This window comes from Mesoplodon densirostris, chromosome X (assembly GCF_025265405.1).
Source record: "Mesoplodon densirostris isolate mMesDen1 chromosome X, mMesDen1 primary haplotype, whole genome shotgun sequence".
Lineage (NCBI taxonomy): Eukaryota > Metazoa > Chordata > Mammalia > Artiodactyla > Ziphiidae > Mesoplodon > Mesoplodon densirostris.
In genome coordinates, this window is record NC_082681.1 from 121,889,912 (window position 1) to 122,141,438 (window position 251,527).

Sequence of the window (251,527 nt, forward strand, 5' to 3'; positions counted from 1 at the left end):
TAAGACTTCACCTTCAAATGCAGGGGGTGCAGTTTTGATCCCTGGTCGGGGAGCCAAGATCCCACATGCCTTGCGGCCAAAAAACCAAAACATAAAACAGAAGCAATGTTGTAACAAACTCAATAAAGACTTTAAAAATGGTCCACATCAAAAAAAAAAATCTTAAAAAAAAAAATAAGTAAAATTTAAAAAAATAAAAAAGGAGGACTAGGGCTTCCCAGGTGGCGCAGTGGTTGAGAGTCCGCCTGCCGATGCAGGGAACACGGGTTCGTGCCCTGGTCTGGGAGGATCCCACATGCCGCGGAGCGGCTGGGCCCGTGAGCCATGGCCGCTGGGCCTGCGCGTCCAGAGCCTGTGCTCCGCAATGGGAGAGGCCACAGCAGTGAGAGGCCCACGTACCGCAAAAAAAAAAAAAAAAAAAAAAAGGAGGACTTCCTTGGTGGCGCAGTGGTTAAGAATCTGCCTGCCAATGCAGGGGACACGGGTTCAATCCCTTGTCCATGAAGATCCCACATGCTGTGGAACAACTAAGCCTGTGTGCCACCACTACTGAGCCTTCTCTCTAGAGCCCGTGAGCCACAACTACTGAGCCCACGTGCTGCAACTGCTGAAGCCCATGCGCCTAGAGCCTGTACTCCACAACAAGAGAAGCCACCGCAATGAGAAGCCCACGCACAGCAAAGAAGAGTAGCCCCCAGCCCATAAATAAATAAATAAATAAAAATAATAAAAAATAAAAAAGGAGAAATCTCCATGGTAGGTACTGAATAAACGTTTGTTGAATGAATTAATGATTATAAATTCTTTTTAAATGATGGCAATAGTCATGTTTTTTCAATATTACCATATGTGAGTAGCTGATAATGCAGTTTAGTGCAACCTTTAAAACCATTGGCTCACATTTTTGTCCTACCTGTGAACTTCATTTATTTTTGCTATTCATCATTCTTAGCTAAAGCATAAATTCCATTTTTTTTTTTTTTTTTGCGGTACGCGGGCCTCTCACCGTTGTGGCCTCTCCCGTTGTGGAGCACAGGCTCCGAACACACAGGCCCAGTGGCCATGGCTCATGGGCCCAGCTGCTCCGCGGCATGTGGGATCTTCCCGGACCGGGGCATGAACCCGTGTCCCCTGTATCGGCAGGCGGACTCTCAACCACTGCGCCACCAGGGAAGCCCTAAATTCCATTTTTAAGATACTAAGTTTGAGATACCAGAAGTTACAAAGTCTGTGTTCCAATTCCAAAAGAATTGATACCAATCAGTTGTGTGGCCTTGAATAAAGTGTTCCACTTCTCTGCACTTTGGTTTCAGTTTTCCCATCTGTAAAAATGTAGACACTGGTGTGTGAACTCAGCCATTTGTTCAGTTATACCCAGGACCTAAACTAGGATCAGGCTAGTGAGCCACTCACCTTGGGAACAAAATTTAAGGGGTGTTGGGTGAGGACACAAAAAAACCTCAATTATCAAGAAAAGTAATATTTTAATGCAATATTTTAAAGAAATCAAAATTAATGCAAAAAACCTATTATGACCAAAACATCAGTATTTTAAAAATGGGAGGGACTTCCCTGGTGGCGCAGTGGTTAAGAATCTGCCTGCCAATGCAGGGGACATGGGTTCAAGCCCTGGTCTGGGAAGATCCCACATGCCGCGGAGCAACTAAGCCCCTGCGCCACAACTACTGAGCCCGCATGCCACAACTACTGAAGCCTGCGCGCCTAGAGCCCGTGCTCTGCAACAAGAGAAGCTACCGCAATGAGAAGCCCACGCACCGCAATGAAGAGTAGCCCCGGCTCTCTGTAACTAGAGAAAGCCCTGGGGCAGCAATGAAGACCCAAGTCAGCCTAAAATAAATAAATAAATTAATTAATTTTTTAAAAAAAGATGGGATCACTGTTGCTGATTTTTCCTTTGGCCTCAGGTTCTGTTATGGCTTAGCATGGCACTGTGACTGATCCTGATTTTGATTTTCCTTCCCCCCAACCTTTTTTTTTGGCCGAGCTGCGCGGCATGTGGGATCTTAGTTCCCCAACCAGGGATTGCACCCGTGCCCCCTGCAGTGGAAGTGCAGAGTCCTAACTACTGGACCGCCAGGGAAGTCCCTGATTTTTCAAAAAACATTTCATTAAACCGTTACTCGTGTTATTGCTGAGTTTTTTGGAGCTCTCTTAGATTTTGCACTGGGGGTGAGTCCTGGTCCTGTTACATACATTTGATGGATGCCTGCCATTTACTAAGGACATAGCAGCCCTTGCTTTCAAGGAGCTCACAACTTTATTGGGAAAAACAGGAGAGTAAGCAGAGATTACATAGGACAATGTGAGAAGTGTTGGGATGGAACTAAGCAATGATATCAGATGAGACCATGTGTACAAAAAAACACAGCTTTTCATCCCGAGGTGGTATATACGACATAGTGGTTATGAAAGCAGGCCAGAGATAGATGTCTCGTGTTCAAGGCCTACCTCTTCCAATTATAACTGGCTATGTAATCTTGTGCAGGTTATTCTTAACTTCTCTGCACTTCTGTTTTCTCATTTGTAAAAGTGAGAATAATAATTAGGTCTACTTCAGAGGGTTGTGAGGGTGACATGAGCTCATATAGTGAGTCCTGAGAATAGAGCCTGGGACTTAAGGAAAAATATTAAATGTTAGCTCTAACTAGAAAACACTCATGTCGAGCAAGGAGAAGTGCTATCAGATAAAATTAAAGCCATCTTGTTTCTAGGCAAGCTGGTAGGAGTTGTGGTGAGTTTTGTCTTTCCCTGACTTGTCACTCTCTGTCCCAAACCACTTTCCCTTAGTTCCAGTTGAGCAGGAAAAGCCGTTTCACCTTTGGCAGTTCTTCCAAATTCAGTAGACTATGACTGGATCATTTAGAAAGTTAATGGACAATTCCTGGCTAATGTACAAATGTACAAATCCTCATCATTTTTTCCCTGAGTCTTTGATATAAAGAACGACAAGTGGACACCATAATGTTCCCCCTTAGAATGTAAACGGAGTCTTTTATTCACATTGTTTTAGCGGGAGACTGATAGGGGCCCTTGGAGGTGGATAGAAGTAACCTCCCAGTACCTTACAAAATCCTGTGAATAGGAGCACAGGGCGAAAACTGGGAAGAGCACCTTTCCTTTTTTCTGGACTGAAGAAGTATAAGGAGAAAATTTGCCTTTTCAGCTTAACAAGACTCCACCACCTTAGTTTGGGTCAACTGGATGTTTGGAGAGGGTCTAACAGGGTACAATCTCTGCTCCCCTAATTTATTCCTATAACTCTATCTGCTCTGATGTTGTAAAAGAAAAAAAGTCCCACCATTTAAAAAGTACTCCTCTGGGGCTTCCCTGGTGGCACAGTGGTTGAGAGTCCGCCTGCCGATGCAGGGGACATGGGTTCGTGCCCCGGTCCGGGAAGATCCCACATGCCGCGGAGCGGCTGGGCCTGTGAGCCATGGCCACTGAGCCTGCGCGTCCGGAGCCTGTGCTCCGCAACGGGAGAGGCCACAACAGTGAGAGGCCCGCATACCGCAAAAAAAAAAAAAAGTACTCCTCTGTTTTCCCAATTGTCTCAAAATTTAAATATGGACTACGTGATAGCTGGTGTTTGTGAATCGTTAATAATTCTAACTGTGTTAACAGCGATGTGGTCATACAAGAGAAACCTTTTCCTTCCTTCCTTCATTTTGTCCTTCCTTTCTTTTGAGAAGCAAATTGAAGTGAAAAGGAAACTGGATGGATGGTGCTGCCATTTTTCTTTTTTTTTCTTTTTTTTTTTTTTTTTGCGGTATGCGGGCCTCTCACTGTTGTGGCCTCTCCCGTTGCGGAGCACAGGCTCCGGATGCGCAGGCCCAGCGGCCATGGCTCACGGGCCCAGCCGCTCCGCGGCATATGGGATCCTCCCAGACCGGGGCACGAACCCGTATCCCCTGCATCGGCAGGCGGACTCTCAACCACTGCGCCACCAGGGAGGCCCGGTGCTGCCATTTTGAGAGAGGGCACTCAGGAGAGAGAGATTTAGAGAGAAGGTAAGATTTGGAGAGGTATGTTTTGGACCTGTTGGGGTTAAGGTGCTCATGGGAGATCCAAGTGGAGATATTTTTAAGCTGTTGAGTGTGGACTCCACAAAAGAGAGGAGGGCTAGAAATATTTATCTGGATCAGTCAGTCTATAGGTGGGCTCCATGGCAAGGATATGTTGAGGTCGATGAGGAGATTGTATGAGATGAGAAGACAGCAGCTGGCTTATTACCAATATCTAAGTATAGGAAAAAAGACAAGGAGCCTTTGAAAAAGAATGGAAGGAAGTGGCAAGAGAAGAGGGCAGAAAACCAGTGGGGTAGTATGTTCCAGTATCCAAGGGAAGGAAGAATTTCAAGAAACCTCATGAGCAATGTGAAACAGCACACAGAAATGTATAATAAAGCAAATGCTGTTGGTGCCCAGCCCGTGTTTCCTCAGCTCTTACCAGTGTATGCAGCCAGATTTCCAACTGCCAAACCCTGCATCTCTTTGATTCTGGACTTTCTCTGGTTTCCAGAACCTGCTCTGTCCATGGATATGGGGGGCTGGAAATGCCAGGGAATTAAGGCATACCACTCCCCTTGAAACAGCCTTCAGCTGATGATTGACGGAAGCTGGTGTACAACTACTCCAGCTCCCTTGCCCCTTGAGTGATGTAACTCTGAGATGCATGTTCTATGCTGTTTCCCAGAGTTCCCTGGAACAGGATTAAGGTCTGGTCGCCCATAGCCGTAACTTGTTTGATAACACACACTGTGTTGACTTTCTTCCCTTTCCTTCCCATTTCTTCACTCCTTTACCTGCATTTCCGGGGATCCCCTCCCAAATAAAACACTTACACTGGAATTTTTGCCTCACGTTCTACGTTTGTTTGTTTTTTTTTTTTTTTTTTTTTTTTTTTTTTGCGGTACACGGGCCTCTCACTGCTGTGGCCTCTCCCGTTGCGGAGCACAGGCTCCGGACGCGCAGGCTCAGCAGCCATGGCACACAGGCTTAGCCGCTCCACAGCATGTGGGATCTTCCCAGACCGGGGCACGAACCCGTGTCCCCTGCATCGGCAGGCGGACTCTCAACCACTGCGCCACCAGGGAAGCCCCACGTTCTACTTTTAGGGGAACCCAAACTAAGATATCTAGAAAGATAAGGCCTGAGAAACATCCATTGGATCTAACAGTCAGTTCTATTGGTGACTTGAGTGAGAAAGTTGGGAATGGGGGGAGAGTGGCCTCATTTCAGGGAGATGAGAAATGAATAGGAGAGGAATGATGGAGAAGATACTTCAGAAGCAAAGTTATCAACAGGAGAGAGAGTGGTGATGTCACATTTCAGGTCAACAGGATTTAATCTCCCTTCCTAATAGCACCCTAACTAGTTTTGGGGGCTCACCTTTCTCCCGCTCTGTCCTGTCTTGGAGAGAGGTGATATGTGCCTCCTTCAGTGGAAGTTAATGGGCCAGCTCCCTCACCCTGATGCGGGCAGGTGAACTGGGCTAGACCATGGGATACCCTCTCCCATGTCTTTGAAGCCTGAGTGATATAAGAATATGAAGATTAGTTAAAGGTTATTTATCACATCACTCCAGTGCTAAACAGGCTTTTCCAAACCTTTTTGTCTCCTGAATCCTTGCAACAAATTAACTATTGCTCAAGCTGGCCAGCGGCAGTTTCTGTGCCAAGAATCCTGATTAATAAAACAGGGCTATAACTAAGGATTTCACAGAGTGGAATGATTTGTTCCTACTCAGAAGTTTTTCTTTTTTAAAAAAATTATTTTATAATCTAAAGCTTGTTTTATTGTACTTTTTGTGTTTTTCTCTTTTTTTCCCAGCTTTATTAAGCTATAACTGACATAGCATTGTATACATTTAAGGTGTACAACATGATGATTTGATAATGTAGATATTGTAAAATGAATACCATAATAAGGTTAGTTAACACATCTATCAACTCAGATAGTTACCTTTTGTGTGTGTGTGTGGTGAGAACATTTAAGATTTACTCTCTTAGTAACTTTCAAGTATATAATATAGTATTGTTAACTACAGTCATCATGCTGTACATTAGATGCCCAGAACTTATTCACCTTATAACTGGAAGTTTGTACCTTTTGACCAACATCTCCCTATTTCTCCTCCTGCCACCGCCTCCCCATCGACCCACAGACGCTCCTGGCAATCACCATTCTACTCTCTGTTTCTTTGGTTTCAGCATTTTTTAAAGATTCTACATGTAATATCATACAGTATTTGTCTTTATCTGACTTATTTCAGTTAGCATAATGCTCTCAAGGTGGTCACGAATGGCAGGATTTCCTTCTCTTTTATGGCTGAGTAGTATTCCATTGTATATACCACATCTTGTTTCTCCACTTATCTGTTGATGGATGCTTAGGGTGTTTCCATGTCTTGTTTGTTGTAAACAGTGCTGCAGTGAACATGGGGGTGCACATATCTCTTGTAGATAGTGATTCAGTTTCCTGTGGATGTATATACCCATAAGTGAGATTGCTGGATCATAGGGTAGTTCTATTTTTAATTTTTTTGAGGAACCTCCGTATTGTTTTCCACAGTGGCTTTACCAATTTACATCTCTACCAACAGTGCACAAAGGTTCCCTTTTCTCCATAGCCTTCCCACACTGTTTTCTCTTGTCTTTTTGATAATAAGCATCCTAACGGTATGAGATGATATCTCATTGCGGTTTTGATTTGCATTTCCAAGATGATTAGTGATGTTGAGCACTTTTCATGTACCTAACGGCCATTTGTATATCTTCTTTGGAAAAATGTCTATTCAGGACTTTTGCCCATTTTTAAATTGGATTATATGTGTTTTATGCTATTGAGTTGTATGACTTCCTTATATATTTTGGATAGTAACCCCTTATCAGATATATGGTTTGCAAATATTTTCTCTCTTCCATAGGTTGCCTTTTCATTTTGTTGATTGTTTTCTTTGCTGTAGAGAAGCTTTGTAGTTTGATGTATTCCCACTTGTTTATTTTCACTTTTGTTGCTTATGCTTTTAGTGTTATAACCAAAAAGTCATTGCCAAGACCCATCTCAAGGAGATTTTCCCCTGTTTTCTTCTAGGAGTTTTATGGTTTCAGGTCTTACATTTAAGTCTTTAATCCATTTCAAGTTAATTTTTGTAAGTGGTATAAGATGTGGGTACAATTTCATTCTTTGGCATGTGAATGACCAGTCTTCCCAGCACCATTTATTGAAGAAACTACTCAGATTTTTTCTGGTTATAAAAGTAACCTGTGCTCAATGTAGAAAGCTGAGAAAATACAGAAAAGTATTCTAAAGAAAAAAAACCCAGGGCTTCTCTGGTGGGAATTTATTTATTTGAGATGATACTATGTATGCAATTTAGTATACAGTTTATAGAATATGGCATACTTCTTTTTTAAAAAATTAACATTATACCATACATCATTTCTTTATTTCAATAACAACTTCTCAAATACAATTTTGATGAGTCAGAATATTTAGTCTTATGGATATACCATACTTTTCTAAAAATTTCCACCATCATTTAATATTCTGGCTCTCTCAGAATTCTCTCTATCATAAAAAATAGGGGCTTCCCTGGTGGCACAGTGGTTGAGAGTCTGCCTGCCGATGTAGGGGACGCGGGTTTGTGCCCCGGTCCGGGAAGATCCCACATGCCGCAAAGCAGCTGGGCCCATGAGCCATGGCCGCTGAGCCTGCGCATCCGGAACCTGTGCCCCGCAATGGGAGAGGCCACAACAGTGAGAGGCCTGCGTACCGCAAAAAAAAATAATAATTTCCTGAACATCTTCTTACATAAATCTTGGTCTGGCAGTTCTGATTCTGTCCACAGGCTTGATTCCCAGAAGGGGAGTTATTGTTTCAAAAGGAATGAACATTTTAATATATATATATATATATATATTTTAAATACATTTATTTATTTTTGGCTGCATCGGGTCTTCGTTGCTGCACGCAGGCTTTCTCTAGTTGTGGCTAGCAGGGGCTACTCTTCATTGTGGTGCGCGGGCTTCTCTTGTTGTGGAGCACGGGCTGTAGGTACGTGGGCTCAGCATCTGTGGCCCGCGGGGCTTTAGAGTGCTGGCTCAGCATGCTTCGCAACAAGAGAAGCAACCGCAATGAGAAGCCCGCGCCCCGCAAAGAAGAGTAGCCCCCACTGGCCGCAACTAGAGAAAGCCCGCACCCAGCAGCGAAGACCCAATGCAGCCAAAAATAAATAAATAAATTTATAGACTGCTGGCTCAGTAGTTGTGGCTCACGGGCCTAGTTATGTGGGATCCTCCCTGACCAGAGCTCGAACCCTTGTCCCCTGCATTGGCAGACAGACTCTTGACCACTGCGGCACCAGGGAAGCCCAGGAATGAACCTTTTAAAAGCTCCAGAGAGCTTGTGCCAGAATCATGTCCAGATAATTAGATACCAATTTATATTTCCACCAGTGCTCTTGCTGGGATTTTTTTTAATGGTTAATGTGAGAGAAGCCAGTTATTTCATTTCTAATTTCTTTGATTTAGATTGATTCAGTTTCCTTCTTTTTGAATTGTCTATCTTTGCATTAATATTTTTCTCAGGGATTCGCACGGACTCTTTATATAGTAAAGCTACATTACTAACCTTGTGTTTCATTTTTGAAAACATTTTTCTCTTTTACTGTTTACCTTTTCAGCCGATTATGTTGCTTTAGCTATTCAACCATTTACATTTTTATAAAGTTAAGTCCAGTAAACTTTTTCCATATGAAAAGATCTTTGAGGGCTTCCCTGGTGGCGCAGTGGTTGAGGGTCCACCTGCCGATGCAGGGGACACGGGTTCGTGCCCCGGTCCGGGAGGATCCCGCGTGCCGCGGAGCGGCTGGGCCCGTGAACCATGGCCACTGGGCCTGCGCGTCCGGAGCCTGTGCTCTGCAATGGGAGAGGCCACAACAGTGAGAGGCCCGCGTACCGCAAAATAAATAAATAAATAAATAAGATCTTTGAATTTTTCATTGTTTTACGCTTGTAAAGTCTACATTCATTTTGAATAGTGCTTTTGTCTTGAATCCTCTGTTTAGTAATATTTTCCATTGATGTTTTCTTTTTCCCACCTTTGATTGATATGTCTTTATTCATCCTTTTGTTTTTTTCTGGCCACGCCACAAGGCATACTTTCCCTGACCAGGGCTCAAACCCGCACCCCCTGCAGTGGAAGCGGAAACGCGGAATCTTTTTTTTTTTTTTTTGCGGTACGCGGGCCTCTCACTGTTGTGGCCTCTCCCCTTGTGGAGCACAGGCTCCGGACGCGCAGGCCCAGCGGCCATGGCTCACGGGACCAGCCGCTCCGCGGCGTGTGGAATCCTTCTGGACCGGGGCACGAACCCGTGTGCCCCGCATCGGCAGGCGGACTCTCAACCACTGCGCCACCAGGGAAGCCCGGAAACGCGGAATCTTAACCACTGGACTGCCAGGGCAGTCCCTAGTTGTAACCTTTTTTGTGTAATTATGTTTTAGGTTGTCTTTTTTTTTTTTTTTTTCGGTATGCGGGCCTCTCACTGTTGTGGCCTCTCCCGTTGCGGAGCACAGGCTCCGGACGCGCAGGCCCAGCGGCCATGGCTCACGGGCCCAGCCGCTCCGCGGCATATGGGATCCTCCCAGACCGGGGCACGAACCCGTATCCCCTGCATCGGCAGGCGGACTCTCAACCACTGCACCACCAGGGAAGCCCTGGAAGGTGGTTCTTAATTCTAGTAGTGATTGCCTCTAAGTTTATTAGATGTAGCCCTGAACCTATGCTTCTTTGGTTGTCTAAATGAAGGCAAAAAAGTAATTTTTTACATCATCCATTTAACAAGTAATTGGTTTTATTTTTGTTTGTTTTGTTTTCGCTTTTGCATCTCACCAATTCCTGTCAATGTAATCTGGGGTCATAAAACTCAATTATTATGCTATATTTATTATGTAAATGTTCTTTTTCAAGATTTGGCTTTGGATTTTTGCACTCAATTTAGTAACCATATTTACAACAATTATTTTCATCTAACTAAATATTTAATTGACTTTTAAGTTCCTGCCAATCTTTTTATGGTGTGGTACAATTTCCTCCACTACAGCACGCAAATGAGAATCACTGGAGAGATTTTTGGTAAATTCACATTCCCTGGCTCTACATCCCATGTAGGAATTCTAATTCTATGTGTCTAGGACAGCCTTTGCATGACTCCCCCTCTGGCTTCAGCCTTATTGTACCGAGAGAGTTGTAGCCGGAATGGCTGCAGGGGGAATTGTGGGAGAAAGGGTGAGGGAGGAGGGAAAGGGAGGGCTTTAGGAAAGGGCTTCCTGAGAATAAGAAGAGTTCCTGGTTTTCCAGTAGGTCCCGGTGATGCTGAAAGCTTCTCTAGACTGCTGCCCCTGCCACCCTTATCTCCAATCTCCAGTTGAGAACGGGATTAACAGAAGAATAAGGTTTGGAAACTGGTTTCAAATCCCTGTCCTGCCACTTTCTTGCTCTATTTTAGAACAAGTTACTTAATGCTTGACCCTCAATTTTCTCATCTGTAAAAATGGTTTATTCTTACTTTCCAGGATTGTAATCACAGATAATCTTATAGATTATTTTATAAGCTCTTAGCATGGTGCTTGACATCAGCAAGCTCTTAGTAAAAACTCTTACAATTGCTGTTTTGTATTAATATGTCTATTGTCGTAGGGCTCCATTTTTATGCAATTCCAACTTTTACTTCCTTCTCATGAAGTAAAGATACAACTATAATCCCTGTTGTGGAATGCAATTTTGTGTGTCTGACACACAGTGAGCCCAAACAAACTGAAGCATCGGAGTTTGGAGCAGAGGAAGGTTTATTGCAGGGCCAAGGAAGGGGAACAGATGGTTTGTGCTCAGAAAAACCCCAAACTCCCTAACGGTTTTCGGGGAGAAATTTTTACAGGCAAAATTTGGGGCGAGGGCTGCAGGGTTTATGACTTTCTTCTGATTGGTTGGTGGTGAGGTAACAGGGCGGTGCTCCAGGACTTGTGTGCTCAGCCTGGAGTTACCATCCTCCACCTGGGTGGGGTCCTTAGTTCCTGAAGAGGAACTCAAAGATGTATTGTTATGTATATTTCTTGAGGAGGAACTAGGATTCTGCTTTATCAGGTACTATTGTTTCTTGACTGCTCTTCTTTTGTTTCTGCATTCCCTCACTTCCCTGATTAGCAACTGTTTGAATCTGCCCTTTGGTACTCAGGGAAGGTCTCAGAGGCTGAAACCTTTTCCTGCAAATAAGAAAGGAAAACACTGAAAGGCTTTTGTACCCAGGAGGGCACTGCAGGTTCTTGCTCGGTTTCACCCTTACGCACCACTCGTTAAAATCCATTTCCTCCAAAGCAACTTGGTCTCCGGTGCTTTCACAAGCCACAGCTGCCCTCAAACCTTCTTCCTTCTCACCCCACATTCATCAAAACTCTATAGCAGTGCTGTCCAGTAGAACTTTGTGTGATGATGGAAATGTTCTATAATATAGAACGTGTAGCTAGCAAGCACTTGACATGTAGCTAGTGCGACTAAAGAACTGGATTTTTTAATTGTAATTAATTTAAATTTAAGTAGTAGCCACATATGGCTAGCGGCTACCGTATTTGACTCAACAGGGTTTTTTGCCTGAAAAGCCATTATTCATTTAATGGTCCATCTTACAATTAATGGCATTTTAGAAAAGAAGACATTCAGTGAAAAATTATGATTATGAAATTTGCACTTTAATTTTAGACATAATTTTCTACAATATATTTCCAGACTTTCATACACAGTTTTCAATTTTGTTCTTCAAAAATGAATACACAGTTCTATAGAAATCTGAAACCACACAACTTAGATTGGGACTCACACCCAACTGCACCTCAGGTGGGATTAGAACCCAGCTAAAACTCACACTGGGACTTGAACCCAGCCAAAACTCAGACTTGGACTTGAACCCATGGGCTGGGATTCAAACCCACTGTCTTTTATTTGAAATCACACACCTAGTCTCAAGATTTAATGAAGCTCAGCTTCTTTATGTCTCAGTGCAGAAGGAATTCAGCGAGAGGCAAAGTAAAAGGTAAAAAGTAGATTTATTGAGAGAGATACACACTCCATAGACAGAATGCAGTCCCTCTCAGAAGCCTAAAAGCCCTGGGAGATGCACGTTCCATAGACAGAATGCGGTGGCAGTCCATCTCAAAAGGCGATGGTGGCCCTGAAATACGGGGTGGTGAGTTTTTATGGGCTGGGTAGTTTCATAGGCTAACAAGTGGGAGGATTATTCCAACCATTTTCGGGAAGGGGCTGGGGGGCGGGTTCCAGGAATTGGGCCAATGCCTACTTTTTGGCCTTTAATGGTCAGCCTCAGAACTCTCATGGCGCCTGTGGTTGTGTCCTTTAGCATATGCTAATGCATTACCATGAGTGTCTTGATATAAAGAGGCTCAAGGTCTAGTGGAAGTCAAATCTTCCATCATCTTGGGCCTAATTGATTCTAACAAGTTTTTTTGTATCCTCAAGGGCTTAGTCATTCTTTTAAAGGTTGTGCCCTGCCCGCTTCCCTCCTGTCTCAAATCCACTGTGAGTCAAGAGTCAGGATGAAGTAGAAGGTTTCTTGCTCAGAGCACACCTAATAATATCTACCCTTGCCGTGGTTATATTTGTGAGACCTGTATTTTTTAGTTTTGGTTTGAGCAAGATGAACAAAACATTTGGTAGAGGTTAAGTGCATGGGGAATTTTGCTGATGATGGAGCATAATGAAAGTGCTTTGGGAGTTGAAGAAAGACAGAATGTGGGGTGAAATTAGGTCAGTTGCTCCGAAATTTATTTTTACCATGACCCACAGTATGAAATACGGTTTACAGCATGACCCAGTATACACACATAGACATATATAATGGAAATAAAGATTTCATATGAGCAATACTTAATCTTCACTACACGCATCACATTCTATTTCCTATTTTATTTTATCCTCTTCTGTGCTATTCTGTTGCATTTTATTCTCTTTTATTCTATTTAGTTTTCAATATGTTGGTCAAGATTCTCTAGATTGACTTCACAGCCCACTACTGGGTTCCAATATGTGGTTTGAAAACACTGGGTTAGGAGCCATGTGGGTTTGGGAATTGGAGGAAAGAGAGGTGACTTGGGGTTCTGGGCTTCAGACAACAGAGATGGAGGCTGTATTATTTTGCTAGGGTTGCCATAACAAGGTGCAGCAGAGTGGGTGGCTTTAACAACAGAAATTTCTTTTCTGACACTTCTGGAGTCTGGAAGTCCAAGATCAAGGTGCTGGCAGAGTTGGTTGCTCCTGAGCTTGTGGATAGCCACTCTCTTGCTGCCTCTTCACATGATTGCTCCTCTGTTGTCTCTTCCTCTTCTTTTTTTTTCCTTAGAATTTTATTTATTATTTTTAAATAAATTTATTTATTTATTTAATTTATTTTTGGCTGCGTTGATTCTTCGTTGCTGTGCACGGGCTTTCTCTAGTTGCAGCGAGCGGAGGCTACTCTTCGTTGCGGTGTGTGGGCTTCTCATTGCGGTGGCTTCTCTTGTTGCGGGGCACAGGCTCTAGGCTCACGGGCTTCAGTAGTTGTGGCACGTGGGCTCAGTAGTTGTGGCTCGCGGGCTCTAGAGTGCAGTCTCAGTAATTGTGGCGCATGGGCTTAGTTGCTCCGTGGCATGTGGGATCTTCCCTGACCAGGGCTCGAACCCGTGTCCCCTGCATTGGCAGGTGGATTCTTAACCACTGCGCCACCAGGGAAGTCCCTCAGGTAATTTCTTTCAGGAAGATTCCTAAAAGTGGAATCACACAGTCAAAAGGTATAAACATTTTAAAGCGTCTTGATATATAACGCAAATTCTTCTTCCCAAAGGTGGTTCCAACTTTCACTTTGAGCTGCCCTGTAGGAGAGTAGAAAGGGCACATTCCTGCGTTTCTAAGGGTAGGTGGCTGGTGGCTGCACTGACTGCTGGAGTTACAACCAGAAAGCCCTGGTTTAAACCCTGACTTGCCAACTATGTGACCATATGGGTCACTTACTTTTAGAAGACTTGGTTTCTTCAGTGTCTAATGGGACTAGTGACACCTTCCCAAAGAGCTATTGGAATGAATACCTGAGAAATTGCACATGTGAGGCTTACTTCACACCCCCTTTCAGTGCTGCTTGGAGACTAGTTAATCTTGGAAACGAATGAGAGTTTACAATTTTTTTTTTTTTTTGCGGTACGCGGGCCTCTCACTGTTGTGGCCTCTCCCGTTGCGGAGCACAGGCTCCGGACGCGCAGGCTCAGCGGCCATGGCTCACAGGCCCTGCGCTCCGCGGCATGTGGGATCTTCCCAGACCGGGGCACGAACCCGTGTCCCCTGCATCGGCAGGCGGACTCTCAACCACTGCGCAACCAGGGAAGCCCGAGAGTTTACATTTTAATGACCAATGATGGTCTAGTGGATAACCCTTCCCAACAATCTTCACCAGAGCAGACTACATGGGAACAATCTCTTCTCTTCCCTTCCCTTCTCTTCTTTGTGACTGGCCGAGCACAGAGGCTGGAGGTGGGGCTTCCCCAGAACCGGTAGACCACATCACACCAGTACTGCCTGCCCTGCCTCCTAGTGGAGGGCCCTTCCATCCCACTTTGGTAGAGTAATAAGCCACATGGTAGATGCAAAACTTTGGACTAACATTTCTGGTTTAGAAATGGTTTCACTGTTTTGAATTCGGCTGAATACCACACTTGCCAACAATAGCAAAGTAAGAATACAATTCAGCACCTCATTAATCCCAACATTATCACATGTGTGGTTTTCATTTCACATTTAATATTTATCTTTCTCAAGAGAAAGCCAGGACCAAGTTAGGCAGGTTATAGTCATCCAACCTGAAGGTCAGGAAGACACTGGTGGAGGGGGAGAGGCAAGGGTTTTGGGGGGAAGCAAAGACTATGGCTGACTTTAGTTCATGTCCTGATGGGTAGCACTCATGATTATTTTTATGGACTTCAACAGTGAAGTGGATTTTTGGACTGACTAAACTAAAATTATGGGAGGCATGAATAAATTTAGTCTCTGAGCCTTTGAATCTACCCACCTATTTATTCCCAGCAACCACAGCTTCAAATCACAGAACCTTGTTAGTAGCATGTTAGCTCTGAAATGGATCTGAGAGACAACCTTCTTGTTTTACATATGAGGAAACTGAAGTTCAGAGAAGTTATGTGACTTGTTCAATATCACGTGAGCTATTAAGGGCAGAGCCAGGCCATAGCTGAGGCCTCTTATGTTGCTTAGTTCCACATGGCACACCGTCTCCCTCCCTCTGTCTGCATTTGTGAAATGTTTATCATTACAGTACCTATTGTGGTTTCAACAAACTAGAAAGCAATTGGAAAATCAGTGGTTTAATTCTTCCAGAGAATTTAAGTTAAATTCCAGTATACGAAACTACAGGAAGACTTTCACCTGTGGAATTTGTTCCAGTTGGGCTGATGAGAGCCCTAGCTCTGGAATGAAAGAACTGGGGATGAAAAAGCTGTTTCTAATCTAGTCACAGGAAATTTGTTAAGTGCAAAAAAGTACTCTGAAATTCTCTTAAGTAGGATAAAGGTAGAAGTGTAATGCCCAGCTGACTTGCCACCCTCCTTTAAGTTTTTTGATTCTACAGATATTTAGCAACTGAGCAGGGCAGGTCAGCAGGAGCACTTGACACATTAAGGCCTTCAAGAACATTGTGGGTCAAATGCTGGAGAGGGTGTGAGCAGATCAAGATCCCACAAGCTGCGAGGCACGGCCCCCCCCAAAAAAGGGAGAGGGGTTTGGACTTTTGTTCCCACTTATAAGATGGGGTAATAGTTAAGGATTCAGAGCAGGGGGAACAACAGATCCAAGCAATGCTTTAGGAGGAGGGATGAGCTGGGAGCAATGGGTGGTAAGGAAAGACGAAAAAGAGATTGCAGGCCAGAGGCCAGGTGGGGAATGTATAAAATCATCAAGGAGAGAAGTGGGGAAGACCTGACTAGAGTTGCAGAACCAGGAATTATCTCAATTTGGGATCCTTCCAGAAGCAGACTCCAAGACAAGGATTCAATTGCAAATAGTTTCTTTGAGAGGTGATCCTAGGAAACCCTGGTTGGGGAGAGGGGGAGTGAGACAAGGAAGGAAAGGAAGACAGTGACAGCTCTGTTAGCAAGCCAGTTAGTGGAATGGGCAACTGAAGGTCAATCCCACTGGGGAGCTCTGGGATACAGAGGAGAGCATGCCTCGGGGTTGTCCCCACAAGGGACCAGGAAGGTGGAGGATTCATTCACCCATTCCCCATCCACCATTGGTTTCGAACTGCTTCCAGAAGCACTAACTCTCCAACACTCGGGCTTGCCCTGCTTATGGGCCGAATGTGCTCCAACAAAAAATGCTTTCAGGATCCAGGAGTGGAGAGGTGAAATGTCAAGGGAACACCAACAGTCTGCTATACAGACACCTGTTTCTCCTTGGAGATACTCAAGCAGTCCTGGATATTGTAGACAGGACTTAGCACTCTGTACATAGTTGGGTGGGAAGACCTCAAACTTGACCTTTTCTAAGTTCTGTGATTCCTTTGTCTTCAAAAACAGGCCACCCTGCCTATGAGCGCCCACTACATTCTTGCCTGTATCTAATCCCAGTTTTTAATCCATGCCCCTTTAAAAATTCTACTCCAGAATACAAATTTCCTTGAAGAACATGTGATTAGGGTTTTGTTGGGTTTTTTTGGTGGTACTGCAAAGCATGTGGGATCCTAGTTCTCTGACCAGGGATCGAACCCATGCCTTCTGCGTTGGAAGCACGTAGTCTTAACCACTGGACCACCAGGGAAGTCCTGTGACTAGTGTTTTCCATATCTTTTATGGAATTGTATTTTTAAAACACTTCTCTAATGAGATTACAAAAGACTGGAAATTATAGTAATGAAGGTATTAGTCAGGCACGTGATACCCAAGGTAGGAAAGAAGAACACATTAACTCAACCTGCCTTAACTTGCTTCAGTGAAGCTGGCAAGCTATCTGTCGCCATCATTTACCAGAATTAATTCAAAGTCTGGCTAGGGTTCAATCCCGAATAGAAATTGACCAGAACTTCAAATTGGAAACCATTCAACATTAAAGCCAGTATGACATATTTTATTTTTAGAACCACACAACTCAAAATTTAAGAAATTTGAGGAAATTTCTGGAAAATTCCACAGTAAGTCAATGACGTTTACTTCAAGAAGATGGAAGTGACTTTCTTAGGGAAACAAAAGTTGCTTGCATTTATGGACCTTAAAACTGACCTTTTTGTCTCCTCCTGTTAGTTTAGTAAGGGGGTAGGCAGTGGGAAAGTGTTAACAGCTCCCAGGATGGATTTTTGAGTGCTGAGGTCCACCCAGTGAACTCCGGAGCCAAGTAACCAACCCTTAAAAATACGTTTACATCATGAGTAGAAACGCCAAACACCAGATGGCCTTCATGAGAGGGAATAAATGTAAAGTCCAGGATGAAAAGAAAGCGCGGCGTCTCTGGGAGAGGCAGCTTTTCCTTCATCGTTATTTGCCCCTTTCCTTTGACCGCAGACCCATGCAGCCTCTCAGGGTTTGGTTTGGAAGATTGGAGGCGGCTTCTGTTACTTTTACACCCAGCTGGAGTGGCCTGGGTGCTGACCCAAAGCTGGATGAAGCCGTTTTCATGAAACTAGTAAATATTTATTGAGCACCTACTAAGTGCAAGGAACTAAGTCAAATGTTACATGGTTTATAAATGTCTGTCCTGGAGGACCTTAGACTTTGGAAGGGGAGATAAGGCTCACAGATAAAGAACTCTAAAAAGTCAAGAGGAATAAATGCTCCTCCTCTGTTCCAACTTCCCTTTGTATTGTAACCATTAAAGCAATCATAACAATATTAATAATAATAGGAACCCATTATAGGACACTTTCAGTAGTCTAGACCCTGTGAGGTAAGAGTTATTGCTGTCTTATTGTACAGATGTGGAAACTAAGGCACCTGCCTAAGTTCACACAGCCAGTTAGTGTTGGAAGTGAGATTCAAATCCAAGCAGTCTGGTTGCAGAGCCCACACTCTTAACAACTATACTTCCTACCACAATAATTTTTTTAATATTAAGTTGTTCGTGTACACAGCTGTTTCCCAGTTACTCTGGAAAGTTCTATGAGGTAGGAGACTTGTGTTTTCATTCTTGTGTTCGAGCACTTCCCACAGAACCTGGTCCCAGAAGCTTCTCAGTAAATACTGAACGAATGAATGGATGAACTTGAAGCATGGGTGAGGCTCTGTGGCTGTTCAGAGAAGGAAAAAATGACATTTATTCATAGGCATGAGGGAAGACTGCATGGAAGAAGTGGCCTTCCGTCTCTGCTGTGATGGGTGGATAGGATCCATGGAGGTGGAGGAACGTTTTTCAATTCTGTACTGCAGATGCAGACCTTTGGTCACTTGGGAGGTTGCTGGCTGGTTGGAGGACCTATAGCCTGTGATGTAGCAGGCCTGCTCCCCAGAAGGAATGGACATTCCACTGCCAAGTGCCTAGAGCCATGGGGCCATCTGCCTCCAGAGGCTGGGGGACTGTTGGAGACAGAGCAAGGGGACAGATACCCCACAAATGGAGGACTGAGCATGTGGGAGGCCAGGGATTGAGAGGCCGCACCACCTGGCTGTGCTGGGCTGGCTCCCACCCGGGAGCCCCAGGACTCTGGACAGAGGCATTTCTAGTTCATGGAATGTGTACACAGGGACTGCTGCTGCCGGGAAGGACCCATCAAAGTGAATCACGGGTGCAACGGGCCAGGGAGTGCCATGCTCAGTGGAGCCCACCTGGTGGTGCTGGTGGTGGGGTGCATAGCAGCCAAAAAGGATATTGGCAGATTGAGAAAAGCCCAGACAGAGTCCAGGCCTGAGCAGGAATCACTTGGCTCTGAGAGATGTCACATCTGTTGGGACTGGGTGAGCTCTTGAGCGACCTTACTTGGATTGGTAACTTTGGTAAATCAGACCTCAAGGGCGCTTAATATCTTTGTGATGAAGGGAACCATTCACAGGGGGCCTGTGGAGAATCCAGTCATGGTCCAAGGCTAACTCCAGGGGCTGATCCCTGGATTGTGTAAGCTGCATTGACAAAGAACCCAAACAGAATTGCTTAGGGACTCATAATGCTGTAAGGTTGATGGGAGACTCTTGGGGCTCCTCTTGGTTGTTTACCCTCCCAATCCCCAATTTGGATTATGTGAACTACTGTGGAGAGGTGACTCTCAGTGTTAAGTGGCTGGCTGTGTGTAGGAAGCAGCAGGGAATGGAATCGGACAATCCCAGGCACAAAATATAGGCTCTGTAGTTTTAACCTCCTGTTTAATGATATCTCAGCTTGGCAGTATCAGTAAAGCCTGGGGAGAGTGGTTAGAGAGAACTGGAGGTACTTACTCAGAACCTGAAATTCTTCACCCTCACTACTTACTCAGAACCTGAAATTCTTCACCCTCACTACTTACTCAGAACCTGAAATTCTTCACCCTCACTACTTACTCAGAACCTGAAATTCTTCACCCTCACGGTCCCACTCTCTGATGGCATCCTCCCTCTCCCAGCGTCCACAGCAACTGTTTCAAAGTTTCACAGCACACTTGAAGTCCTCTACTTTCAGCATGTGACATTCTCACACAACACAGAGAATATGGTCTCGTCTTGCAGCCACCTGGGCAAGGTCGCCCATTCCTTCCTACTTCTTTGGTTACTCGATTCTCCTGCATCTTCAACCCCCATATCTCCTCTGCCTTTTATTCATCTAGGATATAAACACTTTCAAATCAAACTCTCTCTTTACTTTCCCTCCCATCTCGCCACAGCCAATTTTTTTTCCTTCCTTTTCGATCCAGCTTCTTTATTATAATCTTCACTTCTTGCTCTCATTCATTATTCAAACCACTTCAATTTGTTTTCAGCCCGTAGCCAGTCCCAGCAACCACTCACACTAAGGCAGTTAAGGACCTCATTGCCAAATCCGGTTCACACCATGGTGCTGGCCATTGCCTCCTTTTCAGAACTCGCCTCCCTTGACTTACGTGATGCCATGTTCTCCTCCTGTCCCTCCTGACCTTTGACTGCTCTTCCTTCATCTTCTTCACGGGCTTCCCATAGTTGCCACCTCTCTCCTTAAATATTGCTGTTTTCCAAGCTCCTGTCCTCGGTCTTTGGGTCACCTCTCCTCCCCTCACTTCTCCTCCCTCTTCACACCTCTTCTTTCACTGCCTCACTTCTCATTCCCACTTTTCTCTTTTTATTCCTCTCTCCACCCAGTTCTTTCTCCATAGATAAGTCCATTCCCAAGATTTCAACTACACCCATGTGTAGATGGCCCTCGCCTCTGCCATTTATATTCTCCTACCTGGAATACTCTCCTGAACTCCAGACCCATGGGGTCAACCCATCTGGACAGTTCCACTTGGATACACCCACACTCAGCATGTCTGAAACTGAACTCACCTTCCACAAAATTCTCTCTCCTCCGTGATCTCCCATCTTGAGGAGCAGTGCTAGTGTCCAGCCTGTTACCCAAGTCAGAAAGCCCAGAAACCTGGCGGTCTTTCTTCACTACTTCCTCTGCTTTCCCCCTTCATACATGGAGCTGCCAGTATTTAGAGGGTCTTCCTGTCCCCTCTGTCATTTCAATCCCCCACTTTCCATAGCTCTTTTTTCTCACCTGGATCCCAGCACTGGTCCAACCCATCCTCTGTCAAGTACTGCTGACAAGCCTGCTGTCAAGTACACCTTTGGAAATGAACATCTGTTAGATCATTCCCCTGATTTCTATCCTTATGTGGTTCCAAATGATCCAGACCTTTGAGGGCTCTGGTCTCTGCCCAACCCAACGTGCCATACTTGCCTGGCTCCCTCCTCGCTCCCCTGCCATTGTTTCTACCCGAAACGCTCTCCTTCTTTTTCCTTACTTCCCCTTCTTTGAACTTGATCTCTTCTCCTCTGGAAAGTCTTCTCCAGCCTTTCTCTCCCTACCCATCTCCAGGCTGGACTAGCTGCCCCCTGTTCTGCCCACCGCCCCCTGCCCATTTCTAGTGTAATTCTCAGCACACTGCTGAGGTTCTTTGTCTTCCATTATTGGTCTATGTGTAACCTGACCTTGTTAACCTGTGTACTCTAGCATAGAGTACAATACTTAACACATACTCAGTAATGTTGTTAGATCCATGCAAGAAAAATCCTGGACACCATGCTTGAGAGGGCCACAGATATCACAAACACCCCCGCCCCCAGAAAAGAAGTATTGAATACTGGGGCACCTCTGTCATGAGGAATTCATTGCTCAGCCTGGCACAGCACAACCTGTAACTTAAAACATTTACTCTCGTGACTAACACTGTTCAGGCTCCAGGGAAATGCTTCTGCACATCTCTCGCCCTGTGGCCTTCGAACAAAAGGCAGCTGTGTCCAACTGCTGTAAGAGGTCATGGTTACACAGCAACTGGCCTAAAAAAACATCTATAGCTTTGGAGTACACGGAGGATTTCAGTTGTGGAAATGCCTAGATAAGACAAAACACAAGTTAATTAATTAACGTTCCTTGTCAAATATAATGGATGTAATGGATCCTTGCATAATGAAATATTGCTTCCAGCAGTCCCAGGCATCCAATTGTTTCCTTCCCTTCTTGTTTCAAAAATATTCGTGACTTAGCATGGTGTTCACTGTGGTTGCACACGGTGGCTGGCAAACAGTTCACAATATTGAACAATTCATTAGTCTTAATTTTGTGTTTGTGTGTATGCATAGATAGATGAAAAATGTGTGAAGCATGAATGACACTGATTTTATTTTGGTAAGACTGCACTAAACTTTCTTTTTTAAAATTTTTATTGAAATATAGTTTTACAAAGTTGTGTTAGTTTCAGGTGTACAGCAAAGTGATTCAGCTACATATATTCTTTTTAGAATATATATATTCGGGCCTCCCTGGTGGCGCAGTGGTTAAGAGTCCGCCTGCCGATGCAGGGGATACGGGTTCGTGCCCCGGTCTGGGAGGATCCCATATGCCGCGGAGCGGCTGGGCCCGTGAGCCATGGCCGCTGGGCCTGCGCGTCCGGAGCCTGTGCTCCGCAACGGGAGAGGCCACAACAGTGAGAGGCCCACATACCGCAAAAAGAAAAAAAAAAAAAAAGAATATATATATTCTTTCCCATTATAGGTTATTACAAGATATTGAGTATAGCTTCCTGTGCTATACAGTAGGTCCTTGTTTGTTACCTATTTTATATATAGTAGTGTGTATATTTTAATCCCAAACTCCTAATTTATCCCTCTCCCCCTTTCCCCTTTGGTAACCGTAAGTTTGTTTTCTATGTCTGTGAGTCTATTTCTGTTTTGTAAGTAGGTTCATTTGTATCATTTTTTCAGATTCCACATATAAGCAATATCACTTGATATTTGTCTTTCTCTGTCTGACTTACTTTACTTAGTATCATAATCTCTAGGTCCATCCATGTTGCTGCAAATGGCATTATTTCATTCTTTTTTATATGGCTGAGTAATATTCCATTGTGTATATGTACCACATCTTTATCCATTCATCTGTCGATGGACACTTAGGTTGCTTCCATGTCTCAGCTATTGTAAATAGTGCTGCAATGAACATTGGGGTGCATGCATCTTTTCAAATTATAGTTTTCTCCAGATATATGCCCAAGAGTGGGATAACTGGATCATATGGTAACTCCATTTTTAGTTTTTTAAGGAAGCATGAATGATACTGATTTTATTTTGGTAAGGCTACACTGCACTTTCTTTATGAAGCATTCTGTGCTTTAGGAAAACCATCATTTTATTATTAATCTCAAATCACTTAGTTGCAATGACTTTTAAATAATTCCATTCATGCAGTGGTTTGTTACTAGTTCATTGCAGTGTGCATGTGGTAAGTGCAGTATGTTGATATTCATAAATTCAAAGGTTTTAAGAGAATGGAGAGACAATAAAATTGAATAAGCTTCCTAACATTCCTTTAAAATATCTTCAACATGAATCTTTTGAATCTGAAGGAAAACAACAAAGAAATAATTTCAATAATGAACTGCAGCCTGTTACATGTTCTGGTAGTGGCAAAAATCACAAACAACTTGAAACATCCTTTGATTTCAGGTAAGAATCAGTTCAAAGTAAAATAATTTGTAATTCCACAATTAAAAACCGGTTGATTATTTCAACAAAAAATGCAAGTAGCTTATTATTCCTACTTACATAATGTTAGGGGCAAACGGACTCAAAAGTTGTATCACTAAAATATGAAAGTGCCAAACATGCATTTTTATCAAAACGACAATTATGTTCTGTTAAAACTCATGGTTCCAAAAAAAAAAATTCACAATCATGAATCACAAAAAATTTGAAATAACATCAAGAGTCAATTCCATAAAGCTTTTGAAATAGTAAAAACATTCCAAAAATATTTAATCAAAATGTCAAAAAAGCAAGTAAAAAACATTTAGAAAACAATCAGAATTTTAAACGTTGTCTACTGTGTAGTTAAAAATCAAGCTTCTTCAGAAAGGAAAATTTTATGAGAACTTCAAAGAAAGAATAATACTGATATAAGCATATAATGCAATCTAGACTTTAAGTCCTTCTTATTATAAAACTTATTTAGTAAAATGAGAAAATAATTTTCAGGAAAACATGAAACAAGAAGATACAAATTTTAATAATTATCCAAGGTGCTCCAGCTAGTCACATAAAAGAATTTTAATGACATACTTAAGTTATGAAATTCAAGACTAAGTATAGTTTAATGAGTTTTGTTGATATCCTAAAACCAAAAGGAGTAATATATTAAACTCTACTGTTGGTGCTTGGGAAAAAATATTTAAATGACAAATATTTACAGGAAAATCTTATTGCTTGATAAAAAGAATGGAACTTTGGTCAAAATTTTAGGAAACTTTCTGTATATTTTAGTTTGGCAATAAGCCACTGCATTCCATTATTTTGGATGATGCAATAAAAATGTAAATTAGATAGAATAAAGATTGTTTCCTGGGCCCATGTGCCAAATCTGGCCCGCTGCCTGATTTTGTATGGCCTGTGAACAAAAGAAGAAAAATATTTTGTGACATGTGAAAATTATATAAAATTCAAATCCCAGGGCCTTCCCTGGTGGTGCAGTGGTTAAGAATCCGCCGCCAATGCAGGGGACACGGGTTCGAGCCCTCTCCCGGGAAGATCCCACATGCCTCAGAGCAGCTAAGCCCGTGTGCCACAACTACTGAACCCACGTGCCACAACTACTGAAGCATGCGCACCTAGAGCTAGTGCTCCACAACAAGAGAAGCCACCTCAATGAGAAGCCCGTGCACCACAATGAAGAGTAGCCCCCGCTTGCCGCAACTAAAGAAAGCCCGGGTGCAGCAACAAATACCTAACTCAGCCAAAAATAAATAAATTAATTAATTTTTAAAAATTTCAAATCCCACTGTCCATAAGTACAGTTTAATTGGAACCCAGCCCCGCCCATTCATTTACAAATTTGTGACCGCTTTCATGATACAACAGCAGAGTTGAATAGTTACTACAGGCACCCTGTGTCCTGCAAAGCCTAAAATAGTGACAGAAAAAGTTCAACAACTGCCAAAGTAAAACACTGAAAATCCTTTCTCCATAAATTTTATAATATGCTGCCATACAAAAATAATAATTAGAAATAAATGTCTGAAAATCTGGAAATTGAAAGTAATGAAAATGAGAATATTTTGATCTCCTGGGGCAGTCTGTAGGGCTAGAAGCTGCAAAAGCAGTTTGGAGAGGATAGCTAGCCTTGTACCGTCATGTTAATTGAAATTATTAAATGGAATTAATTAAATATTCTGAGATGTCAATAACTTTCTTCAGCTCTCCAAGCAGGAAAAGTTTTGATATTAAAGCTGGCAGATTAGTTTGATGAAAGGGAAAAGTTATTGAGTATATAAAATAAAATAAATCAAAGTGTAAAGAGAGGTGGATGATATTATTAGAGAGAGAGAATTAGGACATCCCTTTGAAACTACGTAAATATCAATTCCAAGAAGAGGTACCATTCACTTGCCTTAAAAATTATTTTAAAATGGTTGTGTTGTTTAATGACAAATATGAGGGAAAACTTCATAATATTAAAACCTGAAATTTGACCAAATGATGTTTATGAATCTCTTTGAAGTAGAACAAAAAGTTTTTAAATGAAGACAACCAATTTTATATAAAATTCCAGTAAGTGATTTTCAGGACTTAGTCCTGAAATGTCATGAAAATAAAAAAGATGTTGAATCGGGCTTCCCTGGTGGCGCAGTGGTTGAGAGTCCGCCCGCCGATGCAGGGAACGTGGGTTCGTGCCCCGGTCCGGGAAGATCCCACGTGCCGCAGAGTGGCTGGGCCCGTGAGCCATGGCCGCTGAGCCTGCGCGTCCGGAGCCTGTGCTCCGCAACGGGAGAGGCCACAACAGTGAGAGGCCCGCATACCAAAAAAAAAAAAAAAAAAAATGTTGAATCAACACAGTTCTCAAACAGAAAGATAAGAGCCAGAAAGTCTTCAAATGTCAATGCTATAAGTTCAGCAGAAGCCGAAAGAGATGTCAGCACCATGAACAATATGATATTACGATGAATTATCTGTGAATTGAGACTATAGGCTACGGAATGACTATCAATGTAATGGTGTCATTGTTAGGAAAATTGATGTTGCTTCTGCTTCCAATCATTGCTCACTCAGAGGCCCTTAGCAGTAACAGCCCATGTCGAACAAAAGACCACACTAAGATTTTCTGAAAATCACCAAATAATTTAGAAATTAAATTTTTTGATGAATGATTTAATAAGCAGCTTTATACTATATAAACATACAGATTTTAGAGAATAAAAGGATTTGTAAGCATTTCATTCTTATTAATGTTATATACTATATATCAATACACCAAATAATGTCTTTACCTACACGTATTACATTTCATACTAGTTTTCTGTCCTGGCCTCACCTTTCGAATGGCACACGTGAAATTGACTTGCCAGCTCTGACCGTGGCTCCAGTCAAGAACTATTCTGGTTCTCCCCTGCAACTGGCTGCACAGCCTCTGACTGCCTTGAGTCACACCTGTTTTAATTCAGTGCCGGCCTCAGTCAGTCTCAACAGGGCCTGAGCAGTTGAAGGAAGCCCGCTTACTTCCTTTCTGCCTATATCAAAGCTTACTGTCTGGGAAGCGTCTGAACTCTTGGTCAAAATGCTCTTTCCCAGGGGCCATTTTTATTTCATATCTCGCAGAAGGAAAAACTATATTCCTCTCTAGAAGAATTTCAGGCATCAAAGGCAAGTGGGGAAGAATTTTGGGAGCTGAAGAATCTAGAATCCTAATGTTTTATGAGTCCACCTGTAAGTCAAACGAGAAACAACTTGGACTTTTAACATATTATTTTTCCAGAGAGGGAAAGAAGAAGCTCCTCCACATCCTCTGGTTTCTGCTTTATCATTTGGATGGATCTTGCGAGTGTACAGGCCTAAATGAGGTGAAGTTGCTGACTGATACATCACTTGTTATGTCATGGAGTATAAAGTCATGAGGTTTAATGGAAAATGACAGCTTGAAAAGACATCTGGGTAAGCCAGCTTTTAGAATCATGTTCAAGAGGTCTTAAATCTTGACATTGATTGATAAAGTGGCCATAACTTCAAACAAATAAGTATGTCTATATCTTCAATAGTCCATACAATAAAAATAATCGCTAGTGTTAACTGGATGCTCCTCTATGCCAGGTGTTGTGTTAAGAATTATATATGCAATCTCATTTAATCCTCAAAACAAATTTAGGAGATAGGTACTATTTTTATCCCCATTTACACATTTTACAGCATGCTGAGTATTCTCTGCTTGAATCCCTCTCCCTAATCCATTTTTGGCCTATCCGGGTCCTACTCTGTGCCCCAGGCCTCCCTTATCCTCTGGATTCTGTTTGGGTTCTGCCAATGGGAGTCACCACCGGAGATTGGAGGGTGGGAGCTGGAAACACCATTTTCTCCCTTTCTCCTTTCCAACCCAAGAGTAGTAAGCTTCCCGCTGTTGCTGGTCTCTGAGCACCCTGACATGTCTTGGTTCCCTTAGCCCTGCACACACTTCCAGAAATAGTCTCTTCACTAAATTGTCTTCATAGATCCCAGCTGAGTGTGCCTTCTATTTCCTGCTGGAACTCTGACAAGTTAATATTTGATCTCTGAACTCCCTGCCAAAGATCCTGTCCTCTTAACTTCTTCACTTACTGCCTTCTTCTAAATGCTATATTTTTGTTTGTTTGTTTGGAAATGTCTGTTTGGCTTTATTTGAAGGGAGCTGATCTTACCTGTAAAGTTACCCATTTTTCAGTTGGGCATCGATTATTTCGACCCTTCACTGTAGGAATCATCTTCTGTAGCTATATATACATATTCATGGGTATCAATCCTCTCCGTGGTATTACTACTTCTTATTCGCGAGTGTGTAGTTAGAAAGTCTCAAGGGCTGGCATTCAGCTTGACACAAGCACACATTTTAGTAACTGGCAAGCAGTTTTTATCCCTTTAAACCAAAATAAACATTTGAGGGCATTTCTGGAAAATGTGATTAGGCAAATTTCAGTAAGATGCTGTTCATGGCTTTAACCAGGTTGTGTGGAGAAGGATTTTCTTTATTGGCAGCTGAAGGGGTTCAGCAGCTCAACTGCACTCTTTGGAAAACTTGAATATTTACAACATAATTTTATAAATGGATAAATGTTCTTGTGTCTGGGCAAATTAATATGCTTTTAAAGTCAGAGCAGAGATTGGAAATAGAGGCTTGAGTTGCAGCTTCACACTGGCTCCCAATTTCTTAGCAGTGAAGTAAGAAAGTATATTTAAAAACTTGTCCTGGGATCTATATGCTTAGATGTAACTCAGTATTAAATAATGTGTAAGACAACCACACATATAATAGATTTTAAATAACACATAAATGTAATCCAATTTTCCTTTTCACAACCCTTATGATTCATATTTTCTTAGCCACTGGCATTCTTACATACAGTTTCCAAGTTGATAGGATTGACTTTTTTTTTTTTTTAACGGTGGTGTGACTAAGCAGGGATAGCTTCCTGTTCGAGCTACGGTGCTCCAGGCACCAGTTCACCACCTGGGTATGTTCTGCCATGGGCATGCATGTGCTAAGATAATTGTGACTTATCAAAGTCCGATTCTGGATTTTAATTTCCTCAGCAGAAGCCCAGGAAACAAACAAACAGAAAACACATGATAATAGTGCACAAGTCTGAATTCCAATTTTAGAAAAGAATGGGATTTTTATCCAAGCCAATCAAACTTGGTAATTAAACATTTATTTACCTATTATAAAGTGTTATTTTTTGCACTTAACCATTTAGATAAATTATTGCATAAGAAAATAACACTTTAAATGTTGCCTTATAGGTTGAATAACATTACAGAGTTGATAAGGTAGAAAATTATTACAAAACACAGCTCCTAATTTTATAGATAGTAAGGCTATGTTCCAAAAGAGATCTCAAAATCCCAAAGAAGATCTAAGACCTCAATATCCTATCTGCTGACTTCTGCCTGAAACTTTAGGGTAGAGTTTCATTCTTTTAGTTTAAATTCTTATTTATTTATTGATTGATTGATTGATTGCTGCGTTGGGTCTTCGTTGCTGTGCGCAGGCTTTCTCTACCTGCGGCGAGAGGGGGCCACTCTTCATTGCAGTGCACGGGCTTCTCATTGTGGTGGCTTCTCTTGTTGCAGAGCACAAGCTTCAGGCGCGAGGGCTTCAGCAGTTTTGGCTCGCGGGCTCTACAGCACAGGCTCAGTAGTTGTGGTGCACAGGCCCGGCCGCTCTGAGGCACGTGGGATCCTCCTGGACCAGGGCTCGAACCCATGTCCCCTGCATTGGCAGGTGGACTCCCAACCACTGCAACACCAGGGAAGCCCCTAGGTTAAATTCTTAATGCCTGTTAAAATGCAAATACCACCACTGGAAGGTAGGAGTTTGTATTAGATTTGGCTTCATGTAACCCAAAACCCCACATAGCAGTGGTTAAACACGTAGGAGTTTATTTTCCCCTCATGTATAGTAAATCCTAAAGTAGGCAGTCCAATGTTGGGAAGGAAGTTCCATGATCATCAAGAAACCAGCTCCTTTTGGTCTTTTACTTTATCATCCTAAGTGCATGCATTCCATCTCCAAATTCCACTCAGAGTCCAAGATGGTTGCTGAAGCCAAAACCATCATATATGTATTCCAGTCAGCAGGAAAAAAGAAAGAAAGGCAAAAGGCCCATTGGTGCCAGCTTCTATCCACTTCTAAAGAGGCTTCCTGAACATGCCATCCAACAACTTCTTTTTATATCGCATTGTTCAACCCTACCTGAAAGATAGGTTGGGTAATGTAGTCTTGTCACTTGTCTCATTAAGATCTAGTATAAAACTAAGATGCTGGGCTTCCCTGGTGGCGCAGTGGTTGAGAGTCCGCCTGCCGATGCAGGGGACATGGGTTCGTGCCCCCGTCCGGAAGATCCCACATGCCACGGAGCGGCTGGGCCCGTGAGCCATGGCCGCTGAGCCTGCGCGTCCGGAGCCTGTGTTCCACAACGGGAGAGGCCACAACAGTGAGAGGCCCGCGTACCGCAAAAAAACAAACAAACAAAAAAACTAAGATGCTCTGTACCTGAGGAAGAAAGATAATGAGTGGTCTTGACCACAGAAGGATAACGTTTTCAACCTTTTATCAGTCATTTAAGCATTAGTGGGGGGACTTCCTTGGTGGTCCAGTTGGTAAGACTCTGCACTCCCAATGCAGGGGGCCCGGGTTCGATCCCTGTTCGGACGACCAGATACTGCATACATGCCACAACTAAGAAATCAGCATGCCTCAACGAAGATCCCGTGTGCTGCAACTAAGACCCAGCACAGCCCAAATAAATAAATATTTATTTATTAAAAAATTAGTGGAGATAAGGGACCTGAATAAATTATTTAAAGAGAATATAGAAAAGCACTGAGATCTGAGATGAGAAGAAGGGAGGGAGCAAAACTGAATCAGGGAAGGAAAGCTTAAGAAAATATTCAGTGCTTGGCACTTAACTAGTTAATCACGAAGGATTTGTGGAAGGAAGGGGGAAGAAATGGAGGAAGGAGGGAGCAAAACTGAATCAGGGAAGGAAAGCTTAAGAAAATATTCAGTGCTTGGCACTTAACTAGTTAATCACGAAGGATTTGTGGAAGGAAGGGGGAAGAAATGGAGGAAGGAGGGAAAACAGAAGTAAGGAAGGAAGGAAGCAAGGGAGAAAAGATTGCTTTTTTGTAAATGCTTTGGAGATATAGACCTGTTTTGTTGATTTTTCTACCCCTAAAAGCCCCCAGCACAGTCTCTTGTCATTTAAGCAGTTTGGAGGTAAAGTCACTCCTTTCTTTAAGATGTGATATATTTTGTTCTCCCTTGAAAATCTCATATCATTTTGTCATCTCCTTGTATATCACTGTCTCCCACTAAACCATGCATTCTCAATGGGAGAAACATGGTCCCCAAGGGACCAAAAATCTTAGATATGACAATGATTTATGGCTCTTCAGAGGGCCACAAATACATAAAGAGATAAACAGTGTACCTGTGGATTTAAAATTTCATGAAGGACGGTCTCTTAGGGGGAAAAAGAGGCCTACAAAGGCTTTTTAAGTGGGGAGATAATGAAAAGAAGGTGGAGAAACACTGTGCTAAACTCTGAGTTCCTTGAGGTCGGAAAGAAATCTCATTTATTCTGTGTTCCCAGAACCTAGCATGGTACCTGGTACCAGAAGGTAAATGAACGTCTGTTGAATCAATAAATAAATGTCCAGAGGGACAGCTTGATAGAAGAGTCCAAAGATACAAATAAATATTTTATTAATATCACAGTTTGGGACCACCTCTGACCTCTGCCCTACCAACTATGCCAGACAGCAAATAAACTCTACCTGCCCACCCCAGAATGTATGAAACTCGATACAAAGGTCGATGCAAACATAGTTGATGAAAGAGAGAACAAAGATGAAGGCAGAATTTAAGCAGGAGAAAAAGAGTTAAAAAAAGAAAAAAAAATGTATTGTTTCTAAAAGTACCAGAAGAATAGCAAAGAAAAGGCCAGAGTGGGGAATGTGGACAATTTTCTGTTCCCGTCTATCCCTTCGTTTCTCTCTCCCTCCTATTTTAATATTTTCTCCTTTTACAGAAGTTTTTAAAAGTTAGTTCTGAGTAAACCAGCAGGAAGGCATTGAAACTTCAAAAATAATTCATCTTTTGGAACACTGGAGGAGATCTGAAAGTGTTTCTCACAATGAATACAATATTATTTAAAGCAATGGCTCCGAAGAATTTTGGAGTTTCGATGTGTAGTTGTTTGAACATATGGACTAAATGCAGATTGTATAAATGCCTGCACATGTGCACATGCACGCACACACAGACACACAGACACACACATACACGACACATGTTTTGTTATCCTATAGAAATAACCTAAAAGGAAACTCCTTGTGTGAGTCTTTACAACTTAGATCACCCTGAGGATCCCTGATTTATTCATTTTGGTAGATCAGTTCTAGATCATTCCAGCTGACAGGGACTTAACCACCAATGCCTTCTAAATTTTTTTTTTTAATAATAGTTTTATTCACATAACATAGAGCTCACCCATTTAAAGTGTACAATTCAATTTTTTTATATTTACAGTTGTGTAACCGTCACCACAATAAATTTTAGACCATTTCATCACCCTAAAAAGAAACCCCCATACTCATTAGCAATCACTTCCCATTTTCCCTCAAACCTCCCCCTTGCCCCGCTCCAGCCCTAGGCAACCACTAATGTACTTTCTGTTTCTATATATTTGCCTATCCTAGATATTTCCTATAAATGGAATTATGCAATATACAGTTTGTGGCCTTTTATGACTGACCTCTTTCACCTGGCATCATGTCTTCGATGGTCATCCATGTTGTAACATGTATCAGTACTTGTTTTGTTTGGCAGCAAATTATGCTTAGAGACTGAGATTGTCTTTGCCGATCATTTATTTAACACAAGTTCAGTGCAGGAATTATAATCATTTCACAAGCCAGTAGCATACAGGATAATGTCTCTTAATAAGCCAATAAAGAGATACACCAAACCAGTGAGAGATTAATCACACTACTATCCCAGACAAGGAGGAGATGAAAGGAAAGTCCAAATTTAGATGACGTGTACGACTTGGTTCTCAGGAGAGTCGGCTTCGCCAACCAAGCACTGACATCCAGCTGCGGGCCGCAAAAGTGCGAGTCCCTTATTTTTAGAGCATATTGCCAAGGAATACAAGCACTGGTGTTGGTGGGCAAGATGATCTCCTTCACGGGGAGCTTCACAGTTTTCACCACTGCCAGGAGAGAGTTGCTTTGCCTGGGCAGGAGCTAATGCCCCAAGGTCTTTGGAGAGCTCTTCAGATCAGCGGAGTAGACTCGTCCAGACTGGACACTCTCTAGTTGCCGGTCAAACCTCTTGGTATCTAAAGCTTAAATATCCCCCAGCCACAGTGGCTCTTCTACGTGTTCAGTAGCTCAGTAGCTGAGCTACTGAGGGCTTATAAACAACCACAGATGTTGATGACAACATCCTGACGTGGCCTCCTCCATGTAAACAACTTTACTCTTAGAACTAAACAACTTCATTCTTAGATCAAAACAAGTGGTTGTGAAATCATATCAAACTAATACACAAAAGTACCTCGTTCCTTTTCATGGCCAAGTAATATTTTATGGTATGGATATGCCATGTTTTGTTTATCCAGTTGATGGACATTTGGCTGTTTCTAATTTGGGGCCATTATGAATAATGCTGCTATGAACATTCATGTGCAAGTTTTTGTGTAGACATATGTTTTCATTTTTCTTGGGTATATACCAGAGTAGAATTGCTGGATCATATGGTAACTCTATGTGAAAGCTTTTGAGGAACTGTCAGACTGTTTTCCAAAACCACTGCACCATTTTATATTCCCACCAGTAGTGTATGAGGGTTCCCATTCTCCATATTCTTACCAATACTTGTTATTTTCTCTTCTTTTAATTATAGCCATCCTCATGGGTATGAAATTGTATCTCATTGGGGTTTTGACTTGTATTTCCTTGATGACTAATTATGACCAAATTTTCATGTGCTTATTGGCCATTTGTATATCTTCTTTAGAGAGATGTCTGTTCAGATCCTTTGCCTGTTTTTAAATTGGGTTGTCTTTTTATTATTGAGTTGTAAGAATTCTTTTTATTATTGAGTTGTAAGAATTCTTTATATTTTCTAGGAACAAGTCCCTTAGCAGTTATATGATTTGCAAATGAGAGGGAGCAGAATTTGCTCCCCCAGATATGCCTCTTTGGCATTTTATTTTGAGCTGATTCTTTTTGAGAGGCAGCAGACCCAGGAAAAGTCTCTGAAATCTGAGTGGAAGTTGCCCTTTTGTTAGAGAGATTTTACATTTATAAGGAAAATCTCCATTTGTAAGGGTGTCTCCATCTCTGTAACAGGAAGAGAAAAATGACTAAATCTTTAGAAACTCTTACCAGTGGAGAAGGCGTGAACTTATATCTGCATAACAACCTTACCCTTGTTTGTTGTTTCCTGGTAACCTCCTATTAACTGGCCTTCCCCACTTCTACCCCCAACATCTTCTTTTGTCTTTAGCTGGAGCTGGTACTGAAGGTGGTGGCTTGGGCCATTTCAGTGAGTTACTCAGTTCCCCTGGGTCTCTCCCATGTATACAGCAGGTGTGCATGTTCTTAAACTTCTATTTGTTTTTCTCCTGTTAATCTGTCTTTTTATTAGGGGCAGGGGTGTCAGCCAAGAACCTAGAAGGGTAGAAGGAAAATTATTTTTCCTCCCCTACACAAATATTTTCTTCCAATCTGTGAGTTTTCTTTTTATTTTCTTGATGCTGTTCTTTGAAGCACAACAGTTCTTAATTTTGATAAAGTACAATTTATTTTTTGTTGTTTGTGCTTTTGGTATCATTCTAAGAAATCATTGCTTAATCCAAGGCCAGGGTGATACAGGTCTATGTTTTTTTTCTAAGAGTCTTACAGTCTTTACTCTCATTTCGGTCTTTGATCCGTTGTTTGAGTTAACTTTTGTACATTGTGTAAAGTAGGTTTTTATGCTTTACACAATGTAGGTCTCCAACTTAATTCTTTTGCATGTGGGTATCCAGTTATCCCAGAACCATTTGTTGAAAAGACTGTTCTTGCCTTATTGAATTGTTTTGGCACTCTTGTTGAAAATCAATTGACTGTAAATGTGGAAGTTTATTTCTGGACTCTTAATTCTATTCCACTGATCTCTGTATATGTCTGTCCTTATGCCAGTACCACACTGTCTTAATTAATGTGGGTTTTTTTTTAATATATATTTGAATTTTTTATTATTTATTTATTTATTTGTTTCAGGCATTCTCAGGCTGGCTTTATCAAACATTTCTAAGCATTTAGTTCAAAATGTTTTTGCCCTTTTTGTTTTACTTTCTACAAAACTGCTATAAGATGCCAAAGATGAGCAGAAATTGAGAAAACTTTCTATCTCAAAAATAATGACAGAAGTTTAGAAACAAATGTTAAGAGAAAAACGGCTTGAGTGTTAAAACATAATTATCAACCCATATCCCTCTAATGTATGATAGTCCAAGATGTTGATCATGGAAGTAATTGAATAATTCAGTAACTCTTGTGTAGACCCTATTAACTTCTTTTTTTTTTTTTACCAAGGAGACGCAGACATACAATGCAAACTATAAATTGTTGCTGAAAGAAATTAAAGATCTAAATAAATAGAAAAACATCCATAATTAATGTGGTTTTGTATTAGGTTTTGAAATCAGTAAGGTTTTGTTTTTTTTTTTGCGGTACACCGGCCCCTCACTACTGTGGCCTCTCCCACTGGCGGAGCACAGGCTCCGGACGCGCAGGCTCAGCGGCCATGGCTCACGGGCCCAGCCGCTCTGCGGCATGTGGGATCTTCCCGGACCGGGGCACGAACCCATGTCCCCTGCATCGGCAGTTGGACTCTCAACCACTGTGCCACCAGGGAAGCCCGAAATCAGTAAGTTTAAGTCCAAATTTGTTATTCTTTTTAAAAATTGTTTTGGCTATTCTGGGTCTTTTCCACGTCCATACGAATTTTAGGAACAGCTTGTCAATTTCTGTAAAACACCCAGCCTTGATTTTGCATTTAATCTGTAGGCCAACTTGAAAACTACTGCTATCTTAACAATTTAATTCTCCTGATCCATGAACATGGATATCTGTCCATTTACTCAGGTCTTTAATTTCTTTTAACAATGTTTTATAGTTTTCAGAATATAGGTTTTGAATTTCTTTCTTTAATTTTATTCCTGAGTGTTTTATTCTTTTTGTTGCTACCGTAAATGAAATTTTTAAAAATTTCATTTTCTGATTGTTCATTGTAAGTATACAGAAATACAATTGATTTTTGTATATTGATTTTATATCCTGTAGCCTTTCTGAACTTGTTTATTAGTTCTAGTAGATTTTAGAGAATTATTTGGGATTTTCTACATATAAGGTCACGTTATCTGTGAAAGAAGATAGTTTTACTTCTTCCTTCCTGCTATGGCTGCCTTTTATTTCTTTTTCTTGCTTAATTTCCCTGGCTATAACCTGTAGTACAATGTTGAGTTAAAATATTGAGAGCAGACATCCTTCTCTTCTTCCTGATTTTAGGGAAAACCATTAAGTATGATGCTAGCTGTGGTTTTTGTTGTTGTTGTTGTTTGTTTGTTTTTTGGCAGATGCTCTTTATCAGGTTGAGAATATTCCCTTATATTTCTAGTTTGTTGAATGTTTTTATCATGAAGAGGTATTGAATATCTTCAAATGCTTTTTCTGCATCTATAGAGAGGATCATGTGGTTTTTTCCTTTATTTTATTAATATAGTGTATAACAGTAATTGATTTTTGCATGTTAAACCAACCTGCATTCCTGGAATAAATTACACTTGGTCACAGTGTATAATCCTTTTTATAAGATGCTGTGGATTTTTACATCTGTATTTATGACATATTGGTCTGTAGTTTTCTTTCCTTATGATGTCATGGTCTAGTTTTGTTATCAGGGTAATACTGGCCTCATAGAATGAGTTGGGAAGCATATCTTCCTCTTTCATTTTTTTTTTCTTTTTAAAATTTATTTATTTTATTTATTTATTTTTCGCTGTGTTGGGTCTTCCTTGCTGTGTGCGGGCTTTCTCTAGTTGCAGCAAGCGGGGGTTACTCTTCGTTGTGGTGCGCGGGCTTCTCATTGCGGTGGCTTCTCTTGTTGCAGAGCACAGGCTCTAGGCACGTGGGCTTCAGTAGTTGTGGCACATGGGCTCTAAAGCACAGGCTCAGTAGTTGTGGCACACAGGCTTAGTTGCTCCGCGGCATGTGGGATCTTCCTGGACCAGGGCTCGAACCCATGTCCCCTGCATTGGCAGGCGGATTCTTAACCACGGCGCCACCAGGGAAGCCCCCTCTTTCATTTTTTGCAACAGTTTGTGAAACCCAGTATTAGTTCTATAAATATTTGGTAGAATTCACCTGTGAAGCCATCTGGGCCAGGGCCTTTCTTTGTGGGTAGTTTGTATGGTTACTTATCCAGTCTCTTTACTTGTTACAGGTTTCTTCTTGAGTCAGTTTAAGTAGTTTGTGTCTTTCTAGACGTTTGTCATCCAGGGTATCTAATTTGTTGTCATACAGTTGTTGATAGTATTCCTTATAATCCTCTTTATTTCTTTAAGGTTGGTAGTAATGGCCCCTCTTTCATTTCTGATTTTAGTAATTTGAGTCTTCTCTCTTTTTTTCCTTGTCAGTGTAGCTAAAGATTTGTTAATTTTGTTGATCTTATCAAAGAACCAACTTTTGTTTCATTGATTCTATTGTTCTTTTATCTTATTAATTTATGCTCTAATCTTTATTATTTCAGTGTTTTCTTTTTTTAATATTTATTTTAATTTAATTTAATTTATCTTTATGGCTGCATTGGGTCTTAGCTGCGGCACGTGGGATCTTTTGTTATGGCCTGCGGGTTTTCTCTTCTCTAGTTGTGGCACATGGGCTCCAGAGCGCATGGGCTCTGTAGTTGCAGCACACAGGCTCTCTAGTTGTGGTGCGCAAGCTCAGTAGTTGTGGCACACAAGCTCAGCAATTGTGGTGCATGGGCTTAGTTGCCCCGCGGCACGTGGGATCTTAGTTCTCTGACCAGGGATCAAACCTGCGTCCCCTGCATAGGAAGGTGGCTTCTTTACCACTGGACCACCAGGGAAGTCCCAATGTTTTCTTTTATAAATGAAAAGAACTATGGCTTTAAGAGGCAGAGAGAGTTGCCTTAAGAAATTGACACACATACCTTTTATCCTTTCTTTTAAATGTAAGTCTTAGCTTTGGAAGTATAAAATGAATCAAGTATCAAGACTCAAGATGCACAGTACAGGGTTTTCATATAACCCTGTCCACCATAATTAATCAATCTTGAGTGAATGAATGTGTTAGAGAGTGGCTAGCTGATCACTAAAACTAGATCCTCTTCCTCCTGGGCACCTAGGTGAACCGCATTTCCCAGCCTCCCTGCAGTTAGGTATAGCCATATGGCTGAGCTCTAGCCTGACCAATAAAATGCAAGCAAAAGTGAAGTGCACCATCCAGACCTGGCTCATAACACTACCCATTCACAGTCCTCCCTCCCTTCCCCCCAACCTGCTGGCTGGATGTTGGCCCTCAGGGCAATCTTGAAAGCCATAGACTGCAGATGGTAGAGCCTCTCTTACTGGCTGTGTCTACCCTATTCATCCACACTCAAGAGTAGTGTAACCAAGTTCCATTGTGATTTTTGTTATAAAGAAGAAAGAATTGAAACTTTCCAGAATTCAACCCTGAGATGACTCTAAACCCTGTAGATACAAAGTTTTCCCACTTGAATCTGCTGTAGCCTCTGTGTGCCCGAATCTTTAGAATTTGCATGGTGATTTAGGAGGTATAAAGGGCTGTCATATATTATCTCATTTAATCCTAAATGAATGTAATGTCAATGAGAGTGGAGAATATGCATATCTTGGCCCCTTCCTCATTCCCAGCACCTCCCACAGTATCTGGCACATAATAGGTACTCAATAAATACTTGCTAAATGAACGGATAGGAAAGCTTGATTAGTTTGAGGGCATGGAGAGAGAGACTTACAAGAACCTAGAAGCAGTTTAAACTGTGGTTCTTATGTCTAGAGCAATATTAATGTACAGTATCAGTGCCTGGCACATAGTAGGCATGCAATAATATATATTATTTATATACTTATAATGTATATATAGTATATACATCATGTATTAGATATCATATATACTATTATTATATACTTTAATAAAGCATAATTTTACTAATTAATTTACTTAAATATATATAATTGGCATTAGAATGACTTGAGAACTTGACCATCTAGCCAGAGTAAACTTGATGAATAGGCAGAATCCAATAAGAGGCATTCAAGTATTTCAGCCCTCTGAGATAGGATAAAATTTCATAATAGAGTGAAGCCGTAGATAGATTAGGTAAATCCAATCAGACAGTGAAGCACTCTGGATTGAAGAGTTTTTTATTGACTCTTATCAGATGAAAAAGGGGAAAGAAGTTACAAAAGTAAATAAGCCTTGACTTGAACTTACTCCGGGGATTCTGAGAGCAAAACTGACCTCATTTATGGGATCTGAACTTGGAGTTTTCTGTTGGGATGGCCACTATGACAAAATGTTGGGGCGGAGGGTGGGACCATAAGGCCGTTTGGTTGTAAGAAAGATCACTATGAATGTCTGTAGTTCCAGATCGCACATTCTGACCAAATCTCAGCCAACTGAGAAGATAACCCCAAAATTCACATGGGGTGTGACCCCAAATTGCTTGCAATGACATCATTGTCTCCTTAAATGGCACCTTTAACCCAAGGTTTCTCCACCTTGGCACCATTCATATTTTGCACTGGATAACTCTCTGTTGTAGGGGACTGTCCTTTTGCATTGTACCATATGTAGCAGCATCCCTGATCTCTACCCGCTAGATGCCAGCAGAATTTCTCCCCCACTCAGATTGTGACAACAAAAATGTCTCTGGACATAGGCAAATATGCCCTGAGAGACAAAATCACCCTCTATTGAGAACCACTGCTTTAACCCTATGAAGATTTACAGTTCAGTGTAGAGCTAGATAAATAAATCAAACCCACAGTATTAATATTTTTGTCTTAGATGTGGAAATTCTCTGTGTATATCTATTTGCAGTGTTTAACATAATTTTGAGTATTTGACTGTCTAACAAATTGGCCTTATGTTTCTAATTTTAAATGTGTACATGACTAATTGATTTAGGCTTGTGACAACTAGTTTACCAAGTTTGTAAACAATATTAGAACATTTGAGAGAACTTATTTAAAAGTTTAATTTATTAAATATATTAGAGGGCTTCCCTGGTGGCGCAGTGGTTGAGAGTCCGCCTGCCGATGCAGGGGACGCGGGTTCGTGTCCCGGTCCGGGAGGATCCCACATGCCGCGGAGCGGCTGGGCCCGTGAGCCATGGCCGCTGAGCCTGCGCGTCCGGAGCCTGTGCTCCGCAAGGGGAGAGGCCACAACAGTGAGAGGCCCGCGTACCGCAAAAAAAAAAAAAAAAAAAAAAAATATATATATATATATATATATATATATATTAGAATCAGTGACATTCTTGAGGAAGTTCTTTGTTAGGAAACAACTGATATATTTAAACAGAAAATACAATATATTAAATGTATAAATTTGGCTTAAGGACTTCCCTGGTGGTGCGGTGGTTAAGAACCTGCCTGCCAATGCTGGGGACACAGGTTCGAGCCCTGGTCCGGGAAGATCCCACATGCTGCGGAGCAACTAAGCCGGTGTACCACAACTACTAAGCCTGTGCTCTAGAGCCCGTGAGCCACAACTACTGAAGCCTGCACGCCTAGAGCCCGTGCTCCGCAACAAGACAAGCTACCGCAGTGAGAAGCCTGTGCACCGCAACAAAGAGTAGCCCCTGCTCGCCACAGCTAGAGAAAGCCCGGGCGCAGCAACAAAGACCCAACACAGCCAAAAATAAATAAATTTATTTTTTTTTTAAATTGGCTTAAAATTATTTAAAAGAGCTTAATTGTCAAAGTCCCTGTAAAGTTATTGATAAAATGCAATTATGTTTATAAGGAAAACAACAGGATTTGTAAGTTGATCTTAAAAGCTTAAGAAAGATCTAGGTTTTTAAGTTTTAAAATTTGCTAATTTAATTTAAATCAAATATTATTTCCAAGAACCAAATTAATCTCTGAATAATATTTTCTGTGTGCAAAAGCCATCCTTGAGGACAAAAAAGAACTTCACGTTGACGATAAGAAGTTAGTTGCCTCATAAGGGGTGTGACCGATGGTTTTACACATAGTCCCTGGGGGGCTGTGAGGAACAGTCTTTCATCCTCTTATTTCACAGAATCACTTTCTGGAATGATGAATAAAATGTATGACTAAAAATGAGAAAATCGAGGGGATAATATGGAGGAAAGTATTCCCTCAAAATGAGGGAAAATGTTTTGAGGTATTTATTTATTTATTTATTTACACGACCATTTTATTTTATTTTATTTTTTAATTAATTAATTAATTTTAAAATTTTTGGCTGCATTGGGTCTTCGTTGCTGCATGCGGGCTTTCTCTAGTTGTGGAGAGTGGGGGCTGTTCTTCGTTGAGGTGTGCGGGCTTCTCATTGCAGTGGCTTCTCTTGTAGCGGAGCAGGGCTGTAGGTGTGTGGGCTTCAGTAGTTGTGGCATGCGGGCTCAGTAGTTGTATCTCGTGGGCTCTAGAGCGCAGGCTCAGTAGTTGTGGCGCACGGGCTTAGTTGTTCCGCGACATGTGGGATCTTCCCAGACCAGGGATTGAACCGGTGTCCCCTGCATTGGCAGGTGGATTCTTAAACACTGCACCACCAGGCAAGCTCCTTGGGGTTTTTAAAATTGAATTTGAGGGGAAAAATATTCAGGATAAGTTGTCAATACTCTCTTAAACCTGGAGTAAGAACCAGCGCATCTAACCTACAGGCCCCGATTTCCCAGCCCAGCTCCCGGGAAGAGCCTGGTTTTGGAAGGACAGGGGCGTAGAAGGTGGCCCTGGCCAGCTACACGCTCCACCTGACACACGCCTCAAGGACAGTTTGGGGGCTGGAAACACAGAGCAGGCAAACACGTGAGCTGAGAGCTGTCTGAATAAACTGGGCCCTGCACACGCTCTGCTGCTGATGGCTCTCGCCTCCAGTCTCTGGCCTGGAAGCAGCTGCTGGAAGGTGGGCCTCAGGGACACAGGTGCGCTGCTGGCTCTGGGGATGCTGCCATGTTGTAGCTCTCTCCCGCCAGGGGCCGCCGGTGCCGGGCTGCACACTCAACACTTTGCCTTTATTATCTGTGAGTCCCCCCAGAGCTGGCTGCTGTCTTTCCCCCAGTGACCGATGGAGAAATTGAGGCCCGGAGGGGTGGCCACTCAGCTAGGGAGGATAAGCTGTCAATCTTCTAGGCAAAAACCAGTGAGTAAAAATAAAGTGTCAGAAGAATCAGAAAATAATTTTATCATAAAATGAGACTGATTTGGTGAAGTCTCAGGTAGCAAATGCTATATTCAATGAGCTTGGGGCTTAGGGTTGTGTTGATTTCTGAATTTGTTTGGTAATATGGTGAACCGTACGTCCAGAAAACACTGAACCTTTTTTTAAAAATCACGATGTCAGTGGGTTCTTTGGTTGTCGAATTTCACCTGCATATAATTGCCTCAAAGTGTAGGTACAGCATTTGAAACAAAATGAAAAAAAAATTAAACTGATAATGATGTTCTTGCTCTCTGAATAAACTCTGTTTTTAAATAGAATATACCAAGCATGGTAGTTTTAAAGACCAATCCTAATTTTGTGAAATACATTTTTATTTTTCTAAACTGGAAAAGAACTGTATGTCTGTCAAGGGCACTGAAGACAGGCAATGGAGAAACAGGTTTGATTTAATTTACCAAAAAAAAAAAAAAAGAAAAAAATTCCAAACTTGGTTATGGGTTTTTTTCCCCTTATAATTAAAACATATGTGTATTTTACATCTTTAATAATGAATAACTTTGGGAATAAATGTTTATTTTAGTTGAAAACGGTACAAAGACTAAAATATTAATGAGGGGGTCTAGAAAAAATTTGAGAGGCAGGGATGGAAATAGAATGATTTATCTTGAGAATTATCAGTACAAATATTAGTAACCACTAACATTGATTGAACGTTTACTGTGCTGGATAGTCTACTAAATCCTCAACACCTGTCCTTCTCAAATTGTAACATGTATAAGAATCATTTGGGGGAATTCCCTGGTGGTCCAGTGATTAGGACTCAGTGCTTTCACTGCCAGGGGCCCAGGTTTAATCCTTGGTCAGAGAACTAAGGTCCGACAAGCTGGAGGCACAGCCAAAAAAAACCAATCCTTTGGGGATCTTTAAAATGCAGATTTGCAGATTCTGTTTTAGTAGGTCTGGGGAGAAACCTGAGATTTTGCATTTCTAAGAAGCACCCAAGTGATGCAGATACCACTGTCTGGGTTTGTGAACCAAACTTTGGATAGCAAAGTTTTAGTTGGATCATCTCATTGAATTCTCACAGTAACTCGATGTACTATTAATGTCTCCATTTTGCAAATAGAGAAACTGAGTCCTAGGGAGATTAAGTGATTTGCCCAAGTAGTGGGGCTGGCATTCTGACTCTAAATCTACATTTTAAAATTAGAATCATCTAGCCAGTGGTTCTCAATTCTGGCTGCACATTAGACCCACCTAAAGAGCTTTTAAAAATACTGATGGCTCCACCATTTAAATCAGGTTCTCTAAGGATGGGGCCTAAGCATCAGTATTTATTTCGAGCTCCCCTGGTGATTGTAATGGGCAGTCAAGTCTGAGTACCACTGGTCTGCGTCAACCCCATTCTTTTACAAATAAGGCAATTGAGGCCCCCACCACAAAGAGTCAGTGTTTGTGACCAGGAACCCAGGTCCCCTGATTTAGTCAGTATCTGAATAAGAAGCCACTGTCATACAGGCTGGGGTTGGAGAGGGGGAGATGTTTATCTCTGTTGAAAAAAACCCTTAATTTAAACCTTATTAAACTATCAGCTAAGAAAAGCCTACAGGGCACTTACCATAAGACACTAAAGGGACTTCCCTGGCGGTCCAGTGGTTAAGACTCTGTGCTCCCATTGCAGGGGACACAGGTTCAATCCGTGGTCAGGGAACTAGATCCCACATGCTGCAACTAAAGACCCACCACAGCCAAATAAATAAGTAAATAGTTTTTAATAAAAGACACTAAAGAGGATCTAAAGTAATTTACTTTATTTTGAGGAAAAAGGGTACTTGACTGTTAAAAAAGCAGGATCAGAATGAGCCTCAGAAACCCAAAAGAATGTAAGGGGTGGTGGATATGCTGGGTCTTAGAACAATTCTTTTTTTTTTTAAATTAATTTATTTTATTTTTTATTTTTGGCTGCGTTGGGTCTTTGTTGCTGCATGCAGGCCTTCTCTAGTAGCGGCGAGAAGGGGCTACTCTTCGTTGCGGTGCGTGGGCTTCTCATTGCAGTGGCTTCTCTTGCTGTGGAGCACGGGCTCTAGGCGCTCGGGCTTCAGTAGTTGTGGCTTGCGGGCTCTAGAGCACACGCTCAGTAGTTGTGGCGCACGGGCTTAGTTGCTCCTCGGCATGTGGGATCTTCCCGGACCAGGGCTCGAACCCGTGTCCCCTGCACTGGCAGGAGGATTCTTAACCACTGCGCCACCAGGGAAACCCACCACAATTCTTCTAGTCTATACTGGGAGAAAATTAAAAAAAAAAAAAAGAACAACGAACTTTGTTGTTGGGCACAGTACTTTGATTGGGCACAGTAAGATTGTGTGACTATCTCAAGAAATTTCACACCTATCCCCAGTGTGCATAAGATCACCGATTTTGAAGATTTCTAGATTCACTAAGAAAAGTTTACACTATTTATGAAATGATTCATCCACTTATTCAACAAATACTTGTGAAGCACCTGCTATGTGCTAGACACTAGATCCTGAACATACGGCAGTAGACAAGACAGATATAGAGGTTACAGTCTGAGAAGGATGCTGCCCGTCCTAATGCTCTTGCCCTTGACTTCAAGGGGAGGAGGCATGTGACTTAGGCTTAGCCAGTCATTATACTCCATCCTCCTCACCATGTGATGGTTAAAGCTGGGCCAGTGAGAGTGTGTCCCTGAGATTATTATATTCAATACACCGAACCAGGAAGCAGGAGTTCTGTTTCTTCTCTGGGATTGCTATCTGGGCTAATAGAAGCTAAGGGTGTCTACAGCCATGTCTCATGCAACTTAGCATGGAAGAAGCCCTGTGAGAAGGGAGGGGATTGGGACCAGCTGCTGAGAGAGAGAGAGACAGAAATCCGATGACATAATTTGAATTCCTGTATCCAGAATCTATTCCACCTCTGTCCTTCCCAGATATGTGAGCTGATAAATTCCCTTTCTTACTTAAGCTTGTTCGAGTCAAATTTCTGTCATTTGCACCCAAAAGAGCTCTGACTCAGACTTACAGATTCACTGAATGAACAAGCAACATGAACCTCTGAGTTTTTCTAATACAGTGGCTCTCAGACTGTGGCCTCTGAACCGGAACCTCGGCCTCAGCTGGGAACTTGGGAGATGCAAATCCTGGAATCGTATCCCAAACTTACTGAATCAGTAAGTGTGGAGGAAGGGCCCAGACATCATTTTTTTTTTTTTTTTTTGCGGTACACGGGCGTCTCACTGTTGTGGCCTCTCTCGTTGTGGAGCACAGGCTCCAGACGCGCAGGCTCAGCGGCCATGGCTCACAGGCCCAGCCGCTCCGCGGCATGTGGGATCTTCCCGGACCGGGGCACGAACCCGTGTCCCCTGCATCGGCAGGCGGACTCTCAACCACTGCGCCACCAGGGAAGCCCCCAGACATCATTTTTAACAAGCCCTCCAGATGATTTCAATCCACACTAAAGTTTGAGAAACTGTTCTAATACAGCCCTTTCCGTAGATGTGAAACTAGAAGCCCAGAAAAGGGAGGTAATTTGCTAAAGTTCACAAAACTAGTCAGAGGTTGCTTTAGACCCTCTTAGTAATCCAGGGGCTGTAGGGTTTAAGAAAGGAGGGCCACTTGGAGTTTTGAGGGAAGTAAACACATGGATTGGCAAAGAGAAGGGGGAAAAATATTTTGGGTCAAATAATACAGTACGGTTGGAAACACTTGCTGTGTGTTTCCACAGGAGTTTGGAGAATGTCTTACTCATCTCTTGGCTCCCCAGCTGAGCCAACAATGTGTTCAAGCTCCATGGCCAATGGCAGGAATCCAGGAGAGTCCTTTCTATGTGCCAGCAAAGAGGAATTTCTTAGAAAAGCTACAGAAGTTACGCTACTATCACATTTCACTTTGTGGAGTGAAAGAATAAAGACGATGAAACAAAAAGCAGGGAACTTCAGTTATTCCTAAGAGTCCCACCTCTCCAGCTAGGAGAAAGGGATTTTATTGTTGTTCTCACCAGGGCAGAAGTTCCCCGGAGGGAAACTGGGCACCTAACCGGGTGACTTGGAGAATAACTTGCTTTTTTGGAACTTTTTTTTGTCAGGTGGAGGGAGAGAGCAGCAGTATTCCAGAGTGTCCCTGGAAACTATTGAGTAGCCTGCTTTCCGAAGATTTGCCCAGTCTGCCCTGGGGACGTGGTCTATCCAGAGGCAAACCTAAGAAAAGAGGAGGCCTGGCGCCATATGTATGAAGCCTTCTTCTTCTGTCCTTCTCCTCCTCTTGAGTATACAGATAAGCATAGGAGGGAGAAGAGCAAAGGATCAAGGGAAGTTTCTGGCACTACCAGTTTCAGAGAGTACAAGCTTTTAATAGCCAATATACACTTTTGCTTTGGTATATCTACTCAGGCAAGGCCAATGCCCTCCAGGAAGTTACCCGATAGGAAAACGAAAGCATCACCTCCTCTCATTAAAAAATCCATGATTCACACATTCATTCATTCATCAATTACTTATTAAATATCAACTATGTGTCAGGCACAGGTCTAGGCACTAGGGAAACAGCAGCAACAAAAATAGTAAAAAACTACAACAACAAAAACAACCTTGCCCTTATGGAACGTATGGAACTTTCCATCTTTTTGGGGAGAAAGACAGTAAACAAAACAAGCAAGTAACATGAGTTGGCTGGCAGTTAGTGCTATGGAGAAAAAATAAAACAGGGAAAGAGTAGAGACAGAGCTGGGGGTGGTGAAGAAGGGAGTTTGAAAGAATAAATAAATAGGGCGACCAGGGAAGGCCTCACTGGGATTCAGTGTGGCCTTGGTCATAAACCCTCAAGAAAGATCTCTTGAAGCTGGAAAAGACCCTGAGAAAGAGACTCAAACAACAGATCAAGAAATAATTTGATCAGGTAACTACTGATATCTACTATGGTATAGATGAGTGCTCATCAAATATTCCATGTACTTTCCTACATTTCCCAGCCTTCCCTGCATTAGGTTGGAGCCATAGGACTAGTAGTGGCCAATCGTTTGTGAGCAGAAGTGATATGGGGCTTCCCTGGTGGCGCAGTGGTTAAGAATCTGCCTGCCAATGCAGGGGACATGGGTCTGAGCCCTGGCCCGAGAAGATCCCACATGCCGCGGAGAAACTAAGCCCGTGTGCCACAACTACTGAGCCTGCGCTCTAGAGCCCGCGAGCCACAACTACTGAAGCCCTCGCACCTGGAGCCCGTGCTCGGCAACAAGAGAAGCCACCGCAGTGAGAAGCCTGTGCACCACAACGAAGAGTAGCCCCCGCCCACCACAACTAGAGAAAGCCTGTGCGCAGCAACGAAGACTCAACGCAGCCAAAAATAAATAAAAATTAAAAAAAAATCCTGTTTAAAAAAAAAAGAAGCGATAGGTATCATTTCTGGGCTGAGGAATTTAAAAGCCCAAGTGCTTCCTTCCCCTTCTCTTGCCTACCTTGGCCATCTTGGAGGCACATGCTCCTGGCTGATTGTCTACCCTCAACCCATTCCTCTCGTCTCCTCATTTTGTTTTCAGGCATTCATCCTTCCCTCATGCAGCCCGTGTGACTCAAGCTACACTGATCCCATCCTTAGCTGCAAAGTCAGTCTGCTGGGTCTAACCCAGTGGTTCTCTTAAGTGTGGTTCTCAGGCTAACGACATCAGCATTATTTGGGATCTTGTTAGAAATGTACAATCGGAAAAGTAAATTCTCAGCCCCCAACCCCTCCAGACTACTGAATCAGAAACTCTGGGGCTGGGGCCCTGCAATTTGTTTTTTAATAAGCCCTCCTGCTGATTCTGATGCAGGCTTATATTTGAGAACCACTTGTCCTCACCAATTATGTTAATCACATTCCCCTTGATAGTGATTGCTTCCTGAATCCAGGTTTAAGCCAGTCAGTGTCTGGCATTCCCCTGGCAGCTGAACTGGTCCAAAGGGAGTCATGTGATTTAAGTTGGCCCAAGTCAGACTGAAGAGAAGGCTATTGAAGCTACAGTTGAAGGAAGGTTTTTTTCCTTTCCTAAACTTTCTAGGACCCTGCTCCTTCCTTTACCCCTTTTGATGGACACGAGTGAGGTTGCCTTCTTTGCCGACCATGAGGGAAACTAGGCTGCGGGCAGAGCTGAAAGGATCACAGTGAAAAGGAGCCAGAATGCTTGCACTGTGCCTGTGCCCTGAAATAACACATTTCCTTATGATTTAAGCCAGTTGGATTTGTGGTTTCTTGTACTTATAGCCAAAAATGTCATAACTACAAAGAAGTTATGAGACCAAGGAAGTATGGGGCCAATGGGCATACCAGAAATATTCTAGGATGATGAAGGACGTATTTAGTTAACAGGCATTTTTTTTTTCACCAAGTTCTCAAACACTAGACCCAGCTAGAATAACTGTTATAACTTGGGAAAAAGCAATTTAGGACAAATAAAATGGAGCATTACTTCATGCACTGGGTCCCCAGGTGGTGAATTGACTAAAAATACACAACTAATTTTTTTTAAAAAGGAGGGGGACTTAAGTAATCTTCTTAAGTGAAATGAAAAAAAAGGAGTAATACACAAGATGAGCCCAGAATGTATTGTAGTTCCAGAAAGTAAGAAAGTGCTCCAAAAAGAATGGAACGCAGGAACCAGCCTGAAAGAACTCCCAGTGACTGAAGCCAAGACAAGTTGACAACAAAATAAATAATGATAGCATTGGATAATAAACCAGACTAAAGTAATTACCCGTGAGTCCATAATGATATAAATAAATAATTGAATAAGTAAAGAAATGGGAGAGAAGATACAGCTCTTCCCTATAGAAGAGTTCCAATGAATTAATGTAGAAGGAATGAATGGAAGAAATGGAAAAGCACTGTTAGAACACCACAGTAATCATCGTTGCAAGTGTGATCCACTGATGGATGCTAAAATTAATGGAAGAAGGTTTGAAGAGAAACAGGATATTTGTATAGTCTCAAAGTATCTTCCTCAAGGGAGAAAATGAACATAGGAGACAAACTAGGGTGTCACAGGGCTGTGTATGTCCAGGGTTTTCCCCTGAAATATACCCTGTGGTTTCAAACACAGGTAAACTGAGAGATTTGGTTTAAAATTGCATGGCCAGGACTTCATGGGTTCCTCCAAGAAACAGGAAGGGGGTCAGAGACCTTCAGTTAGGACTGAGTTGGATGAGGCCTGGCCCAAAGTGTTGTCCCCTGTGTTCTACTGAAGAACCCAAGGGGTTCGTCTTCCTCACCGCCCCCCCATCTCTACCCCAATGCCAAGGCTGCTCTCTGCAGGCAGGGCGGTGGTGAGTCGCACAAGCTAATGCCAGTGTGCAGATCTACTGGGATGCATTTAGTTTCCTCTGGATTTTCTGGTTGGTTATTTGTGTTGGCAGGGGGCCACACTCAGTTCCTCCCAAACTGGAACACATTCTCTGGAAGGGCTGGTCCCACCATTCTCATCTTGGTTGAGGCCAAAGTCTGGTTTCATTGTTCATTAAACTTCCATTTGTAATTTTCATTGAACAGAATGACAATCTGTCCAACTGTCTTCATTCAGTATTTCAACAAGAGAGAGTCTTTTTGCCTCCCACGACAGTGTGTGATTTACTTATCTCTTCCATTGTGCAATAGGTTCACCACCATCACAACTAGCGCAATGTCCTGGAGAAAATTTTGTTGTATCACACGGTGACTTCACTCACATCGTCAGTGACTGGTTTCTCACCTAAATCCACCACAGCCGACACCACAGAGGATAAGATCACATCACCAGAGACTTCTCTGGTCTGAATGTGAGTGCCTGGAGGGCTGGGATCACCTCTTGTCCATCTTCATCCTGCCCAGAGTCTGGCACATAGTAGATGGGATGGTCATCAGTGCAGTTCATCAAGTATGATGAACTACCTCTCCACTTCCTAGGTCCTTGTAGGGCTGCATTTCTCGGCCCTCTGTGCCTGGGTGCAACTATGTGAACAGTTCCAGCTGACGAGTTGGGAGCAGAAGTGTTGCACATCACTTCTGGGCTGCAGCACTGAAATGCTTGTGGTCCAGAACTCTCTTTTCCTTCTAGCTCAGCAACCAGCCGTGTTTGAGAAGGTGGCTCCTCAGTCAGCCTGGATCCCTGAGTGACTGGAGGAAGTAGAGCTCTCCGTTCCAACCTATAATGACAACACAGTGTAAGACATAAACCTTTGTTGCATTAGCCATAGAGATTTTGAGAGTTGTTTGTTACTGCAGCATAACCTAGGATATCCTCACTGATACTGTAGGCATTAAAAACAAATGTTTGTTGAATGAATGAATGACTTAAACCAGAAAGGATTTCTGAGCAGTGGTAGCTCCAGAATTTCTATAAAAGGGAAATTCAAACTTGGTAAGCTGATTACAATTTTGTGGGAAGTGGGGGCCGTGTTGGCTAGGGGACTTTTCTTGTTTTGTGTATATAGTACACTGTTTTTGTTAGATGCCTTTTATTTGGGGTGTTGGAGTGTTGATGGAGATTATGGGGGCCCAAAAGACCCCATGCCAACTCTTGGCACTACCCCTGGAGTTTAGATTGACCTTGTTACCTGCTATGTATTTTTTTTTTTTTTTTGCGGTATGCAGGCCTCACTGTTGTGGCCTCTCCCGTTGTGGAGCACAGGCTCCGGATGCACAGGCTCAGCGGCCATGGCTCACGGGCCTAGCCACTCCGCGGCATGTGGGATCTTCCCGGACTGGGGCACGAACCCGTGTCCCCTGCATCAGCAGGCAGACTCTCAACCGCTGCGCCACCAGGGAAGCCCCCCCCTTTTTTAACATCTTTATTGGAGTATAATTGCTTTACAATGGTGTGTTAGTTTCTGCTGTATAACAAAGTGAGTCAGCTATACATATACATATATCCCCATATCTCCTCCCTTTTGCGTCTCCCTCCCACCCTCCCTATCCCACCCCTCTAGGTCAAGCAACTTTTAATATGAGCTCTACATATATTAACTTTTTATTGAAGTAAAACATACATAGAGAAAAGTACACATATCATAGGTGAGCAGCTCAATGAATTTTCACAAACTTAACAGATCCATGTAAGTAGCACCCAGATCAAGAAACATTACCTGTACCCCATAAATCCTTCTTATCATCCTTATAATGGTTGATGCTTCCAGTCATCAACTCCCCAATGACCACCATTCTGACTTCTAACTTCACAGATTGGTTTTGCCTGTTTTATACTTTGTATAAATGGAACCACATACTATGTATGCTTTTGTGCCTGACTTCCTTCACTCAATATTGCTTATGAAGTCCATCTACGCTCAGCGTGGCAGTGGCTTGTGCATTCACTGTCTGGTATTCCATTTTGAGACTATACCACTGCAATGTTTTCAATCCATTCTACTGCTGATGCACATTTGGGTAGCTTCCAATCTGGGGCTATTACAAATATATGGCTATGAACATTCTCGTTCCTTTCCTCTGGTAGACATAGGCACTCATTTCTGTTGAGTATATACGTAGGAGGGGAATTGGGACATCAGGTAGTTGTGTGCTCAGTTTTAATCGATTCTGCCAAATAGCAGTGTATGAGATTTCTGGTGGCTCTACACAATGTGAAGTCTTTTCTAACATATGCAAGTGTTAAGTGAATGCAAATGGAAACAATTTAACCCTTTGGAATAGCATTCAATCTATTAAAATATACTATTTTACTCTTCATCACAGTTCTGCCTCCAACTTGTTATGTAACCTGGGTGAGCTTCCTGCCGTCCACTCCCCCTTAACCCAACCCTTTCCATTCATTTATCTAGCTAGAATGTTGTGAGTGTTAATAAACTGGTGTTTGCAAAACAAAATCAACCCCCTCCTGCAGAGCGGAGTATATATCTCACGGGTGTTGTGTTTAATATGGCAGAGCCAGACAGGGGTGTGCTCTGCAAATCTGCACTTTATAAACATCCTCTCCAAAGCTCTGAATGCAATTCAGAATCTAGAATTTTGTTTTACTGGTAAAGAAAAATGGAATATTCTCCTGTAGATTTTAACGAAAGAAAGAGAATGGTGCTTTGAAAGTGATAAAGCATCTTGCAAATATTGGAGTTAGTTGACTACAAAGAGGAGGGCTGGAGAGGGTAGTGTGGGGATGGTGTAAAAGGGGCCAGAGAGGGAATTCAGAGCGCTTTCCCCCCTGGCCTCTACAACCAATTCTTATTGTAGAACCAAGCTACGTTCCCCTGGGCCTCGGTTTTCCCATCTGTAACACTGGGTACTTTTGACAAGCTGGTTAGGTGATCTGTAAATCTTATCCGGATCTAGTTTTTATTCTAGAATGTGCAGAGGAAGGAGATGCTGACAGAAAAGGTAGAGGGGACCAGGGACAACTCACTTCATATACTACCCCCCACCCCCCAGCAGTCAGAGCGCTGGGGATCCCAGTTTCTAGGTATCTGGTGTACCAGGTAACCATGGAACCGAATTCGTTCTCAGGACCCTTTCCTTTTACCGACCTCTCCAAATCCCCCTCCAAGCGGTCTGACCTCTGCATCGGGAATATTGTGGCAGAGGGGCGACCTCGGGGTTCCCACCCATCACAGTGCACGGTGCTCAAAGTGGTGGGACACGCATTTGGGTACCAGGGCGACCCCTAAAGGTGAGCGGCTGGGTGTGGAGACTGGAGGCCCCTAGGAGCACGCCGAACCGGACGCGGGGCAGCGGAGGTGCTCGCGGTCCAGGGAGTCCAGAAGCGCCACGCGGGCCTCCGCAGGGTGGGGTGGGCCGCTCGGCCCGCGGACCCTACTTCTCTCCCCGCCCCGCAGCCAGGAACTCCCCCCGGCTTCGGGCGGTCGAGCTACTCGCTCACACCCTCCCCCCTCCGCGCCCCGCCCGCTCCCCACCTCCGCGTCCAGCCTCGCAGCTGCCGAGCGCCGGACGCGCCGGACGCGCCACGCCGCGCTGGGCCGCTGAAGAGCAGGCCGGCAAGCCGTCCGGGAGCGGCGGGGGCGGTGCCCAGCCCGCGGGAGGGAGGAGTAGGGCCGCGGCCCGAGCGAAAGGGAAAAAGGAGGGCTGGAGGGCGCCAGCAGCCAGCCCGTCGGCGGGGACCGGCAGGTAAGCGCGCGGCGCCGGGATGGGTCTGTCTTCCTCGGGTTCCTGAGACCCGGCCGGGGAGCCGCGGAGCTGGCGACCAGCGCGGGCGGCTCGGGCGCAGCGCCTGGACCTGAAGTGCGACGGGACGGCGGGGCGAACGCTCCCTCCGCCCGACTGCGGCTCTGAGCCGGGGCCCTGGGCCGCCCTGAAAGGCGGAGGCTGAGGGCCGAGCTCCGGGAGCTGGCACACCGACCGTGGGAGAGTGCGCGCCGTGGGAAAGGGGGCTCTGGCGACGCGTTCTCCGAGGGAGAGGGGCGTGTGTATCCAAAAGCTTAGCACGGGCTCCAGCTCTCCCCACCCCTCCGCGAAAAAGAGCCACGAGCTTTATTCGCGCGGGCGGTCTAGACCCGCCTGGTGGGGACTCAGTTTGCCGCGCCGCGCAGTGGAGGCGGCGGAGCCTGCGGAGCGCGGACGCGACCCGGGCCCCAGACGGCTTGGCGCGGCAGCGTCTGTCTGGACGCAGAGCAGGTGGCTAAGGGCGCGGCGGGATGGAGCGGCAGCCAGGAGCCTGAGGATGGGACAGGAGACTGGAGGTCTCGGGTGAGCGCTTTTCGACAGGGACTTGCCATTTCAAGGCTCCGGATCTATATACGTTTCAGGTGAGGAGAGAGAGCGCTGACGGCCTCCTGAGAGCCAGATGAGGCAGGCAGCAGAGGTTTGTTCCGTGGCTGCTTCGACAGTGACACTTATTTGTATGTACCGTCCACATGAATTCCCTGGGGATCTTGTAAAACTACAGATTCTGATTCAGTAGGTCCGGCCGGGGTGGGGCCCGACAGTCTGCATTTCTGACAGGCTCTCAGACGCTGCTGCTGCTGCTTCATGGATCACACTTTACACGGCAGGCCCTGCAGAAATACTTTTTGTCCAACAGGCTGAAAACCTTAGGAAAACTGGGACATTGGGAGAGGAGGTCCTAAGACTTTACAATCCCACCTCCACCCCAAATACACACATTAAAACGATTGCTACTCATTTAGTAGCAAAATGCTTTACTCTTACTGGGTTACCAGCCAAATACATTATCTGATAGTAGAGCTGGCTTCATGGGCATGCAACCTGTATTTGGTTTAATATTCTGCTGTTGCCGTCGAAATTCTGAATAATTTCGCATTTTTATTTTGCACTAAGCCCCATAAATTATGTAGCTGATCCGTAGGCAGAAAAAGGACCCATTTCTTTGATCAGTGTTCGGAGCTGGTGGGTGATGGAGAGTGAAGGTTTGTTAAGCAAAGACTAGCTAGATGTTGCAGTTCCTTCCATCTTTCTCAACTTCTTTTCAGCTATCTTAAGAGATAAGCCTATGAGTATAATTTCAGTTCTACATGGTATGACAATATTTATTTTAAAAATAATATTAATAATTTAGTAAGAGCTTATTTATTTATTTATTTTATTAATTTTTTTTTGGCGGCACGCGGGCCTCTCACTGTTGTGGCCTCTCCCGTTGCGGAGCACAGGCCCCGGACGCGCAGGCTCAGCGGCCATGGCTCACGGGCCTAGCCGCTCCGCCGCATGTGGGATCTTCCCGGACCCGGGGCACGAACCCGTGTCCCCTGCATCGGCAGGCAGACTCTCAACCACTGCACCACCAGGGAAGCCCCAAGAGCTTAATTATTAATACAATTAAGTTCGATGTTGTAATAGTTTGTGAATTGAGTGGCAAAGGCGTGTGCTATTTTCAAATGATTTGGGGAGTTTTAGTGTCCCAAAGTTTTGCTTACTTAAGATCTAAAATGAGCTGGACATTGCTAAATTGGCTGCTTTTTTCAGCTCAAATGCAAAGCTGGAAAATAAAAAGTGGCCAAATTTTGAAGCTGTTCAGGGGTATTGCTTTACAGGGCCTCAGTGTGACGCCAGCCCCTATCGGATTCCCTCTGCTTTTATCATTCCCACATCCCTGCAAGGTGACTTTCATTAAAAGGGGGATAGAGCAGACTTTGCTATTGAAAAACACTAAAGAAATGCAGGGCCAGCATTAGTGTTTTTTGTGAGTAATTCTTGCCCCAAACCCACAGATTCCAGGTGTGTGTACTTTTCTAGAGAAAAAATAAAAAATGTTGGAGACACAGAAAAGAAAAAAAAAGGAACTTTAATTATGGGTATGATTTTGTTCAGCAGAGGGAGGAAAAAGCCTGGGAAATGGCATTTCATTGGCGGGTTTGGCAGGCAAAGGAGAGCTGCTGTGTTTCTGGTACCATGAGCAGCCTTCCAGAAATGGCAAAGTGAGTTTGCTCAGGTGTTAGGGAGAGCCAGTAAGGAAGCTGCACTTCCACGGCTAACGTGGTCATTCTGGGTGCTCCACTGTGGCTGTGGTGTGCCTGAGGCTGGTTGGGGACTCAGCGAGGGGGACATCACCGTGAGGTTCCTAGTGCTTTCACAGCGTACATGAAACTGACAAACACATTTTTCCATTTTGCTGCCTGAGAGTGCCAAGTCAGTTCAAATACACGCTACAAACTGGGAAGAGCACCATTACATTGAAAAAGAAAGAGAGAGCTGGGGGTGGGCGGGAGGGGAAGAATGCATTTCTGTGGTGGTAATAATTCTGAAGATAGAAAGGAGAGATTCTGCCTTTAGTAAAAACCTGGGAGCCGCCTTTTATGCCTCACTGAGAAAGGCCTTCGCTACCTCAAGATAGAGGAAAACAGTTTTTCTGCTAAAATGTTCATGGTGTTAAAAATACATGGGTCTTTAATCCCCATGGAAATTATCTGGGGGTTGTGGTGTGCGGTGGGAGATGTTGGACGTTAAGAAATGGGGTAAACATTTGGGAAAAACTGTCATAAAATAAATCCCCTCAATCAAAGTCTGTGAACAGTGTGTTCCATTTTATAAATCTGCTTAATTCTTGAGCCGATTCCATGTTTTAAAAATTGAAGTACAATTGTAAAGCAATTATACTCCATTAAAGATGTTAAAAAAAATTGAAGTACAGTTTATTTACAATAACATTCACCCTTTTTAGTGTACAGTTCTGTAAGCTTTGACAAATACATGTAGTCATGTAACCACCACCATGGTCAAGATATAGAAGAAGTCCATCACTCCAGAAAGTTCCTTATTGACGCTTTGTAGTCAACCCCTCCCGCCACTCTCAGCCCCTGGCAACCACTGATTTGTTTTCTGTCCCTATAAATTTGTCTTTTACAGAATGTCCTGTGAATGGATTCATACATGATGTAGCCTTGTGAGTCTGGCTTCTTAAACCTGGCATAATGCATTTGAGAGTCACCCGTGTTGTGTGAATCAGTAATTTGTTCCTTTTTATTGCTGAGTAATATTCCACAGTTTGTCCATTTACCAACTTTTGGTGATTATGAATAGGGCCAATGTAAACGTTCATACAGCTTTCTGTGTGAACATAAGTTTTCATTTCACTCCAGTAAATACCTAGAAGTAGGATTGCTGTATTGTGTGGTAAATTTAACTTGATAAGAAACTGCTGAACTTTTCCGAAGTGGCTACACCAGCGTGCACTCCCACCAGCGATGTATGAGGGGTCCTGTTGCTTGGCATCCTTGCCAGCCCTTGGTATTGTCAGCTTATTTTATTCCATCCATTCCAGTAGGTTTGTGGTGGCATCTCTGTCGTTTTAGTTTGCGCTTCCCTGATAACTAATGATGTTGAGCATCTTTTTGTATGCTTTTTGGTCATTTGTATATCTTCTATGAAATGTCTGTTTTTTTTTATTGTATTGTGTGTCATTATTGAATCGTAAAAGTTCTGCATACATCTGCACACAAGTTCTCTGTCAGATATATGTATTGCAAACATTTGCTTTTAGTCTGTGGCTTGCCTTTTCATTTTCTTTATTTTTAAAAAAAATTGTGCTAGGGAATACCTAACATGAGGTTTACCCTCTTAACAAATTTTGAAGTGTCCAATACAGTATTGTGAACTATAGGTATGGTGTAGTACAGTGGATAGCTAGAACTTTTTCATCTTGCGTGACTGAAACTTTGTACCCTTTGAACAGCAGTTCCCCATTTCCCCCTCCTTCCAGCCCCTGGCAACCACCATTCTACTCTCTGTTTCTGTGAGTTTGACTATTTTAGTTGACTCATATTTAGTTGACTCATATAAGTGGAATTAATGATTTTTTTTTTTTGAAGAGCACAAGTTTTAAATTTTGTTAAGGTCTAATTTATCAGGTTTTTTTCTTCTATGAATAGCACTTTTAGTAACCTGTCTGATAAATCTTTGTCTACCTCACATTTACCAAGATTTTCTCTTGTGCCACCATCTAGACATTTTATAGTTTTATCTTTTATATGTAGGTTTATGACTTCATTTTTTAAAATTAATTAATTTATTTTTGGCTGTGTTGGGTCTTCATTGCTGCACGCGGGCTTTCTCTAGTTGTGGCGAGCGGGGGCTACTCTTCATTGCGGTGGCCTCTCTTGTTGTGGAGCACAGGCTTCAGGTGCACGGGCTTCAGTAGTTGTGGCGTGTGGGCTCAGTAATTGTGTCTCATGGACTCTAGAGTGCAGACTCAGTAGTTGTGGCGCACGGGCTGAGTTGTTCTGTGGCATGTGGGATCTTCCTGGACCAGGGCTCGAACCTGTGTCCCCTGCATTGGCAGGCGGATTCTTAACCATTGCACCACCAGGGAAGTCCCACGACTTCATTTTGAGTTAATTTTTGTATGCGTCAAGGTTCACTCTTTTCCATATAGATAGTTGCCAATTGTTGCAACACTATTTGTTGAAAAGACTGTACTTTTCCCTCATTGTATCGCCTTGGCCCCTTTGTCAAAAATGAATTTACTGAGTATGTGTGGGTTTAATTTTGAACTCTCTTTTGTTCCATCGATCTGTACATCTGTCCTTATGCCTATACCACACTGTGTAGGTGTTACACATTCTTCTTTTTTTTAAATAAGAGGGTATTGTGTTGTTGTTTTTTTAAATTTTTTTTGTTTCTTTTTTTATTTTTTGGTCACAGTGCATGACATGTGGGATCTTAGTTCCCCAACCAGGGATGGATCCTGCACCCCTTGCATTGGAAGCTTGGAGTCTTAACCACTGGACTGTCAGGGAAGTCCCACACATTCTTGTTAGGTGAATTCCTAGACTGTTTTGTTTGTAATTTGTATTGCTTTTAGAAATTGTATCCTTTTTTGCCCATTTCATTTTATTTTATTTTATTTTATTTATTTATTTATTTATTTATTTATTTATGGGCTGCTTTGGGTCTTCCTTGCTGCGTGGGCTTTCTTTAGTTGCGGTGCGTGGGCTTCTCGTTGCCGTGCGGTGGCTTCTCTTATTGTGGAGCATGGGCTCTAGGTGCGCAGGCTTCAGTAGTTGTGGCTCACAGGCTCTAGAGCACAGGCTCAGTAGTTGTGGCGCACAGGCTTGGTTGCTCCGTGGCATGTGGAATCTTCCCGGCCCAGGACTCGAACCCGTGTCCCCTGCATTGGCAGGCGGATTCTTTTTTTTTTTTTTTTTTTTGCGGTACCGGGGCCTCTCACTGTTGTGGCCTCTCCCGTTGCGGAGCACAGGCTCCAGACGCGTAGGCTCAGCAGCCATGGCTCAGGGGCCCAGCCGCTCCGCGGCATGTGGGATCTTCCCAGACCAGGGCACGAACCCGCGTCCCCTGCATCGGCAGGCGGATTCTCAACCACTGCACCACCAGGGAAGGCAGGCGGATTCTTAACCACTGCGCCACCAGGGAAGCCGCCCCCCATTTTATTTTGTTGTGACTATACTATTGTATAGACAGGTTTTTAAATTTTTTTGTAGGTCTAGCATATTCAAGCCATGTTACTGAACTTTCATTAGTTCTCGTAGTTTTTCAGTCAATTTTCTTGAATTTTAAAGGTCGACAGTCAAACGGGCTGCAAATGGCAATGGTATAGGGGCCCCTCCCCGCCCCCAATATTTTTTCCTCTGTTTGTCTGGTCTCCTTAGTGGCTAGGCTGCCCTGTAGAGCAGTGTTGAGGAGTAGTATCTGACTCAGGTGGGAACGCTTCTCATAGCTTACCACTAGGTATTCTGCTTGCTGTGGAGTTCTGGCAGTTACCCTTATTAGTTCCTTCAGGAGATTTTCTTTCCATTTTTAGCTTTGAAATGTTCTAAAATTTAATTTTCAAATTTCTTGTTCTGCTTGGTCTTTATTTTTGTTTTCATTGAAAGCCTAACAGTTTAGAGGTGAGTCAGTCTTCCCAGCTTTGGGAGGTCATATTTTGATCTTCTTCCCTGGAGAAGAAGATAGTGTAGCAGAAGTCAATTCATTTTATTTAGACTAGGAAGAAACTACCTTTGGAGCTTTTTTTATAATGTTCTCATTTGGGGGGGGATGCCAGGTACAGCGAGGAAGGGAGAGAATAAAGGAACAGTTTATATATAAATAAATATCTTATGTATAAGTAAGATAAGGTAGCTTTTTGTAGTGTTTTTCAAACTTTCCTGCCCACCATTCACAGTGAAAAGTTTAGATCTCAACCCAGTATGAACATACCTGTATATAATTGAAACGGAATCTCACGAAGTATTATGCATTTTTCCTCTGTGCAGTGTATTCTGAAAATTTCAGTTCTCTTCCATCTGTTCTACTTCATTTAAAAATGATGATCATGACCCTCTGCATTGATTTGACACTCTTTCATATAACCCTGTTTTGTAAAACTGTTCATTTAGGTTCTAAGCCCCCAAACTGCTGAACTGTGTCCAGGACAGATTCATTTTATATCAGATCCTGTTATGATACAAAGTGAGTTCATTTTTAATACCCTGAGATAGTGGTAGCTACCCAGATTTTTCTCTTGAATTAGGATATAGCCTCTAACCCAGTCTCCCAGCACCCACTCTTGACCCCAGAGAATTGCCAGTAAAGGCAGTCTTGTAAATCCACTTGCTCAAAGCCTCTAACAGCCTCTGCCACATTTACACTAACCCCCCAGCTGCTCCCTGTAGCCTCTGAGGCCCTATATGACTTTTATCTCAATCTTCCCACACTTCTCCAGATACACCAGCCTTCTTGCTATTCATCACCCAAGCCAAGCATTTTCCTGCTTCCCAGCTTTAGTATTTGCGGTGCTACCTGCCTGGAGCACCATTTCACCAGATAATCACATAACTTGTCCCTCTGTTTCATTTGGGTCTTCTCTAACCCTCATTCTAAATCAGCATTCCTACCATTATAAATGTCCACCCCCTCATCCCACTTTTGTTTTCTTGTAACACTATTATCTGCAGTTATATTATTTAGTTATTCGTTCACTGATTCCATGTCCTTTTTTTCCCTGCTAGAATACAGGAGGGCAGGGACTTTGTGTATCTTGCTCACAGTTGTATTTTCAGGACCTAGAACAGTGGGACATAGTAGGTGCTCAATAAATATTTGTTGAATGGATGAATGAGTACACCTAGAATCTAGAAGAAAGCAGGCACTAATCCTAAGAGAAATTCAAATTCAGTTTTGGTGTGGAAATTTCTTTAGGTTAAGCATAGAGTATATTTTATTATTTTTTAAAATTTATTTATTTTTAGAGTATATTTTAATGTAAGTCATTAATCAACAGACATCTGGTATCCACTACATTTCTGACTCTGATAATAATAATGATAACTAACAGCTAATATTTATTGGGCAGGCAGTGCTCAATTTACATATATTAACTCATTTAACCCTCCCATCCTCTTGGGGCAGGTACTATTATTATCATTTTACAGAGGAGGAAACTGAAGCACGGAGAGGTTAAATACTTTGTCCAAGGTCATGCAAATGGTAGGCAGTAGATCCAGGGTTTGAACACAGACCATCTGATTTCAGAGCCTGTGTTTATTTATTTATTTATTTATTTATTTATTTATTTTTTGCGGTATGCGGGCCTCTCACTGTTGTGGCCTCTCCCGTTGCGGAGCACAGGCTCCGGACGCGCAGGCCCAGCGGCCATGGCTCACGGGCCCAGCCGCTCCATGGCATATGGGATCCTCCCAGACCGGGGCACGAACCCGCATCCCCTGCATCGGCAGGCGGACTCTCAACCACTGCGCCACCAGGGAGGCCCAGAGCCTGTGTTTATTTTTTATTGAAGTATAGCTGATTTACAATATCATATTAGTTTCAGGTATATAACATAGCGATTCAGTATTTTTACAGATTATGCTCCATTAAAAGTTATTACAAGGTAATGGCTATAATTCCCTGTGCTATACACTACATCCTTTTTGCTTATCTATTTTATATGTAGTAGTTTGTATCTTTTAATCCCATACCCCTAACTTGCCCCTCCCTCTTCCCTCTCCCCAGCTGTAACCACTAGTTTGTTTTCTATATCTGTGAGTCTTTTCTGTTTTGCTATATACATTCATTTGTATTATTTTTTAGATTCCACATATAAGTGATATCATACCGTATTTGTCTTTCTCTGTCTGATTTATTTCACTGACCATCAACAGATGAATAGATAAAGAAGTGGTGTGCGTATACATACACACACACGCGCGCACACACACACACACACACACACACACACACACACACAGAGGAATATTACTCAGCCATGAAAAAGAATAAAACTCTGCCATTTGCAGCAACGTGGATGGACCTAGAGCCTGTGTTCTCAACCACAGTGCTCGTAGGAGCAAGGAGCATACACAATTCCTGATCTTTATAAACATGTAATGTTATGGTTAGAAGTAAAACAATTACTTTCAATGTTGATAAGGAGACCAACATTTGGTAGACAGTTCAGTTGAATTAGTAGGATGGATCTTACAAGCCTGATTAGTAGGATGAATCTTAACAAGCCTGATCCAGATTCTTGGGTCATCTGCCTACCACTGCTGTTGTCTTCTTCTTGTCCTGATATGGGTATCATTTGGGGGTCAGCAGGTCTTTCTATATATCAGTCCAATGCAAAGGCCCTTCTTAAGTGGGAAATATGAATTCAAGAGTCAATTACCTTCAGTTTCTCTGCGTGCGAGCTAGTTAATAGTACCTGATAAGGGTCCTTTTATCTAGGTTGGAGACAGTCCTTTAAATGCTGCCTTTTCCGGTATGCATAATCTCCTGGTTGCAGGTCAGGGGGCATCTGATCTTCATCCAAAGATAGATTGCTGTGATAAGCTTCAGAAACAAACTTCGAGTGTTCTTTTAATAATTCAATTAAACTTTCCAATAATATAACGTAACAACAAGGAGCTATCTGGGAAGTGAGGCTTAAGCAGTAAATACAGACCTCAATTAACAAACCTAGAATTTAATACTCACTGAAACAATCTTTTTCTCTCTAAAATTATCCTAATTTCTACCAAATATAGCCAAATTAAGACATTTGTTTGCAGATTAAGTCTGGCTAATTGACCAAATAGGCTCTTTTAAATTGGCTCTGCTGGAACTTTTCATAAGGAATCTCGGGTCGAACTTTTAAAAGGCCTCTCCAGGCTGGGAAATCCATGGCAAGGTCTAGCCAGATTCCGGCTGTGATATGTATAGATTTGGGTGAATTCCTCTCTTCTTGAGGTCCACCAAACATCTTGAGATTCTTGTACATGTCAGGAGGTGACCTTCCTTATTCACCTGATAAGGCTTCTGGGAACGTAAGAGTTTCCATTTTCTGGAGGGATTTGGTAGAGAGAAAATATAAATGTTTCGATTCCGCTTACGAAGGTATAATTTACCAAGTTGCTGTAAGCCAAAATTACCCCGAGGGGAAAGGTTTCCTTATATCTGGAAAACACAGATTAAAAGCCAGTAGTAATATTTCAGACAAAAACCATGCAAATTATGATCATATTCACCAGTTCACTCAGTCCAATGTAACGAATCCTTTTTGTTAACAGTTTTATGAAGCCGTCAGGTTTTCTGTTAGGATTCTTTAAATTTCTTACCTTGTTCAGCAGTATGGTCTGAAAGTTATTAGAAACCTGTACTTGTCAGAAAGTCCTTTCTATGAATCTTGAAGATGAAACATTTTTGCAAAAGGATCAGAGTAAAACAATAACTGTCTATGAATGACAAAAAAACTTAAAAAGGCATGGTTAAACACATGATTACAATGCCATTGACAAAGAAACTTGATTACTGCTGTGACATACAACATTTTAAGATGATAACTAGAATTATGACTGATACCATTTTACTAGAATGTATTCAAATTTTAGGAATTCCATATAATTTCTAGTATATCTATATTAATAACATTTACCCATACAATATAACTTAAGGTTTATCCCTCATTTGACAATGCTTCCTATGTAATTTAACATACCAAGCAAGCCTAATTAGTTTAATATTTCTCTTTGATATGCCTTAGGGGCTCTTTGGAAAACTCAAAGTTAGCTAGAGGTCAACGGACTTTAATTAGAATTTGATCTTTGGGAAGTTTGTCAAAAATATTGAAAAGTTTCAAAACACTTGGTCAAACACATAGGTCACTGGGAAACAATACTTGTTCACTTAACCAAAGTGACAATAAAAGATTTCAAAAGCAAATACAGAATGTAACAACAAATTACTTAAAAGGTAAAGAAAATTTACACTCTGATATCAAAAGCAGCTCAATAGTCCAAAAAACTTTGTTTTCTTAACAGAGGGAAAACCAAACTCCAGTCTTGTACCAGCTTACTTTTTTTTGTGTGTGTGGTACGCGGGCCTCTCACTGTTGTGGCCTCTCCCGTTGTGGAGCACAGGCTCCGGATGCGCAGGCTCAGCGGCCATGGCTCACGGGCCCAGCCGCTCCACGGCATGTGGGATCTTCCTGGACCGGGGCACGAACCCATGTCCCCTGCATCGGCAGGCGGACTCTCAACCACTGCGCCACCAGGGAAGCCCCCAGCTTACTTTTAATAACAAAATCAAGTTACTTAATTAAATTCAATCTAATCTTATCCAACCCTGACCATACACAAAACACTTTTCTCAGGGTTCATTTTTTACAAACCTTCCACAACTTTTTGTATCCATATTAATTTATCCCTTATTTTCTTTCCCATCCAGAAGCAATCAGCTCTAGGACAAAATTACCACTTTTTTCCCTTAGCAAAATGTATTTCTATTCCTCATACCTTCTTTTACTGAAAACACACATCCTACTTTCCTTGCATACTGAAAAATTTCCCTTATTATTTCTAGTAGCTCTAATCACATATATATTAAAAATTTTTTTTAATTTTGGTTTTTATTCATTGTGAATATTTTTCCTTATAAATTTATTTATTTTATTTTTGGCTGCATTGGGTCTTCGTTGCTGCGCACGGGCTTTCTCTGGTTGCGGTGAGCGGGGGCTACTCTTTGTTGCGGTGCACGGGCTTCTCATTGCAGTGGCTTCTCTTGTTGCAGAGCATGCACTCTAGGCATGTGGGCTTCAGTAGTTGTGACACGCAGGCTCAGTAGTTGTGGCTTGTGGGCTCTAGAGCACAGGCTCAGTAGTTGTGGCGCACGGGCTTAATTGCTTTGCGGCATGTGGGATCTTCCTGGACCAGGGCTCGAACCTGTGTCCCCTGCATTGGCAGGTGGATTCTTAACCACTGTGCCACCAGGGAAGGCCTATCCTTTCTACTCTTGATGGGCCTTTGGTTTGTTTCTAGTTTTTGGCTTTTATGAATAGTGTTATGAGGATCACCCTTGTACATATCTTTTGATAAACACATGTGTGCATTACTACTCGGTAAATGCTGTATTCCCTCTACCCTTCTAGGTTCTTGGCTGAGACACTCCTGTAATAAAAAGACAGATTAACAGGAGAAAAACAAACAAGTTTAGTAACATATATACCTTCTGTATACATAGGAGAGACCCACGAAAACTGAGTAACTCCCCAAAATGGCCCAAGCCCCACCACCTTCAACACCATCTTCAGCTAAAGACAGAAGGAGATTTTGTGGAGCCGTGGTGGAGGAGGCCAGTTATAGGAATTATCAGGAAAAATACAGTAAACAAGGGTAAGGTTGTTATGCAGATTTAAGTCCATGCCTTCTCCATTGACAAGAGTTTCTAGAGCTTTAGAGTCACCCTTCTCTTCCTGGTACAGAAAGGGAGATAACTTTAAAGTGGAGATTTCCCTTATAAATGTAAATGTCTCTTACAAAAGGGTAACTTCTACTCGGTTTTCAGAGCTTCTCTTTTATGTGCTGTTTCTTAAAAATAATCAGCCTCAAGATAATTCTTATGCCAAAGAGACATTTTGGGGTGTCATATTGTGTTCCCCTTCAGTACCTAAAAGAATGCTTCAGATATATTTCTACTCATTTTCATGGTTGTCAGTTATTCTCTGAATGCAATTAGGATTAGTAACCACCTCTGCATCAATTTACATATCTGTATCCATATACAGTGTTGAGGCTTTTTATTCATAACTTGAATTGTTTTAGCATCAGTTGTTTTTCTACTTTAATTTTTCTCTAAGAGTGTTTCTGTGTTCATTTATTACTTTACCAGCTACCTATATCAAAATGTCATTTTTAAGTATCTCAAGAATTTTGACTTTTTTTTTTCCTGTGAGACACACACACACACACACACACACACACACACACACGTAATTATTTTGAAGTGAAAAACACTCCTGGAACTGTCAAATGTATTTTGCAGATATTGAGGCAAAGGTTTACCCACCTGAATAGTCTTGGAATGGTACAGGCTTATTAAGCACTGATTCCTAATTTTGCCAAGGGGGGAAAAAGGGGAGAGCAAAGTGAATGAAAGCGGTTTTGAAAAACTAAAATAAGCTTTATTTTGTTGTGATTACACGCAGGTCCGCAGGTTGACATTATTATCTCCCTTTGTCCCAGATTGCATTAACTTATTCCATTCAGCAAATCTGAAGTTAACTCGACAAACTGAATAGAGCAAATATAGCCTGAAATCGAGCAAATACCTTCCATTTGATTTTGGTAGGAGTCACAGCCGCTGAACTTACTCTTTATGTAGAGAACACTTAGCGAATCCTGTTATCTATGGCACTGCTTTTCAGATGTACACATCAATCAGCTGGGGATCTTGTTGAAATGCAGATGCGGATTCTGGGGTTCTGGGATGGGGCTGGAGATGCCTGCTTTTTGGGGGACCACACTTTGAATAGCAAGGCTTTAGAGCACAGCCGGGTTTACATGAGACCTTGGTCGGTTGCTCATTCAGGGGTGATAAACATCCCTGCCCCAGTGCCTCTCGGGTTGGCCTCCCAGTGCGGGCTGAAGAACCAGGTGTGTGCAGTCTCCGTTAGAGCCGCAAAAGCCCAGTGCTCTTTGGACGTTTCTTTAAATCTCAAGTGGCAACTCCTTTCAATCTCCCCTCACCTAGTCTCTCCTCAAACATTCCGAACACCTGAAGAAAAACGACTGTACTCCTCAAAAGCACGCCAAACCAACATACACACACCCCAACCCCCGCCCATACGCGCGCGCGCACACACTTAATCCCTCTTCTCTCCTGGCTTCAGTGCTTTGTACTTCCTCATTCATTCCACAGAGGGTGTCCGTTTCAACATCCCGGTGCCGAGCACTGCGGTACACACCAGCCCCCTTCCAGCCACTAGCTGTGCATTTCTCTGCCCGCCTGTGTGGCAGCCTGGAGTGTTGGGGAATTAACAATCCCCAGCCCACCCCGGAGCAGCCCTCAGCCAGCGGCTGATGAAAGCTGGTAGATAATGAGCCCAGCTCTTTGCCCATGAGCAGGACCACTGAGACGGATGGGCAGTCTGCATTGGCTCCCAGAGCTCCCCAGGACTGAGATTCAGCTGCCCCCAGTGGTAACTGGCTTGATGACGCACCTGTATTAGCTGCCTTCCTGCCTCCGTCTCACTTCCCCGTTCTCCTGTGTCCTGGGATCACATCCTAAATAAATTGCTTGCTCTCGAATCTTTGCCTCAGAGTTACCTTCTGGAGGAACCCAAACTATGGCAAGGCTCTTTGAGGCCAACAGTCAGGAAGTACTTTTGTTCGTTTTAATAAAACCCCATTACAAGAGAACGGGAGCCCCTTGGGTTTGTCCTAGGGGGGGTTTCACCACTGTCTAGTTATTTTGTTGGCATGACACCAACCATTCAGATGGCTGGAAATAAGCCCGATCATGGAGAGCGTGCTTCCGTGTTCCTGGACTGTCAACAGAGTTGATATCTGGGGTCCCTAGCAGAGCTGATTCTTGCCTTTCTGACTCCTGACCAGGGGCATGTATCTCTGAGTTCTGCCTCAGAGCCCTGAGCACATCCTGTGGCCTCTGCAACCCTCATCCTGGCTGCCTCCTACTTCCATTCTCCTTTCTGTAGGCCTCCTTCCCTCGGGTTCTCTGTTGTGAGTTCTTTGCCCAACCCTTTGGGACAAGGAGTCCTTTCTTGGACCTTCAGTTTACTGCATGGAGGCTCCTGACTTTAAGTTTCAGGGACGTACCACCCCTGTTCTCCAAGCTTTGCACCAATGATCAGTGCTTCTCATAGCCGTGTCTTTAGCTTGTCCCCCTCCTCCTGCCTTCTTCCCCAGACTGGAAATGGATCCAAACCTTGGCATAATTTAAACGTCTGAGTGCATTTTAGAACTGCCTGTACCCAAATGGGGGGTCTTAGCCCTTCTATGTGTTCAGAAGTGTGCCTTTCCCCCTCAAGACCTTGTATGCAGCACTCCCCTTTCTGTGGTTCCTTGTATGATGGGAACCCCCACCAGGCAGGGATATTTGGGAGGGTAGCCTGACTTGGCACTCCAGAATGGATTGCTCACAATCTTCCTGTACCCCTGCCAGGGTGCATTGCCCACCAGGCTGAACACCCATGTCTTTGTTTGGGCCTCTTGGGGTTCCTGATTAGAGACCCTTGTTCCTTTGGATTTGGTATTTTAAGAGTACACACTACATCAGTAGGACTGTCTTTAATGTAAACATCCATGAAAACATCAAGGATGGATGGCTAGGTGACTGCTTCCCTGTGACTTTGGGCTCTCTTCCTGCCTTGTAGACTGCCACCTTCTTGCTGTGTTCTCAAATGGTGGACAGAGGTGGGGGGAGAGGGAGGGAGGGAGGGAGGGAATCTTTCTCTTCTTATAAGGCCGTAGCCCTATTAGATTAGGGTCCCACCCTTATGACCTCATTTAACCTTAATTATCACCTAGAGACCCTGTCTCCAGATACAGTCATGCTGGAGGTTAAGGTTTCAACATATTAATTTGTGGGGGGAGGGACACAGTCCAGTCCATAGCAGTAACTGTGCCCAGCTTCCCCCCCAACCCCTCCATTCATCTAGCTGAATCCTGAAATTCCACAATTTGAGATTCATTTCTTTGGCTTAAAGAGTTGTTAAAATGTAAATGGGCACAGAATTTGGTTCATGTGTCTTGATATGAGGTCGGCTTCTGAGAGCAGGTAGGGTTCAAAAAGTAGACCACTGGGTACCTACAAGTTGGGAATGCGCCCCATCTAGAGGAGAGAAGGGTACTAAAAAGAAAGTCGGTTTTCTCCGAGCAGTGTCTTTTGTTAACTTTGCCAAGGCCTGTTCAAGTCCTCAGAATTATTTTATCAGTTCCTGCGAAATAACCCTTAAGATCAAAGAACTGAGTACTTAACATTGCTTTCTTGGATCTATGAACAATTTGAAAGACATTGCCTTTTATTTTCATTTATTTATTTATAAATTTATATTATTTATTTTCGGCTGCGTTGCGTCTTCATTGCTGCTCATGGGCTTCCTCTAGTTGCGGGGAGCCGGGGCTACTCTTCGTTGTGGTGCGCAGACTTCTCATTGCTGTGGCTTCTCTTGTTGCAGAGCACGGGCTCTAGGCATGTGGGCTTCAGTAGTGGTGGCACACGGGCTCAGTAGTTGTGGCTCGCGGGCTCTAGAGCACAGGCTCAGTAGTTGTGACGCATGGGCTTAGTTGCTCCGTGGCATGGCATGTGGGATCTTCCGGGACCAGGGCTCAAACCCATGTCCCCTGCATTGGCAGGCGGATTCTTAACCACTGCGCCACCAGGGAAGCCCCGATATTGATAAAGTCTTGGTTACTGCTTGTTACTGAATGGTAATCCTTTATCAACCAGGATATTTCCATTTTAGTACTTAATCCTTCTCCCACACTAACATCAAAATGGTACCTGAGGTAAAGTGAGCCCTTCTCGTGGCTTATTATTGCTGGGATCGGCTGCTTGTGGATAATTAGCTCAGCTAATCAGAACATTGTGTATGAGTCGGGCATATGGCTTTGACCCCATGTGGCCTTTGCTCCTAGGGGGACCCATAGAGGGTGGGTCAGTGCTGTTTCAGTTCTGCTAAGGAAAGTACTTGGAATTCCATCTCCTTTGGACCTGCTCCATCAATGGTGTCATCTAGAAGTCTTTAACCCTGGCCGTACATTAGCTTTAAAAAAGTGCACAGAGGTAAGCACTGTCCTGAAACTGGTGTTCATTTTCTCATATATTTCTTTATACTTATATATGAATATGTCCCTAAGCAAGAGAAAATGCTACTTGCATGCTTTTGAACGTTATATGATTGGTATCTTTTTTACCCTCATATTATTCTGCAACTTTAATTTTCAGTGTCTTTTTTTTGTGAGATGTGTCCTCGTTGCTACATGTAGCTCTAGCTCATTTCTTTTTCTTTGCTCTGTAGTAGTCCGTTGTGTAAATATATAATCTACTTGTACATTCTTCTATTGATGTTCATTTAAATTGCTTCAGATTTTGTTGTTAAAAATGAAGCTGCTATGAACAGCCTTGAACATGTTTCCTTGTGCTAATATATAAATATTTCTGTAGGAATTATATTCAGGAATGGAAGTACTGGGTGGCAGGGTATGTGCCTCTTCAACTGTACTAGTTGTTGCCAGATTACTTTCCTAAGCAACCGTGTAAGATACTTCCTGTTGCTCAGCATCCTTGCCAACACTTAGCATAGTCAGACTTTTGAATATTGCTAAGATGATAGGTATGATATTTATCTCTTTTTGTTTTTTTTTTTTTTTTTTTTTTTTTTTTTGCTGTACGCGGGCCTCTCACTGCTGTGGCCTCTCCCGTTGCGGAGCACAGGCTCCGGACACACAGGCCCCGCGGCCATGGCTCGCGGGCCCAGCCGCTCCGCGGCATGTGGGATCCTCCGGGATCGGGGCACGAACCCGTGTCCCCTGCATCGGCAGGCGGACTCCCAACCACTGCGCCACCAGGGAGGCCCTCTCTTTTTGTTTTGATTTGCATTTCTCTCAGTAGTAGTGTTCACTGACTAAGTTTCATCTTCGTGAAATTCTAGTTCAAGTTTCTTACCTATTTTTCTCTGTTAGTTTATCTGTATTTTTAAAAATGGATTTGTGGATGTTCTTTATATGTTCTGGATACTGATTTTTAGTGATACATGTTATAGATAATGTCTCCCAGTCTGTGGCTTATTTTTCACTGTTTATGGTGTTTTCTGATAAAGGTCTTTCAGTGTAGTCAAATTTCTTCTTTTTTTCTTTTATGGTTTGCACTTTTTTTTTTTTTTTTTTTTTTTTTTTGCGGTACGCGGGCCTCTCACTGTGTGGCCTCTCCCGTTGCGGAGCACAGGCTCCGGACGTGCAGGCTCAGCGGCCATGGCTCATGGGCCTAGCTACTCCGCGGCATGTGGGATCTTCCCAGACCGGGGCACAAACCCGTGTCCCCTGCATCGGCAGGTGGACTCTCAACCACTGCGCCACCAGGGAAGCCCTATGGTTTGCACTTTTTGTGTTCCTATCCCAAAGACATAAAGATATTCTTCTCTATTGTCTCCTAAAAGTTTTAAATGTTGGCTTTTGAAATAATTTTAGTCTAATTGGAATTGAGGGAGGAATCTGTGTGTGGATTGTTTGTCCATGTGGAAAACCAGTTGTCCCAGGATCATTTATTGAAGAGTTGATCATTGCCCTCCCTGAGCTGCATCTACCCTGGCACCTCCTTTGCTGTATCAAGTGCCCATATATGTGTGAACCTGCTTCCAGGCTCTCTCAAATTTGGTTTCCTGGTATATTTTTCAAACCCTGAGTGAATACTACACAGCCTTGATTGCTGTAACTTTCTCAAGAGTCTTGGTATCTGGTAAGTCAAGACCTCCTTTGTTATTCTTTGTCAAATTGTCTTGGCCACTTTGTTTTTTTTTTTTTTTTTTTTTTTTTTTTTTTTTTTTTTTTTTTGCGGTATGCGGGCCTCTCACTGTTGTGGCCTCCCCCGTTGCGGAGCACAGGCTCCGGACGCGCAAGCTCAGCGGCCATGGCTCACGGGCCCAGCCGCTCCGCGGCATATGGGATCCTCCCAGACCGGGGCACGAACCCGTATCCCCTGCATCGGCAGGCGGACTCTCAACCACTTGCGCCACCAGGGAGGCCCTGGCCACTTTGTTTTACATACACATTTAGCCCTCCGTATCCATTGGTTCCATATCCGAGGATTCAACCAACTGCAGATTGAAAATATTTGGAAAGAAAAATTCCAAAATGTTCCCAAAAGCAAAACTTGAATTTTCTGCAAGTCGGCAACTATTTACATAGCATTTACATTGTAATAGGTAGTATATGTAATCTAGAGATGATCTGAAGTATACATCCTTTGTAGGTTATAGGCAAATACTATGCCACTTTATATAAGGGAGTTGAGCATCCTTGGATTTTGGAACCTGCGGGGGTTCCTGGAACCAATCCCCCATGGATGCCAAGGGACGACTATACACCTTAGAGTTACCATCAAGTTCCATAAAGAACCTCGTTAAGATTTTGCGTGAAGTTACCTTGAATTTGTAGCATTATATATATTTTTCCAAATTACTTTGATATAGATTATCTCATTTGTGTCTTGCAACAACTTGAGAGGTAGGTTAATATTGCCCCCATTTCTCAGATGAGGAAACATATTAGAGAAATTAAATGCCTTGCCCACAGCTCACAAAGCTAGTCGATTGCGGAGCCTGGTCTTTTTTTTTTTTTTTTAATATCCCTCTCTTCTTTTTTTTGTTAAGAAATGATTCACATAGCATAAAATTCACCCTTTTAAAGTGTACAATTCAGTGGTTTTTAGTATATTCACAAAGTTGTGTAACCATCACCACCATCTAATTCCAGAACATTTTCATCACCTGAAAGAGAAGCCCTGCACTTATTAGCGGTCACTGCACGTTTTCCCCTCCTCCCCACAGACTCTGGCAGCCACCCATCTACTTTCTGTCTCTATGGATTTGCCTGTTGTGGAGATTTCATATAAATGGAATCATGCAGTATTTGGCCTTCTGTGTCTGGCTTCTTTCACTTAGCCTCATGTTTTCAAGAGTCTTCCATGTCATGAATCGGAACTTCATACCTTTTTCTTCCCTTTCTTCATTTTTTCTTGGGTTCATTTCCTTTCTTCATTTTCATGTTCTTTCCTTTTTCATTCTATTCCTTTTCCTTCATTTCTTCAGTCCTTTAGCCAAATCTTTTGACTCCAAATCCAGTGCTCTTTTTACAGTTACCATGTTAAATCAATCAGTAAGTGGACATTTATTTCTTTAAGAAGTTAAGGATGAAATGAAATGATTACGCCTGAGCCTAACAACGAAGTTCTTCAGCCTCACTCCTTGCTGGCATGCGTTGGGCACTCAAACATTGAGCTGACTGCAGCAGAATAGAGGATTCAGTATCAGAGTTCTTTAGAAGAATCTTGCCAATGTTGTTTATGCTACGCCAAACTTTTGCTAAGCACTGTGCCTGGGAAGTGGAATATTGTTTAGGTTGTGAGCTGTGCATTAGATATGCATACTTGCTTTTGTAGAAGAGAAGTCGTATTTTCTTCTTGCAAACATCAGGTTGTTCAGTTGATTGTGTTACATAGATCTTGATTTGAAAGACTTAACATAAAGCACTGTATATAAAGAACGCTTCTCTCTTTAAAAATGTACTTATTCAGTTAATCAATATTTTGATGTTAACCTTGAGCTTGAGTTGAACTATGAAGAAAAATCAGAAAGAATGACGCTACAATTTGCCAAGCCCTGAACTAAACTAGGGACAAATATGTATGTTTCCCTGCAAAGTCTGCTGAATTCCTTACCACTCCCCAGACCACTCCCAGTGAACAAACTGAACCCACATTTGGCAGGATAGTGGAAGAGGAGAGATTAAACATGCACACACACGCACACACACACGCACACACACTCATAATTAGCTGATCTGCAGCAAACCTCAAGCTATTCTTTTAACTAAACTTAAATCAAGCCAATAATTCACTTAGATTTTAACCAGCTCTTTTGAAAATTGTTTTATAAGGCTTTAGTTCTTCCAAATGTTCACAACCCACAAAATTGGTTTTGGAAATAATCCTTTTTCCCTTTGCCTACAAGGAACTGCAAAGTTGAGTTTGAGTTCACTTGCAGTAGTTTTTCTCTCCGTAGGTTTCCAGATATGATTCTTTTTCTCTGTTTCCTTTTTTAACTTGCCATGGATTTGCCCTTCTTCCCCAGTAGTATGTCCAACTCCTTCAAAATCTCTCCATTCAGTCATCCATGTACTCTTTCAACAAGTATTTCTAAAGTTCCTGCTATGTGCCAGGCAACCTTCTAGTCACTGGGGACTCAACAGTGAACCCAAAGGACAAAACCTCAGCCTTCAACAAAGCTTATTTTCTAGTGGGCAAAGCAGATAATAAGTAAATAAAATACACATTATGTTAGATGGTGATTAGTGCTATCTGTAGAGGAAAATGAATCAGAAAAGAGGCACAGGGAGCATTGAGGGGCTTCAATTTTAAATAGCATTTCTCTAGGTCAGGAGTTGGCCAACTTTGGCCTGTAACCTTCCACCTTTTCCTGTAAATAAAGTTTTATTGGCACACAGCCACACCCATGCATTTACATGTTGTCTGTGGAGTTCATTAGTTGCAACAGAGACCATATGGGCTGCAAATATTTACTATTTGGCCCTTTGCAGAGAGAATGCAGATTTTTTTTTTTTTTTTTTTTTTTTTTGCCGTACGCGGGCCTCTCACTGTTGTGGCCTCTCCCGTTGCGGAGCACAGGCTCCGGATGCGCAGGCTCAGCGGCCATGGCTCACGGGCCCAGCCGCTCCGCGGCATATGGGATCCTCCCAGACCGGGGCACGAACCCGTATCCCCTGCATCGGCAGGCGGACTCTCAACCACTGCGCCACCAGGGAGGCCCAAAGAATGCAGATTTTTATATATGATAACTTTTTAGAATTAATATGCATGTTGCACTTTTCAGCTTCCAAATCATCTTTACAAACACTGCCTCATTGGAGTGTGGTAGCGGTGTTGGGAGAGGTCTAAGTAGCTTTGTTTTATAGGTGACTGAACTGGAGAGGTTACTGAGGTTGTCCAGGGCTGCTGTGCTTGTAAAGTGGTGATGTTTAATTCTAAAAGCTGGTGCTTTTTCCAGCCTAATCGCCTGCTCCTGATGATAAATAAAACCCAGCTTTTTAGCACCGGGAGCTTCCTAGCGTACACAACCCAGAAAGGCAATACTAAGAAGGCATCCAGAGTGTGGGCTGTGAAGCTTGGCTGCCCAAGTTCAAATCCTCACTCTGCTACTTCTCTCTGTGAGCTCTGTGCCTTGCGAGTTTCCTTTTCTATAAAGCAGTTGTTATAATAATATGCCTTCTGGGTACGGGGGTGATACATCCCAGTTTGTCTGAGGCAACCCTGGTTTATGCCTCTTTTCTCTGCGTTAATTAATAGTGTCTCATTTTACTCTCAGGTGCTCCAGTCTGGACATTAAATTATATACGTACCCTAGCTAGGGTTGTCACTGGGGTTGAGTTAGTACAAATAAAGGACTTAGAATCCTGCCTGACCATAGCCTGTGGCAGTGTTTTCTTATCTCAGTGTTGTGCCTACTCATCACTTAGTTTTCTTCTGACTCATTTTTTGATTCCATTAAGTCCAGACTGGTTTCTGTCTGAAGCGACTTTGTCTGTCTGGGTTAACAGGTGATGAAGGATCCTTCTTCTAGGGCACAGAGCCCTCCACCTGCAGCGTTCATCCCCCCGCGAGCCTCTGGGCTCACTCCCTGACCTCCTTTGGCAGGTCTTTGCTCAGATGTCATCTTCTCATGATGCTTTCACAGGCCACTTCTCTAATTTGCCACGCCCTCCCATACGCTTCGTGTCTACTTCCCCGCTTTAGTTTTCTACCTAATACTTACTACAGATAACATGTAGATTTTATTGAGCGGCTAATAATATTTTTAGTGTAGTTTTGTTTTGCTGTTGGATAGAAAGAAAATTTTTGCTGTTGGATAGAAAGAAAAGCTCACTATGCCTGTGAGCTTTATTTTTCTGTTTTTAAAAATAGTGTAGCTTTATTGTTAAAATTTGAGAAATTACAGAAAACCACAGTGAAACAAATATAATCCACCCATAGTCCCACCCCTCCCCCAGGGTTGTCATTTTGGGGTGTATTAAGAAGAAAGCAATTTTACACCAGCTCTAGAGGGAATGCATTTTCTAGTCTAATCATAGAACTTTAACTAAACAGCTTATAAGCAAATGAAGATTTCCTATGTTCTGTAAGTATTATAATTTTGATTCCTTTACGATAAACTTTTCTTCATAGTTTCATCTGAAACTGGTCTGAGAGAAAATATCAAAACAATACTGGTCCAGCCTGGTCTCAGCCCCAGAAGTAAAGAAAAAAACATGGCAGAGCAGCTGAGTGAGACGGCAAGTTTCCCCACTTGGAATTAAGGTTTCCTGGCGTGTTGGCAGTATGTTAGTCTGACTCTTGCCAATGTGAACGCCTTAATAGAAAGGATCATGTGGTGGCATACTTTTTATTTGCTGACTTCCTTTATAATACGGAGCAAGTTGCACATTCTTTGTGTGTCACTCTCTCCTCTAAGAATATAATTCAGCTCCGTGTTTGCTCCACAGCCCTCTTTAAAACTTGTAATTGTTTCATATATTTGTTCGTTTACATTTTTATTTGAGTGCCCCACCAGCATGTAAGTACCAGAAGGGCACACTTGTATCTGTCTTGCTCACCACTGTGTTCCTAGTGCCTCACGTGTGCCTTGCACATGGTACTTACTCACTAAACATTTGTTGCATGGGGAGTCCACTGAGCCTGGCGGCGCACACTCGCCCACCACGCAGGGGTCCAGGGTGGGGACGACCCGTGTGCCGGGTTCTCAGCTGCGAGAGAATGAAGCCCTAAAAGATGGCCTTGGCCCCTCAGATATCATCCTCACTTTCTCCCTCAGGCCCCCAATTCCTTTAACAAATGGCAGAGTCATCAACTCAACCATCTGAGTTGGTTTCAAGTACCAGTGCCTTTTGAGACAGGAAGCTCATTAAGACCTTCACACTCAGAGATCAAGAGTGATGTTAGCTGCGGTCTTGGGGGGTAGGGGGTAGTGGTGATAGGGTGGGAGTGAGGAGGAGAGCACAGGGCAGGCAGGGGGAAGAGGGCCTGCAGGTGGGATGGCCAGGGAGGAAAGAGCGCGGGAAGGGTAGCGTGCCCGCCGCCCAGGCTTCTCTAGTCTCTGCTAGAGAAGCTCGTTCAATTTCACCTGCCGCCCAGGCCGATGAAGCAATCAGCCTGACACACCTGAGCAGTGGATGGTGGCAATAAGGCAATAGCTACATTTTTTTTTTTTTTTTTTTTTTTTTATGGCTGTGTTGGGTCTTCGTTTCTGTGCAAGGGCTTTCTCTAGTTGTGGCAAGCAGGGGCCACTCTTCATCACGGTGCGCGGGCCTCTCACTATTGCGGCCTCTCTTGTTGTGGAGCACAGGCTCCAGACGCGCAGGCTCAGTAATTGTGGCTTGCGAGCCTAGTTGCTCCGCGGCATGTGGGATCTTCCCAGACCAGGGCTCAAAGCTGTGTCCCCTGCATTGGCAGGCAGATTCTCGACCACTGCGCCACCAGGGAAGCCCCAATAGCTACATTTTGAGGGCATGTCCTGTGAGCCATACTCTGTGCTGAGCACTCTTCCTGTACTTACTCACTACTCCTTTGCAAGAATTTTAGGACACAAATATGATGATTATTCCCATTTTATGGATAAGGAATCTGAGGTGGTGAGGCATTAAATATCTGAGACGACTTCATCCTGCAGCTTGTGGTAGGCTACAATTACATATTCATTCTCATCAGGACTCAGTAAAAACATCTTGCTGTCCCCGCCCACCCCCCAGCTGTTGCTTGAGGTCTGGGTGGCAGAAGGACTTTACAGGAGCTGCCTCTGGAGAGTGGCCTTTCTACTGTCAAGTTTGCTGACCCCTCCTAGAGTTCAAGGTCAAACCAACTGGCCCCCACACGATATCACATGGCTTTCCTTGCAGTGTATTAGAGAGTTACAGACCTTATAACAGGCAGGCCCAGTGCGCCTCATGGTTCAAGGGGACTTTGAGGTCTGGTGGCAAGTGAGTAGCTTTGGGACCCCTCATGTGGTCTGCTCCAGTTTTCAAAAAATATCCGGGGAGTTAGACTCTTGCTGCAAGGGAAAAAAATAGTACTCTCTCACTACTTGGAACACCTCGGTTTTGGAAAAATCACTAAAAAAAAAAAAAAAAAAAAAAAATTACTGCAGAGCTCTCAGTGCTGCATGATTGCTGGAGGGTCATTAGGGAAAAGGCAGTGTCCAGACACTTGTGGGAGGTAGGAGTTTTTTATAGGCTGTTTGTGTGTCCAGTTTTGCAGTTTTCAGAGGAGGACTCCACTGGGGCTGTGAATGAAAACCATTGAACCTGTCACATTGTTGTTAGCCAGGTCACCTGGAAAAACAGCCTGACAAATTGCAGCCCTGGGCAGGTCAAAGAGGGGAACACTAAAAAGAGAAGAAGAAAATGGATGGCCCTGCTCTGGTGTGAGGCCAGGGCTCGGTGTCATAGCCAAATTCCCCGGTGAGAGAGGAGTTTCCACCATCGGAGGCTTTCCCCACCCTACTTTACACCATTATTTTTTACAGTCTGAAAAAATAATTCCACTTCTGGTGGAGCCAGATAGAGTCACTTGAAGGCAATGAAAACAAAAGGAGCAGGTAGTGTTGATGCTTTAAGAGAACATCCTGATGAGGGAGGGAAAAAAATGAGAAGACCAGCTAGCAAGTGGGAGGTTTTCCTGGATGTAGGAGAGCTGCTTGGAATGGCATTGACTTCTGGTTTCTAAGGACCAGCCCAGCAAACCTAAACCTATAATGTAGGCAAACCCTCCTTGGGGGTCTCTTCCCCATCCCTCTCCCCTTGCCCTCACTGAGCTAACAGCAGGTTCCCGGCTCAGTGCCCCTGTGTTGTCTGTGCCTGACCTCAATGGGCTCTCCCCAGTCATCCCTGCCTGTGGGATCCCTAGTCACCAGCAAAGCTGATCTGATCAGTGGAGCCACACTCGTCTGTTAATGACCACAGTCATTGAAATTTGCATTCTTTAATGGGTTGCAATGCCTTACAAAAAACAACAAGCCCTGAGAGGTGGTCTTTTGGTTATTAGTCAGAAATTAAGAACTTTGAGGGTAGGAGAGGAGTCCTACTCTAGGCAAGCTTTAACAGGGCATCCTCTCCTTCAGTCCCTTTGATATGGAACACATTTCTCCGTCTTCCACTTCCCAAACACAAAAAGAGTCAGTCACTCCCATCTTTGTGTCCTCAAAGCAGTGCTCTTAGGACTAGAGCGCATTTTATAACACTGTTCATCTGCACATAGGGCTTGAGTGAAGATGTTTCTTGCCTTCCCAGAACATACCCCTTTATCCTTTCCCTGTGCAAATACGGACCGGCCTCCACTTAGAAGAGAGTCTTTTTTTTTTTTTTTTCTTTTTGCGGTATGCGGGCCTCTCACTGTTGTGGCCTCTCCCGTTGCGGAGCACAGGCTCCGGATGCGCAGGCCCAGCGGCCATGGCTCACGGGCCCAGCCGCTCCGCGGCATATGGGATCCTCCCAGACCGGGGCACGAACCCGTATCCCCTGCATCGGCAGGCGGACTCTTAACCACTGCGCCACCAGGAAGGCCCTAGAAGAGAGTCTTAATTAGGAGCCACAACTTCCTGTAGATGATGTGATCACACGTCCAAGGCTGCTGACAGGAGGATTTAGCCTAGGACTGAGAAGTGACTGCTGGGTGAGGTGAGGTGGGAGTCCTGGGCGACCTTGATAAGAGTAGCACAAAAGCCTATTTGAAATCAGTTCCAGAGAAGCTGGGAAGAGAGGAAGTGGTGATCGTGAGTACGGCCAAGCCCTGAGCAGATTCAGTTAAGGACTAGTTACAAGGAAAAACCCTGCTTCCTTGAAGGATTGTGTTTTCTCCTCTTCATGGACGAGTTCAGCATGGGACGTGATTCCTTTGCTCTCTGGGCACCAGAGAGCCATGTTTGTGGTTTGGTATTTGATAATACAAATGTGAAGGCCTTATGACCATGTTATTTGTTTTCTAGTTCCCCTCCTTGGTTTTGATCTCCTTTTCTAATTTATATTCTCCTTGAACCTGCTTTTCTTTGTGTGGGAAGGGGACTAGAGAATGCCATTTTGTCATCTGTGGTCTTGGTGGTTGATTACCTCTTGGCCTTGTGTCTACCATAAATCACCATACAAATGGAAGGGATTATTACTATCAAGAACAGATGAGAAGGGGGGCAAATAGTTCTCTTTAAACAGGGAGGTTCTATAGACAGTTTTGGAACATGGGAAGGGAGATATTGGAAGACGGTTGAGGCAATAAAGTCTTCCTCTGCTCTTCCAGAAGATGGCATTGAGAAATCGAGAAGAATCCTAGAGATGTGTTCCAGAGGGTATACTTTCGATTTATTCTTGTTGATGGAAGCCATTAAAATCTCTGTCCACCTGACAGACGGTGGTCAGTTTCAAAATACAGTCACACATGCACCTAGAGAAGAAGTGAACTTCTGCAGGGAGTCCTAGGGGAGAAAAGAGTTCCATTTAAAACACCATTAAAAGAAAAAAAGTGAACATTTATCCAACCCTGACATCTAATTTGCCCTTTCTAAACATTAATGTTGTAACCACAAACAAATGACAGGTTCCAGGACACCAGGGAAAAGTAAGCTTTTAAAAAGTCTGAAAAAACATCATTCAGGGGAAAAAATGAGTTAGAGTGGGAATAAAGTACAGACTATAAATGTGGAAGAGGAAAGAAAGCGTTTTAAGAAATAACCTTCTGGCTTCTGAGTTGTACTGAGTGGTTTGATGTCATTAGCAAGATGATCCTATTGATTTTCTTTTATTCATATAGTAAAGAAGTGGAAATCTAACCATTTTACCACTCACAGTGTGTTGTTTCCTGTAGTTATAAATATATCTTCCAGTCGCTTAGGCTGGGCAGCCAGGTGAGGGAAGGGGTTTTGGGCTATGTCCCTTAAACCTTGGGTGTCTGGCATGAAAGACCTGTTTTCTTATTGTACTTCCTGTCTGGTGGCAAGGAGTTGACCGGTCAAGAGGGGAGGGCTAGAACGCTTCAGTGGTCTACTCAGCAGGTCACTGTGATAAATGACTCTCCCAGGTAGATTATCACCAACAAATGCCCAGAGATGGACTGCAAACTCTGCCAGGAGTCCACCCTCTTGCCTGCCAGTCCCCAGAAACATCTTGCTGAATCACTTTATGAGTGAGTCCCAGAGACCGTGTCTATAGACTCTGCTTATGCGGGCTTCAGCGGGAGTGGGCTAGAAGGAATTGAGGCCTTGAATTAGAACTAGCCCGGGCCAGTGTCTTTTGTACCCGGTGGGTCCTTAAACGGGTACTTGTAGTACTTGCAGAAGGAAAAGAGGAAAGCAAGAAGCGTGGGGGGAATAATGAAAGGGAGGAAAGGTAGACAGAGAGGAAGAGAAAGAAAGAAGAGGATGGAAAGGAAGAAGGAAGGTACGTAAGTTAGTTTTCTCTGTGTAACAAAACACCCCAACATTTGGTGGTTTAAATAAAGCCACAGCCATTTCATTGTTCCCAGTTCTGGAGTCTTCACTGTGGGCTGGGCTCAGGTGGATGGTCCTGCTGGTTTCAGTTTGCTCACTCACACCCCTGCAGTCCCCTGCCAGTCAGCTAGGTGACTCTGTTCTGGGGGTTGGAACAATGGTGGTGACTGGGCACATGCCTTTCACCGTCCAGCAGACTAGCTCAGGCTCATTTCCCTGTTCACATAGTGGCTTGAGGTTCCAAGAGCAGCAAGAAGACTTCCGCGGTCAAGCTCTTTTCGAGCTTCTGCTTGTATCACATTTGCCAATGTCCCATTGGGCAGAGCAAGTGCAAGTCCAGCCCGCATTCAAGGGGTGGAGAAATAGACTCCTCCTTTTGCTAGGAGGAGCTGAGGTCACATTGCAAATGGGCAGGCATATTAGCCTAGGGAGAATTTTTGGCCAGTTTTGCAATCTCCCACAAAGGGAAGGGCTAGAAGTTTCTTTTGCTGGCAAGGTTGGCAGAGACACAACAGTATAGAGGCTGAGTTTGAGGCCCTCACCTTGAATTTTATTTATTTGTTTGTTTGTTTGTTTGTTTGTTTATTAACATCTTTATTGGAGTATAATTGCTTCACAATGGTGTGTTAGTTTCTGCTTTATAGCAAAGTGAATCAGCTATACGTATACATATATCCCCATATCTCCTCCCTCTTGCATCTCCCTCCCACCGTCCCTATCCCACCCCTCTAGGTGGTCACAAAGCACTGAGCTGATCTCCCTGTGCTATGCGGCTGCTTCCCACTAGCTATCTATCTTACGTTTGGTAGTGTATATATGTCCATGCCACTCTCTCACTTTGTCCCAGCTTACCCTTCCCCCTCCCCATATCCTCAAGTCCATTCTCTAGTAGGTCTGTGTCTTTATTCCTGTGTTACCCCTAGGTTCTTCATGACATTGTTTTTTCTTAGATTCCATATATATGTGTTAGCATACGGTATTTGTTTTTCTCTTTCTGACTTACTTCACTCTGTATGACAGACTCTAGGTCCATCCACCTCACTACAAATAACTCAATTTCGTTTCTTTTTATGGCTGAGTAATATTCCCTTGTATATATGTGCCGCATCTTCTTTATCCATTCATCTGTTGATGGACATTTAGGTTGCTTCCATACCTCATTGTAGTTTTTTTTTAAAATTTCTGTATTCCATACCAAGTGAACTTTATTAGTAAACAATCATGATCCATTGCTATAAGAGGTGTTCATTGAATTCTGGAGTTCAAAGAGCCCCAATAATTTTTTATTTTTATTTTTTTACTCACAAATGACCTGTGTATGTTTATTTATTTTCTTATTAGTCATCCATTTTATACACATCAGTGTATACATGTCAATCCCAATCTCCCAATTCATCCCACCACCACCCCGCCCCCCGCCGCTTTCCTCCCTTGGTATCCATACGTTTGTTCTCTACCTCTGTGTCTCAATTTCTGCTCTGCAAACCGGTTCATCTGTACCATTTTCTAGGTTCCACGTACATGTGTTAATATACGATATTTGTTTTTCTCTTTCTGACTCACTTCACTCTGTATGACAGTCTCTAGATCCACCATGTCTCTACAAGTGACCCAATTTCGTTCCTTTTTATGGCTCAGTAATATTCCATTATATATATATACCACACCTTCTTTATCCATTCATCTGTCGATGGGCATTTAGGTTGCTTCCATGACCTGGGTATTGTAAATAGTGCTGCAGTGAACATTGGGGTGCATGTGTCTTTTTGAATTATGGTTTTCTCTGGGTATATGCCCAGTAGTGGGGTTGCTGGGTCATATGGTAATTCTGTTTTTAGTTCTTTAAGGAACCTCCATACTGTTCTCCATAGTGGCTGTATCAATTTACATTCCCACCAACAGTGCAAGAGGGTTCACTTTTCTCCACACCCTCTCCAGCTTCTCATTGTGGTGGCTTCTCTTGTTGTGGAGTACAGGCTCTAGGCATGTTGGCTTCAGTAGCTATGGTGTGCAGGCTCAGTAGTTGTGGCTCGTGGGCTCTTGAGCACAGGCACAGTAGTTGTGGCAAACGGGCTTAGTTGCTCGGCAGCATATGGGATCTTCCTGGACCAGGGACTGAACCCGTGTCCCGTGCATTGGCAGGCAGATTCTTAAGCAGTGTGCCACCAAGGACGTCCCGGCATGCCCTGAGTTTCGAAATGCCTTTAGTTCCACCATGTTGGGTTGAGGCCTGTGGTAGCCTCACCCAGAGGGTTGGGTCTGCTGATCAGGGTCCTTTGAAAGTGGCTTCCTCACTGTGTGCTCTTTAATACCCTCTTCTCCAGCTCTGGGCAGAGGTAACCAGCAGTATTCTATCCCCTGGGATACATTTGGGAAGCCTTAAGCTACGTAAGGGGAGGGAAGGAAAAGAGGGAAACTGTGGGATCAAGGAGAGTAGAAGGGAAGAGAGGATGAGAAGACTGGAGAGAGGGGAGGAGAGAAAAGAAAGGGTTCAGTGCTGCAGAAAAATAGCATCGGACCAACAGTTGCAAGAGGTCCACCAGCTCCTTTCCCTGGCCTGGTTCATTCCACCTCTGACGCAGCCTCACCAGGGTGACCAAGAGGTCATCTTCTTAGATGTTTTGGAAAGCAATTCCAAAAGCTCTCTTCGTCACTTGTACAGTTGAACAGTGCTCCATATCAGGACGTTCTTCCTCTTGTTAATTTAAATCCCTTGGAATGTGGTTTAAGCTACCTTTAGACATCACCTTGTGCCCATGGCAGAGACGAAAACCACCTCACTGCAATGGTTCTTTCTCAGAGGGCCTTGTATACATCGTGGATATTATTCATAATCCATCGTAACCTCCACCTGGACGTGCAATGTGGATTGTTCCCAGTCTATTCACAGATTAAATTTTTAATACGTTCCATCGGTTGTCTGCTCCTTTCCTCCAGGTCCCTTCTGGCCATTCTCTGATTTGCTTGTTATGCTTCAGCAACATCAAACAGATTCTAAGCCCTGCCTACTCCATGCCAGTCTTTGACTCTGTGTCTTGGTTCAGGTACTTTCCTCTCTTTGGAATGCCCATTCCCATGTCTTCACGTAAAGGGCATTGCACATCCTTTAAGATGCAGCATGACTGTTATCTCCTTGAGGAAACTCTCCCAGATCCGTTTTCCTACAACAGGTTAGGTTCCCTTCCTTGGAGCTCCCCCTGTGCCTGTGACAGAGCCCGCTGCCAGTTCATGTGCGCTTCCAGAAAGCCTGGCCATCTGCATTCAGGCTCTAATGGTCCTCTTGGCCAAGTGCCCTTGGCACACCCAAATAGAGCGGCCCTGTTCTTTGGCACACAGTAGGCATTTGGTAAAGTTTTGTTGAATTAATTATCTTTGAAGTCTTTCTGAGCCATCTCACAATTTAACTCCTCTTGAATGGTGGCATCCAGAACCGAACAAACCAGTCTGTGCGGGTAAAGGTCCTTTTAGACGGTCTCCCATCAGTAATGGGGCCACCACAAGGTTTGAGAACCATTCTGGTTTGTTCCTCGATGGCCATACCTACCACTCTACAGCCAAGACCTCCATATCCCTGACCTTCTCCTGTATATGCCCACAAGCCTAACCTTCACCATTCTCTCCGTCTGTGCAATGTGCTTTTCCTACTAGTGTGGAGAAGCTTCTCCTTGCTTATTTCTACTCTCATTTTCAATTTATCAAGGCCTTTGTCCTCTGGTCCTTTCTTCCATGGTGTTGGTGTCATTGCCTGGAAGTGTGAGCCACTCTCTGCCCCTCAGTCTGGGCCAGTGATTAATCATTAGGTTCTAAACGAAGCGCTGAGCCCTCAGGTTGCTGCATGTCACTGGGTTTTGTTTTGGTTTGGTTTGGTTCCTCCTTGGACCAGCCTCACATTACCCAAGAGGACAGTGGGAAACTGTCTGGGGCTGCTGTTACCTGTGCCCTTTGCCCATGGTTTTGCTGATTATTCCAGGATGTGTGGGCCCTGTGGTCGGCACCCAGGGCCTCTGAGCAGCCTGTGAGCACAGGAGTTCTAATTCTTGGATGCAGCCTCTCTGGGAGCTTCCTCTGCGCTGGAGCAGGGCTCTAAGTACATACAGAGATCATTTCCTTCCCACCCAAACCACTTGTAGTCTGCTTGCTTTTTTTTTTTTTTTTTTTTTCTTTTTCTTTTTCTGGTTATGCTGGTATTACCCTGGGTTTTAGCCAGCTTGATAAATAGAGGAAGTTGGATGCCATTCCAGCTTTCCTGATGTCATGGTTTGGTGGAGTCTGCAGTTGTGGGAGGTTTCAGTTAATCCTAGCAATTGGTGAATTTGCTGTTCTTCTCTGAGAAGCTTCTCTGTCCTGTGCCATGTCTTACATAAGTCAATATGGTTCCTTTTCTGACTTGCCTTTTCCTTTCAATGATGTAAGAAGCCCAAACATTGGCAGGCACTCTGTTTTGTTACTGGAGTGCTGGTGCTGATCCTGATCAGATCCTCAGTGCTGCTCAGTTTCTCACGGAGATAAAGGACGGTGGACATGCTGTGGCGATAGTGGCAAAGAGGGATCCAGAGGCTGACGGATGCACAGTTCTTTAATTAAGTTTAGGCCTCTGTGTCCATCAGCCATTTTCACATCATTGCTTTTGACATTCTCTTCCACAGCTTACTCAAATGAGTTCTTGCTCCCTGGCTGGGAAGCTGGTTTCTTGGCTCTGAGACCAGAAGTCTGTGCTGCCAGTGGGGCCTTTCTAATTGTGTTAGAGCAGGGCCAGGGGAGACGGTATCCCGCTGAGCAAGTGATGGCATTACCTCCTCGTTAGTCCCCCTCCGAGCTTGATTTTTGAGTTCTGTTTGGAGAACCTGGATGGCTTGGTTCTGTTTGGAGAACCTGGATGGCTTGGCCCAGCCTCCCTCTGTTACGCATTTTGCTAGAAGAAATACATGTAATTGTATAAGTAATACATGAACATGTGCCGGTGTTCTTTTGAGCTTCATCCTTTCCTCCATCACACGCCTCTCTGTGGAGGTTTGGTGGGTTTCCTTCCAGGCTTTTTTGTATGCAGCCGTACTTGTCGCTGTATAAACAAGCATGCATATGTATAGCTTTGTTTGTTTCTTAACATATCCTAGTATCTATATTATTCAGAAATTTGATTTTATTCACTTGGTTTATATGTATTGACCATCTCTATGTGTCAACACATATAGATCAACTTCATTTTTTTAAGCATTGTATAATATTCCAGAATATGGATGGACCATCGTTTTTTAACTATTCATCTACTGGTGGATACTTAGGCTTTTCCCCCTTGCACAAAGCTGCAATGACAGTATTTGTTTGTATATTTTTGTGTATGTATGTCAATATTTCTGTAGGGACAATCTCCGGAATTAGAATTTCTGGATCAAAAGGTATGCACATTTAAAAATTCAAAACATAGCTAAACTGTTCTCTCAAAGTTTACATTGCCACCAGCAGTGTAAACAAGAGTTCATTTCCCCACATGCTCTCCAGCTTTGGGTATTATTAAGCTTTTTAATTTTTTTTTTTTTTGCAGTACGCAGGCCTCTCACTGTTGTGGCCTCTCCCGTTGCGGAGCACAGGCTCCGGACGCGCAGGCTCAGCGGCCATGGCTCACGGGCCCAGCTGCTCCGCGGCATGTGGGATCTTCCCGGACCGGGGCACGAACCCGTGTCCCCTGCATCAGCAGGCGGACTCTCAACCACTGCGCCACCAGGGAAGCCCGGGCTTTTTAATTTTTTCATTCAGTGGGCAAAACAAATTTCACTGTTGCTTGTCCTATTTTTCTCCCTGAAAGTGTTCCAAGGGAGCAAAGGGAGCCTCATGATGTTTATTAATAAACTTGGTCCCCAGGAACCACTCAGCCTGCTTTATCGTGGTTATCCATAAGGTTTTGGAAGAGGCAAGGTACTTGAATTGTGAAATTTCATCAAAAACCCCTATGTAGAAAATTCTCATTTGCACAAAAACGAAGTGAAATTATTTCCGTACTCGAAGTCACAGTTGATTTGTTTCCTTGTTTGATTATTTTAATGTTTTTCAGTTGTTGACCCTACATTTCATTCCACGTTGAATATTGGTACATGTGTTTGTAATTTGTTCATCCTAGGACAGGACAACATGCTCGGCTTTCATTTTTGCCTTCTTTAAACATTGCTTAATGCAGTTTTTCTGACATATTAGGCTTTATTAAGAACTACTTCTTTTTTTCCTCTTAAAAAGCATATAATCAGTAGAAACTCACCATGACTCCTTATTTCCTCTTTGAATTCATATTCTGGATCCTCCTTGAGCATTGAACTTCTGTCTTAACGGCTCATTGACTGAAGCCAGGAGTAGGTCAGTTGGTTCCAAGATCATCCTATAGATTGTTAACCTCTTGCACCTCTTTATCTTTATGTCTGTATTTCACATGAGGGGATATCATAGTGTGAAGTGACTGTCATCTTTGAGCTAATAGCTGTACTGATGTTTTGGTTTTGAAGTGAAGCATGATGGAATATTCTCAAAGATACAAGTCAGGTTGTCAGCAGTGATCTCTGTCCTGGGTGGGCACACAATTTCCTTTCCCCAGCATGCATCTGCCTTGTCCCTCACTCAGGTCATTGCCAATGCCTCCGCCTCCCCCTTCCAACTCTGAGCCAAACTTAACAATCAGTATAGAGTTATTTATTTAGCCCCTCCGTGGAGAAAGAATTCTGCCTCTGGCTTTGGGGATGCAAGAGACATAAATGACCCAATCCTTGATATCAAGGAGTTTAGTTTCTCGGGAAGTTAAGTCACAAGAACTGAAGAAATAGCTAATGAAGCATGGTCTCTAGAAGAGACCACCCCTCCTCAGATCCGATCACTTCATTGTGCAGTGCCCCTGTGACGCAGTTAATGAAACCTGAGACTGAGCAGTAATACATGCTATTAAAACATTAACAAGGTCAGCCCCCAAGCTGGCTTTGAGCTTGTCTTCCAATTTGTAATAAGTTCCTTAGGAGTTGTTGTGGCGTCCGGGCTTCTCACTGCGGTGGCTTCTCTTGTTGCGGAGCACGGGCTCTAGGTGCATGGGCTTAAGTAGTTGTGGTGTGTGGGCTTAGTAGTTGTGTCTCGCGGGCTCTAGAGCGCAGGCTCAGTAGTTGTGGTGCACGGGCTTAGTTGCTCCGCGGCATGTGGGATCTTCCAGGACCAGGGCTCGAACCCGTGTCCCTTGCACTGGCAGGCAGATTCTTAACTACTGTGCCACCAGGGAAGTCCTCTCTGTGCTAGTCTTGTTAACCAACACTTATAAATCAGTGCAAATATCTCAAAGGCATAACATTTTCTAAAATACTTAGGGAGCAATTATCACACCACTTGTTAGTCAGGTCAAAAATATTGATAATTGGGCTTCCCTGATGGCGCAGTGGTTGAGAGTCCGCCTGCCGATGCAGGGAACGCGGGTTCGTTCCCCGGTCTGGGAAGATCCCACATTCCGCGGAGCGGCTGGGCCCATGAGCCATGGCCGCTGAGGCTGCGCGTCCAGAGCCTGTGCTCCACAACGGGAGAGGCCACAACAGTGAGAGGCCTGCGTACTGCAAAAAAAAAAAAAAAAAAAAAAAAAAAAAAAATTGATAATTGCATACATCATTGCAGCCATGGTATAATCAGATTACATCAGTTAACCTGTGGTGGCAGAGAATGACTCCCACCCAGACCTGCTCTGCAGTGGTATCAAGCTATTTCCCTCCTTTTAAACTTTATTCTATACCTAGATAAAGATAGATTTATCATTTATTACCATTCAAGATTGCACCGATGGTCTACATTTTAAAAAATATGATACTTGTACTATTTAATGAAATTGAAGAGATCTAGAATAATTTCTTGGAGTGGTACAAGCAGGGCCATGGCATTCAGTCATGTAGCTTATGTACTGTTCAACCCTAGGGGTAGCCATTTACATCAGAGTCTACAACCACAAAACATGAACCTGGGGTAATCGTTAATGAGTGGTTATCTAGTGTCAAGGTCTAGATTTTACTGTTTAAATGCTAGCAAATAGTTTTCTTTGTAAAGGATGCTATCTCATAAGCCATCCTTAGCACCTTGAAATTTTGCTAAGAACCAGTGGCTATTCATCTTTGTTGATGACGTAGGTAGCATTGAAGCAACCCAACTTGCACCAGAAGATGAAGAACAGTTCCAGCTGAAAAAGATAAAAATGACTTTTATATATAATGAGTAAGGGTTTCAAAATCCATAGATTTCCCTCTTTGATCAGTGATCCCAGAGACGTCATGACCCAGCAGGATGTTCTCTAGTTTATGCGGAAGGCAGTAGGAGTGACACTATTTGAAATACCATAAAACTTCTTCTCCTATTAGGAAATATATATTCAGCCTTGAGGAAACGTATTCCAGGCTTGGAATATGGACAATGGAAAGCAGTCTTTTCAGTGGCGCCAGGTCTGTAGTAAGTTCTTCCTGAGCCGTATTCTCTTTTCAGGATGGTTACTGGAATCACCCCTTGTTGTGCCCTGTCCTGCCGTCATCTGGGAGCTGAGTACAAGCTCTCTTCAGTGGAAAAGCATGGTTTATTTTGATCAGAGGCCCAAGTCACAGCACGTATTAACCAGTCACCCGGTGCCATGACTAATTTAACTTTGACCATATCTTATGCACCACTTAGGCCCTACCCTAGAAGTTGGCAAAGCTCAAGGATGAGTTTGCAGAGATTTTGAAAATTCTATAATAGCATTTTGAGTTTGTTGGTTCATTTCACCTGACGAACTCAAAACATTTTACTTCCAAGGAGAGCAATTCCCAGGAGGCCAGCATTGTGGCCTGGTAGAGAGAGTAGGAGTCCCATCAAACAGCCAGATGACCTTGACCCATCCCCTAGAACACGTTGGGCCTCTTTCTACATCTGTAGAATAAGGGTCTCATCTGGGTGAATTCTGAATTCCTTTCCAGAAACAGACTGCTCTGATACTCTTTCCAGAACTAAAATTATATACTTGTGTAGTAAATCTTCTAAGTCACCTCTGTGAATTCCAGGTAGAGTCAAGCCTAAGGCATTTGTATAGGAGAGTTTTTTTTGTAGAGGTTCATTAAATATAGCTTAAAAAAAAAAGGGAATGCTTTTGGAGGGGGAGCTGAGTTAAAAATTAAAAATAGATTAATTTTTAAACTTTTCTATGAAACTTTTTATGACATATGTATTAGTGTATAATTCAATGAATTTCAGAAACTGAACACACCATGTCACCAGCACACAGCATATTACCTGAACCTCAGAAGCCCCACTGAGCCCACTTCTAATTGTTATATCCTCTGCCCCCTTCCAAGGATAACCGTGCTCCCACCCTCATTCCGTCGATTAGTTTTGCCTGCTTTTGTTCCTCATCTGAATGGGATCATGGACAGCATGCATTCCTTTATGTCTGGCTCCTTTATCTAACATTGTATTTCAGAGATTCCTCAATATTATTGTGTGTAGCTGTAGAAGACACTTAAATTTTCCTCCAGAGAGACGTTGCTTTATCTTTGCACAACGACATTATCATTCAAGTGACTCATTCGGGAGGGTCAGTAATATGCCATTCTGAACAGAGAGAGAATGAAAGTGCTGGAGAGAAACCAGAGACACTTTATAATTTATTAACATAGTGTGTTATTAATATATAATACAATTTACAGTATTCATGTTAAAAATAGAAATCCTCTTTGGAAGGAGGATTCACTTCCTGCTCTAAGACGTTATCATGCCTTGTCCAAGGAAAGAATCATTCTTCTGGTACCGGCAATGGCTGTTAAATGATAGGATTCTTAGATTGCCAGCTTTTCCTGGAGACGGAGAAATCGTGATTTATTCCCACCTTTCTGTGTCCTTATCCCTGCAATCCCTGTACTATCTTACCCTGCACGTATGAGGTACAAAATAGCTATTTGTTGACTGACTGAAGGGTCTACAGCTAGCATGTATAGTGCCTTCACAGTGCCAGCCCCTGTGCCCAGATCTGTTGTTTACTCACCACAGCGACACTGTCAGGCTGGTGCTATTATCACAGTTCGCTAGATGGGGAATCTTGGCCATCGGAAATAACTTACCCAGAGTCACACAGACATTGTGTGGCAGAGCCAGGACCTTTGATCCCATGCTCTTTAGCCTTCACCGCGGTGCCTGCACACTCTGTCTCAGGCCGACAGAAGCTGCGGTGGTGGCTAGGTGCTTGGGTGCCCTGTGGCCAGGAGCTCTGCCAGCTGAGAACACGCGGCCTGGTCTGTCCCGGTCCCTTCCCCTGTGGCCATGTAGAAGGAGCCTGCTCAGTGGGCTCTCACTGCCCGAGCCCCGTGGGCGGCGTGTGATTTCCTGGCTGGCTTCTTCCTCCCTCAGTATCCCCCGCCAGCGCCTGCTGCTGGTGCTGACTGCCTGTCACGGGGTTCCGTTGGCCAACGCCTCCATCAGGAGAGGAACGGACGTGGCCTTAGCATCTGCACTTTTCTCCACGTGCCGAGCTCCTCTCAGCCTCTGCCCCACCTCCCCCATGCGTATTTCATCTAGTTGCCGCCTAGTTAACCCTCACATCTCATCTGGTATATATTGGCCCTCGATGATTATTCGTTGGAATGAAATGAATAAACGAATGGTAAATGAGAGTTTAAAACTCAGTATTGATATAAACTTCACTTTTTAAAAAATGTTGACTCTGCCCTCCCCACGACTAAAAATGTAAGCGATGATAATGAATTACCATATAATAAAGAGGAAATGCAACATACCCATCCTTTTACACTATGACATAAATGGGATAGATCATTTATAAGATTCTGTGACCTCTTCTGATTCTTAGCATAGTTTTTAACCAGCCTTTATATAGTGGTAATCATTATATATGCAGCATTTTGTGCTTTTAAATTCTTTTCTCGATATTTTGCATGTGTTGATGTTTTCCATAAATCTACATGGACTACCTTGCTTATCATTTTTATTATAATATCCCACTGGGTGGGCCTCCCGTAATAAACATGGGTTTTGCTTTTTGTAGCCAGTGCCCACCTGGCATTGCCAATTCTCTGGACTAGAGTAATTTAAAGGAAGCAGGTTGCACGTTGTCTTGCTTGAGGAACTGGCCTTTTGGGCATTGTTGTGTCGTGATTATGGCAAGCTGTGATGATGTGTCCCCCTATTTTATTCCAGGATGCTTTTCTCTGGCAGGCAGTGTGGCCGTGTTGGCAGACCTGAAGAGCCTTTACTGGCGTTCAGGATATTCCTTGTCATCATTTGTCTTCATGTCACTATGGTTACATCCCTGGAAGGTAAGGTGCCCATTTTCCTTCATCTTTTTCCTATTTTATCTGTGTGTGTGTGTGTGTGTATGTTTATTTGGGATTGTTTTACTGTGGTAAAATAAACATAACATAAAACTTACCATTGTCACCATTTTTAAGTATATAATTCACTGGCATTAAATGTATTCACAATTTTGTGCAACCATCCAGTTCCAGAACATTTTCATCATCTCAAATAGGAACTCTGTACCCATTAAGCAATAACCTCCCTTCCCCCCTCCCCCCAGGCCCTGGTAACCTCTCTTATTTCTGTCTCTATGATTTTGCCTATTCTAGGTACCTCATGTAAGTATAAGGAATCATACAGTATTCATCCTTTTGTGTCAGGCTTATTTCCCTTAGCATGTTACCAAGGTTCATCCATGTTGTAACATGATCCAGAATTTCATTCCTTTTTAAGGCTGAATAATGCTCCATTGTATGTACATATTTTGTTTATCTATTCAATGTTGATGGACATTTGGGTTATTTCCACCTTTTGGCTATTATAAATAATGCTAGTGTGAACATTGGTGTTTAAGTATCCGTTTGAGTCCCTTCTTTCAATTCTTTGGGGTATATATACCTAGGAGTAGAATTGCTGGGTCATATAGTAATTCTATGTTTACTTTTTTGAGGATCTGCCAAACTGTTTCCCACAGAGGCTGCACCATTTAACATTCTCACCAGCAAGGCACAGGATTCCAATTTTTCTATATCCTCACCAACACTTGTTATTTTCTGTTGTTTTGATAATGGATGTGAAACGGTATCATTGTGGTTTTTATTTGCATTTCCTTAATGATTAGTGATTTTGAACATATTTTCATGTGCTTATTAGCCATTTGTGTATCTTCTTTAGAGAAATGACTATTTGAATCTTTGGTCCATTTTTGAATTGGGTTGTTTGGGGTTTTTTGTTGTCATTGAGTTTTAGGAGTTCATTATATATTCAGGATATTAATCCTTTATTATATATATGATTTGCAAATATTTTCCCCCTTCCGTGAGTTGTCTCCTCACTCTTTTTTTTTTTTGGCTGCGTTGGGTCTTCGTTGCTGTGCACGGGCTTTCTTTTGTTGTGGCAAGTGGGGGCTACTCTTCATTGCAGTGTGCGGGCTTCTCATTGTGGTGGCTCCTCTTGTTGTGGAGCACGAGCCCTAGAGCACACGGGCTTCAGTAGTTGTGGCACACAGGCTCAGTAGTTGTGGCGCACAGGCTCAGTAGTTGTGGCGCACAGGCTTAGTTGCTCTGCAGGATGTGGGATCTTCCTGGACCAGGGATCAAACCCGTGTCTCCTGCATTGGCAGGCAGATTCTTAACCACTGCGCCACCAGGGAAGTCCCTTTTCACTCTTTTTTTTTTTTTTTTTTTGCGGTACGCGGGCCTCTCACTGTTGTGGCCTCTCCCGCTGCGGAGCACAGGCTCCGGACGCGCAGGCTCAGCGGCCATGGCTCACGGGCCCAGCCACTCCGTGGCATGTGGGATCCTCCCAGACCGGGACACGAACCCGCGTCCCCTGCATCGGCAGGCGGACTCTCAACCACTGCGCCACCAGGGAAGCCCCCCTTTTCACTCTTTTAATAGTGTTCTTTGATGCACAAAAGTTTTTAATTTCGATGAAGTCCAATTTGTCTATTTTTACTTTATTGCCTGTGTTTTTGCTGTCATATCCAAGAAATGTCATGAAGATTTTTCCCTATTTTTCTTCTAAGAACTTTATAGTTTTAGCTTTTATGTTTAGGTCCTTTGATCCATTTTGAGTTCATTTTGTATATGTTGTAAGGTAAGAATCCAACTTCATTATTTTGCATGTGGACATCCAGTTTTCCCAGTACCATTTGTTGAAAACACTGTCTTTTCCCCACTGAGTGGTCTTGGCACCTTTGTCAAAAATTAATTGACCATATATGTGAGGGTATATTTCTGGTGTTTATTTGGGGTTTTTTTTGTTGTTTGTTTGTTTGTTTTGCGGTACACGGGCCTCTCACTGCTGTGGCCTCTCCCGTTGCGGAGCACAGGCTCCGGACGCGCAGGCTCAGCGGCCATGGCTCACGGGCCCAGCCACTCCACGGCATGTGGGATTTTTCCGGACCGGGGCACGAACCCGTGTCCCCTGCATCGGCAGGCGGACTCTCAGCCACTGCGCCACCAGGGAAGCCCCCTGCACAACTGCTTGACGTGGCTGATTTCGCACAGCTATTTTCCATGGCTGACAGTGAGGGTGGGGTACATTTTAGGCCACCAGGGAAGCCCCTATTTGTTTTTAAAAGTACCTACTTGAAGGCACTTCTGCATGGAAATTTAAGGGAGATAGAGAATCACCCTAATGAAGCAGCATCCATTTCAGAAAAGAGGATCCTTAGAAGCTTATGTGAGAAGGGGAAAAGGTACCTGAGGAAGGCAATAAAAAGTCCAGAAACACCAGGGCTGCAATATCTTTGAGTATAACTGCCAAAAGAATACAGTGCTATGCAAATATAAAGAATCAGTATTTAAGAAGACATTATTAAGGACACACAGAGAAATACCTTACTTGTTTAGAAGAGAGTTGCAAGACCAAGGAATCTTTGTTGGTTAAAGCAAATACTAGCAGCAAACAACAGCATAAATACAACACACACACACAGATGCACACAAACTAAATGGAAAACTTGCAACAGATTAAAACACTGTTGAGGGCTTCCCTGGTGGTGCAGTGGTTAAGACTTGGCGCTTTCACTGCCGTGGACCCAGGTTTGATCCCTGGTCGGGGAAGGGTATTCATATACTCTTTATTTTTATTTATTTATTTAAATCTTTTTTAAAAGAATTAATTTATTTATTTTTGGCTGCATTGGGTCTTTGTTGCTGTACGCGGGCTTTCCCTAGTTGCGGCCAGCAGGGGCTACTCTTTGCTGCGGTGCATGGGCTTCCCATTGCGGTGGCTTCTCTTGTTGCAGAGCATGGACTCTAGGTGTGCGGGCTTCAGTAGTTGTCGCATGTGGGCTCAGTAGTTGTGGCTCGCGGGCTCTAGAGCGCAGCCTCATTAGTTGTGGCGCATGGGCTTAGTTGCTCCGCGGCATGTGGGATCTTCCTGGACCAGGGCTCGAACCTGTGTCCCCTGCATTGGCAGATGGATTCTTAAGCACTGCGCCACCAGGGAAGCCCTGGGCTCTTGTTAAGGCTCAATATATGTTAAAAAAAAACAAACAAAAAAACCCCCTCCATGATGGCCAATGTTTTTCTTTTTCTTTTTTCTGTTTCTTTTTCCAGCTTTATTGACATATAACATTGCATATGCATAGGTTTTTCTTTTTTTGTTTTTTGTTTTGTTTTGTTTTGCGGTACGCGGGCCCCTCACTGTTGTGGCCTCTCCCGCTGCGGAGCACAGGCTCCGGACGTGCAGGCTCAGCGGCCATGGCTCACGGGCCCAGCCGCTCTGCGGCATGTGGGATCTTCCCGGACCAGGGCGCGAACCCTTGTCCCCTGCATCAGCAGGCGGACTCTCAACAACTGTGCCACCAGGGGAGCCCCAAAGGTTTTTCTGAATGAAGTGTTTTGGGATCTGGAAAGGGCCAAATAGGAGTTCGTTATTGTCTTTCAGAACTCCAACTAAGTATTCATGTTATTTAATAATCACTTTGATAATATTTACCTTGTGCCAGCCGCTGTTCTTTGAAGTAGGCACTAGTATTAGGCTCCGTTTTACAGACTTACAGGAAGCCGAGGCACAGAGAAGGTAAGCAACTTGCCCTAGGTTAAACATTTTGGTTGCAGAGTTGCAATTCAGACTCAGGCCATCTGACCCAAAGTTTGTGTGTTTAGCCACTACACTATCCTGTCTTCAGCATTCTTAACTTCTCTGCTACACTAGGTTGTGTACTCTGCTTGGTGGTTGTGTAGCTGTAGGTTAACCATAAAGGTGGAATCCACTTTTGGACTGGATATTGGACTGGATCATCCAGACGGCTTATAGGCATCATCTCTGAACAGCTTTGGACTGAGGCAGGTTCTTTTCGGTTCAGGATGGCTTAGGTCTGGTCTTTGATGAAGGCCAAGGGGACCTGCTACTTCTACACTGGATAATCAGTTGCATGGTAATGAGTGCCTGCTGTGTGCCTAGCATTACTGGCTGCTGAGAGGACATCATCTCTGACTCCAGGAAATTTACACTCCAGTTGGAGGGACATGACTGTGACACATGAGAACAGTACAAACTGTAACTAAATCCTGAAGTGTGAGTCAGTGCTGTAGGCCTTTAACATACGGCCTTTGGCCAAATCCGTGGGTGAGTCTAGTTAAATGTTCAGCCGCCTGTAGCAGATGCTATTGCTGCTCTGCCCATCTCCCCTTGGCCCACCCAGAGGTCACCTACAGACAGATCCTGCACATGCTCGTGGCTCCCATGTCTCCCTGACTGAGAATGATCTGTACCCATGCGCCCATGCTTGGCCTGTACATGGAACAAGCTAGTAGTGCCAGGGAGTTAATATCCCAAAGCAGTGAAGAATGGGAGTTCGTGTTTACCTATGCCAGCTTCCTTGTCCCTTGGTGGGACAATGCTAAGGTGTGTTCTATACACCTAGGAGATTGTTGGATTGGGCCACAGTTGCCCATAGTAGCCGTGTGCTAATTAACGTACCCATTATTGGCTTTACTCTCTTCCCTACCTCACTCCCCTACTCCCTCCCTCTGCTTCCTGGGTTCATCCCCATTTGGAAACACACTCATTTTCCAAGTCCAGCCCAGTATTACTGCCTCTGTGAAACCTCCCCTCACGTCTTCATAAGAATTAAATCTCTTCTGCCAGTGCTCCCTTTTCTGTTTATCCATGTCTTTTTATGCTTGTCACTTTGTATCATGTCATGATGTACTTCCTTTGCATCATGAGTCCTTTTAGCACATGGTCTGTGCCATGTGAGAAGGGAGAATGAAGGTTTGGCAAGGTGGGTGGGAAACTAATGGGGTGAAAGCAGGCAGAGGGCCAGCTCTGGGGCAGGCCGTGATATAGATCATCTCATTTAATCCTCCCAAAAACTCTTTATGGTAGATATTTTAAGTCTCAGTTTGCAGATGAAGCAACTGAGTGTTAAAGAGAGTAAGTCATTTGCCCAGAGTCACACAGCTTGGAGGATCCCCCATTGGAATCAGTAGCCCGTACTGTTCATGCTATACCGGGTTGCCCAGTAAGTGAAGACTGAATGAACGTGGCACTGAGGCATGGAGAGAAGACGGAGAGGGAGCCTGAAGTAGACTGCCAGGGAGCAGCCGTTGCCCCTGGCTCTGGGGTATCTGGACTGCAAACACAGTAGCTTCACCCTGGAAACCTGAGAGATGACTCAGTGTCTCTTGACAGTGAGGAGGGATTGGGCTGACACTCCCTTTTTTGGTTTGTTTTGTTTGTTTGTTTTTTGCGGTACTCGGGCCTCTCACTTCTGTGGCCTCTCCCGTTGCGGAGCCTGTGCTCCAGACGCACAGGCTCAGCGGCCATGGCTCCGCGGCATGTGGGATCTTCCCAGACCGGGGCACGAACCCGCGTCCCCTGCATCAGCAGGCGGACTCTCAACCACTGCGCCACCAGGGAAGCCCCTCCCTTTTTTTTTAAAACATCTTTATTGGAGTATAATTGCTTTACAATGGTGTGTTAGTTTCTGCTGTATAACAAAGTGAATCAGCTATACATATACATATATCCCCATATATTCTCCCCGGACTGACACTCTCTTGTTAGGCCACTGACCAATAGAGAAAACCCTTAGACCTTGACACTTCAGTTGTGTAATTTGGTGATGTTCGAGGGAGTCATTCTTGGTCTACCAGAAACCCAAATAAGTTTTGGCAGGTAACTTACCTCTAGCCTCTAGCTCTCTTGGGCTGTGCCAATACCTCTTTTCTTTTCTTCCTCCCTCCCTCCCTCCCTCCCTTCCTTCCTTCCTTCCACTGCTTCTTCTCTTTTGTCTTCCAAGAAGGTCTTCTTTTAGGTACAACTGTTTTCCAGAGCGTGAGATGACGTATTAATGGAAGACGGTTATAATTTCATTCTTGCAGAGTTGTCGTCCCCATTTGGAAACAAGTACACATTTGAGCCAGTTTGGTGACCTCATGAGCTATAATCCCAACTTACTGTCTTTCTGGGCTGGATCTAGATCTTTCTGTGCTGAAGGCATTTCCAGTGATAGATTTCTCTCTAATTCCCCTTCTCCAAGGCCTCACTGGCTTGTCTCCTCTTACCGTCTCATGCTTTGTCCATCCAAGTCTTTGTTCTTCTTTCCAAACCCAGTGCTGGTCTCCTTGTCTCTCACTTTCCTATCTGTTAAATTGAGATTATAAATACCATAGTGCTGATCTGATACTCAGCCAATTTCCCAAGCCCCCAAAATTCCACACAGGCATGAGGTCACTTCTGCTGGGCCCTGACTCTTATCCTGGCAGGTAGAAGTGGTGACAAGGAATGATAGAGAATCTAGATGGGTTGAGGGGGAAACTGAAAGCAGAGGACATTGTGTCCCACTTTCCACTTAGAACTCCGGATGAGAACCCCTTACAGTGGCCTGTAAATCAACATGGGGCAGTGGCAGAGATGAGAAATGGTGGCACAGTGTGTTTAGGCAGAGTGAAGGCTGGAGGTGGTGTCCTCTCCAGGTCTTTGCCATCTCTTGTGTGACAGGGAAGGGATTCGAAATTGCCCTCATGTTCCTAGTGGGTAGCTCTGTTGAGAGCCAGGGGCAGGGACAGGGCTGCAGAGATGACGGTGTGGACAGCTGAGACCAGGGGCCAGATGGAGGATGTGACAGACACCCAGTGGTGAGAGCTGAGAGGACCTAAGTCAGCAAGAGAGGGACCCCCAGGCCAGGGTGGGATTCTGAGAGACTAGAACATGGGGCACACTGGACACAGCCTTCAGCAGTGGATGCCAGCTGGACCCCCAGGAACCCTGCAGGGTGAGGGAGATCCCTGGAGAGGCCCTTGAGAACCCAGGGCTCAGCACGAGGTGATGTAGGTCCTTTCTCCCTGCTGTGCAGAACACTGGCACCCCATTCCTAACCTGGAAGCCATCTTGACTACCAGAAGGAAGAGGAGGGAAAACGAAGATTGCGCATTTATCTGGAAGACGTTGAGTTACCTAGAGACCATTTTAGAGCAGAAGAGAGAGCTAACTTAAATCATCAGGTTTAAGGATCCCTTTCCTGTACCTCTGGAATGGAGGCTCCAAAACAAGATGGAGTCATCCTAGACATCAAAGGAAAGCTCAAGGATTTCTTTTTAAGTTGTTTATTGTCACTATTGTTTGTACATCTAAATTATGTCTATATATTTTATTTTTTATTTTATTTTATTTTTTTGCGGTATGCGGGCCTCCCACTGCTGTGGCCTCCCCCGTCGCGGAGCACAGGCTCCGGACGCGCAGGCTCCGGACGCGCAGGCTCAGCGGCCATGGCCCACGGGCCCAGCCGCCCCGCGGCACATGGGATCCTCCCAGACCGGGGCACGAACCCGCATCCCCTGCATCGGCAGGCGGACTCCCAACCACTTGCGCCACCAGGGAGGCCCATGTCTATATATTTTATAAGATTTTTTTATTTTTACATTTATTTATTTATTTATTTATGTATTTATTTTTGGCTGTGTTGGGTCTTCGTTTCTGTGCGAGGGCTTTCTCCAGTTGCGGCAAGCGGGGGCCCCTCTTCATCACGGTCTCTCACTGTCGCGGCCTCTCTTGCTGCGGAGCATAGGCTCCAGACGCGCAGGCTCAGTAGTTGTGGCTCACGGGCCTAGTTGCTCTGCGGCATGTGGGATCCTCGCAGACCAGGGCACGAACCCGTGTCCCCTGCATTGGCAGGCGGACTCTCAACCACTGCGCCACCAGGGAAGCCCTGTGACTGACTTTTGACCAAAAAGACACCTGAGAAAATCTGCTGGGGGACTTCTAGGAAAACATCCCCACTCCTGAGACTCAATGAAAAAGAGTTTCTCTTCTTACTCTGGACACGCACTGTCCAATATGATAGCCACTAGGCACATGTGGCTATTTAAATTTAAATTAATTAAAATTAAGTGAAATTAAAAATTCAGTTCCTCAGTCACACTAAGTCGCATCTCAGGCATTCGGTGTTCACATGGGGCTAGTGGTTGCCATACTGGACAGTGCAGATATAGAATATTTCCATCGTTGTAGAAAGTTCTATTGGATAGTGCTGTGCCTAGACATTTTCGTGTTTGGATTTGATGCCTGAAACAGTGGTAGCCATCTTAAAAACACTGAGAGGAGCTAGGGAGTGCAAGTAGAAAGTGGAGATAACCAGAGTTTTTGAAAGGTTGAGTCCCTGAACTAACTGTATCCTGAGGTTGAATGACCAGAAGGCTGGAAAAGGCCTGGATCTTTGTTGCCATCACTGAGTTGTAGGACCAGCCTTAGAACTAACTCTGCTTTTGGAGTTCTTGTTAGGTGGGCTAATTGAATGTCCTTAATGTTTGTGATACTTTTTTTTTTTTTTTTTTCTTTTCTTTTTGCGGTATGCGGGCCTCTCACTGTTGTGGCCTCTCCCGTTGCGGAGCACAGGCTCCGGACGCGCAGGCCCAGCGGCCATGGCTCACGGGCCCAGCCGCTCCGCGGCATATGGGATCCTCCCGGACCGGGGCACGAACCCGTATCCCCTGCATCGGCAGGCGAACTCTTAACCACTGCGCCACCAGGGAGGCCCTGTGATACTTTTAACTGAATGTTCTGCGACTTGCCTCTGAAAGCATTCTAACACATCTAAGAGTTAACTTTACAAAGGTTTACTGTGTGTCACATCGTTTTCAGTGCTTCATGCATTACCTTCGTGAATCCTGATAATAGTTACGGTCAGGTGTTAATCCTTCATTTTCTAGATGAGGAAACTGAAGCTTGGACGGTTTGAGTCACTTCCAAGTTCACACAGCTGGAAAGTAGAAATGGTGGCATTTTAGAACTTGTGTCCTTAACCACTTCCTCAGTGTTTAGTCCCTGAAGCAGTTGAAAATATTTTTTTACACGACTTTGACTGAAACTTTGCCATATTCATTTATCCTGGAATGGGTTTGTACCTCCAAAGGACTAGATAAAGATTAAGAGAGATCTGAGGAATAAAAGCAATAGTTCCGCTGATTTAATCTATTAAGAAGTAAGTTGATGTTCCAAGAGAACATGGTGTTGAAATGAACCTTGATGTGGGTACATCTTTCCTTCAAGGAAATAACAAGAAACAGATTGATCTTGGCAAGAAGGCTCATGTTCACAAGATCACAGTGCTGTAAAAAAAAAACTCCATCAAGATAAATTGAGGGTGCTTTTGCAACAATGTCTGTGGCAATTGTGTTTGGTTTTAACATCAGTGTCGGATTTGACCTGTACCCTTCCCTCTTCTTTCCCTTTAGGAATGCACACAGCATAAAGTAAAAGTTACTCTCTTGTTGCTCTAGTATTTAGTATAGTATAGAATTTTGTTAATTTAAGGACGAGAGAAATGAAAACTATCAAATGGGTGGTGGTCTTGCTTTGGTGAATAAATGAGAATTGCTTATAATTATCTGATTAATTGAATAAACAAGGACTGAACACATAGCTGTCTTGTGTTTCAACTCTGTAGCCTCTTTTGCCTTGCTCCTAATGTAAAATATGATTTGTCACTACACTGGTTACTGATTTGGATTCACAGTAAAGGCTAACCAATTCTGGGTTTTGGTGTACAAGCAGGAGGGATGAGTTTGAATTAGTGAAGAAGTTTCAGTCATAGGATTTTTTTCAAAGTAGAATTTTAAAACTTTCAAGTGAGTTGCATAATATCACTAAAATGTAAACTCTGTTTGAGGCCAGGGGTTTGGTTTTATTCCTGCTATAACCCCAGTGCCTGGCATACAATTGGCCTTCAAAAATTGGAATAAGTGAATAAGCTTTGGGCAAAGCCCTTCATGTTCTGAGCTTCTTTCCTCCCTTGTAGACTGAGGGGCTTGGACTAGTTTGGTATTTAGTCTTTACCAGACCTATGGCTTATGCTGTAATTCTTTTCTTCCAGTGAACTGCAAGTCCTAAAAGATACTATCTTTCAAATGGTTTATTTAAGTAAAATTTTCCTCCCATTTTTGTGCTGAGCAAAGACAACAAAGATAACTGCATCCAGTGTTTGTGATCAGTAGTAGAAAACCAGGAGAGATATAATTTCAAACAAAGCAAACATCACACTCTATTTTCTCATGCAGTCTATTGTGGGTAAATAAACAATTTTTGAAGTAAAGAAATATAGTATAAGTCACTACCTTTGCCACTTTTCTGGATTTACAATATTATACTAGGTCATCTTCAAGTCTCCTTCACCTCTGAAATGGATTTCTATGAACTTCCATTTCCTGATGTGTAATACAAAGTGATGGAACTCCACGGTCTTCCTAGGAGATGTCTTCCTATGATGCTAACCCATGGAAACTTGAGTTAGACGAACATAGTGTTGTAATAGATATTCTCACTAATCAAGCATTAGTGAATAGATACGAATGTTTTAAAGTTAGAATGGAAATCACATACATGCAAATCTTGGAAAGAAACTATCTTTATGATTTTTTAAAAACGCCCCTCTGCAAATTACTGATATCACGTTGTTTGTTTTAAGGAAAAAAAACAGTTTATTACATAAAGGTAAACTTTATCCAAAGACACAGAATCATGCAGACTGAATTAATAATAATTACAGGGACTTCCCTGGTGGCTCAGTGATTAAGAATCCGCCTGCCAATGCAGGGGACACAGGTTGGAACCCTGGTCTGGGAAGACCCCACATGCCGCGGAGCAGCTAAGCCCGTGCACCACAACTACTGAGCCTGAGCTCTAGAGTCCACGAGCCACAACTATTGAGGCCGCGTGCCACAACTCCTGAGCCCACGCACCTAGAGCCCATGCTCCGCAACAAGAGCAGCCACCTTGATGAGAAGCCTGTGCATCGCAGTAAAGAGTAGCCCCCGCTCGATGCAACTAGAGAAAACCCATGTGCAGCAAGAAAGACCCAGTGCAGCCAAAAAATAAATAAATAAATGAATAAGAATTTTAAAAATAGTAATAATAATTACAACTTACTGTTGGAACTGTGATAAATAAAAATACTTTGTAAATGTAATATAATTTCATTCAAAGTAATCACCCCCATTTTTACAGATGAACAAATATAAGCAGAGAAATGTCAGAAACTTAACTCAAGGCAGAGCAAGGATTTGGACCTCTCTCTCAAGAGCCTAGTCTCTTAATCACATTTAAAGTTGGTTAAGGAGGCATGCTCATTCATCCATTGGAATTTTTTGGACATGGGCCTTTTATTCACATGGAGATGACTAACTCAAGAGTTATACATTATTAAAAGTGAGGAGTCCCAGATCAGACTTCAAAGCTCATGACAAGCCAAAGACAATAGAAGGGGAAAACAGTAGAACAGGAGCCACCAACATACAAAGGCCTAAGGGCCTCCTAAGAATCTTCTACCCAGAAGTGCTACAGCAAAGGTTAAGGTTTACATGGCTTCAAAACAGAGGGAACTCAAAAATACAACTTTTTCAACTAAGTAGGATGCAGCAAGAATATCCATAATTCAGCCATTCTCTGTGGCTTTTACTAGGATGTCACTGTTTACAGAACTTGTTTGTCACATAGGAGTTCTACAGTTGGGGGTCATGAAAAAAACATGATATGGTTGTTAGCTAGGAGCAAAGCTGGGGACGTGAGTCACAGAGAAGGGGGGATTCATATTCAGCCTCAGAGTGACAAGGACTCCCCCTCCTCTGATTCATATTGATTCCCTGACTTTTGACCTAGTCAATATAAGGTCAAAGAACTGGAGAGAAAATGACTGGGGAGAGTGATTTTAGCATTAATTTTGTCCTATCATTGTTTTAATGGGTATCATTACTCTACAGCACTCAAATTAAATCTGATGTGGCAGAGACTGGCTGGCAGCTCACCAAAGCTTTATTTTTTCTTCCTTAGCACACAGCTAGACTACATTTCCCAGCCTCCCTTGCAGTTAGAAGTGGCCATGTGGCTGAGTTCTGGCCAGTGGGTGTGGGGAGAAATGATGTTTGCCACTTCCGGGCTTAGCCATTAAAAATCTCCCACCTGGGGCTTCCCTGGTGGCACAGTGGTTGAGAGTCCGCCTGCCAATGCAGGGGACACGGGTTTGTGCCCCGGTCTGGGAGGATCCCACATGCTGCGGAGCGGCTGGGCCCGTGAGCCATGGCCGCTGAGCCTGCGCGTCTGGAGCCTGTGCTCTGCAACGGGAGAGGCCACAACAGTGAGAGGCCACAACAGTGAGAGGCCTGCGTACCGCAAAAAAAAAAAAAAGAAAATCTCCCACCTGTTTGCCTGGCTGGATGTTGCTCTCCAGAGCAAACTTGGAATCTTCATGTTGAAAATCGCAGTGCCTCTGTCAGCCTGGGTCCCTGAATGACTGCATGGAGCAGATGCTGCTCTCTCTGTCCCACCCTACCCTCCACTCTAGGCTGCTGATTGGACTTCACACCTGGAAAATTACCTTTTTTTTTTTTTTTTTTTTTTTTTTCTTTTTGCGGTATGCGGGCCTCTCACTGTTGTGGCCTCTCCCGTTGCGGAGCACAGGCTCCGGATGCGCAGGCCCAGCGGCCATGGCTCACGGGCCCAGCCGCTCCGCGGCATATGGGATCCTCCCAGACCGGGGCACGAACCCGTATCCCCTGCATCGGCAGGCGGACTCTCAACCACTGCGCCACCAGGGAGGCCCTACCTTTTTTTTTTAAAGTGTCTGAGATTTCAGCATTTATTTATTGTGGCAACTTGCCTTACCTTAACTAATGAGGCAAGGTAGTTGGTACATCTCATTCATTCTGTTATTGGAAGGTGGGGTGGGATGGGCTCGGCATCCCTTCTTTCTTGAGATCATGTATGAACCCAGGTTCATACAATCTAAGAAAGCTGGAGGAGGCTATTCTGGGCACTACCAGATTATCACTGTCCAATCAGGAGAGAGACATTTGTAGTCAGGAGACTCCACCAGAGCTGCCCACTCCCTGTGTACCAACCCAGGCCACTGGGACCTCCACAATATGGTATAAGGTTAAGACTACAGGCTCTGGGCTTCCTGGGGTCAAGTCTTACCTCTGCCATTTATTAACTCTGACTGTACCAAGGTATTTAATCATTGTGCTTCAGTTTCCTTATCTGTAAAGTAGCAGTATCTCTCTCATAGAGTTATATGCAGATTAAATGAGTTAATGCATGTAAAACAGATGGCTGAAATGCATTTGACACGTTGTAAGAACTCCGTAAAAACTAGCCGTCATCACTAGAGACCAGCATGATCTAATAGAAATTTTTGTGATAATGGAAGTGTTCTATATCTGTCCAGTACAGTAGCCACCAACCACATGTGGCCATTAAGCACTTGAAATGTGACTGAGAAACTGAATTTTAAATTTTATTTAACTTTACGGGCCTCCCTGGTGGCGCAGTGGTTAAGAGTCCGCCTGCCGATGCAGGGGATACGGGTTCGTGCCCCGGTCTGGGAGGATCCCATATGCCGCGGAGCGGCTGGGCCCGTGAGCCATGGCCGCTGGGCCTGCGCATCCGGAGCCTGTGCTCCGCAACGGGAGAGGCCACAACAGTGAGAGGCCCGCATACCGCCAAAAAAATAAATAAATAAATAAAAATAAAAAAATTTTTATTTAACTTTAAATTTAAATAGCCACACGTGGCTAGTGGCTACCATATTGAACAGTACAGCTATAGGCCATTTGTTCTAATTGCTTCAGAATTTTTTGAATTAGTGGTTTTAGGGGTTTTTTTGGATATATACCCAGGAGTGGAATTGCTGGGTCATATGGTAGTTCTATTTTTAGCTTTTTGAGAAACCTCCCTACTGTTTTCCACAGTGGCTGCACCAATATACATTCCCACCAGGTGTACGAGGGTTCCCTTTTCTCTACATCCTCGCCAACATTTGTTACTTGTTAACCTACCTGCCGCACTTGAGGGATTCAGAGCAATGTCATCTGCACTGTTGGGGTTTGATAGGTTAACTATTCTGCTTCTCCCTCACCGCAACATCCCCTACATCCTCTCATCTAACCTTAAAAGTGTCTGTTGAACCTCTCTTTTCATGCCAGCTTCCCAAGCACTGGTTCAAGTCGTCATCATGTCTTGGCTAATTTACTGCAATAGCCTGCTGTCTGGCCGTCCCACTTCAGATCACCCTCCTCGTTTATTTCATAGCTATATAAAAAAAATATTGTTCTGTGCCAGGGGCTGGGGAGAATGGGGAGTTCATTGTGCAGCCAAGTCCTTACCTTAGGCTCCGCACCCCCGGAGAACCTAAGCTAAGATGCCGAGGGGGTCACTGCTCACCTGTGAGCTGGCAAAGAATGGTGTGATCTGAGGGAGACTGGAAGTTTCTGTACCCTACCCACTGGTGCCCTCCGCCCACTTCCAGGTGCTTCTGCACTTAAACATCTACCATAGGGAACTCTCACTACCCATAAATGACAGGTGCTTTGGGGTGAAAGAACATGTCGACTGACTAACAGCAGAATCACCCGAGACACTAGTGGGGATCTGGGAGGAGAGGGGCACCCGGGCAAATGTTGCTTTCCTTAAGCTGGATCTCTTCGGGAGGAAACGGAGATAGCCCTGGAGTGTGCATTCTCTATGGGGGCCACTTCGCTCCCATGGGAATGAAAATTGGTTCTTGGGGGCCAAAAAATTTCTTTTTTTTTGTGGCTGCGTTGGGTCTTCATTGCTGCGCGCGGGCTTTCTCTAGTTGCGGCAAACTGGGGCTACTCTTCGTTGTGGTGTGCGGACTTCTCATTGCGGTGGCTTCTCTTGTTGCGGAGCACGGACTCTAGGCGCGTGGGCTTCAGTAGTTGTGGCGCACGGGCTCAGTAGTTGTGGCGCACGGGCTCTAGAGTGCAGGCTCAGTAGTTGTGGCGCATGGGCTTAGTTGCTCTGCGGCACGTGGGATATTCCCGGACCAGGGCTCAAACCCGTGTCCCCTGCATTGGCAGGTGGATTCTTAACCATTGCATCACCAGGGAAGTCCCAAAATCTTACATATTACACAGGGCTGGGACTTGGATGAGGCAAGTGAGGGGTCTAGGGCACAGAACGTTAGGAGAGACCCCCTCTTAGGGCTGTGTGTGTGTGTGTGTGTGTGTGTGTGTTTACACACATACATAAATACACGCATACATAAATATATACATACTGTTTGGATGGCAAGGAGTGTTGTGGGTAAGGGGATGGAAAGGGTCGGGCAAAGGAGGAAAGTGTGATTTTAAATAGAGTGGTCTGGATCAGTCTCTCAGAGAAAGTGATATTTGAGCAACATTTGAAAGCGGCAGCAGGGCAAACCAAGGGGGTCTCTGTGGGAAAAGTGTTTCAGGCAGAGGAAGCAGCAAGTGCAAAGGCCCTGAGGTGGGACTATGCCCAGTGTGTTGGAGGAACAGCAGGGACACCAGAGTGTTGGGTGAGGGGAGTGGAGGGGGAGATGAGGTCTGGATAGAGGGCCATGTTTCATGGGCATGTGGGGAGATTCCATGAAGAAGCATGGGTATAATGCCACTGTAATAAGTGTTCAATAGAGGCCAGTTTGCCTCTCTCCCTCTCTTCCCCCTGAAACACTAAGCAGTATTTACCTTTCAGACTGAAAAAGCTCCAGAAGCTACCAGCCTTCAAAAGTAGAGTGAACCCAAGTTATGGCTAGCATTTTATAATGGAAAACACAACCCAAATACTCCATTATCTGCACTGGCCTTGACGGGCAGCCTAGATTATTGTCTATGTGTCTAACTTCAGGGCGGCTGGGAAGGGGGGATGATGCCCTAATATCCCCCACCTGTCAGAAACAGTTTATTTCAAGGCTCTCCTCCTTCCTAAAGTGTACATCCCTCCCAGTGGAATGGGGTGGATGGCCAGCAGGTCAGTGGCTCTTCACTGTTTTAGACCACAGCCCAAGAAGAGAAGCAGCCCAGTATAGTGGGGCTTGAAAGCCTAGGCTCAGATCCTAGCTCTGTCCCTTTACTACACACGTTATTTGACCTCCCTGTGCCTCAGTTTCCCCATCTGTAAAATGGGGTAACTTGCCTCGTATTGTTGTTATGAGGACTAAATGAGTTAATATTTATGAAGTGCCTGGTCACAGTAATGCTATATACATGCTTGTTAATTTAAAATAGAGTCCCTTTTGGGACTCTACCCTTTCCAGAAAAAAAATGCATATGAATACACACAAATTTGCATTCTATTTTAGGGCATTTATGGACACTCCAAAATGCATCTCCTAGATCCTCAAGGGAGGGGACTGTCTGTTAACCCCTGAGAGAGGCCAGGTCAGTTCTGGAGGGGTTAAGGGGCAAGAGGGCAGGTGAGTGGTACCGTCTGAGGACGGGAGAGGAGCAAGACCCAGGGGCTGGGGGATCAAGACCATGTTTCACCCACTTCCCATTTTGGCCAAGGCCCACCTAGAATTGCCAATCGTTTGCACTTTGGGAAATTCCACCAGCTAGGAGCTGAAGTTTTCTTTAGGGATGTCATTATCAATTGTTTAATAAAAACGTTGTGTCAGAGTATTTATTGAGCACTGTGACGTGAGATGGTCACAGCTCAAGTAAACACATTTTGGCTGTGCCGAAGTAGAAATGTTTTCAGTCATTTTGTTGGTTATGTAGTAAAATCTGAAAATTACAGTTCTTGTAAGAGTGTCTGTTGTCCCAAGCCCCGGAGAGCCACTGTCATAATCATATTGTTTTGTTTGGGGTCCCTGTATAAGAGTGCCTAGGCGTGGCACCTTGTTTTGAGTCATCTCTCTATGGAACAGTAATTCAATCCAGAGAAGGACTGTCACCAGATTACAAATTTTAGTTGGCTCTAAAACATTCATGCAAGGGGGGCTAGTTGTATTCTTTTTAGATCCACTCCTAGAAGATTAAGCCTTTATCTTTCCCATCCAACTGCGGGGAGAATGTGCTGGGTGTAAAGAGAACCAACTGTCTGACATTTTAAGTCTTACATCTCCCGCATATCAAATAGCAGAAGGAAAATGAAAACCTCAGAACCCTCAGACATGACCTTGTATGACTTGGGTGCAGGTTATTTGGGAGGTGATCCCAGGAATGAGGAGTGAGCGAGCAGGGAGAGGGCATTAGGAAGAGGAAAGGTTGATAAAGGGTACAGTATTGAGATCATTGCTGTGGGCAGCGTTTGTGATACGGCAGTTGAATGGCCATTTTAGTATACGTTTGGAAGATCTGTTAAGCAAGCTACCTGCTGTGATTGGCAGTTATAGCTATGCTTCCAAAGTACAGATTCTGAACCATAGCCATCTAAGAAGTGTTCTCAAGTCTCTCCTTCATGGACTCTTTCTCATTGCTCTCAGATCTTTTTTTGTTTGTTTGTTTGTTTTTCGGTACGCGGGCCTCTCACTGTTGTGGCCTCTCCCATTGCGGAGCACAGGCTCCGGACGCGCAGGCTCAGCGGCCATGGCTCACGGGCCCGGCCACTCCGCGGCATGTGGGATCCTCCCGGACCAGGGCACGAACCCGCGTCCCCCACATCGGCAGGCGGACTCCCAACCACTGTGCCACCAGGGAAGCCCTGCTCTCAGATCTTTTGCCCATCTTTCCCCTGCTGTGCTTTGTATCACAGGGACCTGACCCCTTGCAATATTTGCATTAAATTCCTGCTTTTGAACTACCTGTCGTATGTTCATGACTGCTGGAGACTCCTTAATGATGTCATCAGTCAATCCAAAAATGTTTTGAATATCGACCACATGCAAAGCCCTGCACTGGATTCCTGGAGGATAATAAAGAATCAAGCAGCTTAGCATTTAGTTGGGAAAACAAGACATACAGTGGAAAAGTTAAATAACAGTGCCTAACAGTATATGTCCAAATGCCAAGTGAATGGTGTAGCCAGTGAATAAACTTTAAGATACAAAGAGGAAAGAGCCATCTCCATCAGTTTCATGCCAGGGCATGCTTTAGAGGGCTGGAGAGCTGACAGAAAGGGGTCATCTAAAACTTCCAATTTTGGAAGGGTAAGAATTTGGAATTCTACTTGAAATCTCCTAATTTTTAAATGTTGGTAAGTAATTCAAACTTTCAGAAACTTCAGTGTGAGTTCCACTGTGTGGGCAAGATAAAACTTGTCGGGGAGCTGAGTTGGGATTGGGAGCCAAGGGTGTGCATTCGGTGGATGGCTTACTGAGTTGGGTGAGAAGTCAGACGCAAAGAACGTTAAGATCCTTGCCAATGAGAAGATTCCGGGTTCTAATATTTCACTTATGTGTGAGGCGATCAAGATCTGGGCTTAGAAGGGGACAGTGGGCGTGGGAAGAAAGGAGAGGTAAGAGAGAGATTAGGGAATATTAATACCCTCCATTTATCTACTAGTTTATGGTCTACACAGTTTGTCATTGGAGGTAGGATAGAATAGAGGCCCAGAGGGTAGGCTCTGAAGTTAGACTGCCTGGGTTCAAATCCCAGCTCTACAGTGAATTCCCATGGAGGCCTGGAACAATTCACAGAACCTTGCGCAGCCTCAGTTTCTCAAGCACTAAAAAGGACTGATGCTAAGGAATCCACATATTTCATAGAGTCGTTGGCTGATTAAATAATAAAATGTGTATGAAGCTCTTCGTGTGTTAAGCCTGGCTCACAGGAAGCATCAATCAGTGTTCACTCTTACTATCATCACACACATCACTTCTCTTTAATCCTTGCAACAGCTCCCTGTTAGGGTGAGAAGAATGCATAGGATGGATGACGGAATCTGGGGGTGGGAGTGGGAGGTGGAGAACAGGAGGAGTCCAGAGCGATGGCCAGAGAGTGAGCCTTTGGTTTGTAGACTCAGCTGCGTTGCTGAAACTGACTCTAGTTTTATGGGCCCTTCGCTTAAAACCCTGTGGGATTTTTCTTCCTAAAGTGTGGTTCCTTGCAACTCATATTCTCCATAATTTAAAAAACTGGATTTTTGAGTATGTAGGAAGAATAATGGCTCCCCAAAGATGTCCCCTTCTAATGCCTCAAACCTGTAACTATGTTGCCTTACATGACAAAAGGGATTTTGCAAATGTGATTAAAGCTCAGGACTGGGAGATGGGGAGGTGATCATGGATTGCCTGGGTGGGCCCAGTCTGATCACTCGAGTTCTTAAAAGTGGAAGAGGAAGGCAGAAGAGTGAGTCAGACGGATGCTGCATGAGAAGGACTCCCCCTACCCCATCCCACTGTTGCTAGCTTTGAAGATGGAGGAATGTGGGTGGCTTCTAGAATCGAGGAATGGCCCTCAATTTATAGCCAGCAAGAAAATGAGGACTACGTCCTCCAACTGCAAGGAACTGAATTCTGCCAGTTGTCCAAATAAGGAGGACACAGGTTCTCCCCCAGAGCCTCCAGAAAGGTGTGCAGCCTGTTGACACCACCCTGATTTTAGTCCGGTGAGACCCATGTTGGGCTAATGACCTACAGAACTCTAACGTAACAAGTTTGCATTGTCTTAAACCACTAAGTTCATGGTAATTTGTTACAGCAGCAACAGGAAACTAATATACTGAATTCTCCAGTTTCAGTTGTTTGGCTGGTATTACCAGAGGTCCATCAAATTCAAGAATGATATGGAAATGCTGTGGGGCGATGGGGGACAGGGTCTTGGATATATGGGGTTGGAGAGGCATTGACAGTAAGGCATTCATATGGCAGTGCTCAGACCACACTTGTTCATGTGGGATTGGATTTGGGGAGGTGGTAGCAATAAATTTGAAAGAATGTGCCAGGGAGGTGATGTAGGGAAAGAGACCCCGTCGAGGGGGGCCACTTTCTTGAGTTGCCAGTTCCTCTGTTTGGTGTCCATTCGAAGCTTAGGCATGCCAAACTCCTGGTCATCATAATTGCAATATATGGACTTTGTTTTAAAAAATCACTAGGGAGTCATACTGAGTAAATTTTATAGACAGCTCACAATAATTTTATTTATGGACTTAAATCGAGACTTCAATAAATGAATAATGCTTTAAATTTTGCTCTTTGTAAATTTCCAAAGGAAAATCTGAAAAATTTATTTCTCTGCTTGCGAATCTTTTTAACAATGGAAATGTTTTGTCTCCTAAGAGTGGCATGGAACTCAAATATATGACTCACTGGAAATGCTGACCACCTCCTTCGTTGTTTTTTTTTTTTTTTTTGCGGTACACGGGCCTCTCACTGTTGTGGCCTCTCCCGTTGCGGAGCACAGGCTCAGTGGCCATGGCTCACGGGCCTGGCGCTCCGCGGCATGTGGGATCTTCCCAGACCGGGGCACGAACCCGCATTCCCTGCATCGGCAGGCGGACTCTCAACCACTGCGCCACCAGGGAAGCCCACACCTCCTTGGTTTTAACAAATGGGAAGTGAGTTAGGAGAGAGCCCAAGAGAAACAGAGGCTGATACTCAGGAAAATGTAAGGCCTAAGGGATGTCTCTATGTGGGACCAAGAGGAGTGATGTGGAGCATTATAATGAGAGACAGAAAAAGTGAATAAAATGTTAGTCACTGAGTAATCGGGCCCCTAGAAGAAAAAAAATGCCAAAAGAGAAAAAGCAGACAATAACAATTTAAAAACCTCTAACTTTTATTTACTGGGTTCCCTCCCTTCATCAGTGTAGGTCTCTGCTGGGAGCCCTGTAGGCTGGGCTGGGCTGGCCCTTGATCTATGTTTTGATCAGGTTTTACCTCTTGATTGTGAATCCATGCATATCAAACCTGTCTACCCAGAGATGGCCAACCAGGAAAGTTCCTTCTCCACTCTGGCTCTCCTATTACCCTTGAATTGTCCATTTCCTCTAGCATCTAAGAAAGAGGTAAAACTCAGATGAGCCCCTTTCCCTGTGGGTATACAGCTCTTGTCAAAGGATTTAGCAATGGAGAAGGTTGAACAATTGGTGACTCTGGTCAGCCACTGGGCAAAATTGAAAAGGAAGCAGTATTAGCCCCTGTTGCCTTTCAACATCACTCTCCATCCCTCTTCCCTGGTACTCATCTCTTCCTCAGTGCCTTCATGCTGTTCCCTGCCTGTGCCACGCTCCCACACCACTCTGCCTCACCTGCCTAAACTGATGTGTCATTTTCAAGTAGCCCATATTGAATGTTGATTCTTCCCGGAAATTTTCAACATGGCCCAGTATGGTAGGTCTTTGCTACATAATGAGAAAACTTCAGCCAATTGGAATTAATTCATACTAAGCTGTGAATGACTGATTCCCCTTAGTGCTCCCAGGAGCATTCTCAAAATTAAACTCCTGTTAATTCAACAGACTCTTTGATTGGTGGGGTATTTAAGGTAGCATGAGGGATACATTGAAGGACAAAGACTAAGAAGAGGCAATGCCAATTAAATTAGGGCATCAAGACACTAACTACTCTGCGCTAACCATTTGAGCGCTCATTCAGTCCTGCTTTCAAGCAGAACTGTGTTTTAATTATACCAGAAAATAATCAGTACCCTACCACCATTTAAGGAAAATAGGCTCCTGGAAGCTACCAGGTATGTTTCACTGTGCAATTTTAGTTTCTAAATATACTTATTATTTCTTTTTAATTGTATCTCAAGGTACCACTATGGAAATAACCATTCCTTTGTAATTAAAAACAGTTTAAGAATTTATAAGGTAATACCCCATTGGGTGAGAGTTTGGGAAAGTAACACTCTGATGTACTGCAAAGAGCGGTATAAATTGGTTTGTTTTCTGTAAGGCATCTTGGCAATCAAAACTCATGGAATTTCTGAAAGAAATAGCAAGTATGTATGCAGAAATTTACCAAGAGGATTTCTTGCAGCATTGTTTATAATCATGAAAAACTGCGCACACTAAAATGTCCATCAAAAGGAAATTTGTTATATAAATTAATGGTACATCCAATCAATGAAATGCTATGCAGTCATCACAAAATGGTATTGGGGAAAATTATTTAATGATATAGAACAATGTTCAGGATATAGTGTCATGAGAAAAACCAGGTTACAAATAGTTTTAAGTGACGTGATCTTTCTTATCATACCTATAAGTACATATGTATACACATACATTCATATATTTATATTCATATGTAGATATACATTAACACATAGGAAGAGAAAAGAATATACGTCAAAATGTTAATGTCGGGCCTCCCTGGTGGCGCAGTGGTTGAGAGTCCGCCTGCCGATGCAGGGGATACGGGTTCGTGCCCCGATCTGGGAGGATCCCATATGCCGCGGAGCGGCTGGGCCCGTGAGCCATGGCCGCTGGGCCTGCGCGTCCGGAGCCTGTGCTCCGCAACGGGAGAGGCCACAACAGTGAGAGGCCCACATACCGCAAAAAGATAAAAAAAAAAAAAAAAAAAAATGTTAATGTCATTTATGTCTGGGTGGTGAAATTATAGGTGGTTTTAATTTTCTTCTTTTTGTTTATCTGTAATTTCTGAAGTTTCTCCAATAAGTGTATTATTTTTCATAGAGAAAAAAATAGAATTACTTTTCTTTTAAGGAATCTAGCATCCTCCCAAAATAAATAACACAGCAGTTCTTGTAGTTTATATACCCAGAGGTGTCTGATTGGCTTAATTAAAGGTATAAAGTCTGCGCTAATAGGTATAAAAAGAAGTACAGTTACGGGAAGTTTAATTTATGCAGATGTATACATTTACACATTCTAATGAACGTTTGCCAACAACCGAAGTTCTTAGTCATCATTTTAAAATGTACTAAACCATTATATAACAAAATATATAGAGTACCATCAACAGTTAAATTGGAAGAATTGCTTCACCAGAGATATGTCTTTGTGGAGAATTGAAAGAACTGATTAGGCTGTTGAAAATAATAGTAAATTAACGTACTGCCCTCTTTTGGTAGCTGTTTGCAACTCATTTTACATTCACTGCCGTTAAAGATGTTAATCTCCTACAAATTCATGTACAAACTAATTTTATTTACTTTTACATTTTTTTATTGAAGTATAGTTGATTTACAATAATGTTGTGTTAGTTTCAGGTGTAAAGCACAGTGATTCAGATATATATATATATATATATATATATATATATATATATATATATATTCTTTTTCAGATTCTTTTCCATTATAGGTTATTACAAGATATTGTAATCACTCCCTGTATTATACAGTAGGTCCCTGTTGTTTAATCTACAAACTAAACTAATTTTAAATCACCTTTTTTGTCAACAGAGCACGCTGATAATTCCAGTTTGTTATCACCTTCTGGTAAGATTGTTATTTCATGACTTTGGGGGAATTTCAGCAAAATATTCTAGAAGTTCTCCATGCAATGTCAGATACAGCAAAATTGTTTTCTTCTATGAAGCTTAATTAAATTCTGTCATTAAACCTACTCCTGAAAAATCAAAGCAGACATAGACAACAGGGTAGTCTATCAATCCCCCCCAATTGCTAAACAAAGCTAGGGACTAATTTGTGGGTTTTCATCATGGTAACTGCTTCAGTTCTTCAGTGTTACTTTTAGTATTCTAGTTCATGTCTCCTGAAGAGTATCAAGGACATAAACATGCTAAATGTTCCTATATTTGAGGGTTGAGATGTTCTCTTAAATATACTTCCTCAGCACCCCACTGGATTAATATTTTTCAAAAGGCTTCTAAAGGCTTAACACTCATGAGAATGGGAAGGCAAATCAATAAAGAGAAATTTATAACTAGGACCTGTCTTGGCAGGAACCAGGAGCAGAACCTGCATTCCAGACTGCTGGCTACAACGGGACCTCAGGGATAAAGTGGTCCCCCCCCCATCCCTTAGTTAATAACACGGTGAAGCCTGGAGAGGCTGAGTAACTTATCTAAGTTCACACGGCTTCTTGCCCCACATCACAGATGCAGCACATGGCTTCTCTAACTCCTACTTCTGTTTCATTCTGTAATATATATACCATATAGTACAGAACAATCTTTTACGGTAAGGAGTGAGTCAACTCACATTGTCCTTAGTTGTGTGAAAATGAGCTTCTACTGTTATTAATTCATTTAACTAAAATTAATAATAATCGCTATTACTGCTCATGCACATACTACATGTCTGGGAGTCTTCCGACATCTCGTTTTGCTTCCAATCTTGCAGTATAGGGATCGTTATATTCATGTTATAGATGAGCAAACCGAGGGTCAGAGAGGAGGAAACTTGCTCATGTTCACACATTCTCTGGAGCCACACTCCTTGGGTTTGAATTTGGCCACCCCCCCCCACCTCCATTGCTATCTGTGTGGCTTTGGACAAGTTCCTTCACCTTTCTGTGCCTCAGTTTCTTCATCTGTAAATTGAAGAGAATAACAGTACTCGCTTCATAGGGAAGTTGTGAAGATGAAATGAGATAACACATGTGCCTGGCACAGAGTAAACCCTCAGTAAGTAATAACGATCATTATTATTATGTTTTACAAATTTATTTATTTAAAAATTTATTTATTTATTTATTTATTTTTGGGTGTGTTGGGTCTTCGTTGCTGCGTGCGTGGACTTTCTCTAGTTGCGGTGAGCAGGGGCTACCCTTCATTGCAATGCACGGGCTTCTCATTGCGGTGGCTTCTCTCGTTGTGGAGCACGGGCTCTAGGTGTGTGGGCTTCAGTAGTTGTGGCGTGCCGGTTCAGTAGTTGTGGCTCTTGGGCTCTAGAGCGCAGGCTCAGCAGTTGTGGCGCACGGGCTTAGTTGCTCCACGGCATGTGGGATCTTCCCAGCCCAGGGCTCAAACCCGTGTCCCCTGCATTGGCGGGCAGATTCTTAACCACTGTGCCACCAGGGAAGTCTCTGATCATTATTATTAAGTTATTAAGTAATGGGGCAGAGATTCAAACCCAGGACTGCAAATCTCCAAAGCGCAAGCTCTTTTTGCTAAGCCAGTTTGCCCCCTTGTTGTTAAACTTCTAGGATAAAATGAACCACTGTATTTTTCTTCTGCTGCAGTAGCCTTCTCAGACTTAATCATGGTGATATCTTTGCAAAACTGCATGGAATGAGGTCAAGGGTTTGGAGGCACACAATGATGCCAGGCACAGCCCCAGGGCCCCAGGGGAAAGCCAGCACAGATCCAGGGATGGACAGGCGGCTGTGCCCGCAGGCCTCTTTGGATGGTGTCACCCATTCCTCTCCAATCAGAAAAATGAATAGTCATTGATTAAAAACCACCTTTGGCGAATTATATTGTTCTGCCCCAAGAGCAAAGGATTCCATACCCAGGCTTTGAATCTCATTGCTCAGGAACTGTCTTACTTCTCAAGAAATATACTTGGTAATTTAAAAAAATGTAGTAAATGACAAAATTTGGAAGCAATAATGTAGGACAGACAGGGTGTGTGTGTTTCAGCCAATGCACGATTGGTCTAAAACCGACAGGCCAGCCAAGCACCTCGACACACCCAAATGTTGTCCTTACCAGCTGAATATCAGGCTCCCTATTGGAAAGCTCAGTTTAGTTGTAAAATGTTTGCTTGTCGTGTGTATACGGAGAGGTCAAGCCATTGGATCTTTTTAATAGTTAAACATGCAAAGTGTGTGCAGTAGAGTGACCTCTTAGCATAAATAGAGTTATTCCATGGGAAATTTACAACCTGATTGTCTTAATAGCAGCCATATTTTATTTTATTATTATTTTTTTAATTAAAAAATTTTTTTAGCTATATTGGGTCTTCGTTGCTGTGCATGGGCTTTGTCTAGTTGCGGTGAGCGGGGGTTACTCTTCATTGACATCCACGGGCTTCTCATTGCAATGGCTTCTCTTGTTGCGGAGCGCGGGCTCTAGGCATGTGGGCTTCAGTAGTTGTGGCATGCGGGCTCAGTAGTTGTGGCGCACGGGCTTAGTTGCTCTGCAGCATGTGGGATCTTCCTGGACCAGGGCTCGAACCCATGTCCCCTGCATTGGCAGGCGGATTCTTAACCACTGCACCACCAGGGAAGTCCCAGCAGCCATATTTTAAAATAACTTACCAGGAAGTTGTGTTAGGTAGTACAGTATTGAGTGATAGCAGTGTCATTTTTTAAATCTTAAATTCATTATGAGAAAAGTTACCAGGGGTCATTATAAACAGAGCAGAACCGATGTACCAATATGTTTCATAATTGTAGTGTGACAAATTATTAAACTATAAAATGTTTTCTAGAAGTCTCTGGCTGAAAAATTTTGAAAGTAGTATGTCTCTATTTTGTTGTGGTTCCTAAAGTTATTTCCATAATATTCCATAGGTCAGAGCAAGCTTCATGGTCATGAGTCTCATATTCTTTACCTGTAAAATGAAACAGTTGTACTCATTTCATCTCTTGGGTTCTTTCTTTATGATTTTCTGATTAAATGTATACTCACTGAGTGATTATGGGACTTGCAGATTTAACTACTTATTGGTCTGATAGCATGTTTTCTACTTTTCATAATTGTATCTCAAAAGTTTAACCCCTTAAAATTCAATAGATAATTGTTTCAAAGTATTAATTGGAATTTTTTTTTTCTCCTGCAGCTGAATCACCTCTTGTTGGTTTTGTCCCCTACTCCAATGGTAATCCAGGCAAGATTTTGAAAAAATTTAAACCTAGATTTACCCCAATTTGTTAAGTTTTTGATTTAATTATACCTTTGTCTTGTCGTTTTTCCTCGGGACAAAAGAGGTTGAAACTACAAGCCTGAATGGTAAGAATTTTTCTGAAGCAAGTGAAAATTGATAACCCTTAATATGAATATAAGTATAATGAATGGTGTTGAAGGTTTCCTTATTCAAATAACAAACACAAACAAACACAAAAAATCCCCCAGACCATCGACCCTGGAGAGCAACCTAAACTTTCTGGTTTAATAATATTCTTATTGTGGAAGGAGGACAGCCGTACACCATTCTAACTGTGCTGTGAAAGGAAAGAAATATCGATCACATTTTGAGAGCTGTACTTGCTCTCCAACACGATGCCAACACACTTTACAGGACAGATTGTTTAAATGGGAAAAGCACATCCAGTGACTTTAATGTGATTCAGCCTAGATTTAGAGGCACAAAGTGTTCAGAGACAGCCTTTTTTTTTTACGGATGATTTTATCAATTTTTAAATAGTATGAAATGAAAAAAAAATCTGGCTTCATGCTAGGGAAAAGGGCAAAGAATTGGGCTATAATCGAGGGAGGTGGGCAGGGCAGCACATTCTGTTCCCTTTCTCTGTGGGTAGACAGCCTTCCATCTTATTGCAGTCAAAACCCAACACTTTTTGCAATCCCTTAGTTAAGATGAAATCTCACCATGTGGTTGGTGGTTAAGGAGCTAAACAATCATAGATGCAACTCATGCCAATCAAAACTGGTTTAAGGGGGCTTCCCTGGTGGCGCAGTGGTTGAGAGTTCGCCTGCCGATGCAGGGGACATGGGTTCGAGCCCTGGTCTGGGAAGATCCCACATGCCACGGAGCAACTGGGCCCATGAGCCACAACTACTGAGCCTGCGCGTCCGGAGCCTGTGCTCCGCAACAAGAGAGGCCGTGACAGTGAGAGGCCCGCGCACCGTGATGAAGAGTGGCCCCCACTTGCCACAACTAGAGAAAGCCCTCGCCCAGAAACGAAGACCCAACACAGCCAAAAATAAATTAAAAAAAAAAAACAACAAAAAAAACTGGTTTAAGTTCACATTTGGTCCAGTGGGAAGGGAAGACATTATCTTTTTTTTTTTTTTTTTTTTTGCCGTGCGCGGGCCTCTCACTGTTGTGGCCTATCCCGTTGTGAAGCACAGGCTCAGCAGCCATGGCTCACGGGCCCAGCCGCTCCACAGCATGTGGGATCTTCCCGGACCGGGGCAGGAACCCGTGTCCCCTGCATCGGCAGGCGGACTCTCAACCACTGCACCACCAGGGAAGCCCAAGACATTATCATTTTTATGTGCAATTACTTTTTACAGTGAAAAAACATCTTTAAAATCTCCTTGGCAGTAGTTTTTGGATCCCATTTATGGGTTTTTTTTTTTTAAGTGTGATAATATAGTACATGCCTTTTCTTCCTCAAAGTTTCATCCAGAATAATAAATTCTAGAAGGATTTTCATTTAAAGAAATACCAATAGGGTAGATTTTAAATTGGATTTTAAGTGAAACGATCAAAATGAGATTTCCTTAAAAGTTCGTTGAATATCATGTTCAAGAACTCCAAATTTAAACTAGAATTTCTTAAAGAGTGCTTTATAAGAGTATACCTTTAGATACAAATGCATTAAGCAGCTACAGGGCTATGTATAATATTAAAGTTACTACTAACTATGGAAATGTCATATCCCTTAGAGACTTTCATTATAATAGAGAAAAAAAGGGGACAAAATATTAAACAACATAAATGGGTTTATTTAAATCTAATGATTATAGGAGTGCTGCTGTTTTTTAGACACGTAAAACGTGTTCGGGAAACACATTTTTAAATGAATGAATACTTGCTCAGGAATGGTCTGCGCGGGTTGGGGAATGGCTAGCGTCGTGAGGGGTTGGACCGGTTGGCTTTTGCAAAAGTCTCTAACTTCTCTAGGATTTGGGGAAAAGTGAAGTGTTTAAGGAACTTAGGAAGATGCATGTATTTGTTAACCATGCCAATAGTTGTGCTAATTTTTATTATTTTATTTCAGATGCTACTTCGAGCGTATTATCTACTTTGAACAAAACAGGTAATGTCAAGTTATTTCTAAATTTAATAACTTGTCTTCTGTGGCTTCTTGAGCTTCTCACTTGTGTGGTCTTCTGGGTTAGTAAAAGTTATCTCCTTGCCCATTTCCTATGACTCCAACTGTTGATTTATTACTCGTTTTACTTTGACACTGAACTATAATTCTGGTGTCACCACACTCCTGAACTTCCAAACTCTTATGGCTATAGCACTCCATTTAAAATAACATTTACAATTTTTCTGATTACAGTAGTAATACATCTTAGCTCATAAAAAATGGGGAATATAGAAAAGTGCAAAGAAGAAAATAGCAGTCATCTTTAATGTTACTTTCCTAAGACTATTACTGTTAATAATTTGGTATATTTCCATTCAGTATCATATATATATATATATACACACTATGTATATATATAACAAAATAGTCATAGTTTACATACATTTTTGTATCTTGCCCTTTTTTTTTTTTTCATTTTTTTTTTATTAGTTTATCTTGCCCTTTTGACTTCATATTAAATTATAAGTATTTTCCAGCATCCCTTTCTATTAATGACTTGATAATATTCTGTTGTGTAGCATATGTGAACATTAAATTTGTTTCTACTTTTTTTTTTTTGGCTGCACTGAGCAGCATGCGGTATCTTAGTTCCCCGACCAGGGATGGAACCCGTGCCCCCTGCAGTGGGAGTGCAGAGTCTTAACCACTGGACCGCCAGGGAAGTCCCTGTTTCTACTTTTTAAATAGAAATTGTTGCAGTGAACATCCTCGTGCAAACATCTTTGCATTTCTCCCTGATTTCTGTAGAATGCTCTGCAAGGATTGGACTTATTTGGGTCAGCATTATGAATATTTTAAGGCCTTTGATACCAACTGCCCAATTACCTTCTAGAAAAGTTGCACCCAACAACATTACTGTCTGCAGTGGATGAGAATGTCTTTGTAACCGTACCTTTGCCTAGAGCTGAGACTATGTCATATACTATTAGATTTTCCTTTCAATTCCTTAGGTTCTATTTTGCATCTTTTCATATTTGTGAGGTTGAACATTTTTCCCCCAAAGCATTTTTTTACTGGAATCAGAAGTTCATTTCACAGTTGTGTTTTGTTTGCTCTGGAGAGGAAAGTATCAGGGCAAAACAAAATAATATATTGAAAGGATTCTTAATAGTAATGCAAAATGCTGTCAGCTTTTATAATTACCACCGATCATTGCCCATGGGTCTTTCACACACTGAAACAGAAGCTTGTCAATAACACATACAGACATGAGATTTCTGAAACTGTCAGGATAACGTCATCATTCTTAAGTGTTTCTCCAAGATCTGAGCTTTGTGTTTTCTTCAGAACTTGCTACTCACCCTAGGAGACAGACCTTCTTTGTAAGTCTGTGCCCGGAACACAGTCTCTTCTAAGTGGCCATCCTTACAGTAAGGATTTCTGAGCCTGGTTCTCTATTATCTGGGAAATAAGCCATGGGCTCTGTTCCCAAAGCGTGTCGGGAAGATATTTCTAAGGTTTGTTTCTTCAGAGTGTGTTAATATTTGCCTGTGAGTCATTGACTTGGAACAAGTCTGTCCTGGTTCTGCTGTGAGCTTGTTGGATGACTGTAGTTGGATAGTCTCAACCTCTCTGAGAATAATTTTATCTATCAATAATATTATATTATTATTATTAACTCCTAAAGAAGGTAGCAGGACACTGTTGATATTCGGGTATAGTAGCAATATTTTGATAGTAGATCCTGTGTTTACTGTTTCCGTTCATTTTTATTCTGAATCACCTGCTCCTTACAACCTATCACCTGAAGGTCCTGATAGTGACTTAATTCTGCATATCTGAAGTGTAAGTTCACGTTAATTTGTCTAGCAGCAGCGCATGGAAACTGCAGTAGAATTATGCAGGCAGTGGGGTGAGTAACAGGAGTGATCTAACTGGGTAAACATAGGAATCCAAATCCAGACCCACCCTCTGCCAATGCTATATGATCTGAGTATGTAATTCTCATTCATTCTGCTGCTGCGATGACCAGTAGTGTCTTAAATGTGTCAACAGTATGATTTTCTTAGCAGTTCACTAAAATGATACTCATGGCAAATTGTTTTTAAAAAATAACAATTCTGCTCTAATATTTAAATTGCTTCTTTGCAGAAAAAACTAAAATCACTATAGTAAAAACCTTCAATGCATCAGGTATGACTTATTATCAATATCAAGACTTTCTTTTTTTATAACTAAAGTAAAATTAAACAAATGGCTGGTGTTTATGTTTTCTTTCTCTTTTTTCCTGTCTTTTAAAAATGAAATCTGTTCTTCATGAGTAGATATTTATGCACTGGGTACCTTAAATTGTACTAAGTGTTTGGGATTATATAATAATGATCAGACACAATGCCCACCCTCTAGAATCTTCTAGTCTATGAGGAGAGACAAGGCAAACAGATAACCAGCATGAACATGTGTGCAGATAAAGGCAGTGATTTCACAAGTGTTTCTGACATGGTTAAGAATCTTGAGAGATAGAAGGGCTGGTGCTAATGATTATCAGTGAGATGCAATTTATGAAGGAAAGATTCTTAGAGGAGTGAACCTCAAACTCTTTTTAAATCAAATAAGGGATGTACTATTAAGTGCCTATTATAAGATTAAGGATACATGATTCGCTTAACAAAGGCTTCCAGTTGATTTAAAGCAGGGGTTGGCAAACTATGCCCTGTGGGCCAAATATGGCCCACCACCTGTTCTTGTAAATAAAGTTTTATTGGAACACTGCCATGCCCATTTGTTTACACATTGTCTATGGCTACTTTCCCGCCTCAAGGAATAGTAGAGTAGCTGCAACAGAGACTATATGACAGGCAAAGCCTAAAATATTTACAATAGGGTTGGCCCATTACAGCCAGAGTTTTCTCGCTCATGATTTAAAGGCTGACCTGTGGCCATGTACTTGGAGGAAATTATGGATAACAGCCCTAGCAATAGGAAAGAAAATTCTCAGTATGAATGAGTAGCAAAAGACATGCATCACTGGAAACAAAGGTGCTACTAAAATTTCGAGAAAGATGAGAGGTGGAGATGATAGAATGAAAAGCTTAGTAAGCAATAGACCAATGTTTGACCAAGAACATTAAAGCATTACTATCCATAATAATCTATAGTATTTGCATAGTGTATGTTTCCAGTGAGTTATATCCATAAGCAAGTATATTTAAAATGAAATCTTTCTCTTTTGGTGTGGGTAACATTGCTGCGGAACAATATAGAAATCTACATGTCAGGTAACTTTTGGCACCTAAATTCAGTTTGCTCACAGAATCAAAACTCTTAGCTGAAACGTGATGCCTACACACCAAATGTCAACTAAATCATTCTGGCAGGAACCACATCGCATGCACTAACTCAAATTATAATTTTAGTTTGTGTCCAAATTAGTTCTCTTAGGGAAGAATTAAGCACTCATAAAGTACTATAGAAATAAAATAGCAATCAGGCATTGCATATGTTAATTCTGACCAAACCAGACCTAACAGGGACATCAAAATATTTCTTAATATGACAACCTTCTCCCCTTGGCAGTCTGCTAGTACATTATCAGCATTTGCCCCTCACATTTATTATAGATTTCTTATACTTTGCCAAAAGGATGAAATTAATGAAGGGAAGATTCTCAGCAGAGTAAATCAAATCAAAGAAGAGATGTACCTCTCCTTTCACCAAAGGAGAAAGTATTTCTCAGGTTAATATGTATGAAGTATTTTTTCTAACATGGCTTATTTCACCTCCCATTTGCCTCTGCCTCCTTTGTATGCCTACGTCATCTGTTGTACTGGCCATCACTCCATTTTGCCCTCACTATAACTTTTTATCTACTGGCCAGTATCACTCACTAGATTGTAAGCTTGTTGAGGGCAGGATCTGTATCTGGAACCTCCCAAAGCCTATAGAATAAGGTAGGTGCTCAGCAAACATTTTTTGAATTTTGTAGTTTTTGCCCATGTGAAGTGACATCATGACATCGATGGTATTTCATACATACATTTGCATAAGGAGCTAAGACCAGCATTAGAGTGTTCATGGACTCCCCTGCCTAGGAGAGGAAGGAGGACCTATGAGTAAGGAAGGGCTATTTCATTTAAAGTCTCTATACTCGATTGTATTCATGCTGTTCCTTTTATATTGGACAGAAGAGGGATTAATTGGGAATGGGACAAAGAAATTTTAGGGAGTAGGGGATCAGACACTGACATACTAAAGAATAGTAGGGTCCAGTTCCATAACTGAACTACTAAGAAATGAAAATTCTCATTCCTTTAGTCTTTGTGGAATTCATCCAGCCAATTATATCCAACATATAATATTTTTGGTACACGCTTAATGCTTGAATTTGTGAATTCTCTTAATGTAGTGTGTAAGTGCAAGTGTTTACATGCTTAACCCGCTGTGTTTTGTTTTCTTTGCAGGTGTCAAACCCCAGAGAAATATCTGCAATTTGTCATCTATTTGCAATGACTCAGGTTAGTTCTTGTGTACACTACACATTACCAGATAAATTAGCTCCACAGAGAAATGGTTTGTTTTCCTGCCGTTGAGTATGTGATGTGTGTCCCTCTGATTTATCTCCTTTCATCACACCTGGCTACTAAGAGTCTCGAATGAAAACAAAAGCAAATTTTAGATCAGGCTGTAAGTGAGATAATGGGTTAACTTCCTTAATATGAGAACATGAAGCTCTGCACCAAATATTTTTCACCATAGCTTTAAATCCATAGCTAATGCCCTTAGAGTTGATTTATGAACATAATAATGAACTTAATTATTGAAAGCCAGTTCTTGTATATAAAATCCTCAAGGTTTTCCATAGGACCTCTTAAGTATTATAACTTAGAAACAGGATGTTGTCTTTTGCTAAAAATAAAACAAACCACTCTAATAGAATGTTGAAAATCTTACGTACACCGAGTTTAATTGGACGCTAATTGCAGTAGTGCCCATAGTGTATTTTGCCATCTCTAACTAGACTGTCCACTATTTTTAAAAATTAAGATGGCAGTCGCTTGAGAGCATGCTATTTTTGAAATGGGAATATTTTCCCTTCTGCCATGGGCCAGAAGGAATGAAACAACCAGTTTTCTGATGTTGGTTTGGCTCTCTGGGCTCCCTTCCTATTAAAACCAATGAAAGAGATGTGAAAAACAGAAAAACATGGTATGGCAGGTCAGAACTGGACCATGGGAAGAAAGAAGAGGAAGGTAACAAAGTATTTTATAATATTAAAGTCTTAGTGTAGCTGCAGTGATACAAAAAAGCCAATCATTATAGGAATGTTTTCCTTTTATTCTGTTCCTTTTAACAGTTTAATAATTTGTTTGAAAAACATAGGAAACAATTTCAAGTGAAGTAAGTTAAGGTTGGATAGTTTAGAAAACAAGAAAACTTCCATTGAAAGAATGTTCCGCAAACACTTTCTATTTATGTGAATGTGACGTTTACTTACATGAGCTTTCTGCTGATAGTATGCTCCAGGTCGAATATAGCAGGAAAGTGTTAGCTGGCTTTGATTAAAGGGAGAAGAAACTTGTTGGATACATTTCACTTTCATATATTGTGGAACTCTCTTCTCTCCTCCTTCTCTTCTCCCTCCTCTCTTACCCTTCTCTTTACTGAATTCTCCATAATTTCGTTATTTTCATGCTCCATCTATGTTTTGGACTGGTGACTAATGTCTAGCTTAGTGTTATGTCTACATGATGTTTGATAATTGAAAATTGAACATTAAGTAAAAAAAAAAAAAAAACTGGTCATCTTGAATAACAGATGGCAGGAAGCTGGTTAGAGTAATGTTTTCCCCAGTTAAGCTACTGAATTGACCATTTGTTTTAGTGTCTGGTGAAAACAGCCTCTTCAGGGGACCTACTGATTTGTCACCAGAAATTCCACGATATCCTGCCAGAAACTAGAAACCTTCACTTCTTGCAGATTCCAGTCTGGATTCATTAAGGGAAATGGAGGCTGGTGAAAAAACTGAGAGCTGACCAGGTAGAGTTAGGCTGAGGGTCAGAAGGTGGTGGCTTCCTGGTTGCTCTGCTACCCCTGTGCGCTCAGCACATTCTTGAAACAGCATGTGCTGAATAAGGCTGAGGGATAAACTTGGAGAATGGAGAGGTGAGGGAGAAAAATTGTGGGTGTCAGCACACACACACAGGCACTAAATAAGTTTTTAAAAGCTAAGAGTTTTGCAAAAATGTACAAGTAATTCTATGCATGTATCAATTATCTTTTTTTTAAATTTACTTTTGGCTGCGTTGATTCTTCGTTGCTGTGCGCGGGCTTTCTCTAGTTGCGGCGAGCGGGGGCTACTCTTTGTTGCGGTGTTGGGCTTCTCATTGCGGTGGCTTCTCTTGTTGAGGAGCACGGGCTCTAGGCACGTGGGCTCAGTAGTTGTGGCACACAGGCTCAGTAGCTGTGGCTCGTGGGCTCTAGAGCACAGGCTCAGTAGTTGTGGCGCACAGGCTTAGTTGCTCCATGGCATGTGGGATCTTCCCAGACCAGGGTTCGAACCCGTGTCCCCTGCATCGGCAGGTGGATTCTTAACCACTGCGCCACCAGGGAAGTCCCATCAATTATCTTTACTTTTAATAATTATGTAGTGCATTAATTGAAATTTCAGTATCAATATGCAGAGTTTGAGGTTCTCAGTAGAAAGGTTGCTGGAATAGATAAATCATGTTAATCACTGGCCTAGTGGCGTTGTCAGCCATTTTAAGGGGAAGTGGACCACTGGGTCCTTGGCTGTGAGAATCAGTTGTACTTTATAGTGCAATAAAAGGTGAGACGGTGTGGCCTTCCACCCTCTAGCTCAGGAGTTGGCAAACTACTGCGCATAGTCCAAATAATAGCCTGCCACATGTTTTCGTAAATAAAGTTTTATGGGAACACAGCCATGCCATTCATTTATAGACTGTCTATGGCTGCTCTTATGCTACGACCGCAAAGTTGAGTAGTTTCGACAGAGAACATATAGCCAACAAAACCTCAAATATTTACTTTCTGATCTCTTACCAAAAAAGTTGGCTGCACCCTGCTCTAGTTTATATGATATCCTTGCCCTTCTGATCAGGAGGCCAGTTTTTTGTCTCTGAAGATTATGAAGTGCATACAGTGTACTTCTGTTAAGAAGTCTCTGTTTTATTTGTCTCCAGATAGGGCCAAAGCCCTTCCGAGTATACCCTGCAGGAAATGGCATTGACTGAAATTGAGTTCAGTGTTTCCCAAGGCAAGCATTTTCAGAATAGGGTTTTCTGGCATTTCTGGGGCGAAAGCCACAATGAGTTGTTCAGCTGAAGAAAGGATTTGCTCTGCATTCTGTTCAGGTTTCAAAGCAAAATCTTAACTTTGCTCCTAGGAAAGATAGTGCATTTGGTAGCTGTATTTTATTTTATTTTATTTTTGATTTTCATCTGGTAGCTGTATTTTAAAACGAAAAAGAAAAACCCAAAATGGCAAGGAATAAATAGACTTTCATAAGGCTGTGTAACTGCTGAGAAATCCTTTTTCCCTCCCTCCCATGTCTCCCATAACTGCAACTATAACAGCTTAAAAGACTTGCAGTGTTAGAGCCACAGTTCCCCAGTTAACATCGTTAAGGGAAACAAAGTCCTGATGTGAAGCACATAGATAGGGATAAAATTTCTTGACAAGGGGACAAGTTTTGTGTTTTTCTGCATTCCCACATAAAATGTATAGTTGATATTTTCTGAAAATTATACTGATTGATAATCGTTGAGTAACTTTCTGATAAAAAGAAAGTAAATGTGAATAACAAAGAATTTGATGAAATTGTTTATAATCTGATAATATTTTTCTGTATTGTATTAATCCTCAAACTTTAAGGATGCAAGTTTCAAATTTCTTTTTGAAAATTTATTTTTAGCCTTTTTTAGAGGTGAGATCATGTTTCAATATGATGAAGAAAGCAATGTTACCCAGGTAGGTTTTAAAGATTTTTTAATTGCAATTTAAAAAGTGAATTTTCATATATTTAAAGATTTAAGGTTCAAATTATTTCTGATATTTAGCATATTTACTTTTATCACCAAATTTAAATAAAGTACGTGTTGTTGAAACATTAGCTTTGTTGAGAGGGCTTGACTTCATGATAATCATGGTATTTTGTTAAAAATTATATTTTAGTTTTCACTAGGTTTGATGCTGAATAGAGTATTTATATGATACAGTTCTATTGCCAGTCAAAATTTAAAATTACATTAGAAACTCCTAGCAGTAAGAAATGTAATATATTGAACCTAAAAATTATCTTCTCAGTCTGATCCTGTTCACCCCATGGGGGATTCAGACACAGTAGTATCAGCCTTCCCATAACCTAGATTGGTTCAGAAGATCCCAGCTAAATATGGTTTGTTAATTCAGTAAATATTTCCTGAGTACCTACTGTGTGCCAGGCAATGAGCTAGGTGCTAGAAATGCAGTGATGGTTGCTACCAAGTGTCCCTTTTTACGTTCACATAGAGAAATTTAATAGTGTTCTTTTGGGGGAACCCTTGGAACAACAAAAGATAGAAATTAGCACATCAGACTTGCTGATTCAGAATATTTTTTTAAAGAAAACATAAAAACAAAAACTGACTCAGCCAATGCATATTTGATCATTTGCTAGACAATATTCCATGCAGTTAAGAATCACAGTCTTTGGGGTGTAGTTCTTTGGGCGCCCAACAAAACTGAAGAACAACTTCTTGTTAGAAAGTGTTATAAAACAAAACAATATTTGTTGTATTCTTAATGATTTTGTGCTTCTAGCAGAATCAAGTTATGGCTAATGGCACCTCAACTGGAATCCTGTCTCTAAGGGAATTGAAGTGAGTAATCAATCTGCTGTTTGATTTAAAACTTAAGACATCAACTATGGAAAGATACTTGTTGTGCTATCTGTACTTTTGGAAACTGAGAATAGGAAAGAGAGAGACCCCAGAGGTCATAAAGAATTGGTTCTTGAGACCTTTGCAAACTAACCATAGTCACCTGTCTTCAACTAATATCCCTGTGAGGCTGTTCTCTTTGATGCTATCGAATTATGTAAGAGTGTCACCAAACCAGATTCGTTTTGCCCAATGCACAACAAGCCAAAACACTGAGAAGCCAAGGTTTGCAGCACAGAGAAGGGTTTATTCCCAAGGCAGCCACATGAGGAGAACAAGTCTCAGATCTGCCTCCCCAAAGGCCAGGGGCTTGGGGTATTTATGAGGTAAAGAATGAAGTGGCAGGGCAGTCTGAGGCTGGGGAGCGTGGGGAGCATGGGGAAAGGTGATTGGAAAAAGGTGGGTAATCTTTGTTCTGTGCAGGTGTTACTAAGCTACAGACCTCTTCATGTTCAAAAATGGAGGCGCTTAGCACCATCTGAGGGTAGAGTTTTCAGCCCTGTGACGCCAAGGACATCGGACACTTGCGCATGCCCAGTTGGAGGGTCAGGGGTCCTCTCCCGTCTTAACCAGTTCAGCTAGAACTAGACACAGCTGACTCCAAGTTCCTGGAAAACAACTCGGGAAAACATCTTATTGTTTAGGCTACATGCTGCTTGGAGGACATGCAGGTCTTAAAAGGACTTTGATTCGTGAAGGCAGGTTATAGGCGAAATGGATTTGACTAATAATTACCCACGGTTTCAAGAGCTCCATTTGAAATGGTATTTGGGTTTTAATATGATTTGGTAGCCAGCCAGGTTGAAATAAGAGTTCAAGGTAGGACTCCATGTATACCATTTACTCACGCTTTCATGAGGCATCGGTCATTCAAAAGTCAGAGAGAGGTCTTTGTTAAGTAGACCTCAGTTTACAAGGGTAAGCACAGACAGTAAGAAATGCATTACAAATAAATGCTCCTAGTTAGACAATAGGTCAAAATGTCGGCCAGCAGACAGTCTCACCTTGACTGTCACTGCAAGGGGAAACTTCATGTCTTCGCCCTCATGCAGGGAAGCAGCATCAGAGGTGAAATTCATCCACTCTCAACCTTGCTATTATCTTTCAAAAGAGATTTTCGTAAACTTTTGAACCAAATCCAGAAGCTCTGAGGAGTATCTGTGATGACACTGAAGGGAAAATCTTTTCCAAGGTATCAATAAAAACAAAACACGTGATAGGAAACATGTTTTTAAACTCACAAGTTCGTAAATAGAACACAACCTGGCATACTTGTAAGTAATTCATTTTAATTGCTAGACTTGAAATGTAGATGAGTTCATTTAAAGCCACCAAGCATTTGTTGAACACCTACTATGTGCTAGCATTGGGGATACAAATGGGGATAAACCCAACTCTCTGAGATGGAAAACTAGGTCTAGAGCAGTGGTTCTCAACCTTGACTGTATATTAAAATCACCTGGGGAGCTTTTAAAACGCCTGCTATCCAGGCACACTCCATAACAATTAAATCGGTATTTGGGGCCTGAGTTGCAGGCATTGGTATTTTTGAAAACTCCCTAGGTGGTTCCAGCGCGAGGCCAATTTTGAGAAGCAGGAATCTAGAGTCTGATGGGAAAGAAGCAGGAAGCAAACAAATGATAACAATACAGTATAATCCCTGCAATGAAGGTGACACGTACAGGCTACCAAAGGATGTTCTGAGTGTCTGAATATAGAGTAGGCAGAGTAGTTGGACATGACTGGAGTGGCCAGGGAAACCCCAGAAAGAAGGTGGCCTCTGAGCCCAGTTCTGCAGGAGCAGCTCCTGCCAGCTTGAAAAGCTAGCTGACTACTGTTGCCGCGATACTTCTCTTCTCTCCAGACCTTCCCTGGAGCCAAGAACTATTGCCCAGTCCTTAGAGCAGGATTTCTCAGCCTCAGCACTGTTGACATTTGGGGCCTGATCATTCTTTGTTATGTGGGGCTGTGCTGAGCATTGTAGGATGTGTAACAGATCCCTGGCCTCTACCCACTAGATGCAGGGAGCACCCTGCCTCCAATTGTGACAATCAAAAATGTCTCCAGATATTGCCAGGTGTCCCTTGGCGGGGAGCAGAGTCAACCCAGTTGAGAATCGCTGCCTTAATGTGAGTCCTTTAACTAGATTTCTTTCATCCTAAGTTCATGGGAAGCTCTGCCACATTGAAGAAATAAAACTGTTGGAGTGGGATTGGAGGAGAGGAATGAGGGAAATTCCTAAAGAGGAGTTGTGAGGAGGGGAAGGCAGGGCTGCAGAGTGCTAGAGGGCAGGTGGGGTCAGTTGGAGAGAGAATGAGTAGGAAATCAGAGACAGAGGGCCCCCAGGGTGAGTGGCTGGCCCCTCTCAGAAATTGTGCCTCCGGCCAGCTCTTCCTCTGGCCCTTTGCCAGAAGCAGCTGCCTGGGGGTTGCAGTAGCCTAATGAAATAAGATTGTTCAACCATAATTTATATCTTGCTGTTGGCTAGAACCGATACAGCTTCTGTCTGGTTAGTTTCCCCTGTCATATGAATAATTAATTTTTCCCACATAGGAATCTCTTGTTATACCCAGTATTTCTTCAGAGTGAACACTGCAAGCAATAAATACCATATGCTTAATTTAATTGCTAAAAATCTAACTTGTTTTGAACTTAACATCACCAATGATCTCCTTAATATCAATTTCTCATTTTATTAACAGGCGATCAGAACTCAACAAAACCCTGCAAACTTTAAGTGAGGTAAGTATAGTACATCCTGTATTTGTTTATAATTATTGTTATTATTTGGGGGAGAGCATGGGGTTCTTTATTCCTGAGGAGATATGTATTCAAATTACCCCAAATCTGTCATGTATAAGAATGAATGGGCTAGTTCCACTACTCCAAAAATCAGAGCTAGGCTCAATGGATGGACATTACAAGGGGGTAGATTTTCCTGTAAGTAAAACCAAGTTTCTTAAAACCAGGGCTCCAGGAGAATGAGCTCCCTTATGTGGTAAAGAGTTTCCTGACACTAGAGGTATCCAAGTAGAGCCTGTATGGCCTGAATAGCTTGTCATTAATCTGGTAGGAATGTGAATTGGATGATTCCTAGGGGTTCTTGTGGTTTTAAGATTCTGTGATGCTGTGATTAGTCCTTGGTCATCTTGCCTGACATTTTCAACTCTCAAACTAATGTATTTTTTTTCTTTTGTTTCAGACTTATTTTATAGTGTGTGCTACAGCAGAGGCCCAAAGGTCAGTCATTTTTAATACTTTTATGTAAATAACCTTATTTCTCTACTCATGAGAAATAAAGTACAAGGAGTCTTTAGGGTGCAAATTCAAAAGCATTCCTCTAAAATAAATACACATTAGTGACATTTTGGATATATAATTTTTTTATTCTTCCAAACACATATCACTGTCATATCCATATTCTCATTTCTTCTTTTTTTTATTTTTTTTAATTTTTTTAATTTTTATTTTTTTGCGGTATGTGGACCTCTCACTGCTGTGGCCTCTCCCGTTGCGGAGCACAGGCTCCGGACGCGCAGGCTCAGTGGCCATGGCTCACGGGCCCAGCCACTCCGCGGCATGTGGGATCCTCCCGGACCAGGGCACCAACCCGTGTCCCCTGCATCGGCAGGCGGACTCTCAACCACTGCACCATCAGGGAAGCCCATATTCTCATTTCTTTATGAAGCACAGAGGGGTGGGTGGTGTTGGGCCATTTGACTCTGGTTCTATGAAGCTAACGGTCATCAGTTCCCTTAGCCCCACAGGCCACCAGTAGGACCAACAAATGGCTCCCAGTGGTCTAGTCAGAGTGAAGGCCACACAGAGAAGGAACATAATATGGAGCTAGGAGAGAAAAGGAGAGAGGGGGAAGGAAAAAATAGGAAAGAAAGAGAAAAGAAGAAAATAAAAAGTGTGTGCAAGGGTCGGGACTTCCCTGGTGGCGCAGTGGTTAAGGATCCACCTGCCATTGCAGGGGACACGGGTTCGAGCCCTGGTCTGGGAAGATCCCACATGCCGCGGAGCAGCTAAGCCTGTGCGCCACAACTACTGAGCCTGCGCTCTAGAGCCCGTGAGCCACAACTACTGAGCCTGTGCTCTGGAGCCTGTGAGCCACAACTATTGAAACCCACACGCCTAGAGCCCATGCTCTGCAAAAAGAGAAGCCATCACAATGAGAACCCTGTGCACCGCAACGAAGAGTAGCCCCTGCTCTCTGCAGCTAGAGAGAGCCCGCATGCAGCAACGAAGACCCAGCACAGCCATGAAGAAAGAAAGAAAGAAAGAAAGAAAGAAATTTATTTAAAAAAAAAAGTGTGTGCAAGGATGAATCAGAGATTGCCTGACAGCTATTTGAGGTTACACAGATTATCATTTGAAATTATGTCCATTGGCTGTCCTGGCTGCATAAGCCAATGGCTTTTAGGTCGATAATCTCACTACCTGAATCTTGAGCATTCTGTGAGAGTAAAAGTCCTATAAAATAACAGTTTCTACTCGTCAGACGGTTCATTGGTACAAAGAAAAGCAAGTCTTCTGTGAAATTGTAGATCAGATTCATTCACTATATGTATTTTGTTATTTCACTTTTCATTATTTGCAACATTAATATTTTGTTGATCTAAACCAAGACAAAAGTAAAAAAGAAACAGAATGTCTTAAATTCCTGGTTATCTGATGACCTGAATTGAACTGCCAGAAAGATTTTGGATTTAAGAGACCTTGCTATTCATCTAGGCTGGTATGTGAAAGGGCTCTCATGATGGAAACACAAATGTCTCCAGACACCAGGCGGTGTGGGTGGGTGGTAAGACTCTAGATGTCAGGATGCTTGTCTTTGCCACGAGGTTTCACCCCTGTATGTTCATGATGCGGGCAGGCAAAACGACTCAGCAGCTGTGTGTGGTCAGAGGGTCTCTGGTTTGCAGTCCCTGTGAATGTAAACCTCTATAAATTCTTCGTCCTAGAAAGTCTTTGGGGTAAAGTTCAGCCCATGATAGGTGGGTGTTTACCAGCTTATTGGGGTGACATTGCAAGTTATCAGTGTCTGTGCCCCCTTTCCTCACTCTAAGCTTGAAAAAGCAATTACAAATATGTAGGTAGGTTTCCAGTTTAGTAACGCTCTGGTTATATATATTTCTCTTTATAGCACATTAAATTGTACATTCACAATAAAACTGCATAAGACAATGAACATATGTGCTGTGATGGTTGCTTTGCAAACAGTAAAGATTCGACCGATGGGTAAGTTGTCTCTATCTTTATTGCTGTGTTCATTTTCACATGACTTTGATGTGTTCTTTTCAAAATTGAAAATACAGTGAATAAATTTACATATGTTACAGCTTTCTGTTTTGACTCTTGTCCTTGGGCAGTTTTTAAGGAGCTCTAAAAGGTGATTTTTCCCGCTTTCTCAGTAAAGTTTCAGTATGCTGTATTGGAAATCATGATAAAACAAACCCTACTGAGAGGGAGAATTCTATTTGGAGTGCTCGATCGATTGCTGCTGGGATATATTTACTCCTGAATTTCTCTTAGGAGTTGCTGAACAGCGATTGATACTGTGTGCATATAACCCCAAATTATTCACTCAGTAAATATTTTTGAGCACCTACTATTTATATGTAATTGTCAATATATTGGAATCCAATTTATTTTATCACCTGTTTTAGACTAATGCTCTTCAAAATCCCATCGGTGTAAGAACTGTTGTACTTGACGGAGCTGAGCCTCTGCCTTGCCTTATTCTTGACCATTTTCTTCTTTCTTTTCTTTTTGTTTCCTGCAGAACAGTGCTGCTGCTCTGTCAGGATCCCCTGCCCTTCCTCCCCGGAAGAGTTAGAAAAACTGCAGTGGTATGTAGCAAATATGCTGACCCTTTTCCTAATAATAATAATACTTAATCGCCATGCTGGCTAAGGAATTTGAAATTTTGATGGTGAAGAAGGGCTTTCAATTTTAGGGAAAAAGCACAGTTTTCTTTTGTATGAAGTTTACTTCACTTTAAACCAATGGCTTGCAATCTTGGTTGCACATTAGAATCACCTGGGGAGCATTGACACTATTCTGACTTCCCACAGCCTCACCAACTGAATGTGTCCTCATATTGAAAAATTTTTCCAGTGTGGTAGATGAGGAATGGTGTCTTAGTGTTATTTGTACTTCTCTTATTAAAACGGCTTGAACGTTTTCTTTTCATATACGTGGGGCCATTTTTTGTATTTTTGTGAATTGTGTGTTCATATCTTTTTCCCACTAGATATTTAATCAGTTTTTAAGAGTAATTTATATATTTCTATATGGTGGATATTAGCCCTTTGTCTGTGGTATATGTTGCAAATATTTTCTCTCCAATTTGTCAGTTATCTTTTGACTTTGTTTATGATGTTTTTGTCGTGCAAATTAAAAAAAGTTTTTTTATGTAGTTAAATTTACCAATCTTTTATGTTATTGCTTGTGGATTTGGAGGCATTATTAGAAAGCCTTCCCCTATGCCTGCCTATAGAGGAATTTACCCTTGTGTTTTTATAGTATGGTTTCTTGTACTTGTATGGTTTCTTTTTTTGTTTGTTTGTTTTTACATTAGGTCCACTTGGAATTTATTCTTATGTAGTGGGAGGTGTGGGTCTAATTTAATCTCCTTCCAGTGTCTATCTAGTGGTCCCAGCACCATTTATTAAAAAGTCCACCTTTTCCTCAGTTATCTGAGATGCCGCCTTTGTCATATGCTAAATTTTGGTAGCTATTTGGGTTAAACTCCAAATGTTAGATATTAACATTGGGGGAACCAGGTGAAGCTGGTTCGTGGACCCCACTTTGAGTAGTGGGGTTCTAGACTGTAGAACAGTGGTTCTCAACCCTGGCTGTATGTTGGAATCATCTGGGGAGTTTTAAAAACACCAATGCTGGGAATTCCCTGGCGGTCCAGTGGTTAGGACTTAGCACTTTCATTGCTGGGGCCCGGGTTCAATCCCTGGTCAGGGAACTAAGATCCCACAAGCCACGTGGCACAGCATGTACATACATGCATACATACATACATACATACATACATGCGCTGATGCCTGCCTTCCACCCGCAGAGCTAGGGATGTCATTGGTCTGGGGTGCAGCCTAGGTTTCTGGGTTTTTTAAAAATTAGGCTAGAATTAGATGATGGCCCAGTGTCTCTCCAACGCATTGGTTCTTAAGATTGGCTGTACATTAGAAACACATGGGGCTCTTTTAAAACTGATGTGTCAAGGTAGCCTTCTGGGGTGCTGGAAATACTCTATATTTTGATCTGGGTGGTGATGATAGAGGTGTATACATATTACAATTACAATTTTTATAATTCTTCAAGCTCTAAATGTAAGATTAGTACAGTTTACTGTATTAGGCTATGCCTCAGCAAAGAAGCACATTAAAATGAATATGGATGCCTGCACCCACCCGAGATTCTCGCTCATTTGGTTTGGGTTGGGAGCCCCGGCACTGGTGCTGAAGTGCTCCAAGGTTTCTAACGTATAGGTGGTGTTGCCCACCACTACTCTGATGCTCACCACGTACCTCACCCGGTGGGTTAAGGGCTCTGATTAGCAGAAGTGATGAGAGCAATACAGGGCAACCCCTTCATGGTTGAGCCCAGCGAATGGGAGCCCCATGCTAAAGGGTCCAGCTGCTGCAGCCCCCAGATAATATGAAGGAAATTTAATTTACACTTCTCAAAGCACCTTTGCCACAGCTTGGCCAGATGGGTTGCCGCATTATACAATTTAGGGAATGAAGGCTCAGAGAAGTTGGGTGGATTGCCCAGAGGAGTAGTGAGAGCTGGAGCCCCAGCCAAGGCTTCGCGACTCATCATCTTTCTGTCTGGCACCCCTTTGTCCATACTGCTTCCCGAACATCAGGCTGTGGGGAGAGGCTTCCAGCTGGGTGCCTGGCCCAGACTGGGTTGAGCCAGCATTTCTTTTTATGGGTATGACTTTCCTTAGGTCTCTCAACCTGATATTCCTCCCTCCTCTAACCCAAGAGAAGCTCCAAGAATACATTCTCACTGGTGTTCTAAGTCACCATCTAAAACTGGATCCATCAGAGTCTTCCCTGGGTGATAATTTGTTGCCTTTTCCCCTGAAGACTGGTGGATTTTGTGCCAGATGGTAGATGAGTTCTTCTCAGTCTTCCATGTCATGAAAATACATGGGCCTGGGAGCCTCACCCCCACTCCAGGACCAACTGAATCAGATACTTAGGAGAGGCCACAGAAATCTCTCTGTTTTTTAAAAAAGTCCTCTATGTAATTCTCAGGCACAGCCAAGGTTGAGAACCACTGGGCTACAGTAACATTGAGGGTGTAGCTGATGTACAAGCTGGGGACCACCCTTTTGGCCCCAGCTTGATCCATTTTTTCATTCAGCAGGCATTTCTTGTTCACATACTATGTGCTAGTTAGGACCATGGCAGGCTATAGCAGTATAAAATTGATTCAGATTCCTATGCTCATCAGTTTCACAAAAATTTATGCATTGTTAACTCCAATTCAAGTCTTGAAACAAAATTCAATACGTTGAAGAACAAAAATGGCAGTGTGATTTACCTTTCCTAGCCAGTATCACCAGTGTGCACGTGAACGACCTAAATTTGAAGTTTCTTGGAAAGGAAAAGCTTATTTGTGACCCATCAAGACCAGTACAAGAATTTGCTGGAATGAAAAATTCCATTCTACAAATTAATAATAGTGATTTCTACATATTTTTTCTTCTATCAATCAATATGCAGAAGATTGTAATTGTAATTGACAGAATTATGTACTTTGGTTGCAAAAACTGTAAGAAAAATTTGAAGAACATTTTATTGTTACTGGTAAATTTAGAACTGCTTTTCAGTTTACGCCATACCACTTTGAAGCCATTGTTAATACTGAGTTGACACGAGTTAGTGAATCTATTATGGACAGACATAGTTTTGAAATGGGTGTGCTTTAGCTTCTAAGTCAAATCAGTTGTTCCAAAAATGGTGAGCCAGTTTTGTCAGTGTGGATTTGAATATTAAAGGAAAATGGTATTTTGGCATTTAATTCAGTTTTTAGAAAAATTTTAAGTATGTTGGGAACAGTTTGGGCATGTGATTCCATGTTTTTTGAGAGTAAATTTTGTAAAATCAAAAAAACACCAAAAAAGACAGATTCCTAGTATATGGAAACTACCAGTTGGGTCGCAGGGCATTTAATAGCCCCCCTCCGCAAGAAGCACCTGGAAATGTTACAAGATCTCCTCAACTGACTGATAGAGTCAGGGAGCAGCAGTGAACAAGTGAAGCAGAACTGGGAATTCATGAAAGAGCATCCCTCCTGGCTCATTCCCCTCCCAGGGAGAAGGTGTTGGCAGTGGGCAGGGGCAGGAGGCCAGTAGCAGGTACACAGAAGATGTGCAGTGGCAGGTCCCTGGTGGAGCCATATCACCGTGGTGGTGTCACATGGTTGCCAGAAGAAGAGATTAGCCTCTGTAGCTCATTCGTGTCTCATGTGCATCTCTCTGATTCTTTCTTTTAGTGACCTGCAGGATCCCGTTGTGTGTCTTGCTGGTCATCCACACGGTCCACCATTTTCTTCTTCCAGCAATTCCATCCCACTTGCTCCTCAGGCCACCATTGTGTCCCAGACCTCCAGTGCCTTCTCTTTTGCTGAGCCTCTAGCTCATCCACCTGTAATCCACAGCCCTCACTCTCCAACAGGGGTGATTCCCCTTTCTTCTCCCCAGCCTTCAGTTCCCATTGCTTCTAGCCCTGCCATTGCTGTGCTCCCCCAGTCTGGAGCTATCTCTTCCCCTGTGCCTCCCACTGATCTTTCCCACACCCTGCCACCTGTGAAATCCTTACCTCCCTCTCCCACCACGTCTGCCCCTGTGAATGTCAACACGACCAGCACACCTCCTGACAAGACAGGTAAATATGGGGAGCAACGCTGCTCCCACGTTTGTTGTCATCCTGGTCATGTGAAACCCAGCTGCCAGCCTGCCAAATCAAAATACCTGTAATGAAACCACGTTAAGCCTTTGCTTTTATGATGCCTACTTGATTTTGAGAGCTTTCTTTTGGGCATCCTTAGAACATAGATATGGCTGAGTTTGATTGTTTGGCCAAGAGAAATAGCTCTGAGGCAAACACAGATCTCATTTTGTCAAGATGAGTTATTTTATAGGTTTCTTTCTCCTACAAAAGGTTGTTGGGTCACTGTTTTCAACATTCTGAAGAGAAAGATTTTGAACTATTAAACACAGTAACTCCATTTAGACAGAAGACAAAAGAAAACATTGATGTTCCTGAAAACCAGTCAGTCACAGAGTGCTAGAGCTGGGGCTGAGCCAAAGTAGCCGTGGGGAGGAGAAGAGAATTCAGAAGACCTAGGGGTGGGTCTGCCCAGGCCCTCACAGGCGGTGGGATCCAGAATAAGCCATTTCGCTCCCCCTAACTTAGCCTGCGCTACCTCAAGATGGAAATAATCTCACTAACCTCATGGGTTTGGAACCGTGGCGGACATGACAATGCCATGGAAACTGCACGGGGCTCCCCGGACACAAAGTACGCTTAGGGGTAAAAAGATAAAGGGAAGAGGGAAAGAAGCAGAGAGAATTCTGGATACTCTCTGGAGTTTCAAGCCAGTGAGTAAGAAGCAGGCATTCCTCTGGAATTTGGAGGGTGGGAGGCAAAGCCAACCTCTTGGCGACATGAGATTGGAGCTCGAGTTGTGGTCCTGCCTCCTCTGCCCTGGGCAAGCGTCCCCAGGAGATTTGGAGCCAAATGACTGGACGTGTTTTTGAATTCCACAAGAGAGGAGTGATGAAATATGATATGCCACCTCAACAAAATGTCTATTACGCAGCTGTGCATAAGAACAGCTAGATAGAAACTTGGGGCATTTTTCAAGTCTTGGGTGAAGTGAAAATAACGTGACAGTAAATAGTTGGCACACCATGTTTGTAAGTTAGTAAGTTATAACAGGTGGATAAAGATTCGAAGGGAATATGCAAAATAACAAACAGGATGTTAGGTGGTGAAATCAAGAGACTCCTTTGTTAGAAGACATACAGGTGGCCAATAGGCACATGAAAAGATGCTCATCATTGCTAATTATTAGGGAAATGCAAATCAAAACTGTAGTGAGGTATCACCTCACACCGGTCAGAATGGCCATCATTAAAAAGTCTACAAATAATAAATGCTGGAGAGGGCGTGGAGAAAAGGGAACCCTCTTACACTGTTGGTGGGGATGTAATTGGTGCAGCCACTATGGAGAACAGTATGGAGGTTCCTCAGAAAACTAAAAATAGAGTTACCATATGATCCAGCAATCCCACTCCTGGGCATATACAAAGACAAAACTAAAATTTGAAAAGATACATGCACCCCCTGTGTTCATAGCACTATTTACAATAGCCAAGACATGTTAACAACCTAAATGTCCATCGACAGATGAATGGATAAAGAAGATGTTTTTTATATACATGTGTTTTATACATATATATACAATGAAATATTACTCAGCTATTAAAAAGAATGAAATAGGACTTCCATGGTGGTGCAGTGGTTAAGAATCCTCCTGCCAATGCAGGGGGCACAGGTTCAATCCCTGGACTGGGAAGATCCCACATGCCGCCAAGCAACTAAGCCCGTGCACAACTACTGAGCCTGCGCTCTAGAGCCCGCGAGCCACAACTACTGAGCCCGTGTGCCACAACTACTGAAGCCCGTGTGCCCTAGAGCCCACACGCTGCAACTACTGAAGCCCACGCACTCTAGGGCCCGCGTGCCACAACTACTGAGCCCACACACCGCAACTAGAGAAAGCCCGTGCACAGCAAAAAAGACCCAATGCAGCCAAAAAATAAATAAAAATTTTAAAAAAATAAAGAATGAAGTAATGCCATTTGCAGCGACGTGGATGGGCCTAGAGATTATCATACTAAGTGAAGTAAGTCAGAAAGAGAAAGACAAATGCCATATGATATCATTTATATGTGGAATCTAAAATATGACACACATGAAATTATCTACAAAACAGAAACAGACTCACAAGACATAGAGGACAGACTTGGGGTTGCCAAGGGGGAGAGGGGTAAGGGAGGGAAGGATTGGAGTTTGGGATTAGCAGATGCAAACTAGTATATATAGAATGGATAAACAATGTACTGTATATAGTACAAGGAACTATATTCAATATCCTGTGATAAACCATAATGGAAAAGAATATGAAAAAGAATATATATATGTATAAGTGAGTCCCTTTACTGTACAGCAGAAATTAACACAACATTGTAAATCAACTATACTTCAATAAAATTAAAAGAGAGAGTTCTTTGTTGTTAGACAGGTTTATATCATTGTATCCCAATTAAAAACACTACTAAAAATCAGGCTTACAGCTGGTAGTCCAACTGTTGATTTCATAATATTCTCCTTTCCACAAAAAGAGCTTTTAGTTACCCACATAAAGTTCTGTATTCATGCTATAAATTAAATACATGTATATTTATGCTTATACAGATATACACTAAATACACTAACGTGCTTTTACATTTTTTTTAGTTAACTTTCTTGAAGTATAATTTACCTGCAATAAAATTCATCCAGTTCTATAGATGAATGAAATTTTTATAGTTCTACGAGGTTGGATAAATGCTCACAGTCACGTAACCACCATCATGATAATATAACGTTTCCACTATCCCCAAAGTTCCCTCGTGTCCCTTTGTAGTCAACTCCTACCCACTACCCCAAGCCTCTGGGCACCACTGATATGTTTTGTTTCCCTATGCTTTCAGTTTTTCTGGAATGTCATATGAAGAGAATCACACAGTATGTAGCCTTTTGAGTCTGGCTTCTTTCATGTAACGTAATACATTGGACTGTTGGAGACCTGTCCATGTTGTTGCATTTATTGGCAGTTCATTCCTTTTTATTACTGAGTAATATTCCACTGTGTGGATGGACCACGGTTTGTTTCCTCATTCTCCAGTCGATGGACATTTGGGTTGTTTCTAGTTTGGGACTATTATGAAAGAGGCTACTATCAACATTTATGAACATGTCTTCTTAAGACAGGTTTTCATCTCCTTGGGGCAAATACCTAGGAGTGGGTTTGCTAGGTCACAGAGTCTATGTGTGTTTCTTCATTAGTGATTTTTCCATTATGTGTTCAGAAAGTGATTTGGCTCTCTGTTACAGAAATTGTTCACACCAGCAGCATCAGTGTTTCTGAGCTTGAGAACCAAGTGTCCCGGATGGAGAAGGTTCTTTCCTTAGGCAGCTTGGAGCCTAACCTCGCAGGACAAATGATAAACCAAGTCAGCAAACTCCTTCATTCCCCGCCCACCTTGCTGGCCCCTTTGGCCCAAAGGTATGACTTAGCAAACTGATGTGGTCATGAGAGGGGACCCTCTAATGATAATGATGCTTCTATATGATTAATTAAAGCCAAGTATTTTTCTCCCACGTACGAGGTTCATGATGACTTGTTAAGTTTCTACTCTATATTTTGCTTAGACTGGGGAAAACAAAGTGGAGGTGCTGAATTTGAACGGCTACTTCTCTTTACAGATTGCTAAAAGTAGTGGATGACATTGGCTTACAGCTGAATTTTTCAACCAAGACCATAAGTCTGACCTCCCCTTCTTTGGCTCTGGCTGTGATCAGAGTGAACGCCAGTAATTTTGACACAACTACTTTTGCTGCCCAAGACCCTGCAAATCTTCAGGTACATCCTAATTTATTGTGGAAAAGACCTTTTTTTGTATATGATTATAAGTCCCTGTGTACTTCATTATTGAGGCAATTACTGCTATACTCAGGGGTGATATTCAAAATATTTAACATCTAGAACAATGGGGCGCCACAGAATCAAAAAAAAAGGACATTGGTCTTGGCTGGAGCAGGATCTCAGTGTGCCCAGTGTTAACCCTTTAGCAGCTGGCTTGTGGAAGTTTGGGGGGGGCAGTCAAGTCGGGGAGGTGTTCAGCGGGTTCTAGTCAGTTGGGAGAGACCTGACACCGGCTACTTTGCTTTTTTTTTTTTTTTTTCTTTTAACATCTTTATTGGAGTATAATTGCTTTACAGTGGTGTGTTAGTTTCTGCTGTATAACAAAGTGAATCAGCTGTATGTATACATATATCCCCATATCCCCTCCCTCTTGCGTCTCCCTCCCACCCTCCCTATCCCACCCCTCTAGGTGGTCACAAAGCACTGAGCTGATCTCCCTGTGCTATGCGGCTGCTTCCCCACTAGCTATTTTACGTTTGGTACCAGCTACTTTTTGACCCATTTCAGTATTTTTTTTAATATATAAGTTTATTTATTTATTTTTGGCTGCATTGGGTCTTCGTTGCTGCACGCGGGCTTTCTCTAGTTGCGGCAAGTGGGGGCTGCTCTTCGTTGTGTCGCGTGGGCTTCTCATTGTAGTGGCTTCTTTTGTTGTGGAGCACGGGCTTCAGTAGTTGTGGCACGTGGGCTCAGTAGTTGTCGCTTGCGGGCTCTAGAGCGCAGGCTCAGTAGTTGTGGCGCATGGGCTTAGTTGCTCCATCACATATGGAATCTTCCCAGACCAGGGCTCGAACCCATGTCCCCTGCATTGGCAGGCGGATTCTTAACCACTATGCCACCAGGGAAGTCCCCATTTCAATATTTTAACAAGTGTTAGGACTACACTGGTGTGAATAGTGGTGCTGTATATCAATCCTGCTTCTAGTGTTTTCTATTAGAGGGATTGGGGACTGGAAACATGCAAGTAAAACCAAGTCTCACCTTTAAACTTAATTTGTATAGTCTTCCCTTTAAAAGTTTAGTGCATGTGGTTCTATGATGACTTTGCCCTAACAGGTCACCAAGTTGGTGTGTCTGCTGCTGTGGTCTCCTTGGGCTCTGCAGTTATCCTGAACTTTCTCCCCTCCCACCCTAGCTTTATTGAGATATAATTGACATATAGTATCCTGCACTTTCTGATTGTTTCTGTATATCCTTTATCCTTAAAATGTTTCCTCTCCGGGCTTCCCTGGTTGCGCAGTGGTTGAGAGTCCGCCTGCCGATGCAGGGGACACGGGTTCATGCCCCTGTCCGGGAAGATCCCACATGCCGCAGAGCGGCTGGGCCCGTGAGCCATGGCCACTGAGCCTGCGCGTCCGGAGCCTGTGCTCCGCAACGGGAGAGGCCACAACAGTGAGAGGCCCACGTACTGCAAAAAAAAAAAAAAAAAAAAAAAATGTTTCCTTTCCTGCTCTGAGGCCTCATCTCCCTATTACACATCCTCTAATTTCATAGCAATCAGAGAAACAAGAAGAACCAATAGAGACACCACAAATAAATGCCCTTACAGGATCCTCCGTCTTAATTAGGTGTTGTGTTTTCCATCTCTTGATTATACTAGCCCCAGACATCTTTATGATCTTTTACTTGATTTTCAGGTTTCTCTGGAAACTCAGGCTCCTGAGAATAGTATTGGTATTATTACTCTGCCTTCATCGCTGATGAGTAATTTACCAGCTAATGATGTGGAGCTGGCTTCCAGGGTGCAGTTCAACTTTTTTGAAACACCTGCCCTGTTTCAGGTAAAGTTGCTTCTAATTGCTTTTGGTTTAGGTTTTGAGGGGGACTAAGGGAGTTTTATTTCTTTTAATCCTCACATATTCTTAAGCCTGCTATAAGTCACATGAATTGCTGAAAAGCTGTAGTTTATTTTAAACAGGACCTAATGATGCTGCTGAGGATAAATAACAATAACTGACACTCACATAGCATTTATCAACTGCCGTGCAGTATCATAAGCACTTAGAAATGTTAACTCTAATCCTCTCAACAACATCATGAGGGAGGAACTATTGAATTATTATCCCAGTTTTACAGATGAGGCTATGGAGGCACAGAGAGGTTAAGTAACTTGCTCAGGAACACACAGCTTAAATGGCTTAATGTCATGTTCCCTTTAAGATTCATGAGGGTCTCGTTGTGTCAATCTGTGAAATTTAACTCAGCATTTAGAGCACTGTATAGTGGAATAAGCTCTGCTTCTCATTATGGTCCTTGGGAAAGTCACTTTACTCCCTGCCCCTGAATTCCTGACCTAGGTAGTAAAATAAACAGTGTGGACTAAATAGTCCGTAGGGTCCCTTCTAGCTCTAAAATTCTCTGATAACATTTCATTTTCCCTTGCCATCTTGTTGATTCTTTGGTGTGCTAGGACCCTGCCTTGGAGAACCTCTCTCTGATCAGCTATGTCATTTCCTCGAGCGTGGCGAACCTGACAGTCAAGAATTTGACAAGAAACGTGACGGTTACATTAAAGCACATCCACCGGAGCCAGGTGGGAGGGGCCTGTCTGGTCTGTTCATTGACCAGAAACACCTCATGCAAACTATGCCTGTAAGACTTTGCCTGAAAAAAGTAAATTCAGCAGAACCTTAGACCCAGTTAGGGCAGTGTGTAAGACTGGAATCACATAGTCACTCCGCTGGGTTTTAGCATGCCTGATAACTGCCTTCCTAATTTCCAAGAAGGAGCAGTGTAAAAAGCAAGCTCTTACTGCCAGTTTTCAGTGCTTTATATCTGCGGCTACAGGTCTGATTCTCACCTCCAAAGAGAAAGCATCTTAGTTCAGTTCACACTGAGCATCATCTATGACCTCGCTGCTCAAAGTGTGGTTTGCAGACCTGCAGCATCAGCATCAGCATCAGCTGGGAACTTGCTAGCAATGCAGACTCTCAGGCCCCACCCCAGCCCCACTGAATCAGAATGTGCCTTTTAGCAAGGCCTCAAGGTGGTTCCTATGCACGATTGCTGAGTTTAAGTGCTGACCTATATGAGACTCACTTGCTTCTAGAGATCAGTGTAAAATAAGAACTCTCCTAAAATCAGGAATGAGATTCTGAAATTTTAAAATATCGTTTTTTTTCTAATTGCTTTCCAGTGTTTTCAGTTCTGTAAATTAATTATTTGTAGTTTATCTTTCTGTTACAGGATGACTTAACAGTGAGATGTGTATTTTGGGACTTGGGCAGAAACGGTAGGTTCCAGACATAACTTTTTCAGTCTTGAGTGGGTAGGGGAGGGGAAGCAAGGAGGGAGGAGCAGTGATTGGGGCAGTGGCTTTGCTGATGGGGCAGACGCTCTTTCTAATGCCAACAGGTGGCAGAGGAGGCTGGTCATCTGATGGCTGCTCTGTCAAAGACAGGAGGCTAAATGAAACCACCTGTACCTGCAGCCACCTTACAAGCTTCGGCGTCCTACTGGTAATATCCCCACTCTACCTGGCCTTAGATTTGGGTCTGAGGGTTAGCTGGGCATCATACCATGATGTCTAATCTGATGGATAACTTTGATAGGTCAGCAGGTTTCATGATATTGTGGCAAAGTTATAGGCCAATGAAATTACTCTTCTAATAAGCAAATGTACTCGAAGGAAAATACTTGAACATAGAAGTATTTTTTCGCACTCTATTTTTACATTTAAGTTTTTCTTTTTAAGATAGCTATAAGAGGACTAGGGAATTCAGATTAAAATGGGTAATAAAAATAGTTTGTAATGCACTTTAAAATTTTATAAAACATTTCACATAAATTATTTAATCTTCCCAACAATCCAGCAAGATAGGTAGAATAGGGAGTTGTTATTTTCATATTAATGAAGTCAGAATTAAGACTCACTTGTTAGGTAATTGTCTACAGTCATAGAACTAAGAAATATAAGAGCCAGAAGCCAAATTCATGTCTTTTGGCTTCTAGCCTGGTGCTTTTCTGGTGCACCATAATGCAGTGATCAAGTACATGGGCTTTGGAGTCAACCAGACCTGAATTTGGATCCTGGCTCCTCTACTTTGTAGCTGTGTGACCCTGGGCAAATTACCTAACCTCTCTGGGCCTCAGTTTTATTATCTTTACACAATGATAATAATTGCGCCTATGTTGTAGGTTTGTTGAACGAACTATTACTTAATTACTTAACCTTAACGAACTATTACTTAACCTTAACGAACTATTACTTAATTACTTAACCTCTCTGGGCCTCAGTTTTATTATCTTTACACGATGATAATAATTGCGCCTATCTTGTAGGTTTGTTGAACGAAATATGGACGGGTACCTGAATACCCAATAAATGTAAATTATGACTCTGTTATTTATTTTAAAATATTTGGTCTTGAAAGCAATATTTTATTTTCCAGGACTTGTCTCGAACACCCTTGCCACCGGCTCAGTTAATGGCCCTGACATTTATCACCTATATTGGTTGTGGGCTTTCATCAATTTTTTTGTCAGTTACTCTTGTAACCTACATAGCCTTTGAGTGAGTATCCACAACTGGAAACTTGGATTATATGACATAGCACCTCAATTGCCAAAGTATATTAATTAATTAAGCATGCTCCTTGGCCTAGCTTATCCTGTCCACCCATCTAGTGGGGCCACCTATATGTAAAACTTCATGGGACTTTGGTTTATATACTTCCTTCCTTCCATTAGTTTGTGCACTCACTGAAGGCAGGGGTTGTGTCTTAATCATCCTTGTACCCTAAAATGATGCCTGGTACCTAGCTGACATTAAGTGAGAAATGAAAGATGGATGCAGACCCCGAAACCCAAGAGCTTACAATGTGAAATAGACCATAGCTCCATGTACAGCACAAGAGCTGTGTTTAATATGTTAAGTTTCTAAATAATACTGAGCAAACACAAAAGATTAAATGCATTAACAGGTGTGGGGATGAAGAAGAATAAAGGGTATCAAGTGTCACTGAAAAATAGATACTCAGTGAGTGTGGCTTTGTAGGTCAAAGCAAGAATGACATTCTGAAAAAAAATAAAATAAAATAAAAGAATGACATTCCGAATGACAGCATCTCCTTCTTGGCTTATCAGAAGGGTCCCTTTGGTCACTTCTGGGGGGGATTCCAATAAATTCTGTCGGAAAAGAAATATAGGCACTTTTATTGCATTAACTAAATGAAATAATATGTAAATTCCGGGATTTAGATTTTGGACACTGATCAGGAAATGCACAAATTTACTTTTAGTGCCAAACTTAGGGTCCATCTGTGACTACAGATCTTCTAGTGGACCTTTGGAAATATGATTAATGAGACTAAATTACTATAAGGTCAACCATTACTCAGAATGATCTCACCAGATCTAATTTCACACACATAAACATGTATATGTCATCAGTTAGCTGTATTTTCCTTTGGCTGTTTCATTTAGCTATAGTTTGAACTCTTCTTTCCATGATCTCATTTTAACTACTAACATAAGATAACAGGAGAATCTGGCTTTTTGAAGATCTGAATAGAGGAGCCTATTGTATGAGAAGCAGCACAATGCTTCTAGAAGTAGTTTGGGAGAAATGGAGGTGGGTGCTCAGAAGATTCCACTACAAACTATTTGAAAGGATGGGTCAATAGTCGGCATGTATTAAAAGGTTCCACAGAAATATAAACATGAATTTTCCATATGGTTATCACAGATGATTTGGTTTTGATTTTTCCTTTGTTGTTATTGTTGGCTTTAATGCCTCCCCCCCACACATACACACCCACGCTCAAAGAGAGGAAATGTATACATATATACATTTACCAAAAAATAAAAATAAATTGCCTAGAACACAGATATGTTCACATAAACGTTGGCAGATTGTGATGCTAATTCTTTTTTTGTCCTTTTCTTTTAGAAAGATCCGGAGGGATTACCCTTCCAAAATCCTCATCCAGCTGTGTGCAGCTCTGCTGCTGCTGAATCTGGCGTTCCTCTTGGACTCATGGATTGCTTTGTATGACATAAGAGGCCTCTGCATCTCAGTGGCTATATTTCTGCATTATTTCCTCTTGGTCTCATTCACTTGGATGGGCCTGGAAGCATTCCATATGTACCTGGCCCTTGTCAAAGTGTTTAATACTTACATCCGAAAATACATCCTTAAATTCTGCATTGTTGGTTGGGGTATGTATAATTTTTGCTCACACAGTGCCTGGGTTTTCTCTGCTTTTTCCCCAGTGTTTTGATTTTTAATCAGATAGAGACACTGATGAAGCAGGTCATACTTGGCAGGTTTCTAAAACAGCTTTATCCTCCTTTTCATGTTTCACTGCCCAGAGAGCAACCTCGTCAAGTCTCTTCCTAGAACACCTGTATATTTACCCTGAATTGGTTATGACCGCAACACTCTGAGGTTAGGGCTATGAATCCTCTTCGTATCTCCAGTAACTAGAACTGGGGCTGGCACACAGAAGGTGCTCAATCAATTGAAAATATTAGCTTGGTGATAATGAGGCCAGACTGTCCGTCCCCAAGCTCCCAGCCAGCCTCACTCTGCTCTGTACCTCCCAGATTCACACATGTGCACAACAGTGTGCTCAGCAGGGCAGAGCAAGAGAACGTACAGATAAAACCTAATGTAACTTCATCACCACACCGGCCCGGTATTTCACATGATGCCACCTGTCAGTGGTGGATCACAGAGTCTTAGACGCCCCCAAGATCTTGAAGGTTTATTCATCCAACTCCCCACCAAATGTAGGAGCCTCCTGGACTTGACTTACCCTTGACTAAAGATAATTTAACCTCTGCTTGAATTTTTCTATTGTTGGGGAGCTCATTACCTTCATTAAAAAACAAAATTCAACTGAGTACATTTGAAAGATCTTACTGGCTTTATTCACAATTCATGAATCAGGCAGCATCCCGTCTAGCAGATAGAAAGGAGCTCTGAGGAGCTGTACCAAGTGAAAGACTTTTTATAGGCAGAAGGAAGCAGGAATAAGGAAGTCATTCTGGGCAATAAAGCGGGTTGGTTATTGCAAGGTTACTTTCCTTCAGGGGTGGCAGGGGTCTATCAGGCAGGTTACCTACCTAGTGCTGATAAGGTGATTTCGGATTGACTGGTTTAAGATTCCATTTCTGGGTGAGCCGAAGACTTAACTCTGTAATGGAGTTAAGTCTCAGTTTGGTGACCTGTGGCTAGCATAAGCGAATCCATTTGGGGCCTGTTGTCTCGTTTTTAATATGTTACAAGGCAGCCAATGACCATCTTCTAAAGCTCTGCAGGTCTGTTTTTCCATTAATTTCACTTGGCTCTCTGGTGGCACTTACCCAGCGGTCTTGGTTTTGCTTTCTCAGGAAAAAAAATAATAAGCTGATACCTCTTCTGCCAAAGAGTCCTTTAGATAATCTACATGTAATATATATGTATAATGCTCTATTTCTCAACGTATTTTCACACAAGTAACCCCATAAGAGACAAGTCAGTGAAGTTAGCAAGGCAGTTATTGCTAATACCAGGTGAAAAACCTGGCTCAAAGTGATGACGTGATTTACCCTAATTTCCGCAGCTCGAGAACAGCCGAGGCTGGCTTTCTAATTTCTTATGCATATCCCTTCCACTGTATTATAGCCACCATCCCTCCCAGACTCCCTTATCTTCTTCAGGCTAAATATTACTTCAGGGACTTCCCTGGCGGTCCAGTGGCTAAGACTTCGCCTTCCAATGCAGGGGGTGCAGGTTCAATCCCTGGTTGGGGAGCTAAGATCCCACATGCCTCAGGCCAAAAAAAACAAAAAACAAAAAACAGAAGTGATATTGTGACAGATTCAATAAAGACTTTAAAAATGGTCCACATCAAAACATATTTAAAAGTATATGTATATTAAATAAATAAATAAATATTCCTTCAGATATTCCCTATGCAATAGGATTGCAGACCCTTTTCCTCCCTTGTCATCCTGCTTGTTATTATATCTTTGTGAAGAGTAACAGAACAACACCTTTCTAGAAAGTCACTTATTCCCAGAAAAAGAAGTCACTGCCTCTGATCTTGGGCATGGATTCCGTCTTCTTTGTACAATCCTGAATGGTCAGATTCCCTCGTCAAGGAAAAGCTCCACACCCCCAGTGTTTTCTTTTCAGGAAGATGTCTCACTTAGGAAGTCACCATATGTCAGTGTCTCCGTAAGGTACAAATACAAAAGAATTAAATGAAATATTATGTTAGATGGTACCAGGTAGCCCAACCTGGCTGTGAGAAGGAATTGTTTTTTATTTACCAGAGCCCTGAGATTGTATGCCAGGCTGGTCTGTGAAGTGTCAGCGTGGGGTGGGGAGCGATGGCGTAGAGGGGTGAGACGGACTCCTTCCCAGCCCAAGGTCACTTTAAGCGGGGAGGAGGCTTTTCATTATGCTTCCTCTTAGCCCGAGCACCCTGAGAGAGCCAGTGAGAGAGCCAGTGTAGTGGCAGTCAACACCCCCAAATCAATCAGGTCAGGCATCTCAGTCCATCAACGGGTTCCAGATAATCAGTTGAGGGCTTTGGGGTTCATAATGAAAGATTTTCCAGAAGTTGCTGGTAACCCTAACAGGTTGATTCTTCGGTGTATATTTTGGAGTCCTTCACTTTGCCTGCCACCTGACCCTTAAAATTACATTCCAGATGGGTGTAAGTTAAGGCTAACACTACCTACCATAGCAGACAAACCCTGAAATGTCAGGAGCAGGTAATTTCTCACTCATGTGCAGTCCAGTTAGCAGAAGTGGAGCGGTCTCTGGTCTTGTGATTTTTCAGGAGCCAAACTGCTGGAGACTCTGCCTCAAGACAGGGCTTCCAAGGTTGCTCCGAATTTGGGAGAAAAGAGTAGAGAAACTCACTGGAGGTTTTTATGGGCTAGGCCAAGAAGTGGAGCAAATCACTTCTGTCCATGTTCCATTGGCCAAGACCTAGTCAAGTAGCCACATACACCTAGCTGTAAGAGAGGCTGGGAGATGGCCAGCCACGTGCCGGGAGGAAGAGAAACTGGGTTTGGTGAACAGCTCACCAGTCTCTGCTATTTCAGAAGAAAATAGAACGTGATCTCTATTCTTTCTTCTCACCACCTTTGGTTATTAGAACTGTGTGTGACTGATGTTTCCCATCTTCCAGGGGTACCAGCTGTGGTTGTGACCATTGTCCTGATTATATCTCCAGATAACTATGGACTTGGATCCTATGGGAAATTCCCCAACGGGTCACCTGATCACTTGTGAGTACAAAGCCCCCCACGGAACGTTAAGTGAACTGGAAAGCAGAATTCTCCAAGAAAATGGAGGCTCTAATCAGCATATCAACTGGCTCTCATCCTAATAAAATCCAGTAACATTTACAGCAGGCTTTGCAGTTATATATGTAATGAGATCAGCTAGTTAGAAAAGCCATGCTACTATGTGTTAAAAAAATGAATTAGGAAGTATTTCGAAAATACTTTTATAAGCCTCTGATAAAAATAAAATACCAGCTACACTATATTAGTAAAGACTCATGGAATGGAGTTACTAGGATCTAAAGGGGATAAAATCTTTTAATGTCTTCAAAGGATATTTTTTAAATACTTTCAATCACCAAGGGTCCTAAAATAAACCCTCTTGGAGTTTTTCCCCTAGATCTATAAATGGCTGTGGAGATCAGAGGTTTTATCTTTTTTTTTCCTCTTGTAATTGTAGGAAAATGTTTCAGTAAAACAATATAGATTCATTGTTATCATTTGGAACCATATTTCAGCAAAAAAAACCATGATATGTTTTCCCTGTTTTTTCCCCCCAATTCCAGTTGCTGGATCAACAGCAATGCTGTATTCTATATTACAGTTGTGGGATATTTCTGTGTGATATTTTTGCTGAATGTCAGCATGTTCATTGTGGTCCTGGTTCAACTTTGTCGAATTAAAAAGAAGAAGCAACTGGGAGCCCAGCGAAAAACCAGTATTCAAGATCTCAGGAGTGTCGCTGGCCTTACGTTTTTACTAGGAATTACTTGGGGCTTTGCCTTCTTTGCCTGGGGACCAGTTAATGTCACCTTCATGTATCTCTTTGCCATCTTTAACACCTTACAAGGTAAGCTCTACAGCACTAAATACACACTGAATGACCCAGTAGAACTGAAAAATATTGCTACTAAAAGTTAGAGTATCTGCAAAGTGGCTTACTTAGTAGCTTAAGATATAATCATTGAAAAACAGATTTAACTTTGAGAAAGGGTGCTCTGAGAGCCTTGGAAGAAAGGCTAAATTCGTTAAATTCAAGAAGTGGTCCTTTTTCCTCCTTATCCATCACTACCTCCTGGGAGGGAACAAACATATCAAGGGGAACCTACCAGGAACTGTTTCTGGGAGAGTCAATCACTCTTCCTTCACCTGGTTCCTTACCTTTTTTTCTTTTAACTTTTTTATTGAAGTAGAACATGCATACAGAAAAGTGCACATACCCATAAATGTCCCCGTGAGGTCTCACCACTCTGACCTCCTAGGTCTGTGTTTGATTTGAAGACAATGATAAATGTGAAGTCAGTGGCAGCAGCCTGGCCCAGTACTTAATCCCACCCAGTTGCTCTGCCCTGACATGCAGCAGGAAGGGCAGGCTCTGCGTGTGACCCTTGACCTCGGAGCTTCCCCTTTGTTAATGAAGCCCAGCCGCAGTCATTTGGGAACCCTCTTCCATTGTATTCTTTTTTTTTTTTCCTTTGGTCTCATTGTATTCTTTAGGAAAGCAAATTACTCATTTCTCTAGATCAGCATTATAAAAGAGTTGTCAGCTGTGATTAATTTTTTTCAATTTTTCCTTTTTTTTTTTTTTTTTTGGTTGTGTTGTGTCTTCGTTGCTGCGCACGGGCTTTCTCTAGTTGCGGCGAGCGGGGGATACTCTTCATTGCGGTGCCCGGGCTTCTCATTGCGGTGGCTTCTCTTGTTGTGGAGCACGGGCTGTAGAGTGCAGGCTCAGTAGTTGTGGCTTGCGGGCTCTAGAGCGCAGGCTCAGTAGTTGTGGCGCACGGGCTTAGTTGCTCTGTGGCATGTGGGATATTCCCAGACCAGGGCTCGAACCCGTGTCCCCTGCATTGGCAGGCAGATTCTTAACCACTGCGCCACCAGGGAAGTCCCAGCTGTGATTAATTTTTCATGGACGCACTTTGGCATTAAAAGCGGAGCAGGCTAATAAGTTTACGTTACAATAACAATCATTCGTGTCCCTTGGTTTCCTTTTACTCCAAATACTCTGTGTTGATGCCTTTTAATTGCATTCTCATCCACTCGTTTTCATCTTTTCCTGGTGGCTTTTAGCTCCCATAGCATCCTCCTGTAGTTCTTTCAGGCATATAGTTCATTAACCTGAGATTGAATTCAAATGCCTAATTTGGCTACCGGTTCTTATTTTATTTGTAGGAAGCCAGTTAATGTGCTTGCTGGTTACATACAGTTGTTCATTTTTACCTACAATGTACAGTTCCTGAACTGGTATATCCAGGTGTTGGACTACTTAGAAAAGTTTTATTTGCCAACAATGGCATGCTAAAAGTAAGAGACACTTATTTGAAAGAGAAAAAATATATGCCCAAATCACACTAATCGTAAACATGAAAGCGAGGTACCTACCGTCGCATATTTACTGTGGAAACTGAACCTGCCTCTTTTTCATTTCCCTAGAATGACTTCTCATTAGAATATGAGTGGACAGAAAGAATGTATTGTTTCATTTATCAAAGGGAACTAAAGCCTAATTCACAGGGCTTTGGGGTTGATAAAAGGAGAGATGTATACAGGTTCTGATTTGGGCCTTGGGTACCCCCATTTTGATCTCTCCCCTAATGCAACCAAGTGTAGCTGCCCAGGGTGGCAGGTGGACAAAGGTGTGCAGTACTCGAGATATCAGTCTTCAGGCTGGGCACGTGTACCTTACTAGAAGCAAACCTGATATTTTAACATGAAGGTTTTAAAGTAGATAGGTTGGGGGCCGGGGAGAAGGAGAACTCAATTCGCCCATTCATTCTGCTAATATTTGTTTGCGTTCAAAGCCTTGGGGAGTGGTAGCGAGGGGGCTGTGCGGGGAGCCCTGCGCCTGCATGCAGTGGAGGGTGGAGGCAGAGGCTGAGGTGAGGGCCTCTTCACGTCCGTAGCGTTGCCCTCTTTGTGGCCAGGACACCACTGGAGAATTTCCTCGAGCCTGTCACAGGGAGGCTGGAAGGTAGACAAGGCTATGGCTGCGGTGCCCCAGGCTTCGGAGGAAGAGGGGAAGGCCCAGGGAAGGGGTGTGGCTGTGGACTGGAGAGAAGGAGCGAGGGATGTGAGACAGAGGAGGAGATGGCATTTGACAGAACTTGGAAATCAATTACGCATATGGAGGGACGGGGAGGTAGGAGCTGTGGACTGAAATTTAAAAAGCACAGGGACTTCCCTGGTGGCTCAGTGGTTAAGACTCTGCACTCCCGATGCAGGGGCCCTGGGTTCAATCCCTGGTCAGGGAACTAGATCCCACATGCCGCAACTAAGCCCTGGTACAGCCAAATAAATAAATATTAAAAAAAAAAAAAGCACAATATGAGAGCTGTGAGTTTCAGTTTTCTTTGGGGGAATATAGTCCGGGAGACAGCCGCTCAGAAAGCTCTGAAGAACTGCTCCAAAGAGGTAAGGGGGGAGATCAGCATATGTGTGAGTTTGGAGAAGGGGTATGTACAGTCAAGCACACATCTCGGCAGAAGGTTACTGCTTGTCACGAGGCACAGATACCTTCGTTAATGCTTTTAGTGCTTTTCTAAGTGTGGGAAGATGCAAGAAACTAGGTTCATAAAATTTTCTCCTGAAAATACCTAATTATCCGAAGGCCTTTTCTACCAGTTTTCCCAGAGCACAGAGCGCCTCATGCCTGATCTCCATCCTGAAATCCTTTCAGGGTGTGTTGAATGTCAGTGACTGCAGTGGCTTATGACTCAATCCTTGTAGAGCTGGATGGCCAGCAACATTCTTTAGTTGGCAGAGCCTGGGTCTGAGCTGGCATCCTGGGTAGATGGCTCGTATTTCCAAAGATAGGGAAGGCTAATGACAGGATGTGAGAGGTGAGACAATGAGTTCAATTTTGGACATATGGAGTGATATTCTTTTTATAAGTATTCTTTTAATCTTACAAAGAGAGTCCTCCCAGGGTGCCTTTCGATAGCAAACTTTCCCAGGACTTTGGGCTTTATTTTCAGTCTGCAAAATTTCATTTTGCCTATGGCTGCCAAAGATTTTATGTTTTGTGCAGAGTAAGCTCATGACATTCAAGTCTTAGTTTGGAATTCATTGTGTTACGTTTTTCCCCCCCTCCCCATAGGATTTTTCATATTCATCTTTTACTGTGTAGCAAAAGAGAATGTCAGAAAGCAGTGGAGACGGTATCTGTGTTGTGGAAAGTTACGACTGGCTGAAAATTCTGGTAAAGATTTACCTTACTTTTTCTCCTTCTCTTAAAGCTTGAGGAAAAGATTGTATAAGTTAAGATCCAAAGCAATTAATGCCAAAGGAATATCGGATCTGGAAATCAATGAATGGAGCCTGCTCAACACGGAATATCCATTGTGAACATTAGGGGAAAAAACCTAGTGAATTAAAAACCAATTACTCACATCTGGGAACTTAGTGAGCCATAGAATTAGTGGCCTGGCTGCTGCTTGAATGAAGCAACAGTGAAATTTTTAGAATTCATTTCCTTTCGAGTGCATGCTTTCCATTTGTCCAAAGAATTTTTAATATTTACCTTCCTAACTTTTTAAGCCTTGACTCAACCTTTTTTCCACAGGTCCTGGTTGTCAGTGACTTCATTTATTTGTTATTGGGCCAGACTTTATATATAAGCCTTAGCATACATTTGGTTATTTTGAAGTTATTTTCAGCTATGCCCTGCTGGGTTATAGAGCAAATAGCTCATTTTTAAGAAAATAAGAAAAATGAAGTAGTCTTTGAAAATCTAAATTCCTTTTGCATAAATATTACCCATGAATACAGACTTCGCAGTATTGCAAAGATCTGGTTGCACAAGATTGGAAAATGGCAGTACCTGGAGTTCCATCATTTGCCTGGATTGAAGAGCCATTAGTCATAACAGCAGGTCGATTTGTGTTCTTGTGAAGACAGTCCTTGGCTCTGAAATATTACCTAATTCAGAGGATATTTATAGACACAATCAAATTAGCTTGGCCTTTAGTTCCCAGAGAACATAGGTTACTTTTAACTAGGCAGTCATTTAAAGGACGAATGTATACGATCTTAAATGAAAATACAGTTTATCACACCAACCTGTGAAATGTGGGATTCTCTGTAAGATCTGGAAGCGAGAGATCAGTTCTTAGAACGAGTTATGCTGTGACCTGTCTCCTGCATCTGAGTTTCAACATTCTGCCCTGTTTTTCTGTAATGCTTACCCTACTGTAGACTGGAGTAAAACTGCTACTAATGGTTTAAAGAAGCAGACTGTAAACCAAGGAGTCTCGAGCTCTTCAAATTCCTTACAGTCAAACAGTAACTCCACCCAGTCCAGCACGCTGCTAGTGAATAATGATTGCTCAGGACTCACCAGCGGAAACGGTACGTATGTCTCAATATAGTATTTCTCAAGCTAGTGTTTGTTGTATTAAAGCACTTTTATCCTTTAATGGCATTTTTGCTAAGCAAAGTGTATAATTACATGTATGACTAGTGGATCAAAAAGGTGGTTCCCTTATAAAAGAGAAAGTTTATTAATCCAAGTTCATTCGTTTTAGAGCAGTTTTTTTTTTTTAAGATTTAAGGGTTGTTTTTTTTTTTAAAGATTTAAGTTTTCACGATGGGAATTGATGGCGACCTAAAAGTTTTAATGTGGCAAATCCCGACTTAAGTATTGCCCGAAGACTTCAGTCCTATGCTATTTCTGTGCAAGCAGTACCTAAAATAGTCAGTAAGACTATATCAATTTTTTAGTATATCTATAATTATACACATCTTCAACGCTTTTAAACCTTCCTATTTTTTGCTTGTCATGTTTGTTCATTCTTTTCCACAGCGTGGCTGCCTTGTGACAGTGCCCAAATCCCCATGAATATATCAAATACTGAAAGATGAATTGTGACCTGTATTGGTGACTATATATGTCTCCAGTATACGTACAGATCATTGCTGCTGTGCCTCCTTTACTCATTAATTCTGACATTTCTAGCTAGAACTTCCATTACGTTTTCTTTCTTTCAAAAAGACTGGGCAGTTCATTACTCATAAAAACTTATCTGTTTCTCTCTTCTTTGGCTTCTTAATATGTCTTTTGCATTTTTATAAAAACTTAAATTCTGCTGGTATACTTTCTCCTTTCCTGGAGAGTTTGCCTTTACTTATCATTTTAGAATATTAGTTATTTGCATGACAAATTCAGATAAATTTGTGAGAAGGTTCATATACTTACCAGATCTTTTCTAGCCTCCCAAAGATGGGATGTCCTACTGGTTTGTATAGACTTTTAAGATACAAGAGGAGGGGCTTCCCTGATGGCGCAGTGGTTAAGAATCCACCTGCCAGTGCCGGGGACACGGGTTCGAGCCCTGGTCCGGGAAGATCGCACATGCCGTGGAACAACTAAGCCCGTGTGCCACAACTACTGAGCCTGTGCTCTAGAGCCCACGAGCCACAACTACTGAAGCCCGCGAGCCACAACTAGAGCCCATGCTCCGCAACAAGAGAAGCCACCACAATGAGAAGCCTGCGCAGCGTAACGAAGAGCAGCCCCTGCTTGCCACAACTAGAGAAAGCCCGTGCGCAGCAATGGAGACCCAACGCAGCCAAAAATTAATTAATTAATTTAAAAAATTGTTTTTAAATAAATAAAATACAAGAGGAGGCCTCTAAATCAAGGTTTCTCAACCTCAGCACAGTTAACATTTGGGGCTAGATAACTCTCTGTTGTGGGGCCTATTATGTGCATTTGAGAGTGTCTAGCAGCACCCCTGGTCTCCACCCACCAGGTACCAGTAGCACCCAGCTGCTCACACCCCCAGCTGTGACAACTAAAAATGTCTTCCAGTATTGTGAAATGTTCCCTGGGGAATAAAATCGCCCCACCACCCCCCCCCCCGGTTGTTGAGAACCATTGCCGTATCAGATGAGAAAGGGTTGCCATGGGGCCTTAGCTCTTTATTGTAGATACCAGAGGGAGAGCTGGGCTCTATGCCAAGTTGCTATAGCGGGAGTGACTCAGTGCAGGTCAACAGAGTAGAGGCAGTGGCAGTCAAGGCTGATTCATAAGTTAGTGGGAGAAACTGAGTTCAAAGTAGAGAAATCAGAGGTGTGAGCTGAGTCATCAAGAACCCTCAGAATCACAACATATCAGTCAAGCCTACTGCTTTGGATAGAAGTGTTTGGGGCTCTTAAAGCCAGATTTTTCCATATTCTAGAAAGAACTCAGAGACGAAGCCTCACTTGCCTAGCCTGCCAATATGTTGCCATCCTTCGGGGAATCAGACTGAATGGAGGCAGCACATTTTGCACAACTGTTTTGTTTTTTTTCGCGGTACGTGGGCCTCTCACTGTTGGGGCCTCTCCCGTTGCGGAGCACAGGCTCCGGATGCGCAGGCTCAGCGGCCATGGCTCACGGGCCCAGCCGCTCCGCGGCATGTGGGATCCTCCCGGACGGGGGCACGAACCCGTGTCCCCTGCATCGGCAGGCGGACTCTCAACCACTGCGCCACCAGGGAAGCCCCCTGCACAACTGCTTGACGTGGCTGATTTCGCACAGCTATTTTCCATGGCTGACAGTGAGGGTGGGGTACATTTTAGGCCACCAAAATGGCCACGTGTTTAATACCACATAACCTGCACATCAGGATCTGGGATGGATGACAGAAAAAGAAGCTGGAAGTTTAACGGTTTGTTTATTATACCAGGTCAAATTGTTCCTGCACAAGAATGTCCTCAAACCAAAATGTCTAAATCAGAACAGCAGCCTCAGACAGTCACTTGCCCATCTCTATGCCCAGAGATGGAGCTGAGTTAGCCACATCCATCACCTAGTGTGTGTGAATACTACATATTTCAGTTACGCCTTGGAGGCTTGGCTACTAGCAGCCATGTCAGTCAGTACACAGGGCCACAAGCTCACAGTTTGGAAGAGACATCACATGTTGACTCTTTTGCTTCTGAGCCATGTAACCTTAAGCAAAGCACTTACTTTCTGACACCTTAGTTCCATCGTCTGTGAAATGGGGATAATAATAGCACTCATCCCGTGGGGTAGTAAATGAGATAATTCTTATAAAGTTCTCAGCACTGTCATTATTAGTATAGTTATGGCATGAACTAACAGTTGGGCTTATTATTCAGCTTTCTACATTGTCTTCACATGGTGTAACGGTCAAAAAGATGTTGCCAAGGAGCTAGAGGATCTCAGCAGCTGTGCCCACCCCACCCCTGCCAACACACACACACACACACACACACACACACACACACACACAGGATCTCAGCAGCTGTGCCCACCCCACCCCTGCCAACACACACACACACACACACACACACACACACACACACACAATATTCAGGGCCTGCCTGGGGTTGGGGAGGCCCACCTGTTCCCTGGCCTGGACTCTGAGGTTGGACTCTGTCGTTTCCTCCTGGGAATCAGTCTTACCCTGATTTAGTCAGAGGGGCTGGTTTAGTGTATGAGAGATGATTTGTTTTCTTGCCAGGACTGTTGTCACTCTGGGTTTCTCTGGTACAAAGTTTTACTTTATAGGAGTCTTAGGGAACCAAGAACCTTGTGAGGGATCTCTGTTAACCTTTGGGAGAGACCAGAATATTACCTTAAGTTAAATTACACATACGCTACTACTTGAAGGCAATATATGTTCAACCAGAGTTAGGAAATGGGCCTTTTAAAATCAAAAACATTGCTTTGCTTCATATTTTGACCATTTTATTTAAAAAAAGCTGCCATAGAGAGCTGGTTTCTGAATCATTCTCCAATTTGTTTTGCTTACTTTGAGTGGTCTTAGGAAAGGAATGAAAAGTAAATAAAATATGACAATATATCAGACATATTTTTTTTTAAAAAGACATGCTCTCCATGTGCATACTTAAGAATAAAGTGACGTTTGTTTATTTTGAAAATGCTTTCCATAGGAGCAGTTCCACGTGTAGATGTATTTCTGATGTATCTGTGGGGAGGAAGGTGATCTCCACGTCTTACTCTTCCGCCATCTTCTCCTGTCCCCTGAAAATGCTTTCTGTGGATACTTCATGACGCTGATTTTGTTTTTCCTCATACAGCGAATGCTTCTACAGAGAAGAATGGTTTTTCTTTCAGTCTTCAGAATGGAGATGTGTGCCTCCATGATTTCACTGGAAAACAGCACATGTTTAATGAGAAAGAAGATTCCTGCAATGGTAAAAACCGTATCGCTCTAAGAAGGACTTCAAAGCGGGGAAGCTTACACTTTATTGAGCAAATGTGATTCCTTTTCCTAAAATCAAAGCATGTTGCCTGACAGTGTGAAAATGTCCAATCTTATTTTTTACACAATGTGAGTTGTATGAAAATCAACTAATTTTATACTCGGCAACTTCTGGAGGAGCATAAGCTAATTGAGGGCAATGGTTGCTATTGGAAGAGGAAGCCAAGACGTTATACCACGGTTCTTAGACATTTGTGATTTGGTTTCTTATCCTTCATTTTAAAAGAAGACTGGTTTTAAACAACACACTAAGAATAAGACTCGTTTTTAAAAAATCAAAGTAGTTCACTTCCAGCCCCAGTTAAAGATGCTAAGTTATCTTTGATAACATTATATAAAGCCACTGTTGACTTCAGCCTGTTGGTGAGTTTCGTTGTGCATGCCTTTGTTGTAAATAAGCTAAATTCTAGTGACCCACATGTCAAAAATCTTACTTCTCCATTTTTGGTATTTATTTTCTACTGTGTAAATTTCTTTCTTTGTAGAATCACGGTTGTGTTGTTGTGTCTAATGTGATAATTCAGAAAATCCTTGCTGATTCAGTGACCTCTAAAGCTCCTTTTGGAGATTATATGGGATGTGAAATACAGGAACTTCACTGAAATCAAGAAATAATGATGCCAGCCAGACTGGAAAAATGTAAGCAGATAGTGCCACAATTTGCTCATACAGTGCCTTGGAGTGAGTTAGAAAAAGGTGCCCCCACTGGGCAGACACAGCCCCATGGGCTCGTGATTTGGCAAACAGAATGAGGGCCATATTTTAGCCCCAGTCACCCTCTTGGGTGCACCGTTGTTCAGGGTACCACCTGTACAACCGTACATAACATCCAATACTGACACCCATCTCCTGACCTCTTCCCTAATCATCAGATTATGGAAGCTGCACCAAGATGTTTAGCTTAATACCTTGGTCACAGAGAGGGAAGGAACTGTAATCTAGACCATATGGTAGAAAAATCATGACTGAGGAAGAGATACACTGCCACTTCTCAAATCCCCAGAGCCTTTCAGAAAAGGGCAGTAGAGTAGGCTTACTTTTTAAAAGAGGTGTACATTAAAAAAATCATACTACTGTTCTTTAAAAAGCAACTGCATGGCACTTTGTTGATTGCTATGACTGGTAGGTACACTCTGGCCCAGCCAGAGCTATAATTATTTTTGTTAAAGAATTGTCTTGATGAGTGTATAGTGACAAGGGGGAGCAGCTCTTGGGAACAGTGAACTATCCTGCACTGCTATTGTTTCCATATGTATCAAACACTGATTGCTCCTAGTCATAGCGAGTCTATCTTGCTTCCTACCTACAACTGCTTGATCAGTGCCTCAAGTATGTCCTTACTAGGAACATTTCAAAAACCTTTAGTTAGGTCTTTCACTAAGGTTCCCTTGCATATATTTCAAGTGAATGTTGTATCCCAGACTAACCACAGTAATAATGTAATACACTTCTGTGAGTGCTGATTTGTCTTTGCAATATTTCTTCTCCGATTTATTTAATTGCCTTGTATTTATACGTTAAAATTGACAAAAATGTTAAAATTGCCAAAATAAATTTGCAGTTAAGTCCTTTAAGTTTGAGAACTTTCACAAAAGGAAAACGTTTGTGATCTCTTTCCCTGGTGGTGGAGCTTGCAAGCGGTAGGACCACCCTGATGAAGGCAACTCGACAGTAGCATCCTTTGGCAGGCAGCAGGCACGCTGTGACCGTGAAGTCAGAGCAGGGATTGTCCTACCTCCCGAGATTGCTTTCTGAGGTCTCTTTTTCATTTTCCTCTTGCTCTTTCAAGATTATCTCTTTAACGCACGTTGACATTGACTCACACAAGCCCCAGATTTGGATCTCCTCCAAGTGTCTGCTTCCTCAGCATCAAACAGTAGGATTTCAAGAAGGTGAGGATCGGAATTGGGGTTTCTGGGGAGCTGATTAGCATATAGGAGCCACATATGGGGAAAGCTGGCCTCAACTCCACAAGAGGTCTCTGAGCAATCTCTCCTTCCACGATGCTCAGTTGCCTCAAAGATGTTGAGTACTAATTTGATGAGAGAGGTGGTAAGATACTCTAGATTTGGGGGTGAGATATCAGAAACCAAATCTCCCAAAGCAGATTATGTAAACAAAGTGTACACAAAAGGATACACAATGTCTGACAACCTTTAGGTTCTGCCCCCCACCCCTTATTTTTCCTATTGTGTTTTGTGTCTGGCTACAGTCCTTAAGCCAAATTCTCATCTGTATTTTTACTTCAGACAGATAAGGGGCAGGACAGAGAGAATGTTCCTGAGAAGCATCCTCCTTTGGCTTTCAAATTAGTCCCACAATCTGAGATTCTACTGAAGGACACAAAGGTGGTGGCAATATGCGGAGGCAAGGAGTATCACAACAGTGGCCAGTATTTGAAGGAGTATTTTCTCAGAACATTCGAGAATTTTTTTTTGTTTGTTTTGTTTTCCCCCCAAAACACTGCATTCATTAATCCCACAAAGTAACTCTGTTAACTTCAATGAACAGCATCATGATTGTTCTCAGTAAAAAGGGTGAAATGTCTTCATTGGAGATACTGGGTTGTGTCTAACGAGGTCACCTAGGAGGCAGGTTAGTTTGTTGAAGGTCATTTCCACAAAGAGCTAATTTACTGAACAAGCAATTTATCAAATGGACTAGCGCGTTGTCACTTTGTCTCCATAAGAGAATTTTAAGGACTATTGAGTTTGTCTCTGCTTCAGCTCCTTGCTACTGCGGTTGCAGTCTGAAGGACAGACAGGAGAAAGACAAGACTGAGTGGACATAAGAACATCATCTTGAACGGGAAGACTTCTTAGCAGTATATTCTTTTTTCTTTTCACCTCAGTCTCTAGGTACAGCATCAAAAAGTTGGGGTGGGGCTTCCCTGGTGGCACAGTAGTTGAGAGTCTGCCTGTCGATGCAGGGGACACGGGTTTGTGCCCTGGTCCGGGAAGATCCCACATGCCGCGGAGCAGCTGGGCCCGTGAGCCATGGCCGCTGAGCCTGCACGTCCGGAGCCTGTGCTCCGCAATGGGAGAGGCCACAACAGTGAGAGGCCCGCATACCGCAAAAAAAAAAAAAAAAGTTGGGGTGGACAAAAATTGAACGCATTCTTCCAGAATGTGTTCTTTTAAATATATTTATAGGACTTCCCCTGGTGGCACAGTGGTTGAGAATCCGCCTGCCAATGCAGGGGACACGGGTTCGAGCCCTGGTCCGGGAAGATCCCACATGCTGTGGAGCAACTAAGCCCGTGCACCACGACTACCGAGCCTATGCTCCAGAGCCCGCGAGCCACAACTACTGAAGCCCAAGCGCCTAGAGCCCGTGCTCTGCAACAAGACAAGCCACTACAATGAGAAGCCCACGCACCGCAATGAAGAGTAGCCCCCACTAAGTACAGCTAGAGAAAGCCTGAGCGTGGCGACGAAGACCCACCGCAGTCCAAAGTAAATAAATAAAATAAAATAAAATAAAATATTTATAGATATATACCTCGCTGTGAAGAAATCTTATGCCCCCTGGTGTTTCTCTCTTTACATCTCAGTCTCAAACTAGCTGCAGGAAGCTGGAGCAGAGATACATTCAGCATTTTTTTAAATATTGTGATAAAAAACAAAATGATCTCCAGTCAACTAAAATTAAATTGTCATAGAAATAGTTTGGCAAATTGGCTATTTTCAGCAAATTAATTCAGAATGGACCCTCTCTTCTGTGTCAAAGATGGAGTGCTTTTCTTTAGAGTCAAAGACCTGAACCGTCCAAGAGAAACATTTGTTGGTTTCCACCTTGGATGCTAACATGTGGCTCCCTGGGAACTTCCTTGGCAGAAGCCCCCCATGGCAGGACAAGGGGCAGACCCTCTGGTTGGGGTCAGAGAAGTTATACATGGTGCTACCTCAGGGTCTAGTTTCAGGCTTTCATCTTTATAAAGATCATGAATCAGCTTCAGAAACAACAGCATACCCCATCACATTCCATACCTGATCCTTCCCCCCCCGCGCCCCCGCGCCCCCGCGCCCCCGGTACGCGGGCCTCTCACTGTTGTGGCCTCTCCCGTTGCGGAGCACAGGCTCCGGATGCGCAGGCTCAGCGGCCATGGCTCACAGGCCCAGCCGCTCCGCGGCATGTGGGATCTTCCCGGACCGGGGCACGAACCCGTGTCCACTGCATCGGCAGGCAGACTCTCAACCACTGCGCCACCAGGGAAGCCCCCATATCTGATTCTTAACAAACATTTGAGAAATGACTCGGAGATGGGTTTCTGTTGGGACACAACCAGAGAACGGCTTCATGGATATACGGAACAAGATACGGAGGTTTTATATCTCAGGGACATAGAAATCTAAGATATGAGTCTGATTTTTATATAGTAGAGCTTGTAGTCCAAAAAGAATCACTGAAATTTGCTTGGAGATTTAAAAGCTAAAAAGTAATAGCCTTCCTTCTTTTTGGTTTTATCCCTGAATTTCAAGCTTATTGAAAAATACAGCTTATATGATAATATACATTAAAGCATAGACCAAAGCCTAAGAATGTAGGCTGGCTATACACGAAAAGAGGTATATGTGTGGAGCAGAATTTACAAAGAATGAGATCAAGAGACTGAAAATGTTTCTATCCTGGATGGAAATGTCAGCTAATATGTAAAGGTCATCGGTTATTTTCCCCCGTGGCTACAAAATGGACTCTTGAAGAAGAACTCACTGTGAACAAAGGCAGTAATGAAAGGAAGCAATAATCCCAGCTTTTAGATACAGTATATGTGAGACTTCTGTAAGAGTACATATTCACATTCCAAGAGATTTAATGGTGATAATGTCTAGTTTTATTTACCCCTAGACCATAGCAAATTTTGCGTGGAGGCACATCACGTGGATTGCTGCATTATTTAAGAACCAATAGTAAGAAAACAAAAAGTAAGTGAGATAATGGGTTTGGTGCTTTAGTCGAGTGACACAGGTTTATGTTTTGGAATTTTGAAAATGAACTTGGTTAAGGATGATACATAGGGGACCCAGCTGAACATGACTTATTTTCTTTCATTCATTCGGTACCAATTGAGCTACAACTACATGCTCAACACTGTATCAGGCACGGTAGGAGATACCAAAACTGTTTCAATGAGTAACTTACAATCCAGTTAGAAAAACATGCCTCACATGAAAACAATATGAGCGGTACATTGTTGTCAAATGATGATGGAACCAGCTATGATTTATGAAGTACTTTTCTATGAGCCAAGCATGGTGCTGAGTGCTTTATATTCACCCTCTTGTTCAAAGCCACCCTAGGAGGTAGGTGCTATTATTATCCCCATTTTACAGATGAGAACATTGAATATCAAACAGCTAAAACATCCCAAAGCTCGCACCTCTTGTAAATGGCAGAACTGGAATTTGAACTCAATTTGAACTGACTCCAAGACCTAAGTTCTTACTAAAGAAATTGTTATGGGAATTCAGAGAATGGGGAGGGCTAATAGAGAAGAGCCGAGCAGGACCTTAAAGCAAAGACAGGCTTCAGATAGGCAAGGAGGAGGAGGAGGCCTACTGGGTCAAGCATACAGTAAATGCATGGAGACTAGCAAAGGGCTTGAGTTAAGGATATTAGCTGAGCTGTCCTCTGGAATTAACATGGGACCAGATTTCGGTGGAAAATGAATAGTGGGCAGAAGATTGTAAACACTGTGGGTAATGATCGGCCACGAGAAACTGTAATGTCGAGTTTCAAGTTGCAGGTCTGGAGAAGGACTGCAGGCCAGGCCCGGTGAGCTTCTCTCAGGTAACTAGCGGCGAAGCCGCAGGCGCGGGGGGGCAGCTGGGGGACCCTGCTCTGCCCCAGTCGCCCCCTCTCCTCTTCCCCCCTGGGCCCCACTACTTCCGCTCATGGGCGCAGACGCGCCAGGGGCAGAGCTGCTATTATGGCCCGCGGAGGGACGCCCAGGCAGCCGCAGTGGGCGGACCTATTTCTCCATCCGCCGCCCGGAGTCAGTCCTTTATCTCCGCAACTCCGAGCTTTCTGCTCCGCGGCGTCGGATCTAGGGGCGGTGCTAGAGGGCGGGGCCAGGGATGGGGTTGTAAAGCCATCTCAGGGCTGGGCGGGGCTGCCAGCGACAGAGCGTGTTAGGGGTGTTCTGGGCCTCAGGCCCGCCTCCGCGGATTCGGCTCCGCGCCGGGGGCGGGTCCGGGGGCGGGTCTGGGGCGTCCAGATGCCCGCGACGGAAGGACCTGTTTCAACAGCTCCCGCTGAGGTCGGCGGCCGGCGGGGAGGTAAGGGGCTCAGAGAGGCAAACGTTCTCGCCCGGAGCCAAGTTCCCCGCTGCTCTCGCGGGCCACCTCGTTTTCCTTCCCCCACTGGCCGCGACTCGGAGGGTTCCGTTCCGCGGCGGGAGCGCGGCCGGGGACTGGGCTGCGAGTGGGCTGCGGCAGGCGGGTCGGATAGAGTTCGCGGCCGGCCCCGAGGCCGCCTCACGACAGCCCGAAGACAAAAAAGACTCGACGGGGCATCGTCGCCCCACGCCCGGAACCCAGTTCCCCACTTCTCCCGCGGGGCCGCGGGAGACCCGGGAGCGTCGGGAGCGCTACGGGCCTGGTCAAGGCGGGGCAGCCATAGCGCCAGCCCCTATCTCCGCCTTCGCGCCTTTCAGCAGTAAGAAACTCTAGTTGGCTTGCTTTCCAATCATAGTTTGGTTCTGTTATTTTAAAAAGTCCCTACTTCGTAACGCCGGGCTCCATCTCGAGAACTGACCGAGGCTGTGAGTGCTTGGGAACCGAGCCCGCTCGGCGGCCGCAGCCCGGGCGTCCCACCTCCTTGCAGCAGGTCGGACGCCGAGGCCCCGGAGCAACGCGGAGATGAGGAGCAGGAGCAATTCCGGGGTCCGCTTAGACGGATACGCGCGGCTGGTGCAGCAAACAATCCTGTGTTACCAGGTAAGGAGGGGCCACCCCGAACTGCCATCTCGAGGCACTTATTCTCCTACCCAGCCCCCTCTCGTGTCCTGAGACTTTGCAGTTAAGAGGTTTCCTCTTTAAATCCAGCACTTGCTGGCCGATGGTTACTCCCCACCCCCATTCCCACCCCGTCCACTTTACGAGCCAGGGGACCTAAGGGCTGTGCGGCTACACTTCACAGGATTCTTTGACCACTGTTTGGGATCGAAGATAGAAGGAGCCCCCTGGGTGCCCTGGGTACAAAATGCGTCTTTCTGCATTGACTCTGCTTCTTTTGGATGGAAGGAGGTGTGTGTAGGTTGGACAGAGCACACTGAATGAGGATGGTGAGCTCTGGACTGGGAGGACAGTAGACAGGAGTGAAGAAGCTCCTGAGGTGTGCATCCCACGCCGGGGTGTGTGGCGACTGCTGCTATTCTGCCCTTGAATTATCTTGTTAGAGACCCACCTGCGAGGGTCTTAGGGCTCACTCTGGTTGCTATTTTACAGATGAGAAAACTGCAGGCCAGAAAGGTTCCTGCAGGTAGCAGGGTTAGACCCAAATGCAGGTCTTCTCCCAAGTTGGAGGGGATCTTCGAAGCTGCCCATGTGGTCTGAGGTATGGAGTGTCTCCTGTTTTGTATTACCCGGCTAAAGTTATATCTGGGCCCATCATGTAAGACCACTGGACTATTTTTATTCCTAGTGAAGACAACAGCTATGTTGCTTGCCCTCAATCAACAGCAATTATTTATAGGAGCTCCATGTCAGAGAAGGAAGTGACCTTCCAGGGTAGAGGCCTGGCCTTCAAGTTGGGAGCCATGGTCACTCCCAAGCCACTGACCCTTTTCCCTATAGCCAATTTCACAGCCTTGTTTCTTCATTCAGGAAATATTTATTGTGTACCTATTATGTGCAAGGCACTCTGTCAGGTGCTGGGCCTACAAAGAAGAATAAATACTTGTAGTGCAGTGAGATTTATGCGTAGGGAATAGGTCCAGAGTCCCTGTCTGAAACTCCTGGGGTCAGATGTGGTTTGCAAGTCAGCAGTGTTTGGATTTTATGAAGGTAATATACATATATATTCTCTAGTAACTGCAGTGAAGTCTAGGCAGCACCCTTAATCAAACACATTATTATTTTCCACATTGGAATATGAAGATTCACACTGAGTAGGAAAAGTAAAGACTGAAAGTAGTTTCACATCAGTTCAGGTCACCTTTTGCCACCAAACGAGCTTGCTGCAAAATTATGCAAACACTTTAAATTTTCAGAGCATATTGGCTTTTGAAATTGCACATGAAGGACTGTGGTTCTTATTTTGGGAGCTTAGCCCGGTTTGGGGAGCAGGGAGGAGTCCTGGAAGAGACGATGTTCAAGCTAAGAACTGAAGAAGAAGTAGGCAGGCAAATGGGGGTGATTTTTTTTTTTTTTTGCTCTCCTCTTTGGAATATATTATAATTACTTCTACAAAGTGTTTTAAAAATCCAAGTTGAAAATCCTTGCCCTTCATTACTGTGATGGAAGGGGCTTTAAGGAGAACTGATCGAGCTTGGTTCTCGTGTTACACCTGGGTTTGAATCTCTAGCTCTTCCTTCAACTACAGGTGTAACCATTTCCCAGCCTCTCTGAGACTATGCCCTTATCTGTAAAATGAGTATATAAACACCTGTGATTACTGCCCAGTATGTTGCCTGCCCCCCCCACCCCCCAGTAGGCAGTTAGCAAATAGTGAGTGCTGTTGGTGGTGTTACGATTGTGATATAGGCCACACATATCCAGGCCACAAGTCCTCGCCTCACCACCCTGGCCCAGGATGCTCTTTTTCCTGAAGGCCTTGATACAGCTACTAATTGCTTTCTGGTCTTTGAACATAATTATGTCTCCTCATGGATTCTGCGAGATCCTTAAGCAGAGACCTCATCAGTTTCATTCCTTTTGCATCAAGCAGTGCTCCAGGCACATGAAAAGTACCCTTAAGTCCTTGTTGATAAAATATGTTCTGCAGGCTCTGAGCCATCCTAATGACCCAGCTATTGATCCAAGCTTACCTTCCCTCAGGAGCAAAAGAACTGTCTTCCCATTAAAGCAAATCTGCAGCATTGGACTTTCCTCTCCAACATTTTAATGATTAAAAAAAAGTTGTCTGAGCCTTTAGTTGTATTTATTTTGGGGGTAGTTCATGAGAAGTCCTCATGTTTGCCCTGTTTTTCCCTTCCTGACTGCATAGTCAAGCTTTTCTGGTTAACCAGAAAACTCCAAGTACGGTTCTGTTGGAAAATCCCGTGAACCTGCACATGCAGAATCACTCCTTCCCACTTTCCCCCACCTCGCGCCCATCCCGTCCCAACAGCTAGTTTTCACAGTTGTAGAGGCCTAACCCATTTAGGGCCTGGTCATCTTTTCTGAGTGATCTTAGGCAGGTCCACTGTGTAAGAATGAATGAGCAATTTTATGTTATGCATATTTTACCACAATAAAAAATGAATGAGCTGGACTCTGAATGAGTGGTTTCTAAAGTTTATACTATATTTCCCATCTGTAGATGGGTACAGATGTTTATGAGGAAGTTTTCATTGTCAACTGGTACAAGGCTGACCTCTTTCTGATTTGTTGGGTTTTTTTTTTAAAGTATAGTTGATTTACCATATTAGTTTCAGGTATATAACTTGGTGATTCAATAGTTTTATAGATTATATTCCATTGAAAGTTATTATAAAATAAGGGCTATATTTCCCTGTGCTGTACAATATATCCTTATAGCTTCTTGATTTTATACATAGTAGTTTGTACCTCTTAGCCCCCTACCCCTATCTTGTCCCTCCCCCTTCCCTCTCCCCACTGTTAATCACTAATTTGTTCTCCATATCTGTGAGTCTGTTTTGTTATATTTGTTTGTTTGCTTTATTTTTTAGATTCCACATATAAGTGATAAAACACAGTATTTGTCTTTCTCTGACTTATTTCACTAAGCCTAATACCCTCTAGGTCCATCCATGTTGTTGCAAATGGCAGAATTTCATTCTTTTTTATGGTTGAGTAGTATTCCATTGTATATATACACCACATCTTCTTTATCCATTCATCTGTTGATGGACATTTAGGTTGCTTCCATATCTTGGCTATTGTAAGTAATGCTGCTATGAACATTGGGGTGCATGTATCTTTTCAAATTAGTGTTTTTGTTTTCTTTGGATATATACCCTGGAGTGGAATTGCTGGATCATATGGTAGTTCTGGTTTTAGTTTTTTGAGGTCCATACTCTTCTGTAGTGGCCGCACCAATTTACATTCCAACCAACAGTGTGCTAGGGTTCCCTTTTCTCCACATCCTCACCAACATGTTATTTGTGTTCTTTTTGGTAGCCATTGTGACAGGTGTGAGCTGGTATCTCATTGTGGTTTTGATTTGCATTTCTCTAATGATTAGTGGTGTTGAGCTTTTTAAGTTGAGATCAACTTACATTGATTTCACTTGTTAGAAATCGTTCAGTGTTAAATATATCAAACCCATAATTATTCTTTTGTTAGAGGCAATACTTTGTTCAGATCAGCTAGCATATCAACTAATTACTTTTCCTGTGTCTGTGAAAGAGAATTTTTTCCATTAGTCATTTGCCAAATGTACTTACTGCTAAATAATAAAGATTGACAAAACCAAAAGCCAGTTTTTTAAAAAGACTAATAGAAAGGCAATCACAATAGATGTAAAATTTTAAATTAACCAGATAATGGAAATTAATTTTTTAAAAATTTTAAAGATATATGTGATTTATAAGAGACAAACCTAAAACTGGATACTGAAAGGTTGAAAGTAATTAGTGAGACAAGATATACTAGGCAAATGCTAACCAAAAATAAGTTGGTGTAATTATATTGATACTAACATCAGGCAGATAAGCTTTTGAAATTTAAAAGAATTCTATTAGGGGTTAAGAAATGTTATTACTAGATGATGAAAGGATAGTTCACCAAAAAAAATAGAGCAGTTTTAAACCCACAGAATACTAACAACATAGCTTCAAAATGTATAAAGCAAAACTTGACTTAATTGTTAACAAATCCGTAACCATAGTGGGAGTTTTTAAATACCCTTCTCTCAGATACTAATAAAGCAGAGAAATAATTAGGACATAGAAAATTTGAACACTTCCATAAGAAACAAACTTGATCGAGTATACATATGTAGAATTCTGTGCCCAACCAGTAGAAAATACTTACTTGTTTCAACCTTGCAAAATATATTTTTCAAAAACTGATGACAAATTAGGGTATAAAGGAAACCTCAAAAAATACTGAAGAATCAACTTTATGCATACCACACTTTTTGACCAAAATGCAAGAAAATTGGAGAGCAATAAACAATGACTGCTAAAGCGCCCCCCCAAATATGTTTGGACTCCTACTAAGCCCACTTCTAAATATATTTAAACAGATAATGGATATGTATGTCATGAATATATACATATATATATGTACACACATGATGTCATGGATCTAAGCAGAAATTATAATGGAAATTATGAAATATTTAGAACTGAATAAAAACAAAGGCATTCCAAATACCAATTTATGGAATATAGCTAAAGTGGGATATGAAGAGAGTTTATATCCTGAAATGTATATATTAGAAAAGAAGAAAGATTTACAAATTAATGAACTCAAGTTGAGAAAAGGACAACAGAGTATACCCAAGGAAATAATAAAGACAAGACCAACAATTAATGTAATATAAAACAAATAATAAAGATTGACAAAATCAGAAGCTAGTTTTTTAAAAAGACTAATAAAAAGGCAAACTTCTGTCAGGGTTGATGGGGGGGATGGGAAAAGGGACAAATAAACAATATTAGGAGAAAATAGAAAAATACTATGAACAATTTTGGGCAGTAAATTTGAAAACGTAAATGACCGTTTTCTAGATAAATGTTACCAGTGTTTAAGCAAGGAAAAATTATATCCTAATTAGACTATAACCATTAAAGAAAATTGAATGAGTGAAAAAAATCCTAGTCCAAGATGGGTTTATAGACTAGGACCAAGGAACATTTAGAGGTTTATTTATTCATTCATCTTTGAAGGCTAAGGAATTTGGCTTTTATTCTGAGTGGGAAGGGAAGCCATGAGAGGGCTTTGAGCAGATGAGTGGCATCATCTGAATGATGTTTGAAAAGAATCACTCCACCGGCTGCATGGAATATAAGGTGTCAAGATGCAAAACAGGGTGACCAGTTAGGAAGCTTCTGCAATTGGAGCATGATGGCTCAGACAAGGGTGGTTGTAGTGGAGACAGATAGGAATGGTTGAGTTTGGGGAAAATTTCACAGATAGAGTCAAGTTTTACTGGTGGACTGAGTGTACGATGTATGGAAAAAAGAAAAGTCAAGAATGACTCCAAGATTTTTGGCTTGAGTAACTGGTAGGATGGAATTGCCTTTTACTGAGATGGGGAAGATTGTGGAGGAGCACGTTTCTGGGGGAAGATAAGGAGTTTTATTAATTTCGAGGTGCCCATTAGACATCCAAGTGGAAATGGTAAATAGGCAGTTGAATATATGAGTCTAGAAGTCAGGGGAGAGGTTAGGGCTGGAGATGAAAATCTTGGAGCTGTTGGTACACATATATGTAATGAAAGATAATGAGGCTGGATGAGATCACAGGAGTGAGTTAAACAGAGAAGAGATGACATTTAAAGAGGAGCTTTCCAAAAATGGAGAGCTCCAGAAGATGAGGAGGAACCACCAAGGGAGACTGAGAAGCAGCAGATGAGGAAGTAGGAAAACCAGCCAAGGGTGGTTGTCATCCTAGAAGCCAAGTGAGGAAAGTGATTCAAGGAGGAGTATCAGATGGGGGAAAGACTAATAATGGGTCAAAGACAAGTAGCAACAAGACTGAGAAGTGACCATCAGATTTAGCGGTGTGGAAGTGGTTGGTGATCTTGTCGTGCAGTTTATGTGAGTATTAGAGGCAGAAATTGGTTGAGGCGAGCTCAAGAGAGAAGGGAAGAACAAGAGCTAAAGATTGCGTTGAAACGATTCTTTTGAAGAGTCTGCTGTAAAGGAGAGCAGTGGTTGGGTGGAGATGTGAGCTTGAGAGGGGTTTATTTGAGAAATTATATATCTGGTAGAAATGATCCAGTAGATAGGGAAAAACTGATAATGCAAGAGTGAGAGTGGGAATTACTGGAGCAGAGATAGTTTATCCATCAAAACAAGAGGGAAGGGACTTCCCTGGTGGTGCAGTGGTTAAGAATCCGCCTGCCAATGCAGGGAACACAGGTTCAAGCCCTGGTCCGGGAAGATCCCACATGCCACGGAGCAACTAAGCCCGTGTGCCACAACTGCTGAGCCTGCACTCTAGAGCCTGTGAGCCACAACTACTGAAGCCCGCGCGCCTAGAGCCCGAGCTCCACAACAGGAGAAGACACCGCAATGAGAAGCCCACGCACGCCAGAGAAGAGGAGCTCCCGCTCACCACAACTAGAGAAAGCCTGCGTACAGCAACGAAGACCCAACGCAGCCAAAAATAATAAACAAATAAAATAAAATAAAATTTATTTAAAAAAATGAAAGGTAGAGAAGCAGAAATAAAATATTAAAAAAAAAAAAAAAAAACCAAGAGGGAAGGCAGGGTACGCGGGCTCAGTGTTCTCTTTTGATTGTTTCTACTTTCTCAGTGAAACACAAGGCACCGTCATTAACCGAGAGTGAAGTTGGAGAGGAGTTATCAGAGGTTTGAGGAGAGGGGAGAAGGTTTGAAATTGTCCTTTAGGAGAAGAAGGGAATGGATGGTCCAGGGATTTCTAGTATGATTGTTGGACAGCATTAAGGGTCATTAATTTCAAGCAAGTTCAACCAGTATGGCTGTGTGTTTTTTTCCAGCTGCGCAGGTGCACCCCCAGCGGCAGGCAAAGAGTCAGATTTAACCAGAGCTCAGGTTTTTGCGTGGCGACTACAATGGAGTGAGAGAGGGGCAAGAGATTAACAGATAACCCCTATCTTAAATAAACTGTTTCAGATAAAAGATAAAGAGGGATAGCTACCAACTCCTTTTATGTGGCCAATATCCCAAGATACCGTAGTCAAACAAGACATAATGAGAAATACTATTTATGGAGGAAATTCACTTATGAATATTGATGCAAAAATATAAAGTAAATTATTAATAAAATGAAGCCAGCAATGTATTAAAAATACAGCATAATCAAGTAAAGTTTATCTCAGTAACACAAGGAAATTTTCTTTAAGAAAATCTATTAATATAACTTACCATATTAATAAAGGAAAAAAAGCCTTCAACTTTACCTGTAACATTTTATTTCTTTTTTAAAAAAGGAAGGAATTTGTACCGTTCCTTCATGGTGGAATGCTTTCATTTGTTGGATCTGAGTGATGTGTATTGGTTATATTGTTCTCTCTGCTTTCCTATATGTTTGAGATTTTATTGAGTTGTAAAAATTAAGGCCATATTAACAAACATAGTCTAGGAGTAACCCAGGAGTCAGCTTGGATTTCTTCTTTTCCCTCATGCCCCACCAAAAAGTGAGAGAATGTCCTAATGAATTAGATCACCAAAATCTCTCTGCACGCCACCCTCTCTGTCCCTTTCCACTGCCCCCACCCGAGTCCAGGCCACCATCATCTCATGCCTGGACTGCCCCTCTAGCCTCCTGATTAGTTCCTTGCTTCCACTCTTGGCCCCTCCTCCCCAGCAGTAAGCAACCTTACATCAGGCACCAGACTACACTGCTCTCCTGCCTACAAGTTGCCATGGCTTTCGTCACTCCTAGAATAAAATGCAGAGTTCTATCAAACTTTGCAGTCCAGCTGCAGCCTAGCTCACCAGCTTCTCACTCACCATCAGTGGTGTGCTGGTAAATGCTTAACAGCTGGCTCAGCTGACTTGAAAACGTGGCTTCTTTGTCAAGAGCCATACCAGGAGGGAGAAAATGAGAGAAAACCACCCCCAGTTTCTCATGCCCAACAGCAAACTCTTGATCTTTCCCAACAAATCTGGGTACCACCACCCATTTGCAGCCCCGAGTCAGCAACCCAGGAGTCTTTTTGGCCCCTTGTTTCTTCCTTTCCCACCTGTGTTCCATCACCAAGCTCTGCTGATTCTATCTCCTGAACGTCTCTTGAATCCATCTGCTGCTTCTGCTCCTCTCTACCGTCACCGCCCTCCTTGTCTAAGCTGCCAGCCTTGCCAGTCTCTACCCCGGTACCAGCTTCCCAGCCTGTTTTCTCTGTGCAGCCACTCTCAGTCCCCTCCCGGTATTTCTCCTGACTGCAGCCAAAGTGGTCTTCTCCAAAGCAGGTATGCCCTCCTGCTGCACCCTCACTCTGGGTAACATCTTAACCTCCCTTCCACCCCGGCTCCACCGGGGAAGCCCTCCCTCCCCTCCCTCCTTTATGCCCTCACAGAATGACACACATCCCCTTTGCTGCACTTAACCGAGTTGGAATTTTACATCTATTTGTGCGATTTAAAATGAATGAATTCCCACTAGGCTATAAAGTCCACTGCACAGGACCAAGGATTTCTTTTTAATTACCATTTTGTCCTTAGCACTTAGTGTCTGGCAGTTGTAGAGATTTTAAAAACAGTTGTTGATTGAATGAATAAATGAATGAAATAAAATGCTTAAACCACGTAGTCTATGTGCTGTAGTATGTGCAGTTAATAAATGACCACTGCTCTTGTTATTATTATTCATCAGACCTCTACCATACAACCATCATTTGGGGGTTCTTAGAACCTAATTGTATTTCCATAAAAAGAGGCTGGGCCAAAGTTGCTGCAACCTATCTGTCCGTTGTCCTTAGTTCAGTTTAATCTAGCAGGAATTTATTTAATAGTCAAGATGGGAATGAGAACAGTTGTGGGCCAGGGCATGCACAAGCATTCCAGGCAGCACTGAGTCCAAAAAGGGCAGAAGTGACATTTTTCGTCCATAGTCAGACAGGAACTGTCTGACAGATGGTTGTCTGGTCTGTGTGTCGAAGATTCGAGAAAGAGAGCACTTGATAGATAACCTAGTATCAACCCCAGTCCTGCCTTCTGCCATCTCCCACTTCAGTTCTTTTTTTTTTTTCTTTTTTTACATCTTTATTGGAGTATAATTGCTTTACAGTGGTGTGTTAGTTACTGCTTTATAACAAAGTGAATCAGTTATACATATACATATGTTCCCATATCTCTTCCCTCTTGCGTCTCCCTCCCACCCTCCCTATCCCACCCCTCCAGGTGGTCACAGAGCACCGAGCTGATCTCCCTGTGCTATGCGGCTGCTTTCCATTAGCTATCTATTTTACGTTTGGTAGTGTATATATGTCCATGCCACTCTCTCGCTTTGTCACAGCTTACCCTTCCCCCTCCCCATATCCTCAAGTCCATTCTCTAGTAGGTCTGTGTCTTTATTCCTGTCTTACCCCTAGGTTCTTCATGACATTTTTTTGTTTTTCTTAGATTCCATATATATGTGTTAGCATACAGTATTTGTCTTTCTCTTTCTGACTTACATCACTCTGTATGACAGACCCTAGGTCCATCCACCTCATTACAAATAACTCAATTTCGTTTCTTTTTATGGCTGAGTAATATTCCATTGTATGTATGTGCCACATCATCTTTATCCATTCATCCAATGATGGACACTTAGGTTGTTTCCATCTCCTGGATATTGTAAATACAGCTGCAATGAACATTTTGGTACATGTCTCTTTTTGAATTATGGTTTTCTCAGGGTATATGCCCAGTAGTGGCATTGCTGGGTCATATGGTAGTTCTATTTGTAGTTTTTTAAGGAACCTCCATACCGTTCTCCATAGTGGCTGTACCAATTCATTCCCACCAGCAGTGCAAGAGTGTTCCCTTTTCTCCACACCCTCTCCAGCATTTATTGTTTCTAGATTTTTTGATGATGGCCATTCTGACTGGTGTGAGATGATATCTCATTGTAGTTTTGATTTGCATTTCTCTAATGATTAATGATGTTGAGCATTCTTTCATGTGTTTGTTGGCAGTCTGTATATCTTCTTTGGAGAAATGTCTGTTTAGGTCTTCTGCCCATTTTTGGATTGGGTTGTTTGTTTTTTTGTTATTGAGCTGCATGAGCTGCTTGTAAATTTTGGAGATTAATCCTTTGTCTGTTGCTTCATTTGCAAATATTTTCTCCCATTCTGAGGGTTGTCTTTTCGTCTTGTTTATGGTTTCCTTTGCTGTGCAAAAGCTTTGAAGTTTCATTAGGTCCCATTTGTTTATTTTTGTTTTTATTTCCATTTCTCTAGGAGGTGGGTCAAAAAGGATCTTGCTGTGATTTATGTCATATGCCTATGTTTTCCTCTAAGAGTTTGATAGTTTCTGGACTTACATTTAGGTCTTTAATCCATTTTGAGCTTATTTTTGTGTATGGTGTTAGGGAGTGATCTAATCTCATGCTTTTACATGTCCCTGTCCAGTTTTCCCAGCACCACTTATTGAAGAGGCTGTCCTTTCTCCACTGTACATTCCTGCCTCCTTTATCAAAGATAAGGTGACCATATGTGTGTGAGTTTATCTCTGGGCTTTCCATCCTGTTCCATTGATCTATGTTTCTGTTTTTGTGCCAGTACCATACTGTCTTGATTACTGTAGCTTTGTAGTATAGTCTGAAGTCAGGGAGTCTGATTCCTCCAGCTCCGTTTTTCGTTCTCAAGATTGCTTTGGCTTGTGATTAGAAATATTAATGCTTATTGGAGGAAATACTCCAAAATGCTAACAATGACCATACTTGTTGATTAAAGGTAGATGTAAAAAAAAAAAAAAAAGATTGCTTTGGCTATTCGGGGTCTTTTGTGTTTCCATACAAACTGTGAAATTTTTTGTTCTAGTTCTGTGAAAAATGCCAGTGGTAGTTTGATAGGGATTGCATTGAAACTGTTGATTGTTTTGGGTAGTAGAGTCATTTTCACAATGTTGATTCTTCCAATCCAAGGACATGGTATATCTCTCTATCTATTTGTATCATTTTTAATTTCTTTCATCAGTTTCTTATAATTTTCTGCATACAGGTCTTTTGTCTCCTTAGGTAGGTTTATTCCTAGATACTGTATTCTTTTTGTTGCAGTTGTAAATGGGAGTGTTTTCTTGATTTCACTTTCAGACTTTTCATCATTAGTGTATAGGAATGCCAGAGATTTCTGTGCATTAATTTTGTATCCTGCTACTTTACCAAATTCATTGATTAGCTCTAGTAGTTTTCTGGTAGCATCTTTAGGATTCTCTATGTATAGTATCATGTCATCTGCAAACAGTGACAGCTTTACTTCTCCTTTTCCGATTTGGATTCCTTTTATTTCCTTTTCTTCCCTGATTGCTGTGGCTAAAACTTCCAAAACTATGTTGAATAAGAGTGGTGAGAGTGGGCAGCCTTGTCTTGTTCCTGATCTTAGTGGAAATGTTTTCAGTTTCACCATTGAGGATGATGTTGGCTGTGGGTTTGTCATATATGGCCTTTATTATGTTGAGGAAAGTTCCCTCTATGCCTACTTTCTGCAGGGTTTTTATCATAAATGGGTGTTGAATTTTGTTGAAAGCTTTTTCTGCATCTATTGAGATGATCATATGGTTTTTCTCCTTCAATTTGTTAATATGGTGTATCACGTTGATTGATTTGCGTATATTGAAGAATCCTTGCATTCCTGGAATAAACCCCACTTGATCATGGTGTATGATCCTTTTAATGTGCTGTTGGATTCTGTTTGCTAGTATTTTGTTGAGGATTTTTGCATCTTTGTTCATCAGTGATATTGGCCTGTAGTTTTCTTTCTTTGTGACATCCTTGTCTGGTTTTGGTATCAGGGTGATGGTGGCCTCGTAGAATGAGTTTGGGAGTGTTCCTCCCTCTGCTGTATTTTGGAAGAGTTTGAGAAGGATAGGTGTTAGCTCTTCTCTAAATGTTTGATAGAATTCGCCTGTAAAGGCATCTGGTCCTGGGCTTTTGTTTGTTGGAAGATTTTTAATCACAGTTTCGATTTCAGTGCTTGTTATTGGTCTGTTCATATTTTCTATTTCTTCCTGATTCAGTCTTGGCAGGTTGTGCATTTTTAAGAATTTGTCCATTTCTTCCAGGTTGTCCATTTTATTGGCATAGAGTTTCTTGTAGTAATCTCTCATGATCTTTTGTATTTCTGCAGTGTCAGTTGTTACTTGTCCTTTTTCATTTCTAATTCTATTGATGTGAGTCTTCTCCCTTTTTTTCTTGATGAGTCTGGCTAATGGTTTATCAATTTTGTTTATTTTCCTAAAGAACCAGCTTTGAGTTTTATTGATCTTTGCTATTGTTTCCTTCATTTCTTTTTCATTTATTTCTGATCTGATCTTTATGATTTCTTTCCTTCTGCTAACTTTGGGGTTTTTTTGTTCTTCTTTCTCTAATTGCTTTAGGTGCAAGGTTAGGTTGTTTATTCGAGATGTTTCCTGTTTCTTAAGGTAGGATTGTATTGCTCTAAACTTCCCTCTTAGAACTGCTTTTGCTGCATCCCATAGGTTTTGGGTCGTCGTGCCTCCATTGTCATTTGTTCCTAGGTATTTTTAAATTTCCTCTTTGATTTCTTCAGTGATCACTTCGTTATTGAGTAATGTATTTTTTACAGATCTTTTCCTGTAATTGGTATCTAGTGTCATAGCGTTGTGGTCGGAAAAGATACTTGATACAATTTCAATTTTCTTAAATTTACCAAGGCTTGATTTGTGACCCAAGATATGATCTATCCTGGAGAATGTTCCATGAGCACTTGAGAAAAATGTGTATTCTGCTGTTTTTGCATGGAATGTCCTATAAATATCAATTAAGTCCATCTTGTTTAGTGTATCATTTAAAGCTTGTGTTTCCTTATTTATTTTCATTTTGGATGATCTGTCCATTGGTGAAAGTGGAGTGTTAAAGTCCCCTACTATGAATGTGTTACTGTCGATTTCCCCTTTTATGGCTGTTAGTGTTTGCCTTATGTATTGAGGTGCTCCTGTGTTGGGTGCATAAATATTTACAATTGTTATATCTTCTTGGATCGATCCCTTGATCATTATGTAGTGTCCTTCTTTGTCTCTTCTAAGTCTTTATTTTACAGTCTATTTTGTCTGATATGAGAATTGCTACTCCAGCTTTCTTTTGGTTTCCATTTGCATGGAATATCTTTTTCCATCCCCTTAGTTTCAATCTGTATGTGTCTCTAGGTCTGAAGTGGGCCTCTTGTAGACAGCATATATATGGGTCTTGTTTTTGTATCTATTCAGCCAGTCTGTGTGTTTTGGTGGGAGCATTTAATCCATTTACATTTAAGGTAATTATTGATATGTATTTCCTATTCCTATTTTCTTAATTGTTTTGGGTTTGTTATTGTAGGTCTTTTCCTTCTGTTGTGTTTCTTGCCTAGAGAAGTTCCTTTAGCATTTGTTGTAAAGCTGGTTTGGTGGTGCTGAACTCTCAGCTTTTGCTTGTCTGTAAAGGTTTTAATTTCTCCATCAAATCTAAATGAGATCCTTGCTGGGTAGAGTAATCTTGGTTGTAGGTTTTTCTCCTTCATCACTTTAAATATGTCCTGCCAGTCCCTTCTGGCTTGCAGAGTTTCTGCTGAAAGATCAGGTGTTAACCTTATGGGGATTTCCTTGTGTGTTATTTGTTGTTTTTCCCTTGCTGCTTTTAATATGTTTTCTTTGTATTTAATTTTTGACAGTTTGATTAATATGTGTCTTGGCGTGTTTCTCCTTGGATTTATCCTGTATGGGACTCTCTGTGCTTCCTGGACTTGATTGACTATTTCCTTTCCCATATTAGGGAAGTTTTCAACTATAATCTCTTCAAATATTTTCTCAGTTCCTTTTTCTCTTCTTCTTCTGGAATCCCTATAATTCAAATGTTGGTGCGTTTAATGTTGTCCCAGAGGTCTCTGAGACCGTCCTCCGTTCTTTTCATTCTTTTTTCTTTATTCTGCTCTGCAGTAGTTATATCCACTATTTTATCTTCCAGGTCACTTATCCGTTCTTCTGCCTCAGTTATTCTGCTATTGATCCCATCTAGAGTATTTTTAATTTCATTTATTGTGTTGTTCATTGTTGCTTGTTTCATCTTTAGTTCTTCTAGGTCCTTGTTAAATGTTTCTTGCATTTTGTCTATTCTGTTTCCAAGATTTTGGATCATCTTTACTATCATTATTCTGAATTCTTTTTCAGGTAGACTGCCTATTTCCTCTTCATTTGTTAGGTCTGGTGGGTTTTTGTCTTGCTCCTTCATCTGCTGTGTGTTTTTCTGTCTTCTCGTTTTGCTTATCTTACTGTGTTTGGGGTCTCCTTTTTTCAGGCTGCAGGTTTGTAGTTCCCGTTGTTTTTGGTGTCTGTCTCCAGTGGCTAAAGTTGGTTCAGTGGGTTGTGTAGGCTTCCTGGTGGAGGGGACTAGTGCCTGTGTTCTGGTGGATGAGGCTGGATCTTGTCTTTCTGGTGGGCAGGTCCACGTCTGGTGGTGTGTTTTGGGGTGTCTGTGGACTTATTATGATTTTAGGCAGCCTCTCTGCTAATGGGTGGGGTTGTGTTCCTGTCTTGCTAGTTGTTTGGCATAGGGTGTCCAGCACTGTAGCTCACTGGTCGTTGAGTGAAGCTGGGTGCTGGTGTTGAGATGGAGATCTCTGGGAGATTTTTGCCGTTTGATATTATGTAGAGCTGGGAGGTCTCTTGTGGACCCGTGTCCTGAACTTGGCTCTCCCACCTCAGAGGCACAGCACTGACTCCTGGCTGCAGCACCAAGAGCTTTTCATCCACACGGCTCAGAATAAAAGGGAGAGAAAAAGAAAGAAAGAGAGAGAGAGAGAGGGAGGGAGGGAGAGAGAGAGAGAGAGAGAGAGAGAGAGAGAGAGAGAGAAAGAAAGAATGAAAGAAAGAAAGAAAGAGAGAAAAAGGAAAGAAAGGAGATAAAATAACATAAGATAAAATAAAATAAAGTTATTAAAATAAAAAATAATTATTAAGATAAAAATTTTTTTAAGAAAAAAATGGACAGGCAGAATGCTAGGACAGTGGTAAAAGCAAAGCTATACAGACAAAATCACACACAGAAGCATACACATTCACAAAGAGAAAAAGGGGGGGAGAAATATATATATATATTAATATATATATATATATATATATATATATTATATATATATATATATATAAATTTATATATATATATATCGCTGCTCCCAAAGTCCACCTCCTCAATTTGGGATGATTCGTTGTCTATTCAGGTATTCCACAGATGCAGGGTACATCAAGTTGATTGTGGAGATTTAATCTGCTGCTCCTGAGGCTGCTGGGAGACATTTCCTTTTCTCTTCTTTGTTCTCACAGCTCCCGGGGTTCAGTTTTGGATTTGGCCCCGCCTCTGCGTGTAGGTCGCCGGAGGGCATCTGTTCTTCGCTCAGACAGGACGGGGTTAAAGGAGTGGCTGACTCTGGGGCTCTGGCTCACTCAGGCCGGGGGGAGGGAGGGGTGCGGATGCAGGGCGAGCCTGCGGCGGCAGAGGCCAGCATGACGTTGCACCAGCCTGAAGCGCGCTGTGCGTTCTCCCAGGGAAGTTGTCCCTGGATCCCGGGACCCTGGCAGTGGTGGGCTGCACAGGTTCCCCGGAAGGGAGGTGTGGATAGTGACCTGTGCTCGCACACAGGCTTCTTGGTGGCAGCAGCAGCAGCCTTAGCGTCTCATGCCCGTCTCGGGTCCGCGCTGATAGCCGCGGCTCGCGCCCGTCTCTGGAGCTCCTTTAAGCGGCGCTCTTAATCCCCTCTCCTCGTGCACCAGGAAACAAAGAGGGAAGAAAAAGTCTCTTGCCTCTTCGGCAGCTCCAGACTTTTCCCGGACTCCCTCCCGGCCAGCCGTGGCATACTAGCCCCTGCAGGCTGTGATCATGCAGCCAATGCCCGTCCTCTCCCTGCGCTCCGACCGAAGCCCGAGCCCGAGCCTCAGCTCCCAGCCCCGCCCGCCCCAGCGGGTGAGCAGACAAGCCTCTCGGGCTGGTGAGTGCCGGTCGGCACCGATCCTCTGTGTGGGAATCTCTCCGGTCGGCACCGATCCTCTGTGTGGGAATCTCTCCGCTTTGCCCTCCGCACCCCTGTGGCTGCGCTCTCCTCCGTGACTCGGAAGCTTTCCCCCTCCGCCACCCGCAGTCTCCGCCCGCGAAGGGGCTTCTAGTGTGTGGAAACCTTTCCTCCTTCACGGCTCCCTCCCACTGGTGCAGGTCCCGTCCCTATCATTTTGTCTCTGTTTATTTTTGTTTCTTTTGCCCTGCCCAGGTACGTGGGGAGTTTCTTGCCTTTTGGGAGGTCTGAGGTCTTCTGCCAGCGTTCAGTAGGTGTTCTGTAGGAGTTGTTCCACGATTTCTGGTGTATCTGTGGGGAGGAAGGTGATCTCCGCGTCTTACTCTTCCGCCATCTTCCGGTACCTCCGTCCACTTCAGTTCTTTTTAGGTGCAGGCAGGAGGGGGGCTTTTGCTGTGCTCTTTTCAGGACAGCCTTTAAATATTTTAGTGCCAGTTAAGAACATTAGAGTAATTCAATGAAGAAAGTCCTTGAATCTTCCATTTACAAATAAAGGACCATAATAGACCCGTACGAGGGAGAGATTTAGAATTGTTTCAAGTTTTGCAGGGATCCAAAATGTCATCTAGATCACCTAATCTCCTTTTACAGTTGAAGAATTCCAGCCAAGGGAGTTGAGGGGACCTTTTTCAAGGTCATCCTTTTGGTGAGCTGACAGCCCCGTGATAAGTGCTCCGTCTTGTTGGAAACAGGCCAAAGAGTAGAGATAAAGACTTTAGACATACCAGATTGCTGTGAAATAAAGTTACATTCACTAATACAAGTAAATATCACATCTGCCTCATAATAGGTAGGGAGAACATAATATTCATAAAGTACATTTAGAGACGTGTTCCTTAATCAAATGGGTTACAGACCCATTTGAGAATTTGATGATGGCTGAATATCTTATCTTCTCCTGGGAAAAATACTCACATAAAAGTTCCAGGAGTCTAAAGACCTCCAGCTCCCTGCCCCCACAAAGCCCATCTATGGACTCCCGGAGAGCCCAGAGGCAGAGTGACAGGTGTGATGCCACCATGCTCTGAACCCGAACCTAATGGAATAAAAGTCATTGAAAATATCGAATGGTGACATTTGCAGTTTTCCTGTTCAGGTGAAAGGTTACTGGTGTGGCACCCAGTAATCCCTTGATACCTCGGACTTCAGGTATGGCCAGGAGGATTCTGACAGCCCTACTGAGTTTGAATGTGTTCTGTAAGTTTCCACAACACCAGGCTAAGGACTGATACCTCAAGCTAAGGAATTGGCAAGAGAGTCAAAGAATTAAAATCTCCTACAAGAGTGGTAAAGTCATTTGCACATTTGATTGTAGCTAAGGGGCCCAGAGTGGTTTCTGTGAATTTTGAAAGTTTTAAGATGAGCATTGGGATCTGGAACGAAGCTAGAACAAAGCTAAAATGAAGTGGATGCCTGCAACGCTTGGCTTCCGACCCAGTTTGTTTCCCTGTAAGCCTTCATTCAGTCGTATGTGATGATACAAATGTGTCGGCCCAGGACAGCTTGCAGCTTGTGCTTTACTTGTAAACCCAGAGGGGGAAATCTAATCGGCAGCAATTTAGAAAAAGACATCATTTGAAAGTGAAAATTGCACACCTGTGATCTCCTTAGGTAAAGCATGAGGCTGCTGCATGTTAGAGCTTAAATTTTCAACATTATTCTCTGAAAGCTTGAGGTTTACATATCAAATTATGCAAAACCTATCTTTTTTTTTTTTTTTTTTTTGCGGTACACGGGCCTCTCACTGCTGTGGCCTCTCCCATTGCGGAGCACAGGCTCCAGACGCGCAGGCTCAGCGGCCATGGCTCACGGGCCCAGCCGCTCCGCGGCACGTGGGATCCTCCCAGACTGGGGCACGAACCTGTGTCCCCTGCATCAGCAGGTGGACTCTCAACCACTGCGCCACCAGGGAAGCCCAAACCTATCTTTTAAACTCATGGAAAAGGGGCTTCCCTGGTGGTGCAGTGGTTAAGAATCCGCCTGCCGATGCAGGGGACATGGGTTCGAGCCCTGGTCCGGGAAGATCCCACATGCCACAGAGCAGCTAAGCCTGTGAGCCACAAATACTGAGCCTGCGCTCTAGAGCCCGCGAGCCACAACTACTGAAGCCCGTGTGCCTAGAGCCCGTGCTCTGCAACAAGAGAAGCCACCGCAATGAGAAGCCCGCGCACCTCAACAAAGAGTAGCCCCCACTCACTGCAACTAGAGAAAGCCCGTGCGCAGCAATGAAGACCCAACGCAGCTAAAAATAAATAAATAAAATAAATTTATTAAAAAGTAAATAATAAATAAATGGAAAAAAGAAAGGTTACACAACCAGTAGTCTCAATTATAGACGCAGTCATTTTAAAACCACTGCTACTGTAATTCCCACTTTAAAAAACCTCTCCCAAGTCCAAGGCATTGCCCTTCCCCATCTCCTTTAACATTTTAAACAGTAGTTGCTAGAACAAAATTCCCATACAACAAATGAATTTAACCAGTTTTCGGAGCTTTTGTAATAGAAATTCTCACATTCTATTTTTTGCTTTACCAGCACAGGGGCGGTAGGGAACAGGGGGCTGGGGGAGTAATCATGTATTTTCAACATTTATCCTAGTTTCTTTTGGGCATTTCATTTGAATAATTGAACAGTATATTCCTCCCTTGGAACTGAGCAAGTTGGTGGGATGCACTTAGCAATTCTTAATCCAAAGGAAAGAGGACCAAGGGTAGGAGTTAGCCGGAGGCCTCTGACCTCTGTCCCTTGGAGCATAGGAAAGGGAGCTTCAGGAAGGCTTCATGGAGGGGGGAGCATGTGAAGGAGAGGCGTTTGCTGGAGAGCATTACAGGCGGGGAGAAGAGTGTGTGCACAGGCCCAGAAGTGCGAGAGCAGAGCATGTGCAGGAAATACTAATTCAGGTTTTCTGGGGAGCTAAGGAGGGAGCGACGGGTGATGAGGCGGGACGTGAGAGGAAGAGCCAGCACATGATGAGCCTTGTATGGCTACCCGAGGGACTTTGGTTCTATCTTGTAGGGTTGGAGAATTCTGAGCAGGGCAGTGAAGTCTTGAGAGTCTAGGTCTTTCGGTGACCTCCCTTTGTGGAGGATGGATTGGAAGGAGAGCAGTACTAGAGGCAGAGAGATCAGTAAGGAGCTCTTCCGATTTTCCTTTGGGATGGAGGGAGGGGGAGAAGGAATCTATCCTCTCTGGGCCGTCTTTGGTGGGTAGATGACAGCATTCATCTGTGTGCCCTCCAGCTAGAAATTGAACTGCAAAATGTTAAATTAAGTAGTTTGGTGCTACCATCTAGCTTATGTATTTTGCCTTAATATTGCCTCAATCTTAGATTTCTTTAATAGCATCAAATGTTTTTACGGTATCTAGTTCACTGTGTCCAGTTAATAGGCATTTGTAGTTGTATCTGTCAGGATTCTTTCAGATGTAACTGACACAAACCCACCTCAAATGGCCTTTAAGCACAAAAGAGAATTTATTGCTCAAATAACTGAAAATCCCAAGGGATTGGGCTAGATTCAGGCATGGCTGGATTTAGGAGCTCAAATGATCAAGTATATCTCTTTGTATTACTTGGCCCTGTTTGACTCAGAGTGGGCTTTATTCTCTGGCAGGCTTATCTCAAGTGGTGGCAGATGTGGTCCCTTGGCAGCTCCAGGTTATAGTCTTTCAGATTGGTGCCCTCTGTAGAAAGAAAGCTTTTCCTATAGTGCCCCTAGAGAAAGTCCTGACTGTGAATGGCTCTCAGTTGGTCCAGCTTGGGTCGTGTGCACATCCCTGAACTGTGCCTAGATTGGCCAGGCTGGTCCCACGTCCTTCCCTGCAGCTGGGGCTGTGGCCAGGGGTCAGGCAGTGATGGGATCAACCCCGCCTCCCCTCCCCAGAACCACACTGAATCAGAGCAGGGGAAATTATAGGCCATTTCCAGAAAAGGGGGGAACAGTTACTGGATAGGCAGAGGCAACAGTGGTTTCCATTAGAATGGGGATGAAGTAAAGGGCCCGAGGGGGCCCGACCCATGGTCTCCAGTCTGCTTCGAACCTTCCTTTTTATACAAAAGGAAGCCAAGGGCCAGAGAAGTTAAGTAATTTGCCCGAGATCACATAGCTAATATGTGGCAGAGCAGATTTGAGCCCAGGTGTATCTTCCACAGTGTAGGGGCTGTGGCCTTAAACACTGCATTATATTCCACGCCTCTCTTGTGGAACGGCCTTCAGGGACCTTCTGCCCAAATAATACCAGAGACTGAGCTCACATTACCTACAACCCTGTCCATTCTATCTGGAAAATTCTAAATGTTAGGAGGCTCTTATGTTGAGTTGAAATCTGACTTGAGTTGAATAGCCCAAAAAATCGAATCCCTCTTTCAGAGGACAACCTTTCAGCAGTTTGAAGACGCTAACTCGCTCTCCCTTAAACCTTCTCTAAACACCCTATTCTCCCTTCATGAGCTGTGGCTCTCAGCCTCTTCATAGCCCTGATCAACCTCTGGGTATGTTCCAGGTAGGGAATATCCCTTTTCAAACATGGTGTTTGTCAGTGACGCTATGCCAGGTGTGCTCTGCCACGCTGGCAGTTCAGTGAGACGCTCATTTCCCTTGTTCTGAAAACTCTACTTCCATTAACATAGCCTTGATTTTTTGGTATCCACTCACATGCTGTTCGTAGGTCGTTCGTTGTTAAAACTTGCAGGCAGTGTTGTATAGTTGAAATTTCTTGTACCTAAATACTGGGGCAAGATGTGGATGGGTCAAAGGGTAGCTGCTGGGATGGGGGAGTGGGGGGGTGATTTGGAAAAAAGAGAAGAGGTTCTGTTTAAAGAGTTGTTGGGGCCCTGGGAGTGGGAGTGTATGTGTAAAGGGAGCTGAGTCATCTCAAATGTGTGGGAGTGATTGCTACTAAAATCAGTTAAGCAGACATTTATCGAACACGTAAGCCCAATAAATAAATTCTTGTTGAATTCTATCTAGTTTTGTTTCAACCTGTTGTCTAAGTCCTTAAGTGTTCTGCTGTTCTGGGTCAGCATCCACTTTGCAGCCCTTACCTGCCCCTCCTCTCAGATGCACACGCCCTCTTAGGAGCAGTGGATGCCACCTTTTCAGCATCGCTGCTCTCTTCTGTTGTTAATCCTCCCCATCCCCTGATTGCTCTCAGTATCATCTTGGTATTGCCACCAACCAAGAAGATTGTATAAGTGTTGTTTCTTGAGCTTATATGACGAAGACTTGAGCTTTTATTATTTTTATTTTTCAGGTTGATAATTTTAACATTGAATATATGTTTTTAAACTACACACCCACCACCCTAGGGAGCCATGTACACTGTCTTTTTCGGTCATCTTGTACCACTGTACCGTTACCCTCACTGAAATTCACTAACTTCTGCCTCCTTAAACTTCACCTCTGTCCTTTGAGTTTACTATTCTCTGTTTCACCCATTCTCATCTCTGAATCTAGGGATAAGCCATTTCCTGTGCTTGAAGCAGCTCCCCTGTTTTACCCACTTTTCTACTTATAAAGCAAAAATGAGGATTTACCACCTGTTTGAATCATTCCCAAGATTCATGCTTCTTCAGAGTTTCCTAAAGAAAGACTACAGTTCTATGAATTTTAAAACATGTATAGAGTCATGTAACCACCACCATAATCAAAATACGAAGGAGTTCCTTCGACTAAAAAATCTCCCTCCTGCTACCTCTTTATAGTCACACATCCCACCCAACCCTAATCTCTAGAAACCGCTGATTTGTTCTCTGTCACTATAGTTTTGTCTTTTCAAGATTGTTATGTAAGTGGAATCATATGGTATGTAACCTTTGAGAGTTGCTTCTTTCACTTAGTATAATGCCCCCGAGATTCATCCAAGTCGTCGTGTGTATCAGTAGTTTGTTCTTTTTCATTGCCGAGTAGTATTCATTATATGGACATGTCACAGTGTGTTTATCCATTCACCCGTTGAAGGAAATTTGAGTTATTTACAGTTTCTGGCAGTTATGGATTGAGCTGCTTTAAACATGCATGTTGAGGTTTGCATTTCTCTAGGGTAATTACGTAGGAGCAGGTTTGCTGGATCATAGGGTAAGTGTCTGTTTAACTTCATTAGAAATCGCCAAACTCTTTTCTAGAATGGCAGCACTATTTTGCATTCCCACCAACAATGTATGAGGATTCAAGTGGCTCTATGCCCCTGTTAACACTTAGTATTGGCATTAGTTTTTCTATACTTTAAATTTTTATTTATTTATTTACTTATTTATTGAAGTATACTTGATTTACAATGTTGTGTTTCTGGTGTACAGCAAAGTGATTCAGTTATATATATACATAATCTTTTTCATATTCTTTTCCATTATGGTTTATTACAGGATATTGAATATAGTTCCCTGTGCTATACAGTAGGACCTTGTTGTTTATCTATTATATATATAGTAGTTTGTATCTGCTAATTCCAAACTCCTAATTTATCCCTCCCCACCTCCTTTTCCCTCTGGTAACCATAAGTTTGTTTTCTATGTCTGTGAGTCTGTATCTATTTTGTAAATAAGTTCATTTGTATCATATTTTAGATTCCACATGTAAGTGATATATGGTATTTGTCTTTCTCTTCTGACTTACTTCACTTAGTATGATAATCTCTAAGTCCATCCATGTTGCTGCAAATGGCATTATTTCATTCTTTTTTATGGGAGAGTAGTATTCCATTGTCTGTGTACACACACACACACACACACACACACACACGCATACACGCATACACATACATCACCCATCTTCTTTATCCATTCATCTATTGATGGACATTTAGGTTGCTTCCATGTCTTGGCTATTGTAAGTAGTGCTGCTGTGAACATTGGGGTGCATGTATCTTTTCAAATTACAGTTTTCTCCAGATATATGCCCAGGAGTGGGATTGCTGGATCACATGGTAGCTCTTTTTCTAGTTTTTTAAGGAACCTCCATACTGTTTTCCATAGTGGTTGTACCAGTTTACATTCCCACCAACAGTGTAGGACGATTCCCTTTTCTCCATACCCTCTCCGGCATTTGTTTTTTGTAGACTTTGATGACAGCCATTCTGACTGGTATGAGGTGATATGTCATTGTAGTTTTGATTTGGTTTTTTTTTTTTATTAATTTATTTTTGGCTGCGTTGGGTCTTCATTGCTGTGCTCAGGCATTCTCTACCTGCAGTGAGTAGGAGCTACTCTTCGTGGCAGTGTGTGAGCTTCTTGTTGCAGTGGGTTCTCCTGTTGTGAGCACGGGCTCTAGGCACGCAGGCTTCAGTAGTTGTGGCTCACGGACTCTAGAGCACAGGTTCAGTAGTTGTGGCACACGGGCTTAGTTTCTCTGCGGCATGTGGGATCTTCCCAGACCAGGGCTCAAACCTGTGTCCCCTGCATTGGCAGGCGGATTCTTAACCACTGTGCCACCAGGGAAGTCCCTAGTTTTGATTTTAATAATTAGCAATGTTGAGTATCTTTTCATGTGTTTATTGGCTATCTGTATGCCTTCTTTGGAGAAATGCCTCTTTAGGTCTTCTGCCCATTTTTTGATTGGGTTGTTTGTTTTTTTGTTATTGAGTTGTATGAGCTGTTTGTATATTTTAGAAATTAAGCCCTGTCAGTCGCCATCATTTGCAAATATTTTCTCCTATTCCGTAGGTTGTCTTTTCGTTTTGTTTATGGTTTCCTTTGCTGTGCAAAAGGTTGTAAGTTTGATTTGGTTCCATTTGTTATTTTTGCTTTTATTTCTATTGTCTTGGGAGACTGATCTAAGAAAACATTCTTACATTTATGTCAGAGAATGTTTTGCCTATGTTCTCTTCTAGGATTTTTATGGTGTCATGTTTTATATTTAAGTCTTTAAGCCATTTTGAGTTTATTTTTGTGTATGGTGTAAGGGAGTGTTCTAACTTCATTGATTTACATGTGGCTGTCCAGCTTTCCCAGAACCACTTGCTGACGAGATTGTCTTTTCTCCGTTGTATATTCTTGCCTCCTTTGCCAAAGATTAATTGATCATAGGTGTGTGGATTTATTTCTGGGCTCTCTATTCTGTTTCATTGATCCATATGTCTGTTTTTGTGCCAGTACCATGCTGTTTTGATTACTGTAGCTTTGTAGTATAGTTTGAAATCAGGGAGCGTTATACCTCCAGCTTTGTTCTTTATCCTCAGGCTTATTTTGGCAATTCTAGGCCTTTTATAGTTCCACATAAATTTTAGGATTATTTGTTCTAGTTCTGTGAAAAAGGTCATGGGTAATTTGATAGGGATCGCATTTAATCTGTAGATTGCTTTGGGTAGTATGGCCATTTTAACAATATTCTTCCAATCTAAGAGCATGGGATATCTTTCCATTTCTTTGAATCATCTGTAATTTCCTTTATCAATGTTTTATAGTTCTCAGCATATAAGTCTTTCACCTCCTTGGTCAGGTTTATTCCTAGATATTTTTTATGTGATTTTAAAAAGGATTGTTTTTTACTTTCCCTTTCTGATATTTCATTGTTTGTGTAAAGAAATGCAACAGATTTCTGTATGTTAATCTTGTATCCTGCTAACTTGCTGAATTCGTTTATTAGTTCTGCTAGTTTTTGTGTGGAGTCTTAAGGGTTTTCGTATCATGTTATCTGCATATAATGACAGTTTTACCTCTTCCCTTCCAATTTGGATACCTTTTATTTCTTTTTCTTGTCTGATTGCTGTGGCTAGGACTTCCAATACTATGTTGAAGAGAAGTGAGAGTGGGCATCCTTCTCTTGTTCCAGATTTTAGTGGGAAGGCTTTCAGCTTTTCACCATTGAGTCTTATGTTGGCTGTGGGTTTGTCATAAATAGCTTTTATTATGTTGAGATATGTTCCCTCTATACCCACTTCGGTAAGAGTTTTTAACATGAATAGATGTTGAATTTTATCAAATGCTTTTTCTGCATCTGTTGAAATGATCATGTGGTTTGGCAGTATTTTTTTATTTTAGCCATTTCAATAGGTAGGTAGTGCTATCTCACAGTGGTTTTAATTTGCATTTCCTTAATAGCTAATGATGTTGGCCTTTTTTTTTTTTTTACTTTATTTATCTATTTTTGGCTGCATTGGGTCTTCATTGCTGCACGTGGGTTTTCTCTGGCTGTGGCGAGCGGGGGCTACTCTGTTGCAGTGTGCATGCTTCTCATTGCAGTGGCTTCTCTTGTTGTGGAGCATGGGCTCTAGGCACGCGGGCTTCAGTAGTTGTGGCTCACAGGCCCTAGAGTGCAGGCTCAGTAGTTGTGGTGCACTGGCTTAGTTGCTCCATGGCATGTGGGATCTTCCTGGACTAGGGCTCGAACCCATGTCCCCTGCATTGGCAGGCGGATTCTTAACCACTGTGCCAACAGGGAAGCCCTTTTCAAGTTTTTTTTCAACCAATTTTTAAATAAGTTGTTTTCTTACTATTGAGTTTTGAGAGTTCTTTCCATATGCTGGATACAATTCCCTTGTTGAACATGTGACTTGCAAATAGTTTCTCCCAGTCTATAGCTTGTCTTTTTATCTCTTAGGTGTCTTTCACAGAGAAAACGTTTTTACTTTGATAAAGTCCAGTTTATCGATTTTTCTTCTATGGATGGTGCTTTTGGTGTCATGGCTAATTTTGCCTAATTTTAAGTCATGAAGATTTTTCTTCTATGTTTTCTTTCTTTTTTAAATTATTTTACTTATGTATTTTTGGCTGCCTTGGGTCTTCGTTGCTGTGCACGGGCTTTCTCTAGTTGTGGCGAGCAGGGGCTGCTCATTGTCGTGATGTGCGGGCTTCTCATTGCAGTGGCTTCTCTTTGTTGCAGAGCACAGGCTCTAGGCATGTGGCCTGCAGTAGTTGTGGCACGCAGGCTCAGTAGTTGTGGCTCGCTTGCCCTAGAGCACAGGCTCAGTAGTTGTGGTGCATGGGCTTAGTTGCTCTGTGGCATGTGGGATCTTCCCGGACCAGGGCTCAAACCCATGTCCCCTGCGTTGGCAGGTGGATTCTTAACAACTGTGTCACCAGGGAAGTCCCATCTTCTATGTTTTCTTACAGAAGTTTTATAGGTTTACATTTTACATTTAGATCTGTGATCCATTTTGAGTTAACTTTGTGTAAGGTGTGGGATTTAGATTCATATTCATTTTCTTGCATATGGATGTTTATTTGTTCTAATACCATTTATTAAAAAGGCTGTTCTTTCTCCCTTTGTGTTTAGACCTTTGTCAAAGGTCAATTTGTCATACATGTGTGGATCTACTTCTGGTCTCTATTCTGTTCTAGGCCCTATGTCTGTATCCCTTTTCCTCTTGTTAGGTGCACACACATTTAGGATTATTATATCTTCATAGTGAACTGACCCTTTCATTATTATCTAACATCTCTCTGTATCCCTGGTCATTTTCTTTGCTGTGAAGTCTACTTTGTCTGATGTTAATATCTCAATTCTTTCCCCCTCTTCTCCCTACCCTAAAGAGTAGGATTTCAGTTTATTACTTTAACAATTTTTTTTATAAGCCCAAAAGCAAAAGACAAGTAATTCATCACCTGGGGGTGTTTCCCAGGCCATCACAGCTAGCAGGTGACGCCACCATGACAGCATACTGGTTCAAAATTATTCGTATAATAATTATTCACATAGAGGGCAGACAGCAGAAGCAAGAAGAACTACAATTCTGCAGCCTGTAGAAGGAAAAGCACATTCTAGGCAGTGTTGTGGGCATAAGGCTGTCCCAGTAGCCTGGTTCCTAGATGGAAGGTAACACAGAGCAGAACCACAGCTGAACAGGGATGGACACAAGACATGGGCAAGAAATATAAGCCACCAAGATTTTAGTGTTGTTACCACAGTATAGGGGCCAAGCCCTGGGCCCAGTCCATTCTAAGCCTTAGGGTCCTACCCTTTTTTCCCATAAACAGGAGCCAGGAAAGGCACTTCCCCTAAATTAGAAATGAACAAATGTTGGAGAGGGGCCGACAAATGACTGGAGTTAAAAGAGAAACTGCCCAGCTGTTGGCCCCTTGCCCTTGATGAAGCACAGTTTATGTTAGGCTCATCTGTTTTGGACCTCTTCTTCTACAGTTTAAGGATGTCATTGTCGGTTCCCCTACAGCAGGAGTGCTGAGTCCCAGTGCAGGTCTGTGCTACCTCCTCTAATACTGCATTGGGACACTACCGTTGACTCTTTGTAGCTCTCCTCATAGCTGTCCCCTCCTCCTCCTATAAGGGCGTTAATCCCATTCATGAGAGCTCTGCCCACATGACCTAATTATCTCCCAAAGGCCCCACTTCCAAATACTGTCACATTGGGAATTAGATTTCAATGTATGAATTTTGGGGAGACACAGGCTTTCAGTTCATAATAGTAAGTATTCCTTTTGCTGAGTGCAGCAGCACTCTAATTTAACATGGCTTGTGTATGCAGTTTTGAATATGGGGATCCCCTGAAACACCTGGACTGCTTCTCTGTAGTGGAATGAGGCTGAGACAGTTTAGCTCTGGGTGGGGATGAACTAATCCACTTATAGTTAAACCCAAACTAAAGAACCAAAGAGGTGACTTTCAGTTAACAGAACAGTGACATTTCATAATCCAAACCACACTTGGCGCTGTGTGTAAGTGGTCACTGCTGTGTCATTGGAAGGCTCTTTGCCTTAGTGGACTCACGGTTGATGGGTACGCCCGGAAGGGGCTGAGTTCTTTCTGTGCACCTCCTGATGATTTCCTGCCCTGAGTTTATCCAACAGGACCCAGAACAGATAAAGATGCTTATGCTATACCTTGTTGGTACATAGTGATTTTTTAAAAAAGAACTCCAGTAGTCCACTATTGGAATGACTCATACCTTCCCTCAGCCATTCCTAGACTTCACTTCTGGTTGACTTTAATATCATTGATCTGTAGTTGTTGGCTGTAGAACAGTGTCAATACACTGAATGCTGCTGCCCATGAAGGCATATCAGTTGCATTTTAGATGTTTTTGAAGAGGGCATAGATTAGTTAAAGGAGGAAGTCAAATATTTAATTCCTTAGGTGGGATCATCTGAAACTATGCCAGTATTTTTTTTACCCAGTAACCTTGGCAGTATCACTTTGAAAGTACCCAGCAGCGTTTTTTAATGAGCCCTCTTGTAAATAATTTGGTACCCTTTTGAATAATAATTTAAGCTGGCAAGGTTCTGATTGCTATGATGTATTTTATTAGATACATATTTCTTCATATAATTTCAGGAAAAGTCAACAGAGGCTTTATCTTTATGTGACTCTTTTCCTATCTTATCCATTTTATTTCTAGGCACAGAGTTTATTAAGACTAGATTCTTAAAAAAGTAATAGCTTTATTGAGATATAATTTACTTAGCATACAATTCATCTAGCATGTACAATTTAATGGTTTTTAGCATATTCACAGAGTTGTACATCATAACCACAGTCAAGTTTAGAACATTTTCATCACCCCCAGAAAGGAAAAAACTTGTTAGCAGTCACTCACTCACTCACTCCCCATTTCCTCCCATCCCACTCCTACCCACAGCCCTAGGCAACTACTAATCTACTTTCTATCTCTGTAGATTTCCTATTCTGGACATTCTGTACAATTGGAATCATACAGTATGTAGACTTGTGACTGGCTTCTTTTACTTAGTGTAATGTTTTCAAGGTTCATCCATGCTGTAGCATGTATTAGTACTTCATTCCTTTTTATTGCTGAATAATATTTCATTGTTCGTATGGATCACATTTTGTTTATCCATTTATCAGTTGATGGACACTTGGGTTGTTTCCTCTTTGGGGCTACTATGAATAATGCTGTGATGAACATTTGTGTACACTTTTTTGTGAAGGTCTGGCTTTTTAGTGACTCAGCTGCCCTTTTAAATACTGGTGATACCATAGCTACATAGGAACCCCGATGGCACCTCCTTTTTTAAAAAATTAATTTATTTTTGGCTGCATTGGGTCTTGTTGCTTTGCTCGGGATTTTCTCTAGTTGCGGCGAGCAGGGGCTACTCTTAGTCGCGGTGCGCAGGCTTCTCATTGCGGTGGCTTCTCTTGTTGTGGAGCACGGGCTCTAGGCGCGTGGGCTCAGTAGTTGTGGCTTGCGGGCTCTAGAGTGCAGGCTCAGTAGTTGTGGTGCACGGGCTTAGTTGCTCCGCAGCATGTGGGATCCTCCCGGACCAGGGATCGAACCCATGTCCCCTGCACTGGCAGGCGGATTCCCAACCACTGGGCCACCAGGGAAGCCCCTGATGGCCCGTTGCTTGGCACCTCCTTTTTAAGGTAGGCGGCTTCCCTGGTCACACAGAGCTAGAGTGGTAGAGTGGGGCCTCTTGCTCCCATGTTCAATGCTTTACCAAATGGTGTGGAAACACAAAGGGAGAGGAAGATCTAATTCTGTAATGCACAGATTTGTAAAAGCCTTGAAGGCTTTTTCTATTTGCTGTTTCTTCTATTCGTTACTTACAACAGTATGGTCTGGTCTGAAAGCAAAAGGACAAGTACTCACAAGTTAGAAGATCCCTCAGAGATTTTTTTAGTCTAATATCCTCATTATACAGATGAGAAAACCAAAGCCTAGAAAAATTGATATCACTTCTCACCCAAGATCACACTGTTGGTGGCAGGGCAAGGACTGGAACGCTGGTCTCTTCACTTCTCGTCCCACCCGATTAGGGTTTCATTGCCCAGGAGCTGGGTGAAGGGCGGTGCTGAATCGTTTTGTCTCTTCTCTGATAGAATCCCGTCACGGGGCTGCTGTCAGCCAGTCATGAGCAGAAGGATGCCTGGGTGCGGGATAACATCTACAGCATCCTGGCCGTGTGGGGCCTGGGCATGGCCTACCGCAAGAATGCTGACCGCGATGAGGACAAGGCCAAGGCCTACGAGTTGGAGCAGGTAAGGCTGACTGGCAGCCGTGGCTTGACCGCTCAGCACCTTTTCCTTGAATTGAAAAGCCTACAAGGAGGTAGCTGTGTGTGCAAAACAGTCTGGTAGAGGCTTCTCCTCCATTTCTGCTGTAGTATATTTTGGGGAGGCACTTTGGTGGTCTCAACCTCTCATGTGTCTCTCCTTTTGAGACTTTTCCCTCCATAAAAAAACAACAAAAATCACACTGAATAGACGTCCAAATTTCTAACTAGCTATATTTCTTTCACACATGCTCTGTCAATTTTATACATACTTATATAAAGATGTCATTATAAACTAATATGATAGTTTTTAAAGAGTCAGCACACCAGAACTACGCATTCCAAAGTGTATACTCTTTGGAGTAATCATGTTGAAAGGATATTTATCCAAACATTATTGCCACTGCTTAAAACATGTTTGGAATTTCCTTTAAAAATGCCTTTCAGTTCGAGTCATTCCAAAACAACCTTTTAAATTTATAGTCACCCTTGATTTTGAACCACATTGGTGTTGTCCAGTTTTTGTGCCAGTGTTACCATACAGCACAATGAAGACCTTTTATTGTTTTCCAAAATCAGAAACCAACATAGCCACCAAAGCGAAGACTTGCCATCACTAAGTATGTAAGAAAATAATCTGCCCCTGAGCACAGGAAGTATTTTCAGAGTGTTTTGAGTAATAGCATTGAAGTAAGGAGCATTGATGTATAAAAGTATAGATCTCTTGGCATGAGAGCCTTTGGGATTTGTCTTTGATTCATCATTTCTCATTGGCTGGCACAGCCAGTGGATTGTTAGGTCCAGGGAGAGTTCTTACGGCCCAATTGGTGATTGTTTATAGCAAGCAAAGTGGGTATGAGTGGCGGGCAGCCTTGACAGCAGTAGGGAAGCTAAGAGAGGAAGCCTGTCTGTGCGAGCAAGGAAAGGACAGTTTGGATTTGACTAGACATGCTGAGTATGAGGTAATGAAATCACTCAGTCTTGGAGGTAAGGCAAGAATGGGTAGTATTTAAAATGCATATAGGGACTTCCCTGGTGGCGCAGTGGTTAGGAATCCTCCTGCCAATGCAGAGGACATGGATTTGAGCCCTAGTCTGGGAAGAACCCACATGCCGCAGAGCAACTAAGTCCGTGCGTCACAACTACTGAGCCTGTGCTCTAGGGCCTGCGAGCCACAACTACTGAGCCCGTGTGCCACAACTACTGTAGCCCACATGCCTAGAGCCTGTGCTCCGCAACGAGAAGCCACTGCAGTGAGAAGCCCGCACATCACAACAATGAGTAGCCCCCGCTTGCCACAACTAGAGAAAGCCCACGCACAGCCACGAAGACCCAATGCAGCCAATAAATAAATAAATAAATAAATAAATAAATAAATAAATAAATAAATTTTGAAAAAGAAAATAAAATGCATACAGCAAGCACTGAATGCTTCTCTAAGAACTTGGCTATTACATAAGTGAATCATTCATTTAACAGTATAATAATTTGATATTCATTAGGCAGTACAGTTGTTATTGTGTGAGACTGTCCCATGAGTTGCAGGACATGTAGTCCTTACTCACTAAATGGCTGTAGCTCCCACCCCCATCATGGTGACAATAAAAATGCCTCCACCCCACATTTCCAGATGCTCCCCCACCCCCAGGGATGGTAATATCACCACCAGTTGGGAACCACTGTGCTTCTTCACAATGGAAAATAACTTTCCTTTATTTGAGGGGAAGTCGATTGGCAAATGTTTATGCTGCACACCATAGGAAATGTTAATTATAACAGTGCTAATTATACCTTTTAATTATGAGGTAATATTTTCTGCATCAAAAGAGTTTATGACATAAAGTGAGATTAGACTCCTAGGATTTTAGAGATGGAAGAATCTGAAGGGTGATCCATTTCAGACTTTGGCACTTAACTTTCGTGGCCCTTCACTATGTCTTCCCCTGCAAACCATGTGCATTCTGTAAGAGAGGAGACGCTGATGGCCCTGGGTGGGAACTTCTTTCAGCCAGGCTACTTTGACCTAAAAATATCCCATTCTCCAGCCACTTGTGAAGTAGTTATATAGAGTATTTAATAGGACATATTAAGACCAGTCTTTCAGTGGGCCTGAATTGTGGAGGAAGTGGGAGGCAACACAGTGTATTGACTAGGAGCTCAAACTCTGGAGTCGGAGGGCCTGGGCTCTGTCCTTGCTCCCCCTCCTGCCAGCTGAGAGACTTGAGCAATGTTGCTTCATCAGCCTCAGGTTCCTCATCTATAAAGTGGGGAAATAATAACACCCACCTCATAAGGGTGTTGCAAGAATTAGTGGGAATCCAGGTAAAGTGTTTTGTACAATACCAGGACAGAATGTCTGATTATCATAGTGATATTGATATTATTTATAATAATAATACATATTATTAAGAAACGTTGGCAGCTACTTGCATTTTGTAAGAACTTTACTCAGTAGTCCAGTAATGGTGTCACAAATGGCTGTTTTGGCAAAGCATCATTATTTTGGGGCAGGCATGGTGGTGGACTTAATTCATCCTTAGTATAACAAAAATAAATTACTAAAAATTGTGATATAAAGCTCCAGGGTACTAGGCTTATAAAAATTGTCTTGCTAAAAGCAGGAGTCACTGGATTTCAGTGCCAGAAGGTGCCATCTGGTCCAGTTCCTTTATTTGAGATAAGTCACTTTGTCAAGAATTTCTTTGTGATGGAGTGGAGAGGTAGAAATAACCTAAACAATCAGAATGCATGTATATGCCTTCTCAGGGAAGGCTCCAGGAAGCACTGGCTTACCAGCCATGTGGTGAGGAGGTTGTTTTCATGGAGCAGGGAAGCTGGCCTTATTACTGATTCCATTTTATGTCCGTAGAACGTGGTGAAACTGATGCGGGGTCTTCTCCAGTGCATGATGAGACAGGTAGGCGGAAAACGACAGATGTATTTTGGGGTCATCTGAGTGGGCACTTCATATTCATGGTGACAACTAACACTCTTAAAGTGTTTTGAACTTTTCTTCTCAAGATGAAGAGAAATTGAAAATATTTTGCTTACTTTCTCCTTTTAAAATTATCTTCAATAATTTTATTATGCTATAGAACCAGAGTCAAAGAATACTTTCTCAGAATCTCTTTTCAAGAGTTAACTTGTGTAAAAGGAGAACGTGCCCTTTTTTTTTTAAACAGGGAAGAAAACGTTGTTTTTAAAAGCCACTCCTAGAAAGCCATGTACTATTGTTTATTCTGTTGAGTTTATAAGAGGGTTTCTTTTGAGTTGAAATGCTTGAATTTTTAAAACTTGACGTTAATATTATTGATATTTTCAGTGAGGGGTAAATAAAACAATTTGTTGAGCATGTACTGTATACAGAACATCATACTAGGATCTACACAGATCCCAAGATAAATATGATACAGTCCCGACCCTTAATCGGCACGTGCCTCATTAGTCTTCAAAGACGACATTGCTCTTTCCCTTTCAACATTAAGGAAACAAGATTGGAAATTTAAAGAGGAAGAGGAGGTTCCTCTCCCTCCCCTCCTCCCTCCCTCTCATTGAGTTCCTACTGTGTGTCACAGCTCATGCTGGAGATATCAGACAAGGAAACCCTGCGGCTTGACCCCTCAGCCCTGCAGAGCTTGTTAAAATGGCACTGGGCTCAGACATTTCTGGTGATGGGCAGGAAGAGTCCCCTGCACAGCCTCTCTGTGTGGTGCTCACTAGTGAACATCCATCCCCTGCCTTCCATCCCACTGGTTCCCAGAGGTAACAGATAAAAGGTCTAGATCCAAGAGATTGACCTTGCCAGCCATGAACCCCTTAGTTGTGAGCAGCCGACTTGCTTTCTCAGGTGGATAAAGTGGAGAGGTTCAAGCACACTCAGAGTACCAAGGACAGCCTGCATGCCAAGTACGACACCGCCACCTGCAGCACCGTCGTGGGCGACGACCAGTGGGGCCACCTCCAGGTGGATGCCACCTCCCTCTTCCTCCTGTTTCTGGCCCAGATGACTGCCTCCGGTGAGCCAGGGCTGATTGACCTCATTGTACTGGGAGTGACAATCCAGAAGGGCGCGGGGAGGGGCGGGCATTGATCAGTATTCAAAAAAAGCTATTTCTGTAAAGAAAAAGCATGCTTCTTTTTGCGTTGCATTATGTGTGCTACTCTGTGGCTCTGTTCAGCCTCCTGAACCCTTGCAGCACGAGGGCTGTTGCGCCAGCTCTGTCCGCATCTCACTGGTTGATCCCAAAGCTTCCTTGCTGTCTCTGTCGCCTAATTATTGGACCAACCTAGATCAGATCTACATTCAAGTTCAAATACCTGCAGGTGGTGTCATGCTCCATTTTAGAGTTTTCTTCTCCAGGAGTAGCAGGCCCTTCAGCTCTTCCTCTCACTACCCTGTCACCCTCTTTAGACACACCCTCATTTATCCAAATTATAAACAAACAACATAATTTCTAGAAGTCAGCAGTGTGCCCAGAGTTGTCTTTCAGTCCATAGCGCCCATGCTGTGAGTGGGCCAAAAACTCCTGGGTGGTGAGCATTGTTCTCATTGAAGCCCAAGCTGTTGGCTTTCATGGAGGCCTGGACACCAGGCCTCCCGAGCTCCAAGCTGCTGCCCCACTCTGTGCACCAAATAGCCTCAAGTTAGGTCACTTAGCTGCTGTGTCTCAGAGTTCTTACCTCCAGTCCCCTAAATTCACGCTCCTGAGTTAGAGGCTTCCCATTTATTTCAGGCTGCAAATGTGAAACTCTAAAAATAGGAGAAGTCAGTAAATAATACTGTTATGGGTTCGTGAATAAACCAGGCACTTTAAAAAATATGTTTTGGTTATGAAAGTTAATATGAGCTCACTGTAGATATTTTGCAAAATATAATGAAATACATAGAAAAAATATCTCACTGCCAATTTTCATTCGAATGTGTCTCCAAGTTTTTTTTTCTGTGCATTTTAAAAACATTTAAGGTCATACTGTATGCATAAATATAGTCTTTTTATTACATAGCATTATAACTTAACCATTTCCCCCTTGATATTATAAGCTGTTTATAAACATAATTTTAATGACTTTATCAGTGGATATTCCATAATTAGCTTAACTATTCCTTTATTCCTTTTTTTTTTTTTTTTTGCTATTATAACTATGTTGCAATACCAACTTTGACCCCCATCCCTGTTTGCTTCCTTCCCTTAGTTAGATATCATTCAAAGGCTACTCATACTTATTGCTAAATTGTTTTCAGAGCAGTTTACTAGTTAAACTTCCCCCAGTGATGTTAAGGGTGCATATCTTACCATACCCATACCAGCTTCAAGAATTCATACTTTAAAAATACACATTGGGGGCTTCCCTGGTGGTGCAGTGGTTAAGGATCCGCCTGCCAATGCAGGGGACATGGGTTCGAGCCCTGGTCCGGGAAGATCCCACATGCTGCGGAGCAACTAAGCCCGTGTGCCACAACTACTGAGCCTGCTCTCTAGAGCCCGCGAGCCACAGCAGCTGTGCCCATGCACCTAGAGCCCATGCTCCACAGCAAGAGAAGCCACCGCAATGAGAAACCCATGCACCGCAACAAAGGGTAGCCCCCGCTCACTGCAACTAGAGAAAGCCCGCATGTAGCAACAAAGATCCAGCTCAGCCAAAAATAAATAAAGAAAGAAAGAAAGAAAGGAAGGAAAGAAAGAAAGACAGACAGACATGTTGGAACTCTGCTCAATATTCTGTAATAACCTAAATGGGAAAAGAATTTGAAAAAGAATAGATAGGTGTATATGTATAACTGAATCACTTTGCTGTACACCTGAAACTAACACAATATTGTTAATCAACTGTACTCCAATATAAAATAAAAATTTCAAAAATCCAACAGGAGAACCAAAAAAACAAAACAAAACATGTATTTGTCATAACCAGTTATACATTCAAGGACCCAAGCGAAAAACCAGCTCTCCTGGTCACTGCGTTGATGTAGCCGCCTGGGCAGATCCTGGGAGCTGGTCTTTCCATGACGTGAAAAGCCATCTCCTGTAGTTGAGGGCTCTACTTTCCCCATCTGCCATTGGGGAAAAGTACCCGCCCTTTGGCTCACTCAAAGATAAGACAATGGTTGCTCTGGGCTAAAATGCTTGCTTTGTGGAATTTTCTCTGCACAAATCCAACACATACCCGAAAGCCCCACATCTTCTCTTTCGATCCTTTCTACTCCTAGGCACACACGCAAAAGTGGAGCCATTCTTGCCTTCCTCCCTTCCCTCCCCCCATCCTTCCTTCCTTCCTTCTGAGATTAGACATTAACTGTTACAGTTTACTTCATACTTAATTTTTGATGCCCGAAAATGAGGGTAAAAGGATTTATTTCCTAGTGTAATATTTGTAATTTGTAATTGGCAGCTCTCTCTCCACAACATAATTCCGTAACTCCATTGTTTGTTTTTCTTTACTAGGCTTACATATTATTTTCACTCTTGACGAGGTGGCCTTCATACAGAATCTTGTTTTTTACATAGAAGCTGCATATAAAGTCGCTGTAAGTGTCAAATCCAGTGTTTTTTTTTTTTTTTTCAGGTGTCCCAGTGTCAAAAAGAATAAAAATCATACAGCTCTTTGAGGGCCAGGCTGTTTGGGGCTGACCAGAAGTTAGCAAGATTAGAGCTATAAGATTACGTCACCTCTGCACACAAAGTGCACATTTCTGTCCAGGAGCTCAGTTGGGGAGCTTTTGTTTTTGGAATGTGCCACATGCTCTGTTTGAATCCATCACGCTTATTTTAAATAAGACTCTAAAATGTCCTGTGGCACGTCCACAGGCCAGCCTGAATCAGGACGAAGGGCAACACCATCAGCACCTCGGCAGGAGCTGCGGTGCCGTGGGGATCACCCCTGGCAGCCCATAGGCAGAGAGGCTGGAGCCAGATGTGTACCCTGGGCCAGGTGTGTGCGGGTGTAAACATGTAGAAACTCAGTTCCTCCAGGCTTTTGTCTGCTACAGAGAGTGGAGCCTGACACACTTCTAGAGAACAGCTAAACTGCAAAGCTGACCATAAGAGCAGTAAGGAAAGGGTAGAGTTTATTTTTTTTTGTTTTAAAAAGCCATTAAAGCAAGGATCAGCAAACTTTTTCTGTAAAGGGCCAGAGAGTAAATGTTTTCAGCTCTGCAGTCTCTGTTGCTGCTACTCAACTCTGCCATTGTACCACAAAAGCAGCCATAGGCAACTCGTGAACTCGTGAACGTGGCTGTGTCCCAAATAGACTTTATTTACAAAAAACAGGTGGCAAACTGTTTTGGTCCCCGGGCCGTAGTTTGCTGACCCCAGGTCTAAGCGGCGATTCTCAGCCAGGGGCAGTCTTCCCCTCCCAGGGGACATTTGGCAATGTCTGGAGACGTTTTTGGCTGTCACTCTGGGGAGAGTGCCACTGGCATCCAGTGGGTAGAGGCCAGCGATTCTGCTGAACATACTACAGTGCACAGGACAGCTCCACACGACAGAGAATGATCAAGCTCCAAATGTCAGTGGTGCCGAGGTTGACCAACCCTGGTCTAAAGAAACTTGGGAAGTCTTTGTGGAAAGGGCGGGACTTTAGTTGGACCTTGGTGGATGAGTAGGGTTTAGGTTGGGAGAAGGGAGGGAGAAGGGTGTGGGAGTAGCAGGAGCAATAACAGAGGCAGGAACAGGCTGTGAGCATGGGAACAGCTTGGGGAAAGGGGGTGCAGAGTGAAGGAGTATTCTTAGGGTGAAAGCTGAGTACTTAAGAATAGTAGAAAGTAAAGTCAGCTTGTGGACGTGCAGGAGGTGGGGCTGGATAATAGAGGTATGGCCATACAGAGAGAGAGATTTGAACGTGATCCACTAGGGAATAAACAGGTCGTCATTTTAGACTCTTATGCTGGAGAGTGAGCTGATCAAAGCAGTTTTTGAGGATGAGTCAGTCACTTGGCTCCAAGGTTGGAGTGAGGATGGGTTGGAGCGGAAAGGCCCAGCTGTGAGGAGTACTGAAGGAAGGGGTCCTGGGGCTCCGCGACAAGGCCTGCTTGGCAGGGAAGAGTCTGAAGTCACTCTCGTGTGTCTAAGTCTAAAATTTCTCATTTTGAAAATGTTCATCTTTCTCTATAATAATAAATGCCCAAATTTTGGCATTCGTCCTGTTCTTCTTGGGTTGCAGTCTTTCAGTAGTGCATATAGCATTATTTCAAAATGGTATCCAGTGCTTGGGTTTCTTCAGTGAAAATATAAACTATAAAAGTTAGGTATGCATGTATCAAGTCCTCTATGTGGATGGGCTGTTCTAAGCCAGTTCCTATTAATTTGTTTCAAAATACCAGGAAAGTTCAGTATCCTGAGCTTCGGTTTTGACTTTGGCTCCTGTTAGTTGCTGAGCATTTTTTTCCCATGAGGTAATGTTAAAAATAGGTATTAAATTATTTTAAATGGTTTGGTTGGCTTCCCCTAGTTATAACCCATTTGTTAAAGTTTCTTTATTCCATCTTACAATTTAATACAAGTTCAAGCGTATTAGATAAGTAAAGGGCAGCCTTCTATTTTAAGATAAAATGTTCTGGTCTCTACAAATCAAGAGTTTCTTACAAATTACTAACTTTAGAAATAAGAAAATTGAGAGTGTCTTTGTATGCATTTTTGTTCCACTTGAGTATTTACTTCCAGAAGTCTACCCAGAGGTCAAATGAACTGAAATCGAGAAAGAACACAGCTCGAATATGTAAAGCCATGAATTTAGTAGCCTTCGAGAAGAGATATTCATGTTTCTTTATGCCTGCAGTGACATGAACGAATCATTTTTCCATAGCATTTTTCATATACCTCTTTTTCCCTTTTTCTCCTGCAGGATTATGGAATGTGGGAACGTGGAGATAAGACCAATCAGGGCATTCCAGAACTGAATGCGAGCTCTGTAGGAATGGCCAAGGTGACAGTCTCCTCCTGTTTGTTCTTCCTTCTGTGCGTCTTTAACTGCTTTGGTTTGGTTCTCGTCGTTAGGGGTTTGGATTTGATCTGATTAGCATATTTTTCAAAAGTCAGCAGCAAGTATGGAATTCAAGTGGCACGTGTACCCCAGCCAACTGAAATTATAGGTAAAAAAAATGTAGGTTTCTTACACCGAAGTCTGCATGCACCTGAAGATAAGTGCATTCCCTCCTTACTATCCATTGTTATCACCCACACATCTAAGCTCTTGCTGTTGTCGAAGAAGCTGGATGTATGATGTCCAGTCTTCTTTTCTGGGTCATAAAGGGGGCTGAAGAATATGACCACTTTGTAAGACAGGGCTCACAAGTTTAAAAGTCTACAGGGTCAGGTCAGGCGAGTAATATAAACAAGTGAAGCCGGCCAGATAGAAAAATATCAGGGGGTATTGAGGGTGCTGCAAACTTTCTCTATAGGTATTCTAATTCAAAATCATTTTAAAAACCTCCTCAGGCCGAACAAAACATGCGTGTACGGGCTTCCCTGGTGGCGCAGTGGTTGAGAGTCCGCCTGCCGATGCAGGGGACGCGGGTTCGTGCCCCGGTCCGGGAAGATCCCACATGCCACGGAGCAGCTGGGCCCGTGAGCCATGGCCGCTGAGCCTGCGCGTCCGGAGCCTGTGCTCCGCAACGGGAGCGGCCACAACAGTGAGAGGCCCGTGTACGGCAAAACAAAACAAAACAAAACGTGTGTAGGGCAGATTCAGCCTGCTGGCCACCAGTTGACATGTCTTGCCCTAGACATTTAGCACGCCTCCTCCCTCCCCTCTTCCTCAAGACTGAAGCATAATTTTAGACAGAGTAAAGACTCCAGAACTAGAATTTTTAAAGCAACAATAAATTCGCTCTTTTAAGGTCAACTGACAGAAAACATACTTAATACTAAAAAAAGTTAACATTCTTAAGCGCCAAATATGCTAATGTTAGAAGTCAACCGCTAAAATAGGTGAAAGAAAAGCCGCCCATAAATTTAGCCCTCCACCCCTTACACACACAAAGCTGTGTTGTTAATGTTTCATTTTTGGGTAGAATAGTAATTTCATTTTGGGAAATGGTTTTCTATTTTCTCTTTCTTGTTCCTGCAGTGAGCAGCAAAACACAGGAAAGCTCTTATCCACTGAAAATAAGGATAGTACACGAGTATAAGACACTTTAGTGGATTTTAAAGATTTGTTTTATCACGTTTGGGAAAACATATATGCTAGATTGCTTAATGAAAAAGGGGTGCCAGATATGGGAGTGTATGTGTACTAGCAAGAAAAAGTAATTCATACCTGTGCTTGTAGGCAGCCCTAGAGGCAATTGACGAACTGGACCTTTTTGGAGCACATGGATGTCGCAAGTCCGTGATCCACGTTCTGCCCGATGAGGTCGAACACTGCCAGGTAATGGCTCAAGGCTCTCACGTTCCAGAGAGTAGGGAAGGAGACTCATGAAGTGGAAGACTTGGGCTCCAGTTCAGATCCTCACCTTCCTAGCTTGATGGTACTTGGCTTCTTTGAGTTTCAGTTCCCTCATCCATAAAATGGGCACACTGGGACCTTCTCCTCCTGCTGCACAAGGTGGTCATAAGGATCAGAGTAAATCAACTTAGTTTGTCAGAGTACTTTGTAAACCAGAAAGTACTATGCAAACATAAGACACAGTGATGATGTTGTATATGGAGTCAGTAACCAAGGCAACCTTGTTTCGTTGGAGGCAAAATCGGTTTTATGTTTTTTGAGCATGTAGGTGGTTTTCTCTCAGGTTTATTTCATGAGGTCCCCAAATTGGATGACTAGCAGGCAGTAGTTCACTTGGGGAGGGAGTGGAAATGGGCAGAATGGATGGTGGAGGAGAGATGATACGGGAGAAATGGCAAATTAGTAAAATCTCCCTGAAATACCGGTCAGAGAAAGGTGTGATTTGATGCAGATTAGGGGACTCCATTTAGCAGACAGTAGGTCACCAGTTGCTGACACATCAGCAAACTCTTATTTAGTGAGGGCTTACTGCTTGCCAGGTACCGTGCTAGGGCTGTGGGAGTGAGATACATAAAACCCTGTAAGCAGACCACTTCCGGTGGGAGTGTGTGTTTCAGGCAGAGAGCCGAGGGAGAGTGACTAGTTAAAGAACTGGGCTTGGGGGTCAGTTGGCTATAGAAAATGAAGCTTTGTTCTGAAGCTGAAGGGCTCCCCCCATATTTAACTCCTTCTAGCTCTTTCCATTTCCCTCCATTATATAGTCCTTAATGGGGAGTCTGCTATTTCTTTGGGTGTGGTTTAATAAAGTCAAGCTGGTATGCATCTTAATAGATGTGTAGTCCCTAGTGGAGATTGCATGAGCTCTGTAGCCAGCTGGACCTGGGTTAGAATCCTAGCTCTGTCGCAGGCTGGCTGCATGCCATTAGGCATGAGTCTCTGTGTCTCAGAGTCCTCACGTGTGAATTGGACATAGTTCTCGAATTCCTTCTTCATATAGAAGATTTAATAAGCTTATGTTTGCAGGGGTCTAGTCCCATGTCTGTACATGTTAGATCTCAGTGTTAGCTCTCTTCCCTTCCCAAACTTGTCTTTATATTTTCACCTTCCTTTAGTTTACAGTACCTAATCCAACCACCTTATAACTGAGGCCATGTTATAGTGCCACTAAGTAACCCATTCTTTCTAGGACTAAACTAATTCTGTTTTGACTAAACCATTTTGCCTGCTCGTGTGGTCTTCTGAATTTGACTCCTTTAAGTAGTTCCTGGGTCACCCAGTCCAACTGGTCACACTCCACAGAAGCCAGACATTTCTCCGGCCTAGTCCCATATGTGTGTTCTTCTCTGTCTCTTATCTTCACAGCCAGGACATGCTAGCCTACTGACAAGGTAGTCCTTAGTCCCTTCCCTGCGTGTCCTAAAGGCCCAGCGAAGTCAACAGAAGGCACGAAAGGAAGGGAGACAAACAGTTCTCAGCACGGGCTCCAGGCATACTACTGCTCTCCCCAGCCGCCTTTTCTCCTGCAAGGAGCAGGAAGCATTGGCTGGGTAGGCGAGGTCGCCCAGCAGGGGCCATGTTGGTAGGAAAAAGCTCTACTCAAAATTGGCAAACTCATTCAAATGTTCCCTTGGGGTAAAGTCGTCGTTTCTAGATACTGTATGTAACTATTAGTGCTTCCAAGGTTAAAGCCACCTGTTTGTTTTTCGTTCAGTCTATTCTGTTCTCCATGCTGCCAAGAGCATCGACATCTAAAGAGATTGATGCTGGGCTTCTTTCCATTATTTCTTTCCCGGCCTTTGCAGTGGAAGATGTGAACCTTGTGAATGTGACCAAAAATGAAATTATTTCCAAGCTCCAGGTAAGCATTGGTCACACTGGTGCCCTTCTGCCCTGTGTTAAGTGCCCCTTTCAGACAGTGACGTGGAGCAGCTCACCCAGGCCTTTGTTCTCCATGAGGTCAATCGCTCAGTATCTAAGTCGACTCACGATTGAGGTTTCCAAAGCTGAGTCTGGATAAGTCTTGGAGTGATCAATGCCTTGGTTCTCTTTCTGAGTAGCACAGCTTCAGTTCAAGCTGGCACCTTTAAACCGCAATTCATATCACTCCCGTACTTCTAAGGCAGAGCTTCTTAACCCTTTAGAGATCCTAGAGAGTCTCTTAAGAATCTCTTGAAAGGTAAAGTCCCCGCCAGAAAAAAATGTACGTGTCCCAATATCCTGAAACTTTACGCACAATTCCTGGGGACTTGGAGATCCCAAAGTTAAATTGAGGTTAAAAAAAATCCCCGCTCCGAGGTGAAATGCAGCAACTATGACACATTACACCAAACTGAGAAGGTTATTCAGTCCTCCAGCCAACTGAAGTTATCGGTAAAATGATTGAAGAATGTAAGTTTCCTAAACTGAAACCTGCATGTTGATGATCCTACTTAGATTCGGTGAAAAATGCTTTTAGCCTTTGGAAACAAAGGGGTAAAGGGTCTCCAACCATATCCCCAAAAGAAGGCACTGTCTCAGTTAGGGGCCAGTGGAGAAAACAGAACCTCTTTAGTTTGTGGGAGTAGGCAGGGAATTAATGTAGGCAATGAAGTGTTTCAAGGGGAGCAGTTCAAGACCGGGCCTCCCAGGACGCCCCGAACACTACAGGGCTGGCAACTAGGAGCGTGCCTGCCTCCATGGCCAGTGCTAGAGCGGCCCCACGTACTTAAGAAATTGGGCAATGGACACCCCAAACTGCGATCCAGGGATTAGGGAGGCAGATTCAGAGAGCACTGCCACTGTCCTTCTTTCCTGACCCCCAAGAAGCTGGAGAGGAACACTGGAGCCTGCAGCAGGAAAACCAGCAGCGATGGCCCTAAGCCACAGGAAGCCCCTCCACCTCCCTCACCTACTTCTCGCCAGGTGCAGGCTTCTTTGCATCCAGAGCCTAACTACGAGGAGTCTGGAATGTCCTGTGGCTTTCCAGTCTTTCCAGTAGAAGCAGTCCAATCAATCCACGTATCTGCGTTGGTGGCTTCTCCAAGCAGTAAGGGCCCCTTTGCATCTTTGCACAGTACAGCAAATCAGAATGAAAGGATGGTCATTCAGTGAACTATCGGTAATTAATCTCTCAGCCCTGACTGCCACTCTAATGGAAGGTTTTGGCATTCCCTTCCAAGCACTGATCAAACCTGAATTTACTTTGCTTATTACTTAAAAATAAGTTTTTGTACTGATAGCAAAGAGCATTTGGTACCCATTTTGTTACTAAAAGATTCATGGGAAAGGGGGTGAAGGGCTGACTTGAATCAAAGAGGCAAAGAAATTCTTCTGTTTCATCAAATGCATCTTTTTTCTTTATCTTCTTAGGGACGTTATGGATGCTGTCGCTTCCTTCGAGATGGTTATAAAACCCCAAGAGAGGTTGTATTTAAAGATTGTTTCTTCTGATTCCTTAACTGCTTCATATCTAAGTTGCCACTGTGGTGTTCTCCCTCTGTTGATTATAAAACTTACATGTTGGAATATACAACTTACATGTTGGAATATTGGAGGGAAGTCAATTTTGGAGTCAGCAAGCTGGAGTTAGGCAATAGAATAGTAAGATCATCTGGAGGACAGCAAGCTGGTGGTTTAAAACCTGCTTTTAGACAAGGACAAATAGTTCTGTGGCTCACACGTTTTTTTAAAAGGCTACCTGTGGCCTCCTTGGGTTCGTTTGCCATAGTGACTGATATAATGATATCAATAAAACAGATAGTCTGCCCAGCACTGTGAGAGGCAAACTGCTATTTATTTGTTATAGAGATATAGTAAGCTTAAAATAATAAACTACCCAGGACTGTTGTGTACATTTGATTTACTTTTCTGAAATTTTACCATGGAAAACTGCCAAAAATAGCATCTCCCCATTATAGCGGAATCCTAATCATGCCAGCGTCAAAGCTGCATTGAATCAGAAAGCAAGGGACACCCAGTGAGGTACAATGGTATTATGTATGTAATCTGACATTACCTTTTAGAGGGTTTACCTGTTTGGTTCCAGGACCCCAACCGATTGCATTATGACCCTGCTGAACTCAAGCTCTTTGAAAACATTGAATGTGAATGGCCTGTGTTCTGGACTTATTTCATAATCGATGGGGTCTTCAACGGTGATGCTGTTCAGGTGAGAAAATGCTGGGTGTTGTGTTGGTAATCAGCATTTTCATTCCACTGGTGTGCTGATTATTATTAGAACATAGGGTTATGCAGGAATTCAGGGCACTGTGGCAGTTATCTGTCACTGCTTAACAAACTTTCCCAAAACTTAGTGAATTAAAACAACAACTATTTTGTTTGCTTATTATTCTGCAATTTGGGCAAGGCTCAGCAGGGACAGGTTTTCTCTGCTTCACCTAGTGTCACTTGGGATGGTTCAGGGGGTGCTGGAGGATCTACATCCGAGATGGCCTCCCTCACATGGTTGGCAGCTTGTTGGCCCAGACCTTAGTTCTCCACGTAGCTAGCTTGAGCTTCTTACAGTATTGCAGTCTCTGGACAGTTAAGCTTTTTACATGGTGGTCATCTTCTCCCAGAATGTGAAAGCAGAAGCTGCCAAGCTTTCTTAAGGTTTAGGCCTGAAACTGGCAAAGTGTCACGTCTGTTGCATTCTGTTGTTTAAGGGCTATTGTTGCCAAACCAGGTTTGTTTTGCCAGAGTGCAACAAGCAAGCCAAAACGCTGAGATGCCGAGGTTTGCAGCAAAAAGAGGGTTTATGCGCAAGGCAGCCATGCAAGGAGAAAGTCTCAGGTCTACCTGAGCGAAGGCAAGGGGCTCAGGGTATTTATGGGATAAAGAATAAAGCAGCAGGGCGGTCTGAGGCTGGGGAAAGGTGATTGGAAAAAGGTGCAGTAATTGTCATTCTGCCCAAGTGTAACTAGGCTACAGGGCTCTGCTTGTTCCAAAATGGAGGTGCTTAGCATGCTCTGAGGGTGGAGTTTTCAGCCCTCTGATGCCATAAGGTCAGCGGACACTTGGGCATGCCCAATTGGAGGGTCAGTGGTCCTAACCAGTCTTAACCAGCTCAGTTGGAACCAGACACAGCTGACTCCAAGTTCCTAGACAACAACTCAGGCAAACATCTTATTATTGAGGCTAAGTGCTGCTTGGAGGACTTGCAAGTCTTAAAAGGACTTTGATTAGTGAAGGCAGGTTACAGGTAAAATGGATTTGACTAATGATTACCCTTGGTTCCAGTCCCCCCTATCTTTTGATCATTCCTCCATCTTAAGGGAAGAAGGGCGATTACCACTCTGGATACTTCCTGCCCATAAGGGGCATAGACCCAACTAGGGCTTGTGGAATGGAACTGTTCAGCACTCATTTGAAAATATTCGCTTGTTCCCAGTTTCAAGTTAACATTTTGATCCCAATAAGCAAATACCACCTATGTGCCAGCTGTCAAGGCATTCATAGGCCCAAGATTGGTAAACCATAGACAAAGATGTAGCCTGAGGGGGCACATAGAATGCCAGACATTGTTAAAACTTAGGCTCTTATTTTTAGGAATTTTATATAGGATAAGCCAGGGATCAAGTGTCTTACCTTTTTCCATATTGGAGTGTCTTGATCATTATCAGTTTGGCTGAAACAATTAGATATTAAATATGGAAGGGACACAGGCTGGGAAAAGTAAGTATGGTTTCTATAATACCCTGGCCATGTAGAACCTTGACAAGGGTAGATGCCAGGGTCATTTTTTTTTTTTTTTTTTTAACTGAGGACACAAGGAGAGGACCAAATTTCGGCTTAGGATAAAACAGGTGACAGGAAATTCTCTGTTGATTAGCCTAACCCAATATGTTACATCTGAGGGCCTTTTATCGTAAGTCATCCAAGGGGAGGGCACTACATAAAGGCTGGAGGACTAGGAGGCGGGGTTCGTCGGGGGCCACCAAACAGTCTTCCACAGACAGGTTTTGTTGTTGCTGCTGTTCTTTTCAGACCAGCCGTGGTTTTGCCGTCTTTAAGGGTACTCTTAGCTAATGTCTTAATTAATGTATCAGCCTCCTAACTGGTCTCCCAGCCTCGCTTCCTGCTGTTTCTCCACACCATCGCCAGAGTGATCTTATTAAGAAAGAGATTATGCTACTGCTTTGCTTAAAAGCTCTGAATGGCTTCCTGACTGCTTTGGGGATGAGGTACAAGCTCTTCACACGTTTTGTAGGATCCTGTAAGATCAGACCCTCGTTTTCACCAGCGTACCCCCAATTTCTTGTTACTTATTTCCTTTCTTGAGTTCTGTAATCCAAGCACATGGAAACTTCTTCAGTCCTTTGGGCGGGCCATGCTGTCTCTCCCCTTCTCTCCCAGGATATGCTTTCAACCCCCAACTTCCCTTCCCTCCTTCACGTGATTCGTTTTAAGTGTCTCTTCTTTCAGAAAGCCTAAAAGCTGGGTCAGGTGCCCCTTTTATATGCCCCACGGTTCTTATAACAGCTTGGCACCTGTAACTGTATTTCGCACTTAGTTGTCAAAGGACCTTGGTAGAGGTGGTCTCTATCCAGTTCACTGGTGTATGCCCCATGCCTAGTACGTAGTAAGTACTCAGTGAATATTTGTTAATGCAGCATTCATTTGTTCGAGACGGATTTCTTCAGCATTTGCTGCCGTGCATACTTTGGTGAGCAGAACAGACCTGTCCTCATGAAGTTTACGGGGCTGACAAACTCAAACACTTTGCTGTTTTTTTAATCTGTTCAGATCACATGTTCTGGGGTAGGATATGCAATCTAAGATTCGTTTTAGTTTTGAAAGCTGCCTCTATTGAGGAATGCAGAGGTGTTTCAGAAGCGGCAGTAAACTTCAAATATTAATGTTCCCTCTTTGTTGATTCTCTTATGCTTTAGTGATTATCTCGGTTCTTACGTTTTCTATCTTTTTATCCCAAGACTGAAAGACCTCAAAAAGATTGAGTTGGAATTTCAATTATGAACAAGCTTGACAATTATCAGAAACAACAACAACAACAAAAAAGCTAAGGAGACAGAAAAGCCTGTTTAGTACCTTATTTTGTAGGTCTCACAGAATTCACTTCTCTTAGCCCCCTGTGCCGTCTCTTCCGCTTGCCGCCCAGTCACATTTAAAAGTGATGCACCCTGTCGTGCTTTGCTGTCCATAAATTTCAACCGAAAAGAAAATGAGATCTGGAAGGCATTGGACTGGGCTCTCCAAAGATGAAATGTGTCAAATAGCTGGGTGGCTGTTAAGGGCTTTTGTCTCTCCATTTCCCTTTTAATGTATAGGGTTTTATCGCTGCCTTTTTAATTTAATAGAAATGTTTGCATCAACAGCTTTTACTGAGTAGCACATCCTAAAAATTGGGGTGCATGGATCATAGTACCTACACTTCCTTTTCTTCACATCTTATTCGTTCAGCAAATATTTCGTGAGCAATAAATGTTTGAACCAGGGCTTCTTCAGTGGAAAACTACCAACAGGTGGAAATGGATGCACTGCTTAAGATCTGGCCTCCGCTCCATAAAGCTTATAGTCTAGCTGGTGAGACAAAATTTAAATACGTGAGAAGTTAAGAGTGAAGTATTTAAATCACGAATTAAAGACAGTCGCATTTAGCTCCTCCTAACATTTGCTGTCAGCAAGAGTCCAGGTTCCTCCTGCAGTCCTTGAGCTGAAGGTATTTGTGCATTTCTTAGCCTTGTGTCCTACTTCTGATCTGTTTGTTGCCAAGAGAGCTGTTTTTCTGTGTTGCACTGCTGTTTCCTACCGTGGGGGATGGGGCTATTTTCCAGGTCCAAGAATACCGAGAGGCCCTGGAGGGAATCTTAATCAGAGGCAAGAACGGGATCCACCTGGTGCCTGAACTCTACGCCGTCCCGCCTAACAAGGTAACCAGGTGCTGCTTATCTAATACAAAGTGAGATGGTGCTTGGCCTTTGGTATTTTTCATTCCCCCTTCAGACCTAACACTTTTTCTCCAGGAGAAGTGGTTTCTAAAGCCTTCAGTAGTGTTCCTGTTTATCACAGGAGTTACGGCTTTGGAACCATGCTTGACCTGGCTGGTGCCCAAGGGAGGCGTTAGTTGAGGACCTTCAGAGGATACCTGTCTTTCTCCGAGCCCAAGGCCACTCAGGCCCTAAAAAGCACAAAACACTGTTAGGCGCCATGTTCTCACACATTTCCACGGAAGAAGAAACCAGACAGAATCTCCCTGGGAGAGGGGGAGAGATGTATAGGCATACCTCGCTTTACTGCAACTTCGCAGATAACTGCGTTTTTTTTTTAAAACAAATTTTAGTTTGTGGCAACCCTTAATTGAGTTCTTCCAATAGCATTTGCTCACTTCGTGTCTCTGTCACGTTTTCGTAATTCTTACAACATTTCAAACCTTTTCATTATTACTATATTTGTTATGGTGACGTGTGATCAGTAATCTTTAATGTTACTACTGAACTTGAAGGTTCAGATGATGGTTAGTATTTTTTAGCAATAAAATATGTTTAAATTAAGATATGTACATTTCTTTTAGACATAATGCTATTTCACACTTAATAGATTACAGTATAGTGTGAACATAACTTTTATATGCAATGGGAAACCAAAAAATTTGTGTGACTCCCTTTATATTCATTTTATTGCAGTGGTCTGGAACCGAGGTCTGCCTGTATAGGGTAGCTGAGAATCCCTTCTTCTTTTTTTTTTTTTTTTTTTTGTGGTACGCGGGCCTCTCACTGTTGTGGCCTCTCCCGTTGCGGAGCACAGGCTCCGGATGCACAGGCTCAGCGGCCATGGCTCACAGGCCCAGCCGCTCCGCGGCATATGGGATCCTCCCAGACCGGGGCACGAACCCGTATCCCCTGCATCGGCAGGCGGACTCTCAACCACTGCGCCACCAGGGAGGCCCCAAGAGAATCCCTTCTTTTGAGTCAAGCATTTCCTGAGCTACAGCTTGAGTAATCACTTAGAAGCCATTCTATATCCTGAAAAGGGAAACTGGCCAGTTCCAAGAAGATGCCCAAAGATAGTTTTGTTCTATCCACTTTCCTAGCTTGGGTCATGATGGACCTATATATCTTAATGGGGAGATTTCCCCATACATATCTCATGTTTAGCAGAAAAGAATTCTCAATTCAAGGCTATTTCTCTTTTGAATGTTCCTGTCGCTTCAAAGCTTCATTATTGCATTTTCGGGAGGAGGAGATTTCAGAGAGCAGTGTCCTTCCCCTGGGTGACAGGGCCTGCGCCAGAGCGTGACGCTGCTGTCACACAGCGCCTTGGGCCTACGAGTTTGTGGTTGAGTCAGGCCCACAAGCACATGGTCATGGGACTGGCAAAGGCCTTTGAAATTTTCTGCCTCAGCTCAAAGAGGCGGAGCTCAGACAGCACTGGGCTCTGCCTGGAACCAGACCCCAGGTTCAGGGCCTCCTCACAACCCCACGCTGCCTCCTAATGGGTGGTGCATTTACAGGGGATGGAGAGTCCCTCACCGTACAGATCACGCCATGGAGCCTGCAGGGGCTGTTTTCTTCCTAACTGTTAGAAACCTAGGTTTCCTGCAAACGTATTCATTTTACCATGTGTGATGTGTATGTGTTGGTAGGGGGGGGCCTGACAGTGGGGGCTGGGTAGTTACTTCCTAGCAACTGCGTGTGCAGGTTGCCCCTTTTCCAGTATTGAGGCACTTGACAAAACAAAGTTAGTAATGGGACGTAATTTGGAACCTGGAAGCATAGCAAGGGAAAATAAATAGCTTCAGGGGTATTTATTTTATGATAGAGAATAACCATCTATCCATGTTCTACTAAAAGGCACATTTCCTGATTGTAGTAACTGCTAGGTGTTATAAGCTCTCCTTTTCTTTCTGGTGAACAGTTCTGGCTACATGTTGTAAAGGGTTACTCTGCAACTTTTCTGATCTCTACACTGACCTTTGGGCTTGTACTTGTCATTTCAGTATCCTCCTTTATCCAGTGTGTTTATACATCAGCTAGGCACCAATTTTGAACGTTCTTTTATTTTGAGCACAGTTTGTGCTGGTTCCGGATGACAGCTGGGAAAGTTCACCCATCACATCAGTACCATGTAGAGACGACCACAGACAGGGCTACCCCGACCCATATGACACCTTTGTGCAAATTAGAAAAAGAGCCTCACCCTTGGAGTGGCCACAGCCTTGGGCCAAGGCGCCATCCAGCCTGACTTTCAGCGTCACTCACTTCCTCAGCTGGACAGGCTTCTGCGAGGCGCCACCACCCACGGGGCCTCCACCGGACAGCTCAAGACTAACGCAAGCGTACCCAGCAGACTTGCTTGGAGCAGCTGCTCCGGGCTGGGCAGCAGGCTAGGTACTGCGGCACAGAGGGGTCACGACACCGGCTCTGCCTCTGCAAACTTGCAGGCTAGGGGGGTCGGAGGAGCGAATCCATGGGATGGAGGGCAGACAGAGGACTGCCGGCAGCAAAGGCTTGGTACGTTAGAGGACCTGCAAGCAGATTGGAAGGACTGAGGTGGAGATGGGGAGACATACCTCCACGGGGAGGCAGGAGCCAGCAGTGGGTGGGAGGAGGGCAGATACCTTGTCTACCTTCTGTTCTCTGCATCGACTATTTCCCATTCCAGATCTGTGTAATCTTTCTTAACAGTACTTACATTTCAAAAAGTTTTCATGTACAATCTGACTGTAAAAGTAACTCTGCATACTGCAAAACATACAAGATTCTATAGAAAGAAAATATTTCTCCCGAATCTTACTTCCCAAATAGAACCAAAATGATGCTTTGGAGAATCTCCCTCCACGTATTATCCTGTTTGATTATTTGATTACTGGTAACATTTAATTCTGTTTCGTTTATGAGCTTAAGTTTTTCTTAGTTTACTAACAGAAAAATTTTTTAAATTTACTGCATATATTAGCAACATCACTGATTAATTCACAAGCAGAGAATGACTCACCTCATGATGTGATTTTCCCCTTTGGAGAAAGATGTGTTTCCTATTTCCTTCAATTGGCTTATGTTTTCTGGAGAAGGAAGTGGTCACTAACATTACCCCCAACCAACAAACGTTGTAATGACCCCAAACCCAAAGGTCAGCATGGAGTTTACAACAGAGAAAATTGTAGACTAACTTTTACAACACGTAGCCAGCACTGTCCATCAGAAAGAGAACTGTAGCTTATTTTGATGAGTCAAAAGCCCCCAATGGATTCAGCTTTTTGAGTCCCTGATGGAAAATTAGTGATCTAACAGTACAATTGTTTTTCCTCAGTAAATAGCGCCACCTTCTGGTAATTTTCTTGCATCTGCACACTGAGTTTATGAACCCCTGAGGAGAGCAAGATAGAAACCTGACTCAGCGTCTAGAACTACACTGCTATTGGCTGATGTTTTAGATCATTGTACCCATAATGCAGCCAAGTATAAGTATGAGTCGTGACATTTCTTGTTGCCCAGAGCTGTGCTCAAAGACAGCAGGCCCAGCTTCCAGTGCCTAGCTCTCTGCCTTTTGCCATCAGTGTGCTTGCGGGAAGAGCACTGGCTGGAACCAGGCCTGGGTTCGAGTTCCACCTCTGCTGCTTTTAGCCACGTGGCTCCCCGCGCAAGGGCCTCAACCTCCATGGCCTCCTTATCCCAGCTCTCGCATAGAATTGGTTTGGAGGATCAAAAGAGTGGCATTTTGTAAATCCTCTGTGCGCTCCCCATGTAGTGACGCTGGCCATTTTCTCCTCTGACATTCTCACTCTGGGTTTTCCTCTCTTTGCCAGGTAGATGACGAGTATAAGAATCCTCACACGGTGGACAGAGTTCCTCTGGGGAAGGTGCCCCATCTGTGGGGTCAGTCCTTGTACATCCTCAGCTCCCTGTTGGCAGAGGTAAGCGACTTGGGGGCTTCACAGACTGGAAACCATCTGATTGGAAGTACAGGGGACCCTGGAAGAACACAGGGGCTCTCTGCTCAGTGTGGCTATGAATATCTTTGGCATCTTTTTTTTTTTAAGATTTTTTTTTTGATGTGGACCATTTTTAAAGTCTTTATTGAATTTGTTACAATATTGCTTCTGTTTTTTGGGTTGTTTTTTTTTTTTTTTTTTTTTTTTGCGGTATGCGGGCCTCTCACTGCTGTGGCCTCTCCCGTTGCGGAGCACAGGCTCCAGACGCGCAGGCTCAGCGGCCATGGCTCACGGGCCCAGCCGCTCCGCGGCATGTGGGATCTTCCCGGACCAGGGCACGAACCCACGTCCCCTGCATCGGCAGGCGGACTCTCAACAACTGTGCCACCAGGGAAGCCCTGGGTTTTTTTTTTATGTTTTGGTTTTTTGGCTGCAAGGCATGTGGGATCTTAGCTCCCCGACCAGGGATGGAACCCACACCCCGTGCACTGGAAGGTGAAGTCCCAACCACTGGACCGCCAGGGAAGTCACCCGTCTTTAGCATCTTCATGGCTTTCAAGTCAACTGATTGGGGTTGACTCTGAGGCTTGAGACCTAGGCTTGTGTCTGTATTTATAGCAAACCGTTTTGGGCTTAGCTGCAAGCCAAGCACTCTCTGTCCCTCCCCCAGCGCCCCTTCCCACCAGCATTCCTGGTCTGTGGCTAGAACCTGGTTGAGTTGATGGTCGGTAGGAGGGCCGGAAGCTTCTCAGCCAGGATCAGCACATGTATGAAAGATGCAGGGTTTGGGGAACTACTACACACGGTCTTAGGTGCAGGAAGCAGGAGGACTCTGACGCTCCAGTGCTCTCTGCAGGAAAAGGCAGCAGGCTGGTTCTTCTGTAGTGGATTTTGTGTCGGCTGCTCCCTCAGCCAGTAACACCGCCACACGGAAGGTCTCCTGCCTCTGACTCATTCCTTCTTGTTAAGCATTTTCTTGCCCCCAGGTTTAAGTTTTTAAAATACAAATGCTTTTGTGCCAGCTAAAAATGAATGCCTCCCCAGTCCTAAGTGTGAGTGATTTTTATCAGATGGCTCATCTTTCCTGGGAGGATCCTGCCCAGCTGAGTGCTTTGGGCCCCTGGGGAGGGGTGTGGGGGTGTGGGGGGCGGGGGAGCCAGGGGAGCAATGGGTTGGATGTCACTGGAGTTCCTGGTGGGTGAAAGAAGACCCAAGTGAAGCTATCACAGTGTAAGTGGCCCTTAGGTGCTGAGATGGAGTAGTTGCTTCATGGATATGATCATCTCTGCAGTTTCATGGACATGTTCTTGGGGGTGGAGACTGTGTCTTATACTTTTATCTTTATGAGTAGGGAAGCACATATATCTCCTTTGGAAAACCAACCCTGCCTCTGACTAGCTCTTTAACCTCGGGCAAGTCTCTTAATCTCCCTGGGCCTCGGTTTCCTCATCTTTATTATTATTTTTTTTAATGTTGTACAGCTTTATTTAAATATAGATTTTTTTTTCACGTTTCCTCATCTTTAAAGTAAAGAGGTTGGGCTTTATTATCTCTGCAATATGGTGCAGCTCTGATTTCTGTATCAGTGACATGGGAAACAAACTTGCTTCTGTTTCCTCCTCTCAATGTAAAGGCCCTCATCTAGGCCCAGCATTAGGTCCAACTTCTCCTCAGAACTCCCAGAACACCTTGATCCCTTCTCTTAAGGTTCCCATCACTTATAGAAAATATGAGGAGATCCACATTCAAAGAGCACTCTGCCAGCAGCGAGGGGGGAGTTTTGTGTTTCAGGACAGTCACCTCTGGGCCAAGGGACATTGCCTCGGTTTCCCCACCTGTAAGATGTGCGAATGGTAGTGCCTTCCTGTTAGGAGGCCTGTGTGACAGTGCATGAACAGGGCTCAGCACAGTACCTGGCGCGGGGTAAGGGCTCAGGAAGCGTGAGTTACCCTTGTTCTTTTCACTCACACAAGTTTGGTGTCTCTGACTGGCCCTGGAGAGCTGGGTGCCAAAAACGCAGTACATTTATCAGTGCCATCTAAATGGTATACTGTAGTTCAGAGAAAATAAGCAATTGCCTTGAAAAATTATAAAGGAATAAAACACTGAAGATTTTGAGCCCCCAAATATTTTATTTTCAAACTTAGGTTTAAGGTGAAATTTCAGTTAATCAGTATTTCATAGTGTTAATGCTCCTCTTTTCCTAGGGATTCCTTGCCACTGGTGAAATTGATCCCTTAAATAGAAGATTTTCCACTTCCGTCAAACCTGATGTCGTAGTACAAGGTTTGTGAGCATACTTACTATTCATATTTAACTTTGTAAACCCAATGTTATTTTTACAGCGAAGTGTTCCTATGTAATTTTTAACCTGCACATGTATAGACTGTAGCGTATGTTACTTCTGTGAAATATGTGCTGCAACTCAGCTGCTCCCGGTCACAAAGTTACTTTCTACAAAGCAATCGTTTCTTGAATCTAAACCTTGATTTCAACTGGGGCACAAGTGATTCATTGAGCATCCTTTTTCATAACTGCTATTCTTTAAAAAGTAGAACATGGCCTTGTTGAAAACTCAAAACCCAAATGAGGGTTCACTCGTTCCTCCCTTGGAGGTCTAACTTCTTTCCAGAGCTGCAGGCCCATGTTTTCACCTCCCTCCACCCACCTCCCCTCCTCTCCAGCCGGCACCTCTTCCGCAGAAGTGCAAGGCCAGCCTGGGCTACTGCTGCGGCACTGCCTCTGACTAGCCATGTGACTTCACCTCTGGGCTCTCATGATCGGTGCTCTCTCACAGGGTGGTCTTGAGAGGAATTGAGATCCACAGGGAAAGCCCTCAGTGCAGGGCCAGGCCTAGAATGCTCCCTGCTGGCCGATTCCTCTCCCTACTTCCCCTCCTAGGAAGGACTCCCCAGGAGCTCACAAACCTCATAGAGTGACTTATATACCAGCTAGTATCATGGCGTGTCGTGACTACGCCTTGTGTCCTCTAGAGGACACTGTACATTTCTTAAGGACAAGGGCCTTATCATTTTTGTAGCTTCTATGTTGATTGATACACATGCACTCAATACATTAAAAACAATTATTGAGCAAATGAAGGGCAACCCTCTCTGTGGCCACGGACGCATTTGGCTGCGGCTGTCCGTGATACAGCAGAGGTCGTGCAGGTCATCGCCCCGTCGATACTGTGCCCCTGGCCCACCGAGAGACGCACCCAACCATCACAACATTCCGATCAGGTAGAAAGTGTGACGATCATGATTATCTTCCCCCTCTTACACATGAGGCTGAGGGGTTAACTTACTCAGGGACCCACGGCTGACAGCTGGAGGTGCAAACCCAGCTCTGACATCCAGGTGGCGTGATCCAGCCTGACCCCACAGTCTCTGCCCGTCACCAGAGCACATGCTGCTAAGTGATCCCTTAAGTCCACAAGGCCGCTCTTCCCATTGCAGGCTGGGGTGCGTTGATGGATCCTGAGCACCATTTTTTTTTTTTTTTAATGAAATAGAAGAAAACAGAGTAGAAAATATCAGAGGCTGTGGTCTGGAGGAAGGAGAAGTACACTTTCAGAAACTTCTCTGCGTGCAGCTCTCTCAGATCACCAGGCTCACAGGTCTTGGTCAAGCCACTCCTCTGAAAGAGTCACTTCTACAGAGTGACCGCCTTGTAGCTCTGATACGTGGAGATCTCTGCCCGGTGTTGTAAGCTTCCAAAGAGACAGATGTTAAGGGAAGCTGCTCGCCCAGTCCTGCATGGCTGATGTTCCCATGCTGGGGCCTGGGGGGTTAGCTTCCAGTCCCTGCTCAGCTACAGCTGGCCAGTCGAGCAGCAAGGCTTCCCCTCAGGGCCTTGCTGTGAAGCTCAGATGAGATAATGAATATTATAATACTTTGAAAAAGCATCATGTGCTATGTAAATATAAGGAGGTGACATTCAGGTCTCAGTGGCATTTATATGTATCATACGTTCAGGTGCCACCAGCCTGAGGGTACAGTGGTTGGGCTCAGAGAGCTACCTTAACAGTAACCAAGTCTTTCCTCTGGCCTGAGCACCGCCCCGAGCCCCTCCAGTTCCTGGCAGGCTCAGCTGCAGGTGGACATAGCACCGGCCACTCTCTCTGTGGCCAGAACTCCCTTTCTCCAGTTCCCTCCCCAGGAGTCCTTCCTTTTCCCAAAGCACTGTCCCTTCTCTTAAAAGCCAGCAGTACTGGTACAGCAGGTATGGGGGGGTCTGAGCCCGCTTCTGGCCCCCACGTCCCAGGCATCCCAGAGCCCTGCCTGCTAGAGAGCCAGATGCCCAGCCTCACTGGAGATGGGGCCCAGGCCGGCCCACTGGGTGCGTGGCCCAGCTCTGGGGTGGCTCTTCCCTACTGGCGGGGGCCGCTGTGCTGTGCTTCCCAGTGGGCCAGGCTGCCCCACTACCACCAGCCCACTGGTAGGCCCACTTTTCCTTCTCTCCAGAGCATAAAACCTCCTCCCCCCTCCCCCTCCCTCCCCCGCGGTCAGAGCATCCCCTGCTGCACACACCACTATATTGCTCTTCTGTCTTTGAGAGCAGAGGCACAGACTTCTTCTGGTATCCCCTTTGCAAAGCTGTTTCCACTCCTGACCCCATGTGAAAAGAACATAAGACAGGTTTCGAATAAATGCAGACCCACAGGGAGGCAAGACATCATTTGAGATGGGTAATTCAGCTTGTGACCTGTTGAAGACCATTTCTAGAAGTCCCAGACTGTCTTGCACACTGAGGGCACTTGATAAATATGCACTGTCGATGTTGAGGGGAGGCAAGGCCAGAGAGAACCAGAAAGAGTGACAGGACAAGCGCTCTCCCTTTCAAAGCCACCCAGCGCGTGGAGAGCGTGCTGTCACAGGCCGGAGAGGAGAGGACACAGCAGCGCGCATCCGTGTGAGGGGACGAGGGCCGCCGTCTAATGCAGGTGCTATGTTCTTGCTCACAGTGACTGTTCTGGCGGAAAACAGCCACATTAAGGAGTTGCTGCGGAGACATGGGGTGAACGTCCAGAGTATTGCTGACATTCACCCAGTCCGAGTCCAGCCAGGCCGGATTCTTAGTCACATATATGCCAAGCTTGGTAGGTTTGGGGAAATAGCAGGGCATTTTTGGCGAGGGGGCATCTCGGTTCTAGGTTTTGGGTCTGGGGGAGACTGTGATATGTGTAACTTCAAAGGAATTGGGCAAAGCACTAAAGTAGGTGGTTTGACAGCTTCCACATGAAGAGGAATGGCCACCAAGCACATTCCTCTCATGCCTGTTCAGGAGATGTCACCACACGTGGCAGTGTGACTCATCAGATCTGTTGTAAAATAAGGAGCCACCTTTGAAAATTCACAATTGCAACAGTCATTTGTGTCTTGGTAATGTTTCTAAATTTTATCTGTGGTCTAAGAAAATGCTCATTTACCCATTAAAATGGGAGATGGGCTCTCTTTACTTTTTCTAAAATCTGACTTTGTTTAGGATCATTGTTCAGTACTAAATAAATAAAAAGTGAACATTAATAAAGTCCTTTTAATAATTTTATTCCATAGAGATGTTGCACCGGGTGCTGTTCTTCTATATGCATGAAAAGAAGGGGGTGGGATTTGTTTTTAATTCATCCTTGTCCCAAAGAAGGATAACAGTATTAGAAAAACCAAACCCCAAAGTGAGTTGTTTAACATATAAATAAGCCCAGTCTTAGCCAGAATCACTTGGATTAGATGTCACTGTATTTGCTCTAGCTCGAATTTCTCTTTTATTTTCTAAATAGGACGGAATAAGAATATGAAATTGAGTGGGCGACCATATCGGCACATTGGTGTCCTTGGAACATCTAAACTATACGTGATTAGGAACCAAATCTTCACTTTCACACCCCAGGTGAGAAGAGCAGGCCAGTAACAAACCAACAAGCATCTCTTTATTAAGCGTCTTTTCTGTCTGGGGAGGTACTTTGAATGTGGCAGGATGTGCATGCATGTGTTCAAACAGAGACGTAAGATGACACCCAGTACCTAATACAATTCTTTACTCGTGGTAGGTGCTCAATAAATGCGGCTTGACTCGAATTGAGCATGCCATCACTTCCAGTATGAAATTCATACCACTTTACAAATTCGCTAGTGACATGCCACTTGACTCGCAGCCCTTGTCCCCTAATTGCAATAGTCCTTAACCCTCGCTTAGGCTGTTAGCAGGTCCTCTGTCAACAGAATCCCACATTGGAAGTCTGATTTTTCAGGTCCCAACCCCCTTGACAGGATCCTGAATATACTGCTTATGCAACTTTTCTTCAGAGTTTTTGTTTCCAAAGGAAACTAGTCCTGTGGAATGCAAACGAAGCGTTTTTCATCCACTTGAGCAGCTAGAAAGGCCAACTGAGGGATCACTTGGTCAACATGGGGCATAGCCCCCCAACTACCTGGGGACATAGTTAGGCTGTAGGGTCATGGGTCAGTAGCCTCAAGTTGCTCTTTTTCACCCAGCCCGTGCTGCTTGCTTAAATCTTGTGAGTTATTTCCCTTCGTAACAAATTTTAGACCAGAACTGAGTGTGCACTGGTCCAGAGGCCAGGACAACAATGATTTTCATCAACATCAGGCAACGGTGCCTTTAGTTCACATTAACCAGGCCATGAATCAGGTAAACACAGTCTCCACGTCTCACCTGCTCTCAGTGACCCCACTAGGAAAACATCACTGAGCCCAGCAGCCCTGGACAGTGTAGGAATTAAGGAGTTATTGATTTACTTTCAGGGACAGCGGTATTGGGGCAGGTCCTTAAATCCCCATCCAAGGAGCTGTAAATAGATCTAGTTGTGCAACTTTCCCTTCTGCGCCAGCACTGACGTAGCCCTGGTTCCTGGGCAGGCGACAGATCGATTTGTCTGATCGCGAGGAGAGCCCCATTATGGGGGCGGGTTACAGCCAGGGTTGAGCCTCTTCTCTGGAAACAAAATGCAAGGATTAGTGCTGCCGTGAATGACAGCTGGAGTTTTGTCGAGGGAAATGAAGGACAGCCTTGAACCTGGCCTGTTCTGACTTGCAGTTCACTGACCAGCATCACTTCTACCTGGCCCTGGACAACGAGATGATCGTGGAGATGCTGAGGATCGAGCTAGCCTACCTGTGCACCTGCTGGCGGATGACGGGCAGACCCACGCTCACCTTCCCCATCACCCATACCATGCTCAGTAACTCCATGAACTTGATCTGCTTGACTCATGTCCCACTGGTGGTTTGGACCCTTTTCAAAATGTTTAAAATGAGTCCCATGGACAGAGCTAAGTACTGAAGGGGGTTCTTAGCAGTTAGGTTTCTTAGGTCGGGAATCTTCTGTGCCATACATATTTTAATTAGATTTTGTTGATGAAAACATTTCAGTGCGTAAGCAAACAAAGTATTCCCAGATTAAGTAAACTAATTGATCTTTTTTTTTTTTTTTTTTTAAGCAAACGATGGCTCAGATATTCATTCTGCTGTTCTTTCTACAATTCGAAAACTAGAGGATGGATATTTTGGAGGAGCCAGGTAATTTGTGATTTTTTAAAAAGCAAAAGTAACATTGACCTTTCTTAAAGTCTTCTGCTGCCCCTCTCCCGTTTTTTGTATCACTCGCCGAACATAGAAGCGTGGAGCTTTAGAGTAAAAAGGGAGTTAAAACATCTAATCCAGTCACCCATGGGAAACTGGAATCCTCTCTAAGCATCAGTTGGTGGGTGTTTGTGAAGCTTTTATGGGCGCCAGGAGGCCTGGGGCATAGAGAGGTGAACATACCAAGTCTCTCCGAAGTGGCACTCTCGGAATGCATGTATGGAATGCTGTGTCTGTTTCTACTAAAAGGCGTGCTAGAAAACACCCAGTGCCTAGGATCTGGCAGGTGCTCAATAATCAAATCACTCCTTGAATTGACTTGGGTGTGCTAACACCTTAAGAATAATTCACAGAACTTTACAAATTCCTTCGTGGCCCTCAGAACAGAGCACCTGAATGGGCCTCCCTAGACCACTGTCCCCTCGTCCTCCGTGGAACGCCGCCCATTCCAGTTTGCAGGCCCACAGTCCAACCGGTGCTCCCAGCTCTTACAGTGAAGCACCTTGAGGGATAGGGGGCTCACCTCCCATGGAAACCCCTTTTGTTTTTGTACCCCATGACTGTCACAAGGCAGAGGATTTCTCAGTAGCATCTATGCCCTGAATCTCCTGGAATATGCCAGAAGGGCCCCAGGATAACCTCACCCTGCACCTGGCCCGAGTAATGTGTGGCCTTTCCCGAGCTTGGGGAGGCTGCCGTTTGGGTCCTGATGGAGTGCCACCTGCTAAAAGTGTTTGGGAGTTGAAGTCAGCCCTTCTTCTCACATCCTCCCACACCAGGGACCCTGCTGCCACAGTAACTTTGTACAATTATAAAATACACATAAAGATTGCCATCTTAACCATTTTAAAGTGTACAGTTCGGTTGCGTTAGGTATATTCACATAGTTTGCAACCAATCTCTAGAACTCTTTTCATCTTGTAAAACTGAAACTCCCCCCACCCCTGCCCCTGGCAACTACAGTCTACTTTCTATCTCTAGGTGTCTCATCTAAGTGGACTTATCCAGTATTTGTTTTTTTTGTGTGACTGGCTTATTTCACTTAGGCTGATGTCCTCAGGGTTGAGTCACTGGATTTCTAAGCACTGGGTTTGGCACCTCTGCTCACCAAGCTCGCTGCGGGTTTTGCCGTAGACTCGAAGTGGCCCTCGCTCCAAGCTTCTCCTGGCCTCTCTCATGAGTGTCAGCGAGGCCATCCCCAGCATTCTGCTATCTAGCTCCCAGGGCTGGCACCATAACTGCAGTTGGCATCTGCTTTCGTACATTTCATATCCAGCTTGGATGAATTACCACCTGGCATATGGCGTCATAACCGAGAGACAATACCATACGCCCATAATTAACTGTTTTCCAAAATGAATTCTTTAACTGAAATCTAATCATTGTCAAAAGGATACCGTGTGCAGTTACTTGAGCACTTGCAGTGTGTTCTTTGTGGCTTTGCACCTGTTGTCTCATGTTGTCTTCACTTTGTCGTGCAGGCTGTACTCCTATTTTATGGGCAAGGATCTGTAGGCTCAGAGAGCCAGGGGCACAAGATGAGTAGGTGCAGGAGCTCTGTGTGAATCCACAAACGGGGCTCTAACCACCATACCGAGCTGGATGGGGGCTTACGGGAATCAGGAGGGCCTCCTGGTTACAGAGTATGGCAAACAGTTCAGAGAACCATGGAAAGAAACAGGAATGCCTAGGCTCCATCAGCTACCTTTCCTGCTTAGTTCTTCATAATTAAAGTTGAATGTCATTTTGTCTCTTTTTTAGGTCTGAGGGTATTTAAAAAACTAAACTCGCTCTACATGCCAGACTCTACCCTCTGGACCCACCTGGGGTCGCTTGCTATCAGAGGGTTTAAAATGACTGCCTTGCTGCCTTTGGCCTGATTCCTTTCAACTTCCTCAGAGGAAGCGGTCCCTTGGCTCCCCCTCATCTCCTACTGTTTCCAACCGCAGGGCAAAACAATCCTTAGAACTGACCCCAGGGCTCTAGGGGGAAAAAGTTTTTACTTGATTAAGGGAAGGCTTTTCTTTCCCTCAGGCAGTGTTTCTTGACATAGTGTACTTGCCCGAGGAAGCTCACGCACATGTGAATTCATCTGAGCCGCATGCTTCTGTTTACTCTCCTGGAACTGAGCCATTGAAACAAGTCATAACCTGATGCTGGTAGCTTTGAGGCATCCTACACTTTGCTGCCTCCAGATCTAACACTTTAAGAAGCACATAGTGCCGGCTTGCTTTCTGTACAGTGGACATCCCACTTGCCCCCCGAACCTGGGGGTGAATCAGGTTCAGGGAGCAAGAACTCAGAGGCTGCTGCCTTTGTAGCAGAACCCCATACTGCCAAACCCAGCTCCCAGTTTTCGGTGGAACTTCTCCCAGCCTGATAATAGGGCCACTCTGGGCCACTGTCTCTATCCAGGGATGGCCCGGCCATCACGTTCTTTCTAGAGAGAACTTTGGCTCTGAGACGTGCCTCTCCCAACATTTCCCCCCACCCGCCCCCGGGCCTTGTGTGGCTGAGTGATAGGGACTCACAAAAGGTAGCACGAGGGCACCCAAAGAATCGTTGCTTGTGGTTTTGTCCTGGTCCAGTTGTTTTAGGGCAAAAAATACCCAAGGGTTGGTTCTGCTTAAAAGTGGTTCGCTCAATATGTTTTGTAAAACTTTGGTTGGTTCAATAAAATAGATTTCTATTTGTGTTGCGTTCGGGAATAAGAAATCAGCATGATGCATTTTGGCTTTTAATATGCTGTGTGCTTCCACTTCATACTTGCTATTGAATTTTCATTTTAATTTCTTGGCTGACTACTTGTATGGGGCAATCTGCAGTGACGTGTTTACTGATTCTGGCAGAACTGCCACCTGGTTATTGAAAAGTCTCTCGATGATTCATAGTGGAAGTTTGTCCACATCCACCTATATCTCTAACATAGTGTTTCCTTGGCAGAGTAAAATTAGGGAGTCTTTCGGAATTTCTCACCACCTCTTTCTACACATATCTGACCTTCCTGGATCCAGACTGTGATGAGAAGTTGTTTGACGATACCAGTGAAGGGAGCTTCAGTCCTGATAGTGATTCAGATTTGGGAGGATATTTGGAAGACACCTATAATCAAGGTACGGCTTGGAATGCCTTTGCAGGTGGTCCCTGAATTTATTTAAACCTTGGCATTGTGATAAAATTGCCCTAAAACTCAAGCACAGAAAATGATTTGTAATTAACATGACAAAAAAGAGTCTTTGGAAACTTCCACGTATTAAAATGAATAAAATGCCACTTTAATAAACCTAAACTGTAAAGGTGGGGCTTTTTTAAACCTAGAGGGACAAAGTTACAGGAATGCGGACTTTTCACAAAATATAAAGAAAGAAACACACTGCTTGAATTTTCAAAGAAATGGTAGAATGATCTTGGTTCGACTGGATATAAGTGATGAAATCCTTTGTATATAACATTTCTCAGACTGAGGAAGGTTTGGGGTTGAAGTGACCTGTTTTTCACTTTTATTTTATTTTATTTTTGTTTTGTTTTGTTTTGTTTTTTGTTTGTTTCTTAAAGGGCTTCAAATGCTTGGCTTTTTATTTATTTATTTATTTATTTATTTATTTATTTTTGGCTGTGTTGGGTCTTCGTTTCTGTGCGAGGGCTTTCTCTAGTTGTGGCAAGCGGGGGCCACTCCTCATCGCGGTGCGCGGGCCTCTCACCATTGCGGCCTCTCTTGTCGCGGAGCACAGGCTCCAGACGCGCAGGCTCAGCAGCTGTGGCTCACGGGCCCAGTCGCTCCGCGGCATGTGGGATCCTCCCAGACCAGGGCTCGAACCCGTGTCCCCTGCACTAGCAGGCAGACTCTCAACCACTGCGCCACCAGGGAAGCCCTGTTTTTCACTTTTAGATAGTACTTGGGATTGCGGCTGGGGATTCCATAATGCTTAGCTCACTCAGGACAAATTAAAACCAAAAGATCAGATGTTGGCTGCTGGCCCTCTCATTGTCTACATATTCAGCTCATCTTGGGATGAGGTGATGTAAACACTATTTGGACCTGTATTTTCTTTTTCTAGGATGAAGTTTTTCCAAACAATAACTTTATGAATACATGCATTATCTATGTAAATCTCTTTACTTTCCAGGGGTAGAGTGGAGGTCAAATATCTATATCAAAATATTGACTTTCACTAAATCTACTCAGCACTTCATGCTACATGTAATCACTATTATGCATTTAGGTTATTTCTGCAACTTGTTTTCATTGGCTCTTTTTCTTACCTGTGTAATTATAGAAAGCCAGGATGAACTTGACCAGTATATCAACCACCTCCAGCAAAGCACATCCTCGAAGTGCTATCTGCCACCTCTTTGTAAGAAGACAGAGGACAGCCATGTTTTCAGTGCCATCTACTCCACTCGGGATATACTTTCTGTGATGGCAAAAGCAAAGGGTTTGGAAATTCCATGTACATTATTAACTCTTTTCTACCTGTTAAAATAACTTATTTTATCAAAGTAATGCATGAGCATAATGTAGAAGTCAAAGAATCCTAAACGACAACAAAATGCAGCTGTTTCCTGCCTCACCTCTCCCCTCCTCACTGCCCCCAGTCCTTCTATTTAGAGGCAACCACTTTCAACTCTTCGTTGTTTCTTCTGGTATTTACATATTTCTGAATAATGTGTCTGTAGTGCTGTCTTTGGTGCATCGATGTCATTCAGTATCTGTTGACTTTCTTGTGCAGGTGAGGAATTCAGCTGTGTTAAATCACCACTCCTGCTTCACTTCCCCTAACCTGTCCATGCAGTTGTATTAAGGTTTAGTTAAATCGGTATTCACTATTTCTATCATTGTATGTATGCAAATATTATTCCCAACTCAGTATAATAATATACTACATTATCATTTTTCCTTTTCGTTTTTTCTGAAGTTAACAGTTGCCCTATCTTTTAGTTTGCTTCGCTTCCTTTCTACACCTTCCAATGGCCTCGCAATACAAATTTCCACAAGGTGAATCATATGTATGAATCTCACGGTTCCACTGCTTTTCTTAAGAGGCCAAAAGTTTCCTCCCATCTGGCCGATTGCACTCTAAGCCTCTTGCATACCTGGCATCCTGGGTCTTTTCTTTACTATAATCCTTGGAATCTCCTTTGCTTGCCTCTTCAGTTGGGTTCCCTGTTTCTTGATTCTGGCATGTTCCCCTTTCTCAATTTATTCCTTTGGTGGAATACATTCTAGAACAGTTTCAATAGGTTTTAAAAAATGGTGCAGTGGAAGAGGGCACAGTAATGACAGCCCTTAACTTGCTTGTTTCTGGAGTTCACTGCCCCTTTTGGCCTGGTCACCCTCCACGTCCAGGATGTAGATTTTATCCTGGGATCTTCCTTCATCATCATCTGGGAGACTTCCTTGTCTCCTTTGTTAGCTCTCCTGTTTTCTGTATCTCAACTTTTCCTCTTTCTTAGCTTACTATCTTATTTTGGTGGAGGACATCCAGTAGTTCCCTAGGAAACAGTTCATGGTGGGTAAAATTGTTGAGACCTTTCAAGTTTGAAAATATCTACAAATTATCCATTTGAGAGTTAGGCTGGGTATAGCATTCTAGATTGAAAATAAATTTTCCTTAAGAATTTTGAAAGCATCTTTTCATTGTCTTCTAGCTATCAGTGTTGCTACTAAGAAATCTGAACCCATTTTGATTTTTGATCCTTGAAATATAAACTGTTAATCTCTTTCCAAGTTTTTAGGATTTTCTCTACTCCCAGGTTCTGAAATTTCAATTATGTGCTTTGTTCTGGGTGTATTTTCGTCCACTGCGTTGGCTACTCAGTGGGCCTTCTCTATCTGGAAATTTATGTTTTTCAGTCCTGTAAAGTTTTTCTGAAAAATTCCTTGACTCATTTCCTTCCCTATGTTTTCTCTGTCCTCTCTGGTACTTTATGATTCCAATGTTGACCTCCTGAAGAAGTCTTTATCGTTTCTCTCCTGTCTTCCATTTCTCTGTCTTTTGATCTGTTCTGAGGGCAATTGCTTCAACTTTTTGTTCCACCTGCTCAGGTGAGTTTTTCCACTTTTGCTGTCATGTTTTAAATCTTCGTTCTCTGAATTGTATCTGTTCTTGTTTCATGAATGCAATATAATTCTTATTACTCTAAGAATTAATGGCAGAGCTTTTTGTTTTTACACTTTCTTCTCCCTAAATGGTTTCCATTTCCCCCAAGTCAAGTTTTCCTGTTTGTATTGGTTTCTGTCTTCCAGAGTAGAGTCTTTCCTCCAGTGCTGGGTGTTCCTTGGTTATCTGCTCATGCATATAAGAATCTCCAAGCCTATACCTGTAAATGGGGCCTGTTGGGTTTATGGGTGAAGGCGGGGCAGATTTCCCAGAGATGTTCTGCAATCTCCTTTGCAATCTCCTTTGCAATCTCCTTTGTAACCTGTAAGGGTTTGATTGCCTCGAGCCATACAGTCATTTATTCCCCCAAGGAATGTACCCACACCTTCAGACATGTGGGTCAGCACCCCCTCCAGAGACACACATACCACCCCTTTTTTACTCTCTTCAGAGAGACCTTCTAGTCTTCTGTCAGGGTGAGCAAGGCAGTTGCCAAGCTGTGTGGAGTTGCTGAAGGCATCTAGGGAGCTCACTGCCTCTCACACACCTTATTCTCCGTCTTTCTTCTTATGGTTACCCTCTCTGGACCCCCAAGTTCTAGAGGTCCATGGTGCAGCAAGCTCCTTAGACTTCTGAGGATTCTCTGTTATAAATCTGACTGGTTCTTGGCTTTCCCCACTGCAGTCTTGGGTTTGGTTGCCTTGTGTCTACTAAATGTTTTCATCCATCAGCTTTCCCACTTCCAAAATGTTACTATTGTCTTCTCTCCTGCTTCCCTATTCTTTAGGATTTGCCTTTTTTAAAATTATTTTTTGTAGGGTTAGTGGGGGTTTAAGAGGAAGTCAAATTAAAACTTATGTTTAATCCACTAGTGTTACCTGAAGGTCTATAAATGCCTTTTATTTATTTATTTTAAAATTTATTTATTTTTTATTTTTGGCCGCATTGGGTCTTTGTTGCTGCGTACGTGCTTTCTCTAGTTGTGCCAAGCAGGGGCTACTCTTCATTGTGGTGCGTGGGCTTTTCATTGTGGTGGCTTCTCTTGCTGCAGAGCACGGGCTCTAGGCACGTGGGCTTCAGTAGTTGCAGCACGCAGGCTCAGTAGTTGTGGCTCGTGAGCTCTAGAGCGCAGGCTCAGTAGTTGTGGCGCACGGGCTCAGCTGCTCTGCGGCATGTGGGATCTTCCTGGACCAGGGCTTGAACCCATGTCCCCTGCATTGGCAGGTGGATTCTTGACCACTGCACCACCAGGGAAGCCCTATAAATGCCTTTTAAATATACCTCATCTTTACCTTGAAAGCTTCCTATTTTCCCAAGGTGATATGACATACCCTGGCAGAGATGGCTTAATGAATAAATACTGATAGCATCTAAAGGTGGTTAAAAGGGGGAATTCCCTGATGGTCCAGTGGTTAGGACTCGGTGCCTTCACTGCTGGGGCCCAGGTTCAGTCCCTGGTCAGGGAACTAATAAAATCCTGCAAGCTGCACAGCGCAGCCCCCAAAATTAATTAATTAATTAATTAGGTGGTTAAAAAGAGGCACTAACACCCAGCAGTGGCAAAGTGAAACACACAGTGGACAGGAAGCTGGTACACCTCGATTATGAGAAGGCCAGTGACCTTGGACAAATGACAAGGTCATTGGACAAACTTTGGACAAACCCTCTCTGGTTCTCAGTTTCCACATCTGAAAGAAAAAGAAGTTGGACTCAATCATTTCTAAGGCTCCTTCCAGTCCTAGATGCTATGTAGTTTTCCCTGAATTCTAAGAGAGAAGAGTGGAATTCAGCTCCTTACAGCAAGATCTGTGTCCTGCTCATTTCTTATTTCCAGAGTTAGCACATGATGTGGCCACATGAAAAATTCTTTTTGAAATCAATGAAACTAAGTAAGTAATCATTTCTTATTTGGTGTGTACTGAATAGGGAGTAGCCACCGTACCTCTTAGAAGAAGTATTTTATCCTTCCTCCTGCTCAGAAGAGCTTTCTCTTTATTCTTTTGTTTTCTAGTTGTTCCCATGGCTTTGCCAACTAAAGTTCTAAGTGCCCACCGTAAATCGCTGAATCTTGTTGATTCTCCTCAGCCGCTCCTAAAAAAGGTAAAGTGTTTAGAATCACTTTTTCAAAAAGTGTAAATGTTCTTTGGTGCTGGGGTAGCCCCAAGAACTCTTCTAAATGGTTGAACTCAAAAGAGCACATTTCTTGGTATCCAGAACTTTCAGGATGAGAAGCTCTGGGTTTTGGTGTGCACCCACTCATTTAGTTGTCTGGCTTCTGGTTTGTGTCAGTATGCACACTGAATTTGATGCAAACCTTTATATTTTGCGTGTAGGAGACGGCTACTGACGTTCTGCCTACGCATCAGAATCTGTGTCACATTCGAGGAAATGAACTAGCTCACTACCAGCCCTGTCCTATCTGTGCCAGCCAGCCAGCCAGCCAAAGCCAGGCTACTTGTGGAGCAGGGCACAAAACCAGAAAAAGATTCCTCTGGAGAATAAAACCCCAGGGTGTTCCCCACTAGTTCCCATAATTTGTTATTTTATCCAAAGTTCCCTTTGATTTTATCAGAAAGATTCAGTGTCTGTTGGAGACTATTTTAACCTAACCACAATTTTAGGTTGTTTAAAACTCACATATTTTGTGTGTATTTTGCCTTCAAAAAACATTTTATTGAAGTTTAACATATACAGAGAAAAGTATATAAAATATAAGTATAGAGCTCAATGAACTATCACTGAGCCAATAGACACGTGTGCGTAACAAGGGCCCTTCGCATCCCTCCTGGTCGCTTCCTCCCCCTCCACTCGGAAGGTAACTGCTAGCATGAATTCTAACACCAGGGGTTGGTTTTGCCTGTTTTTGACCTTTACATAAATAAAATTGACACATATTTTAACCTGTTCAGTTCAGTATCCTGCAAACATCCACTAACACAATGATTCACCGATCAGAAATATAAACAAAAAGCCCCAAAAGATACAATGAAAACCTGAAGCATAGCACAGCAGCAGAGTTCCAAGACCAGGTTGGTGTGTCACTTCCTGATCTTCTGGAAGTTTGCATGCTCAGCCCCCCTCCCCTGCATTTTGGCTTTTGTATGGACAGGCCCCCGAAGATGACTTCCAGTTTCCCAGAGATGACCACGGCAACGTAGACTGTGAGAAGCTGGCTGAGCAGCTAAAAGATTGTTCGAACCTACAGGACCAAGCGGACATCCTGTACATTCTGTATGTAATAAAGTAAGTGGGTGGTCTTCACTAGCTTGAGCTTTCTCTATTCTCCTTGCCCTTTGTCCTAGGCTTCTTGGCCTTCCAGCAAGCCACATCATGGTCATAGTCACCCAAGCTACCCAGACTCACCGTGAACAGACTCCCATCCCCTTCTCTACCTACTAGTGTCGCCCTCCCAAGATGAGAAGGCTGGGTGAGGCCAGGATCTCACCACTTCCTGATGTTAGGCTTCTGTTTCAAATAGAAGACGACGCAGCCCTCTCGGTGAGACTCAAAGGCACTGTGCAGCCCCCAAGCACTTGGCAGAATGCGTGGGGATTCATTCCCCTCCCTGTCAAGTGAGCTCTATTGCAAGAGAATCTGGCCTTGAAACGTTCTGGGCCATACTTCTGGGGTTTTCCATTTCTTGACAGGGGTCCCCGCTGGGACACAAATCTCTCTGGACAGCACGGGGTCACTGTTCACAACCTCCTCAGCGAGCTCTATGGAAAAGCCGGCTTGAACCAGGAGTGGGGTCTGATCCGCTACATCTCTGGCCTACTCAAGAAGAAAGTGGAAGTCCTGGCTGAGGTCAGAACAACCATGCACGTGAAGGGTGTCTGTTTGTCCTTTCTAGCCCGGTGCCCTCTTCCTATTATGAAAGCTGGAGGCAAGCACCTCCATTTGTAAAGGAAACGCGTTGTTTAATATACAGACGGAGCGGGTCCTTCTGTCCTGACCTCCCACTGCTCTTGGAAGACAGGCAGAGGAAATGAAATTCGAGTTGATTAGTTTTGTTACTTCTTAGCTGCAGAAAAGGGTTTACCAAGACATGAAATGAAAATGCTCTGTGGCCCGGCACCCTCTTAAACAGAGCTCTCTTATTTCTGCACATCTGCAATACAATCATCATCAGTATTTTAACCCCAAGGCCCTGCAAAATCCAGAACTGCTTTCTGTGACATTCAAGTTCTTTTTTTTCCACTCATTCATTCATTCATTCATTCATTTATTTTATGGCTGCGTTGGGTCTTCGTTGCTGCACGTGGGCTCTCTCCAGTTGCGGCGAGCGGGGCTACTCTTCATTGTGGTGCGTGGGCTTCTCATTGCGGTGGCTTCTCTTGTTGCAGAGCATGGGCTCTAGGCACACAGGCTTCAGTAGTTGCGGCGCGTGGGCTCAGTAGTTGTGACTCACGAGCTCTAGCGCGCAGGCTCAGTAGTTGTGGCGCATGGGCTCAGTTGCTCCGCGGCATGTGGGATCTTCCCGGCCCAGGGCTTGAACCCGTGTCCCCTGCATGGGCAGGCGGACTCTCAACCACTGCGCCACCAGGGAAGTCCCCAAGTTCACTGTTTTAGTAAGGTGATGGTACTTATTATATGTGAATAATGGGGAAACTGGCAATTTAGGACTATAATATGGTCATTAACTCTTAACATCAGTATTTTAGGACTCACAGCAACTCATCCTCCTCATGGAATATCAGGGAATCCAGTGTGTTTGCTACAGGGGTTGAGCATAAAATACCCACTAATAGGCCCTGCAGAGCCAGGCCTGGGGCCACATTTTGGGGACACAAAGATCACGGGGACCCAACTCTGGCTGGGTTGCTCAGTCTGGGGTCTGTGTACGAATTTTCAAATAAATAGCAGCATGGGTCATAAAGTTTGTAAAGGTAAATTTATGATCTTATTGGCAGTGATCCTTCCCCAGCGGCTTTGCTAGTCTTTCTCCCCTCGCCCTTTTCCTGAATGTGTAGGCCTGCACGGACCTGCTGTCGCACCAGAAGCAGCTCACGGTGGGCCTGCCGCCAGAACCCCGGGAGAAGACCATCTCTGCGTAAGTCTTCAACCTGGGGGCCTCAGGTTTGGGGGCGGTACCTGGGGGGAAAACATCAGTGCTGTCCACCATTCAGGAAGAGAGTCTTTTTATAGACACTGTCACTCGAGCGCTTCCAGCAGGAAAATGAGGATATTCCATAGAGGACTAGGAGGCATCTTTCATGGTGTTTGTGTCCTGATGCTCCTTCCTAGGCCTCTTCCCCCCGAGGAGCTCACAGAACTTATCTACGAAGCCAGCGGGCAGGACATCAGCATTGCCGTCCTCACACAGGTCAGCTGGCCATGGAGGGGCAGGGCTATCTCTGGGCAGCAGGGGCTTCTCCGCCACCAGCCAGTCTCTGAAGCCCTGTCTCCACGTGTGTCTGTGTCAGGAGATTGTGGTTTACCTGGCAATGTATGTCAGGGCACAGCCCAGCCTCTTCGTGGAGATGCTCAGACTCCGGATTGGACTCATCATTCAGGTGATGGCCACGGAGCTGGCGCGGAGCCTCAACTGTTCAGGTGCGATTCTCACGCGCGGCTCCCACAGCTCCTGCACCCACCCACCCCTGGGGAGCCCTGCCCAAGTATTCTGGAACCAGGGCTTCTGAGCCTTTGGGTGGGCTCATGGCTTCACCAGATTCTCTCGTTTAGATGTAACTTCCGCCAAACCATCCAGCACAGGGTGTTGAATTTCATAGGTTAGGGAAAGTGAGGCACTAGAATCTTCTCTGCTCCTGACATCTGAGCTCCTTACTGTTTCTCCTTGTGGTAACATGTCACCCCCCATTTCATAAAACCGCTGCTGGGAGAAATCCTACCAATTTAAATATGTAAATCAACTGCAAGATGCGTTCCAACATTGGGGGGTTATTACAGTGTGAAAAATTTTGCGTCTGAGTTAAGAAAATATACAACTTAAATAGCAGCATTTAGAATCACCAAGGATCAGTACCTTTCAGTCCTGAAGCAGTAGAGAGGTAATCCTGAGCAGGGAGACCTCCCACAGTACCCTTTGTCTCCAGCACCACCCCACGCCCACGCGACTCTACCTTCTCCTGCCACCAGTCCTGTGTCGGGACACTTACACGATGTTTGTTTTTAGGAGAAGAAGCTTCTGAAAGTTTGATGAACCTCAGCCCTTTCGATATGAAAAATCTCCTACACCATATTTTAAGTGGAAAAGAGTTTGGTGTTGAAAGAAGCGGTAAGTAAATGCCCGTCTTACTGAGGGGAGGGGGTCAGAGAGGGCTTGACTGACATGTCCAGCGTGGCCTGGAACTGCTTCATTTCTATGCAGATCAACATCAGTAATCGCGATTCGGGACATAATGTTTGGGTATAAGGTTCCTACTTCACTGAGATGGACAGAGTTCTAGGTTTAAGGTTGCGACTTGTAGGGCTTTGTGACCCCTCGTGGGCTGGCTGGGAGAGCTGCGGTCCCATGTGGGCGTGGGGCGCACCCTGGCCTGTGGCCTCCCTCCTTTGCAGTTGGTCCAGGCACCGTCACTTGTGCACAGGGGTTAGGAGCAGGTGAGGCGACCAAGGTGTCAGCATGCGAGGGCTGTCTCTTCCTAGCACCTGAGGGCCCCACCTTTAGTGTGGGTTGGTTTTCGATTAGAACCCCTCGCCCTTCGTGGGCCCAGGGAAACGCCGTCTGCAGCCTTGCAGCACCTTCTTGCTGAGTGAGTTTGCCCCGTCCCCTTCTTGCGGTCCCTCACGTTTTATCTGTACCGGAACCCTGTTCGCAGTGCTAGGAAATATAATCGCCCAAGTCCTGGTGGAATTCTGTTCTCAAATGCTCCCTAATTATAATTGAAGCAGTTATCATTTACGCTCCTCATAATAAGGTGAAATGATTTGCAGACACATTTGTGAATTTATTTCATCAAGCCAAAGAAATGCAGTGTGGGCTGTCATTCTTTTTACTTAATAAGGACATTGGGTACCTCGGATCTTTTCTTTAGAGCGGGCACCAGCAGGCAAACAAAACCGGCATCGTGCGATCAGATGTGTTTTGGTGGGTTTTCTCCTTTGCTGAGGAATGCTCAAGATCCTTTTCCAAAAGTAATTTTCAGTTCTTTCAAATGCACGATCCTTGAAATGTAAATATATAAGATTAATATTTAATGTGTTCTCATCAAAATAATATGTGGTTTGACACAGTAATTACTAAAAATTGTTATTAGATACAAAGTTATAGAAGCTTATGAAACTAGGAACAGAGTAAGGTCACTTGAAACCATAAATGTCTAATTGCAAGCAAGGCCAGAAGAGGTCCTGTCTTTTTGCGTATAGCATCATTTGTTAATTGTCCTTTGTAACTGTTCGATTTTTATAACTCAGGAAACTCAAATAGTCTTAGAATTTTTATTACATCCTGAGATGTCTAAGATGAGTATTTTCAGCTAATGCCCACCCTATACAGGCCCCACTGTAGCTTCCCAGACCCCTTTGGGTTCTGTTTTCCACTCTCCCGGTGTCCGTCCTCCCTCTCTGGCTAATCGCCGTGTCTCCTTTGTGGTGTCTCCCCCCGTGCTGTCCTTTGGCTCCTTATTTGTCTCTCCTCCTCTGGGCAGTGCCCTACTCCCATGGCTTCGGGGGTGGGTTGGGTGGGAAGGCAGGGCACGCAGAGGATGCTGCCCGAGGAAATGACCTTAGAGTCAGGCCTGCAGAAGGAGAGGACGCACCTGGCAGAGGGGAGCAGGCAGGCCAGGAGGGAGCCGCCTGTGCAATGCCCAGTGCCGAGTGGCTGGCCTGGAGGGGACAGCTAAGAGGGGCGGGTGGGCTCAAGTCGGTAGGGCTTTGTGTGCCCCTGTGAGGCTTTAACCTGAAGACAGGGCTTTTAACCTGAAGAAGGATTCCAAGTGGACAGTGACATGGTCACACGTGCCTTTAAGGACGATCGTTGTGAGCACACCGCGGAGAACCGGTTAGTGGGGGCAGGGTGGGCAGCAGAGTGGAGCCAGGTGACGTGTCTTCGCCACCTCCAGCCTTTGGTTGGCTTGTTCTCCCAGGATTTCTCTCTCCGGGCCCAAGGCTGGACCTTAATTAGTTGGTCTCAGTTTTCTGCAAGGAAGGGGGTGCATTTGGAGAAGTAAAAAATTATTTTAAAAAACATATCCAAATCATTGAAGGGTTTTCTGGCCACTCAGTGTTTTCTGCATGCTGCTTTAGTGATGTTCACTCTGTCACCCATTCCCTCGAACACATATTGAGCCTATGCTGTGTAGCAGGCGCTGCTCCAGGTGCTGGAAAGAGTGCCGGCCAGGGCAGACACGGCGGCCTCTCACGGAGTGCGTGGTCGAGTGGGAGAGAGAGACGTGGATAAAAGTAAGCACATGCGGGCTTCCCTGGTGGCGCAGTGGTTAAGAATCTGCCTGCCAATGCAGGGGACACGGATTCAATCCCCTGTCCATGAAGATCGCACATGCCGCGGAGCAACTAAGCCCGTGTGCCACAACTAGTGAGCCTGCACTCTAGAGCCCGTGAGCCACAACTTCTGAAGCTTGCGCGCCTAGAGCCCGTGCTCTGCAACAAGAGAAGCCACTGCACTGAGAAGCCTGCGCACCGCAACGAAGAGTAGAGTAGTCCCCGCTCGCCACAACCAGAGAAAAGCCCGCGCGCAGCAATGAACACCCAACGCAGCCAAAAATAAAATAATTAATTAATTTAAAAAATAAGCACATGCACGTATTCCTCTCAGGGTGGACAAAAATCGTTTCTAAGAACGATGTGTGTGTTTCCCCTCCAGTGCGGCCTATCCATTCCTCCACATCCAGCCCTGCCATCTCCATCCATGAGGTGGGACATACTGGAGTCACCAAAACCGAGAGGAGTGGCATCAGCAGGCTGAGGAGTGAGATGAAACAGGTAAGAAGAGCTCTCGGCTCCAGGAAAGAAGTGGTCTTCCTATCTGGGCTCAACTCAGAAAGTGATAGAGACCCAAGGCATGCAGGGTACAGCCTGCTTTGTAAAGGATGTGCCATCCCTTCTGTCCTGGAATCTGAACACACCCTGTACCCAGACATCCCAGAGCCACTCACATGCAGGCAGGCACACATGCTCATCCTTAACGTTAAGGTGTTATGCGAGCATTCTGGAAAATACCCTTCCCCGTGGTTGCCTGTTGCCGAGAACTGGTCATTCAGATGGATCACAGCCATTTAAAAAGTAGAGTCGCGCAAAAGGTAACTGAATCATCTCTGCATCAAGTGTGTCCTTCAAGTGAAACAGAGAGAGGAGTCTAGAAATGGAATGGAATGGAATGCTCGTGATACCTTTATTTTCCACCATCCACAGGTGTCTCTTTTGTGCTCACCTTTATTTAATTCACAGTAAATTCCTTCTCAACTGATCCCACAGGAGTGCAAGTCAACAGCCTTTCAGTCCTAATGTGCCGGTTACTGTGGTAGGACTTGACAGTGATCTACAGTAGGAAATAGAGTTTCCTTCTGACCACGACCTGCAGTGAGAGATGCACTCGGATTTTCTTCTCCATTTCAAATGATGACTCAGTCTACTGAGTCTGTGAGGCACTGAGGGCCACGCCCTGCAGCTGGAGCAACACCTCCTAGTATAATCTAGAGGGTGACAGAAGTAGTAAGGCATCCTTGATTTGAAACTGGTTTTTGTTTATTTTCTGATGTATTTTTACTTTCAGATGACTAGGCGATTTAGTGCTGATGAACAGGTGAAACATCTTTGTCTTGTTTCCTCCTTTACTGTGCTTCATGTTCTTTCTGGCTTGAATGGGGAAAGCAAGGCTGTGAGTACAGAGAGTCTGAGTGCGTGGAGAACGGCTCTGCCCATCCAACATGCTTGGGTGGAGGGGACTCCGCAGGCTGTGGGAGGCAGCCCTGGGGACAGGCAGAGCGCTGGACTTGAAAGCAAGAGAAATGACCTTGCCCTGCGCCTTTAAACAAATCCATGTCTCAAGCTCTTGGGTTTTACAGGAGGCTATGTGAAAGAGATGGGCCTGGGTTCTGCCTCGGCAGGAGTTTCTGTTCAAATAAAGGGAAGAAATAGGGACAAGTAGATTGTGGTCATTGGTTACAGCAGGAGAAGGAATACTGCCACTTCCTGTGTGCCTAGATTGCCTGGGGGATTTAACCCTGGAAGAAGGAAAAAATGTAAGGATAGTGTTCTTTTATGTCACCCTTGTGACATACTTCCTTCGCCTCCTCCATCCAGAAGCTCAGAGTCCCTTTCCTAATGATTTAATGTCTCTGTGAGAGAGCTCAGGGGAGTCACATACTGACACGCGGATTCTCTGTTGTCCCAGGGAAAAACGTCCGTGCCGTCTCATTCGAATTTATGCTCTTTCCAAGTAAGGAACAGATTTTCCAAGCATCTTCCTTTGCCCACCACTCGGTGGCACTGTCCCTCTTGTTACCTACATCCCGATGGCGGCTGACTGGGGCTGAATATGGGTGGTTCCTTCCGTCTCCATTTAGTGCCGTCCTTGCATATTATGGGGACAGAATGATCACCTTTTTTCTTTGATGGGTTTAGATTCAGTTAGCCAGTACAAGTTTTGTATTTGGCCACTTACATCAAAGAAATACATTAGTCTCTTTCCAAAATTAACATACAAGATTAGCATTTCACGGCTGGGAGTTTGGAAAATAAGTCGTGTGCTAACTTGATGAGGCACCCTCCACATCTGACTAGATATGGGAACACTTCACACTCAGAGAAAGCATTTCCCGAGCCCTCTATTGGCGAGCCCAGAGCTCTGCCCGCTGCGCCGCAGCCCATCGGCCTGGGGCGGGGGGTGAGTGAGAACTTCTGGCCCCCCGCATCCTCTGCCTCTTCCTTCCCTGGCTGTTTCTCAGGCTGTTCTATGTTCCTTCTCTCTGCGTGCGTCCTTTGGTGTCATTGCACATGACTGAGTGGACGCTCTCTGTTTTGTAGCTCTTTTCTGTGAGCCAGGCCCCGTCCAGCAGCGCTCACTCCTCCAAGTCTGTGGTAAACAGTGTGTCCCAGCCATTGTCCTCTTTGCCACCTCCTTCTCGTTCATGGTGTCTCAATCCTCTCGTTGCCCTTCTCGTGCTCCCACCACCCCCCTAACTCCCGAAGATGTGAACAGGTTTAAGTGTTTCCACTTGACTGTGATTATGAGTAGAGGCTAGAAAGAAAGCCGAGAACTTGTGGAACTGAGCTCTGTGTTTCCATCTTGAGCTCTCTGCTTATGCTCCTCGGTGGGGTGTGACTGAGGAGCACTTTTCTCACCAATTCCCAGGAGCTTCTGGAACTTTCGAGGCAGTGGCTATGTGCCCCTCTGTTGAGTCACGGGGGTGAACCGCTGCCTGCACGTGCTGATTGGCACTTTGTATGCGGAATGCCCCCCGCTTGGCTTGAGGCCGCAGACGAGATGGAGGACTAGGAAGTGTTCTCATTGCAGAGGCGAGTCTCAGTCTTCCTCCCAAAACTGGAAGCAGAAAACCAGCTGAGTCATTGAGGAGTGTGGCTGGAATTACTTTTATTTGTATCTAATTGTTGCCGTATTTAAATGGCAGTAATGAGCCCGATGGAATAACCCAGCCTAACAGCCTTTTCAAAATAAGATCTGATGAAGTTACAGTGCACGCTCCAAGAAGACTCCTGCCCTGCTAGCCTGCTTAACATTGGGATTTCATTTGTAAACCTTTAAATTTGATGTTGCACACTGAGAAATGAAAGTGCCAGATAGTCCAGAACAAAGATAATGTGTAAGGATGAAGGTTATCCCTTCCCCGACCCAGAGGCCAAGGGGTGAGAATCCATCCACGGGAAGAAAGCAGGTGTGAGCTTTGCCGCAGGGAGGTCGACGCTGAGGGAACAGGCCTGGTCTCAGGCCCCACCGGGAGCCTCTCAGAGCTGCCTCCGCAGTCGTGGGCGGGCCTGCGGCTCCCGAGGCAGAAGCAAAACTGTTGGCCCTGCCCCAGCGCTTCCCTCGCGGAGGCCAGAATAAATCCAGCCTCGGGGAGGAGGTGGGAAGGAGGTGATACCCCTCCTGCTTCAGCAAAGGCTCCCGGCTCGGAGGTGGTCATCGCCCCAAATTAAGATAAAGCGCCGTGCTGAGAACAGGCAAAGTAGAAAGCGACTGAAAAGGAAGATGGTAATACCATAGCCTCTGAGGCCCCGCCACAAACGTGGGTTCCAGCCTTCCCCGCTTCCAGGGCTCCAGAGCCTTGCCCTGTGCTGTGTTGTGTTCTCGTGGCAGGTGCACTGCAGGGGAGTGACCACCACCCTCCGCGGCACCGCAGGAGGAAAGCGGTCACTGTGGCGTTGGTCTCCGTGGGCTGCGGCGCCCGAGGAGTCACCTCCTCCAGGTCCGAGGCCTCCCCAAGCCCTCCAGCAGCAGTGCCTGCTGACCCCACGGCCGGGCGTGCTCCCAGGATTTCCCGCATCTGCACTCGGGGTGCGCACCTGTGCCCCGCTGCTCAGATGAGGCTGAGCGCGCTCGTGGCAAGTTAGAGACTGGAGCAGCCGGTGTGGAGTCGGGATTCGCAGACCCCCCAGAGCCCGCCCCCTGACCTGCTCGGCCTCTCCGTTGGGTCAGGGGCCTCTGATGTTGTACCACCTCTTGGGGGCTGGGAAGAGTGCACAGAAGGAGCTTAGTAAACGAACCGGGGCAGGAAGGAGTGAATCCAGCTGGTGGTGGTGACTAGTTTACGGAGCTGCCGTCTCGGTGACCAGCACTGCCGTGGGGTGCCGGCTGCGAGGCTTCTGAAGGCCGCGCCTTTTCTGTCTTGCAGAGGTCCAGCACCCCATCCTCACCCACGGGCACGTCATCGTCAGACTCAGGTGGGCATCACATCGGCTGGGGCGAGCGGCAGGGCCAGTGGCTGCGCAGGAGAAGGCTGGACGGGGCCATCAACAGGGTCCCCGTGGGATTTTACCAGAAGGTGTGGAATATCCTTCAGAAGGTGAGCTTGGCCACTGTGCTGCATTCCATAGGCACTGGTGCTGAGGCGTGCTGGCACCTACAGGTAGCAGGCGGCTGCAGAACAGGCGCATAACCCCCAACCTTAGGTAGCTCACGGCCTAGAGCAGGGTTTCTCCCCCCTCGGCACCTCTGACATTTGGGGCTGGGTAATTCTCACTTCCGGGGCTGCGCTGTGCATTGTGGGATGTTAAGCGACATCCCTGGTCTCCACCCGCTAGATGCTGGTAGCACCCCCTCCCCCAATGTGACAACCAAAATGTCCCCAGACGTTGCCGAGTGTCCCCTGGGTGGCAAATTGCCACTGGTTGAGAAACGCTGGCTGGAAACCCAACAAGGTAGATAAGGTGGCAGCCCAGGTTTGGGGGGGCCACCTTTGACGTATTTTAGGAACGCAGAAAAGTCAGAAGGTAGGCAAGAACCAGAGAAGGCAGGGAAAGCTCTGGATGAAACGCCGTAACCCGGTTGACCCAGAACAGTCTCAGGAGCCACGCCCCTTGGTCCCTGCACCCACTTCCTGTCTCACACCCACATCAGCCTCAGAGCGTCCCGGTGTCTCCCTGGGCCCCACCAGAGGGACTGTCTGCCTCCATTAGAAGCTTCTGTGCAAACCAAGAACCACAGGCAGGACCGAGTTTTTCCCCGAACTATTTTTGTTAGCTCATTTCACAGTAGAAGAGGCAAGGCGGGAAGAGGCATCCCTAAGACCCCGTACCGCAGCCCCTTCCCAAAGCCACAGCCCCCTTCGGCTGCGTTATGTCCCCTGTGAGGTCTTCCTTATGGACCTGGGCATGGAGAGGTCAGAGGGGTCCCTGTCCTCACAGCTGAACTCCGGTCCCCACGTGGGGGCAGGGCCCGAAGAGGCCTCTTGTCAGGAGGAAGGAGCGTTTGCTGCCGCTGCGTCCTCAGCCCACCGGGGACGGAGGCGGCGCAGCCGCTGTCTTCAGGGCACAGGGAGGCAGGAGGTAGCCCGTGAGCCCAGAACTGTTCCTGGGGCAGGGCTTCCACCGGCTTCATACCAAGACGCTTTTATTATGAAAAAGCAGCATTTTGTATTGAGCCAGCGCTGGTTATTTATATACACGGGTGTGCGTGTGCGTGCATGTGCTCTAGTCTTTTGTGATTGGTGCTTATTATAGAAATCTCAAAAATAGATGCCTGCAAAGGCATAGAAGCATCACTTCGCCAGCAGGAAACATGCACATCTCCCTTTATCTGGCACCAAAGGGGGCCTCTCAGCCGCCAGGGCCGGGTTGCCGAGTGAAACTCGGAGCTCCCGCAGAGGAGGACCCGGCAGCTCCCTGGGGCGTTGTTCGGGTGAGATCTGAACGATGCCTGCTGGTTCCCTAGAATTGTTCCATCGAAAAACACAGCCTGTGGGCAGTGAGAACAAGCCCTCTAAAAATAACTCCGACAGTCTGGCGTGTTCCAGTCCTCGTGCTGGCTTCCAGGGCAGAGCGACTTGAGTGTGTGCGCGCCGTTTTTAATCACGTTCTGGAATCTGACTGAAATGTGAAATGCGTGTTCTGCCTCCAGTGCCACGGTCTGTCCATCGACGGTTATGTGCTCCCATCCTCGACGACGCGAGAGGTAGGATGGGAAAAACCCGAACGCCGTGAGTTTTCACCAAGTGCTTTACTTCTTGGACTCTGACCACTCACCCTTCTTTCAAGCTTGTTACACACAGACAGGGCAGTTGTAGATCTGATCTTTCTAGACACTTAACCGTCAAGTTTTGCAAAGTTTTTTTCCCCCACATTTGTTGCATCATCTTTTCTCTTTCCCCTCAGAAACAGCATGTCTGGACTATCGATGTCTTTAGGTTTGTTTCTGAAAACTCTCTTAAGAGCAAAGTTGCTCACCATGCTCATTGGACCCACGGCAGAGAACAGTCATCTTCCCTGGTTTCTTTCCCCCGTTCATTCTTTTAAAAAATTGATCCTTTAGTCTTTACACCACCCAAGCCACCATGCTATGTATGCGCCACAAGGAATAATGAAGAAAGAGAAATAAGAGATGGCCCTGCCCCTGGAAGTCGCGGTCCAGCAGGATAGGTGACTAATGCTAGGACAAGGCTGACTGACGCCCAGGGCAGAGCTTTCCGCTTCCTGCTCCAGAGGATTCCTGGGGGCAGAATTAGCAAAGTGGCCAGAAAGGAGGCAGCGTTTATGCTGAGCCACTGGGTGCTGTGGGCAGCGTGGGTGACAGGACTGTGTCTGTGCTCGGTTCACTCGTGACCCCCTGCTGGTCTCTTTGGCAGATGACCCCACAGGAGATCAAGTTTGCTGTCCACGTTGAGTCGGTGCTGAACCGAGTGCCGCAGCCTGAGTACCGGCAGCTGCTGGTGGAGGCCATCATGGTGCTGACGCTGCTCTCGGACACGGAGATGAACAGCATTGGGGGCATCATCCATGTGGACCAGATCGTGCACGTGGCCAACGAGCTGTTCCTGCAGGACCAGGTGGGTGTGCCCAGAGCCAAGGTGGGGACAGAGGCAGTGCAGCCGGGTTGGCTGGCATTTATCTCTGTCGAGGCTGGAGATCCTGTGACCAATAGGAAAGAATATTCTCGAACAAAGATAATGTCATCAGATGGTGGGAAAATGTCAACCATTTGGTTTGACAATGGCACAGTGGCCACTGGGAGGTCTAAAGACCTTTGGAGATGGACAGGCCCGTTTCAGCACAGGTTCTAGTGCCAGCACCAGCCTCACGACACGTCTGGCCCTAAGTAAACCAACCACTTAGCCTGCACCAAAGTCGAGCTAGAAGAAGCCGTCCTCTCCTCCTAGAATCAGTGATGTGCTGCCAACTCGGGCGGCTGGGGACACGGTGCCCAGGGCAGAGGCCATCTGTCCCCGGTTAGGCCGGGAGCGCCAGCTCTGCTCACGTGTTGCCTCTGCCCTTTCCTGCTGCAGATGTCGATCGGTGCCACGGACACACTGGAGAAGGACCAAGCCACGGGCATTTGCCACTTCTTTTACGACAGTGCTCCCAGCGGGGCTTATGGGACAATGACCTACCTAACGAAGGCGGTGGCTTCTCATTTGCAGGAATTGCTGCCCAACTCAGGCTGCCAGATGCAATAGGGCCTCGGCGCTCTGAGTCTGTCACTTTCTCCTGGGAACTTTCTTGTGTTCCCCAAGATCCCCTGTGCTGTCACAAAAGCACTTCCCCTCAGAAGCGCTGGCAGGGAGGAGGTGGCGGAGACACACCTGAAAGCAGTATATACGTCCAGCCGAGGAGCGCCCTGGGATCGCCGTCTTACACTCATTTTGCTGGGAAGTTTGGCACAGCGTCTGGCTCCTGGAGTCTGAGGAGGTATCGGAAATGGGTCTACTTTGAGTGCAGAGTGAGGTGAGAAGGCAGCTTAAACTGGCTTTCGCAGAGTTACCGAGCAGGTTCAACGAGCTCGTGACACATCTTCAAGATGGAAAGATCCTTCGAGCAGCTGCGGACCTTGACAAGGGGCACATCTTAACAGGGTACAGTCTGTCTGTCTGTGGGTCAAAATGTTTGTTTAGCAAATAGAACAACTCCTTCTGCAGAGGTTTGGTTGTCTTGTGCCTTGCTTCTTTCCTTCTGGGCCTGTTGCTGTCTTATTGGCATAGCTACCCTTGCGTGAGAGTTCTCTTTCACCAAGATTTAGAAAATTGCTCCCACTTAACTTTGGCTCATGGTCTTCAAGGAGTTTATCTTGGCCCCCCATGAGGTAGGGATTTCTCCTGCCTTATGAAAAAATCCCACATCATCTTCCAGAATCTAACCAAAAAAAGAAAAGAAAAAAGGCAGAGGAGAAGCCAACTCCTCTTATAGCTGGGC

General features: G+C 43.7%; 2 protein-coding genes across 22 annotated transcripts; both read left to right on the forward strand.

Annotated features, from left to right (window-relative positions):
* The first annotated feature begins 52,662 nt into the window (after positions 1–52,662).
* On the forward strand, positions 52,663–163,327 carry ADGRG2 (adhesion G protein-coupled receptor G2). Of its 16 annotated transcripts, none has more exons than XM_060086343.1 (28): positions 52,663–52,821; positions 91,811–91,929; positions 115,153–115,188; positions 118,441–118,479; positions 118,587–118,610; positions 120,566–120,604; positions 122,753–122,794; positions 125,062–125,115; positions 128,532–128,587; positions 129,419–129,477; positions 132,240–132,279; positions 132,740–132,777; positions 134,687–134,781; positions 135,326–135,392; positions 139,066–139,457; positions 142,737–142,908; positions 143,109–143,265; positions 144,966–145,109; positions 145,739–145,861; positions 146,515–146,560; positions 146,683–146,786; positions 147,720–147,841; positions 149,219–149,487; positions 152,457–152,556; positions 153,120–153,403; positions 156,650–156,751; positions 157,747–157,899; positions 161,602–163,327. In XM_060086343.1, exons 2-28 carry the CDS (start codon positions 91,812–91,814, stop codon positions 161,784–161,786), a joined length of 3,060 nt encoding a protein of 1,019 aa, XP_059942326.1. In that variant the 5' UTR covers positions 52,663–52,821; position 91,811; the 3' UTR covers positions 161,787–163,327. The 16 variants fall into 16 exon arrangements, with proteins under 16 accessions (XP_059942326.1, XP_059942338.1, XP_059942322.1 ...); XM_060086355.1 differs by having other exon boundaries at positions 91,829–91,929; XM_060086339.1 differs by lacking the exon at positions 52,663–52,821 and adding an exon at positions 53,344–53,400.
* Positions 163,328–168,641: 5,314 nt separating this feature from the next.
* Positions 168,642–251,246, forward strand: PHKA2 (phosphorylase kinase regulatory subunit alpha 2). Of its 6 annotated transcripts, none has more exons than XM_060086579.1 (33): positions 168,642–168,724; positions 198,559–198,717; positions 201,601–201,648; positions 202,579–202,747; positions 205,175–205,257; positions 207,573–207,653; positions 208,998–209,096; positions 210,886–211,032; positions 212,523–212,576; positions 213,199–213,321; positions 216,947–217,042; positions 220,918–221,025; positions 223,251–223,329; positions 226,010–226,144; positions 226,823–226,932; positions 228,100–228,244; positions 228,503–228,581; positions 231,588–231,757; positions 232,922–233,095; positions 236,757–236,845; positions 237,855–237,988; positions 238,393–238,549; positions 239,716–239,795; positions 239,990–240,068; positions 240,169–240,298; positions 240,882–240,983; positions 241,744–241,796; positions 243,010–243,109; positions 243,531–243,649; positions 247,519–247,689; positions 249,243–249,296; positions 249,967–250,167; positions 250,624–251,246. In XM_060086579.1, the coding sequence occupies exons 1-33, from the start codon at positions 168,647–168,649 to the stop codon at positions 250,792–250,794; spliced, it is 3,777 nt and encodes a 1,258-aa protein (XP_059942562.1). In that variant the 5' UTR covers positions 168,642–168,646; the 3' UTR covers positions 250,795–251,246. The 6 variants fall into 6 exon arrangements, with proteins under 6 accessions (XP_059942562.1, XP_059942563.1, XP_059942564.1 ...); XM_060086580.1 differs by having other exon boundaries at positions 232,922–233,080; XM_060086581.1 differs by having other exon boundaries at positions 232,922–232,999.
* Positions 251,247–251,527: the final 281 nt, after the last annotated feature.

Excerpts from the sequence above, each read along its gene's own strand:
- ADGRG2 (XM_060086339.1), top strand. The coding sequence starts at position 53,375 with ATGGGACAGGAGACTGGAGGTCTCGG. Across the intron at positions 125,116-128,531 it reads ATCTATTTGCAATGACTCAG|CCTTTTTTAGAGGTGAGATC; the intron begins GTTAGTTCTTGT and ends ATTTATTTTTAG. Across the intron at positions 139,458-142,736 it reads CACACCTCCTGACAAGACAG|AAATTGTTCACACCAGCAGC; the intron begins GTAAATATGGGG and ends TCTCTGTTACAG.
- PHKA2 (XM_060086579.1), top strand. The coding sequence starts at position 168,647 with ATGAGGAGCAGGAGCAATTCCGGGGTCCGCTTAGACGGATACGCGCGG. Across the intron at positions 237,989-238,392 it reads TACATTCTGTATGTAATAAA|GGGTCCCCGCTGGGACACAA; the intron begins GTAAGTGGGTGG and ends ATTTCTTGACAG. Across the intron at positions 243,650-247,518 it reads TGAGGAGTGAGATGAAACAG|AGGTCCAGCACCCCATCCTC; the intron begins GTAAGAAGAGCT and ends TCTGTCTTGCAG.